Genomic DNA, 287521 nt, shown 5'->3' with positions numbered 1-287521 from the left:
TGCACGCCAGTAACTCAAAACCAGTTTACGACTGATGTCTTCATGAAGCCTTGCGTTCCTACAACAATGCAAGAGAAGACAATACAAAGTCTCTTTGTTACGCTTATTTTCCTCAATTTGGCAAATCTTAAAAGCGATAGAGGCTTTCTGGGAGAAAGCCAACGAGAATCTGTCTCCACTTAACTCAAGGCAAATGTTATTTTGAATAACCTTGACTGTATATTGTGTGAGCTGGCACAGGCAGGACACAGGAACAACCACAGAACCGTGGATGAAATGCAAAGAGTAAATTCATTTTCATTACCTCGTGGTCTCGGGGATCCCTGAAGCAGCACCTGGGGACAGGTGTGCAAGTGGGGATGCAGGCACCGTGGAGCTCGGTCCTTGCTAGAGGACCACCAAACCTGCTGGGTTTGCCTGGTTTTCCGGGATCAGTGCAGACCTTACCACTCATCTTTGTGACGGCAGGGCAGGAAACTCAAGCATGTTTGACAGGGTGCCTCTGAGTCTATCAATGGCTCATGTTACCTAAGCACAGGTGTCCTACACCAGACTAAACAATGATTAGTATGATATATATGTTTTACTACACTCAGCTGCAAGTCACTTGAGCGTGCTTACAATCCCCCTTGTCAATATTCTGTTATTTTCCCACATTCCACTCCCTCGCTCAAGGGACCACTTCTGCAGGGGCTTGGCAAACCTGGAGGTGTCCATTTGGGCTTGCAGGGTATAGCACAGAATAATTGAGAGGCACACAGTAAACATGTATAGACGTGCCTCTACAATAATGCTTTGAATCAGCTGTCCCACTCGTCCTGTCAGGGAACTAAACCACTCAGCCAGCCAGGCACCACCAGTAGGTTGTTTCATTAAGTCTTGGAGATGTTGAATGTCATCCTCTACACTGGCTGATTCATCAGTTATGTTGAAGCAACACATGCCTTCAGAATTGAAGCAGCATTTATAATGTTAAAGGAGGAGATAGTGCCCTACCAATCGATTTTGTAATGTTCATTGGTGTACAGCTGTTACCTACTCGGAAGAAATAGCAATGAGAAATGTTAATATCATATTCACTTAGCATGGTATAATTCTGTAATACAGACACTGGGGTTGGCACACCAATGAAACACGTTGCCAAAAGATCTGCAGCTGTGAATCTTCCCTTAATACAAAAGGCAGATGAGTGCGTTACAGTAGAGACCAACCAAATCCAAGTATTTACATGTTGATTTTGCAAAATGTATCCAGGGCCTGTGCTGGTAGTATTAGATCATGGAGCAGGATGAGCCAACCTGTGATAGGAGAGAAAAACAAGAGTGTCATCTCCTTCCAGCTCCTTCAGCTGATAATATGCTGGGTTTGGTAACCTGATGTGGGGTAAGTGCCCACACAGATTGGAGAGCTTTTTCAGGTTGAACTTCAACTTGATGTTGGGTTTGTGACACTAATAGAATCGTTTGGGTTGGAAGAGACCTTAAAGATCACCTCATTCCACTGCCGTGCCCTGGGCAGGGACACCTCCCACCAGACCAGGTTGCTCCAAACCCTGTCCAACCTGGCCTTGAACACCTCCAGGGATGGGGCAGCCACAGTTTCTCTGGGCAACCTGGGCCAGGGGCTCACCGCCCTCACAGCAAAGAATTTCTTCCTGATAGCTCATCTAAATCTCCCCTTTTTCAGTTTGAAATTGTTACCCTTTGTCCTATCGTTACACTCCCTAACAAAGAGTCCCTCCCCAGCTTTCCTGTAGGCCCCCTTTTAGGTACTGAAAGGCTGCTATAGGCCGTCCTCAGAGCCTTCTCTTCTCCAGGCTGAACAGACCCAACTCTCCCAGCCTGTCCTCACAGCAGAGGGGCTCCAGCCCTCGGATCAACTTTGTGGCCCTCTGCTGGACCCCTTCCAACAGGCCCATGTCCTTCTTGTGCCGAGGACTCCAGAGCTGCACGCAGTTCCACTAACACTGTTCCAATGCTATCCCTTCTAGCTAAGGCACAGGTATGTGTTAAAGGTACCCAAAATAAAAGAACTAAAGCGTCTGATATTAACAAAGGATGTACAGAACCGCATGGCACTCTCAGGGTTTATTATCTGAATCTTCATGTCTAGACTAATAGGTCACAGTCCCACCATGCAATCCATTGATGTAAACAATTCCATTTCCCCTATAGTCAGTATTTTGGGAGAGATACCAGCTGGAAGAATTTCAGTCCTTATCATGTTTTGTGCTGGAGGTGTTGTGATATGATCTTATATGTTTGATTTTGTTAAACAGACAGAATATTCATAAAAACTGCGTCAGTAAGATGTGAACTCCAATGCTGTAAAGTTTTAGTACTGGTTAGCTTTTTCAATTGTTCCTTCAACATCCCGTTCATGCCTTCAATCGAGCCATTAGCTTGGGGATGGTAGGCAATGTGGAATATCCAATCTGTCCCTAGCCCTTGAACCCAGTCTTGGACATTATGTCCAAGCATGTTCCTTGGTGAGGAGGTCTGTATTGATGAGTGAGTTCTAGTGCTTCAGTTGTGTTATGTTGATTAGCATATTCAGTGGGTTTGGCAGAAAACAGTCCTGACACAGTGGATACACATCGCCACCCCCTCAACGGAGGCAAGAGGCCCATGCAGTTGACCTGCCAGGTATTCAAGGCCCAGTCACCATGTTTTATCTTTCCCCATGGCCTATGCAATGCCCTTAAATGTAGCTGCATACGTATAGTACAATTAGGGTTGTGACTAATGGAGCAGGGTCGAGCTGGAGGCCTGTAACCAGTGGTGTCCCCCAGGGGTCAATCCTTGGACCAGTATTGTTTAACGTATTCATCAACGGCCTGGACGAGGGGACAGAGCGTATGCTCAGCAAGTTCGCGATGATACCAAAGCGGGTGGAGTGGCTGACACCCCAGAGGGCCGTACTGCCATCCAGTGTGACCTAGACAGGCTGGAGAGCTGGGCAGAGAAAAAACTAATGAGGTTCAACAAGGACAAGTGTAGGGTCCTGCACCTGGGGAGGAAGAGTGTCAGGCACCAGTAGAGGTGAGGGGTGGACCTGCTGGAAAGCAGCTCTGAAGAAAAGGATCTGGGGGTCTTGGTAGACAGTAAATTATCCATGAGCAAGCAATGTGCCCTTGTCGCCAAGGCGGCCAACGGAATTCTGGGCTGCATAGGGAAGAGTGTGGCCAGCAGGTCCAGGGAGGTCATTCTCCCCCTCTACTCTGCACTGGTGAGGCCACAACTGGAGTACTGTGTCCAGCTCTGGGCTCCCCAGTTCAAGAGAGACAGGGAACGGCTGGAGAGAGTCCAGCGCAGGGCAACAAAGACGACGGAGGCATTGGAGCATCTCCCTTATGAGGAAAGGCTGAGAGAGCTGGGACTCTTTAGCCTGGAGAAGAGAAGGCTGAGGGGAGACCTTATTAATGTTGCCAAGTATCTAAAGGGTGGGTTTAAGGAGGATGGAGACAGACTCTTTTCAGTGGTTCCCGGTAACAGGATGAGGGGTAACGGGCACAAGCTGGAACATAGGAAGTTCCAATCAAATATGAGAAAAAACTTCTTTACGGTGAGGGTGACAGAGCCCCGGAACAGGCTGCCCAGGGAGGGTGTGGAGTCCCCTTCTCTGGAGACTTTCAAGACCCGCCTGGATGCAGCCCTGGGTAACGTGCTCCGGGCAATCCTGCTTTAGCAGGGGAGTGGGACTAGAAGATCTCTAGACACCCCTTCCAACTCTGAAAAATTCCATGGTTCTGTGAATTATGGTCACGTGTTTTATAAAGATGTAATGGCAAAGGGGTTTGATTGTGAGCAGTGCTCCATGCACATGCAGCATAAGCTGATTGACGTCCACAAGTTATATGCGCATTTATAGGTTAAGCATGTACTTCAGCAGAGGTCATATTATCTACTTCCCTATCATTTTGTGACTCAAGCGAATCGTCTTTTTGATGAGCTGAGACGTGCCTTACTTTTAAAGGATACCTTTGTACATATCGCCAGATTTGTTGCCATACATCTGCCTCCTATATAGGGTATTTTTGTTTGTGCCAATCCTCTTGGGCCCAGCGCAGTAACCACATGGAGAAGTTTTGGTGTGCAACCCAACTGTCAGTGTGTAAGTAATGTGCCTTCCCCTCCAGCGCAGCAAGGGATGCTGCAATCAATTCAGCCCACTGACTAGATGCCTGTGTGCCTGTTTGCCATAATATAATTTCTGGAATCGGGGCACATGCAGCTGCTTTCCATTGTCTTTGTCCAGTTGCCGTGTACATTGCACTTCCATCAGCAAACCAGGCGTCTCTCTTGTGCTCTTCTATTAACGCATCATAAGGGGGAGCCCACTCCACAGGAGATACAGCGATATCTCCAAGCAGAAGAGTTTCCCGTAGTGTGGGCATTTGATTAAATGGTACAGTTCCTAGAAGAGTGGTGTGTGGAGTGGCTAAAAGTAGTTTTCCTGGTAGAAATTGTTGCTGTGAATAATGTTCCGATTTCCAAGGGGTGGCTGCTTGAGCTACCCCTGCGTGGGCCCAAGGGGGTCATTAGTAACTCAGCCGTGAATAGGTACGGGGGAGTGTACAATCATTCTGTCTTGGCCTGTGATTATTTCAGTTTCTTGTAGTGCCAGGACTACAGACAAAATTTTTTTTGCTATTGGGGTATAATGACTACTGGAGCTTTGTAATGCCTTGGACCAAAATCCCACAGGTGCTTTCTGATTTGTTTTTTTTTTTTGGCCCGCTCATCTGCCACAATCCCCACGAGACTATATCGTCTGGAATTGTTATTTCTAAATCAAAAGGGCATCCTCGCCTAGGAGTGGATAATTGCACATGCTCAATCAAAGCATTTCTGCAGGCATCAAAGGCTTCTTGTTGCTGCTTGGTCCCCTGCTCGACACCTTTCTTCCTAGATAATTTCTGCAGAGGGAGCATTAACCCTGCCAGATGTTGGGTAAAAGTTCTCCAATTCCCTAAAAGCCCCAAGGTGGTCTGTAGCTGTTTTGCTGTGGCTGGTACAGGAAATCTCTGGGCTGTTTGCTGTACCCAATTTGGTATTTCTCTAATCTGTCCATGCCAAGCTACTCCCCAAAATTGTACAGTAGTCCTAGGGCCCTGTATTTTCTTTGCATTAATTGCCCAGCCTCAGTCCTGCAAATGCACTTTCAGTGATTTGGCAGCTGCTTCGCTTTCTTGTTGTGACTCTGCCTTAACTAATAGATCACCAATAGAACGGTCAACAGTAAGTGCTAACTTTTGCCAGCAGCGAAACATTTCTGGTGCTGTGATCCCATCTATTTCTGATAGTGGGATACCAGGGTGCACAAGATCATTCCCCATTTGTTTCCTTGTCATCTGTGCTGAACTCTTTTTGGTTTTGCCGGCTTTCTTTTACTCACCAGGCAAACAGATGGTCCCAAAATTACAGCCCCAATTTCCCTCAAAGTATTTGCTAGGGCACCTACACTACCCGTAGCATTTGTCACTGCTGATCTAATCAAGGGTTTCAGTGAGGCAGATGCTTCTCTCAGAAATTGCATTTTGATACTTCTCGTTACTGCTACACTGTCCAGATTTGATCCCGTAATGCATGAGCCATCCCCGTCTGCCGCACCAAATTAATACCTTCCATTGTCCCCCAGTTTCCGAGGGACGACACTAATCGGACACGTTCTGCATGTGCTGTTGAAACTGCTGCACACAGCCATGGATATAGTGCAGGTGCAATAACGTCTTGCCTGTCAGAACCTCTGATATTTTGCAGCTGAGCATATCCTCGTTGTATCTGATCATCACTGGCTATGAGGCTTAACTAATCTTTTTTACCCATTAATAAATGGATAGATGCAGGTCCACTACCCTAAGCTCACAAAATCCATGCCAGTATGCCTTCCCCACTCTTTTGCTGTTAGATCTCTAAAAATTCCCTTAATTATTTCAAGCTGGAAGTACACGTGATCTGCACTACCCTGTCTGCTTGTTTCTGCTGCCCCATCATTTGTATGAGGGGTCGTGCTTCCACCACCTCCCTGCCTCTTAAATCCATCTGGAATTCAAACTCAATCTCGGAGGCTGGGGATTCACTCCAAATATTTCCATCCCGTTCCTTGCGATCCCAGGAAGGTTTTGTGGTTAAAGCATGAACTTGGGAAATCAAAAACCTTACTTATTTCCATATTTGTCCCTTTGTTTATTAGTGATACACACTAGCAACTGCCCTACGCTGTCATACTGAATGCTGCCCAGTAGATGTATTCGATAAATATTCAGCATTCTATGCAGAAGTTTCGAGATGTTTCAGCTTCGAGTTGTTAATATGTCACTAGAAGCCCAGGCTTTTTTTCTGCTGTCCATTTCAACGGAAAATGCGAGTATCTATGGTAGCAGGTAACTGTTCTCAGCCATTTTTACCAGATATTGTAGTTAGAAGGTAAAGAAAGACAAAACAGAGTTAATTTGGGTTAGAAAAAAAATACTTTTTAAAATAATATATGATACATTGAGTTGGGAGGAGCTTTTTTTTTTCTTTTGGTAATGAAATTTGTCTGAAGAACTTAAGTCCAAAGCTTTCAGGTTTGATTAGATGCAGCTTAGACACTTCTAAACAGGAGGCAGATGTCTTGAAATGTCCATGTGCCTGAACGATGTTTGAAAAAAATTAGTGTTTTACTTCAGTATGAGAAGAAACACTCTAACATTGTTCACAAATTCATGTATTTATTTTTTTAATTCCCTGGGTGTTGCTCTCGGAGCATTCTTAGCTGTGCTCTTGGCAGCGTGATGAGGGGCAAGCAAATCGGTGCGTCTCCAAGGGAGGAGCAGAGCAGCCCTACCTCAGTACTAATGTAATTTTTCTTGGTTCTCATTTTAAACATTTTTATAACTGGAGCAAAATGCCAGGTTTTAGGACGAAGTATTGAACGGCGTGAGCAGTGGTGGATGTACTGGCAAGGTGCACGGGTTTCCAGGGTGCTTCATAACTGAAGCTGTGTCTGTATTAGCCAAACAAACAGACAATGGGATAAAGGTACAGGAAGCATCCTCTGGAAAAGATGGTAAGTTTTACTTTAGTAGGGCTAGGGTTTCATTCTGAGCCTGACTTTGTACTTGTATTTAATTGCCTTTTGCTGTAGCATAGAGAGGACAGTAACCTAAAAAAACCCAAAAAACAAACAAACCAACCCAAAAAAAACAACCAAAAAAGAAACCAAACAAAAAAATCCTTGCATAATTCAAGACTTGTGTGTTCACTCTGTTCTTCCAAGCAGCAGAAGAGAAGTTCTCTTGCCCATAGAGAAGCAGTGTGTTCTCCAAGGTTTCAAAACTCCACAAACAGTGCAAGGATGAGATATCAGAACCAGCTGGTCTTCAGACACAGCCCTTCTCTGTGGCTCTGCCTGCTCTAGCCACGATACCCAGTAACTCTCAGCTACACACAGCTGCTTGGGCTCCATCTGGATAACAGGTCATCTTCTTACATATGTCTGTTTCCAGGGTCTTAATGCTGTAAGAGTTTTGGTACTGTATCTCAGATGGAGATACAGCCCCTCGTGCTCCTGTTGGGTGACTATGTTCGGACAGCTCTGAACTACATGCAACCAGGAATGTGGCCTGGCAAATTCCCTAATCTCTCCCTGTAAGAGCCAAGATTATGCCTGGTTTTACTCTGGCAGAAACTAACTCAAGATGTAGCCCCTCTTTTATTCAAGCCAAATACAAAATAGGTTCAGGGCTGAGCTCCATGCACCATGTCCAAAATATTTCTTCCTCGCTGGATAGTTATAGTCCTTAATCACACAGCTTGGCTTGACTAATTCACAGAAGGGGAATGGAGCCACCCACTGGGGAAGATCAGCGTTTGGACCAAGGCAATTAGCCATTTGAATTGAAGCAACAGTTGAGATAGACGACCTTGGCATCCTGACAAGGATAGTTCTTCGGCTTGAGCGCTGGAACAGCAATCCTGTGCTTGGGTCAAAACTTTGCATCAAGACTACAAAAAAGTTGAGCAGGTCTCACGGTATACGGGGGTGTGTGACAGTAGGGGGGAAATTAAGTTGAGAGAGAAGCGGTGTGTTTCACCCATCCTTGTATAGCTTTCTCCAGGGACCACTGAATATTCAGGAAACGTGTTCCTACTGGGGACTGGCAGGAGTGCAAGTGGCAACTTGAATGGACATGATGGAGTGCTTAGATCCAACAGTATAGTCCAGCATGGCAGCCTGGGGCTTCTTGGCAGAGTGTTGTATTTTCTTCTCAAACTGGGTGTTCTTCAGTCGTGAATGATTTGAAGTGTCCCTTGGGTTATGTTGACATTTCCCCGGGCATTTGGCTTAGCTCTGCCCATGAGCTCCATGGAGCTCACCAGGCCCTCCTGCAAAGACAAAAGCTGAAGGAAATACAAGTGCGTCAGAAATCAATCTTGCTTGGTAGCTGGTGCCTCTTTAAGTAATAAATCTGACTTATAAAAACCAAACGCAAAACTGCACATCTAAAAAGCAAGCACGCAGGCCATACCTAAAGAGTGGGCAACTGGGAAGCAGCAACCATACAAAGGCTCGAGCACCTAAACAGGAATGAATAAGCAGTGTCCCACCCAGGGTCTCCAGTTCAGTTCAGGTGGTGTACGCAACTTCATCAGATGTTTGTGAATGCTCTCTAGAATTGCATCAGATACAAAAGTTGTATTAGGTTTGATAAAGGATACACTTTTCTTTGCATGGCTTAGACTTTTAGAGGCTGCAGAAGCCTGGATTGTCCTGAACAGAAGAAGAGCAGCCTCTGTGCTGGTGACAGTGTTTGCTCTTCCCACACCCCTGCAGTGAGGTATAAGCTTAACTCCTCAGAGGTCTGCGGTTCCTCTGCAGTTCCTCCAATTAGCAAGTCTGTATGTCCACAGTTCCTCCAATTTAACCGAGTCTATATGTAGCTCTTCACCATGACTTACTTGCTGATCTCCAAAGTATGGATATATTTTCATCTTCTACCTGTAAGTGGATTGTCCTTACAGTGGAAAACATGTAATCCTTGCTTTTCAGGACAGGGCTTTCCCAAGTGCTGCTATTCAGGAGAATTTAAAAGTTCTTGATCCCACATTGCCTTCTGGGATTGAGGATATACTGGTTGGGCAAATATTCTTGCAGTCAACGAGACTAATATTAGGCTTTTACAGTTTAAGCAAAGAGAACCAGAAAACTAGGAGGTACTGTTGGAAGGAAGGTAACAGAAGGTATGTTCAAACCAGGCCTCTCTGCAGAAACCAGCACCTGCCTTTGTCCATAACAAGGCTCCTAATTCTGTGCTCTGAATCTCCCCCTGGAGAAGCTGCTCCCAGATGACTGCACAGGGAGCCTGGTCTTGGGATGATGGAAAAGTCTGAGGTGGAATACTGTTGTTGGGTCTATGCTAATTGACTGCTAGATAGGCTGAAGCACAGTGAATTGTTATCTTCTTTGTCTCCTTTTTTGATGATGTAAAAAAAAAAAACCCAGCAAACTCATGGGTTTTAGGACAGTACGGCTTAAAGCAGCTCAATGTGTGTCTGAGCAGGTGACCAGTCCTACTGATCATCTTCAATCCATACAAGTCTGTTAGTGCTAATATTGTCTGCCTTGCTTTGCTGGTCTTCTAAGAATGAAGCTGTTTCAAATAAAAGGTGCAAACGACATTTTTTGTAAGGGTGACTTCGAACTAGGGAGCCCCAAGAGCTCTAGCTGTAAGTGCAGACACAGCTATCTCCAGCTATGGGCCAGATGGGGACAAAAGGATACCAGAGGTTGACCTGCTACCTGGTTATTGCCACCAGCTGTATTCACCAGTTGTGGATTTAGATGTCCCTGCTTGGGATTTGTCTCCACCGCAGAAAAAAATGTTGGATTTCCCAGTCTGAATGGATATTGCGCATCCTGGGCTGGAACTGGTATGAAATTAGGGTCTGCTTTTGCTCCAGTTCATGCTGTACTTGCTCGTTCTTGGTTGATCCATACATTCAGTTCCAGTGTATCGTGGAAGAGCTTGGCTGGCCTACTGAGACAAGGCTGAACGCATGTATAGCAGAGGAGCCAATTCAGTGTTTAATTGTTGGATGCTGGTTCTGAAGAAGTCCTGCAGCACTGAGTGCAGAGATTGCCTTATCATGCAAATATGGCACAACCATCACATCATCTCTTGTGGTTTCAGAACACCTGTCAGAAAAGGCAACCTGCATGAGGATCCACCTTAGATCTCCAATGATATCAGGGCGATGGGTGTTAAAGTCAGTGGTGAAGCTTGGAACTGGCAAACTCCTTGCTGGGGCTGGGATGGTGGTGCGATTATGTGGCAATGTTCAAGAGAATTGTGGTATTTCAGGTGGAGAAGGTTGCTGCTGTTCTAGGGACTTGTCAAAGGACTCCTGAAATGTATGGGGGCTGTCAATGGCTCATCCGGGCTGAGGACTGCCATCCTCTGCTGACGCACACGAATGTGTGCAACGGAGTTTGATGCTGAAACATGCCTGACAGCCTACATTGCTATATGTTGTTGACTAGTCAAGAGTCCTTTCCAGCTTGTAATGTTTTGTGAATTTTACCCACTGCTTTAGTACTGTTTCCCACTTCTCTGGTCCAGGCAACCCTCCCCGGAGTTGAAAGCAAGGGGGGAATAGGTTAATGTGCCACTGGGTGAGTACAGAGTGGCAGCAGAATGGGCGTTTGGCTGTCACGAGGCCCTGTGTGCACATCTGCATTTTAAAACCAGCTATTTCATAAATTCAGCAGTCAAATTCATGGTCCTTGGAATGGAGGGTGGAAGACCAGGCTGAGGGGGAAAAGCACCTAAAAAAATCTCCAAGAAAGGAGACTGAGAGCTGAGGCCTCAGAGAACGCAAAGGGAAGAGGGTGCAAATGAATTTACCTTTTCTTAAAGATGCAATATTAAAGACAGAAACTAAAACTTGTTCAATGCTCAGGAAAGGCAAGTGCAGTAAGGAGTCAGTCTGTCTGATTTGCAGTCTTTTACCTCAGGCGAAGTGGATACGAGGACAACTTACACAGGGTATTACCAAAGAATGGCATGAATGTGCACAGAAGGAATTGGAAAGGCAAAAGTGGGCTAATAAGGCACTAAACCTACAACAAGAAAGTATCCCCAAGAACACTACTGTAAAAGCCAAGGAAAATGCTAATCTTCTACTTAAGAGAAAACTATTAAATTGAACAGTTTAATGACAATATTGCTTCAGTTCTCATGAAAACATCCAATTGTAATTAGGCAGCTTCCAATATAAAGATGGCTGACGTCTTGGACTAGAATCTCAAATGAACAGGCCAGAGGGAAGTTAACCCAACTCAAGATTGGGGAAATCAGGTGAGCTTGATGTATTTCACCTCAGTGTCAATTTGAGGAGATTTGAGAAGACTGGGTGTGACTAGCCAGTAACCAGCCCCCCCACCAAGGAGGGGGGGAGGTGATCATCAGGGGAGTCATATTTCTGCAAGTTTTCCCCAAAATGTCACTAAACAAGCTGCTGGCAAGTTAAAAAGCCCTTGTGGCTATGGATAAGCAGCACTGTCACATGTCTTGGCTTAGTAAGACTTCAGATACCGGACACTTTTGTGAGCATGGAGAAACATGTTCTGAATGAAGCTTCTAAGATAGCTGTAAAACTGCTGGAAAACCATGGAAGCTCTGTCAATAACTCCCTGTCAAAGAGGAAAGATGCATGGAGCATGCTTATTGTGGAGCAGGAATAATCGATTTCTTAAATACGGATCAGGGAACTAATGGCCATATAACAGTTCTGCAGGAAAAAATCCGTCAGCAGAGCCCACAGGTGCTGTGGGTTCAGGTCCAGCTTGTGAACCATGGCAGTGATGGCTCACAAGCTGTCTCTTACCCCACTGCATCATGCTGTGATGGAAAGGAAGAGATTACACCAGAAAGTGTGAGCAGATGGGTGGTCTGGAATGGGATGGCTGGTCAGAATGTGGAATAGAATCATAGAATCGTTTGGGTTGGAAGAGACCTTAACGACCATCTAGTTCCACCCCCCTGCCCTGGGCAGGGACACCTCCCACCAGACCAGGCTGCTCCAAGCCCCGTCCAACCTGGCCTTGAACCCCTCCAGGGATGGGGCAGCCACAGCTTCTCTGGGCAACCTGGGCCAGGGGCTCACCGCCCTCACAGCAAAGAATTTCTTCCTAATCTCTAATTTAGCAGACCTTCCCCTCCACAGGGTGCTGAGGCCTTTGCTGCAGTGGTGGGTTCAGTGCTGGACACTGAATGAAGAAAATCAGGGCACATGAAAGTGTGCAGCAGAGATCAGCTTGAGAGACTGGAGAGCTGGAAGCGTTTGAAGGAATGAATCCTGGAATGCTGGTTATTATTGGGCTACTGTAAAAGCAGAAAGGGAAAGAACAAGAAACATGCAAATACCACATCTAACTGGTATTTTCCAATATATCAATATGTCAAATATTCAGACTTTCAGAGAATAGACAAGTTGCTGCTGAGCTGATCCCAAAACAATTAAAAGCTTTGGCTCAGCAGTTAAGCTCTTTAAGCAAAAGCCATACATATTATATCCCCTGTTAGGTGAGGAAGGAAACTCAACTGTGAGTGACCCAGGGAGCCCTGCCAAGGCAATGAATGCTGCTGCTTCTGACCCAGCAGTTGTAAAAACTGAACTCAGGGCAGCTCCTACAGCAGCAAATGGTCAGTGTGCTATGTGAGCTTCAAAAGCAAGAGCAGAAATAGAAGAAGAAAGAGAAAAATAAACCGTCTAGAGGAGCTCAAGTCCGATGAAAGCACAGAAATACATTAGGGGTTGAAAGCTTCTGTTTGTGGTCTTTTAAATAAGAGCTGGACAGGTTCCAAATTATAACCAGGCAGCGTTTAAAACAACTTCAGTGAATGGCCTGGTCCCAGGAATGTGTCCGTGCGTCTAGCCTTCGGGCGTGTAGATGTAGGAACAGCATGGGATGCGTTAGAAGCTCTGGGGCAGGAATAGGCTGTGAAATAATTAATACAGCTTAAAAAAAAAAGGTAACTGTAAGGAAAAGGACTGGCCTTTGCTACTTTAGCTCCCTGACACCTTTTCTTGGGGAAGGACAGAAAAAGAGAGTGACTGGGTAAAAAGGAGTGACCAGATAACGTAACCCATGAGGGAGCATCAGATAAATGTTGCAGCGATGGACCTGCAACAGGAGCAAACATGAGCTCGCATACGGAAACGGCCTCGGGGGTTTGGGGAGGACGAGAGGCAAGTCTTCAGGATGCGCCCTGCTCGAGCCCTTGACAGAGATCAGGATGAAACAGAGGGATGGTGAGCTGGGGGCCTCCATCACACCAGGTCTGGAGCAGGGATGCTCATCACCTGCTTTACCACTGCCTGTGGACCAGAGAGCGCCCTGCAGGTACAGTGAATTTAGAAGGTGAGAGGCCAATAAAGAGCCCAGGATGCTGCTGGGCACTTGTATGCCCATCAACATAATGCTGGGCACCTGGCTACCAGCCTCCCTTAAGTCAGGGTACAAGAACAACTATTAAGCTTGAATTTTTTTACCAGATGCACAGCAAAATCCCAAGAAATTGGATCTATTGAAGTATATATTGGCTTCAGGAGAGGAACTAGAACACTTTGTACACAGCCTAATGCTAAGAGCCTACCAGCAGAGTAAGAACAAGACCTTCTGCCTCTAGCCTTTTCGGGAGAAAATGAATTAATACTGGATTTAGCAAACCAACAAACTGATATTCTGTCACAGAGAGAGTCAAAATACCCTTGGCCACAGTGGAAAGCTGGACCCCATCCCAGAGGCATATTAGACCAAGCAGTAGTTGTCCAATGTCACATGCCTGTAGGGATCCCATTTGGCATGTCCGTAAAGCAGATGGCAAGGCTCACCAGCTAACACGTTCTTGTTTGTTAATTAATAATTCCAATTTAAATTCTAATGTAGGACCAACAACATTTTTATCCATCATTTTTTAGGATTAAATGCTATTATGAACCAAACAACACCTGTCGTAGCAAACACCCAAAAAAGCCAGTGGCCCTAAATGTCATAGTGGCTGAGGCAAAGTGGTTCAGCGTAATAAACTTAGCAAATGCATCACTTGCCCTACTACTAAGCAGTGTTGGTACAAGTTTGTCTTTGCAATCAAAGGACGGCAGTAGTGCTTTACTCCGGTTCACCAAGGGTTTCACAGCATCCAGCAATGTTATCCTTCCATCATCTGGATGCAGGAAAAAATATCCTAAGCTGATAAAGCCCGTGTTTCATACGTAGATGCAGTGTTTCGTGGTCACTGGAATAGAAGTTAGAAAGTGTATTAAACAAATGTTAGCTATAGTTATGGAAACAGGATTCAAAGTAAGTTGGGAGAAGAACCTACTTGGTACAGAACAAAATAAAATGCCTGGGAGTAGATTTGGATGGGAAGGCTGTCTTTGCAGGGGCTCTTCTAGAAACATGCTCACAACTTCAGACCAGCAATGGCGCGCAAGACCTTCCTGAACCAGGTTGCTCTGTCCTGCACGAGCCTTTGAACCCCAAACTTGGAATTCTTTGCAGAAACATCCCCATTGTCACTTCAGCAATGACTGTGACGCTGCCTCCCAGCTGTGCCAACGTAGACAGTGCTAATGTGGTAAATATGGGTGTAAAGGTCTTGTGACAGCAAGAAGGCTGTCAATGAGGAGGTTAGTTATCAGGATGCTATTATCCAGCTCTCCAGCCATACTCATGGGGAAGAGCAGCATTCAGGGGAAGGACAGCAGCAGACAGCCCTGACCCTTGCAGCTTAAGTAAAAAGGAGGGGGGAGTATCTACCTGTAGGTTGTTGTGCCATACCTTAAGTTTATGATGTTTGTTTCCCCTTCCACTACTTCAGTTTCTCCTTTTTTTTAAAAAAAAAACACCAAACCCAAACAACAAAACAAAACACCAAAACTCCAAACCCCAACATGACCATAGTCCCATGCTAGCAAATAGTAAAGTCCTACCTGTTTCCAGTCACAGTCCACGCCATTGTCATTCGCTTCTGTCTCAGAAGGCCCCCCTGGGGTAACTGATCCTTGTTTCGTTTGTTGGCTGCAAAATTAAATAGCATTACATTGATGAAAAGGAATTGGGAATATGAAATTACAGCCTTTGCATTTAGAACTGTACAATCAGGTCTTCAAAAGAGCAAATAGTCCTGTCAATCTTTGACAGGAGTTGCCCGAGGAAGAACTAAGGTCATAATTTAAAAGAGGGTAGCTAAACTACCTTAGACCCTGTACAGATCTTCATTTAAACGGTTTAGATTCAGTTTGTCTGATGAATTTTCACAGGCTGAACTATAAAAGTACACAATTTTCTTGAGCAGCCACGGGTGGTTCCCTTCCTACCACCCACCAATGGTGCCCCAGTGACATCCCAATGCTGTACTGCATATCAAAGTCCGTCCTTGCCCTAGTTCCATGTTAAAGTGTGATGAGGAAGGTGGTTCTTTCTACTACAGTCCTTTAGGGAGAGCGGAAAACTGTTTACGAGATTTGAATCTGCCCTGGCTGGGTCCTGATTGAAGCAAATGGAAAGCAGGGCCAGCAGTGTTGAACTACAGTGCCAAGATGCTTCTATTAAAACTTAATGAGCAACAAGCGCACTGGTCCAGTTTTAGATGTTGCTTTGTCGGATTTGTAATAGGACCACAAATCAGGTGGGAGCTAATGCAAATTGGAAACAGAAATGTCATTTTCATTCACATCTCTCGCATATGAAGTGGCTAAGGCAGAGACGGGACCAGATGGCAGGCTTTGACAATTAGGTGTGGAGATGGGGAAACCAGCAGGGGATTAGGGGAGAAGAGAAACCTTTGCAGCTGGATTTCTTTTCGCCCCTCTTTGTTTCTGAGGTCCCAGAAATTCTGTCTTTCTTGTCCCCTTCCTAGTTTAAGAATTCATTAGATTCCCTAATCTCTTTACATTTTCCCTCATCTTTACATTCACTACAGAAATATGTGTCTGGTCTTTCCTGGTTCATTCTTTTTCGTTCTTTCTTTCTCCTTTTCACCCTCCATTTCTTTCTTTGCTTCTGCTTCCATTCCCTCTTACTAGTTTTTCTTCTCTATTTTTCTTTCCTGTACAGATTGGCTTTCAAAAATCTGTGCTGATACGTTATGGCAATATAGCTCTGCAGATATAATATATCAATGCAGTTTGTTGGAAACTCTTTGCCTTCCCCAGAGGTTCTCGCGATTGGGAGACGATGGTCTGAATGACTGGCGTCATTTGCACTAGATGACTTACCAAGATTAGTTATTTTTCAGATACGATCAATGTGACTGCTGAAACTTTTGCTGCCGACCTGTTCTGTACTACAGATAAAGATGTGTTTCAAGGTTCTATATCGCAGTAGATAAGAATGAACTGTATTCCAGGTTTATTGCTGCTCGGTTAATATTGATGGTTTGATCCCCTCCTGTGTTTTTTGCCCGTACGTTGCAAGAACAAAAATGCAATCATTCTTGGCTCAGCCTTATTCAAGCCCTGCCAATTTCATCACAGAAATCAATTAGGAGGGATATTACATCACCAAATATTTTATAAATATGGAGGTAACGTTGCTTCATCTTTGTAGATAATGAGTAAGGTATGTAATAGGCTGACTTAACTCCTTGCTTAAGCTATAAAACCCATGTGGGTTGGGTTTTTTTTCCCATTCTTTTGAAATGCAAGGTTTAAAGGTGTAGGCAAGCGCGTCTACTTTTAAGAAGGAGGGCACAGTTAACAACAAACGACTTCCACGTTATGTTTGGGGTAACCCCAAGCGGTGCACAGGTCTTGCCTGCCTTTATTTAGGTGCGTGTTATTTTTGGTACGTGTTTCTGTCCTCAGTTCTCTAACCTCTACATCAGGAACAGAAAACTCACTTTTTTTCTCTGCAATACCTAGAACAAATTTAAAGGAGCTGCTTTGACATGTCACCCATTTTGCTTTGAGTAACCTGACTGGGCCTGAGTGCACTCAACTACAGCACCTCGAAAATTCCAGACTATACATTAACAGTTCTGCAACGGTGAAATCAGTCTCCCAGGAGATACTACAGGCAACGCTGGTTCCTTATCCAAAGAAATGGACAAATACATTTAAGGGTCAGCAGGCACATGGTTTGTTAATACATAAAATACGCTGCCCTGGGCTGGTGACTCCCCCATCACCAAGCGGGAGAAACTTTATGCTGAGGCACTGAGGGCTTAGTTCATGGTGCAGAAGAGCTCGGTCCTCTCCTGAATTTCTGTCCTCCTCCTGGTAAATATGAATGTTCTTGTTAGTCTCGTGAATCTCTAGCCCTTTCCTGGATCCTGTTAAGCTCTTGACTACAACTTTATTTCATGACTGCGAATTTCACATTTATTTCAGCGAGGTAATAAAACATTCTTTATCTGCTTCAAACCTGTTGCCCTTCACTGGTGTCTCCCGCTCTTCCGTTAAAGAGATACCCCGATTTTCATAATAATGGGCATGCTCAGATGTAAGTCTGTTATATTTCCACCTGTTCTTAATTTCTTACTGGAATTCACTCGCTAATTAGCATAGCTGCACCTTTACAATGTATGTAACAAACACGTGAAAGACATTTCAATGCTAAGAACTTCTGGAAACTTTGCTATTTTCATCTTTCTCATGATTTTTTGGGTTAAATATTTACATTTCTTTGAACACAAAGAAAGTATTTTTATTCAGAAATTTTTTTTTTGCAGATGACTCTATTTCCGTGAAATCTTAATAAATAAAGCTTTGTTTAGGATTGCATTGAAAGAAATAGTGTGGTTGAAATTACAGAGAATAGAATTCAATTAAAGGAGGAATGAAAATTGAAGTTGTTCAGCTTTGGCTCAACTTGAAAATCAAGTTTCCTATTTGGGACCATTCTGTCAATAAGTCAGAATTCTTTCATTGTTATAGAAACCTCATGCAGACTTTCTCATATCCTTATAAAGTCCGTGCGTTAGAAGAAAAGATCTCACTGTCTGAAGAACCATTTCCTTTTGAAATCTTTCATTACAAAGAAATGAAATGTTTCTTCAAATCCAAAAGAATGATTTAAGCATACTTTTGATCATAAGAGAAAAATTGTCCCGAATTATTCAGTAGTTTCCTGTGAATTTTACAGAGAAGACGCATGAACTTTATAGCTCCTAGCAGCATATCAAACTGTGGGATGGGCAGTTGCTTTTTGTTGTAATATTTGTGGTCAACGATATATTTGCATATGTAAATATTGGGAGGAAATTTATATTGCACTGTTGATTCACACTTGTTTCATTCCTCCTTGATAGACAATTAGAAACTTTTTGAATTTCCTGAGTGTAAAAAAACTCAAGGAGGCGAACTTGTTTTCAGCCTGGAGTGTCAGGCAGTGATTTCTTAGCTCTTTGCTTTGGATAGCCACGGACGAGCATTTGAAAAACAGCAAAGGGCAATTAGTGGGACAAAATTTCACAAGAAATAATACGATAACCCCAAGAATGGAGTTTTGCATGAGTGCTTGCAGATGTGATACATTACATCAAATAACTTCAAGACAGAAGGGCTTACCAGCTCCTTATGTTCTCCAACACGCTGTCATTCCTGTTTCTGACTTCCTCTCACTATATTTAGAGTTTCCTTAAGCGTGGTATTTTCTATCTCCAAGATCTCTCTTCTGAAGCCTTCCTTTTGAAGGTTACGTTTTATGGCAAAGAAAACCAAAGCCCTTTGTCCAGGAAAGATGCGTCTTCTGATTCCATCTCCTACCCTGTAAGTAGGGGATGTCACCCCTGTTCCTGTCCTTTAAAACAAAGCTAGGGTTATCACTGCAACCTGGGAGCTACTTGATCCTCTTCAGTGTTGCAGATTAGAATTATATACATGGTGTTTATGGTAAATTATGTAAAAGCTAATGGAGGAGCAGGAATGTTCAAAGTACAATCCATGAAGCAAAAAGAAAAAACCGAAGCAACATAAGACAAAGTGAAGAATATGAAAAATGGCTGAGGAAGGCATCACCTAGACGCATCTAGAAAAACTCCATGTTGAGTAAAGAAATAATCCTTCTCCTAAACCTTTTGGGATTGCTGAGTCTGCACAGTGCAGACCAGCAGCGCCATTGCCAAGCACCTTCTCCTAGTCTTATCAAGAGATGCACATACTGGCCTGAAAAGGAAGGGACACCCAAAGCCTTTTGGTGCCACCCCACCCATTTTATGCATGTTTTGTCTGTTGATCTTGAAGATAAGCCCCTCAAATTTCCATGGGGGTGAATGGTAGGGGCTAAGGATGCACAACTCCGGGCAGCGCTGCACGGCAGTGTTCCCATGGTAGGTTTGACATGTGATGCGCTGTACTCAGAGCTGCACAGACTCATGCCCTGACACGGGGACGCATTTAGCAGAACTATTAAGTACAAGCTCGGACTCTGGTACGCTCAGGGAGAATGGGATTGCAATTGTTAACACAATGTTTGGGCTTTCTTCCTGGACAAAGTAGTTGTCTAAAATGCAGCAGCTACCTATTAAAACATGTTTATGGGTCAACCAAGCAGCAAATTGGAGGAGAGATTTGGAAAAGCACAAAGATTTTTGTTTCCCTGATCACCTCGTTGCTCCCTCTAAGCATGCTGCTCCCACAGCCCTTGTTCCGGTTTTGAAGCTCTGGCCCATTTGGCTGCCCCGATCCATTACACTGGGCATCTCAGACGAATGACTCAAGGTTTTGATTTCCAGCAAGCTGCCAGGCCGTTCCTCAAGGCTGCTGTGAACCTAATCCTCACTCATTTGGACAATCTCCCAGAGAGAGAGTCAATAGCACGGTTTATTTCAGGAATCCCAACTCAGTGCCTCAATCATAGGCCTTTGCAAAACTCAGCTGTTCTTTAATGAATAAATAACTCTGGTAAGGTTAGTGTACTGCCGAGTCGATGCACCAGCCATGTGGCTTGGCAGCTGCAGGTGTATGAGTGTGGCTCTCGGGGCAGAAGTCGTAGCTTGTTGCTGCTGGGGTTTGTTGTGCTGCTTTCAGTGCAATCTCGTCATCTCAGCCTGCAAATGCTGGTCCGGTTCTGTTGACTTAACTAAATCTGTGACTCCAGGTGCAGAACGTGGGAAATACCGTCACTTTGAGACAGCATTTGAGAAGGAGAGAGCCTTTGAGAAGCACTATGAGACCATGAGTACATCTGATGGTCTCAGAGGCAGCGTGATCCAGCAGAATTGCTTCCATGATCTTACGGTCGGTTTACGCACAGTTTGAGCCGTTGGTTTCGTGTATGTTAATAGCCCCTTAGCTTAGCTCCTAAATTTAAAATAATCTCATGATCAAAGGTGAAGGCAGACAGAGATTAGAAGGGAATTCCACTCCACCACATTATATCTTCTTAGTAGAGTCTACTGTGCAGAATCGCGGGAACTGAAAGGTCCAGCAGATACTGTCACATGAGACAAAACACAGGGTTTCAGAGATTGGTGCACCCCATTGTGCCTCAGCCTGCTGGAACGGGGTTCCTGTGTTTTACCTGGGGAAAACAGTCAATTTCCATCACACAATCGTGCCGGAGCCATTGCCACGGTAAAGCTGAACTAGCTCCTAAAACTGATGCGATGTGCCTTATGCAGAGAAGTTACCGGGCAAGGCATCCCTTTGGTGGAGAAACAGATACGCCAGAGGCACGAGGCAATTTGTGATTACAAGGAACTCATGTTTTGGTGTCTTAAGCAAAAGCATTCCCAGCTACTGTGGAGTGACAAACAGGCAAGAAGGAAGAAAGATGCACGAAGTGAGAGGATCTGTGGCAATGGGCAGAGCACGGCTCTGAAGAGGCACTGTGGTATGGTCACGCAGTTTCCTCAAGACAAACTATATGGGCAAAAAGAACACTTTCCTTGGGTCAAAGACACAAGCCTTGCCTGCATATCTAGTAGTAAATGACATATATTTCACTGTAGCTGTACGTATGTGCACCTGTATGTGAATACATGAATGTAAAGAATGCTGAAATAATGAAACAAGCTCTACGCCAAGACCTGGTTTGAGAGATGTGGAAGGAAAATAAAATGAGAAGTAGCCAACAGAGCTTGGAAAATATTTTCTAGCCCCCATAGCAACAAAGTGTCACCCAGCTCCCTGTCATCACAAGAAAGGTTCCCATTTTCCCTAGTACCAAACCAACTGCAAGATTTTCTACCCTGCTGGGAGGTAAAGAAGAAATCTCCTAAAGCTAGGGCAAAGTATGTGATTCTCAAAGACAGATAACAGTTACTAAACATTCTTCTAATGAACCATAATGGTCCTCTTCATGGAGATACAGACTTTATTGGACTATACTGGAATAATAAAAATGAACAAGTTCTAAAAGTCATGCTTAATTTTGCTACCTTAATTGCTCATGACAGCAGAGATCCTATGATAAATAAGATGTTTTTTCTTGCAGGGGACGCATTCTGCCTCGGAGAGGTCTCCACACCAGCCTGAGAAATATCGCTAAAGAGCGAAGCCCACAAAGCAAAAAGGTGAGTGCTGCTTCTCAGTCTGTTTTGCCTCTCTCCTTTTGAGCTTAAACTCTGCACAGGCCCCCGAGAGCAGGGCGGTTTCATCTGTTTTCCTTTGTAAAGCGCAAATACTGCAGCTTTGCTGAGCTGATGGCTGGTGGGTCTGCTGCCGGGCAAGAGACCAGCATGGTGGCCTCCGTGGAGGAGATGGCTCATGATGACTAACTCAGCTGTGAACTGTTGTGGCTAATCTATGAGGCCGTGACTGCTCCTAGCTCACTTATAAAGTGGGTAAATCACAACATCCCTTTAAATCACAAAAAAGCTGCTTTTTGGTTCCCCTCCTCTTTCCTGTCCTGCAGACCAGGGGCTCCTGGGGAGGGAGAGATTGAGAGATCAGGCTCTCTTGAGCTTTGGTTTTGATTTGCTTTGAGGTTAAGGTTAAAGATGACACCCCATGACAGTCTCTTTGTTTAGTGGGTGTTGAAAGGTATTGTTCTGCATTCGGGTGCATTTCTGGGAAAAGTATTGCTATTGTTTGGTTTGCTGTCTTAACTGCCCCATGGAAAAAAATCAAAACAGCGGAAATTGGTGTCAAGGATTGTACTGGATTTGGGTGGCAAGGTTTTGGTAGCGGGGGGACTATGGGGGTGGCTTCTGCGAGAAGCTGCTAGAAGCTTCCCCCATGTCTGACAGAGATAACACCAGCCCGCTCCAAGATGGACCCGCCACTGGCCAAGGCCGAACCCATCAGTGATGGTGGTAGCACCTCTGTGACAACATATTTAAGAAGGGGAAGAGACTGTTGCACAACAGCAACAGCAAATCTCTAGGAGTGAGAAAATGTGTGAAACAGCCCTGCAGACACCGATCAGTGGAGAAGGAGGGGGAGGAGGTGCTCCAGGCACCGAAGCAGAGATTTCCCTGCAGCCCAAGGAGGTCTACGGTAGAGCAGACATCCACCTGCAGCCCATGGAGAACCTCATGCCAGAGCAGATGGATGTTCCCTGAAGGAAGCTGTGATCCTGTGAAAAGCCCGTGCTGGAGCAGGCTCCTGGCAGGACCTGTGGACCCATGGAGAGAGGAGCCCACACAGGAGCAGGCTCCTGGCAGGACTTGTGACCCCGTGGGGGACCCACGCTGGAGCAGTCTTTTCCTGAAGGACTGCACCCTGTGGAAGGGCCCCACGCTGGAGCAGTTAATGAACTGCAGCCCGTGGGAAGGACTCATGTTGGAGAAGTTGGTGGAGGACTGTATCCCATGGGAGGGACCCCACGCTGGAACAGGGGAAGAGTGTGAGGAGGAAGGAGCAGCACAGACGACGTGTGATGAACGGACCACAGCCCCCATTCCCTGTCCCCCTGCGCCACACGGGAGGAGGAGGTAGAGAAATCGGGAATGAAGTTGAGCCTGGGAAGGAGTGAGGGGTGGGGGGGAAGGTGTTTTAAGATTTAGTTTTTATTTCTTATTACCCTACTCTGATTTCATTGGTAATAAATTAAAAGAATTTCCCAAGTCAAGTCTGTTTTGCCCATGACTGTAATTGCTGAGTGGTCTCCCTGTCCTTACCTCGACCCACGAGCCTTTCGTTGTATTTTTTCTCCCCCTGTCCAGCTGAGGAGGGGAGTGATAGAGTGGCTTTGGTGGGCACCTGGCGTCCAGCCAGGGTCAACCCACCACAAGGAAGGAAATATAAAATAAGAAGGAAGATTGAATGGCTATATGTGGCAACACGTACGGTTTCCCACAAAGAGATTTGTACTGAAGCCCGAATGTTATTCCTGCACAACTTCCATAGAGGATCCAGCTCTGCAGGGGTCTGTCTTTCTGTAACCACTTGGAAAAAAGTGTCATTTCAGTACTTAACATCCTGGGCTTTTCACAAGAATCTGGTGAAGCACAATAGAAAGACATAGCAGAGCTGCCGAAAATGCTTAGCTGCTGCCACAGCATCATAAGAATATAACATGAGTTTCACCTCAAAACAAACTTGAAGAAGGTAATTCTAAATCTTTGGCAAGTTTAAAGTAGCAGCTTCTTGCCATTTTTTCTCTATTTGTGAAGGTGCAGCTTGGTTTTGAGTTGAATTCTTAAAACAGAGAAGTGCTGTTGGATAGTTAGTACAAGATAAACTGGCACCAGAAAATGCAGGAGAAAGGGTGATGCTCTGTCTGTGAGGGCTGAGCGGAGATGAAGCCACCAGCCTGGATAAACCGAGCTGGTTCCTACCTGTGAGGGGTCAGGCTCGGGTGCGTCTCTGCCTGCAAACCCATGGTGAGCAACAGGTTGCTTAGGCTTTAAATACCTTAAAGAGTGGCAGACCCCTTGTCAGGCAGAATTGTAAAGCAAAAGGGGACAGTGACACCTGCAGAATTTGAGCCAGCTGCCAGTTGCTTTCCTGAAAGACCGGTATCGGGGGAGAGTCTGCAAATCTGCCAGCTCAAAGGGGATCAGTTTCTAAGTAAACAGATATATAGACAAAACTGTCAAGGAGAATGGCATTACCCAAACTATATTTCTTCCAAGAATAACTTCCTGAAATGACAAGGTGCCTATTTAGATTTAAAATATTACAAATTGTTGTATTTAAAAGAGACCTGGATCAAATGCTGCAGGGAATAAAAGCGCTTGCCGTATCTGATAACTGAGTGACGTGCTAGTAAGCGAGAGAAAGTCTTAAAAAAAATAAAACAACCTCAAAAAAAGAGATGTAAAGAGTTTGGAAAGACTCTTTAACAACAGTAAGCATCTTTTTTTTTTTTTTTTTCCCCCCACCCCCTCTCAGGCCTTGTTTTCCCTGCAGCATGAATCGAAGCAGTTAACGCTGCAAGCGGGCTACCCCAAACTGTATCACTGAGTCACAGCGACTAGTGCGTGCACGCTCTTTACCCATGATGGATGCTGCCTTTCGTCATCCCCCATTGAAGACCGTTCAGCTAAAGTGCATCGCTTCGCACTTGCCATTGGCTAAACACTTGACACAGAGTTACTGCAACTGGGTGGATGTGGTCTAGTGACCAGTAGCTTAGCAGATGCGGCCACTTGCTGCCATACCCTAAATTACTCGTGTCTAGTTTCCCAGTTTAAGCGTGTATCTTTGTTATTCATAAAAGCGCCCTCTGAAATGCCTCTATGTTGCAATATGGAAATGATAAAGCGAATAAAAAGATAAAATCTTGAGGCAGAGGTAGGTAATGCTCCATTCGTGGCCCAGGACTGCATGGATGGTTATTGATCTTCGTGGTTGACTGGTGTGATGGCTGTTACAGGCCATCAAAATAACTCGTTATTGCGGGTATCCTGTTTGAATTGACCCATTCGTAAGAAAACGTACAACGGGGAGTGTTGCACTGTTACAACCTATTACTGGTAGAAATACTGCTTTGGAAATGGGCCAAGTCTCTGCTTTTCAGGCAGCGTTAGTAGTTTCAGACTATGGAAAGCGTACTGGCTGAGCTTAACGTATCTCCAGTTTTCCTTAAACAGTTATGCCTTTCATTTTTCTGCAAGGACTCTGAGTTGCACATAAACCTCATGACAATTACAAAATATATGTACTAAAGAGACACAGCAAGAAGTTGTTTTGTGAGGCCAAAGTTGATAACAAAAGGAAGTGAAAAATGTTCCTTTGAAAAAAAATTGGGTATTGATTTCATTACCAGATGATGAATCCCACTTGCTGGGAATTCTCAGATCCCCTGTAAAACTTCCTTGAGCTGCAATTTTTCATGCTGAGGTTTAAAAATTAATATTGGTGGCAAGCGTGTCGGAAGGAGCTACGTTTTTAAGAAAACGTGCTATCGGTTTAAATTGTAGAAAGTGTTTGTTTCCTGCCTGCAAGTTAAAGTTCTCCAGGGACGTATGTGATCAGGATGTTATTTCTACTTTCATTTCAAGTTCAGGTTTCTTGCAGCAAGATGGCTTCAATTATTTCTGTAAAAGAGGATTTTTATTTCGTGATGTTAGAAGACTTTGTTGTAGATTCTCCAGGAAGAATCTTTCTGATGTTGCCTGTTCAGACAGAATATAACTCTTGATCTGGATTTTCTTAACTTCACCATGTATTACAAAATCACAGCAATCATCAGAACATTTTTCCTTTTGATGCCAGTTCCGGTAGAGCAGGTGGACGGCAGGAGGGTACTTGGACTGAGCAGAGACTGAACTAGCCATGCTCCGAGGCCTGAGAGCTGCCAAGGGCTGGGGGAGCAGAATGCCTGTCTTGCCTTCTGAGAAGCTTGTGTTAATCTGAGCTCTGACCAACGCCCTGCGATGGACCCATCGCTTCAGGTTCAAAGCTGCTGCCACGCTCCGGGATTTATGCCTGTGGATCGGACCTGAATGAAACACATGGCTGAAAGCACAGAATGCGTCCCCAAAGAGAAAACAGTCAGAATGACTCTACAGCTTTGTTCCGACACCTCTCAGGGCAGGAATCATCTTCACAGAATCATAAAATGGTGAGAGTTGGAAGGGACCTTAAAGCTCATGTCATTCCACCCCCCTGCCCTGGGCAGGGACACCTCCCACCAGACCAGGTTGCTCCAAGCCCCGTCCAACCTGGCCTTGAACCCCTCCAGGGATGGGGCAGCCACAGCTTCTCTGGGCAACCTGGGCCAGGGGCTCACCCCCTCACAGCAAAGAATTTCTTCCTAATATCTCATCTAAATCTCCCCTCTTTCAGTTTGAAACCGTTCCCCCTCGCCCTCTGGCTCCCCTCCCTGATCCAGAGTCCCTCCCCATCTCTTCTGGAGCCCCTTTAGGGACTGGAAGGGGCTCTAAGGTCTCCCCAGAGCCTTCTCTTCCCCAGGCTGAACCCCCCCAGCTCTCCCAGCCTGTCCTCACAGCAGAGGGGCTCCAGCCCTCCCAGCATCTCTGGGGCCTCCTCTGGCCCCGCTCCAACAGGTCCATGTCCTTCTGCTGTTGGTGGCCCCAGAGCTGGAGGCAGCACTGCAGGGGGGTCTCCCCCGAGTGGAGCAGAGGGGCAGAATCCCCTCCCTCGCCCTGCTGGCCACGCTGCTGGGGGTGCAGCCCAGGGTGTGTGGGGGGCTTTCTGGGCTGTGAGTGCACGTTGCCGGCTCATGTTGAGCTTCTCATCAGCCAACTCCCCCAAGTCCTTCTGCTCAGGGCTGCTCTCAATCCTTTCTCTGCCCAGCCCATGTTTGTGCTTGAGATTGCCCCGACCCAGGTGCAGGACCTTGTTGAACTTCATGAGGTTCGCACAGGCGAACATATCTTCCTACATGTTTGCAGAGACCACATTGTGAAAAAGCCATAAGCATGAGGGAATCGATCTAACGAATTACCTTATGGGTTGCTGCACATAGATGCAGTCTTGGGCACTTCCAAGTGGCTTGGTGGGCACCTGGCCTCCAGCCAGGGTCAACCCACCACATGCTTGTTCATCTCTGCAGGCGGGGGAAAGTTCCAGATTGTGTTGCACAGAGGGATGTGCAAGGGAAAGGCAAGAGTCAGAGACAAAAGAAATATACTTCTCAGAAGCTACCAGTGATCTGATGAACTAAACATGACTTTTGTATGTATTTATCATTGCCATTGGTTACTAATCCTTACCATTTACTGTGGTTTGGTTTATTCACTGCTGCGGCTATAACAGAAGTCATGAATTTGGTCAGGAAACAGAGAACTGTCTTTTTCTTCTGGAATGAAGGAGTGATAACAATAGACACTGAACTGAATTTTCTCCCCTCCTGGCAACTGGGATGGCAGACTGTTTACTGCAAGAGGCAAGACATTTGAGTCAACTTGTTGGCGAAACCTTTCAGCTAGGGATTCCCAGCTCCTCCTGTACAGAACGGACACCAGGAGCTTCTGTCCCTCTCAGATACCTCTTTCTAAACGGTTCCCTGCTGAGTGCTTGCTCTGCTGTGCGCTCCCTTATCTTCTGCCCAGTGCCTGTGCCATGGAGTTACAGCACAAATCTGTGTTAACCTCATCCACTCAAACTGTGGCAGCAACCGCTACCAAGCTTAGAAAATGATCCCAGTTGTCTTCTGAAGCAGGGCAGGACTCACTCCATGTTGGAGGCTGAAAGGGAGTGTCTGCAAGCAGCAGGGAAGTGTTGAACATCAGGACCCCATGGCTCTACAGCCTGTGGTTTGGGAGCAATGTGTAATCAAGTGCAGAACAATAGCCACAAAAATGGTGTCCGTGGCACCAAAGCTGTGGAACGTATGTTCTGACAGGCAACGGAACTGAAGAGAAATAGTCCATGATGCTTTAGTGCATGGGGTTCCTGATTCTTGGTAAGCTTTTCAGGGGAAAGAGGTATGTGGAAAGGGATTTTATTCCTTCTCCAGTGCTGCTGCTCATGGGTCAGGGAGAAAATGGTTAAAACAGTAACATGGACACACCTGCTGGAATTCCTGAAAGCCAGGCTGTGTCCCCTAAGGGCTTTCTCTGGAGAAAGGCTTTCACCATAGACAGCCTCTCCGCCAAGCCAAAATCTGTCCCTTCACCAGGGGATGATTCAAACCAACCTCCTGGACCAATTCATTTCAGAGCATTTCAAATAAACACCCTCTTTCTGCAAGGCTTCAGTCCAGCCTTGGTCGTGACTGTTGCACCATAACTTGGGAACTCGGAAAAAATAAAACATGCCCTCAAGGGTGCTTATAGACCCTTCAGAGCACGCTGCCTTTCAGCAGGGAAAACCTCAGAGCCTCTTAGAGCAAATTTTAGTAGCTAAAAAGCTCGATCCTTTTGAGGATGTAGATGGGGATGGATAAGTCTTCCCGATGCTCGAATTCTTATGCTAACACACGACTGAAAGTTTAAAATCTATAGTGTGGAGTGGAAAATGCCACAAAATGAGAGTACCAGTGTGGCGTGCAGCAAAGCAGATGAGTGTGAGTCAAAGCTTCACAAATCTCCAGGCATGTTTCAGCTGCTTTCTCTGTGCCTTCATATGGCACAGAGAAGACCAGGGCGTTCTGAGGAAAAGTATGTTTTCCTCTCCTGAAACTTGGACTCCTGAGTTCTGTTTTCTTTCTCACTTGGCTCAAAACAAACAAAAGTATTCAATACCAAGGCGGATGCTTACTTGTTAAGAATTTCATGGGGCTTTTTACCATGAAAAAAAACACTTGTGGGAAACCTCGAACGACTCTTTGGGAGTCCAGGGTTTTCCAGACAGCTGCGCTGTGGAGATTGTGCTGCTACTGACAGACGCAGGGAAAGGGGTGCCTGGTTCCCCTTTCCACCTAATGGGTTTCTTTTCTGGGCCTGCATCCTTATGTTCAAACCCAGACAGGGCTGGGAACTAATTTGTATTTAGTTTTGTGTTTGTAGTTCAAAGACAAAAAACATTAGATGGGTGGTCAGAAACCCTGGGCTATCTAAAAGCTTAGTCTTTCCCTTCGTAGAGCACCCCATAGCCACCAGCAAGACTATCTCCTCCTCTGGTCCAGTTCCCACAAGGATGTTGCTAATTACTTTATTTCTTTCCTTTTTTTTTTTTTTTATTTGAGTGGTCTCATTTGTGCCTTTCTAAATGTTTTTTCTTTGTGTCGGATAATCTGTTTTCTGTTTGGCTTATTGCTGTAATACAGACTATTTTCTCAGCAACTGTATTAGGCACATGTCCATCATCTGCAGAGGCTGGAGAAGCACCAGCCAGAGCCACACTTACTTGGCACGTCCCTTGCTGGGAGGGGAGGTTAGCTTCTGCAGTTAAATAGGGCTAGTTCTGGACTTACACACATACTACATAGTATAGATGAGGGAAAGGGAGCACTGATGCTTGCTTGATGTGGATTTGGGTTTCCTTCAGACATGGAGCTGGGAAATAGTTTTGGTCTTTCCCTTCTGTAAAAGCACCGGTCCCTGAGCTGACTGCACAGAACCTTCTGCTGTGAGAGCGTGTAAAGATGACAGAGGGAAGGAGACAGGAGGTTACCTTTGCCATTCCCTCCTCCAGGGACCATACCTACAATTAGTGCTATCAGAATGACATGATTTCAGCTGTAGGAGTGGCCCAGCGCCCAACGGGTTGGAGATCCATTACATCCCAGGTCAAGCCCAATGCACATTTGCTTAAGTAGCCTGAATAGTCCATGAGGGAAAGCTCAACGACTTTCTGGCTGTGCTTGGTGCGGAAATTTTGTTCTGCCAGATGTGCGCAGAGCAAAGCACACACAGCCACGGTTGTCCTTATGGAGGTTGGTCCATGTCCACGTCCTTCTGCTGTTGGTGGCCCCAGAGCTGGAGGCAGCACTGCAGGGGGGGTCTCGCTAGAGTGGAGCAGAGGGGCAGAATCCCCCCCCTCACCCTGCTGCCTACCCTGCTGGGGATGCAGCCCAGGATGCCAGGACCTTTCTGGGCTGTGAGTGCATGTTGCCAGCTCATGTTAAGCTTCTCATCAACTAACTCCCCCAAGTCCTTCTCCTCAGGGCTGCTCTCAATCCATTCTCCACCCAACCTGTATTTGAACTTCAGACTGCTCCGACCCAGGTGCAGGACCTTGCACTTGGCCTTGTTGAACTTCACGAGGTTCGCGCAGGCCCACCTCTCAAGCCTGTCCAGGTCCCTCTGGATGGCATCCTTTCCCTCCAGCGTGTCGACTGCACCACACAGCTTGGTGTCGTTGCCAAACCTGCTGAGGGTGCACTCAATCCCAACATCCAGGTTGCCAACAAAGATGTTAAACAGTAACGGTCCCAGTATCGACCCCTAAGGAACGCCACTCATCACTGGTCACCAGTTGAACATCAAGCCATTGACCACAACTCTGAGTACAGCCATTCAGCCAATTCCTTATCCACCAAGTGGTCCATGCGTCAAATCCATGTCCCTCCAATTTACAGGCCAGGATGTTGCATGGCACAGTGTCAAATGCTTTGCACAAGTCCAGGTGGGTGACATCAGTTGCTCTTCCCTTATCCACCGATGCTGTAATGCCATTGTAGGAGGCCATCAAATTTGCCAGGCATGATTTGCCCTTCGTGAAGTGATGTTGGCTGTCACCAATCACCTCCTTGTTTTCCATGTGCCTTAGCAGAGATTCCAGGAGGATCTGCTCCATGATCTTGCTGGGCACAGAGGTGAGACTGACCAGCCTGTAGTTCCCTGGGTCGTTCTTTTTTCCCCTTTTAAAGCTGGGGGTTATGTTTTCCCTTTTCTTGTCAGTGGGAACTTCAGTGGACTGCCACGACTTCTCAAATATGATGGACAGTCGCTTAGGAACTTTGTCTGCCAGTTTCCTCAGGCCCCAGGGATGAATCTCATCAGGTCCCATGGACTTGTGCACCTTCAGGTTCCTTAGATGGTCTTGAACCTGGTCTTCTCCTACAGTAGGTGGTTCTTCATTCTCACGGTCTTCTGTGACTTGCCAGTGTGGCTAGAACACTTGCCGGTGAAGACTGAGGCAAAAAAGTCATTCAGTATCTCAGCCTTCTCCATATCCTGGGTGACCAGGTCTCCTGTTTCCTTCCGGAGAGGGCCCACATCTTCCCTAGTCTTCCTTTTATCTCTGACATACTTACAGAAGTTTTTCTCATTGCCCTTGATGTCCTTGGCCAGACTTAACTCTATCTGGGCTTTAGCTTTCCTAACCTGATCCCTGGCTGCTTGGACAATTCCTCCGTATTCCTCCCAGGCTACCTGTCCTTGCTTCCACCCTCTATAGGCTTCCTTTTTGTGTTTGAGTTTATCCAGAGCTCCTTGTTCATCCATGCAGGCCTCCTGGTGTTTTTGCCTGACTTCCTCTTTGTTGGGATGCATCGTTCCTTAGCTTGGAGGAGGTGATCCTTGAATATTAAGCAGCTTTCTTGGGCCCCTCTTCCCTCCAGGGATTTATCCCATGGTACTCTGCCAAGCAGATCTCTGAAGAGGCCAAAGTCTGCTCTCCTGAATTCCAGTGTACTGAGCTTGCTGTGCGCTTTCCTCGCTGCCCTGAGGATCTTGAACTCCACCATTTCATGGTCACCGCAGGCAAGGCTGCCCTTGAGCTTCACATTCCCCATCAATCCCTCCTTGTTGGCGAGAACAAGGTCTAGCATAGCACCTCTCCTCATTCGTTCCTTTACCACTTGGGGAAGGAATTTATCGTTAACACATTCCAGGAACTTCCTGGATTGCTTATGCCCTGCTGCTTTGTCCTTCCAACAGATATCAGGGTGGTTGATGTCCCCAGTGAGGACCAGGGCTTGTGAACGCCAGGCTGCTCCTATCTGTCTATAGAGGGCCTCATCCGCTCCATCTTCCTGGTCGGGTGGCCTGTAGTACACCCTCACTGTAACATCACCTGCCCCTGTGTTCCCTTTAATCCTGACCCATAAGCTCTCAGTCAGCTCCTCGTCCATCTCCAGGTGGAGCTCCATGCACTCCAGCTGGTCATTGACATAGATGGCAACACCCCCTCCTCCTCTCCCCTGCCTGTCCTTCCTGTATCCTTCCATTCCAACACTCCAGTCATAGGAACGATCCCACCATGTCTCCGGGATGCCAATAAGATCATAGCCTTACAGGTGCGCATGCCTCCAGCTCCTCCTGTTTATCCCCCATGCTACGTACGTTCGCATGGAGGCATTCAAGTTGGGCCCCTGATGAAGCTGATTTACTGGCTGGAGTCCCTGCAAAGCTTCCGTTGCAGGTGCAGTTACCACGGCAAGACTGCACATTGAACAGAGTATCTTTGGCCTGTGTGAGATGGTGAGTTGCTGGAAATGGGATTTTAAAACCCACTCGACATCTGCCTTTTTGAGAGATTTATTTTGACTGGGCTTAAGTCAATCACTTATAAATTTAGGTAATAGGAAGAGAAGCTGTTGCTTAAGTGAAATACATGCATTCACAAGATTTGTGCCTATGTGACAGTTAGAAATGGATCTAATTGCTTTCATTTTTATTTCGAGGACTTTGAATTCTACAGCCGAGATGCAGTTTGATTCTGTCAACGCTTAAAAAACTGTGTTGATTCATATTGTCAATTACCACTAATAGGTATGTGTCAACTGCCAGTGAAGGGGCTATGATGAGAAAATAACCTAAAACGTATGCTCTTGTGTATCCATTTTCTTCCTATATTTGCCTGATCAAAACTTGTGACAGAAGGCAGCATTTCCATCAAATCTGGAAAAGGTTGTTTATGGTCTTGTGTCATTTCTAGACATATATTTGACATTTTTAACCGCATGCAACTTGTTGAAATACAGACACGGAACAGAGTGTTTTCGGGCAGTTAAGTTAGGACTTACTCCTTGTTTAAATTGATGCAATTAAAATCTTGCTTACACATGGTGGCGTTCTTGATCAAACCCATTGACCGTTTTTCCTGAGCAAGCTGCTACTCAAGAATAGCAACGGTGCTTTAAATGCTTTTGATCTCAATTAAGCCTCAAGTGCAGGAAAGTCTTAAATAAAAAAAAGCGACACCTCTGCAAATGTGACTGTCTTGCAGGTGGCTTCTGCACCTCCGTAAGAGGAAAAAAGCCTGACGGGGACAGGTAGTATTGTTGCAATCTTGCTTATGTACAAAGGCAAAGTCCCCTGTTCCTATGTATACAGGAGGAATTGACCATGAACCACGTTCTTGGCTGTCAGGACCAAGCCTTGCTTCACTTGCCCTTTCTCAACCATATTTAGAGCTTGTCCAGGCCGTGCGTTCAGTTTCCTTTTTTTTTTTTTTTTTTAATGCTCGAAGGTGTTTCCCCTCTTTCTCCTCCTATTTTCCATCTGCATTGAAAACATTACCTACCAAAATGTCTGTCTGCATATTACTTCATTCCCGAATGGATTTGTCTCTGATTTTTGCCATGCAAAGCAATAGGAGGGACAGCAATGGCATGTGCTCTGGGTTTCCTGGGAGCTCCTAGAGAGGTTCTAGACTATGGCTACCAAAGCTACCAAATCAGGTAAGCAGGAATCTGACTATAAAAGCTACATTACAAGGGCTACGGTTCCCAACCTGAGAATTTTTCACACACTGAACAAGATGTTTATTTTAAAGGACACTCTGTGCAGTTATCCAGGCAGAAAGTTTAGAAAACTAAATTGTGACATAGGAGAGTTAGGCTCTCTACATCCATGGTTTTCAGTGGATTGTGAGTACCTGATTTGTTTAGCACCTGTTGAAAATGTCTGCAAACACCATGTTCAAACTAGCAAAGAGTTGGAGACAGACAGAAGAACTAAGCCCTGCCTTGCCCCCTTCCTCTAAAACAGTGAATGGTGTGTTTAAACTTCCCTTTGCAAGCAATGATCGAGCAGTTTCAAGCGTAAACCTCTGCATTAGCTGTTACTGCCAGATTTGAACTGAAAGCTGGCCAATCTACCAATGTTCTGGGACAAAAGGGCTCTGATCTCTACCATGAGCCACCATGCTCTCCCTTATCCCCTCTCCCAAAAGAGGCGCAGGAGAAACGGAGCAGTGCTCCTGCCTGGCATCACAACATCTTGCTACCTGCGGGCTGCAGAAGTCACCATAGAAGCAAACCATCCCAACCCAACAGAGGGTCCTGGGACCTTTCAGACCCATAAGTTCCAGCTTGAGCCAAAGCATTTTCAGTGCTGTCTTCTTTCAGGGTGCCGTAGTTGGGGCAGATCATCTACCTGTGTTATCAGAGAATGTCAGGGGTTGTAAGGGTTCTCTGGACATCATCTAGTCCAACCTCTCTTCTGAAGAGGGTTCACCCAGAGCAGGTTGGACAGGAATGCATCCAGGCATGTTTTGAATCTCTCCAGAGAAGGAGACTCCACACCTTCTCTGGGCAGCCTGTTCCAGTGCTCTGGCACCCTCACAGTAAGAAAGTTTTTCCCTCATGTTGAGATGGAATTTCCCATGTTCCAGTTTGTGCCCTTTGCCCCTTGTTCTGTTGCCGGGCTCCACTGAAAGGAGTCTGGCCCCATCCTCCTGACACCCGCCCTTTAGATATTAATCAGCATTGACGAGATCCCCCCGCAGTCTTCTCTTCTCCAGGCTGAACAGACCCAGGTGTCTCAGCCTTTCCTCAGCGGAGAGATGCTCCAGTCCTCTGAGCATCTTCGTAGCTTCCACCGGACACTCTCCAGTAGATCCCTGTCCTTCTTGAACTGGGGGCCCCAGACCCGGACACAGTACTCCAGATGCGGCCTCACCAGAGCAGAGTAGAGGCGGAGGATGACCTCCCTTGACCTGTTGGCCACGTTCTTTTTATTTTGGTATTTTTTTCTTAATTTTGGTAAAAAAACAAAGCCAAAAACCAAACAACACTCCCCGCGTTTCCCCCACAGCCTGTTTTATTAGATCTTCAATTTCTGTTGCCTTGCTGTTTTTCAAGGCTTTGTCACTCTGCCCAGGGGAATGACAGCAAACATTGGGGTGGTTTGTTTTTTTTTTCGCTTGCTGGCCCTTGCCAGAGCAGCCCGTCGGTGGCTCTCACCCGGGGGACCGGGGCTCCCCACGCCGCCCGCCCGCCCGCGCCGCGTCTGGTCGCCTTTGCGCCGGCGCCCTCTGCCGCCCTCGCCCCGCATGGCCCCAGCTCGGAACGGAGGAAACGGAGATGAGAACTCCCCGGGAGTTTGGGAGCGGTGAGGGGTTTCTCTGCGCGCTGGGGTGTGCAGGGGTCTCTGCGGCAGAACCCCCGAGGGCTGCGAGGGTCACAGATACAGGACGAGGGGCGGTGACAGAGGAACCTACACGCCAACGGCAAATCTTGAAACACAATCACACTGGTAAGTAACCGGCGTTTTGACCAAGTGCCGGATCCCTTTGGGAAGAGCTTCCCCACCGTATGAGTGCACTGATTAAATTGCAAATTCGGCTTTTCAAACACACGTGTTGTTAAAGCAAGGCCACGGGAAGGGTTTGAAATCCTCCCCTCCTCTTTTTGGCTGTTCCCCCTCTGCGCAGCCAGAACCGTGTCACCTGTGTCTCCATCAGTTGGGCTTTTGGCTGCGAAGCAAACCTTTCCCTGTCCTCACTCCCAGGCTGTGATTAAGTCCTGCAGGCTTCCTCTGCCCGATCCTCCACACAGGGGTATTTTTTGTCGGGGCTGCTTTGCTAGAAAGTTCTTTTTTTCCATGTGACTACTTTCTTCATAAAGTGGTCGTATGGAAAAACCTCCTTTCACCCATTCTCCAGGCTTCCCTAAGAGCACAGATTTTGTTTGCTCCAGGTATTCATCAAGGATCCTGCTTCTTGCTGTTTCACTCTGATGAGGGAATATCTGAAATCCAAGGCCCCTCCTGTGTTCCTCTCTTTTTGGGCAGAAATAGGGCTACAATTCTGTCTTACAGATACCTTAAGCAAAGGGCAGTGGTTAAACCCCTGTCAGCTGTTAGCAACGCTTGTTCCACAGCAATCTTTAGACCAGACATTTTAAAACTAAATTACTGAGAGCAGAATTCAGTGCTATGCATAGATTTAGTAAAAACTGACTTACACCAAACTTAAAGCAAAATCTACTTTAAAACTCAATGCTTACGCAAGCCTTAAATTGTGTTTAGACTTAAACCAACATCGTGGAAGAGTAAGCGTCAGTCTGTACAGAAAGAGATGCTTGGCCATCACCTAACAGTGGCCAGAATGAAATTCTTCCTTTTGCTCCCTGGGAAATCATACAAACACAGCTGAGATTGAAACAGTCATGTATGATTCTATAATTTCAGTGGATGTGTGTAATAGCTACTTAAAATAGCTGTCTGATACCTTCAGTTCTTGGCGTGGTGTGAAAGCATGGCTTTGGCAGCACAGGGAGCTCAGAGCAGGGCTCAGAATTCAGTAAGGCACATTCACAAGGTCTTTTTTTTTTCTGGTGGGCTGGGTAATACTCAGCGGGAAGACACACTCACAGCCTCCACCAGCCTCTCTCACAGGATTGCGATTTTCATTGAGCCACCTGCCCACCCCCCCCGGGATTCAGGGCTGCATTTGAAGTTTATTCATCCCAGACTGTGATTGCTCATCGCTTTCAGACTGTAACTTGGGTAACTGCATATAATACTTCCAGTGCACTCCATTTCTGAGCTTTAGCTATCCAAATTTTAGTTAGTAAAGTTAAAATTCTACTCGACATGCTGCATCATATGTCTCTTTCTTAATATGTCATGACTGTTGCTCGTCAACAAAATAAGAAAAAAAAGAAATGTTTTCATCTGCATGTTTCTGCAAACTCATGTTTTTTGTCTGTGTGTTTCTGCAAACTCATGTTTTTCACACAAAACCAAAACTCAGGTAGGACTTTTTTCCCCAAGATACTAGTTCCAGCTGTTCTTGGTCAACCGTTGTCACTGGTAAACAACTAATGAACAACTAATGTCACAGCGCTCTTAAGTTTCTGGAACGTATTTAATTCACAAGGAAAGCAAAGAAGAAAATAGGACAGGAAAGTCCTTCATCCTGAATAGTCTTTCAGCAGAGGAGGAAAAATCAATAGAAGGCGGTCTCCCCGGCATGCCTTTGATGTCGAAGTGTCTGCAGCCAAGAGCTTCAAAGACAGCATTTTTGGTTTCTATCTGAAGATCAGGTCGTAACTCCAGCACAGCACTTCCAGCGGCGCCCACTAGCTTTCCTTCGGTCATTTTCCGAATATTGTGTATTATGTGCATACAACTTTATGTATTACTCATTAGGCAGCCCAGCTGGAGGAAAGCTCGGGATTTTTGATCACCGAGTATCTTCAGGGTATTTGTCACCGATAATACTTGGTCCCCAAGTATTACTGCCAAAGAAAATGGTGAATGTTATTCTAGAGTGTATTAACATCTATGTTATGGATGAGACGCTGGGGGAAATGTGCTTCTCTGTTTGGTACTGCCGGGGCATCGCATGAAAATGCCATGCTCAGTACCGGGCACCGCACTTAAGAAATACGTCCATAAGTAAGTGAGGCGCAGAAGATCGCAATGAAAATGAGAACAAACGATTATGATCTCGCGGAAAAGGTCGAAGGGGCTGGGTTTGCACCTTTTGAAAAAGACGACTGTGGGAGCAAGACAAGAAAGGGCACAGCACCACTCCAAAGGCCCGTGGGATGTCCGTGAGCTTTTGTGTCCTCGGGGGGCACTACAGTAGGCATCGGAGTAAGTCACAGCAAGGAAGACGAAGACGCTTTTTTGCCAGGCGCTTGAAGAGGCTGCAGAGAGGATCTCTGTCCATGGTGGTTTTTAAGAACAGCTTAGACAAACGGAATTGGGGGTAATTTAAAAATACAGTTACCCTGTCTCAGGGCAGGTTGGTCTCGGTGAGCTCTGGGCAGGGGGTACAGGCACAGCCGTTAGCAATCCACGTGCTCTGGCTTCATGGCAGTGGAAAGTGTTTCGGTGCAAACAGTCTCAGGGAGGATGAAGTAAACGCTTGCAGCAAAAGAAGAATTTGGCGGGAGACCATCTTCAGCGCTACAGCAACATTAAATGTGTCTGCTCCGCTTACCAACAGCATTAAAGAGCGGCTGCCTGCAGTACCTGAAAATCCACCGTGTCCCCACGACATAACGGCAAGTGACAAAGACACAAATGCTGCAAATACCCAGGGAAACGTGGTGGTATCGAAGCAAAAGAGAAAAATAATCTTTTGAAGTTGCATTTCAGAGGTTTAACAGAAAAATATTGTAGTCGTACTGGGAAAAGCTAAAACTGATCCTGTCCTGGTGCCCACTATGTCTCCAAACGAATGGCTTTGCGTGCAGAATATGCTGGGTGTCCTCATTTTTGACTGAGACAAACAAGAAAGGTCGATGAAAGGAAGACCAAGGACAGACAAGATGGGCAGTCTTTTCTTGTAGGTGATTAAAAAGTTAAATGATATTGTGTGCATGATCTCCCGCTAGCGTAAAAAGCATAGTGCAAGTTTACACCACGTAATGGGAAGTTATGGGACTCCAAGAAGGCAAATGGTCCGGAAATATTAAAATGTAAAACATCCTGTAACAATGTTTGGGCTGATGGCTCTGTCTGCTTTAACACTAAATCTTGCATGAAATGGCTGACCTTTAAATTTCAGAGTTGGTCGGGAGGCAGAATTTTAACACGTACTTTGCGGTAAGTAATTCTGTTGTGTACTAGTGCCATATTCTTTTATTAGCTACTATCAGGGAAACGGAACGAGGAAGAAGGAGGAGAAGCTGAGAGAGGCTGGATTGTTAAACCTATAAACGAGAAGGCTCAGGGGGATCTTATTAATGTGTATACGGGGGTGTGTGTGTGTGTGTGTGCGTGTGTAAACAAGACAGAGCCAGATTCCTCTGGGTGATAGGACAAGGGGCACAGGTTGAAATGCAGGAAAACATAGAAAAAACATTTTTATTGTGAAGATGGTGGAACAGGTTGCCCAGAGAGGTTGTGGTGTCCCCACCCTTGGAGATAGTCAAAACCCAGCAGGACAAGGTCCCGAGCAACTAGTACTCTGCATGAGCAAGCAGGTTGGAGCAGACGCTCTCCAGAAGTCCTTTCCTACACCAAGGAGTCTATGATTCTGGGAGAGGGAGGAAGGTCTGCTTTTTTTAATGATGGACAAACGGTATTGCATGTCTCCCCTGCTTTGATCAGAGCAACCACCCAGTTCTCTCCCTCGCCTGCGCCTCAGCCCTGTCATTTTCTGATATAGAATCATAGAATGGTTAGAGGTGGAAAGGACCTCATGGACCACCCAGTTCCACCCCCCTGCCCTGGGCAGGGACACCTCCCACCACACCAGGTTGCTCCAAGCCCCATCCAACCTGGCCTTGAACCCCTCCAGGGATGGGGCAGCCACAGCTTCTCTGGGCAACCTGGGCCAGGGGCTCACCACCCTCACAGCACAGAATTTCTTCTTAATATATCATCTAAATCTCCCTCTTTCGGTTTAAAACCGTTCCCCCTCGTCCTGTCACTCCCTTCCCTGATGAGCCCCCTCAGGGACTGGAAGGCCGCTCCTTTTCCCTTCGTGCTTTTGTGTGCAATAAAACTGGAAAGGAATGCTACTCTTCCTGGGCCAAATAAACCCCTGGAAAAGGCGCCCTGGGAACACCAAGGACACCCTCAGGGCACACAGCCCTGACTTCGCGGCGGTCCTGCCTCCGTCGCCGTCCGACCTCCCTCCTCCTCGCACCAGCAAGAACGGCCGCGCCCCGACCCCTCCGCAGCCCCTTCCACAGGCGAACGAGCCCGGACGGAGGAGCCTGTAGGAGCCGCCTGGGGATGCCGAGGGGGAGACAAGCTCCGCCCGTTGGACGCCAAGACGGGTGACAGCCCCGATTACTCCAGCGGCGAGGAAAGCCCGCCTCACGGCCGCTCGCTCGCTCGCGGCGCAGGCGCAGCTCCGGAAACGACATCTCCCGCCAGGCGCCGCGGAGGCCGCGCAGGCGCGGGGGGAGCGCGGCGCTCGGGGGAGGGGAGCGCTGATGCAAGAGGCGAGCGCGGCGGCTGCGGGTAACGGCTGACCGCGTCCCTCCGCTCCGCTCCGCCCGCCTCCCGCACCGCTCCGCACCCGGCCGCAGCCATGTCGGGCGACGAGGTGAGACCCGCCGGCCGCCCCCCTCGGGGGAGGCGGGCCCGAGGCCTAGAGCCGCGGCGGCCGCCGCCATGTGGGCGAGCGGGCCTGAGGCCTGCGCCAGGCAGCGAGCGCGGCCTCCTTCCGCCCGCAGGCAGGGCCGGCGCCTCGCTGCTCGGGCGGTGCGGGGGCCCCGGCCGCTGCCCCGCTCGCCGCTGTCCCTGAGCCGGGGGGGGGCCGCGGGCGCCTCCCGGTGCGGTGGGCGGAGGCCGGGCCAGGTCGGGGGCTGGCGCCTTCCCCCGGAGCCTTCTCGGCCTCTGCGCGCCGCGGAGCCCCGCCTGGCCCGCGGCTGCGGGCTGGCTCCGCGTGTCGTGGGAAGGCCTAACGCCGGCCCGAAGCCCCCCGTGTGCTGCTGGCGCCCGCCGCTGGCCGGGGGAGGGCCCGGGGGGAAAGCAGATCTTCCTGCCGTGTTTCTTGCTCTTCTAACGATACGTAGCGTTTAGTCAGTTTGCTTAGCGCACTGGCTTTATGGAGCTTTAATATCTTGTCCTTTAACCCTGGGACCTAAATAGCTACATCTTAAAAAATGATCACTTCGTTTTTTCCGGCTCCGATGGTGTTTGCTTAGGCACACTTCAGGGAAGCAGATACATCTGTTTCCCAGAAATTTTTCGTGTTGTATGTACCATATGTCGGCACCTTTACTGCCCTCATTTCGGTTGCTCTCATGGGGAAAAGGAAAGGTGTAGGAGGCTGTGAGCACCCTGACGGACGACTGTGTGTCCTGTGGGAAACTGCACTGGCTGAGTCCACGAGATGGCTGCTTTTGGTCTTGTATATTTTTCCTGGCGTTGTTTAAAATACCTGTGTGGCTTGTTTCCTTCTGAGCAAAGTGATCACTCTAGCCTTGGAGACAGGCAAGTCATTATTTGTCCTACATAATAAAGGAGAACTAGTGTAATTACTAATTATTTTAATGGTAACTGAGACTGACTTACTCAGCTCCTTTAACATCTAGAATGAGTGTACTGCGTTTTTACACTTAATTATGTCCCTGCAACTGCAGTTCTAATGTCTAGATTGTACTCTGGTTCCAGAAATCAGGACCCAGGAATCCTTGCATCAGATGCTTTCTGTCTCAGGTGATCATAGCACCATAGAGCAGTTCATCTGGAGTTTTCTGTTTTGTATTCAGCTTAAGTGTCAGTAAAATTATTTTTCTTGCATAACGCAAGAGATTGTTCTGGCAGTGAGGTGATATTGGGAATATCTAGTATAGTAAAGTTACATCTCTGGATTGCTTTATGTGGCTGACTGACAGAGAATAAAAATGGTAGCAGATATCACAGTTGAACTGTCGCTGCTGGAGCTTCTGGCTAGCGTGTGCGTGAGAGCGCGTGAGCGCACACGCCTTCCAGAACTTGTATATCTTACTGTTAGGAGCAAAATAGTTTGTTACCGATGTTAAGTTGGTGAAACTTTTTAAAGCCAGTGATCCTATAAAGATGAGGAGGGTGAAGACACATGAAGACAAATTCGCACCTTAAACTGGTATAGATGTTACAAAGCTTTGTTTTGTAACTGTAGCTTAAAATTTTCAGAGCTGTGTACAGAATGAAACTCCCTGGTAGAAACGTTTGTTGTCCAGTGTGAAACTCTGTGTCCAGAGTGCTGCCCAGAAGTGACACAGCAGAAGCAACACAGGCCCTATTTGCAAGGGGAAGTAGTCCATTAACATATATTTGCTTTATTAAAAATCCTACTATATATATAATCCTACTAGATATCTAAAAGCTCCTCTGGCCCTGTAGTTTTATGAAGCTCCAGAAAATGATATTAGAGGATGCTGTGTTTTGAGCAGCCAGCGGGTTTAGGTGCAGGTTGGTCTTCATAATTTTGCACGCCATTGTAGACATCAGCTCAGTGTAGTGTAAGGATACCTGAACTAACTTTATCAGCGCAGAGTTGCTGTCTGCTTTGTAGACATGCCTGTGTTTATTCAGACTAACGAAACGGGATTTATTTGTGACCTCTGTTAGAATCCGCAGCATTCGCCACTGTCGCAGCAGTTTAGAGTAATACTGGCTTCTGTCTTGAGAGTTGGCGTTCAGACTACGAATCTCTGCTGCCTCTTTTTCCCCACCTCTATTCTTTCATTTTCTCTCTTTCTGTAAGTCAGGATTGTGACTGCGTAGGCATTTGAAATACGGAGTAGATAGATAGAGCTGGATGTGAGAAAGAACTGTGTGGTCTACAGAAGAGAAAACCTCATATGGGAATTTGGCTCTGAGAGCAGAAAAGGGATGGAAATTTATAACCATTTCTACACAGAAAAGCACAGGGTTTGGTGTATTTGGGCTGGGGCCTGCAGTTCCTTCTGTAGAGGGCCTGCAACTTGGTAAGAGTTTTTCAGCACTTAAGTGGTGCCATAAGGCTTCAACTAATCAAACATACTGAATAGAGAAAAGGAAGTAAGATTTCTAAAATATCTAGTTCAGAAATGCAAAACACAGAATAGCCTGGTTATCAGGCTCGTTAGTTTATATCCTGATTTGTTAAAGCATGTGTGACTGAAGACTCCTGCTTAGTTTTCATTGAAGCCCTTGATGAACAAAATATTTCAGGCATAGACCTCCTTCTCCAGTTGCGGAACTCCTACATTAGTTTCCTGAGAGCAGTTAGCATGTTATAACTAGGCCTTAGGTTTGCAGAAGCTTGGCTTGACCTGACAGGATGGAGGGGACCTTCAGAGCAGTACAAGGCCAGCTGCCTAGTTTTAATGCTGAAAAAAAAGAAAAAGGAAAGCTCCTGCGTCCTTGTTTGTTAACTTCAGTTTAGTGTGGTACTACTGAAGATGCATTCGGTCTCTTGTGTCTGTACAACATATGCTTTATGGTGGGTGAAGATGAAAGATGTCTCTCCCCCCGCCAAAAGCGAAGAGTGATTTGGTACAGGTGGGTTGGTTCCTTCTCAGAAATTAATACACCCGATTTAAGCATAATTTTCTATTTGCTTAATCATGGGAGAAGATAGAAAACTCTTCAGATTCTTGCAAAGCTCCTTTATTGAAATGAGTCATGATCTCGAAAATGGTGTTCGTGTGCTTGTTCCCAAAGCTGTGGACTCTTGCCGGTGCAGGCAGATTTCCTTCTGTTTCAGCAGACGGGAGGTTCCAAGAGGAAGCCAGCAGACAGTGTAACCGGTTGTGCACATTCTTTGATTACTGTGCGTTACAAGAGCATGATTCATACATGTGTCTGTCGAAGCATTAGAGGGAGGCCCTCTGACGCAACTTTTCTCAAAATTGTTCTAGCGCAGTGTGTGCAACTAAAGACACGCTTCAGCAGTTTGAAAGCCTCAAGCTTCAGTGTCCCGTATGTGTGGACGTTTTCGTGATGCTGTGCTTCGGACACCCATGTGTGCGGTTTACTGCCTTTCAGTAGAGCCTTTATGAAACATACAAGTTCCAGAAAATTGGAGGGGTATCGCAAGAATATCACATGTAGGAGAATAAGAAGTGTGAGGAAAAGATTGCTTTGTTGGGGGGAAACCACCAAACTTGCAGGGTATAACAAAACAAGAAGTTGGAGAACTGCTCCTTTGGTGAAGTGGTGGTATTTTCATGAGTGAGGGTATTCATGATGTGGAATTTTAACTATCTGTTAAATAGAACACTTCAATTATTCGGTAAGAAAGACTGGAGAGGCTCATTAAGTGTCTGAAGTTGTTTGATGTATTAAATATATAGTATGGTGTGAAAATATGGCTGGATGTAGGTAACAAGACTGACCTATTAGCTATGATGTCAAACTTGCATCTTAAGTGAAAAAAGTAAGAAACATTCCCACGTTGGAAAACTGAAGAGCTCGTGTGTTAAATACCTCAGGTCTGCAGATGATGAATAGGTTAAAAGTGAGTCTTGGGGTTAGTGCCTTCTTCCCAGTCAGACTAGGTGAACTAAGCTGCTTTGCTGGCTAAAGAACTCATTAACCGCTTTTAATCACTTGGTCTCTGAAGTTCAGTTTCCCACCTGTGAGGGAAAAGGACGAGACCTTTGCTACTTCCTAGTGTTGAGAGCCGATACAGGTCTTGCTGTATCACCAGCCCCTTCCAGGTTTCTCCCTAGTCCAGAGCATTCTTGTCAAGAGAGTTGTTGGTAAATCTTGCCTTTTAATAAATCTGGAAATTAAGGTGTCTCACAAGTGGAAGTACAAAGTGTAACTGACACAATCAGGCTCTGTGGGATAGGTGTGCATGAATTTTTTTTCTGATGCTGAGTGTGGTTCAGTGATTGCTTTGCATAGTCTTACTTCAAAATTTGAGTCCGTAATGATAATAAAACGGCGAAGTAGCCAGTAACTAGTCTGTCAAAGAATTGCAGCTTTAATACGTTTTCAGATGAACTACTACATAGATGGCAGGAAACTTGTACTGTCACAGCGATCGTAGCAGAAGCTCTACACTGTCAATTGGTCTTCTCTTGTAGTTGGTCACATCAGTTATTCCCTGGGACAAGATCTGTGTCGTTTTTAAAGAAGCCTGTGTAATCACTGTGTTGAGTCAGATGACTTGTATTACATTGTTACAGATCTAGAAAAATCCCTAGTTGAGATTGAAGCCAAGGAACAGTTTGGGTAACTGAAGGAAGAGGGAGAGAAGCTTAAAGGTGTTATAAATATTAAATGGTAGGAGGTTATTATGCTGCTAAGGAACTCTTGACTTTTACAGATGATTTTCGATCCCACTATGAGCAAGAAGAAGAAGAAAAAGAAGAAGCCCTTTATGTTGGATGAGGAAGGAGGGGATACACAAGTGGAAGAGACTCAGCAATCGGAAACAAAAGAAGTTGAACCAGAGCCAACAGAAGACAAAGATGTTGAAGCAGACGAAGAAGACAGCAGGAAGAAAGGTAAAGTGAATCCGCGTAGAGGATCTCAGAGGTAGTCCTGTATTTTGAGATTACAAGCCCCATTTCAAGAATTTGGCCTCACAGTGTATAATGCTGTGGCCTGGGTTTGTTTAGAGGCTTGTGAGTAATACTCTGCTGCCTGTTTGGAGAGTGTATTTCCCTCCTGCCTGAAATCACGTCCCCAGACATCCAGCAAACTACCAGTGGTTTATGTAAATGCCGCTTTCCTGACGCGGGGTCTATTGTGTGAGACAATGAAAAGAGAATCCCTGAAATAGTTAGCATAAAGTTCTACGTCCTCCATGTGCAGTTGCAATAATTACACAATTATGGCTGTGTTTCATTTGAACAACTAAGCACGTGTGATAACAGAAATACGGTTAAAAGGGTTTCTAGTTTTTGGACAACCGTGTGATAACTAGAGTGTTCTTCAGAATCTTTCAGGAAATAAGGTTGTGATTGGGTATATAACCTTGCTTTTTAAATTGAGGCCAATGTCATTTCAAGATGACCTGATTCAGGGAATGCTGTTAACTTAAAACCAGTTTGTTGATAAAATTGGCTCCTGCAGAAACTATATACAGAAACTATACCTTCCTACTATAGTTTTCCTGTTTTTCAAGCATATCTACTATAATGACAAAAGTTGCTAGTGTCTTTTGTACAGCAGAAAGAAAAATTAAGCGTTTAAAAAATAAGAAAATGCAAACGCGGAAACTGTAAAATAGTACAGAGCTATGTGGGGTTAGAGGGGAATAACCTCTTCAAAGCCTGAAGGGTATCTGTAGGGACTGCAGATCATTGCTTATGTCTTCCTGTAATGTTTTGAACATTTGGATGTAAAATAGAAACCTTACTGTCTAAACGGTTTCTACAGTTATACTTTTTTTGGCAATCCTTTGGTTTTTAGACGCAACAGATGACCTGGATGATTTAAACTTCTTCAATCAAAAGAAAAAGAAGAAAAAAACAAAAAAGATATTTGATATAGATGAAGCAGAAGAAGGTGTAAAGGTTTGTTTATGTAACTAGGCCATCTTGGCTATGGCTGAAAACTTTCTTGCTTTCATTTTCTGGGGATTGGCAGTGCAGGAATTGTTCCGAGTCTGTCATCGTGTCTTAGTGCAGTTAATAATGAAACACTCACTGTGAAAGACACTTTCACTTTGTCTTTCATGTATAGTAGGTTCTGCTGAACATGTTGCTCCTGCAGGGCTTTTTGCCCAGAAGTGAAAAAATCAAACTGATCTGCACAGTGAGCAAGTAGTTCTGTAATGTGTAGGAAGGGTTGACTAGCATCAAGGTTAATTGTCTTTTGGGATAAGAGAAGTAAGTGGATGTCAGAAGCCACGCATAGAATAGCCCTCTACAGGCCAGCCCTTCAAATAAAAGATGTATATCTGCTAAGAAAGCTGTTTTACTCCGGTGTTTTCTTTAGAAATGATTGGCTGCTGTTCTTTATTCCAGAAAGTGTGTGAGATATTTCTACTCTTCTCAAGTTTTATTCCAAGTTGTGTTTTTATATCGCGTGTTGGTGTAACTGGCAAGCCCAGACAGCACGAGGACAGAGAAACGTTATGTTACTTGTAAACCTCTTCTTCAGATTCTGCCTTTTGGGAAAGAAAATGTCCTTCTGATCTGCCCCAGACAGGCGAAATGCTTGCTCTGTGTTCTCTATATGTGCAGAATTGTGTTAACAAATCGGACTGCCTGCAGGTAGCACAGGTTGTGCTTTACCTTTACCTTAAAACTTTGCCTTACCTTGTTGTCGGGCATGTAGGGTGTTTTGTTCCCTTACGCCCCAAATCGCTGATGCTTTTAGGCAAGTATCGCGTGACCTTGTGCCTGAGCAGCCAGAACTTAGACCGGAAGATAAAAATCTGGCCCTGCTTCATGGTAGTAGTGCAGTGCTCTCTTCAACATACTTTAGTTCGGTTCTTATCTGTTATGTTTCAGGTTTGTGGTGGATATTACTAGTATTCATCTAGTATAGTGTGCTACTAGTATTATTTCTCTTGCTGTGTAATGGAGTTTTGTGTTAAGTACTGTAAACTATAGTTTTATTATTTCTCTGCAGGACTTAAAAATTGAAGGAGATGTGCCGGAGGCAGTAGAACCTGAAGATGACCTTGATATCATGCTGGGCAATAAAAAGAAGAAAAAGAAGAATGTGAAGTTCCCAGATGAAGATGAGATGATGGAGAAGGACGAAGGTAAAAGTATAACCTAGCTCAATGAGGTGTTGAAAGTGAAATGTAGTCCATGTTGTAGGTGAATAAGTTCTGTTCAAGTGCCTTTTTTGTTTCTAAACTCACTTTGTTACCTTTACGACTATATTATTTGTCAGAAAAAGATTCTGTAAAAGCACTGTATAAATTTGCTCTAAGTGCTGACGTCCCTTGTACACAGACAAACGGAGAAGAGTTGTCTCCACACATTATTGGAATCTTCTTTGATATACCTTTTTGGAATGGAGTAAGCATGAGGTTAAAGAATGTTTCTGTTCTTAATGAATCCCAAACAACTTTCTTTGCAGCTTTTGAGGATGAAGATAGCAAAAAAGATGATGGAATTTCTTTTAGCCTTCAGTCAGGGCCTGCGTGGGCAGGCTCAGAAAGGGACTACACATATGATGAGGTAATGTTCAAAAGACTTTTAAAAAATACTTTCCGTGTGGATGCGCATCAGTAGAGCGGGGCCTTATGCTCGTATGTCCTATTTCTAACTGAAAATTGAAGGACTTGAGTCAAAAGCTCATGAACAGAAAAATAACAAAGCACATCTTCTACCACAGTTAATTTTCATATAGAGTAATATTAGTGATATTTAGAACACTTCTGCAAACGGTACTGAGGTACTTGTAGGTTATGAAGTATACCCTCGGGGAAACAGCTTTTATATTTTGCATTTATCAGAACTTTTTTTTTTTAAAGTATGTTTTCAAAAGCATATGGAGAAATGTTAATGGGCAAAGATGGTCTAATATTCACTGTGAACGCTGTTTCAAGTTTTTTTAGAAGTGATGTGCTTCATTTGAGAAATGCAAGATATTCATGTTGATGAGAATCCCTTTTTTTGCAGTTGCTCAATAGAGTATTTAACATCATGCGAGAAAAGAACCCAGATATGGTAGCTGGAGAAAAACGAAAATTTGTCATGAAGCCTCCGCAGGTTGTAAGAGTAGGGACCAAGAAAACATCTTTTGTCAACTTTACAGATATCTGCAAATTGTAAGTTTCCTCTTTAGATGTCCCAGGAACGGCAGATAAATGCACTTTTCTGTGCTGTTGGGTCGAATGCATGTTTTCTGGCGAAAGGCTATGTCAAACCAGAAGTAACGTGAAAGCTATTTCAGTCGTACTGCTATTTCAGTCCTCTATGTTTCTCCGTGAGAAGATGATTTATGAAGAAAATTTATTGAGATAATTTCTTATTTTATTCTTAAATTATGAAAATGGTAGACTTGCTACGTGGGTCTCATGGACTGAAACTAAAACTGTTGCCTTCGTGAGTGCACTGGCTTCTATCAAGTCTGCAGTTGGGTCACCAGTGATATTTATTAGCAAGTCTTGGTCGGGGGGTAGGGAAAGTCCTTTCTAATTTGAGGTGACTACAGATACTATTTTCTTGGTAAATGGTATGAGGTTCGGTAATTTTTTTCCACTGTTTTTGCAGTGCTTTCTATGTATTTATTATTTCTTGTGAAGGCAGTTCTGTTCTTTGTGGGAACGCGTATCTGATTTGTTTCATAAGTGTGCCAGAAAATAATGCTTACGAAGTCATACAGAGAATCTGGGTAGTATACTAAAGTGAATTTTTAACGGTAGGTAAGTAACACTTTTTTCAGGGAATGGTGGGGGGATGGGAAAATAAGAATGGAGAATCTCAAATAGAAAACTTGGTTTGATAGTTAGTCTAATTGTGAGTTTGATTTGCAGGGGGATGCTGGGTTTTTTTGTGTGGGCTGTTCAGGTTTCTCCTGTCCTCAGTCGTTTGTCTGCCTGTGCTCTTTGGTGCAGACCATCTGGCACTGCTCCCTTTTAAACTTCGTAACTTAAGATTGTTTTAGCCTGCCAGTCCTGTATGAATATCAGATTTCTCTGAAGCGGGGAGGTTAAACATATTCTTACTTTATTTTTAGATTACATCGTCAGCCAAAACATCTTCTGGCATTTTTGTTGGCGGAATTGGGTACGAGGTAAGGCTACTGGGCTATGTACGTGCTTATGCACGTAGGAAGCAATGGCAACGTAGTTGACATTGTCTAATCAAAAATAAAATTATTGGGTTTAGGTCTTGTGCTTGAACATCAGGCTTTTCTTCCCTGCCCGTAGATGCTGTGCTGGGTGATTGAGAGATACCATCTTAGGGAAAAGAAAATTTAAAACATTCATCTTCCTGTATCGGAATGGCTAGAAGGAGGATCTTATTAGTGGTATTACACCTTACAAGGGAGTTGTCTTGGTCACTTCTGTGAGATAAGCAGGTGTTCATTCTCAATTCTGTAAAGTTCTGCTGATTGGGTAGCTTAACTATGAGGCTGCTCCCTGCTGGCGTTTGCTTTTGCTGCAGTGAGGGTTGTGCTTGGGCAAAACTTCCTGTAGGTTTTCAGGTGCCTTCAGAATTTTGCGGTTTTTTTTCCACAAAGTAATTCTGGCTTACTCTATCTTGAAGAATACGTTGTTATTTTGCTTCGTGTTCTTGGCTTGTTTTAATGCTTGACGTCTTCTGCAAATCAAATAATTAATTTTTCTTTTAAATTAGTGGCTCAATAGATGGTAACAACCAACTTGTAATCAAAGGAAGATTCCAGCAAAAACAGATAGAAAACGTCTTGAGAAGATATATCAGTAAGTATAACTCCCTTTTCCACGACAGACTTCTCTCACCCCTTTTGATGACCAGTGGCCGATGTACGGCCCCCATGTGTGTGCACGCTGTGGAGGTTATGTGCCCAGAAGCTACAACTCTGCTGCGGTTTTATAACGGAATAATGCAAGTACAGGAGGTTCTACCGTGGTTATAATAAACACATAGATCATACTCTGTCCTGGCACTAAAACATACCAAGGGAAACAGGAAGAGCATTTGAGAATTGCTTGGTTTCATCTGACTTTCATTTTTTGGCTTTGAGGACCATGGAAAATAGCAGTAATTGCTAATTTTAAACTCTGTTGTACATGTTAATTAAGAAATACAGCGTGCGTGCTGCTGGTCAAAGGGCTTGCAGATTATATGTAACAAAAAATACTGCTTTAATGTGAATGTGCAAGAGTTGCTGACATCTGGGAATGCTGTTTCAGCAGAGGAAGTTGTGGAACGCCAGTGGGAAGTCTTAACTGGTCGTTGCTATTTTTAAAATGCCAGGGTCAATGCATAACGTACCATATGAAACCTAGTCTTTATTAACCTGGGAACTGGGGGGAATTTTTAGGTTGCCTCAACCTCTGTGATTTTCCCGGTAAGCCACTTCTGAGTCGGTAGATACGTTTGAACAGCCTTTTGAGACAACTGTTAAATTGAAGGCTGAAGAAGTGGTGACTTGCCCACTGATAATGCATTCTCTTTTAACTGCGACTTAATTCCTTTTCTGCAGAGGAGTATGTCACCTGTCATACGTGTCGGTCACCAGACACAATCCTACAGAAGGACACCAGATTATATTTCTTGCAGTGCGAGACCTGCCACTCTCGCTGCTCGGTCGCCAGCATCAAAACTGGTTTCCAGGCTGTCACAGGCAAGAGAGCACAGCTCCGTGCCAAAGCTAACTAGTTTGCTAATCAACACTGGATTTTGCAAAGTGTTCTGGGGAGATATGACTGGACAGGTTTACAATCGGAATGGATTTACCATTGTGTTAAAACAAGATTGTAAAAACTACAAGAAATTTGGCTTTTGATTGATTGGTCTGTGAAATCCTTGCAAGGTGCAGATCCTCAAGCTGTTCACATACATTTGCTCATTGAATATATTTTACCAACTGTAAGGAACGTGATGGGAAAGGAGGTGCTTTTTAATCCGTTCAGACTTCTGTAAAACACAAGATAAATTAAAGATACTATAACAGTGAGTGTCTTTTGATTTGGATTTTTCCTTCAGTTTCCTCTTAAACAGTTCATGGGAATGGTTGGCCTGTTGTTCTGCAGATCATGTCACTGAACTATGTCCAAGACCCAGAATAAAGTTTAAGATAAAGGTTATTTTGCTTTTACATAACAAGTTTATTTTTAGTTAGGCTATCATTAAACAGAGAAACCGGTCACAGAGTCACAGGGATGATCCACCAACGTGAGAACCGCTCGTGCTTTTATAGCCACATTTATATGGGAATGCATTTTGCACAGAAAGTGACATCAGGACATGTTGATGCTGCTTAATTAGGCAGAATGTAGCTCTGAGATAGTTGAGACACCGTATTGATGCCGAATCTTAACATAGAATTGATCAACTGTACTGTAAGCTTTCATAGTGTCATAATACTAAATTTTGCAATTTGTACTAGAGAAGTGTTTATATTTCTTAAGTCCTGCGCTCTTCACCACTTTAAAAAGACTAACTAAATGCAGCAAAAAAAAAAAAAAAAATATATAGGTGACATCATTCTACGATGGCTGCGACACTGTCTTACATAAATCTTGAACTTACAGAAGATACTGCCAAGTAGTTTGAGTTCCACATTAACACATTATGCTTCTTGATCGTAACGTGCACTTCTCTCCGCCGGCAGTCGGTATCGGTCATCTCTAGGGGACACGCATAGGGCTGTCCTGACGAGTTTTTCTAGGGCTGTAGAAATTTTGTTACAGCTGCCAAGTACAAAGATGCAAACGGGGAGGGAAGTCCCTCTTGAGTACTGTTAAGGGGGGACAATTTTCATTTAATTGCCAAAATGGCACAAGGGTCAGGATAAGGTGTAGTAACTCAGGACCCCGGGCACCCATCCCTGCAGGTAAGCGGAGTAGCCTCCTCCCCAGGGAAACAGTGATCGTTCTGAGTGCAGTTCATCAAGTCGCAGAAACTGAAGGGTTTCTACTAAGTTTTAATCTTTGTATGTATGTTAATACAGAACACGGTCTCGCTGGGAAGTCACTTACTTGCTATTTGAAAACTTGACAGCACTGTAAGGCAAAAATCAAGGTTTTATGGTTGGTTTCTTAAAAGCATTTTGAATTTCAAGTGAGCTATAACAAATGTTGGATGTATCTGTAAGTGAATAAAGCCAGGATCAGTGCCTCTTGTAACATGATCGTTGTATTCTTGTTTTTTCTCTAGCAAATAGGCATTCTCCTGTTGGAAGTCAAACTTTTTGGAGAAGTGCTAGTTGCCGTTTTGTTTCAGTGACTTCTTGTTGGGACATACTGAAAGAGCAGAAGAAAATGCTGCTTTCTGTTTTTAAATGCTTACTTTTTCCCCGGTTAAATACCTTTAACATACTTTAAAAAAAATACAGTATGGCCTTGAGCTGGTGCTGTATGTTAGTGCATTAAATACAAAGTCTGACTTCGGTATGTTTGGATCAAAAAGATCAAGTTGTTAAAGAAATAATTGTTCAAACCAATCATCCATGAGCTCTCCTGGCTCACATAGAATGATTCGGGTTGGAAGGGACCTTAAAGATCATCCAGTCCCAGCCCCCCTGCCCTGGGCAGGGATATAGCTGTATTTTGAGCGTGTGCATGAAATCTTGAAGACATTGGTTTCGATGACTAATATTTGAGTGAGACGTTTTGAGCTGTAAACTCTGATTTACCTGTGGAATAACTTCACTGATGCATAAAGTGTCTTCTGTTTCTAGGAGCAGATATTAGTTGATTTTTTTTTTATTATTATTCTTTTTTTTTAAGAACAAGCACCTTCTTCCAGTGCACATTCAAAAAGGAGTATAGTCTACCACAAGTGTTGTAGGAGCATGAACCTCTTTCTGCTTGTAAGGCTGATGTAAGTTTGGAGCGCAGTCACATTCAGAGGCAAAAAAAGGAAGAGTTTTGTACCTAGATGAGTGCAAGCAGCCTAAGGATGGAGTTCTTAACGGAATAAGGTGGTAGCCTTGTTTGCCTTGGGTCTGCACGCAGGCATGTGTTTGGAGGCAGACGGAGCTCTGTTTCTGCCTGCCTTTTTCTCCGTGAGCTGAAAACTGGCTGTATGATGCTGATGGAGATGTGGGAACTGGATTTTTTTTTTTTTTTAGGTAGTGAAAAGGCGGCGGAGCAGAATGGGATCCCTGTTTGAAGGGGCTGGGGAGGAGCCTGGGGGCTAACAAAGAGCCCAGTGATGCAGCCGGGTGGCTCCTCTCCACAGCTCTGGCCATGCCCGGAGATCTCTTATGTCTTACCCAAGTAATTTAAGCTGTTGCAGGGCTGTTCCTTTCCTGCGGTGAAGATAAAACACATCTTTCAGCCCAGACCATGCAAAAGAAAATGTGAGCCTTGTCACTGGAGGTCCTAGGAGAACTGCGCAGGAGTTGTGTCGCTGTCAGTCAGCCTGAAACTTACTGATGGCCTTAGAAGAAGAATGATCTCTTTATAACTTACTGCGGCCAGGTAAATGCTTTTAGCTCCATTGTGTAGTTGGGGGGTTGGAACTCAAAGGGTTGCACGACCGTGCTCAGATCACCAAAGTAACTGCTGAAAGGCAAACGATCTAGTTCCCCATCGGCACAGATGCGGCGGGATCAGCTGCCGTAGTGCTGCTGTGGGTCTGTTCTGCTGAAATAACTTTACTGTTGTGAGGACAAGTGAAATTAAACTCTCTTCGTGGAAGCTTCTGGCCAGAGGAAGGATTTAATCAAAGCAGTTGTATTTTTACAACCAGAAATAGTGCAAAGGAGAGGCGTTTATAAGAAGTTTCCATTGATAGCGTGGGATTTGTGGTTAGGGCTGTGCGTGGGTCACCGTGTGCTGTGTCCTCCAGATGGACACCACAGCCTGAAATCCCTGGCTTGTGTCAGCTGTGGGCCACTTGACAGGGCCACTTGGTCACCTAAGACTGTAAGCCAGGAGAAGAAAATGCAGACTTTCAAAGCCGCTGCTGAAAACAGGAGACGTTTTGTCACGAATTGCATGGGATGTTCTGTTGTAGTCAGGCGAAAGCGCGTATGATGGTGTCTAGTGGAGGAGGTACAGAAATAGCAACAGCAGGAAAGCTCTGGAAGTCAAGAGAATGTGAAGCTGAGTGTGATGCTGACAGCTAAGACTCTTTAGAACTTAGCTGCTAATCTTTTAAATAACATTTCTCCAGCTTCTTCTGCCCCTCTGCTTGTTTTTTTCCCTAGAGGTTCATTCCAGACTACCTGAGTATCCAAGCAAGTGAGAGGCCAAGCTTTGGGAAGGAACTGAAGGCAGATGTTTAAGAGAAAACGGTAGCTGCACAAGAATTACCAGTTCAGCTTCAGCCTGTAGGGACCCCAAACTGCAAAGCCACGCCAGCTTCCAAAATAATTGCTTGCTCTTTCTATTTTTAAATTGGTTTTGCCGTAGCAAAGGTTGGTCCCATGTAGCAGAATATAATTTTCTGTAGCTTTCCGTTTGACAAGTGGTTACCCTCATGGTATGGGGGGTTTGCCCCCTGGCTGCTCCAGCGCAAGCTCTTCCCTGGGAAACCTGTTCTTGGCCCCTGCCAGAGGCAGGACGTCGATCTGGATGGACTGTGTATAACCCTGGCCGGTAGGTCTGGCTTCGCTTCCCCTGCTTCCGAGCTGTCCTCTTAACTGTTGTGTTTCTCCAGCCACCAAGCTCACTCTTCCCTAGAAACGTGAAGGACTCCAATGGTGGGGGAAATGGGCCATTCGCCATCCCTGCAAGGAAAATGGCCAGCAACAGCCAGGTTAGAGAGAGTGGTCGGGTGTCAGGACAAGCCTGTCCTGATGAAAGCCTCTCTTGGGCTCTTCCAGCAGTGCCAAAGTCTGCAGGAGTTTGGATTCCCACAACGTTCATGGGGATCGCCCGGGGTTAGGTTGGACCTTGATGGCTCTACCTTGCCGCCTGCTCTCTGCATTTTGGCAGTTAACCGAGGCCACGGCTTGCTCTAGTCCCAGGTGTCTCTCAGCCTTGGGAAAACTTTTTCCTAATGGCTCTAATTTGGGCTAATAGCTAAAAGGATTTTGGATAAACAGTAAAATCCTGTGGTAGAGAAGGGAGCGCAAGTCCACATGTCCTTTCCCCCAGTGCGCCTTCCAGTGCAGAGAGCGGATGGAGAAGAAAGGTTGCTCTGATCCTCACCAGCTGCTTAAATGATCTTGTGACGGGAGGAGGAAAAAGGCTTTTGAAGGAAGATGTTGTGGAATCCTAAAGAGAAACAGGTTTGAGGGCTCTTGCTGGTCTTTAACATGCACTACCTCACCTGTGAAAGCCTTTGGCTTGAAGGGGCCTCACCTGGTTCCAGTCCCTTGGCTAAGAAATCCAGTTTTTTCAGCTCTTTCTGTAGTCAATAATGAAGGCAGGACGTGCCTCCAGAGGTGATGCAGCCACTCTCTTAGTTTTTAGAAAGAGCCTAGGGAGACTGCTTTTACTGCAGATGCTTCGCCGTAGATGAATGTGGATGAGATACGTATTCACATAGGTATCGCACGTATAATGTACAGTATACACTCCTATATATGCTGTATATAAGAATATGGCTGAACCTGTGCTGTTAGTCTCTGGCACAAGAACATACATACATATTTCTTCATACAGAAGTAGCCATATTTCTTCCATACAACCGTATTTCTTCATACAGAAGTAGCAATTTAAGCTGGCCCTGGGAACACGTTGTTGCCTGATAGACATGAGGAACTGGCTTTTCCTTGCAGGAAGAAAAATACTTTCTTACTGCCCTTCCACTTAGAATCACAGAATGGTTCGGGTTGGAAGGGACCTTAAAGACCATCCAGTTCCACCCCCCTGCCCTGGGCAGGGACACCTCCCACCAGCGCAGGCTGCTCCAAGCCCCGTCCAACCTGGCCTTGAACACGAACGCCAGGCTCGTTCCTTGCTGTGTGAGCTTGCACTTCCTCCTTTTTCCTTTTTGCATGTTGCAGGCAACCGTGTATTTGTGAAATAAGAGAGTCATAACTTTACATCTATGTCGTTAATCATTTTTCTGCCAAATACCCAGCAGAAACCTGGGGATGCCTCCCTCTACATCCCATTGCGTCTTCCACAGTGGGGCTCCGGGCTCAGAGTTTTCTAACTTTTCTAACAGTTTTCTGCGTTTTCTAACACAGAAGCAGCTGCTTTAATTCTACATTCTGTATTAAAGCAAATTAGTTCTTAAAACCTTTGTTTCTTCCCCCAGCCTCGCTTGCTGCTTTGGGTAATTATCCCATAGGTTTCGTGTGTTTCTTCCTTCCATGTGGAAACATTTCACGTGGAGCGGGACCGTGGGACTTTGATGGCAAAACCATGCCTGTGCCCTAATTGTCACCAGTGTTAGGTCACATGGCTGGATCTTGGTGTTTCTAAGGTGGTCTTACAGTCCTCTTCTGATAATATTCATTTTCATTAAAAAAGTAAAAGGGAGTATTGTTGCCTTTGTTCCAGGGAGAAAAGCTAGATGTGATTCATTTTGAAAACAAGGCACAAAAGGCACGTAAAAGAATAAATTTTTGGTTCTTTTTAGTTTTGCGGACTGCACTGTCCTTCTGTGCTGCTCATTGTCCTCGGAGCCTGCTGTAGGCCTTGTTCTGTGCTTTTCTTCAGCACCAAAATAGCCTTTTTTTCCACCACGAACGTGAAAAAAAATAAAGAAGTTCTGGGAAACATGAGCTCATCTGAAATAAAGCTTAAAATGTTTTTCTTCCCTGAATTGTCTCCGCGCTTTCTGACACCCTCAAACAATGGGTTGCTTTCCTCCCAGTCCCAGCCAGCAGGGAGGGTTGCGTTTCTCTCTTTTTTTGTCTTCTGAGGGAGCTGTGCAAAGATCTCTTGGGCTCTTTTGAAGTGGTTATGTAGATTTGAGGCCATGGTTGCCACTGAGATTTCCCTGCTAGCGAGAGGCTGCCTGGAGCTGGCCATGTGGTCGCAGAATTTTTTTTTTGTACATGACAGTTTGTTTTTAATTCCAGACCTACTCCACTTTCCCAAATTCATTTAAGCTGCGTGCTGAAGCACATTGTTTCCCTCTACACTTTGTTCTGGGTGAGGGAGGTGGCCATTGGATCCCGCCCGCGACCAAGAACATACCGGGGCTTGGAGAATGAGGAGTGTGCTGGGGCTGGAGTCCCATCTGCACCTCCTGGAGATGCTGCAGGCAGAGAGGTGTCTTCTGAGCTGGCCAAAATCAGGAGGCAGGACATTTTGGCATGTGTGGATATGAAGGGGATCTTCTTAAGGAGGGGACCAAGCTGGAGCACTGGGTGAAGGTCAGGAGTGGATGTCCCAGCTGTGTTGTCCTCCTCTCCTCGGGTGGCTCAGGATCACCCAGCAGAAGGAAACTCCAAGCAAACATGGGGAGCATTTGCACCGTCGTGGCTCCGAGCCCCTTCTGCCGGGGCTGAGCTCCCCTCCGCAGCCCGAGCCCCGCCCCGGGCTGGCGTCTCGCGTCTCCTGCTTGCCACCGCGGCAGTCCCTGCCACCTCACCAGAGACGGAGCTACGGTTGTCCCCGTGCAGCCAAGAGCGGTTTTGCTGTGCAAGTTGAAGGGTTCTCGAAGATAGAAAGGAAATATGTAGGTAACAAAAAATAAGATTAAACTTAATGCATAGAAATAACAAAAGGCGAGGACTGGGCGAGTATGCAAATGCCATAAAGAAAAAAACCTAAGAAATGTAAGTGGAAAGGTGTCAATTTGCGCGTGCCGAGGCACCGGGTCTGGGCTAGTATTCCTGCTGTCTTGAAATACTGTTGTTTGAGAGCTCTGCTGTTACAGCGGTGATTGCCTGTATCGGATTCACCTTTTGGGTGAATTCACCTAATTGGGATTGTAATGCCCAGTGTTTTCTGAACTTTCTCTTCTAGAAAACGGAGTGTTTTCTAGAAGAGTATGACACTCACAGGGGGTCTGGCACATCCAGCCGTGCGGGTTGGAATGGTGCTTAAAAGGGGCGAAGAAGCCAGAGGAAAGGGAGAGGGGAGCGCTGTGGGGAGCGGAGCTGGTGGGGTGAGGCAGAGGTAGGAGCTAACACCGGGCACAGCGACAGCCCCTTGAGTGCTCTGCCGAGGCACCGCTATGGCCAGCCCTGGTCTTCTCAAGTACAAAAGGGATTAGGCTATATATACTCTTTTTTTTCACTGGTTCTGTCTGTATGTTTTATATCGCCACATAGGAATTAGGGCGTGAGCAGCGTTTTTCCCTCTCTAAGTTGGGTTGCTCTTTGTGTAACCTCTGTGCCACCGTGTTCTTACAGTTTCTTTACTGGCTTGAGTTCAGCAGACTCTGTGAGCTGGTCCCCGCTATGTGTTCGGCAGTCGTCCAAGACGTTCTCCATACGCATCCGGCGGTGATGGACAGCAAAGGTGTTAAGTTGGATATCGAAACGCAAAGCCCATCCTATTAAGATAGTTCCTGGCTGTGCTTTGGAAGGACACAGGACGTTCCCACACGTCTGAGCTGGAAAGGCAGGGAGCCTTGCTGCTCCTTTGCCAATGCAGTTATTTTTAATTTGGTAAGAAAAGAGCGGAGATCTGTCTTGGATTGGAAAACGATGGCACAGCAAAAATTATAATGTGGGAAACGGTATCAACTATGATATTGTAGAAAGACAGCATCATACTATTTTCAACATATATATTTATAATTAATGGAAAAAGCTGTCTTTTACCAGAAAAACAGATGAAGTGATGGCAATAAACCCAGGATTTTTTGTTCCTTGCAGTGAAGAGGTATGAGAGGCAGAAATAGTCTTAAAACCATGACAAACGAAACATACCTCCTGCAAGTCAGCGCTACGGATTTTGCCCCGGCTGGCCGGTTCTGTGTTGGTTCAGTACCTCGCTCCCAGATTCAGTGCAGGTTTTGTACGCTCTGCTGCTGGGGAAATGCTTTTCCTGCTGGGGGAATAATTCCCATCCATTAAGGCATGAGCTGAAAGGTAGGTTTTTTGGTTTTTTTTTTTGTTTTGTTTTTTTGTGTGCCTGTGTTTTAAACGAGTGCAGCGACGGATTGTGATGTGGGATGATGGGGAGCATATGTTGTGCCACGCAGGAAGAGCAGAGTCCTGCTCGTGTGTTGCCTGTTGCTACCCCACCACATACCCCCATTATCTCCCCAGTGCAGGGGCTGGCTGAGGTAACCAGCCCAGTGAGGATGGACGGGCGGGTGTTGATGTGCCCCCATGGAATATCGCTCTTTAAATGCATCGCTAAGGTTTTCCGCAGATGGGAAAAATTCCCAATGGACCATCGCCTTTGATTCATTGAGGACCAGATTTCTCCAAAGCTTTTTGTAAGCACAGCTTCAAAGTGTTGACATCCACAGCTGTGATACGTTTTTCAAAAGAACTCGACACCCGCTGCATCGAGTGGTTTTGAAAGCTGGACCTGGAGTGAATTAGAGAAGCCAAGTACATCTTTTGTCCTTATTTTTGCTATTAAGGTTCTGAAACATTTGAGTTTTAGTGGTGGCTTTGTGGTGTTGGCATTATTCATCTCAGCCATGTTTTGGGCCACTCTCCCACCAGCGTCTCGGTCCCCGCGGACGCAGCGCTGCCCTGATCCCGGTGCTCCTGCCGACAGCCTTGTGCTGAGCAGGGCTGAGTTCCACAACCTGGGGAACACTCCTGGTGTTGCAAGGGAGGAAGAGGAATTTTTATGATGGCCTGGTTGGGAAAACTGTGTCACGTGTGTGCCAGGTAACGGTGAGGCTGGAGCAAGGGTGCCTTGCTCAATCAACTGCTGCTTTTGGGGAGAGGAGAAGAAGAGCAGGGGAAACATCAGATGAAAGACCAGCCACTTGCACGGCCCAGAGATTCGGCCCTGTTGACCTGCCACCCCTGTACCTTCTGTTTCCCTCTGGGCAGGAAGAAATGCCGCCTGGATGAATTTCCTGCAGGAATTCTTCCAGGCAGCCCCCAGAGAGCTGCTTTCCCTCAGATTTGTCTTCCCTCGGGAGAGCGGCCAGGCCATGGCTCTTGGGTTGGAGCCAGCTGGATTCACCCAGCACCAGACAGAGTGTTGGTGGGACCAGCTGTGTCTGGTAAGGCTTAAAGCCGGGCTGTTCTGTAATAGAGTAACTGGCTACAAGTAAAACTGATAGGAATGATGTTTTTGCTTCAACGGAACCCCTGGGTACCCCTCGAGTTGCCGTGCTGCTGCTTCCTCGGATGTCCCGTGTGTCTGAGCCGTGAGAACTGGAAAATTTCACGGGGATACAGGTCTGCTGGGTTACACTTCAGGCAGCAAACGTAGGTGTCCCGGAGGGTTGGGTGCCTGTGACACCGTTTTTCTTAAGTCTTCTTTTTCTTTTTTTTTTTTTTTTTTCTTTTTTTGCTGTCCTTTTAGTTTAAATCCACCTTGCCGCATTGCTGTTAACACATCTTTGTTTCTCCTTTTATCTCTCCTGGGGTCTCTTGAAGTTTTGGCTTTTGAATGCAAATGCCCGTCCCAGGTGGCTGCATTGGCCACGGTGCTCCCAGCACGTAAAAGTGATCTCTGATTCCTTGTTCATACCCAGTCAGCCAGGGGCGTGTGAATTATTTAAAAGAGCTTTTAGGTACAAAGATAGTTCATTACGGTATGTTTAAGATGGTTCTACTTTTGTTCCTGTTCCTCCTGCTGGCTGCCTGCTCCCTGCCCAGCCTGAACTCCCTTCACGTAAAGCTCTTACCGCATTTACTGAAATATTATATTAGATGCTGCTACGCAAACAAACTCTTCATTTTGTGCGTGAGCAGCATGTGCCCACGCTCTCTCCCCCTGTGATACCGAATTAACAGCCAGCTCTGGTGGCCCTTAGACATCCCTGCTTTTGCCGCCGGGTTGCTCCGCCGTGGTCCGGGGCTGCTGGTGCAGCTGGGCAGAGCCGCGCGCGGGGACGGACCTGCCTGTGAGGACGGCTCTCCTGTCGTGCCGGGCTCCTGCATCGCGATGGGACAGGACACCGCATTTGGGTCCCTGGGCCGTGCGGCCAGACTGGTCTTTAAGCAGTTCAAATGGATATATTTAATTGTTGCCGCCTTGTCGCACCCAAAGCAGTTTTATCAAAGGAGACTGTCCTGGGTTGAGCAACACGGGAATGACTTCTCTTCTAATGCTTGGGAAAACTGCATTTTTAGAAGACTCCAGTGTCTGAATTTGTGAAAATATTTACTTTATAGCCAGCTGGGCTCTGTGGGATTCAAGGTCTCGGTGTTTTCAAGCCTTGCCAGGTGCAGGGATGGGGAGGAGCGAGACGCGGGCACTTGACCCAGGCTGCCAACAGGATTATTTCATACCACAAATGCCACGTTCAATATAAATTAGAAAGTTTGCTGCCTAGTTTCTCTCTCCCTTGATGTTGGCGGTCCAGAGAACTCCTTGCCCCCGTGCCGGAGCCCTGAGCCCTTCCCTTCCTCCCGAAGCCGCAGCGCTCGCAGTGTCCCACATCTGCTGTCCCCTGCGGGGAGTGCACGGCTTCTGCTGATGGAACGGGTTGAGCATAGTCCCTGTACATCTTATATTGGTATTGGGATCAATAATGGCTCTTTAGTATTATTGGTAGTTATTTAGTCTTAATTTTATGAAATCTGTTTATATTTTAACCCTTGGACTTCCCTGTTTTTCCCCTGATTTCCCTTCCCGGGTGGGGAGGGCTCATCAGGTGAGAGAATGTCTAAACCACAATAAACCGTTGTGGATTCTTCAAACCATAACAGAGACGTGCAGACGAAAATTCCCGAACCCTCCCAGGTCTTGGTCGTGGTTCCTAATGAAGGAAATTTTCACCTTGGCCTCAAGGATCTTCTTCTGCTGTGCCCAGCTGTGATGGTCTGTGCCCCGGAGCTGCTGAGAGCATTCCCACCGGCCGCTCGCAGCGAGCCCCCCAGCCCCCGGGGCCAGCTCTGCACCAGCGGGGCAGGAGGGGTGACGGAGTGGCGGGGGAGCCCACGGGGGAGGCTGCAGCTTTGATTCCTGCTTCACCCTCAGCCCCGTCTGCTCGCAGACGGGAGGAGAAGGTGTCGGCGTGGAGGCTCGCGTGCTGCAGGCAGCTGCGTGGGCAGGGCTGGGGGACCGGGCTCCTGCTCCTGCCTGCGTCCCTCACCCCTGCCCGTCCCTTTTCCCCCTCTCGCATCCCGGCTATCTCAGCCATGCTTTCTCCGGGCCTCCTCTGCAACTAGTTTGGGTGAATCACTGGGGCTGTGAGCCCAGGGAGGGGGTGAACGCTGGGATCCATAAGGAGCCACGTTTGAGGAACCTTCTCAAACCTGTCAGAGAAAATAATCCACCTGCTAGGAAGTAAACCTGGGCCACGAAAAGGTGCTGAACTGGAGGGTTCTCTGGCTAAACTGGTACAGCGTGTCCATACTGGCACGTGCCCATCCACGATGGGTAACGAGTGGTGCTGGTGGCGCGGGGCTTAGTGCGGGAATGGCTGTTCGGACCCCTCTGCTGGACATGTGCAGAGGATTTCGGATATGGTTGAGTCCTTTTGGCATCCCCATCCCAGGCTTGGGTATGTTTTCCTGGCAGAGGGTGGACAGACTCCACCAGGAGCCCTTGGGGTTCTTGACACATCTCCAAATGTTTCTACAACTTTCTTGAGAAGAGGAAAAATATGGAATTAAATCTCTTGCAGATAATGGGAAGACAATGCAGGAGGCACATGACAACTGTCACAGAGGCAGCAAGTGGCTTTTACAAATTCTCCGAAGAATGGGTCCTGTTACAGCTGCAATAACTCAATAACTGGAGTATTTCCAAAGCGCTGCATGGACTTTAACCATGATGTTCATTAAAGTAAATGGGATTTATTAAAGTCAGTGGGGGCTTTTCGTTGCGTCTCCTGACTCAAACTGAATGCAAGATTACAGGCGTTTTGGCCCGACAGATAGTCTTTCCGTGTCCAGAAGCACACAAAAGGAGGATGTGGGACTGGAGTAACCTATTGCTTTATTGCTCTAATGACTGCCGAGGCCAGACTATGCAAAAGCAGAGCACCAAAACTTCCCGCACATCTGCGGTTCCCATCCAGAGCAGCCCATGTAAGCCCAAAATGTGCCGGCAACCTCCCACATTTCCTGTTTCCTTCGCAGAGGTGCAGCCAAGGCAGTGGGGATTGAGGCCTTTGGTTTCGTTTCCAACAAAGACCACACTGACGTCGCCACCAAATGCAGGTGGGACAACAACAAGCAGAGAAGCAAATGGGAGAAACCAAGCAAGGTCCGGGGCACTCGGTAACGAGATCTTGCCTTTGTGCCTGGTGGGAAAAGGCTTTAACACAAGCATTTATTTTTTTTCCACTTCATAAGATAGAAGCTGTGTGTACGTTTGGTTGAGTTGCTCCGTTTATCTTGGTCATTTTTCATCAGAGTGTGCAGATGTTGGATTGGCTGTTGCTGGGGAGAACAGACTGGCCCAAGCCTTGTCTCCCCACATCCCAGAAAGGGAAGAACAATTTACACGGAGTGACTTTATGGGGATCTGCTGGATCATGGAAAAGGAGGTTGGGTGCATGAAGGGTGAGACCCCTTGATGTTGATTCAAGAGCTAATGAGATCCGATGGATTTTTTTTGTATCATGGATATTTAAAATGCTTGGGGAGGACCACACATCCTTCTGTTAACCAGGACAAGCCCAGTAACGGGGCTTCGGCTCTTCACGGCGGTCTGTTCCCCTGTGAGCGCGGCGCGTGGTTTGGGCTGGGGTCGAGGATGAGGGTGGACGGGCTGTGCTTGTGTTCTGAGCATGCAGCACGCCACACCGCATCTCGAGCGCGTGGTCACGCTTGGAAAGATGGGGCGGGAGGAGCTGGGGAACAGGAGCTGTGGGCAGGTGCACACTTAAACAGCACCGATGGCGTTGTCCGCACCGTGTGTGTGTGTGTGTGTGTGTGTCTCCTTAAACACCTCCAGTCTGTGTGCTTTCACCTGCCTCTTTCTCCAAAGCTCTGCCTCCTGCCCCTGCAGTGGGCATCTGCCTTTCCCCCTGCCCTCCCTCTCCGTCCCCGCCAAAGCAGTGCTCAGCGGGATGTGGTGACACCTCCTCTCCCTCTGCCCCTCTCCTGATGGACCCAGTGCAGTCAGCAGGAAGCTTTGCAGCTGCTCTACGGCCTCAAGGGGTGAAAGGGAAGGAGCGGTGACGGGTTCCCTTTCCCACCCTGCTGAAGAAAATCTGGATGGTCGCATACAGAACTCAATAAGCACAAAAACCTCAGAACTCATTTCACTGAGGCCCTGTCTACAGCCAGCAGCAAAGCTAATTACCACACAGGGGCCTGCCTAGGAGCTCCCAAAGTCCCTCGCTCTCCCCCCAAAATAATTAACAGAACCAAAACAGTTGTTTGCTGGGAGACCTCGACCCTGCTCTAATGGCCTGAAGCTGATGAGTTGCCCTGCGCTGCCATTACCCGTCCCCAGCCCGGGAAGCTCGCCACCCTCCTCCGAGGCACTGGGCCACAGTCGCTCCCAGAGCAAAACGGCCCTAAGGTTGGGCTGATGTTGATCTTCTTGATAGCCAAATGTTTTTATTTGCTTTTTTTCTTTGTTTGCCCCATCTTTCCTCCTTCTTCCCAGCTGCACGTCCAGCCATTAGTCTGACCACGCGGCTTTCCTCATCTTGAAATGAACTGATGATGGATGGCAGGATGGATGGACGGACGGACGGATGGATGTTCAAGGGACGGATGGATGTTCAAGTATCCTCAGACTCACCATGAACTTGAACGGGGGCAACAGGCAGCTTTGTCCTCCAGTGCTGGATGATGGCTCAGGCCAGGCCCAGCAGACAACTTTCAAGGACCGAGAACTTCAAAAAGCATTGAAAGCGTGGTAGCAGCTGGCTCCTTCCCATGTGGTCACTGCTGCCCTCCAAACACAGCTCAGGTGCCCAACGTGCCAGGGTTTGGGAAAATGGCCAGAAGACATGCTTTAAAGAGCATTTATTAGCACCGTTTTCTTGTGCAAACTGGAACAGCAGCCTCATTTTTCCAGTCCGTTATGAGCTGGACCAGTGCAAAGTCCAGAGATTAAAGGCCTGGATTTGCCCCCTGCATCAAATGAGTTTCGCGGCCTCCAGAGGAAAAGTCCCAGAGCCAGAGACCAGTCCCAGAGTCAACCCAGATGTTCTCGCTCAGCCCAGTGGGACACCCTTTGTGTAAGGGAAAGCAAATCCTGCCGGCAGGGCTGAAGCTTAGAAAGGGAAAGAAGACTTACTTGTCTGAAATAGAGGAAAAAGGCGCGCGCGCGCGTGTGTGTGTGTGTGTATGACAGAGAGAGAAAAAGCAAATTAGATTTCTTTATTTTATTATACAGGATTGTATGTACAAGGTCACCTTTCTCCCAAACATCAGCATCACAGTCAGTTCATAGCAAAAACTGCAGCTCGTCTCTCAAAGCCTAGAAAACAGCTCTACAACGGCTCAGTACAACGCAATGGATAAATTGTACAGGAACCGGAAAAAGGTAGGGGAAAGCACAGTTGTCCCTTTAATCCCTCACGAATTATTTGAAACTAAGAAACGCAAATAAAACGTTGTGCTTCAAGAGCCATGCTTGCTCCGGGCTGGCCCTCGGGGGAGGGAAGCGTGGCCCCCTGGGACCTGTTTTCCCCTTCGCCCTTCAAAGAGAGATGCTGTGGATGAGGTCTGGCTCTGAGCGCTGAAGCAGAGAGCAGGAGTCCCCTTTCAGAGCACTCCGTACGACCTGGGTGGGGGGTGCCACACATTTTCTGGGAGGTTTTGACCAAGGAGAAGCTGTAGACACCGGTCTGTGTTCAAAGCGCTGATATGTGTTTGTGTGTTTTGGAGGGGAACGGTGGAGACGGGCAGGACACATCTGCTCTGAATAAAGTGCTGCATGAGATTCTGTCCCTTCTGAACTCAGAAGAACAGGACAAGCCCAGGAAGGAGGAACGAACAAGAAGAGAAAGGCTGAGAGACCTCTCGGGTGCTGCGGTGTAAGGGGGTTCCCACGACAAGCTGCCTGCTGCAGCCTCCGCTGGCAGGACGCGGCGTGGGTCAAAAGCAGCTCGAATTTGGGTAGGCAGGGGAGGTGCTTGCACGCCCACATGCATCGTGCTTGGGGGGATTCACCGTTAACCAGTCTCGTTACGCTCAAGCAAACTGTCGTCAGGCTGGTGACAGAGCGCAGCCTTCGCAGTCAGGAGCAGGAGCTGCCGCTCCGCTCTCCTGGTGTGCCAGGTTGGTGGGAAGACCCAGCAAGGCTGGGGCAAAGAGGAGATGTGAGCACCCTGGGGAAGGGGCTGATGTCTCTGGCGCTGGGCTGGAGAAGCGGCTGGATGACATCCCTTCTAGGGAGCAGCTGGTCCAAGAAAAGGGTCTCATCCACACATGCTCGCACCCCCTCACTTGGCAGAGATGGGCTCAGCCTTTACGTCGTGGTTTCCCAGTGGAGAACGAGGAGACCGAACCATTGAAGATGACGGATGCTTTGTTTCTCCTGCTTGGGATCACTTCTTTCCTGCAGGCAGCTCCTTTCCCCTTCCCCTCTCCTCAAGCAGCTGCAAAGAGCACAGCAATGCTCCAACACCGACTCCTCTCCAACGGGACGAGACCGTGTACCCGCGGCAGCTCATGGGGCAAAAGAGACACGACAGGAGGTGACCACTCTGGGAGGACAGGTCACCCCACACCCGCTTCCTCAACGTGACCTTTAGCGTGAGAACACAAATTGTCCAAACTGAGACAGTACTTTTCCCCCAGTCAGCAAATGCTCTGGCTCTCACCCAGCACGGGAAAAAACGTCTTTATTGGGTTAGGCTTAATTCTCCCTCCTCTCCTACAGAAAGTTCTATAACATCTCTGACTTTTTGGGTGACACAACTGCTCTCCCGTTCTCCAGTCAGTGATGGGTACGGACCCTGCAGGGGTCGGTTCCTGCCTCTGCTGGCTGCAGAGCTCCGGATCCATTGCACGGGGTAGTGGGGATTCACTGGGATGATGAGTTTGTCTTTGTCTTTGCTTTACAGATGGATGGAAGATGTCGGGCCGTGTTTCTCCTTTTGAATGCCAGGTAGAGATGACAGCAGCACTTCGATTCAGCTTGTCTTGCTCAACGTGCCAGGACAGGGTTTAGCCTCGTGCTTTCCTCACACTCTTGCTCACTGCTGTTCTGAAGGGGCTGCACGGAGACAAGGGGGGGGCGGGAAAAAAAAAGTACATCATTTTCCTTGAACCTCAAAGGTTTGTGACTTAGGAAAGGGAGCGAGGGGCTGATCAGCGACCCAGCTGAGCAGCCAGGCTCAGTGCTAGGAAAACACAGAGGAAAAGAGCATCTTCAGAAGCGGCAGCTTCCAACCCCAGCATGCATGGAATGAAAGCCATTGCTCAGCCTCAGCCGCTAAAAAGCAGTGTGTGAGCTGTACCTGGTTACTGTAGTCTGGCATCCTCCACATCTGTGTAATGGCTGTTCTCCTGCAGGGAAAAGGGAACCAGAAACAGTAAATCAGCACATGTCCCTCCTGCCCTGCCTGGGACACCGTGACACCTCACAGGTGGTGACCAGCTGGCACCATGGTGTGGGAGAGCATCAGGTTGCTCGGCGTGGTGGAGGAGCTACAAAACACACCTGGTGTGGACACCGGGCACCGCGGCTGCAGTTTCTGCCAGGCAAAACCGGTAATTTCCTCTGTCTCCTTATTCTGGAAGGGCTCTGCCAAACAGACCTGGGACGTGTGATTCCCTCTTGGATTTTGAAGTCTGGGTCCTGCTGAACCTCAAAGGGACTGGGATGAAATGAAGCCCACCTTGCCTTGTGTAAAGTCAGGTGTCGGATCTGGGCTACCCCAGAGCCAGCACCTGCAGTGGGCACGTCCCAGGGAAGGTCTTGAGCCTGTGGCACGAGTTGCCGTGCTTAGACTGGATGCGTAAGTTCTGCATGGCCAGGTTAAGTCCACGCTCAGCACTTTCATGAAGTTTACTGCTTGTGCTTGCGCAGCTCGTGCTTTGTTGTAGCACTTTGAGAAGTCAATTTGGGACCTAGGAATGGCCTGCACCAGGGAACGGGCATTCCCGCGTCACTGGAACAGCCCGACGATGTTAAGGTGCAGTCAGTCCGCTATGGCAAATCATGCACGATGTAACGACCCTGCTGTTGGACACAGAAACTGGTCCCCATTTGCAGCAGAACTCATCATCCAGAATGGTAACACTCATAATATTCATCACTCCAGAGGCCACAATAATAGCGCTGAACCACTCCCCACACAACAGCGGTTTGGAAAGGCCGGCATGTGAAAGTCCCCCTCCTGGAGCCGTTCTGCAGTGCAGTATCATTAAAAGAATTCGATGCTCAGCAGTAGTGTTTTATTTCCTGCATAGGCTAAATTTTGTGGTGAATATTTTTGGAGATGGAAATGGCTCCAGGAGATGTCTGCGGGGGATGCTAGGTCACCTGAAAAGAAAGGCCAGGGAGCCCAGTCCCAACCCTGTTGGCAGCAGCTGGTTTACAGGGCACCAGGAGAGATGATAAATAGATTTTTATAATTAGGGAGACCAACGGGGTCTTTGCAGAGACCCTACAGGGGAAAAGCCTGAGGACTGCAACGCATGAAGAAGGGACAGATGGAGTCTACACTCAGAGGAGAGCAATGGAGACTCCCAAGAGAGGGAGGTCTGGAGGCTCGTGACTTCTGGCAACAGAACAAAGGCTCCTTCTCTGCAGCCACAGAACAGGTAGTGCCCTGGGAACAGGCTCTTCCGGAACGCCAGGTGAGGTGGCGTGTGCTCCGGGCAAAGGAATAGCCCAGATGCACAGGGATTTGCCTTGGAACAGGCGACGAGTCAGCTGAGAGCTTGTGGGTGAGGATCAGGGGACAGACCAACATGGGTGCCATCATGTCAGGCATCTGCTACAGACCGCCTGATAGAAAGGCTCCTCTGTGTGGCTGGAGGAAGCCTCCCGATCGAAGGCCCTCGTACTCCTGGGGGACTTCAGCCGCCCTGGCATCTGGTGGGAGAGCAGCAGGCCTGGGAGCAAGGAATGCAGGAGATCTCTGGAGGGTGTCAAGCAGAGATTTGTGCACACAACCAGGGCAGCCAACTTTGCTGAAAGGAAGTATCTTCCCAGCTCCCCTTGACTTCCAAAGGAAATTGTGCGTCTGACTCCCTCGGGGTCTAAAATGCTGCCCCTCACCCAGCTGGGGCTAACGCCACTGTGAAGCACCACTCTGCTTCGCCGTAGTACGAGCTCTGGTTCAGTGACCTCCCCTACGAACAGGGATGCCCAGGGCTGCTGGTCCCCAGGAGACATCCGACATTTGTCTACAGGGTATAGGTGGGACCTAGACCCAAATCCAATTGGATTTTCCCCACTTGTCAGTAAGGGGAAGAGGCTCGTGGCAGGGAAGCCGCTGTGCTGGGTATTGCCCAAGCGTTGGCAGGTCTGGTTCCTGCCTTGCATAAACTGTGTCTTTCCCACTTGTGATGGATTCCTGCCTCCGGTTTGAACTAACTGGACTTTGGTCCAGGCAGACTCTCAGCCAGCCTGAACAACGGTGTGAGGCTATCAGTGAGAACCCAGCACCCACACCAAAAAACCAGTCTGGCTGGAGACTGGGCTGGTAAGCGGCTGAAACGGCACGAACACAGCAGCAAATCTGACTACGAATCAACCACTTTGCGCTATAAATATCTGCAGCCATCGGGGCCCGTCGAGCTCTCCCTGCACAGCAGCTGGCTGCGCGGCGGTGACCTCCCCTTGAGCAGGGAGGCCTCTCAAGGTCACTCCTCGAGGCTGGGAGAGCCCTTACCTGACACCAGACATCGATGGGTCGGTAAGGGACATTTTTTGCATGCATGTAATATTTAAGGTAAGTATAACGAGCTTACACGACAATCTGTGCATCCCATAGTAGAGTATTGACCACCAATCCAGCTGTACTTACTAAATGTTTTACATACCAAAACTTACTGATTGCAACTCAATAAATTACTAAATTAGATCTATCTGAGTGACCCCTGACCCTTCTCCTGCCCCACCACTGCCCCTCAGTGCCAAGGGTAGATAATGCTTTTAGGGACCGGGGTGGGACCATGTGGTCCATGGACAGCAGGAGGTGAAGCCCACACTGATGTGTGTAAGCCAAAGAGACGTGGGATAAAGGAGTCACTCCCCAGGAAATGGAAAGACTTCAAAACTCTTCGGTGTTGTAAGCTCAGGAGCAAAATATAAAGGATGGCTTTCATGAATCACCTTGCAGCATTTAAGAGAACATCCCTGCATATGAACTGCACACATTGACCTGCCCCATGCTGAGCACATGTGAGCCCGTCTGACGTTGGCAGTAAAATATTTCTGATCTCAAGGCCACTTTAGGACCAGAGAGTTACAGAATATAGAGATGTAAGGGAGCTGAAATAGTCAGCTTGTTCATCCACTCTTAATGAAGACCAGCTCTTCTTAAATCATTGCCAGCAGATGTCTGCCCACTCTGTTTTCTTATCCCACGAATGGCACAAAAGTCCCCATTTTTTTGTTGACAGGCTGCGTGCTGTTTTATCATCATTAGCATCAGCAAGTTTCCCCCTAATTTCTACCATCTGTTTCCCTTGATGAAATTAAAACCTGGCCTTCCTTATCCTAATTGACATACAGAGGTCAGCTTTTGCCTTTCTTCTTTACAGCATCTGTTGTGATGTCTCCTCCCCCCTTAATCATCTCTTCTTAGATTTACCAGCAGTCATGGACTTCGGCTATGAGGCCCCAGACAGCTGGAAGACCCTGGCCAGATCCCTCATCCATCACGGCTAAGGTGGGGCAGAGCAGAAGACTACAAACGAGCTGGGAAGTGTTTTGAGTTAGAGGAGGTTTTTGGCCGTAGGCAGAGTGCTGCGCACGTGCAATGTGGTGGGGTCACCCCAGCGATGAGGGGGTGAGGAAGAAGAAAGGGATGCTGCGCTTCATCCTCACTTCTGCTGCCGCCAGTGCCGGGGTGGGGAAGGAGCAGAGCTGCTGCAGGGGACACGTGCTACAAAGATGTCCCTTCTTACTGCAGGGGGGCTGGACTAGATGACCTTTAAAGGTCACAACGACATTCTACGGTTCTATGATTCCACAGGCTCAGAGGCTGCCCCGATGTGCCCTAAGCCTCCGCAGGAGAGCCTTGCCGGCCAGCCCAGCTTCCCAGGAAAGGCAGCAAGCAGGGATGTCCTTCCACCCCAGCACCCGGTTGCCCTTTACCTGGGTCGGGAGCTGATCTTGTTCTCAGAGGAGTCTTAATTTGAGATAAACGACAGTGCTGCCAGCGGTAATGCAGTGCCGTGCATTACCCTTACCCTCAGAGTACCCGAGAACAGAGCTCCCACCCAGATGCTTTTTGGGCACGTGATTTGCTCACTGGGTTCACTGGGAGTGTCCTTATTCGGGGCAGGGCTAACACCGACGGGGCTGACGTATGCCTGACCTCAGGCCCACCGTACGGGAGGGCTGCCCTCGCCCACGTGTACAGCTCCATGCACAGCGGCCCTGGCTCGCTCCCACCTTGTAACGAGGTTTATGCCATTTGGTGTCCGTCTAGACGAAAGGGCACCGCAAACGCACATCGGTAGTAAAGTGTAGTTAATATAACATGGCCTGTCTTTGCCATATGTTTCAATCCATCTGAGAATCACTTGGGAGCAGAGCAACTTGTTTTAACCATTAATAATTAGTTGTGAAACCAAGGATAAATCTGGTCCAAATTTCAAGAGCCGACCGTGTTTCTTCAGTGTCTACGCATGCCTTTGCTGGGTCAATGCTTTTGCAAGCAGCAGAACAGTTTGAAAGAACAAGCTGGGAACAATCACGGGATTTAAATACAACAGTTTCTTTTGAGGAAGCAAAACCCATTTTTCTGGGGATTTACTATGTTCCAGTAAAACCATGGTCCATTACTGAACCCCTTGGCAGGAGGGACTGCATTGCCCAAACTCTCTTACCAGTTCATCTTCACACTCGTCCCGTGCGAGACCCTCTTCCTCACCCTCATCCCCGTTCAGCGGCTCCTCCGTGTTGACCTCTGCCTCTGACGCCGTGTCTTCCTGCGAGATTTCGCTTTTGCTGCCATCCGCCTTCTTCCGTACCTCTGTGAGGGCAAGAGCCAAGCCACCGGCATCAGGGGCTGGGGGAGGAGATGGCCGGAACCTGATGACACTAATCCAGTGGGGCCCCGAATTCAGTTGGGAGGTAAAGAATGGATCTATGTTGGGTTTGTTTTTGTTTTCTTTTTTTCTGCAATGGGAAGTTTTGCTGATTTGGAGGAAGCTGCCTGAAAGCAACCCTGGAGAGGGCACAGCAGGTCATCATTCTGCGTCCCCCCAGAATGGGTGTGGGAGGCAGAGAACAGAATAGAATAGAATTAGAATAGAATAGAATAGAATAGAATAGAATAGAATAGAATAGAATAGAATAGAATAGAATAGAATAGAATAGGAATAAGAACGGAATGGAACGGAACGGAACAGAATAGAATTAGAATGGAATAGGAGTAGAATAGAATAGAATAGAATAGAATAGAATAGAATAGAATAGAATAGAATAGAATAGAATAGAATAGAATAGAATAGAATAGGAATGGAATGGAATAGAACAGAGTAGGACAGGATAAGATAGGATAGGATAGGATAGGATAGGATAGGATAGGATAGGATAGGATAGGATAGGATAGGATAGGAATAGGAATAGAATTAGAATGGAATAGGAATGGAATAGGAATGGAATAGGAATGGAATAGAACAGAATCAAACCCAACAGAATAGAACAGAACAGAAAAGAAATAGAATGGAATAGGGAAAGGGAAAGGAAGGGAAGGGAATAGGAAAGGGAATAGGAAAGGACAGAATAATAGAACAAAAAGCACACTGAAAAAATACAAACTATATGACAAAAGAAAAAAAAAATCTCATCATTTTAAAACCCAATTCCATAATTTGGGGTATTTTGGCGTATAATTTTGGCCTGTGAACCTGGGAGTCGACACTTCACCGTCAGAGCCTGGAGGATGCTCCAAGCCATGACGGTTTCAGGGCCAGCTCTGCAGGGCCTTCCCTGCATTCTTTGCCGGTTCTGGGACCGGGACACCCAACTGACCTGTGGACACCTTCTGCTCCTCAGTGATCTGCTCCAGCCGGCCCAGGAGGGCATCAATGTTGGATTTGATCTGCGTCAGCTCAGTTTTGATTGTTTGCAGCTCGCTGCACTTCACTTGGAGGAAGGAAGGAAGGAAGGAAGGAAAAAAAAAGGCATTTAGTGCCCCATGGAGCACCCGTGGCACCTGCTTCACCCCTCTGCCTGGCCCAAGCCACCTCGCCCAGCAGGTTAAAAAATCAACTGGAAACCCCACGCTAGGAACATACTCCTCACATCCCGGGGTCAACATGCGGTGATGCTCACACCTCACTGCATGCTGTATTTGGGCTTGTCTACGCTGGCAGGAGCCGCGGTGAGTGGTGTGAGGGCATCCTGCACAGCAACGGGGGCTTGGTGGGCAGGCGAGGAGAGGATGGCTTTGCACGGAGCACCAACGCGCTCTCCTCCACCACCGGCCCTCGCTGCCCTGCTGCCTGTTACGGCAGTGGCAGCGTGGTGTGGGTGTTCATATGCACCCAAAAAAGCCCACGTGTCCGTCATCCAGGCACGTTGTGGAGACTGACGCCAGGCTTTGGCACGCTCAGGTCGTACTTGCGTCTTCCCCTGCTGCATTCGCAGCCTCCTGGCTTCTGAAAGGCATGGGCTGTTGTTTACAGATGTTTTGGGTTATTTAAGGTTTGCCCTGGGAGCACCTGGCCCCATGGGTGAATGCCTGGGGACAGGAGGTCCATGAGCACGCCAGTCTCCGCGCCATCCCGCTGCACCCCCACCCCCAGCACATACTCACGCTTCAACTTGGCCGAGCTGTTGGCGATGGCAGCCGATCTGGCGAAGAGCTTGACAGGGAGCGTCGCCTTCACCCGCCGGACGAGGGGGATGGTGACCCGCGGCCGCTTCACGGGAACCACCCTGGGCACCGGGGAGACCCGGCCCCGGTACTCGAAGAGCCTGGAGTTGGGGGAAAGAATGGGGGGGGCTGAAGCAGCCCTGCAGCACCCCCAGCCCTGCCCTGCTGGTGACGGGGTGCCACAACCCAAGCAGGGCTGTGGGTGAGCCGGGGCCATCCCACCGCACTGTGCGGGGCTGGATCACCCTACGCCCCACGTTGCTGCCCGTGGCAGCAGCCGCGCTGCAGGGAAGGTCCTGCCCCATAGAAAAGCCCTTTGGCTGATGCCCCCCCTGCTCACCTGTCGTAGAAGTCATCTCTGTAATAGTCATAGTCGAAGTCGTAGCCACTGCAGAGACAGAGTCAGGATGGCACAGGTTAATGAGTGCTGGCAATTTATTATTATTACTTCCTCACCACCTGCTGACCCTCCCAGGTCCTTTATTTATTCCCCCTCCACTGGGGAGCCCCTGAGTTTCCACCTGCAGGACGTGCACACTCGTCCTCCTGCTGCGAGGGTCCGCGGGGAGGCGGGCTGAGCCCGGGAGGAAGATCTGGGGGTGCTGAACGCACAGGTCAGGGCGATGTTGGCAGCAAATCGTTAACCTGGTTATCTCAAGGTGGAGAAAGAAGATGTGTGGGTCGATTAAAACCTACAAACGTCTGCAAGCACGCTGTGAGGACGCCTGCCGAAGCGACGGCTGAGGCTGGGGAGCCGGGAGCAGCCCTCCACCCTAGCTAACGGGTAATTAAAAGGACAGCTAATGGGTTGTGTCTGTAAAGCGTCAGTTGAACTGTTCTCACAGCATTGCTGACATCCCTCCCTCCTGCCTCCTGTGCAGCAGGACCATGTCAGGAGGGCATTACTCTGCCACCACCCCTGTACAATTATTTTTTTATAGCGTATATAATTACTGGGGAGAAGTCAGGAAAAAGGTTATATTTATTAATTTAATATCTTTGCTATCGAAGATGCTTAAACCTCTGTCCTCCCAGCGAGACATTGCCCATGTCCTGTTTTCTTAAGCTTGAACTGCATTTTAACCCAACGTCGGAGCGATGCATTTCTCACTCCCTGGAGACCCGGTAAAATGCTTCCTCTCTTGCTGCAACCGGTTTTTCACAAGGCAACACAAACCAGGTGGTTACAGCGGGCAATCGCAGCTCTTCAGAGACAAGACCCGCTCTGGTGCTGCCTCATGCCCCAGCCACCCCAGAACGTACCAGCCTTCCCCAGCCAAACGCAGCCCGCAGGCCCCTCGTGTGCCGCGGGCTGAACTGATGCTGGTCAAATAAGAAGTTACTCTGACGTTCCTTCCTCTCTGCTCTGAACAAAGAGAATGGTTATTGCAGCCCTCGAAAGCGAAGAGTCTGTCCTGCATCGTGAAACCGTCTAAAAAGTGGCTTATAAAAAAAGAGAAAATCCAATAGGAAGAAAGAGAGAGTGATGGGGAAGGGGAAGGAGCCTGAGCCAGGAGAAACCGGGGCGTGGGGAGAGGGAAGGATGAGTGCCCAAGTATGTAGCCGAGAGAAAATTTGGTGTCCGGCATCTTAGGCAATAAGTGACAATGCGAACATGTGGCTGGCCAGGATGGCTGATGGTTTCGACCAGAAATTCCAGGCTGGACCCAGAACGCCTGTCCTGCCCTATGCAGGCACCGGGCTCCCCACACAATGTTTAGCCTCAGTAACCCGCTGGTTTCTTAAATGTTTTTTTTTTCCATGCTCCTTTGTTGCTCCTTGGGTTTCCCAGAAGCCTGTGGCAACACGCAGAGACTCAGGCTATGCCTCAGGGCGACCCGAAGCACACTTTGGATGGTTGGAGACACCCAGGCTCCTCTGGGGCCAAAGACAGTTGGCGCAAGGGGTTAAGGACAACAAGAGCGTTGGCACCTACTGCCTCTTTTGGGGTTTGCTGCCACCATCACGCGCTGCCAGGGTGACTTCAAATGAGGAGGTATTTTATAAAGCCGGAGCTTATCTCTGAGCAGCCGCTGACCACGGCATCCACGGCTGGGCAGGATGCTGAGCGCGGGGCTTGCTGCTGGGCTGGTGAGAGGGGTGTGGGGGGAGATGTGACCATGGAGGTATTGGCACCATAAGCCTTCCGAATTCAATTGCATGATGAAAAGCAGCCATTTTGCTGACAGTCTCAGCACAGATGAATTTCAACATCTTTGCAGCCTTGGCGTCCTCCCCCTCTGACCTGACTCGTAGACAACGTTTCTGCTGGGCTCACAGAGGAGAAATGAAGGTCCCATCAGCGCTCTGTCCCAACCACTGCATGAGCTGTGTTTATTCCCTTGGGTGCTTTTATGAATTGCAAGGGAAAGGTAAATCCTACCACCTCAGCTCTTGCTGGAGTACAACCGGCCTGTTCCTATGGCTGAGATGGGCGGTATGGAACGAGGAAATGTATTTTCACGGAGATTTTCATGACTCCTAACTTGATTTTCATTCTGACCTGGGACGAAACCTAGAAAACCAGAAAATCTCCAAGAAAATAGCTCCCCTTGGCCCACCAATCTATTTTTATCACCAAAGATGTTTGACTCCAGTTCTGCTTGAATCCAATAAGCACAGAATACAATCAAAACAGGAAGTTATTTGAAAGGAAAATTGAACTAGGATGCTTCTACGCTGTCAGACTCCCCCTCTTCATTTATTATTTTTGGTTTGTTTGTTGTTTTTTTTTTTCGCCCCTTAAATGCAACTTAAATGAAATTGCTGCCGTTTTGTAGTATTTGTCAATCCTGACAGGCTGTGGTGAACTGTTCTGGCGAGCTCCAGCCATGCCCTGGAGCCAGTGTTCTCTCTAGTCACAGGCCTAGAAGACAAGAGTCTTCTAGTCACAGAGTCCCAGAGAAGACGGTGGCATCTCCCTGCCCCTCCCTGCGGCTCCAGGACCCCAAGTGGGATGAAGCAGTGTCTATTCATGGCAAAAACTCCCTCCATGGGCTGCTGCTCTTGCTGGGAAGCTCGCTGTGGCTTGGTGACCCCAAGGCAGCTTTAGACCATTTGCTCATAAACAACACAAAGCCTGGGGGCATTTGGCAGGATTTTGAACCGCCCGCGCTCCTTTCTTCTCGCTCTGTTCACGCTCCTGCTCTGAGCTGGCTTTTCTTCCAAGGCTTCGCTCCCTGGTAGAGCTGTGGACACCATGGGCTCCACACACGGCCGGCTCCCTGGAGAGGTGGGGATGGAGAGGGACTGCAGCTCCAAGGCCATGGCACGGGCATTGCCCTGCTGCTGTCAGCGCTGGCCCGGGCAAAGCCGTACATCTAGGAACAAGGAATGAAGCCCCAAAGGGGGTGGGCACCCTCCATCTCCATCACTGACCCTGCCCTGCAGCGTTTGGGCACCTCCCCCTCACTCCTGGGCTCGACTCCAGCAGCAACAGGACAAAGCCCAGCCTCGAGTACCCGTAGATCCAACCTGGGGCGGACTGGAGAAGCCTAAAACCTCAGGCGATGTCCTAAGTCTTTTTCAAGTCTAGTCAAAACAGAGGTTTGGTATATGAAGTCTCTAACAGACACTTTTATAATGTTATTATGCTATTTTTGCAGGGAAGGTGTGGGTGAAGCTGAACAACGTCGCCTCTTTCAGGTGGAAATCACTACTGGCCTGATCTGCAGGGCAGCGGGTCCAAAAGAGCCTTCGAATATTTGTGGGTGAGAAGCAAGGGGGTGGAGGGGTGCTCCTGCCTCAGGCGACTGGAGACACTTCCACTAATTTCAAAAGGAATTAGCGGCATAATTATCCTGGGGAGATGGTCCTGACTTCCCCAAAACAGTGGGATTCATTTCACTTGGCTTCAGACGCTGCGAATGCAAAGAGATAAATCCAAGCCAGGGGGAAAAGAAGCAGTTCCAGGTCATGGTACATCACATCCAAAGGCAGACATCTAAAATACTGTCAGGTGAAGAACTGGGTTTATATCCAGCAAACATAAAGGGAATCCAGATAAGCAGACCACATAAAAGCCTGACAGCACAGAGGGCTGAACCCACGTGAAATGACTCCAACCATAGACTCAGGGCGGCGCGGGATGGCAAATACTCTGATCTCCTCCTCTGGCAGTACCGCTTTCAATACCTGCTAACCATGAGACAGCCCTCAAGGAAGGCAGCGGGCCGAAACAAGGAATTTTCGGAAGGCTGTGACTGTATGATCCTGCTATAACATGCCAGTCAGGTCATGGCTTAACAGATGCTGCGAGGGAAGCAAGTGGCTGGATGCTTTTACCAGTATCCTTGGAAGTCAGGCGTTGAGCAGAAGGCAGGTCTTCCAACACGCGTGCAGAAAAAAACGCTAGTAAAAAGCGGGTGCCTGCGCGTGGGTGATTTATCTGCACATTGTGTGCCTGAAAATTTCAACTGCACGTAGGATAAACCTTCCTGAGGCTGATGGATCATTTCTCAGTGACCTGGTAGGGCTTCCTTTGTGTACAGGAATAATTTTTGCCATTTTTCAATCAGTTGGCGACATTGCACCCTTTAAAAATAAAGCAGGGAGAATCAGAGTGAGGGGCGGCAGAGGGCTGTAAGGCTGCGTCAAGTAACACGATGCTTCCACCTCCTGATGCTTTGTTTTTCCTTGGAAATTAAATAACATTTATTAGTGACTCACAGGTTCAAAATCCAAATATTCATAATGGAAGGGCAATTGTTTGTACGTGCTGCCTTTACATGACGTTTGTGGTGGCATTTCTGAGCGTATACCTGAAGAGCAGATGTACATTTGAGCGGCTGCGCTTTTAATCAGCAGCTGACAGCCCTGCACTGACAACCACAAGTGACACGTCGCGCTCAGCTCCCATCCTTCTGCTAATTGCACAACCTTAATTATTGCAGCAGTAGAAATAACACCCGCTGGAAAGCTACTTGGAAAATCCGGCATTGATCGAATAGCGAGCTTGGAAGACCTTGTGTATCTGGTGTGAGATTCCTTCCGCCTGCGAATAGCCAAGGTAGTGGGAAGCCGGGAGAGAAACGTGGGAAGGGAGCCTGGCATTTCCAAGATGCCGGGGCTGTGGAGGCTGAGACAGCGCGTGCGTCCTTGCTGCCATCCAGCGTTGGGTCTGCTGGGTTTGGGTGCCGTGGTGGTTTCTCAGCCCTGTCCGTGTGGATCTGGCGCCAGGGCTTGCTGGGGTGTCTCCGCTCCCAGCACCGCTGCCGAGGTGTGGCAGGAGCGGATCTGTTTGGAGACGGGCTGACCCCAGCTGTCTGCAGGGATCACGATGGGTGTAACAAGGGATGTGAATCCCAGCTGAGCTGGAAGGACATTGTCCACTTGCATCTGTAGACTGGGAAAATAAGTCAGTGGTGGTTTGCCTCTGTCACCATTTCAGAGACAGTTCCTTGGGCCACTGAGCTGCCAGACCCTCGGTTGCTCTTGGAGTTCTTGCTTAGGTTGTCCTCACCGTCCTTTTGGCTACAGAGCGACATCAGCTCCAGCATTACGGGCGACGGCAAAGACGCGTGCCTCTGAAGCTCAAGCGCAGCACTGGCAGACCCCCCTGCCCTCGGGCAGAGCCGCCTTCACTTCCCAGCCCACGGCAGCAAGCAGCCAACTCGCAGCACAGCAGGATCACTGGCACCAACCCAAACGTGGCACAAAACGTCCCAGGAAATCCTGTCCATTCGCTATGCAGGCAAAAAAAGTATTGCCAGAAGGCAAAAGCGAATGTGAATGAACGTGAAAAAGTATGTGAATGGGGGACATGGTCAAAATGCCGGATCTCCAGGCATGTCTGCATTCAGCAGCGGTGGCCGGGGTGCCAGGCAGGAGCACCTAGGAGACTTTTCCAGGTGCAAAGGGATGCTCTGGGAAATGCCGGAGGCAGAGGGAAGGAGGGCCTGAAGATCTGGAGAGATCAGGGAAGAGCAGTGATGACAGCCAGGTTTTATACTAACTGAAGGTTGCTCTTGTGGAAAGACCTGAGAAAATTATGACAGCATGAACCTGGGTGCATGTTTTACCTATTGGAGGTAGGTGGGAGGCTACATCCCAAAGGATTTCTATTAAACACCCAGATACTCCCCCTGGGCTGGTGGATCAAGTAAGACTGTCAAGATTGTTGCTTCCTCTATGTCCAAAATGAGATTCTCCTCCCTTCCCCCTTTTCCTTCTCCTTCCCCCTCTCCTTTCCCCTTCTCCTTTCCCCGTCTCCTTCCCTTCCCGTTCGACCCGGTCATACAGACTTGGAGCGAGGCAAAGTAAAACCCAAACTTTGAAAAAATAATCTTACATGTTTAACACAGCATTTCTATAAATTATAGTGCTGTGATTTTTGAAGTCTAACATTTAGAGAAATTTATGAACGTTAGGGAAGCAATAACCACGGCTCACTGCAAACCTGGATTCCCTGCTTTCCATGAGATATCCTAAGTTCTGCTAGTCCAGATGGCAAAGTTTAAATCTGTCATCGGTCTGGGATGACACATTGCTGAAGCTCAGTGCAGTGTAGTTCTCTGGACGATATTTTAGCATATCCATATTTGTGGGAGGAAGCAAACATCTCGTGTTCGCTCACTTTTCATCTACGTGGCAGCCTGAAAGTCTGAAACATTGGTCATTTCAAGAGAAATGGATTAGCGGTCAAGGCACGGAAGAAGAGTAAATGAAACACTCTTTATTGCAAGATGTATGGAATGAATTGATTTGCGTTATGGCTACCAGCACCAAGGAAGTAGTATATGTACAGCTAAATAGAAAGATTTGTGTCATCTCTGTTTCCACACATCAGCGAGGGTAATGCAGAGAGTCCACTTTCCCTCGACTGGTGTCCCCTGTGAATCCAGAGGGCCAAGTTCTGGTGAAGGCCCAGAGTTCTGGTGAAGGGCCAAGCTGGTCCGAGGTGGGTGGAAAAATTTGCCTGGTGAAGGCTGCAAAGGAAGAGCTCAGCTGGGAGACTCGGGAAAGGTCTCAACAGACGCCATGGGGGCGGTGGTGGGAGGGTTGCTGAAGCTCTGGTGGGTTTGCCTACGCCAGAAGAGCATTGCCACCACTGAGGTTTGCCATTTCATAGCACACTGCTGTTGGACTGCGTGGTTGAGTCTGAATTATAGTTTTTTTTCATTGCTCTTCATCCCTCTCACTTTTTTTTTTCTTTTTGTAGAAAAATCTACAGTCCTCTCATGATTTCCCTTTTTACTGCACCCACCGCTAACCCTGATACTGATTTTAGCCTTTGCTTCCCAACATCACACCATCTAAATCCTGACTCAGTGCCCCCGTCTCCAAATCGTGAGACTGGCATAAAAAAAATCCCATTTTGGGATCTTGTTACATGTTTTTGGGTTCTTGAAACCTGCAGGGTACTCTCCAAATACCTTTTCAAGTTTTCCCTTCTGCAACCTCAGGAGCAAGAACTTAATGAGTTTCCCCCATACTCCCGTGACTCCAGACTCTGGGGCTTAAATGAAAATCTTCACTTCTTGTGAAAACCTTGATAAAGTCTGTAGAGCTGGCAACAATGGCACTGAGGGCTCACCCTGACACTTGTAACACCCTACCTCTCCCACAGACCTATTCCATGTCCCATTTGTCCCTGCAGTTCCCTTGATCCCTTGGTCACTGCTCCACAGTACAGGTTCCCCTGGGGCTTCCCACCTCCTTGGTCCACCTCCATTTGTTGCCCCAAGGGCCTCCCACTTTCTTCCCTTCTTCTCTCTCTTTCCCTGACGTTCTTCTCTTGCCCTTTTCTCCAATGTCTTTCCCTAAATTATCCCCATTCCCTGTTCTCCCTCAAGACTCAACGTAAGCCATTGTGCCCTATTCCTACTCCCCAGCTGGCAGAGCTGGGCTGGAGGGCAGCGCTCCTCCTGCTTCATCTCTTTCAAGACCTCTGATGTGGTCAAAGCAGGTACTGCCCGCCTTTCTCCAACAATCTCCAGGTCCAACGCCGTTCACAGGTTGGACCATGTCCAGGCTGAGTCCCCCGGGGCCACGGGTGTTGGCCGACCTTGGGTCTGCTGCTGATGCCTCTTGCTGTCTCTCCTCCCTGCAGCCTAGCACCGAGGGGCATTGCAAAGGCCAAGAAGCCCATGGGAGGGGAAGATGTGAATGTGCAGCAGTGGCCCGGGGCTGCCTGGGGTAAGGGCCAGGGGGCTCAGGACAGCAGCCTGTGGGGTGGGAAAATCAGCTCCAGCCAGAAGGCAAACACCAGTATGGAGACCTCGTTGCAGTGAGGTGGCATGGTGGAGACGTACCTGTACAACGCGGAGGCTGCTCTCTTCAGGCCTTTAGGTCTGTTGGGTTTAGGTTCCCCGGCCATGTTGATATCTGCAATGAACGGACACACAGCTGTGACACGGCACGTCCACGCTCACCGGCAGCTGCGCCCAACCACGCAGCAAGGAAGGCCGTGCACAGCCCTGCCATCAGCAGAAACAACCTCCTCCACATCTCCCACCGCATTCCCACCTGCTTTCAGCGTGTCTGGGGCCCTGCTGGGCCTCCACAGGAAGGAAAATATATGCTCGCGCTTGTCAAGTCTCTTCCCTTTCCTTTACAAAGCTACTAACCATTTATTTTTGAAGTCAACGCCCCGCACACAGTCTAACCCACGCACACAAATTCAGGACAGGTTTCTCAGGAAAACTCGGTGCTGTTATGATACGGCACGGACAATATATAAAACCGCTGCGTGCTGCCTACTGCTAACAATTTATGCCTTTGCTTCTTCTGGAATAAAAATGAGTGCTAAGCAGGAGCCAGCCAGGCACCGCCGTGGACTGGGCTGTGTTAAAAGCCGCACGGGGTGCAGGCACACGCCTGCAGCCACCCCAGCGGAGCTCGGAGGAGCATCTTCTACCAGGGCAGGTGAGAATGAGCTCTTCTAATCCACTGAGGAAATGTCACTCCTCGGCCTTGGTGCCAGAGGTGCTTTTGACATGAGAATAAAGCGATACAGGCAATTTCATGGAGGTTGCCGAGAGCCTGGCAATCTAACGCTGAGTGTGGCCCCAGAACCGCAGAGAGGGGAACACAAGGCTTCACCTCCGCGTCCTTTCTTGGCCCAGGAGCGAACAAATTCCCTGCTGGCATCTCCAATCAGCCCTAAACTTTTTCTGTTTTTCAGATCTATTCTGTCTAAATAGGCGCCAGACCTCTGGGTATGCCACATCCGAGCCAAGCAAGAGAGGATTTCCTTACGTAGCCTGCACTGGGCTGGACACAGGCTGCCCCACAGCACTGGGACAGGTCTTTGTGCTAAGCTGGTGGCACGAGTTATGGCTACTGAGGTGCAGGTGGATTTGAAGGTCCGCATCTGGGGCTCAGGGTTCGTGGATCTCTGACTGCAAACCGGGGTATTTAAGTTCTCGCCTCTTCAGGACTTGCAGGATGTGCCATGAAACTCAGCAGGTTTAAGCTTAGCAATTGTTGCTTTTTTCACGCGGCATGAAGGGGCTTCATGGAGAAGCATAGACCGGCTGGCCCGCTCACCATCAAAATAAAGAACTTGCAAAGTGATCCGAAGTGAACAGCATGCTGATTTCGCTACTAACCAAGAAAACCATCTCGAGGAGCACAAGAAAGCTGCAGCACTGCTGAAGCAACCTGAGCAGGAGCGGTACAGGCTGCAGACGTGGGACACGGCTCTGGAGGAGCACGGACACGCTCCCACTGCCCAAAGGTCGTGCTGTGCAATTCCTCAGGCTACCTTTTAGGGTCTAGCAAGAGACATCATTCCTACTGAAGCTGGAGCTTAGCCTATTCACAAGCTTGCATAACAAATGTGGTATTAGGGTGTCGCTCAGCCGTTACATTGGATGTTCCTCCGGAGGCACATTCAGATCAGAGCGTGTGTTTTCTCTGCTGCTTTTCACGCCCCCCCATCCTTCCATCCTCAGCTGCTAAGGGGGATGCAGAAGAGTGCAGGGGCTGAAGCCTAGCAGGGATGCGCGTGGCCATAGGACAGGTCTGTGGACAACTACTGCCAGCACATTATGCAGTCTGTGGAGCAACGCAACGCTTGTGGCAACGCTGTTTGTGTAAAGGAAGAGAGGAATAAATGCTTCCTTGGTGCATCCCAGAACACATCCCTGCTCAGCTCCAGTTCCCTTGTCGTGAACCCTTTTTGCTGTCAGGGTGCATCTCACCAACTGCCAGTCACTTCTCTTGCAAAATGGAGAGCTAATGACAGCACCGTGCTGATTAACACCCTTCAAGGGAGACGCGACGAAAGCCCAATGGAGGATAATGACAACAATTAGCTCAATTTGCTGGTATGCACCGCTAGAAATAGCACTGCTGAGCCTTCGTCGGTGCATGCAGACAGACCAGGAAATTTATACTTGCAACCTGTAGTGGTGATGAGCAGTCAGATCCCTTGGGACTCCCTTGATAGTGAACAAGGAGAGACAAGAGCTCAACATGCACATCAGCCTGGACAGATTTTGCATCTCATTCCTGTTCTGGCTCCCTCCTCTGCATCGCTGAATCCATCCGCGCACCCCAAGGCAGTATCCATCCCTCCTGCTCATATCCCGGCACCTCTGCCCACACGGCAGGGTGCGGTTGGATCCAGCTTCCAGTGCAGAGCTCCCCCACTGCCTCCTGCGATGACTGGGGTGTCTGGAGCCTCTGGAGAAAGCAAAGAGGTGGCCAGAACCTGCCTGGCAGAGCAGTCCGTGTCCCAGCACGTGATGGGCTACAGCCGTCGTTTCAAACATCTCCATTTTGTGGTACATTCAGTATCTTGCCGATGCGTCAAAATGCAAGTCCGATTGTTTGCATATCTGGTGATGAAGACGAAGAAAAAAGACAAAATGGAAGAAACGCTATCAGACCGCTCAGCTTGAGAGCTCACCTTAGCTGGGAGATGAGAGCTAGAAAGATGCTGCTGCTTCGCCCGTTCATTCTGGTACATGCTGGAAAATGTTACCTGCAGACTATCATTGGCACTGGGGAGCAGAGGCAGAGCTCAACCCTCCTGCCACTACGGGCACGCGTGACTGTCCCACGGCAGTGCAGGCAGCTGTTCCCCTGGAGAGACACATACCACCGAGAGCTGGAGGGTTTCTGCAAGGACCAGCTTTTCTGTGATCTATTAGAAGGAGCTGCAAGAGCCCCGATGGATGCTGCGAGGGCATATGAGATCCTTCGACTACGCGCCCGCTCAGGTGAGTCAGGCCCAGCACTCACAGCACGCGCCAAACTTGCATTCAAAAAAATGCTTTCCCACCACTTTTCTTAAACGCTGGTGCAAATTCTCTTTGCCATCCGAACAGCCGAGGCAGGAAAGGCAGTTTCACTCGAACGGTGCCATGCAGGGCTGCTGCGGCCGAGCCATCACAGCAAGTGCTTGCGGTGCAGGGGTGGCTCTGGATTCGGACAGGGATGCTGTCCTGCTGAGGGACCACCTGCTGGCACCGGGGAGGGGTGGCCTCGCACTATCAACAAGCTGCTGCCCCTGCGCAGGTTGGGGGTACTTTGCCCCTACGCCGGGCGCTGCCTTGAGCCACCGTGTGGGCAGTGAGTCCCCGTGAGCTCCGGCCATGCCGAACGCAGCCGCTTGCCTGGCAGTCATGGTTTGCAGCTCTTCCAGAGGATTGCACGGCTGCACCCTGATGAAGTTACTGGCTGGAGCTGCCAGGGCAGAGAGTAGCCAACCTTCCTGCTGCCCGCCTGGGGAGGGAAGTTTTCTCATCACCTCGAAGGACACCCCCAAAACCTTGCCCATGAACAGGAGCACGGACAGCCTCTTCAGCAATGTGTCTGCCACATTCCTTGCCTGTCCCATCCCGTCCTTCCTCTCCACAGTCCTGCGTGGCCATCACCTCCTCTTTTTTTAGGGGTGGACTTTCTACCTTGTTTTGCGCGAAGACATTTTCTAACCACATTGTTCAAGCTCTTCTTCTCTGCAGGATTCTCCTGAAAGGGGAGCGTCCCTGGGTTCATCCTCGTCCATGAAAGCCTGCTGAGCTCTTCTGTGGTAAGCCTGTCCCATGAAAGGAAGGCAGATGAAAGGGATCTGAATCTGCACCTCGTCCAGTACACGTGCAGGGCTCACAGCTGTAACAGAGTCCTTTTGTCTTGTCGGCACGCCAGACCTCTGGGACCAGCACTGAGAGTAAGAGGTTCCTATCACGGTAAACCTTTCACCTCTCTCTTGAGCTAAGGGGGCAGGTGCTGCCCATCTCTCAGCTGCATCTCCTGTATCTCTCCGGAGCATAGCGACAAAGCTCCTTTGCTCCCCAAGGCCCTTTTCATCATATCTACGAACCCTGCATCCCTGGGCTGGAAGCATCCCTGGCACACCGCGCTCCGCCTGGGTCTGCGGCTCCGCTCTCTGGGCCGTCAGAGAAGTGAAAAGAAGTTTCTGGTATTTGAATATACCATGAATGGAAACAGCACACTGTCTTAAAGATCAGATCCAGCACGCAACTTTTTATTTCAGACTGCTGTGCCAGAAGCAGGGTGGGAATGGGCTGCAAAACGCTTTCCTGGGTGCCCAATGCCCGCTGCCCGCAGCAGGCTTGGAAATAAGCATTTTTCATTAAAAATACTATCGTCAGTTCCAATTCTCAGCTTGGAGCTGGTGACAAGAGCTTCTCAGCAGGTGACACTTCAGAGCAATCTGCAAAATCAGGATGCAGCTGGGAGCAGCTGGGGTGGTTTTGTTTGTTATTTCTTATCACACAGCAGAGCAGATGAGAGACTTCCATGTGTCTGGGGGGCAGTTATCTCATTTAGCATCAGCTGGCTAAAGATTGTCTGAGCTAGTCAGAGCTAGACCATCACCTCTCTTGACACGCAACGGGTAAGGCCTGGTCCAGAAAGGGACCCAGGCAATCTCTTTTCCCACCCTTGTTCTTCCCCACCAGATCAAGGACAAGGACACGGGATGATTCAGAACTGTGTTTTAGCTTCTACAGTTGCAGCCTGTAATATGAGTTTTTGGGCCGCAATGTCACAGCTGTGAGGTTACAAATATCCCTGAATGGCCATGACCAGCCTCACCCCTGACCCCTGCCCACATGGGACCCAGGAGCCTTCAGCCCCCACCTGAGCTGTGCTGTAGGAGTGCTGGTCTCCAGCTCTGTCACAGCCATGCCTGTGCCTGGCCATGGACCCTGCTGATCCCGACCCTCTGGCTGACTTCCCAGCCTGGCCCCGGACCTGCCTTGTCACTATGGACCTCCTCAGCCATCACTGGGTTGTCTTTGACCTGCTCACCATCAGTGGACCTGACCCTGATCTGCAGATCGATGTCCCAGCTTGACCTTGGCCATCCCTTGGACCGGCCGTCCCCTGACCATCCCCTAGGGAGCAACCGTCCAGGTCCAGGTACAACCCGTGTTGTACCCGCACGCCCAAATGGCTGAAGAAAAGACTCACCCAGCGTCTGGCCAGCAAGCACACGCCCGTTCTCGCCCAGGACAGCGGCTCGCGCGTGCCTCTCGTTGGAGTACTGTACGAAGGCATAGCCCTTGTGAACGGAACATCCCACCACTCGGCCGTACTTGGAGAAAATGGTCTCCACGTCGGACTTCTTGACCACAGCTGTGTTGAGGTTGCCAATGAAGACTCTGGAGTTGATGGACTTGGGGTCATTCTTGTTTGTGATGTTGCTCGTCTGCACCTTCAATGACATCTTGAACACCTGAATGAATAAAGTGGGAGTCAGGAAAGTAGGAAGGGAATTACCGGAGTCTTACAAAAAGGGGGGGAGGGGATAAATCTCCCAGCAAGCCTGGAGCGAGGGAACTGTCTCCTCAACTTCAATTGGTTGCAGCTGAGGGGATCCCATCTCCAGAGAGCACCTGTATGTTGGGGAAGGGAATGTCGCAGCCAGTGCAAAACTTTTGCTGGAAACCCATGCATCAGGCTGACGCTCTGGGTGTAAGCTGATTGCTTTTGGGGGAGAAAACAAGATTTAAATAAATTTTACATCTGACTAAAAGCTTTAATGCTATTATAGGAAAGCTTTTACCTCTCTATACTTAATTGCGATGCAAAGAACTGCTCTTTTTAAAGCAGTTTTGCATTCAGCACCTTTGTTCATGCCCACCTTTCTGGGCTTTCCCCCGCTGAGCACCTCCCCACACAGGCCAGATCTCACCAGGCACAGGGACAGTTTGGTCCCTGCGGGCCCGCGCTGGCAGCTGGAAAAGGACTTGAGCTTTCTGGATGGAAACGAAGAGATTTAATGGTGAAGCGACCCATGTGCTCCCATCTGCTATCTGCACTCTGCTGCCCGCCTGCGCATTTACACGCTGGGCTCGGAGCTGAATTTTGTGCAAACAGGAGGTGTCACTGTTAGCTTGGGAATCACTAAACCATCAGCCAGATCCGCTGGAAGCCACTCCAACCCGCTGCCCGTAGCTTCAAGGTGTGATCCTCCAAGTTTCTTGCCTGGGCTATTTCACGGGCAGCCCCCAAGAAGAGGCTTCACCTCTGAGGACCAAGGGACAGGGATGGAAATGGTGTGAAATTAAAGCTAGTCTGGCTGCCCCATCACACTTCTGCAGCAAAAATTACAGCTGCCCAAAGACATCAGTTTGATTTTCATCTCCCAGAAACAGAGGGGATGCTTTGGGATCGCTGTTGCGTGCTGCATACGTAGCGCGTGGCATTTACCCGGGAAAAGTCAGCTCAGAGCCGTGGAAGCTATTTTATGATGCTCTTCCCCAGCCCCTTCCAGCAGCGCCCGCAGGTACTCCCAGCACCCGGGGCAATGCCACCAGGATTTCCACAACTCCAGGCAGCCTCCAAGCCTGGCACGGGGGAGGCACTGTTACCGCAGTGCCACGGTGTCCCCTCCCTGGTAGTCCCCAGCATCTGCCTTGGCACTGGGCAGAGCTAAAGCCCTGCCTGGCTTTGGGGCTTTGGCTCTGTGGGCTCCAAGTCCAGGTTTGTAGGAGCAGCCTGGCCCAAGGGGGCATGGTGGCACCTGCCTGGCTGCACGGGTGCAGCTCCTGTGGGCCTGCTCACCCTGGGCCCCCAGCCCTGGCAGGCTCCGCTCGCCCGCACCCAGCCTGCCCGAGGCACCGACACCGGCAGTGTGCGATGCTCTGGCTTCGCTGAGCCCTAAAACACATAGTTAGTCTTTCCTACACCCCTCGCTGTTCAGGCAGAGGCCTGGGAAAACGCTGCAACGTTTCCTGACGTGCTTTTTGGGGTTTCATCCAAGACTTTCAAAGAACCTAAGTCCTCCTTCTTCCCTGTCTTCTCCTACACAGAGCTTCCACACAGGACACGAAATCTCTGGCTGCACCTCTCTCCCCCTAAACTTCTTAGGGGGGGTAACTTCGTTATACCTATCTCACCCCTTTGCCAGGTGAGCCCCATTTTGGCTTCTTGGGTGACAAATGTCCTTCTGACGGAGCCTGCTCAGCTGCTGGCCCCCCAGGACACCTCGGGGGGGCTGCTTCTGCCCATAGTCCCATTTTGCCTGAGGGTACTTCTACCCACGCAGACAAGCGTTAGGGCTCGCTGCTGCTACCTCTGTGTCTCCAGCACTTGAAACTCCAGTCCAGCATGGAGCTAAAGAGACAACAGAGGAGACCCACCCAGATGGTACCTGCAGCCCGACCCAGGGAGACACGGAGCATTTTAACACTGATTTCAATCAATGAGCTCTGAACAGACAAGCTGTGATGTCCAGACCTCTGCCTTTTTCATTTTCAGAGCACAAAGGACTGGACACTCGATTCCTTCCATCGTTTAAAGCCGGATCATACAGAGCGTTTGGAGATACCTGGCAAGGCTGATCCTCCACACGGAGCAGGGGGAGGATGCGATGGCACAATAAATCTCATCCGGCTCTAACCCCTGTGACTTTATTAACCTACCGTTGAGGTTGGAAATGATCTCCCTGCTAAATCCAATCAAAAAAAAGTTAGACGTTGTCTGAGTGTGGCTTGTCATATTTGCCCTTTCACCCTCACACATTAAAAGAGCCGGAGACTTTTGTTTTTTTTTTAAAAACAGTTCCTGGCAGCACGGTGTTCCTAAAAACACTGCAAAAAATAACCAAAGGACAGGACTTCTAAGGCACCGAAGTGAATTAAATCCTCACATCTTTGGCAAGTGGTACCTGGCCTCTTCAAGTTGCTCAAAGTTCCAACCCGTATATAACCTCGTTTAATGCTATCTATTTTAACGTACTTTTGCAGTGCAGTCTGGAAGAGGTTCACAAAGGAAACTGTCTGCATTCTTGGTGCAAAAATGGAGAAATGGAGGGAAAGCCAAGGCTGTTTCCAGTCATTCAGTCACTCTGGCTACCCAGCTTGAGCCTCAAGGACTCTCTTCTCAGAAATCACAAGTATCTGCAAAAAGCCTGGCCAGAGGCTGCTCCAGGATGGCCAGTTCCCGGACAATCACCATCCTAAGCCCTCCAGGATCACATGAGGCTGTGTGGGACCTTCAGAGTGCATGCACACAGGTAGGGTACCCGTATCCAGGTAGCCCTGGACTGTCTTGCTACCCAAGGACACGTCCGACCCCTTGTGAACCCATGGCTCTCCCAGCCCCGGGGTTTCAGCAATGTTGCACGACAGTGACTTCAACACGTGGCTTTACACTTGGTGACTCTTGGGAGTTTCCATTTCCTGATGCCCATATTTTCTATTTCAGAGTAAATCTGCCCTGGCACCTCTCTTGCCCGCACCAGCCCATGTCACACGGACATCTTTGGCCCCACGTAGCTACTTCCCCTCTAGATGATGCCCTCCCACTTTTCCATCCTTGCCTATCTGCCAGAGTTTATGCAAGTCTCCAACCCACTTTGCTACCCACCCTCAACCCTCCTTTCCCCCATCCCATGTCCCCGGAGGAACTCCTCTTGCAGCTGGCCTCCAGGCAGATTACGAGTCCTTATCACTGCCCTTGGAGCCCCACCATCCAGCTTGCACTGCTCTTGGAGGCCACCCATCTGGACTGCTGTGCCCCAACTTGGATGCCAGGGTGCTGTGGGAGATCACGTCAAAAGCCTTCCTGAAGTCAAGGCAGACAACACCCATGTCACCTTCTTGGCCACACACTTCGCCACAGAAAGTGAGTAGGTTGGTCACATTTGGCCATACCATTTCCAGGTCTGGCGCGGCTGCAGGCTCTCTCTTCCTCAAAATAAAATATAGCGCTCAAATAAAATATACCCCTTTCTCTGTTTTCCCACCCCACCTCTGAAGAGCTTTACTGCTGCTACCCCAAGCCCCAGCTTAGGGATGCATGAAGCCGCTGTTTGCCCAAATCCTTCCCAAATTCTAACGAGCCCAGAATTGTGTTATTTACAATCGCCTGAATCTCTGACCAGCTGTTTGCAGCTGCAAACACCAATTGCATCAGGGCACTGAGCTCCTTAAGCCCATGTAGGAGGGATGTGGGTTAAGCTGCCTCTGTGCACGGAAATAGAAAGGGCCGCCTGGAGGATTTGGGTAGGATGAGGAGTGTGTGGGGGCATAAAACATGTGGTTTCCCCCCCCAGATCTAATGGGCTGCCCTCTCTCAGTGGGTACAACACCAGCCAGCAAGGCTGCTGTCAAAGGATCCTGCACTCTGTGGGCTTGTTTTAAAAATAAAAGAGCTGGATGAAGATGGGCCGTTCCTCAGGTGGGCACAAAAACACCAGATGGATCTTCACTTGGAGAAGGACATCTAAGGCAACTCCGAAGGTATGACCTTGGCTGCCATGGAGGTGGGGGCGTGCAGGAGAACCTGTGCCTCTCCCAGGTCCCTGCTCCCCCAGCCCCACCTTGCACCCTCCTTGTCTGGCTCCTGTGACCTTCCCCCCACTCCTCTCCTCCCCACCTGCGACGCTGGGTCCCCCCGATCTGATAAAGCCTGTGGCTGTAGGACCTGGCGACAGGAGAACTGACTCCCAGCACCCATCGCGGTACCGGCAATGGGGCGGGTAGCTCAGCGTAACCCCTCCCTCGGCAGAGCCTTTCCCCCAGGGCTCCGCACATCGGGGCCATCTCGGGACACCGCAGGTCTGCGCAGGAGACGTGCCTGTGGCTGACGAGCCATGGGACGGGGCCACCAGATGGCAAACTCAAGGTCAGGCAAGGTGACGGCCACGCCGCTGGGAAAGACTTTTGGGAGGAAGCCAATGAGGACCCGAGATCTCTGGGGACGGGACGCTCTCCCAGTGCCATCTGCCCGCTGGCTTCGGCAGGGAGCATTGTCCAAGGCCAGGGAGCTGGGTCTCTGGGCTTCTAGTACGGCATTGCTCTGAGACTTCAGGCACCATCAGTGATGCCCTCCGTTTCGCAAGCAGCCTGCACGGCTCTCATTTAGCAGCTTATAAAACACTCAGCATTTGGTGTTCAAAAACCCTGTGCAAAGCGCTCTTCTGCTGTCCCCACGCAAGCCTGGCGTCCCCGGGAGAAAACAGCCTCCCTCGCCTTCTCTGTCCCATTCATTTAGGGTTTCTTCTTACACACAATATTCATTTCGCATCACTTATTGGCCCCCTTACTCCAACAACCGGAAAGGACATTTTAATCATCGCATATTAATATTTCATACTCCACCTAACTGCCTTCCAGCAGAGCACTTTGCGTTGTGCCCAGATTAAATCTAGCCGAGCGTCAGCCACGTCGGCTTAGCATCCCTTCCACGTGAAACGAAAGAGCTCGCCCGTGCAGGGCGACAAAGTACAACGTCTTCTCAAGCTGCCGGCTCTTTGATACGCCACGTAGAAAGCAGTGGCCGTGAGTCAGAGCAGAGTATCTTGGTGATATGTCTGATGAGAAAAATATACACGGCGGAGACACATATCACTGGTCATAGATGAATATTCTAATAACTCCACTGTCTTCAGCAGATGCATTTTCGCAGCTATTATTTCACCTTTCCTCCCCCAACCCACAACGGCAACAAAACAGACTTGAGGTGGAAAACAGAACAAGGCAAAGAGCAACTAATAATAATACTTAGATATAGATAAATGAATGCATAAAACGGTTCTTCATCTGTAGGACCTCAAAGAGCACCAAGGACAGATTGGCATGATTATCCCTGTTTTCTGCAAGGTAAACTGAGGCCCAGACAGGAGAGGTCTGGGATGGGGAGGTTTGTGCCACTGACCTCACCAATGCTTACAGAAACGTCGTAACGTCGCCTCTGGCTCCCAATCGCCCCCAAAGACAGATGCACTTAAGGATGAGCTTGTCAGAAGTTCCTTCCTTCCCTCCTGTGTGTCCCATGTCCCTCTGTAATGGCAGGTGCCTGTGCTCATGGGAACCCTGTGAGCTCTGCAGGGGACAGCAGTCGAGCCACACCGTGGTGCCCCCAGAAACACGTCCGTCTGCACCCGGACGCCTCAGGGCTCCCTAACCATCCTTTGACCATCGTCAAAACCTGCCTCGACACGTTCCTGTGCCACCTGCTGTGGGTGACCCTGCTCTGGCAGGGGGTTGGACGGGATGATCTCCAGAGGTCCCTTCCCACCCCTGCCAGCCTGTGATTCTGTGGTCCTGCAACCTGACCCCGCCATACAACCCAGGACCGCAGCACTCCCTGGATTTATCCTACCCCCCCGCCCCGGCTACGCACGGCACAAGGAAACCTGTTTACCACCACCAGGCTGAGAAGAAAATAGGACATGGCATTGCCACCTCCAGGCTGAGAAGAAAATACGACATGGCATTAACTGAGATTTCTACCCCAAGAACACAAGGACACCCCCCTGAGACATCTACTAGGGGTGGTGAGGACCACTCTGAGCTCCCAAAAGCTCCCACGCTCGAGGAAAGGCTGTGCCTGCCTAATTGTGCCCCTGCTCCGGACACCCACCACCAAAATCCCCTCCCCGCCAGCGCTTCTCCTCTCTTCCTAGGACAACATGGCTGGAAACAATGTCACGCTCCCTGCTGCCGCTAACATTCAGGAATCCCTTAAAAATATTGATATTCAATCCTTTAACAGCCCAAGGCCAGAGCTGGTTTACTTGATAAGCTATTTTTCCTCCCTGCTTTAAGTGCCTTGCTTCACAGATTAGCTGTTTAATTGAGAGCCAGGTGTCTGAAAACCCCAGGGGCCTCAGTCTTAGTGACGAACTGTCAAAGGCGGCGGCTGCAAAGAAAAACCACCGAGCCCCACCACTCTCTCCTGCAGAAAGCGCTCTTTATTTCAGCGTGACAGCAACACGCAGCCGGGCTGTTATTCTCCTCTTATCACGCTTGTTCACAAAACGGGAGATGCGGTTTTTCATCCCGTCTCCATCCGGTAACAAGTTTTCCCAACTTAGCTGGCTTTCCACTGGGAGCCAGATGACAAATGAAGACAAACGAGGAGCCAAATCCGCTCCCCGCCAAGTCTGGGGAAAATTTGGCATTTTGGGGTGCCAAAAAAAAGCAGCAGCAAACCTGCGTCCTGCCAGCACGCGTGATGGATGTTACAGACCGTGGTGCACCCACGACGCTTCAGCGTGGTCCTGGTGACGCCGTGGTGATGCTGGGTGGTCCAGGGCTGGTGCACCCCTGCTCAGATGCTGGAGGAAGCCCGACCGACGCAGCTCTTGGGTCAGGTCTGCTTTAACCATCTCGTATACTCTGGCCCAGGACACGACCCAATCCTGCACCGCCTTCTGGAGGCTTTTTGGAGGTTGCCCCCCCGCTTTCATCCCAAACCTTTGACGTCTGTACATCTTTCTCGCCGCTTCCTTGCAAGTGGTAAGAAAGATGATTTTTAAGGAGGAAGAGGACGTTTCACATGCCCCAGCACAGATGAACTGGCCCGGCTGTCACACAGCGCGCATCTCGCTTCGGGCAGCCATCAACCCCGACACTTGGCTCCGAGGGATTTCTGACTAGACCGGCTTTTCTTTTAGCCAAAAAAAGCAGTTTTAAAAAGAAACACGGCCAGCTACAAGACAGAGGGACTCCACTGATTGCAGTGCCACAGCCCTGCTGATAGCACTGAAACGCACACGCATTTAAAAGCCAAGTCCCTGCTGCCCCCGGTGCCAATCACTCCTCCCCGGGGAGCTGCGAGTAATTTGCTAGTGAAGTCACCAAACGCCAGAGCCAAGCTCTGAAGCATTAGTTTAATAACCAACACAAACCCTCCAATCTTTTTAATAACGTCTGAGTCCCCAACACGTCCTGCCTGGAAACCCGGAGGGGCTCAGCCCTCCTCCCAGAGAGCGCAAAGACCCAGCTCGCTCCTGTGCGGTTCAAGAAATAGAATAAACTGGAAGGAAACCTGTCCTTGGATTTTCTGGGGAAAACCAGCTTCGATTCTCCAAAACGTGACTGTTAGAGGATCAGAAAGTTATTAAAAAAAGGGGATAGACAACGAGGTCGCTATTATTAGACTAGTTCTGCAGGACCAGGGCTGTCTTTTGGGGGAATTTCCGCTATGTTGAGCGAGCTGGAGGGGCCAGAAAGCTGTAGATCAGCTCAGCTGGAGCCAGACTTGCTTTTGTTGTGAAGCTGTGGGTTCCCTTTGCAAACATTTTTTCCCCTGTAAAGTGCAACTGAGCACAGCCTGGTAAGGGAGGATGCTCTTGCTGTGGGCAGAGCGAGTCCTGGGGTCTCTCGAGTGCTCTTTTGGGCTGTTCCACCAGACGTGGGGCTCCTTGTACGGGGTATGTGAATTTTTCCAAACGCTTCCCAGGGCTACGCTTCGCAGACGAGTCAGCCCAGACCTGCCCAGGCTCAGGCTTTGTCGGTGGCAGTCGCTCACCTGGCTCCCGGTCACCGCAGAGGTGCCCATCTCTCAGGAGCCCCGGCGCCATCCCCAGCCCGGCACTCCCTGTTGTCACCCACCCCTGCCCACACTCCACACCCACGCCACCCCTTCAGGGCTGGGTGGCTGGGGCAGAGAAGGAGAAGGCACCCACGCTGCACGGCAGCCCACCCTGCATCCCCACAGCCCCCCCGACATCTTCGCTGGGGGAGCCTGTTCTGCCTGAGGACGCTGTTTCCTCCTCCCGAGCGTGCAGGCCCTGCAGGCTCAGCTGAAGGGCCCAGTTTCAGCCCCGTTTCCCCCCTGCACGTCACATTTCCCTTGACAGAGTGAAATGGCATCAACACCTGACATGTCAGGAGACAGGCCGCTAGAACAGCCCTGGACGGGGACCCGTGATGACACCCAGGGTGATGCGTCTGCATCCCCCGGGTGCCGGGACAGCACCCAGCAATTCCTGCCTTCGCAAGCAGCCGGAAACTCCCGGAGGGCTGGGGGTCACAGCCGTATTTATAACCCCATCTCATTGCCTTGCTCTCCACTGGTGCTCGGGTCTCAGTTTGTGGGGTGGGTGAAGGGGGGGGGAGACCTGCCGCCCACCCCTGGTCTCCGTCAGTCCTGCCGAGACGGAGTCTGCACCCGGCCTGCGCTCTCGCAGTGCTCAGAGGAGAAAGCAAAGCTGCCGAGCGGGTGGGAGAGAAAACATCAGCCGAGTCTGGCTCATTAAAGCACATTTGCTGCAGGACGTAAGCAAATAATCCAGACTGACACCATTAGCTCGTCGGAGATGCCGAGTTCTGCCTCTCGCAGGGCTCTGGCAGGAGGGGCTGACTCCATCCCCTTGATCCATCTCCCTTTATGCCACGGCTGACGCACTGGGAATTTTTTACATCGGCGCATCCTCCCCCAGTGCCGCCCTGGGCTCGGCGCGGCTGCAACTCACCGTCACCACGACTCGTTGCCTCATGTCACCTATTGCCAAAGCACGGGGACGTCCGAGTGCGGGGACATCCGCGGTCCCGCCTCTGTGCCGGACGGCGGCGTGCGAGGCAGAATCCGTTTCCTGAACCTCGCTGGTTTGGAGCGATAAGTCCACAAATTTGGGGTTCACTCCCGTTTGGTGCAGGGTGCTGCCGCCCAGGCGAGCGGATGCTGAGCACGCAGCGGCATGAACAGAATTAGCTCCCTCGTAATCTTCCTTCAACTGCCCGTTCTTGCTATGCAAATAGCCTCCTTTTTTTAATTTTTAATTAAAACAACAAGTCATTTCAAACTGGAGGAATCCGGCCAATCCTTTGAAAACCTGGCTCCGATTTAAATTTCAGTGCAACTGGTAAATCCTTCATAAAGAAGCAATAAATAATCAATTGCTGTGTTAATAAGGATTTAATCAGTCGTTAAAGGTACAACGGTTACAAAATCTATCAGGTCAGCATATAGTTTATAGCCGTAGCTCTGCCCTACATATTATTCGTGTCTATAGAAAGCTTAAAAATCTATTCATTAGAGTCTTAAATCCTTCCTTATCAGCATGATAAAGGGATGACCTATGGCTGGAAAATCCGAGATCCACCCCAGCAGCCCCTGCAGCAGCCCTGCTCCTTCCCCTGCCCGTCCCCACAAATATGGGGCTCGCTCCAAACGCTGCACAGCTCATCGCGCACAGGCGCGTGGCCGTGCTGGAGCTCACGGGGCTCCCCGCGGGGCAGGACACGGCTCCAGTAAGGGAGGTTTCAGGAGGTAAGTACATAGACGTGCTCCTCACCGTTGGGGTCACGATGCTCTGCCTTTACACCAAAGCTGCTGCTCTACGTCAGCTTTGGACCTGCTTGATAAAGCCAAAGTCTCTCCTTGGGCCGAGACAGACAAACGCCGTCCCACCAGCAGCGCGACGTGACAGCAAAGAGCATCCAAAGCGCCCCTGACCCCAGTCCTGCCCTTCGGTTCAGAGCTGAATTCCTTGGAAAACAAGGATGTCTATCGTGAAAACAAGGATTTTCAGGCAAGTATCAACCTTGGCGGGTTAAATTTGGGTTTCCGCTCCCATGCTAACAACACTGCATTTAAAACAGAAGAGCAAACAGGGCCAAAAAAAGAAATCCCACCATTAGTACTGTGCTAGAACCAAGAATTAGGGCATCTTCTGAAGCCCACATGGATCAGCTCCCCGGGTTTCCCCCTCCTCAGCAGCTCTTTGACTGTCCACCTGAACGTGGACTCCCCATTCGCATGGAACTTTTCTGGACTCTGATTTTCCATGGAAATATTTTTAAAATTAAGGCATTTTTCTCCTAAAAAAACCCACCAAAGCCAGGATCATCCTTTGATTGCAGAATATGCAACAAGTAGACTTTTCAGGAGTCTCTGCTTCTAATCATCTTGGAAATCTCCCGTGAACAGACTCACATTCTTTTTGACAGCAGCAAAATAAATTTTAAAGGTCAATTGAATCAGATAAGCCCAGGCTGGCAGCACTTGCAGATGCAGAATTCCATGGATAACATTTAGCTTATGTTTGAGAACAGAAACAAAATTCTTTGGAGGAAAGAATCTTTAAAAAGAAAAAAGAAAAAAAAAAAAGGAAAGAAAATGAAAAGGAAACAGCAATTAAATAGAATGTCATCCGTAATCCCACTGGTGCAGAACCTGATGATTACCTACTGGGCTATGGACAATGCTGCATGTATTAATCTAATTAAAGTCCTTTTTTACAGGCATCTGAAGCCAGCTCATTAGTGTGTTACTGAGATGCTCATTAATGGCTGGCCGTGACTAATTCCTTGAGAATTATTCTTTAATTCTTTATCATTCACAAGCCTAATAGGAAAACACAATGTTTCCATCCCCCACTCTCTCACTCGTAGGCAGTGGAGACAGGTTCTCATCAGCCACCTATTGACTTGATGTTCCTTAACGAACATTCCCCGGCCCCCCCCCCTCTCCCCAGCCCAAATGTTGTTTTAACAGCAAATGATTTATTTATGAGGAAAAGCAAGTGAACTTTCTGGGAACTTTCTTAGCTGTTAATGAACCGGCACCTTCGCTGCTGCTTTTTGCATCTCCCTGCACGCGGCAGAGAGGAAAAGGAGTGGTGGAAGAGTGGGGAACCCAGTCTGGCCCCAGAAGAGCCTCCTGCCCAGGTTCATGAGCCCTGTGCTCACCTCCTCATCCAAAACCCCTCTGGCCATGTCTAATGGGTGGCCTCAGGGGTACTCCCAAGCTCCAACATTGGGCCATGTCCCACCCTACACAGAGCACGATGCAGGTCCCTGTGGGAAGGATGTGTGGACCTCTTACCATAAGGCAACACTGAAGTAGGGGAAAAACGTGGGCTCCAGGAGGGACCTCGTTTCATGCTGCCAACCCACCACCAGATAATTCAATCCCCTGCCAGGGCCACCCAGCTCCCAAAGAGGAGCTGCTGCAGATGGAGCTTCAGTGATGCAGTTCTTGTTATGCAGCTCCACCAGTGTCTTCTAAGCAGAAATCCTGCATTTTGATGCCATGGCTTCTTTCACACGCAAATGCTGCTCTGTTTCCAGCCAAACTGGTCCTGCCCATCCCCTGGGCTGTGTTGTGCTCCTGGGGCCATCCCTGCCTCTCCCAAGCCATGAGGGCTATGGTTGGTCTTTCTGAATGACTGAGCAGAAGTCAGGGATCTCTACATCACCATGTGCTTCCTGCCGCTGGGGACTTTAGCAAAGCCCCGCATGCCAGGAGATTTGGCAAAACCGTAAGCTGAGGAGGATACCCTGAGTGGAGTCACCACCTGCAGAGCAAAGGGGCAGCTCCAGTCCCCTCCAGTCCACTTGGCCGGACTGCTCCTCCAAAACACTTGTCCATGTTTTCCTACAGAGAAAAACAGCTGATCTTCCCCCCACCCGCTATGGGACTTCATGTCACGGGTATCCCCGAAGCCAGGTGCTCCCTCCCCGGAGACCATGCTGCTGGGGAGGGGAGCAGGACACAAGGTGGGGAGCCTTAGGGAGCACAGAGGGAGAAAAAGCTGCTGGTCCTTGGCACACTAACTCTCAATTCTTTATAACAGCTGAGGTTTTTGACATGCTCCTTTCCTCTCTCAGGGTTAACTACCAGCTTTTCAGCCTTTCACAATTACTTCAGACACTTTAAATATGCAGAATGACATAAATGATTAAGATACAGATCTCTGTAAAGTTGCTGAGATGTGGGCTCCTACTTCACTTCTGGTGGGATTTGCTGAGGTTTGGTTGTCTAAACGCCACCTCCGAGGCTCCACAGAGACTGGGGAGGCACCCTCACCCCAAAGAAAGCATCTGAGATGGGAGGGATGAAGCCTGCAGTGATGGGAGAGGGAGACCTGAAATGCAGCTGAGCCACTCGAGGTGACTTCTACAGCAAGACCCACACTGGTAGCCATCCCCTTTCCTCCTGAAAAATAGTAAATCCTGCTCTCCATCTACTGGCCCTTGCCTCTGCAGTTCTATGTGGATGCAAAGCCTAGGAGAACACCTGGTTCTACAGAGGTACACCCGCTCCCGCGTGCTGTGCTGCCCTCAGCGTTGGCTCGCCCAAAGCCCAGAGGTGACTGATGGTCTGGCGATTTTCCCACCGACGTCAGTGGGCTTTGGGTCAAAGCCAGAGATGAAGGTACGTCAGCTACTGCTCTCATTCGCCATCAATAACGTCACGCTAGCCTTGCACGCTGTGATTATGCGTGACGGTTCAGGACCGTGTGGACTCTCGGGGCTCCCTCTTGACGCTGGTTTCATCCCTTCACACTCCGCCGGCCCTTCTCCACGACAGTATCACCCTTCCCTTCGCAGCGCTACGCTCCCACAGAGCGGGTAAAAGACACAGACCCCTTTTTTAATAATACAGAAAGATTAGTAACCCATCATTGTTTGTTGATTATGGTCATTCTTTTCTGTAAATGAAGTTTAAAAGTCATTAAAAGATTTGTCAGCTGTGACTTATGAGCCCTTCTTGCCGTAGAGGAGTGAAGCAATGACAAATACCCTCCACCGCCGTATCATCTGTTATGTGTTAGAAGTTGCCACGTTCCAATTACCAGGGACCCACCGAATCCGCAAACGAAAAGCAACTCAAATATCCTACACAGCTGCTGGGACCATTAGTCAGAGCTGGCGGGTTTCACTGCCACAGCATCAGGGAGTCAGCAATAAATAACGCTTTGCATGCGGGCAGGGCATCGCTGGCTACCGCTTTATCCATGTTAATTATGCCTTGGGCCCACCTTTGGGGAGGTGGAGCAACTCCTGGCTTCCCAAGCAGGAGACACGGCTGAAGGGCTGCAGGAGCTGAGGACTGGGACCACTGGGACATGACCAGCATCGGGTGGTGGGTCGGAGCCAGGAGAGCTCTACAGCTGAATCAAAAACGAAATAAAAAAAAATCATCTTGCTTGTTTTTCTTGCTTGCAGCACAGCGGCAAAGGAGATGGTTAACGCCAAGTGCTGTGCTGCCCTGGAAGCCGCTTCCAATGAAGCCTTTCACGCTGGGGCAGCCACAAAACCCTGAAGACAGAGAAGGGCTCAGTTATCAATGATCTCAATGAGGAGACGAGCTCAGATCTCAATGATCTGACATCTTCTAGTGGGAGGTGTCCCCGCCCATGGCAGAGGGGGTGGAACTAGATGATCTTTAAAGTCCCTTCCAACTCTCAACCATTCTACGATTCTATGATCTGCCCTGGTCCTGCCAGCCTGTGCAGGCAGCAGAGCCCGGCTCACCCCACTTCGCCTTGTCCCCCCACCCAAGGAAGCTCCTCCTGATGGCACAAGGAGGAGGAACATGAAGCACAGAGAGCATGTGCTTGCTGTGAGAGCAGCTAGTGTTGTACATGGTACAGGAGATCTGTCTGGGGTGCAGGACACAGGGCCACCTTTCTCAGGTACCCAGGGAAGCGTCTGAGTCGCCCACCATCCCTGGAGGTATTTAAAGGACATGTAGATGTGGTGCTGAGGGACATGGTTTAGTGGTAACTTGGCAGTGCAAAGTTAACGGTTGGACTTGATGATCTTAAATGTCTCTTCCAACCAAAACAATTCCATGATTCTATGATTCATCCCGGCCAGCAGGGCCTGGCATGGCCCGTTGTGTCTGCTCTGGGATAGGGGGGTTGGTTCCCATAGCTCATCCTGACGGAGGCATCCGGTTAAAGTCAAATTTTCCTGGCAGGGCAGTGGCCAGCACTGGCACCAAACACTCCCTGGCTCTGTGGGGACCCTGCAGCTCCTCACCCACACGGTCTGCTGACCTTGCCCTTCCCATGGGATGCTGAACAGCTTCCCTGCACCAGAGGGGCATTCCTTCTGCCCACGCAGGGCTCCCAGATACCCCAGGGAAGTCAGGACCAAGTTACTGTCCCCTGAAGCGTGGCAGGAAGGTAGAAGCTCTCCAGGTCTCTGTAGCATCCTTTCTCTAACCCTTGCCCCGAGGACCGACCCCTGCATGTGGGTTATACGCAGAGCTGATGCCCACCAGCAGCTCCCAGTGCTCGCCCACCGCGGGGGAAGGGCATGCACCAGATGTTACCAAACTGTCTGGGTGATGTCCGGGGAACGCTGTAAAGCTGCTTGTTAACAAAACAGCTTATAAAATCAATTAGATCCCATTAAATTCCAATTTGGCCCTCATCACACTTAACCTACCCTGTGAGAGGGGTAATGGCCCATGGAAGTTTATGGCCTGTTTGGCTTTCATTTGTCAGGCATGGTGGAGGGACCACTCACAATGGCAACCCTTGCTTTCCCGGGCAACAAAATCCACCACTGAAATCTTTGAGACGAGCTTCTCCCCAAGCTTTTCTCTACCGGAGCCCATTGGAGGAGTCCTGGAGGAGCCACAACAGAGCAGGGACGCGGCGCTGCCGTCGAGACCCACTCGTGGGGCTGTCACGACAGACCAGACCACTGTGTCAGGGGCTCTGTGTCCTGCCTCTGGCAGTGGCCAACACCCAACTGCTTCCCATAACGCCAGCAGAGAGAACTAATGTGCCTGCTCAGTGCGAAGAACTGCCTTCCGCTCCCCTGAAGTGCACGGCTGACATCCTCATGTATCAAGGCTGATTATCTTTCATTCACCCTCCCTGGTCACGCACAGCAGCAGGCAGGAATTTATCCCGTTAACCCTATTTTATCCTATTTAACCCTATCAAATCTGATCTTTTATCAGATTTGGCTGCCTGGGGCCGCGTCTACCATCACCAACCCACAGATCTTTGGAGACTCACCCGAGTCAGCATGGCTTTCAGCCGCTGCTTGCTTTCCTTGCTCTGTAGGGCATCTTTGACTATCCCCAAGGACTGCGAGCAGAAACAGTTCTGTCTGGACATGACTGCTCCACAATTACTCATTTTAACAGTAGCAGTCATTGGAAAAGCAAAAGAAGAAGAATGATTTCATTTTCATAACCTTGAGTTCCCCCTGCCCTGCTTCTACGCGTTTGCCTGCATTATTTTCATCCCCCGGGAGCACAGACACCACATCGCTCCTGCTGCAGAGCACACCACGCGTCTTCCACACATGCTGGAGACTTGGTCTCAGCACTGGGGTGCCCAGGGCTTGTTCCAGTCTGATGGGTGATGAACATCCCCCAGGGAACCTGCTATCATCGACCCTAACAGATAAACCCTGGGCAACCAACCCACACTGGGTTCCTCGGGTTGGTGCTCATCTGCAAATGCCAAATGAGCTGGGTGCTCCATAATAAATAACGAGGGAATTCATGCCGTCCGTGCGCCCACAGCCCAGAGCCGAGCACCGGCTCTTTGATGAACTGGAGCTGATGAAGTTAAATGGTGAATTCAGGGTGGTTTATGAAACCTTCATGGTTTGCTGCGGCAGGGTTTCAGCTGTTCCCTCCTCTTCCAGTTTGCAAGGGTGCTGGTTGCACACACCGATGCACAGGTAAACCCTCGAGATGATACACCAAATGGTCTTGGGAGAGCCCGATTCTGGAAAAGGCAATGAGGAGGTTTTATAATATTATGCGTGGATATTTTACAGAGGAGTCTGAAACATGCCCACACCTCTCCACAACATGCAGCTATTGCTTAGGAACTGCAGAATACCAACACTAGAGACAGAGAAATAAAAAAAAATTCCATTTTTAAGTGTTTTGCTAACCCCCGTCCACCCATAAGACTTTAATTTTGTTAGGTCAAAGCGATGGCTGTTTTGTTCTTTGCAGGTGGAGTATGTAATGGCAAAGGGGAAGCACCGGGCATTCACATTTAATGACTGTATTGGGAGCCCACTGGTAACCGGCATTTTCTCCTGGCACCAGGTGATATTGTGAAACTTGTTTTGATTTTGCAAAACACAACTCCCAGCCCGCCTCTGCAGTGGAGAACAGCAAACGTATCCTAAACGCTTTGGCAGGAAGAAAGAGAAAAGAATGTTTACTTTAAAAAATCCTCATATTTTTAAAACCAAGCTGGGGAATAGAGTGAGGGAAGGAAAGACCAGCTGCCAAGTCTACGGGGTTGGCAAGAACTCTCTTCATCAGCTGGTGCGAGGCAGGTATCTCCAGGAACTTGGAGAAACCTTCTCTGGGTTTCTGGAAGAGGCTAGGTAGGTTCAGGAGACTCCTCATCAAGGGTCACCTACTGAATGTGTTGGCCCTCAGGGGTCTATCGCCATGTGCCCTGAGGGAACTGGTCCCCCCCCAGAGAACCAGTGGCTGAGGATGTTCCACCCATGGGTACACTCTGCAGCTCCATGAGATCACTGCCCCACGGGAGCGATTGGGATGGACCAGAGATGTGATGGGAAAAAAAGACGGCTCACTTCTGATACCTGCAGCTTATGGGGCATCAAGTCAGCTTTTATCACATCATTTTTATTCCAAAGGAAGAATTCATAAACAGTTGTGTTTATCTTTCTGGCTTTGCAGAGGTGTTTTTCCACAGCGTTACCTGGCCAGCTGACCTCTCGCTTCTGAGCGAGGAAGAGTAAATATCACTGCAGTCACTTCCTCCTAAGTTATTTAATTTCTCAACTTGTCTATTATGGCTCACATGTGCTTTGTCGCTGCAACTGGCTGCCAATTCAGGAGGGCAGCTGAAATTGGGAGGGCTCTGCAGCTCTGCAGTAAGGGTGCTGATCATCCGTCACGTAAGGAGGTGAAAACCTCACCCTTGGAAGCACCCATGAGAACACCTTACGCAGGAAAGCTGGGAGAAATCCTCTTTCTTGCACTATGATCTTTAACCTCCCTGTGCCACAGTCCGCATAAGCATGAAGGGGTTGCTTTTTGGGTTTAATATAAAGTCATGAAGATTTGTTCGTGGCTGCAAATCACCTTCAGGAAGAGCAACCTGCAAACGCAAACGATGACAGCGATAGCTGCTATATATAATGTCTGTAAGAACATTAGTGCCAATCAACTCATATACGGAATATACATCTTGTCAAAGTAAAGCGAGATCATTTCACAAGAAGATCCCAAGCTGGGTTTATAGAGGTAATAACAGTATCAATAAACCGAGGCTTCTTCAAGATGTTTGACTTGGGCCACGTTTTGGATTAGGACCCAGCAAACCAGAGAAGTCTCCAACCATCAGCACGCAGCCACTCCCAGGGTCCCACCACAGCTGGTTTTCACACCCATCCTGTTTTCTGTCTCTATTAATGACCCGGAGAAAGGCACTAAACCATCGCTGCCGCTGTCTGCAGGTGAGAGAAAGTTGGGGGAGCAGAGAATAACAAAGAGTGGGTCACAGCAGAGCAGAGCACGTGGGCTAGACCCACGCGGTGAGGCACCCTCCTTTGGGAAGCAGAAACTCTGGGAAGTCCTTGAGCCTATTGTGGAAAACTAACTGGACCCAAAACGGCTTATGAAGTCCTGGGGTGATCGGACCAGGAGTAGGAATTAGTAATTCTGCTTTTGGCTCTGGCAGAACTATTCCTGGGCAAAATCCTAGAAAAACACAGACAGTTTGGAGACAGCTTGGTCATAAGAACTATTCAAGGATTGGAAAGCACACGTTGTTGGAAAATCTTTGTTGCTTGACAAAGAAGAATTTACCTGGTGACTTGGCCAGGGGCTGTAAGTGCCGTTATGGAGAGGGCAAATGGAAAAGAGAATTTATCAACCTGCTGGCCCAAGGCACGAGGGCATCCAGCAACGGGAAGATGAAGCCGGACAAAATCAGATTACAAACAAGGTACAAATGCTGAACGCTGTGGGTAATTAGTCTGAGCGACTACTTGTTTGATAGATTCTCTATTGTTTTTAAAGCAAGGTGGATTATTTTCCTAAAGATACCCGCTACCGTTTATGTGTTACTTCAATATGGAATTCAGGGCGTCCCAGGGCCTGATTTATATAGGTGGTCAGATTAAGGGATAATTCAACTTAAATTTATTCGGCACCTTACGATACTCGTGACTGCTCATGCACACGCTGTGTTTGTTTCCCTCCAGTTTTACTGCCAGGATTTCTCCTCCCTTCGCCGCCACCAGAACATGCCGCCAGAAGCAGGAGATGATCCCGTTGCCTGGCTAAAGCTAACGTTAGTTTTAATGCTTTATCTAGACCCCTAAAATCAATAAGAATGTACCTTTGGCTGTTAAATTATAAGTTCCTCCATTTAAAGGATGTTCAGGTCCTACTTTTAATTCTCTTTGAGATTAAATCCACATTTTCATTCATTTTTTGACAGCTGCTGTTACCAGATGAATCCTAATTTCAGCCCAGCACCACGTGATGCCGTTGGCATCACTAACACTGAGCAGGGAAGAGACACTCCAACGCGTACAGTGAGGGTGATGGATGGTCCATCTTGAATCTGCTGTCATGGAGATGGGTAAAACTCCCAGAAGGTGGGAGAGGAAAGGGACTCACAGAGGGTTTAGATAGAGATCCCTTTCTTCTTAGCTGGCTTTCAACTCATGAAATCATTATCTCGCATATTTGGCATTGCCCTTCCTTGATCTGCCGGGCAATGTGTCACCGCAGAGCTCCCTGGAGCACGGAGCAGGAGGGCATTACACGGGAATTTGGTGAGATTTCCACACCTTTACAAAGCTCCCCGCTGCCTGGACATCTCCTGACTGGAAAGATTAAAGGGATTAGAAGCTTACAAATGATGAGGCAGGGAAGTGAAGGGCTTTAGAAAATACCAAGGTCTTAATTTACAAGGGACGTTCGAAGAATGAATGGAGCGACGATTTTCTCCCGCAGGGAAGGGGGAAAATTTATTCTGAAGCAAAGTTACTTAACCAGTAAAATGGTTGGCTCATCCCATGTGAAAGTACTAATGTATATTTTATACGGTGCAGAGACAAAGGCATCTCTCATTTGCTCCTCTACAGATCAGGTGAAGCGAGTGAATGGGGTTAGTGGGATGGGAAGAGAATACGGCTTTATGAACCCAACAAATAAACACTGCTAGAGTAAAGCCGGGAAGCACATTTCCAGATGAGTAGTTCGTCTACTAAAAATGATATTTTGGGGTAGGCTGAACACTACTCCCAAAGCATGCAAAACATCCCACTGGAGCGCTCGCAGAAGGAATAAAGTGCAGATGTCTTATTTTCTAAGAGAGAGCTCGGCAGGGTGTTGCCAATGCTGGTCTAAAGTGCTCCTTTCACCCCCCATTCCTGCCCCTCGGGGGGTTGTGCTCTTTATTTCCCACACTAACTGGTTGCTTGGGCCAGTTTAGTACCCAGCCCTGGTTAAACCAAAATTTAACCGAGCCTGTAAAAAGCAAGGGGTGGAAAGAGCTCTTGAAGGCTTTCCAAAGTGGGGTTTACAAGTCAAGAATATGTTCTTCCCGTTCCATTCTCCCCAGGCACAGACCCGGCAGAGAAGGAAAGGGCAGGATGGGCGGTGCTGGAGAGGCTGGAGGATTCCCAGTCACACATTACTTCTGCTAGTAAGAAACCCCCACGGTCCAGACACTTCGGCGCAGAGTAAAGACTAAATGTGACCTCAAAAGGGAAGTAGCAAGAATTTCTCTATAATTAACCCTGTGACAATTCTGAACAGCCTGAGACGTACAGAATCGTTTTTTTAACTGATTCAGGATTGGTTTTAATGCAGGGTACAGCCAGATTTTCACCAGACAGCCTCTACGTCCTCAACCTTGATCCGATCTTCCCCCGCCCATGCGGCTAACACAGCATTAAGTCTCCTTCAGGTACAAAGGGTAGGTACGTTACGTGCAGTCCCCCGCAAACCCCGAGGAACACAGCCGGTGACGCTGATGGCCACAGACAGCATCAGCGCTAAAAGCGGCGTCAGAGCTCACCAGCCCTCAGCGCTGCAAAGGCCACGCTGGCAGCGAGGGCTCCTGGCGCCCAGCTCTGCGCCAACACAACCAACCCGCTGCAAACAGGGTACTTACATTTTGTCTTAAATTAGCAACAGGGCTGCAGAGAGACGTAAAGCGTGACACAAAAAGAAGCGTCTCCACGATTTTGGGGTCGCGGTTAATATTTTTATGTAGTTGAGCCTCCCCTGCGGCGTCATAAACCGTAATGAAAATGGGTCCATGGCAGAGGGTATGAACTGCAGTATTAAACCTGTTAACCTACTGCAAAAACCTATGCAAAGTTAAAAGAAATTAAGACAGATTAGGGCTGTTAATGGAATTAATGGTTTCAGATGTTTCAGCTAAATCACAAAATCCCAGCCGCAAAGCCCAGAAGGTGGGTAGCAAGGATGCTCCACCGGGGCTTCCAGTTCCCAACAGCCTGACCATGGCCATAAGGTCTCTGGAGTCCGATTGTCCCTTGGTTCACCTGCACTACGCCTTGCAGAAAGGGGCCGTATTTCTTAATTTGATCTGTGGTTCTCTCCTGCAGAAAAATCAATAATCACTGTAATCACACGCGAGCAGTGCTCCCGCTCTGGCCCTCCCTCATTACCCTCATTTTGGAGGGGGTGTAACTTTGCTGCTTTCCCTGACGTGCTCCCCATTTATTTCTAGGGTTGTCACCTATCGCTTTCCAAACGGCCCCCAGGCTGTCGCAGACGACTTGCTGGTGGCCCCTGGGGAGCGTGGTGGTGTGAAGGCAGTGGTCCTCCACCATGGGTGTTGGGGGGGTCCGGCTTCAGAGGGGCATCACAAGTGAGACGAACAGGGGCGTACCCATTTCAAGTGCTGGCTGGCTGAGTTGAGGTACCTCTCAGGCTGGCACCTTGAGGCCAGGGCAGGAGAAGACCCTTCTCAAGCCTCAACTATCACCCGTTGAGGAACGCTGATGCACCGCGAGTATTTACCTTAAATCTGAGAATGGGAAATTTTAACTATAGGCTACTCTCTCTCTCTCTCTCGTGCACCTCTCCACCTCTATGATGTGAGATACACATTAGCTTTATGGATGTGGATGCTCTTCTGTCCATTTGTTAACGTGTAGGACCTAAAAGCGGCACCTTTCAGCTTGATAGCATTGCCTGCTCTTAAGAAATTCCTGATTGGAGACCTGTACGTGTGTGTGTGCGCGCACACTTCTATGCATTACTTAGATATATATATATAAAAGTATTAATCCGTGATTTGTACCTCTACTCATATGTTTATGTATATGTATATGTACATGTACATGTATATGTATATGTATATGTCTTGATTTGGGATACCTTCTAGTAATTTAGTGTGAATCTTCAAATCTGTAACTAAGTTGCTGCTCAATTATTTTGTTCCCTCACTTTGTAAACCCCTAAACCGGTGAATGATTAAGTGCTGCTAAAATTCGACCCCTCAATCTGCCTTACATCGTTATTAAATTTTGAATAGCCGCTGAACCGTAACCGTGTCAAATATTTTCACCCATAAGAGCGGCACCAACCACTGATGGCTGAGCACAGAGTTCCCTTCTCCCTTGGGTACAACCCTGGGGGTGGCTCTAGTGCCCCCCAGATGCTCCACGTGCCCCTGCTTCGGGCACCGTCTCTGCCGGCTCTCCTAGCAATGGCAGGGTGACTTGACAGAGCGCTTTTAAAACTTTGCAGGCTTCGGGTGAGATTTACAGAGCACCGGGGGTAGGAAAGTATTTATTGTGGAGCAGAGGCGACAGCGAACCCAGGGAGCGCGGGACAAGGGAAGGAAGGCAGCATGATTCATCAGCGGGGAAGAGCAAGACAACTTATCTGTTTTCTGCAATTCCACTTACAGCCAAGAAAAATGAGCCATCGTAACAGAAATTATGTGTGACAGGGAAGGACAAACCGCTCTAATCAAAACAACAGTGGTTCAGATAACTCCTGGAAGAACCCTGCCACTGGCACCCGACTCCGTTTGGAGGGTGATATTGGGCCTGGAGGATGCTCCTGGCAGGACAACGAGGCACAGACACCGCACACCCTCACCTCCTCCGGGATGGATAAATAAGTACTCAAAAAGCAAGCAACAACGCACCTCCAGAATACTGATTCCCCAGTGCTAATATTTTCTGGCTCCCTGCTACAAACCCAAGGCGATTTGATTTAAGCCAAAGCATAATAAATAAATGAGAACTTCCCAATTGTAGGGTGAGGTGAGGCAGAAGAGAAGGGTGAGGAGGAAATACGGAATGAAAACAAAAGATAATAATGCAAGTCACTCAGAATGACGGGCTCCCAGAAATGCTTGAAACGGCTCACGAAGGCAAAGCTTTCACCTGGGTCTCCAATACACTGTTCATTTTGCTCAAGTGAATTGTGAACTTCGGGGTCAACAGCATCACCTTGAAGCTCCTTTTAAGCTCTTCCCGTGGATCAGATGCTTTATTGATGCAAACTGATGGACCGCGGGTGACTTTAATGGCGTGGTATCAGTTTGCACTGGCAGAGGATTTGGGCACGGCCGATGAGATGTATAATGTTAGGACTGGACTAAGAAGTAGATTTCCAGTGGCGTAAGCTGAACTCAGCATCTGTCAAGAAGCGTATCGTATGCTTTCCAAAAAGACGGAGTCCCAGTGATGGAGCTTTATCTAGGAGAATTCATTTCCAATTTGAAAAAAAAAAAATAATAAGAAATGGATCTTAGGGTTCACTGCAAAGGTGAGGCAAAGGTGAGGTCCTGCAGCTGCACATCTCAGAAACCTCTGCCCGTGGGCACTGGGTTAAACTTATTGGACTCACTGTGTTGTGAACACGTAGCCCGGGGCACACGCCGCCCCTCCCGGGTCGCTGCCGTTGTACCTGCCAAGCGCTCGCCCTTCGCTGCAGCAGGTCCTCAGGTCTGCAGCCAGGGGCCAGGAGCTACGACAGCACGTTTCTCGTATAAAAAGACGTTAAGTAGACAAGATATGCAGGGAGTAACCCTTTTGTCAGGCAACAGCAGGGAAACCTTGTGTCCTAAAGTTTTCGGGAACTGCTGTGGTCCTGTGCTGGTGATGAGGGAAAGAGCACACAGGAGGCTCATGCTGGGAAGAAGAAATAAACTGGTGAATAGTCAAAAATAAGAGTTCAAAGACAGTTCATTTATTTCGTTTCCAGTCAGGAGTACCCACGTGGTATTCTGGAGCACCACCTCTGCAGAGAAGGCAAAGACCAAGGTGAGAGCAGCCAGGGAGAAGGAAGAGGAAGGCTTTCACTGCTCTTCCTTGGGAGGTGCTGGAAGAAACAGGCTGGAAATGGGGCAGTGCCAAGGTGTGGTGGCGCTTGGGTGTCTCGAGGGTGTGGAGAACAGACAATGCAAACAGAAAGCTCGTTGTTCGGCATTAAAACAGGCTATGGCCACACTCCCCTCAAGGGGTAAAAGCCACCCCACCCAGCTGGGAGCCCTAACGCCAGCCTGGGACGAGGTACAGCAGAGGGGAAGATGCCGCTTCACAGGGTGGGGGAAGCTGAGCTAAAGCGTTGTGGCCACTGGTCTCGCAAAGGCATGCTTCATTTTACCACTCCCTGCACTGCACCACGGTTTGTTACCCGATTTTGTGCAGTCTTTCTTTGCCTCTTTAACACCACGTGCTTTATTTTATACACAGCCCTGGTGCTCATGGCTTTTGGCTCTTGACTCTTCCTGGGCCTCCAGAAGAGGGCCTGCATCACTGTTCATCCGGAGAAGGACCCCAGGGCTTTCAAACCCCAGCTCAGGGGTCAGTTATGCCAAAAAAAAAAACCCCAAAGTCATCTGAATGCCACTGGGGGACACTCCGGATCCAAAGCACGGTGAAACACAGGAGCTATCTCCACTGCCTTGGGTGAGCCTTCAGGCCCTCCAGAAGACCAGTGAGAAACCCAGTGCCCTGCAGCAAATTGGTACGGAAGAGGAGAGTTTGTGCCTCCCATCTCAGGGTCTCCAAACCCTGCTACCCCAGTCCAAGCAGAGCTTCTTCATTACCAAGCGCTGTGGACTCTGTGAGTCCAGAAGGTTGGCCTGTCTGCTGCTACTGCCGTGAGACACTGGACTGCTCACTTAATCCTCTCCCTCTCCCTCTTTTTCTTTTTAATAGTTGGGGTTTGCTGCTTTCTATTGTCTCAGTCCTTGCTGAAGGCTCACCCTTTGCCTGGAGTGTGAGGGGATAACCTGCGATAAGCTGGCATCGCTCTCAGCAGGCAGGAGAGATCTCCCTGATGCACATCTGGGCACCTTCTGGACAGAGAGCTCAAAGGGGACATAAGGGACGAGATCCACGCAGGCAAAGGATGAAGAGGGAAAAGGAACATGTGCAAAAATTCATTCCCAAGCTGATGCCAAAGGCCAGCTGGATCTAAAGGCAATGACAGCAATTAAAGTCTCTGGTCTGCACCATGGATCTCCTTTCTTGCCTTCACCAGTCACACCTGGAATTTACAAAATGCATCCTGAGGTCTCTGCCAAATGCACTATGAAAGTCAAAATTCCCCCGGGGCAATGCTGGTGGTGACAGCACCCTGCGGCGCGCTGGAGCACACACCGGTGTGTCCCCCGGTGAGCTCCTGCTCCTCGCGCACTGCCAGCTTGGCCAGTGGCCAACAAGGGAAAAACAAAGACCCTCACTTCAGGAGAAACAGGGCCACCGGGACGTTAAAGGCCTGAGCAAGCACCTCACTGTCAGTCCTTCGTGGGGGCTGCAGGTCCTCCCAAAGGGAATGAGAGGCCTTGCTTTCCCCATAGCTCCCCAGCAGGTTTGCCAGAACATCCCATTCCCGAGCCGGACGGCTCTGGCTCTCCTTATAGCTCTCCCTGTTCCCTGTGATGTATGACATCTGGGAACGCTCATATATCCAGTGGGCAGGCTCATTTATACAGCGTTTGAAAAATAGATGGTGTATGAAGTGCAATTTGGTGTTGTAGCAGAGTTCTGTCCCCCTTGGGGTGTCAGGGCATTTGATTAAAACCCTTTTATGGGAAATCGATATTTTACTCATTACAACTTTCATTCTCAGACCTAAAAACTACTGAGATGGACTTGTAAGATGCTGCACTACATGCATGCACACACGGGTCTATTCATTAGGGGAGTAATCCCTTAGCATTTATTTTTCTTTCATAAGCACACACAGAGGTAAATAAGCAGCGAGAGGGTGTCTTTCTAACGGGCTACCGACAGGCTGCGTCAGGGCTGCACCATTTACTGCTAGATTAAAGGCTCCCAGTTAGAAACACTGTCCCAGATCATCCCAAGATCCCGGCCAACGCGAGAAGAGGCAATCATCTTGGACAAAACTCTTCCAAGGCCAAAACAGCCTAAAGCTTTGAATTATACCCAAGGGCAGTGGCTGACACAGGAGATTAGAGAGACGCTCAGCTGAATGATATGAATAAAGCACTGACTTGAGACTCAGGAGACACAGAGTTGACGTCTGCCTCTGCCCGCCTGCCCCGGGAGTCCCTCTGCAGTCCCGTGCTTTGGTTTTCCCATCTGTAAAATGGGCAGAAGACCCTGCCCTCCCGTGGGGGAACACCTGCAGGCAGACTCACCTTAGGTGCTGGGGAAGGAGCGGGATTGTCGCTGGGGTTTTGGCACGGAGGCCGTTATCAGCCAGTCCCGGGCTCTCCCCAAGAGCGGTCAGAGGGGCGGCAGGCAGGGCTGGAGGCAGCATGGCACAAACTGCCTGTGCAGCACGTTGGGCTGCTCTTAATTACCACCCTGCAAACACCCAGCAGCTACAGAAGTGAAACAACCAGCAATAATAATAACAAAATAATATTTAATAATCCCTTCCCAAAGCAGCACTGATTTATTTCTCTAAGGGGTTGCTTTGCCTCCTACAACCTGATCCGTTAGCGCTGAAGCCATAGCAACAGCCCGGATTGTACCACACTACACACAAGGATGCGCAGCCGCTGCCATCCGCACCACCACCAGCAACTTGCCTTCATTTTACGACGACAGAAGACATTTAGGTACCACCCTCCGGCTTGCACCGCATCTCACAGCCGTACGACCGCGGGTGCTGCCCGGCACTGGCTCCCCGGTCCCAGCCCCACTGGGCGCAGGGTGACGTGTGTGCTGGGACGTGTTTGCCAGGACCATCGTTCTGATGCCCAATCCAGCAGGAAAAATCAAAAGCAAAGGATTTTCCAGTACAAACTGGGGCCAGAAGAGACCCTCTCTTACCAGAGAACTGGAGCAGGTGAATCTAACTATGATAAACCCAATTTTCTTCCCACTCCACGCTAAGGAGGAGGCAGATGGATGTGTCCAGCACTGGTTTGTGTTTGTGTTTTTTTTAATTAAAAGTACCACATTCCAGTTTATTGCTGGTTATTGTTTACGGTCCTTTTGCTTTTGGGAGCCAGAATAAGGGATGAGAGGGCAACACAGCACGTGATGGACAGGGAGAGGACAGGTCCGGTCTGAGAGGGCTGAGTGGTCCCCAGTCCAACCCAGACCCGGGCTCCTTATCCCGTGCCCCCCCTCCCTCATGCATCTCCCTATGGACTGACTCCGTCCTGCAAAGACACTTTATTCTCTTCTGTTTAAAGCAATTCAGCTACTCAACCCACCAGCAGGAACAGTAACATCTGACAAAAGGACGAACTTCTCGATAAGATAAAGGGAACAAAGTGACCGGAGATGGCAGAAAAAAAGAGACGGCATTATTTGGGGGTTATTTTTCTTTTTCTTTTTTTTTTTTCTTTCAAAATACAAAATTTCATTAACATTTAAAAAACACTGCCTATTTTCTGCTTGCTCCCTGGAGGTGAGGAAGCGGGAAGGAAAAGCTTGCGACCGCTTCACGACTATCCCATTGTTTATTCTTGGAAAAATGTCCGATGTTCCAAACACGTCCGAGGGCTTTGTGCACAAGCCGCACGGAGATAATTACGCTGCTTTGCAGTGGGATGGGTATGTATGAGAAATGCCTCCATTTAGAGGAAATGTAAGTGGGTTGGGGTTTCTACAGGATGAGGGGGATCAGACAAAGGGATTTTTGAAGGGGACCTACCTGGTTATTTGGGGACAATCTCGCTCGCAGTGAGAGCAGGCGGGCAGAGCCCAGGGGGGTTTCAGCTGCTGTAGACAGTCAACACCAGCCTGAACCTGATCTGCTGTCCACCTGCGCTGCGCTACCTTCCACGGCTCCTTCGCTGCAGCAGTCACACGCTCGCAAAGCCAAAAAATGAATTAATTCATCTGGGTAAAGACACCCAGGCAAGAAATCAAAAGAAAATCAAGTATCTCTGCTCCAAGGGAGAGCAAATGACTCCCCCAAAGACATTCCTCAGGTCAATCCTATCTCCGCGCGCACGTCCCAGGAAGGGATCTCTAACACGGGGATGGCACGGGAGCAGCTCTGCCCTTCATCAGCCGCCTTCCCCGCGTGTCAGCCCAAGGCTCGGTGGTGCGACCACCAGGTTTGAACCTCAACACAGAATCCACTGACCCCCTCCATGCCTGCATGGGGAGGTGGAGCCCAGGGCTTGTGGAAGCCCAGCTCAGCAGCCCCCCCCGATTCCTGTGGTTGGGAGCACCGCAGTGCAAGAAGCCAACAAGCCACCTCCTGTCACCCACAGTGCTCTACGGCGGGGCTGGGGAGGGACGGGACATGTCCTACATGGGCTCATTTTGGGTGACAGGCATTTTATGGCCCATAAGGCCAAAACCTGCTCTTTCAGCAACGCGCAGGAGCAGGTACGTCCATCTATCCAACATCCCCGCCGCTGGACAGAATAAATCCCCGGTATCTCCTGACTCAGCATACGAAAATACGGATCTGATCAGCCATTCACACTCCCCCTGCCCCAGTAATTTTAGGATTTGCCACTGAGGGATTTTGGTGATTTTGAGAAGCTTAAAAATGGGAGGGGAGCCCTGCTGCTTCCCAGCGCAGGCAGGATTTACAGGCAGGGGTAGGGGAAGGAAACTTTATGAGATTTATACAGTTTTTTCTTTCAAAAGTGTCATTTTCTATTTACTGACCTGGTTTCCAGCGCACGTACTCACAGGCACCCAGCTAGAGGATTAACAGCAAGCAGGCAGTGTGCTTTTTATTTTATTTTAAAGGTATTAAGAGGAAAACCAGACCTCGCTCCTGTGCGCCCCAGTGAAACACGTCTATCGGGGTCCCCCCGGCGCGGGAGGCCGGAGACATCACGGTGACCCGTGCACGCGCGCTGCGCAGCTGAAAGCGCTCGTCATGACAGGGCAGCTCTGTCACGAGATCGTGGGCGATCAAGAGCAGTCAACACGTAGGAAATCCAACATACGGCTCGAAGCAAAGACACAGCCCACTCTCTCCCCTCTTACAGGCGCCCTGTCCCCTCGCAGCCCCTGCCCACAGCTCCTCACCTCGGCCGCGCAGGGATGTGGGAGGCCGGGGACCTCCGGGGGGGATTTTTCGGCTGTTTCTCACCGGGCGTGCAACGTGCCTGCTCAGTGAGTCACGGCACACACACGGCAAGCAGGGTCGCTGCAGGGCGCGGGGAGACCTTCTGCTGTGCCTGGGAAGGTGCGAGTGATAACCCACACCTGCACTGGAGGGTGGCCAGATGCTGGGGGCCATGTCTCTCTGGGTAGGTTTCCCTGGACCACCTCTCCTCATCTCTACTGCATGTCGTAGAATCACGGAACGGTTAGTGTTGGAAGGGACCTTAAAGACCATCTTGTTCCACCCCCTGCCCTGGGCAGGGACACCTCCCACTAGACCAGGTTGCTCCAAGCCCCGTCCAACTTGGCCTTGAGCACCTCCAGGGATGGGGCAGCCACAGCTTCTCTGGGCAACCTGGGCCAGGGGCTCACCACCCTCACAGCAAAGAATTTCTTCCTAATATCCAATCTAAATCTCCCTTCTTTCTTATGGTGGTTCCCGAGACCTTGGCTTCAGAGGATGGACAGGGGGAAAACCTCATGTCAAGGATGAAGTCCATGACAGAAGGATTAGAATACGACAGTGTGCACATACTGAACCTGCTCCCAGCAAACCTGAAAGCTGCTCATTCTACTGCATCTTAGACATAAATTCCTACATGTTTCATAAAAATCAGTGTCTGGGAAGAGCATACCTCTAAGAAGGTCTTAGAGACCCTCTTGGGTAAGACTCTAACATGAGCACAAGACTTTTTAGACATCAGAGAAGTTACAAAGAGGAGTGGGAGGTTCTGAACAATCCAGTTGAGAAAACCTTTCAGCCTGAGCTCATTATACCTGAGAAAATCCATGTCTTGGCCAGACATTTCCTCCTGCGCAGACTCTCTAATGCCTGGCAGCGTGCAAGGTCTGAATCTCTTCCTACCATTAGAGCATTCATTGCTCATACTCATTTAGATCCACTGATATCTAGGAAGAGTTCAGCTCAGGCCAAAACCTTGGCACAATTCAGTCAAAATGTCCAAAAGCTGCTCTGCATGAGCTTCGGTAGCACCAGCTCCTCGCTCAACTCCAGGTTCTGCCCTGCACTCACGGAAGTCAATTAACTATTCCATTAACTTCAGTGGAACAAGATTAGTCCCTACTGAAACACCAGGATGACTTTATTCGGTGTTAACTCACTCTCTGGGAAACACCGCCAGGTGACAACGCTCAGTTAAAAAACTACTACAGAGGTATTACGAAAGGATTTACAAACCCTTCTCTTTCCAGGATGAGTGAAAAGAGCAGGTACCTATTTTAGCCACCTTCTCCACAATCCCTTGTAATCTCAGGGTCTGCACAGGAGCATGATTCGGGGTGAAGCATTACATCCTGTGATGCACAGATAGTTTGACTAGAGGCAATAACAGTTCTCGAACATCCACGGTATCTCAGAGCTTAGCAACCATCACGGCTGTATATAGACTGAGTCTGACACCACTTGTTCAAGAAGACAACCCACCACCTAGAAGGCACTTACAAACAAGGTCTTGTAAGTTGAGTTTGAGTAGGAAGAGTAATTTTTTTCCCCAAATTTTATCTCCTTGAGGACCTTCCTGAGTGAAACCATCTTCCCTCTCACTGAAGTGTCTTGAGTCAAAAGCCAGGGAAAACAAACTGGGAGCCAGCCTTGCTTAAGGAAAGGGCCTCCAACACCAGTAGCCCAACCAGCTGTTCCCATGTTATTCATTACTGAATTTTGCTTTTCACTGAGGGTGAAAAAGCATTGATCAAAACCTGCTGAATGACAGAAGAAAACCCATCCAGAAATGCAGGCACAGTCCTGATGCCCAAGCACAGCCAGAAGGAACGTGAGCTCGATGCCTCTCGCACACCATGGCTATTCCTCAGCTGGCTGTGGAACACAGCGGGACTCCAGCAGGGACCGGGAACAAGCACATGGATCTGCCGCTCCTCTGAGCTCATGAATTACCAGTATAAGGAGGAAAACCAGTACACAGGGGGGAAATCCAGTCCCTGGCTCCACGCTCCCACCCTGCCCTGGTGGGATGCTTCCAAGACCCAGCCCAGTTTTGGGCACAGGACTGACACATCCAATGAGTCCCCGACACCCACGCTGGCTCTCACGATGCCTAGGGACACTTAGCCGGGGCAGGACACTGGGGTTTCATGACTTGAGAGTAATGAAACTGCAGCAGTCCTTTAAGAGAAACGCCCTTTAAGTTGTCTACTTAAGAAAATGCTTTCTCGAATAGATGTGCTTCCCTACTTGAGGGCCACACTAGAGGCTTTGCTGGCTGAAGCCAAATCCTGCCGCGCTGTGAATATCCTGGAATTTACTGTATGTGCGCTCAAAGTTTGGTTTAAAACTGTCCCTCAAAGTTTGATTTAAAAAAAATCTCTCCTAAATCTTCCTTAAACTGGGGTTTACTGCTATACTGCTATTTTTCATTTGTATAAAAGAAGGTTTTAAAGCTACGAAATTCCACGAAAGACAGAATTCCAGAAATTCACAAAAACCTGCGATTAAAAGCAGATGCCAAAACAGTTGTTCCTAATTGTGGAAGCTTTTGAAACTCCTGAGAGGTGCTTAGCAGCCGCGACAAACAGAGCTAATAAACACCTTCCACTTCTCCAATCAGTGCCATGTACTTTGGAGTAGATACATTCCCAGCAATGTTAAACTACGTTTGTTAGAAAGATCATTAAATTTCTTTTGATTAAGTGTCAGGAATAAACTGTAGATGAATGATGGAGTTTTTTAATGAGTTCAAAGTCCATGAAATAATTTTCTTCCCTGGGTCAATTATAATTTCAAAGCAAAATTCCTACGGGACCAATTTATTGGGAGTGCGAAGAGGTTTTTTGTTCTGCAGCTCCCAGCTGCTCCGTACGCTGCCTGACCCTGCCGGTGTTTGCTTAGCTGTGATTTCGCTTGCTCAGATAAGACGGTGAATGCCCCAGCAAAAAGCTCTGGGGAGCAGCTTTCTCTTTCTGGCTTCTAATACTTTTTTTGGTGCTATTACTTACAAAAGGAAAAAGGATAAATGTCCTGCACAATGAACACTTCCCACCGATTTCTGGAATTACCCAGGGATTTTTGCAGGCACGTTATGTAGACAGAGAGGTTCAGTGTAGTGTAGGTAAAAAGAGCTCTTCTTCAGAGAATGAAGGTATGGGATTGGTGCTGGAACACCGGCAGAAAGAGGTCTTAATGACACAGGTCACGAAACGGGCCTCGCACAGTGCGATATGGTATCGCACTGCACGAAGCAAGCGCCGGACCCAAAGCATTGAGAACACGCCCGTGTTTTAGTCCCAGACGTATCTGTGTCAGCCAAATATTCACAGTAAGGATGGGCAGAGAAGGTGGCCACAGGCACAGGGTCCGTGTGTACATCCAGCTCATTGCCTTTCAACGGGATCCCGAAGCTGCTGTTGGACGTCTGTTGTGAGACAGACTTCAGCCCCCCAAAATCCCAGCAGAGTCATCAGCCAGCTTCAAAACCACTTAGAGAAACGTGACGTCTCCTGCTAGCACCAACGACCACAAGGACATCCAAATTGCTGGCCTGAGTCAAACCAAAGATCCATCCGACCTGCCCCTGCGGGAGGCTCGGAGAAGAGCACACGGGACAGTGTGTGTGAAGGGTGACACCAGGAACATCCATTAATTTAATGGAGTAACCAAAGAAACATGGCAGAGAAGGCAGAACAGGTGACCGGAGTCCTAAAGAGGCGGCAGCAGCAGTGACAGAGAAGAGGTGATAGCCACGCAGAATATAAATTAATTAAACCCTACCTCCTTATTCTTGCATGTGAGCTACACCGCCACGCGGTGAGCATACACAACCATGGCAGTGAGGTCCCTTACCAGCGCGACCTAGGCGTGCTCCGCTGCAGTTAACTGAAGTCTCATCGATTCGTCCTGCCAAATCTGGGCGCAGCATCTAACCAGCACAACCCTGGCACTGAACGCTCTCGGCCCATGGGAAGGTGCCGGGAAAGCAGAGTTATCGTAGACTGTTCCCTCTCGGGAAGGACTCCAGCCCTCCTCCCTCCTCTCCTCAAGAGCAAAAGAGTTTCGTGACATTTTATTTACTGCCAGATCTTCATTTTGTCCTCTCTTTACCCACACTGCTGCCCTCCATAAGCCCTGAACTTCCCATTCTGCTCTTCTTCCTCAACACAACTTAGACTATCCTCCACAGAGAGGCAGGGAAAGCCTGAGAACTGACGGCACTCAGCATTTTGAGGGACCTGGGCATCAGGCTAAACAGTCTCTAGACCATAGACCTGGTCTTTGATTTAACCACCTACAGGTCCAGGTGCCACTCTGGCATATGAAACATCAGATCCAAAATAACAGGGCGTCGTTCCTGCTAAATCCATTCCTTGCTCAGTAGGATGCACTAAAAAATAGGACATTCAGTCTTCAAAACGTTCCTAGCACATCAGCTTCTGCAACTTCTACAATAAAATACAGCACCAGACCCGACGATGAAATAAGACATGGGCTCAAGTGCTGCTTGGTCCAAACCTCTCCTTGGTGGCCTGAATTCCCAGATTTCTGATTCTCCACCTAAGGCAGCACTATCCTTTCCCCCTGCGAGCATGGCTCTGCCCTCTGGCTGACGGCTGAAACCTCCAAAGTGGAGAAGAAAAGTGGCCGAGACCTCCTCAGCCGCCGTTCCAGCCCGGAGCATTCAGTTAAATTGCCATCGATTTCCATGGCCATTAGCGCGGCAGGCTGGGCGCTGCCGTCGGGTCAGGCTGCGTCTTAATTCTGCTCTCAGAATATTCCGTGATTAAGCATCTTCCCAGCTTCAGATCCTACTACCTGGCCCTTTCAGTGGCAACAGTAAACAGGGTGGGATCCTAACTCTAAGTCTTTGCTATAAGCTGACCCTTGCAACCCACAGGATAATCCTGGTGGTCCTTTTGAATCCTGACGGAGGTCCTGCCTCATCCACCCGACTCAGTGGCACCTTCTAAAGTTCTCCTGTACCCCACGCATGCTCACTTTGTGTATAATTTCCCAGACTAACAGACTTTTTCCAAGGCTTTGCACCTAGAAAAGACACCATTCAACTGGCTGGTTACCCAAAGTGCAGGCATTTTGGAAAACGTTTCCGCAACGCTTTCACTAAAATCAAGACAGGCTTCGCTTACTGCACTTCCCGTATCTCCCCAAGAGTGAAAATCTCATCAGACCCCAAAAGGGAGTATATCGTCCAACTCCGTTTTACAAATACGGATCAACACACATTCACAGTTTTATTGCAGTGATGCCACTCACTTAACACAGGGCACTGACCATATGGCAATGGGGAAATTCAAGCCCTCCTGCCCTGGGCTGATGCAAACGCTGCCTGCCATGAGTGTGCGGTGCTGGGGACGGCAGATGGAGCCAAGCTGGCATCTCCGACATCATATTTTGCACTCTAACAGCAGGAGCTGAGAAAGGAGCTGGTTGAGCAAAGCAAAACATTTAAACGCGTCCTCGGAATACGACCGTGAACTTTTCAATGAATCCTCCTCCGTGAGCGAGCACATCTGCAGAAAGGCAACCACAAGTCGCAGGCCCCAGTGGCAAAGCATCTCCAGTGGAAGTGGTGACTTTGGTAACTAACTGGCGTGTGACTCATGCACGTATTCAGAGTTCTTTTGGTGGATTAAGGATTTCAAATCGGTGCTTACCGGGGAAGCAAGGACAACCAGCTGCCAGGCGCTGGGTGTGCAGCACCGAGGTCGAACACCATCCATGTGAAACACTGAGCTCCACAACACGAAGGAACAGTTGGCAAGGTGCTCAGTACCCTGGTGCTGATCCAGGAAACCGGTTAATTATTTGCTCAAATCCAAGCACAGGAGCAGCCTAATTACACGCAACAGGACACTCCTCCAGCTTAAGTGTTTTGCTGGACCAGCTCTCTGATATAAAGTATAAAGCCAGGGGCTCGGTGCAGAATACAGAGGGATTTTGATTAAATTCTTCTGACGGGGAAGGAGGGAGGGAGGGAGGAATGTAACTCTCCTCGGTTTACAATTTATATTCCAAAAAGCTGTGAGCGATGGTCTTAAGTAAGGAAGGGGGAGATTTGTATTGCCCACGGTGTCCCTCCCCCTCTGCCCACCACGCCGCGTTGACATGAAGTCTAAAGAGGAATCAACCTTGTCTCATCTTTTCAGTCGAAAAGAAAAAAACTGAAGGCTTGTGCTTCCTCAAAGGAGGGACAAGACGGTGTGAGCGAGGCTTTCCCACTGATTTCGGATGCCTCAAAGGACCAGCGCACGCCTGCGGAGAGCTGGGCCATGAGCTGCTGCCTCACAGGAGCAACGCCTGCAGCCACCCCGTGAGTCCAACTGAGCAGAACCACCTCCAGATCCCTGGCAAACCCCACCTGGAGCTACGCAAAGCACACGGGAAAGACATCGCACGTGTAAAGACGGGGTGTCTGCACAGTTTGGAGGCGCTGAGTTTGCCCAGCAGGCAGGATGGTGAAGGGGAATTATCTCTACCTACCAGAAACCCCCCAGCTCTCTCTCCAAACCCTCCACACATGAATCAACACCCCCGAAATCTTCAACAGACAGATCTGACTTCCCAGCTCCATGCTTGTGATGATCAAAAATGACTATTTCCCTCAGCCTGCAGAGCCCCAAAGATGTCAGCTATGGTAGTGACCTGATAATCACCAGCCATCAGCACAGCGAACACAGCGGGGACAACACCATGGGCTTTGCCGAGAGCCTCAACAAACCCTGTGTCAAAAAAACCCCTAAATCTCCCAAAGATCAAGCTACGGAGACTAGTACTTGAAAATATCCCAAACCAGTAGAGGACTGGGCATCCCGAAGGCCAGTGAAGGCGGTGGGGACGTTACGCACGGCGCTGATGGCTCCTGCAGTGGTGGGGCGACGGGGCAGGGACACGCCGTGTCACCGGCATGGGCTCTTGACTGCGCTGGAAATGACCAGCGTTTCAGCTTCCACAAGATGGCAACTTCCTCCTGCGCGTTTCCACCAGGACTTTCATAGGTTTCTTTAAGAGTGGCCGGTTTAGAGGAGGTTCACGCTGCCGCCTGCTTTGAACACGTTGTCGCCGTCAGCGCTCAGCACTAAATCGGAAACCAAGCTCTGCACATACAAACTACCCTGTTTCACCAAATTTCGCTGCTCTGAATTCATCTGTCTCCCAGTTCTTCATTCCTCCCAAGCCACTTTCTGCATCATTGCACCTCCGCTAGCCCATGCCCCCCGGAGCGCCGGACGGGTGGGAGCCCCCGTGATGCTGCAGCATCCCCAGGTCAGCAGAGCAGCCTCTCGGGGCCAGTCACAGGGTCACAGGAGAACGTGGGGATCTACATCCGGGTCCCCGCTCAGCCGCCAGCCCTAGGTGCCACCTTAGGCCGCTATTTAACCTTTCCTGGGCCCCAATTCCCACCTATAAATGGAGCTAATGCAGCCATGGCTCGCACGGCTGCCGCTAATTCGTGACCCGTCTGTGGCTGCCTGTCACTGCCACCCCTTCGCAGGGAGATCAGGTCCTGCCCTGAAAAGATTTTTACAAAGGTCAACAAGTGAACAGCAAACCCACATCGGGGGCTGCTCAATTCTTATTTTTTCTTTTACTTTGGACACAGTTCCGCGCAGACTTGTACGTTGTGACACATTCACATCACTGTCCCTTCTAACGTGTTTTAAAATCCGGAGCTGGGTAGAGATGAACAGAGAATGCCTGCTACCTTCAGAAAATAAAAACACTACTTTTGCATGGAGTAGTAACATTTGTCCCCTGCAAATCCATTTTTGAGTCTTTCTGCCTATACACACACGTGCACAGGGACGCTAGGGGAGGGGGCTGTGCAGTCTTGGCAATCCTCTGCCTTCGAACAGGTCAGAAATATTTATTGGGAGGAAAGACGGTAAAGAATGTGAGATGCTGGTTAGACCAAGAAGCTAAAAAAAACCCCACCTTTCACAAGAGACCAAGGCCATCAGCTGTGACTCAGAGGCGAGACTAAGCTTTAGGATTATCCCACTTAAAGCTTCAGAAGAAAATTCAATTAAATTACGGTCTACCTTGATTGCCACCTTTGTCAGGACAAAATGGGCATGCCAAAGCAGGTCTTCTGGGCCGACTAATTGAAGGAAGCTGGTTTGAGTTGGGAGGAGGAAAAGAGTGGGAAGGACAAAGGCCGCATGTCAAGGGGTCGGAGACAGGAGATGTACAACCTAGAGCAGATACTGGAGCAGCTGGAACTTACCGATCGCAGGAGATAATGTAAAGAAAGGAATTAGGAGACAGAGGAGGAGAGCCTAGAACAACAAAACCCAGAAAGTCACTCCTTTCAAAACGCGGGGTAAGACAGGCTTAGCGGTAAGCGTCCCCGGCAGGGTGGGTCATACAGCCTGACCTGGCAGCGCGCAGGGAGGTTACAGCTGGATTTGAACAGCACTGGGAAGCAGAAAGCTGGAGAGCCAGTGGCCACAGCTGCCCCTGAAACGGCACTTGCTTAAGGAGCTGGCCACCGATCCCAAAGCTGGGTGATGTCTCAGTGGCATGTGGCTGATGGAAATGGGGGTGGGCACGCACAAACCCAAACAAATGACCCACCCGCAAACATCTCACTGAGATTCATTGCCTTGGAGGTCTCCCATCACCCAGCCTTGCGCTCTCCTGGGAGCTCTGCACCACCCGCTTCGAACCCAGCATCTGTTTCTCTCCAGCCCAAGCCACGCAGCCAGGAAAGCTCATTTTGGGAGTATTCCTCTGCCTCCTCCTCCTCACAGCCTGGCAGTGCAGGCTCAGCGTAGAGCACGGACCTCTCACACCTCCTGTCCTTCTCTCCCCTCCATCTGTTCTCCTGGCTTGGCTGGTTTCTCTCAGTGGTTGACGTGAAAGCAATGTGGGATGGAGGAGCAGCACATGCCAGCGAGCCAGGCTGTTCGCTTTTGGCTGCCCAGTGCCCCTGTTACACACCCCGTAACTGCTTGGACAAAGGAGCACCAGTGTGTGATCCACAGGGTCAGGTCCATCATACCATAAGGTACCTGACTCCCACCTAGAGACCCACGTGTCCACGGGGAGACTGGCTCTAAATATCTCCATGTCGGGCAGATGAAAATACTGAAGCCAGAATTGCAGATACGAAAAGCACCTTGGCATCTGACAGTGGGCTCCTTGTTTGTTATGCAAATACATGAAATACTCTACAGCATTTAAAAAAAAAAAAACCAAACAAACAAAAACCAGACAAAACCCAACAGGCTGCTCCAGCATTTAAGACAAAATTCTTGCTGCTCATTAATTGCTGCCTGCTCGATGGACAGGCAGTCTTTATTAACCAACAACTGCAGCAGAAAACTCAAGTGACAAAGGAGCTCAAGAGCTAAAATAAATCTTAGAGACTCTCTCCAGCCAACGCAGTAGAAACACAAGGGTTTTCCAGCAATCTTGTGATGCCTGTTTAATAGCAGGGTGAGGGATGTTACGAAAAGAAATTGGCTGGGCATGCTTTAACTACACTGAACAGATCACCTTAGGTTAGCAAAGTTGTAGTCAATACCCAAGCCTTCAGATTTAGACTTTCAATCAAGTGCCTAATTAACAGAGCCTAGGAAAGCAGGGTTCTGCAATTTAATGAGACACTCAACACAGAGCGAAGCGCTTCAGATATCTAAGCTTTCAAAAATCATGAGAGAGTGATAAAAAAAAAAAAGTGAAGATTATGCAAATATAACCCCTCTTTGGGTCCACTGTAAGGTTTGCTGAAAAGAAATGAGGATGCGCCACCTCTGGAATGGCTCCGGGATGGTGACGGGAGAATTTATTAACGGGCTTGATCCTCAATGGCTGCAGAGTCCCACAGTTTCTTTGATTTCAAGAGGGTAGCCCAGATTTCCACCTGCTATAATGCCTGCACTGCCAGAGTGCTGCCTCCTGCAGTCCACTTTTCCTGGATATCTTCACCAGCAGAAAACGGTTCCTCTCAGGTGAACCAAGCTGGAGGAGCCAGGAAGCAACCAACAGCCATTGTGGCGGCTTTGAGAAAGTTTCAGAAAAGTTTGGGTCACTTAGGGTCTCTCCTTTTCTCCCCTGCATATTCTGATGGGAGGATCAGAAAGCAAAACGCCCAAGTAGAGCTGGAGGTGCCCTCGTTCCCTACTGATGGTGGCCTGGGGTGCATCACTCTGCACAGGGAGCCTGGTGGTTCCAGCCTGGTAGATGCTCAGTGAGGGTTTGGGTAAACGCCTCCCTACTGGCATTGCCCATCTGTCCACCCTTGTCCCCACAGCATGTCCCCAGAACAACCAAGGGAAAGAAGTAACGTCATGAAAGCACCAGGGAGCAAGGCCAGGAGAAATGAACTTCGGATCAATATAAATGCCTGTGTGCACCTGATCCTGAGCTGGTCTTTCCAAGAGGGGTTAAAGAGCCATGGTTGAGGAGTCAGAAATCATATCAGGTGTTGTTATCTGTACTGGCTTTGTTACATGAAAAGAAGTCTCATGTCAACTGGTGAGTAACTGATGCTGATTCAGCAAAAGATCTCAGCTCAAAATGATATTGCCAAAACTGAGCCAGCTGTTGACCCACATTCTTCTCCAGGCGCTTATTTACAAAGGCAATAATAAATGGGTTGAGGTTATTTTAAACCGAAACTAATTCTGCATCTTCAACGGGAGGAGCCCAGACTGGGATTTTACAGTTGGCTGTGGCGGAGCAGAGCCAGCGCTGAGCTGATAACCCAGACTCAGGCTGCTTGCTGTGAAGAATTGCTCTGTGCAGTCTCGCACGCCTCGTCCAAACAGGTCTACGGGTGAGATGGTGCGATAAATAACCACACTGATGGGTCAGCACAGGCCAGCGGGGCCAGATACTTATCCAGAGCGACAGCAACATGGACCTCAATGGCGTTTGCTGTGGTTCTACAAAAGGCCAAGAGAGATTCTCTTTGCTCGCTGTTGGACTGGAGAGCAGCAGGGCTTTGAATGACCACCTGGCAAAGCCACAGCCAGACCTTTTCCAATATCCTTCATCCCCACATGAGACGGGGCCAGCAAGAGGATGGGTTTTGCGCTTGCAGCCCACAGGGCAGGAGGGCGCCCGTCAGTGCAAAGACCATGGCGGGAGGCTGCAACCCGGAGGTGAGCAAGGCCTTCTTGCCTTCTAGCAAGGCTGGGTGGAAGACGTGGACCCTGATCAGACCCGTGCTGCATCCTCCTGCCAGCCCTTGGGATCCTGAACCCCAGGCGTTTGGGGGCTCCCTGCTCAACAAACATGGCGGGGGGTCTCGGAGGGTGAGATCCAGGCCATGGGACGGGTCTCATGGGAGTCTCCCCTGAGACTCGTCTCATGTGACAAGTCTCCATGCTCAGGGTTTGGGGCTCGGTAGGACTTTCGCACTTCTGATTTGAAAACGTAAACACCCAATTCAACATCTATATTTTACGGATTACAATAAAAAAAAAAAAACGAGAAAGTGCAGGATACAGCCACGAAGATGATTCGAGGGTTGAAGAAAATGCTTGACAAAGAGAAAATTAAAGACTTTGTTCTGTTTAGCTTATCAAAAACGAGATGGGAAGGTGATGTGATTACTCTGTGTAAGAACTTTCATCTGCAGACAATACCGGATACCAAAGGGCACTTTAATCAAAAGCGTAAAGACAGAACAGGAATAAGTGGCTGCAAGCTGAAGCCCGACCAATTCAAATGAGACAAAGGGCACAAATTTTAACAGGGAGATGATTAACCACCGGCACAAGTGACAAGGCGGGCAGGGGAGCCTTTGACTGTTGACATCTTAACTGCATTTCTGTTTGAAAGAGATACTTTAATCACATACAGGTTCCCAGGCTCAGTCCTGGCCACAGCTGGGTTAGATTGTGAGCGAACACCAGGAGGCAGAAGCCATGGTGGAGTGGTGTGATGGGCTGACCCTGACACCCTAGAGATGCCTCCAGCTGCCTTCTTAAGGAAGACCCTCCCCAAGGACGCCCTCCCATTGCTCAGAGGCAGCAGGTTAACGCTGTGCTCGGGGGAGACGCCAACCCGATGGAGGATGCCAGCTGGGGACCCCTGCGTCGGGACCCCCAGCCCAGACACAGTCCACCTTCCTCGGCCGCCCGGCCTCTGCCGCACGCCGCACAGGAGAGCAGAAGAAGCTGTAAGCACTCGGCTATCTGTGTAAAACCGCAGCACCAGGTGAAATGTTTTCTTTGCTTCCTTAAATCACAGCCCTGCTTTTTTCACACTGCTCTAAACATGAATGTCTACCCCTCGGCTCCATTATTTCCAGCATTTCACACCCAGAGGATATATTCTGGCAATTTCTCCTGGTTCTGGTTTTTAAGTACAGTGAACAATTACACTCAACTGCATTCATAAGCCAATGTTAATGAGGCTCATCGACACACTTTACTGACAGCAGCTGCTGCGCATCATATTATTGATCGATGTGCTACAGAGAGATTGCAAACCCTCTCACTAAAATCCAAGTTTCCTCCTTTGATGCGACCGCTACGGAGTGAGATGTGCACGAGCCCTTCCCCGCTGCTCCTCCTCTCCCTGTCACCAAACAAGCTGCCTGGTCTCCCCCAGCTGGAGGTTAGAGCAGGCACAGGCTTCCCACCAAGGTCAGTGCGTGGTCACCCCCAGGTCTCTGCACTCACCCTCCCACCCCTGGCTAAGCCACTGCAGGCAGAATCACAGACTGGCAGGGGTTGGAAGGGACCTCTGGAGATCATCTAGTCCAACACCCTGCCAAAGTAGGGCCACCCAAAGCAGGTTGGACAGGAACGTGTCCAGGTGGGTTTTGAATGTCTCCAGAGAAGGAGACTCCACACCCTCTCAGGGCAGCCTCCGGTATCCTCACAGTAAAGACGTTTTTCCTCACGTTGACATGGAATTTCCTGTGTCCCAGTTTGTGCCTGTTGCCCCTTGTCCTGTCGCCAGGCTCCACTGGAAAGAGTCTGGCCCTGTGCTCTTGCCACCTGCCCTGTAGATATTGCTGAGCATTGGTGAGATCCCCTCTCAGCCTGCTCTTCTCCAGGCTGAACAGCCCCAGGGCTCTCAGCCTTTCCTCAGCAGAGAGATGCTCCAGGCCCCTCATCATCTTCATAGCCCTCCACTGGACTCTCTGCTGTCCTTCTTGAACTGAGGGGCAACCACCACAGACACCACCCTCTGCCCCAGTGATGTACTGGGAAAACCACGGACTGACACAGGTGAGTGGCTCTGCATAGTCTGGAAGCCCCGTGGGCTACCTGCTTCTGGGGGTCATCTCCTCTACAGACCATTTCCAGGGGCAATGCAGACCCGCTGTGGTTATTTCTCCAGAGGCTGAAGAAGTAAGGAAGATGTATTTTCTCTGCCCCCTAAGGACACACATCACCCCTCGAGGGACTGTGCGTGGTTCCGTGGGAGGACTGGGGAGCCCGACCCGCAGCTCGCATGGGCATGGGCTGCTCTGCTCAGCCCAGGGCTCACTCATGCCGGCAGAAGACGTGTCCGTGTCTCCAGGACTGTATTAATAGAGTCACTGCTACTCACCACTCTAATAATATTTACCCACAGGCTGCCAAGTGCTTCTCGACAGAGCAAATATTTGTGCGTTACACCCCGACTGTCCCACTAACCGCCAACAGACTCATCGGGAGATGGATCAATAGGGAGCTCCACGGCTCAGGCTGCTCCTCAACAGCCGGAACCCTAGCAAAGACGCATGGGTCTTCGTCCACAGGGGTGACAAGGGGGGCCATGCCTGGGGACACTTCAGGGTACCCTCCTGGGGGAATCCTGAGGCTGCTCCTTGCTGCCACAGGGCTGGTCTTGACCGAAAGGATGCTGCTGGGATTCCCCCACGTCGAGCCCTGAGCTGAGAGGACACAACGAGCAGCTAATAACTCCCTTCTGGAAAAGCCCAGCTCAAAGTGGGAGGCTTAAAAAATCTTTCTGTAGGTACAATCCTTGAAACCTCCTGGGCAAGGCTCCTTTAGGCTGTTCGAGCCAGGAAATGGCAGGTTTTGGAGAGGTCTGCACTGCCACCAGCTGTTCCCACCCCTGCGAAATGCCGGAGGTCGCTGCTGGCAGTAACTGGATCCATTATCCCCTTCTCCGTGGCCGGGCGTGCTCCTGCCCACTCCTGCTGATCCCTGTGCCGGGGGTGGGAGCTGCCAGAGATGCCGGATTCAGGCATCACGGGCTGTCCTGCATCAGGCTCCTGCCTCTGCCGCAGGGGCATGAAAGCCCATGCTTGGATCCAAGGAGGACTCTGGCCCGGCTGCCCAAGACACATGTCCAGAGAAGGGCAAGGAACCTGGTGAGGGCTCTGGAGCACAAGTCTCATGGGGAGCGGCTGAGGGAGCTGAGGGTGTTCAGCCTGGAGAAGAGGAGGCTGAGGGGAGACCTTCTCGCTCTCCACAGCTCCCTGAAAGGAGGGGGTAGCCGGGTGGGGTCGGTCTCTTCTCCCAAGGAACAGGCGATAGGACAAGAGGAAACAGCCTCAAGTTGTGCCAGGGGAGGTTAACATTGAATATTAGGAAAAACGTCTTCACCACAAGGCTTATCAAGCATCGGAACAGGCTGCCCAGGGAAGTGGTTGAGTCACGGTCCCTGGAGGTATTTAAGAGACAGGCAGACGTGGTGCTGAGGGACATGGTTTAGGGGTGGACTTGGCAGTGTTGGGTTAATGGTTTGACTTGATGATCTTAAGGCTTTCTTCCAACCATAATGATTCTATGATTCTATGACACGAAGCAATTAGTGCTAATTAGGAGGTGGATAAATAGGAACCGGTGGAGGAGAAAGGCTGCAGGGGCACAAAGGATGGGAGGACGGAGCGAACCATCTTGTTAGGGAAACAAGGCAAATGTTTTCAGCATCCTAAGGAGGGCATTTAGCAAGCTGTGATCTGCGAAAGCGCTGTGCCTCTGTATGTGTTTTGTCCAAGGAAAGGCTGGGCATGGCGACGGCCTTCAAGGACCCAAGTTTATTCCCCGTGTGCCCATTTGTCACTCTTATCTACGGCAGCCCACACTGTTCTGGCAGGGCTTGAAAGCAAATTTTGCCCTTGAAGAATAAGCGTTTGCCGTGCAAAGAGATCCTTCCAAATGAGATGCACGAGTGTCCGCTGGAAGGAAAGCGGTCATCTCCGCGGAGCGAGACATACTGCCCTGGGTCAGGACAAACGGCCGCCACGCGGAGCGCGGCCTTGCAAAGGAGCCCTCTCAAACCTATTAGAAAATTACCCCCTGCTTGACAGTGCCAGGGAGCAGCCGGTCAGGAAGTGGGAAAGGGTTTTCCGTGAAATATGTGAAATGAAATCGCAAAGCTCGGAGAAAAATAAATCCGCTGTGTCCTTTTTCTTAGATTAAAACCCCAAGTTACAATTTACTGTTTCTCAGTAAATGTTACGGCTTTCATTCTTCCTATTAAAAACATGACAGCTTCGAAATAAAATACTTCCTATGACAATCTGCACTGAAAAAGTGATTTTTAACCTAAAAAACTTGAATTAAAACTCACCCTTTTTATTTTTGTTCTGTAGAACAAAACCCCCAATGTTACCGCTATAGAGTGCTATGAAATCTCTGAAAGGGGGACAGCCCACCAAATCCTATGATCATCGCATTATTATGTGTCGTACTCTGCGGCACTTCCCTGCAAAGAGAGTGAAAAACGCTGATTATCTGGAGCGTTGGTCAGCAAACTGCCAAGTGATAGACTGTTTGCTGCGCTGCTCCCGCGATAAATAAATAATGCTGCCGCTTTGCCCTTTAGAGCATTGATTAGATCTGGTTAAAACAAATAGGAAAAAAAAAAAAAAATCACAGGAGGAACTTGCAGTTGCTCGTCAACTAAATCTCAGCCTGGGGCAGGAGGTATTACTATTAATTATATTGTTTCCAAGGCAGTTGCAGTGGGATGGTAAGGATTTAACACTCTCCAGCTGCAGCTCGATAACAACAAATACCGAAGTCAATGGCAAAGCCCTCTTTGACATTAGGGGTGCAGGATGAGAGGTTAAACGGCCGCTGCACGCCCCTGCAATGGGCGCCGCGGTACACGGGCGATGCTCTGCCCCAGCATCCAGACAGATGCAGAGATCTGATCATGATGGAGGATCATGAAAACGGAGCCCGAAGAGGCGAACTGTTCTGGAAGCTCGCAAAGCCACCCAGTGAGCAAAAGGACTGCAGGAGAGCAGTGTCCCGGCGCACACCATACGAGCAACCCTTCCTTCCATCACCTGTTCCACCTCTTTGAAGAGCACCTGGTGGCCTCTCCCAACATCGGCTATGGCACAGGGCCGTATGGAGGGATGGAGCTTTGACCTTTCCTATCTTGCTCCAACACCACCATTCATTTTTCAGTTAGAAGCCCTCAAAACTGCAGCAGACTCAGAGGCCAGGGGACACCGCTCCACAGCCCCCAGGAGAGCTGCAGGGGTTTTGGCGGGGTGGACTCATCTTGCTCACCCTGTGAGACCTACAGCAACTGCCACCACCTGAAGACAAGGGCCTTCTACCTCAGCACCACCTTGATTTTCACCAGGACAGGAGGTGGCTTGGTGACCAGGCGGAGATGTCAGACACCCGACCCTAAGGAGAGAACGGCCGCACTGCAGTGGGACGCAGGCAGGACCCTGCTGTACCCACGTGGCACGTGGAGACGCTCTTAGTAAGGGGACACAAGAGGGCAACGTGCTGTAGAGGGGAATGCAGTCATGAGACCCAAATTTCTATTCATGTATGCCTTTTCCTCAGCTCTCCTTGCTTGCTTCCCCACATCTCCTCATTTCACTGCCATGCTCTTACACCTTACACCTATCTTACACCCATCCCCTCAGCATCTCCCTCCTCATCTCCCTCCTCCTCCTCACCGACAGAAAATGATGACACCGGACAGCCCCGATCTCCTTCTCCACAAAGACATCCTGTGCCAAGTATCAAGATTCATCAAATGAGTAAGAGTGGAGCCCCTTCTTAGTCTAAATGTTGATCTTTACTCTCCAGAGACTTCTGCCGCCCGGAGAATAACTTTCCCTTCTCATTAATGGTGTTAATGAATCTTTCTGCACTAGCAAGCTTTCAGCGGTGTTTTTCCAAGGGCTTTGTCAGAGTGACACCGGCGCTGGGTTACCCTCCTGGGGGAAGCTCCTTTGGAGAGCAGAGACCCCGCTCTGGGTTGAGGCACGTGCCTGTTTATTCCACAGTGTCGGGGCACTGCACCAAGGCAGTTCTGCTCTGGAGACCTCCTCTCCACCGGGAGCTTTCAGCGGGTGTCGCAGCTTCGTTCCATGTGCTGGCTTTAACTTTCCTCCAGGGGTGCAGGAAACAAGAGCTGCTTTACAGACTTCCCTTTTCTTAGGAAATTCACGTGAGATGGGAGGAATCACTGCTTTCAGCTACAGACCAGACAGGCACTCTGCATAAGCAGGTCAGCCTTTGACACCTATTTTTTAGGAGAGATGAATCCCAAATTACTCCTTCCAGCCAGAAACTCAGGGGGCTCACCTCACGTGTCACAAGGTGATGCAAAGAAAGGTCGTGCCACCTCAGCTGGGACATACTCCGCTTTTTCTTCATGAGGTTTGAAAATCCAAAAGCTCCATCCTCCTCTCTCTGTCCAGTCCATCACTGGCCTGCCCGAGGCAGCGCATCTCTCACTCGGCCAAGAGCAATCCCTCGGACCAAGCTACTTGTTAGTTTGAAGTTTTATAGAATATAGATCTGTTTCCTTCCCAGCTCCGAACTTTGCTGACTCAAAGGAAAGTGATCTTTTTAATGGTCCCCTAGATAGCTGTATTTTTCTTACCTAAGTGCACACAAATTGCATCCTACAACCAATTAAACAGACAGTTTCTCATTTTTTCACCACAAACATAATTTGTAATTCCAAAATGTCAATAAAGAGTCCTTCAATTTTATATTCCATAGCATTTGCAACTCAGCTCGGTAATTCCGGAGTCAATAATTAAAAAAAAAAAGGCAATTAGGGCATTAATTGAGAATCACCAAGTTACTTCATATAACATATCGCGCATTTATCCACTTGCGTGCTTTGCCCTACCTGCTCATCCCACCCTCAACGCTGTTCCATCACCGCAGCTGGAGTTTGCAGAGACACGTCTCTCCCTCCCCAGCCTTTCATCCCAGCCACGCTCCTGCCTTTAAACACCGAGGGAAGTGATGGATCGTGCACAGGGCGAGGGAATGATGAATCACGGAGGGATGAGCAGGATTTACCTTGAGCTAAGCTGTGTTTGCTGATTGGAACAAGGTGGGGAAAAACCAGTCTGTTCACTACGGGGAATTTTAGTGAGAAAAGAAGAAAAGAATTTTCCAAAAATGGTATTGTCCACAACCACCACAACAGTTTCGATTTTATAAATTATACATTTTGTTTCCTGCCTATTGTCCTGGGTTATTTTTAGAGCTGAAAAATAGAAGTCGCCCAAAGGAAAAGAGATTCTTGATACTAAAAAAATGATAGTGGAGTTACCAGCCCAAATGTCACTTCAGACATCCACGTATCCCTTCCACTGCCTCCCCTGCAAGAGGGTCTGCATACGGGACCCCCGAGCCAGGCAGGGGTCCCCAACCTCTGGGGAGGCTCAGGACCACAGACTGGCTACAGCCACACTTGCCCATGGTCTTGTCTCGCACCAGGAAAGGGAGAAGAGTATGGAAGAGCAGAATGGGAGAGGGTAGAGGAAAAAGAAGTGAGCGTCTTCATCGGATGGGGCTGGTAGTTACCGAGTGTCCCCAGTTCTGCAGACACAACCCAATGGGGACAGCTGTGAACGACCACCTCGCTGTGTCCCCTCCTCGCACCTCGGCAGCCGTCTTGCAACCTGACATTTTTGGAAATGGGATGTTATTTTTTTTTTTCTTCTTTTTTTTTTTTTTTCACACTAATATCCAAATTCATGGGAGGCATTATTGATGTGACAGTTTCTTAGCAAATTCAAACACGGAGACAGAAAAGCAGCGAGCATACACATGCCCAGACACAAAGGCAATGCACTCTGCCTTCCAAAGCTCTCCATTGGAAGGGTATTTCTGATATCGGCGCGCTAATACAGTACGGCTTTAGATGGATTGGCAGCGCACCACCTGCGGTATTAAGACTTCCATCAGCCGTCTCGTCACACAAAGAGCAGTGTCTCCATAAAAACCTAATACCTTGAAATTTTGCAAGTTTGATATTAATACCAAGGCTTAAGAAGAAAGTACAAGTCAGCCGAATATAGGTGGATGTTCTTCCAGTTCGGTGATGCTACTGCCTGAGAATGAGCTTCAGTGCACCCATAAGGCAGCTCTGGCACTGTGGCAGTGGACACAGATGCTACAAAAGATGAAGGCAACGAAGCCCAAAACATGCCCTAGGGAATGACGCACCACTGTAGACACTAGAGAACTATTTATGTAAGCGAAATTAGGTTAGGCAGAGCACAAGGACTGAGAAACAGAGAAAGGAAGGCACACATGAGAAGGTCTCGCTGACCAGATCAGAAGCTGGTCTGCGGTGCAGTAGGAGGCATCCTATCTTCATAGCACGGAGGTGATGCCTGGTCACCATCATGGACCTCATGCACTTCTTGGGGCTACATCTCTGCTCCGTCTTGCCTTCACGAGAGGTTTCACAGAATACACAGACTGGGCAGGGGTTGGAAGGGACCTCTGGAGTTCGTCTAGTCCAAGCCCCTGCCAGAGCAGGGTCACCCAGAGCAGGTTGGACAGAAACGAATCCAGGTGGGTTTTGAATGTCTCCAGAGAAGGAGACTCCACACCCTCTCTGGGCAGCCTGTGCCAGGGCTCCGGTACCCTCACAGTAAAGACATTTTTCCTCATGTTCAGATGGAATTTCCCATGTTCCAGTTTGTGCCCTTTGCCCCTTGTTCTGTCGCTGGGCACCCCTGAGAAGAGTCTGGCCCCATCCTCTTGCCACCTGCCCTGTAGATATTGATAAGCATGGATAAAAAACAATTTTCCAGCACAGACACCATGCCACTGGCCGCTACATCTTGCGTTTGAGGGGCTGTGCCTGGCCTGCTGCGCTCCAAAGCAGTGCTGTCTCAAGGAGATGCTTTACCAGACGGCACACAGAGCTGCCACCGGCCGGGTCCCTGCCTGCAATAGGTGTGACATCTCCCTCTGGGTGCCACCATTAGGGGAAGGACAGACAAAGGGCAAACAGGACAGCAGCGAGCGGCAGGCAGAGCCCCTCCCGTGGCTTTGTTTTCTCTTGCAATTGAATTAGATGCTGATAAGAGATGCTGAAGGATTTTCATGCCACATGCGGCTCTGCGATGGAACTTCTGATCTATGGATTACAGTTTACCAAGGAGACAGCTCTGTGGAAAAATGCTTATAAGGAAGAAATGCCACCACTGTAAAGAAAAGCTCAGGGAACCGCTTTCTGGGGTCATTTCTCTTAGAAAAACAGCCCTATAAAATCACAGAAAGACCTGGCAGATAGCTCCGAGCAGGACAACCCCGACGCACTCGCTCTGCGAGCTCCTGTCCTAACCCCGCTCCCAGCACCTGCACCAGCACCTGCTTTGAGGCAAACAGGGCTGAGCTTGCTTTCAATTACTTCTCCAAAGAAATAAAACCAGTGCTGCCTGGTTTTACTTCTGAGGTCCGTCACGACTAGGCAGACGGCCCCGATATTTGGACTTGTGCCACGCATTAATCCAAGACCTTCCGAGCAGCCAGGCATGCCTCTGACCTTCGGCTTTTGAACTAATGCTCATCTGAATAAAAACCCGCGTGTCAGATACCGAGACTGACAGAAGACCAGCCTCCCCCTCTGATTAAAACATTTACCATTGACGTATCCGTAGCCACAAGCATCTCGCCTGCATCTGGGACTGCAGTGCAAAGCGAGTGGCGCCCTGAAGAGTCAAGCAGGTCATGGCAGAGTAGCCAGGAACATTGTCTGAGCCTGATTTGGAAAACCCTATTGGAACAGCTGTGGGTTAAATGTTAAAATAGATTCTTTTTACACAAAATGAGCCACCTTCCATAACCTGTTGGTCGGGAAATCCTTTTAAAGACGATGGGAACCACCACATTAGTGTTTGCAGGCCCTTCATGCTGCCCCAGTGGTCCCAGTAAGGTGCACTGGCCAGGATGTGAGCTGTGAAACCACCTTCCCGTGTTGAGGGTGACCATGGCCCGTACCTGCAGGGTGAGGATGCCTGCAGCAAATTCCCTCACTGCAAAGTCCTAAGGCCAAAAACCAGAGAAGAACACAGATTTTACAGTGCTCCTCAAACTTTCCAGCAGCTCCAATTAGTGCTGCTAATAACACGCAACCCTTAACTTCCTCCGTCTCATCGCAGCCAGTATAGAGTAGGCATTGCCACGGCTTTCACCTTCAGCTCACAGCACTAAGTCCCTACAACAACATTCTTTTCCCCAAAATGTCCCCACAAATGGCCATCAGCAGACCTTCCGCAACTGGTAAAGGCAACTGCAGCTTCCTCCACCCCCAGCTCAGTGCATTGCTTTTGCCGGTCCACCGAGTCTTGAACCTCGTGGGCCAGGAATGCCATCGTTTATACTCTGCTTGTTGCCACCAGAAAGAAAAAGCTCACTGAAAGGCTTGCCTGTTCCTTATTAGAAACTTTCCGTGCCCTTATACGTTTTTTCCTCAAACTCCAAAACAATATCACGTGCTTTCACAATACTGTAGGTCTCACGTGCCACAAAGCAGCACCTGCGTGTGTTCCTGATTTCCGTATGGCTTTTACTTACAGCATCCCTTAATTGTCCTTTTTTGTTTAAAACGTACAAAGGAAAAGCTCCAGCGCAGCTCCCCACCCCCTGCAAACAGAGATACCGTTGTTTATTTATAGCTCCTTATTTGCAGAGAGCCTATGGAGACGAGAAGAGATGTCATTCACGGGGGAAGGCAGATGTATTGAATCAATCACCACGCGGAGGGGCCTCGGGTATTTCACAAAAGAACCACAATTCACAACAGAAGATAAATTATCCAAACAGTTACGCATCCTTGTCTGTCAGCTACCGTTTCGATACAAACTTCACACAAAATAAAGCAAAAGCCCCCTTTTCTAGGTCTAACAGAAAAGTACAGCTCTCTTCTGCAGTTTTTAAGCTTGTCCAAGTTGCAATGACAAATGGAGCTGTCTCTGTTTCGATTTCCCTGGCTATTTAGGCACATCTAAGTTTCAATCTCAAGCCTTGCCTAATGGATACGGCTGTATCACTAATTGACCACCCAAATCATAGAATCATGGAATCACAGAATGGTTTGGGTTGGAAGGGACCTTAAAGATCATCCAGTGCCACCCCCTGCCCTGGGCAGGGACACCTCCCACCACACCAGGCTGCTCCAAGCCCCGTCCAACCTGGCCTTGAACCCCTCCAGGGATGGGGCAGCCACAGCTTCTCTGGGCAACCTGGGCCAGGGGCTCACCATCCTCACAGCACAGAATTCCTACTTTTCGGGGCCCACAGGACACCTCTGCCGAAAGCAGCAGCCAGCTCCACCCGGGGCACGGGCTATCTCAATGATACAGTTCCTGTATTTTATTTCCTAGTCAAATATAACCAAGCCAATACCTTACTGCGGAATGACAAGTATTTATAATCAACCTACCACTTAAACTAATAATGTTCAATTAGTTTCTCAGGGACAGATCTTCACAGGGACCTCTGGGACCTTCCTTTGGCAGGTGCCGTTCTTGCCCAGTTGGGCGGACCTGTCTGGTCCTCCCAGCTCTGCCCTCTCCTCCACTGCCCAGATGAGATCTTCGAAGCTTTACATGGCCCATGCAATGCCCTTTGCAATTCCTCATTTCCCATATGGTGGCAATATTCCAGGGCCGATATACTGAAGGGCTTACCAATTTGATGGCCTGGGAGATGGGAGGTTATGTCCTTAGCTAGAGCGAGTTTCAAACTCACTCTGGTCCTTCACCAGACGTGACCAGCCCAGTTACACAATGCCCCATGAAAATGGACACCACGTGTACGAGCACAGATACAACCAGAGTATTTTTCAGCAGGGACAACTCAGGGAACTATGCAGATAATCACAACTTTGAGCGACAGCACGCCAATGTCCTATGGCTGCTCTACAGGACGGCAGGTAATAGCTCTAGATCTTGCCTTGCTGTGTGTTTTTTAAAACGTATCGTTCCCACCTCTGACCCTCTCCCACTCTTGGGCTCAGCTTGCAAATCACACGGTTACCAATGACAAAATAACCCTGCATCTGCAGTAATGTGTTTTCCAAACCCATTGTGGTAATGGTAGGTAAATGGACCATTTATTTATGGATCATAAAGAAGAGCATTCAATTCTTCATAACCACAGAGCAAAGCTGAAGGTTCCCTCTTTGTCTGAGCCTGTGGACACCCAGCTTCTGTGAGCTGGGCTGTGGTGGGCAGGGGGCAGCTAAAAGACAGAAGAAAAGTCATTTATTCCCCCTCCCCTTTCACAATATCCTCAGAATTTAAATGTAGACCAAAGCTTCAGAACAGAAAGAGAGTTGGGCTGTGAGCAGCCAAGGTCTCTCCAGGGCAGGCAGAGGTAGAGCTGCACTTTCTCATCTGCAGGATAACAGCAGGAATAAAGAGCTGCTGAGAGCACAAACCTCTCCCCTTGGTCAGAGTGACACCTGATGGAGTCCGACCCAGAGAGGCCATCCCTGCCCCTGGGAGAGGCTGCCTGCCTGCAGGCAACTCGGCCGAGAAGCTACATCAGGTTATGGCCATCGAACCTCTTAGATTTGGAGGATGTTCATTGGAAAAGGACCATTTCCTTATCACAGCAACTTGGACGGGAATTCAATTTTGAGACACTTGATGGTTGGGGTGCAAACTAAGCACAAGCAAGATGGGGACTCAACAAAGAGCAATCTCAGCCCTGTTGGGCCAGGGATTAGAAGGCAGCAAGGTCACTAATGGGGGGACAAATTCAGCCGAGCAATTTTGAGAGGGATGGAAGAGTAGGAGACGATGCTGGCAAGCACAGGGTGAAATCAAACTGGAGAAATCAATAAAGGGAAAGGACAGAGGGGGGCAACAGGACACGGGAAGAGATAAATTAAAGGCTTGCCCAGGGGTTATGATGGCTAGTGAGCAATAAATTAAATAAAAGAGGGCAACAGGGACGAGCAAGGTACTGTGAAAAATTAATTAAAAGGAAGGGAGGCATAACCAAGGCATAAAACATGGGTGTTGGTGGAAAGATTAGAGGACCCAGGCAATGAAGAGGCTTCGGAAAGTGTAATAGGAGCCAAGGCAGAGGCTGTAAAGGCTGTGACCACGTGTGAGGGTCAGATAAACAACGCAGATGCATTTTCAAGACTATGAGAAGCAGGAAACCATTGAAGAAGAAAGGAAGCATCTCACAGAAGGAGGCAGCATTGCTAGTGCGGAGGCGCTGGTATATTGAGTGCCACTCCTTGGCTTTTGCAGCCAAAATGTGGCGGGGTATTGACTCCCCCCATCCACATGGTCTCCTTCCACCAACCCCTCTGCCCCCAAGGAGCGGGCACAGGTGCTGCCTGCAGGATGAGGCATTGCAAAATGGGGTATTTTAGCTGGGTATCTTAAATGCACGTCTGCTGAGACACAAGGAAAGAGGTGAATGGGTCTGACAGGAGCTGGGTCCCTCCAGGACTCCCCCCTGGCTCATGGGACAGGCAGACTTTGGGCAATGGGCAGAGGACCCTGGCCTCAGGGGATTTATGTGGGAAGCACAGACTTACATCCAAGTCCCTGCTGGGTCCGTTTTGAGTCATCGAGGACTGGAATGACTGGACAGGGGAGCACCCTGCTCCCCTCAAGGGTCACCCTGGCGTGAGCCCCCTTCACCCTTCTACGCTGAAGCTGTTCCACTCTGAACAAAGTAATGACATGCACTGGGAGAACCAGAGATGGAGAAGGGGGTGGATGGAGAGAGCACAGCTCGGCAGCCTGGCCATTGTGCAGCCCACTTGAGCTCCGGGGAACCTGGACGTTCCTGAAGCCCCGTTTCTGCCCACCGTCCTGGGACAGGAGCGAAGCAGCTCTCCGCTGGCTCCTTGCTCAGCGGCCCGGCTGCACTGAGCCCTGCATTGAATCTCGGTGCGATGGGGGCTGCCGAGAGCTGCGTGGGGTCAGCCCGAAACCCTGCGGTCCATCACCCCCTTCCCAGCCCCAGGTGCATCACCAGGAAGGCAGCGATTACTCATGGGCTGGGGGTATGGTGGTTTTCAAAGGATTTACTGCTGTGTGCCAGGGAGGATAAGCAGCAGCTCATCAGCTCTGTGCAGAGCAAGGTGGAGTGTCCCAAAGCCACCATTTTTGCACTGACAGATTTTATAGAATGGTTTGGGTTGGAAGGGACCTTAAAGACCATCCAGTTCCACCTCCCTGCCCTGGGCAGGGACACCTCCCACCAGACCGGGTTGCTCAAAGCCCCATCCAGCCTGTTTTCTGTGTGTAATTCAGGTCCCGTTCTCAGCTCTGCAGCAGTCAGGACTTGGGCAGCCTGGATGGGACCAGCTCCTCAGCAGGGACAGGCAGCGCTGCCCCTGGCCTCAAAAGGATCCGTCTTTTCAGCCCAGGACGCTGGTGCACTTACAGGGCTGGCCAAGACCACAGGAGCCTCCTCCAGTTATCACCTCAGCACGAGCAATGAGCTTTATGAGCTCCTGCCCATCACCGCAAAGCTCCCTATATCAGTATTTCATTAGAGGGCTGTTAATTGCAGTGTAGTGCGGGTGGTGCTTTGCTTTTGGAGGATTTCTCATGAGGAGAAGGGATGCTATTTTTAGAAGAAGAGCCAAAGAGCGTCTGGGGGCATGTGTCGGGGAAATGATCAGGCAAATATTTTCAGGCCTTTCAAATCGCAGGGGGAAAAGAAAGAATTGGACAAGTCTGGATCTCACCTGCCTTTAAAGCAGCATTCTTTGAAATGAACAGGCTGCCTCGGTGCTTAGAGACGGCTAAGAAGATTATAAGCAGAAGATACCTATGCCAGAGGAGGGAAGAAGAAATAATAAAGGAACTGAAAGCTATGACAAGCAAATGAAAAAAAAAAAAAAAAAAGAAAGAATAAAGCAGAGGTTCTGGATATAGCAGGAAGGGTACAGGCAAGATCAACACCCTGACAATGGCAGCCGAAGTGGGACAAGAAACAGATTCAGAGCATCACCACGGGGCTGAGCCACCCAGCCCAGAAGACAGCGCAAGGACTTGGACGGGTCTCAGTGGCCACCCATCAGGCACTCTGGTGGAATGCTTGTGAGGGAAGTAGGACAAGAAGTAACGGCTAATTAACAACATCAGAGAAAGCTAAATGGGCTCCCTAACCTCTCTCTGCCCTAACACCCTTCTGTTTGGCTCCTCTTTGAACTGGACTGTAGACAGCTAAGCGATAGCTCGCTGTACCCTACACGTGTCAGGAAGCAGGTACGGTCTCGGGGAAGCTGTAATGTAAATAGAAGAGGAAAAAGGTGTATTCCCACTGCTTTTTAACATACCAGAGTGGAGACACACCGGGTATTAGGATCCAGTCCAACAAAATATCAGTTTGAGTTCAGCACGGTGCGGAGACGGGAGGATGACAGGGAGCCTGTGCTGGATACAGAGCCGAGCACGCTGCTCCCAAGACCCCCCCCGCTCTTACTTACGTGCATTTCTTAAAATTAACCAACTCAGCCCTGCAAACACAGCCCCTGGAGTCAGCTCCTACCTCCCGTAGCACTCCTGCTGGTTTTGCTACCGACATTCAGTGGGAATTTCGCTGCAGAGCAAAACCAAAAGCTGCCTTGTTCTTCTATATGAAGGCACAAGCAAGCGGCTGGGAGCTCTTGGGTTACTGCAAGGCGATGGCTCACCCTTCACCAGAGCATCACGTATGGCCCGTCAGGTGTTAACCACTTGCACCGTAGAGTGCAGGGCCGGTGCCGGCTGGGTGGCAGCTCCTGGTCAGTCCGCCCAGATCCCCTGTGAGTGGAAATGTGTTGGGCTGTTGGAAGACAGACTCTTCCCCCCGTGTGTGGACTCTGTTATTGATGGTTCTCCCAAACTTTTATTACACAAAGCTCCATGTCCCCAAAGCCGCGTGAGAGGCCGATCTGCTGAGCAGGACAGCACTCCCTTCGCAAGTTATTTCTCTGAATACAACCGCATTTGAAGTTTTTGCCCTTTAAAGCACTAATTCCTATAATCACTAACCCCCCTAACTACAAAGAGTCACTGTTCAAGGGTATGGCATTAATGATGCCCTCATGGGGTATCCCCAGGGTGTTCAGCCTCCTGAGCTGGAAGATAAGGATGGAGAGCAGAACAACCCACCCATAATCCAGGAGGAAGTAGTCAATGATCTGCTTCTGCACCTAGACGCACATAAGTCTATGGGGTCGGATGGGATTCACCCAAGAGCACTCAGGGAGCTGGCAGGAGAGCTCACCACGCCTCTCTCCATCCTTTATCAACAATCCTGGTCAACAGGAGAGGTGCCGGATGACTGGAGGTTGGCCAATGTGACGCCCATCTACAAGAAGGGTCGGAAGAAGGATCCCGGGAATTACAGGCCTGTCAGCCTGACCTCAGTACCAGGAAAGATCATGGAGAGGATCATCTTGAGTGAGCTCTCATGGCAAGTGCAGGGCAGCCAAGGGGTCAGGGCCAGCCAACATGGTTTAGGAAAGGGAGGTCCTGCTTAACCAACCTGATCTCTTTCTATGACCAGGTGACCCGCCTTCTGGATGCGGGGAAGGCTGTGGACGTTGTCTATCTGGACTCTGGTAAGGCCTTTGACACCGTCCCCCACAGCATTCTCCTGGAGAAGCTGGCGAATCATGGCATAGACAAGTGTGCTCTTTGCTGGGTAAAAAACTGGCTGGATGGCCGTGCCCAGAGAGTTGTGATTAATGGGGTGAAATCCTCTCGGCGGCCGGTCACCAGTGGTGTCCCTCAGGGCTCAGTTTCGGGGCCAGTTTTGTTTAATATCTTTATCAATGATCTGGATGAGGGGATTGAGTGCACCCTCAGTAAGATTGCAGATGACACCAAACCAGGTGGGAGTGTTGATCTGCTTGAGGGTAGGAAGGCTCTACAGAGGGACCGGGACAGGCCGGATCCATGGGCCAAGGCCAACTGTATGAGTTTAATAAGGCCAAGTGCCGGGTCCTGCATTTCGGTCACACCAACCCCAAGCAACGCTACAGGCTTGGGGCAGAGTGGCTGGAAAGCTGCCCAGCAGAACAGGACCTGGGGGTGCTGGTGGACGGCCAGCTTAACATGAGCCAGCAGTGTGCCCAGGTGGCCAAGAAGGCCAACAGCTTTCTGGCTTGTATCAGGAATAGTGTGGCCAGCAGGAGCAGGGAAGGGATGGTGCCTCTGTACTGGGCACTGGTGAGGCCTCACCTCGAGTGCTGTGTTCAGTTCTGGGCCCCTCTGTACAAGAGGGACATTGAGGTGCTGGAGCGTGTCCAGAGGAGAGCGACCAGGCTGGTGAGGGCTCTGGAGACCAGGGCATATGAGGAGAGGCTGAGGGAGCTGGGCATGTTTAGCTTGGAGAAGAGGAGGCTGAGGGGAGACCTCATTGCCCTCTACAACTCCCTGAAAGGAGGGTGGAGAGAGGTGGGGGTTGGCCTCTTCTCCCAGGTGAATAATGACAGGACCAGAGGAAATGGTCTGAAGCTGTGGCAGGGGAGGTTTAGGTTAGATATTAGGAAGAATGACTTTACTGAAAGAGTGGTCAGGCACTGGAACAGCCTGCCCAGGGAGGGGGTTGAGTCACCATCCCTAGAGGTGTTTAAGAAATGTCTGGATGTGGCACTTCAGGGCATGCTCTAGTGGCAGAGATTGTAGGGGTTTGGTTTTTTGTGTGTGTATGGTTGGACTTGATGATCTCAAAAGTCCTTTCCAACCATGAAGATTCTATGATTCTATGATTCAATTCATGCAACTTCATTGAGGCCTGAGACTGCCTTGCTGACTGCACGCAGCACCTTGGGGGTAGAAATCTGTTATTTAAGAGGATTCAAGCAAAATCTTCGGTAGTTCCTGGTTTTGGCTGCATTGAAAGGAATGCGAGTATAATGTGTACATCCACCCCACGGCCACGCACACTGAGGTGGGCAGTGCAGAGCCCAGTCCCACCACCAGCCTCTTCTCAGGATAAGCTCTTCCCAACACTGCTGCTCCAAACTATTGGGCTGGGGAACCCCAGAGAGAACCTGGCTTCGGTTCTGTGCTCAATGCGACCCAGGCACATGTTCCATCTGCAATCACAGCCTACGGGTGAGATGGACACAGCAAAGCAAATGAGATGAGGTGAATGTCGGGGAGGAGATAACCCATGGGAGGTCAACAGGGCGCAGGTGCCATGTCCTGGATACCAGAAAGTGTAGCAAAACCAAGGGTTTAGGGAAAGATGCAGCAGGACAATACAGGGTTTGAGTATAAGGCATGAAGGAAAGAATGGGAAAGCAGAAGACCAAGGCTGCCATGATGCCTGTTTGTCCCTCTCCTGTGAAGGCAGCAGGAACAGCCCATCACCGAGAGCATGTCCCTTCAGAACTCATCTAACAGAGGAAAGCTGGGGACCCAGATCAGTCCTCCAAGGCTGCCCAGCACACCCCAAGGTCACCCTTACTGACTTTCTGATCCTGTTTTTTTACTTGAACGTCCACTCTCAAGAAGGAAACAAAAAACCCCAGGATTTTAGAAGAAAAACCCTCCCTGCTCCGCACAGCTCATCATGAACACAGGGTGCGTGGCAGCCAGCATCCTCTGGATGTTACAGCACAATGGGAAAGGAATCCAAGGAATCCAGCCTGACCTCTCCAGGCACCACAGGTCCATATTTTAGCACTACGTCTTTGTAGCCTGTGAAAGGTCAGCGCCTCACAGAAGAAGCACGTACGGTAATGAAATGCTACGGAAGGGTGATGGTAAAATAAGCAACTTTTTGGCTCATTTACTGAAATCTCCAATTCAAGCCAAGCTGGAAGCAAATCTCAGGCCTGGATTTCTATTGATGAAGGAACGTGGCCATCTGTCTGTTTGTCTTTTCTGCATTTCTTGCTAACCCTGATTTCTCTCCTTAAAAAAAACCAGTCCATGCTCACATGTCATATTTGATGCATCTGACAAGGTCAGAGCCATCAGATCCCATCAAGCGTGCGCCGATACAGCCCTGCAAAGGGAAGCCGAGAAAAGATGTGCAAAGAGAGCAAAGAAAACACAAATTTTTGTGTTTTCATTTGAAGGCATCCCCTTGACTTCTGCTTTCTGACTCACGTTCCAGCCCCGGTACTCAGAGCTGCGGCCAGAAAGCCACATCTGGCTATGAGGAGACACAGGGAGCGAGCAGCACCGAGGTACTCATTCATCCCCAGCGTCTGAGCACCTCATGGAGCAATGTTTTCATGGCCATAACACCAGTTCAAGCTGGAGCAGAAAGAATATTCCCTTTTGGAGGCTGGGAATGGAGAAATTCAGGCCCAGCTCCTCAATGCTGACTGAATTCCTTTGATGGCTGAAGCCCAGCTGAGCGGCCAAGGAACCTGGGAAAATTATGGTGGAAAACCTGAACCCTGAGGCAGACACTTAAACCTGTTTTCATCTAGGATTAAATCCTGTCCCCTGGCCTTTCTCTCCACAATGCACAATACTCCTTGAGTGGGCAGCAACTAGTTCTTGACAGGAGAGGCAGAAAACACCTTAGAATCACAGAATCCTTTTGGCTGGAAGAGATCTTAAAGATCATCAAGTCCAACCATTAACTTAGCGCTGCCAAGTTGCCGCTAAACCATGTCCCTCAGCACCACATCTACACGTCTTTTAAATACCTCCAGGGATGGTGACTCACCTTGTAGATGATGGGGAAAACAAGCCAAGATGGTGAGGACCTGGTGGTTCAGAAACAGGTGAGTCCTTCTGGCCATCAGCTTGCTTCTCTAAGGAGGTGTTAAGGTGTCAATAAATACAAGCCACCGTACTCCAAGGCTGGGAGCACTCCCTTGAGTTCTTCACAAATTCATTCCAGCTGCATTTCTGTTCAACGGACGTATACATGGAGCTGAGAGATGCGTCTGGGATAGACTACTAACACCTGGGGCAGCTCTGACCTTCCCTCTGGAGCAATTCCAAAAACTTTAAGGTTTCATTTTGCAAACATGTTCACCTGACGTTTGAGCACAGGCATTATCCTTAACCACAGCAGAAGAAACGACTCTTGCGATCATCTGTCAGCTGGTGCTTACACACGGAGTTATTTGGGAAAAGATTTTATATTTTCAGTTCACGCACTACCTTAACCTGAATTAACCTTCAAGTCTTGAGAAGCCCTAAGAAACAGATAATTTCAAAAAGCAAATCCAGAAATGAAAAAAAACAACCAACCCAAAACAACACACCCCCCCCCAACAATCAGGCAATTTGAATTGAGGTGTTATTTTGATAAGATCAAGATTTGCAGAAAACTTAACTCTCAGATACTGTGAGAAAGAAAGGGAAGACTGGCGAGGAGGACACACTAATTGTTATTCAGTCTCGGGTGCTTGCAAGGAAAACACTTGCACTTAGATAACATCAGTCTGTGATGGGCTGGGGACACCTTACCGGTGTCCGGTAAGTATCTTAGAACCGGGAGTCCGTGTCCGCTCTTGCTAACCAGGACTCTCCCGCCGCCAAGGACTCCTGCTAACAAGAACTCTCTCTTGCGGCGCCTGCGTCCCTGCTTGCGTGCCTCTGACCGCGTGTTGCTTCGGAGATTCCCTGGTCCGTGAGGTATCGAGATTAAGTTTGTTCTTTGCCTTTCATCCGTGGTTTGTGGTTGCTCCTGCGTCCTGCCTGCGTCGGCTCACACAGATACCGCATTCATCATGAATTGCTTGCTCAGCCTTTAAATGAATCAAACATTTTGGTTGATCGCAGGAAACCACCTCAGCTCTAGAGTTTAATCATTGACTCAGGAAGTTGTTATTAATCCAGGGCTTGCTTTGAGCATAAGAGTTTTGACTGAATTTATAGATTTAAAACTAGACATATGCTTGAGAGTTTTTGGTTTATCAAGATTTGAAGTCTCAAACCAGGTGGAGTCCAATCCACTGGGTCACGTATGCTATGTGAGGACATTTTTCACTTTCTGTTCAGCCTTGCTGTCCTTAAATAATACCAAATGACCTGCTCTTCTCGCACACCAAGAAACGACTGAGCTACGTGACTTTCTGCCTGCAGACTGCACAACCAGCCGGAAGGTCCGGGGCAGGTAGAGCTGTCAGCAATGCCTGTCACGCGATCCATCCCTTGGCATCTGGAAACACCGCAGCTTTCTTGCTGTCTTGGCAGAGCGGTTGAGAGCTTCGTGCAGTTAATTTGCTTATTTAAAAGCACAGGTAACAGGAACGGAGCAGTGAGATCTTTGTAAAAGGGTTAATGAGCATCTTGTCTTCCACTAACTCATGCCCAGACGGGCCATGTGAGCCTGGCAGGGCCAGACATGAGGAAGGAGCTTCTCAGTGAAGGTCAGCACCCAGCATCCACCTCTAAAGGCTCCAGCACAACGAGAAGAATGCAAACAAACTGATCGTGGGTGCCCCGGGAGGGGTGCTGCAGATGTTTCCAACTGTTGGCTGTTGGAAATGTTGGGCTGTTACAGCGGCTGTTTGCAGCTCGTTGGGCAGGGCAGGACAGGAGATGCTGCACTTTACTCAAGGAGTGATGGTGGCTACTCGGAGGAGGAAGACTGCGCTCCCCACACCCACCCAAATGGATATTGGTATCCAGGTCACAGGCTGTGAGGAACGCCACAGCCTTTCACTGGCTGCGGGGGACAATGCTGACCATGGCTGCGTGCGGTGTGAGCAGGTCGATGACCTGCTCAGCCGGGTGACACAGCACCAAGATGAAGTGATGGAGCTCAGAGAAGAGGTGAGTAGATTGAGGAACACCAGAGAGAATGAGAGGGAAACCAACCATTTCCACAAACAGCTCTCTACAAAAACGGAACGGGAGGTAACTCTTAGTGGACCAGAGGATTCCGTATCCTTTCACCAGCAAGTCCCCCAGCCGTCCCGTAGTAACCCCCATGAACAGGGTCAATGGGAACAGGTCTCTGTCCGATGGAACAAAAGAAAGAAACGGAGCAAGCAGGTTCCTTTAAGAAGTGCACCACCCACAGTGCCCTTGCAGAACAGGTATGGGGCTCTGCAGGAGGAACTGGTTGCAAGCAAAGAAGAGGGCTCTCAAAGGCCAGAAGAGCCACCAAGGCCAACTCGCCGCAGGCCGGCCATCAAAACTGACCCTGAAAAGAATAATGGAAGGGTCATTGTTGTAGGTGACTCCCTGCTGAGGGGAGCGGAGGGCCTGATATGCAGACCGAACCCACTTCATAGAGAGGTCTGCTGTCTCCCTGGTGCCCGGGTAAAGGACATTGTAGGTAAACCCCCCCACCCTTGTGAGCCCTTCAGATTATTACCCACTTCTGGTCTTTCAGGTGGGAAGTGATGAGGTAGCAATGAGAGGCTCACAATCGTTTAAAAAAGATTTCAGGGCCTTAGGGCAACTGGTAAAGGGATCAGGAGCTCAGGTTGTGCTCTCCTCCATCCCTCTGACATCAGTGACGGACGAGGGAATATATAGGAGGAGTCAACAGGTCAGTTCTTGGCTCCAGGACTGGTGTCATAGACAGGGCTTTGGGTTTTACGAGCACGGCTTGGTATATGAGGCACCAGAAACCTGAAACCAGAACCTGAAAGTGTACAAGTCCATGGGACCTGATGGGATACACCCACGGGTACTGAGGGAACTGGCGGATGAGGTTGCCAAACCGCTCTCTACTATATTCCAAAAGTCATGGCAGTCTGGTGAAGTCCCCACTGACTGGGAAAGGGGAAACATAATCCCCATTTTCAAAAAGGAAAGAAGGAGGAACCAGGGAACTACAGGCCAGTCAGTCTCACCTCCGTGCCTGGTAAGATTATGGAGCAGATCCTAGTGGAGGCACTGCTGAGGCAGAAGAATAGCGAAGAGGTGATTGGGTACAATCAACACAGCTTCACCAAGGGCAAATCGTGCCTGGCAGAGCTGGTGGCCTTCTATGAGAAGGTCACAACATCAATAGACAAGGGGAGAGCAACTGACATCATTTACCTGGACCTGAGCAAAGCCTTTGACACTGTCCCGCATGACATCCTGGTCTCCAAGCTGATAAAATACGGGTTTGATGGATGGACAATTCAGTGGATAAAGAACTGGCTTGACGGACACACCCAAAGAGTGGCTGTCAATGGGTCCATGTCCAAGTGGAGGCCAGCGACAAGTGGAGTCCCTCAGGGATCAGTACTGGGACCGGTCTTGTTTAACTTCTCCGTCAGCAATATGGACATGGCATTGAGTGCACCCTCAGCAAATTTGTTGACGATACCAAGCTGTGTGGGGCGGCTGACACGGCTGGAGGGAAGGGATGCCATCCAGAGGGACCTTGACAGGCTGGAGAGGCAGGCCCATGCCAACCTCATGAAGTTCAACAAGACCAAGTGCAGGGTCCTCCATCTGGGTTGGAGCAATCCCAAGCACTGATATAGGCTGGGCAGTGACTGGCTTGAGAGCATCCCTGAAGAAAAGGACTTGGGGGTGCTGGTGGACGAGAGGCTCAACATGAGCCATCAGTGTGCACTTGCAGCCCAGAAAGCCAACTGTATCCTGGGCTGCATCAGGAGGAGCGTGGCCAGCAGGTCGAGGGAGGTGATTCTCCCCCTCTACTCCACTGTCGTGATACCCTACCTGGAGTGCTGCGTCCAGTTCTGGAGCCTCTACTACAAGAGAGATATGGACGTGCTGGAACACGTCCAGAGAACGGCCATGAGGACGATCAGAGGGCTGGAGCACCTCTCCTATGAGCACAGACTGAGGGAGTTGGGGTTGTTCAGCCTGGAGAAAAGAAGGCTCCGAGGGGACCTTATTGTAGCCTACCAGTATCTTAAGGGGGCCTACAGGAAAGCTGGGGAGGGACTTTTTAGGATGTCGGGTAATGGTAGGACTAGTGGGAATGGATTAAAACTAGAGATGGGACGATTCAGACTGGATGTTAGGAAGAAGTTCTTCACCATGAAGGTGGTGAGACACTGGAACAGGTTACCCAGAGAGGTGGTGGAAGCCCCATCCCTGGAAGTTTTTAAGGCCAGGCTGGATGGGGCTCTGAGCAACCGGATCTAGTGGGAGATGTCCCTGCCCATGGCAGGGCAGTTGGAACTAGATGATCTTTAAGATCCCTTCCAACCCTGACAATTCTATGATTCTATGAATGGCAAGTTGGCATATCAGGATTTGGCTCTCCCTAGAAAACTTGATCCTTTATCGGAACTGCTTGAGTTCCCACTCAAAGCCAGCTAAGCTCAGCTCTGCATAGGTAGAATGCATGTGAGGGCAAAGGGAGGGGATGGCTCTGTCATAGAGAACTTTGGAGGTGGCCGACACCAGGGTCTGAGCCTGCAGACCAAGATCTGAGCCTGCAAACGGCACTCCTAGAGCTTGCAACTGCTAAATGACTCGTGATCATCTTCAATCAAAACAACCCCTGACATGCTCTGCTTTCACATGCTCTGCTTTTACAACAAACTTCAGTGCCACGAACATGACTCTTCTAGCCCAAAACTTCTCTTCCTTGCAGAGAGTGGTCATGGACCAGGGCCTCTGCATGAGGAGAGCTCTCCTCTCACCTTGCATTTACCAGATGGGCTCCACAGCCCGCTCTTGCCAGGTAAGCCCAAACCTACTCAAGACAAAACCTGTTCCAGATGAACCAGCTGCCGGGGAACATCCTCCAGTCAACTGCTTACAAATATCACACATACCGTTAGTTGATTTCCTGCACAGACACCTGGGCAATCCTTCCAGAGAGTCTACTTAGGATTTTTAACTGGGTCTTTGCATTTATTTACTGGAGATAAGGATTGGGGAGCATTAGCTTTTGAGGGAATTTCTGTTTGTGTCCTCCACAGCCCGGACAACCCTCCTCCTCATCCACAGTTCGCAGACACATCAGCTCTGCCTCTCGAGACAAGGGTTGTGGCCTTATTTCATAGGGGACCTCACCACACTGAGCCTACAGGATTCCCAAGACTTCGGTAGAAAGGGTCAAGATAGGGTTATCCTCTTGGGTGGCCAGAAGGCTCCCATTTCCAGAGCACACCGGGAACGTGCACACTTGAATCTGCCTATCCTCATGGTCCCCTTTCATTTTCTGGGGACAGCTTGGGGTCGCTGGGTCTAGAAAGAGACAGCATGGGTGTGACAGACCCTGGGTGCACTTTCCAGGCAGCTTTTTAACCACTCTTCCTTCCCTCACTTCTTAGTTTGCCAAGAAGGGGCCTCTTTCTTTTTGTATTTTCATAGAATCATAGAATGGTTTGGGTTGGAAGGAACCTTAAAGAACATCCAGTTCCACCCCCTGCCCTGGGCAGGGACACCTCCCACCAGACCAGGCTGCTCCAAGCCCCATCCAACCTGGCCTTGAACCCCTCCAGGGATGGGGCAGCCACAGCTTCTCTGGGCAACCTGGGCCAGGGGCTCACCACCCTCAGAGTGGTCTATTTCAACTCAACAGTTTGCATCACAAACAACGGCCAAAGCAGGCTGCAGGTGACAGCACGCCCATCCAGCGCTCCAGCTGCAGAGAGACAGTGGTGACAGGTCTGAAGCCTCTCCTGCCTTTTACTGCTAAACAAAACCACGTACAGTGGGAATTGTCTGAGGGTAGCATCAGTTATTTGGGTTTCTTCTCCCTTCCTTTGAGGTTTTCATAAACACACGAGCCACTGGGGACAACTGCAGTTTACTGCACCCTTGCGAGAGAAGCCTGTCCGTGGTGAGAAACACCTGGGGCCGGTGACAGGGCTCAGGAAGCCCAACACAGCTCACCCTGCTCCGGACCACCTGACACTTCATCTTCACCCGTCCCTCCACTGCAATCCCTGCGCTGGGGAGGGATGTTGCTGATGAGATAATTGCATTCAATAATCTTCCCAGCACGTGCTTGCCAAAGTACGCAGAGAAATAAAGAACGTTTGCATGCACACATCAGAATCCCCGCTGCAGAAATCCTGCCATCTAATCGCCTACAGAGGAATGAAAATGATAAATAAAAAAAAAAAAAGAGAAAACAAGCCACAAAGGGCAAAGCGAGTCTGCGCCTGGCACGAAGGACCGAGGGTAACTCGGTCCCGCAATTAGGCTTTTTCAGACTTGATCACGAATGCTGTGGATGCACCGTTCACATCACGCCCCCCCGCTACCGGACACGCAGCCCTGAACTGGAGCATCTGCGTGGGCACCAATACCCGCCGCCGCCTCCTCACCCGCGTTGTCTTTTCTAAATTAAGAACCCTGTTACATCGCTTCCTTCCTTGGCCCACGGGGTGCTAAGAAGGTCACTACCAGATTGTAGCTTAAAGGGCTACTGAGTGCCATCCTAATCCTGGAAGGACAGGAACTGCCGGAGCTGACAAATGACCCGAGCAAGTGATTACGGTCTGGGTTTATTTGTGATTAGACACGGTGACGGCCCGCTCCGACAGTGTAGGTTTTTTTCTAGGCAGACAGAAAATTTCATCTGCCCAGTTGTCATTGAGCTACCTGAGGATGCTCCGTGTCCTCTCACTACGGGACACTTCCAACCCTGTATGGGTGGACTCAGTAACAGGTATTTTTCTGCCCTTCCCTGCATTGCTGGAATAATGGGCATTTTCATCAGCCTTCCCAGTTCTCCAGAGTTACTCTCAGTGATCTCTTCCAATTGCCTGAATGACAGATATTTTCACAGCTTTTTCTGCATTCCCCCAAGAAATAGGTAGTTTCACAGCTCCCTCTGGAATCAACCTTTATTCTGTGTGCTCCCAATAATTGGAGGGAGAAGTGAAAAATGAAAAAGCAAACAATCAACCGGCAGCGTTCCAGAGTTCAGAAGCCCTGTGACAGTGAAGAACTGGCGGATGGAAGGAGGTGCCGCAGTTCAGGACCTGCAGTCTGCGCGCGCAGGATAAAAGACCCTTTCCTTCGCTTACAGTAAATACCCCGTACAAAACGAAGGCTCCATAGTTTAAAGCACTGTTTAATATGTCAACAGCCAAATCAAAATTTAAAAAAAAAAACTTCTGGCAGTGTTCTTTTTTTAAAATGTCTTGAATATTAAAAAAGGAAGGTATTTCTTCAATGCTGCTGAATCCCATCATTCCATTGGCTGAGTTAAGTCCCGGTCTATGGAATTAGGGCAGAGTAGTTCTCTTATTCATGCAGAAAAGGGTTTTTAGCCAGCTCATTTGTTTAACATATCTGTATGTCAGTATTTTTTAGTCTTACTTTGTGTCAAGATATTCTCACTACTACTAAGGGAAGGTATTTTATGCTAGAAGCAGAAAATGGTTTTAGAGAAATCATAAGCAAACCCAGACTCCTTTTTTCCTTCAACTCCTGATTTTGGTTTGAGAAAGTTCAGGTGAATCTTTACCCCTCTGTTATTTGCAGTTTCCTGGATTAGATTTCCAGACGAGATAAGAAGTGTCAAACTCTTGGATCCTTATTTACTGTACGTGGTATTTCCTGGGGTCCACCAAGCAACAGCAGAGCTCCTACCCATATGATAAGAATTTTTACCTAATAACGTTTATGTTTTGTCCCTCCCATGTAAGTTCCCAAGGAAGAACCCAACCACGATACCAACTAAAACAAATGTGTTACACCAGGAGTGGAAACTCTGCCCAACTGGAAACTGGAGGACCTGCTTTTCTCCATCTGTCTGCGAACTGGAGATGAAAGTCCCCTGACAAAAACATTACACCGCTCCACCTTCGTGTCATGAATTGTGTGTAGTACAATTACGCCCTGAAATCTTCATTCACCCTCTGCTGAAGCAAACTCCAGGTTCTATTATTAGAGAGTCCTGTTCTTATTGAAACAAAACTCCCACAAAACTCCCACAAAACCGGGGAGATCTCCCAGCTCAGGCCTTCACTGACTTCTTTGCTTGGGAAGCACAGCACGTTTCTGAGAGCCGCAGTGATTCCTGGACCAGCATTTCCCAATACTTGGGGTCACGCTGTCACTGGGGCTGATCCCCAAACCCTCTTCCAGCCCACCACAAAACCTCTTCTTTTCAAAGAGGTGCTTCCAGCTCAGCCCACCCGGCCAAGCTGGGTCTGGGGGATGTCAAAGTGCACGTCCTGACAGTGCTGTGTCTGTTGGCACTTTGGAGATGGTTATCTTCCAAAATTGCGGCCTGAGGACACTGCTGCACCTTTTGGGGATGGGGGAACTGCTCTGTCCTGCTCAAAGCTCTAAGAAACACAGCCCTGATTGATGTTGGTCAAGGAAATATCAAGCACGTGCTTCCTCCCAGTTCATTTTCAAGAGGATGCTCTGCTTGTGCAGAGGCAGTAAAGGGGTTTTGACCGCATTCTGGGCGCCCTCCTTCCCCGAAGACCAGCTCTGCGAGGGGCCTGTCTGCCCCGGCACAGTGTCCCCCGTGGCCAGCGCTTCCCCCCAGGCCCTCCCTGCACCCTCCTGCTCTGGGGTGGGCACTGGGAAAGGCAAGGGCAGAGCCCACCCCGACATTACCCAGGAGTCGTGCTCGTATTCACTTTCACTCACCACGAACTGCAAACACAGCTTTTAGAAGAAATACAAGCAATGAATCGGAAACGAAAATGTGCTGAACCCCACCACGTCCAAACCGATCACAATCTGCCCATCAGGGTGTAATTAAAGCAATTAAAGCAGTTTCTACTGCCAGTAGCACACGAAGGAACTGCAGATTCTCAGCACATCCATCCACATTTGACTCTGTGAACGCCTCCACCAGGCCAGGACGCGGCCGCTTTCAGCAGGCTCCAAGAGAGAAAACCTTCAGCCTGAATCCACAATGAAGCCCGCTCATACGATTCAGCATCCGAAGCAATATGTCCTTGCTGTCCCGAGTCCCGCCTCACACAGCCGAACCGCGGGGATCTCTCGCGTCGCTCATCCCATCTAAAGGTACCTCCAGACACAGTTACTTACCGGGACTGTGGGCGCTTGGGCTCTGTCAGTCCTTCCCGTCACCGGTCTGGGAGCAGGCGCAGCACCCCTCTACGGTCTCAGCTTCACCCTGCAAGAATCAGGACACAGAGGGGTTTTTTTCCCAGTTGGGGTAAGCAGATAATCCAGTACTTTCTAACCCCCAGCAGAGCGGGGTACGCTGCGTTGGGACGAAAAGCCGCTGGCGGGTTGTCTGCAAGGATCAGCCCCAGGACTTTCCGAGCTAAGGCTCTGAGCGGCTTAGCCAGGAGCTGGGAGCGGAGCAGACGGAGCCGGTTGTGTTGGCGGGGCCGAGGAGTCAGGATAGCGGCTGGGGAGGTGGCTCAGATTGGCTCGCGTGCGAGAAACCCCCCCAAGAACAGCGACGCGATGTTAATATTGCCGAGAATGAGGTAACTGGTGGATAGAGGTGGGCAGGAATTTTTGGTCACAGTGGCCGGGATTTGTTCAGGGAAAACAGTTTCTTCAAACTGAAATATCCCACAGTAAAGCAGAAACTTTTTCATGTGTGTGTTTTTTTGGGCTTTTTTTCCTGTTTTGAAAATGCGTTTTGAAACTGAAGATCATAGAATCATTTAGGTTGGATCAGATCATCGAGTCCAACCACCAACCCAACACTGACAAAACCACCACTAAACCATGTCGCTAAGCACCACGTCAACCCGACTTCAAAACACCCTTTAAATACCTCCAGGGCTGGCGATTCCACCACTTCCCTGGGCGGCCTGTGAAGATTTTGCTTTGGGCCAGGCTGACTTGAATTGAAACATTTTGTCGATAGAATTGAAATGTTCTGCTATAAATCAGCTCCTCTGGGTCCCCCCCAGCTTCCAGGATACCTCCTGGAACGTTAAGTTAAGGTGCTTTCCATTCCCTGCCGTGGGCTGAGATGCCTGGCTGGACTGTACGCAGTGCCCTGATGTGTCACCTTGAGAGACCTGCCAAGTAGGAACGCAACCGGGATGTTCCAATTCAGAAGTTAGCACTGCAGGACTTTTTATTGCATTTTTATGCTGGGGAACACACAAGAGTCCTGGGCAGCAGCGTCGGCACAGTCCAGCTGGCGGGCAATGCTCCTCGCAGGGAAGGCTGCAGGGCATGGCTGCTCGCCCCGTAAGAACCGGCTTAATGCTTCAGAGGTGGGATCTAGGTCCCATCAAATCCTCACTCCTCTACAAGCAAACACACACTACTCCTCCCCGAATCCCAGCGCCGCGGGCAAAGAACTGGGGTTGAATGGACGGGATGGGGCAAGATCTCCATGCTCAGCGCTCTCCAGCCCTGGGACAAGGATTGCACCTGCGAACTCACGGCCTACACACAGTCCAGAGCTGATGGAACTGGATCCAGGTCTCCATGCTCCCATTCCAGTGCCTAAGCCATCAACGGGACTCAGTGATTTAAACCCATTCCTTCCAATCAGCCTGCTTGGGCTAGCAATGATCTACAACAAAGGCAATAAATCACTAGGAGATTCCTGCTCTGCTTTCTCCACCCTCCTCAAACTGGTGATGATTCCCACCTCCTGCCTCGAGAACAACGTTTCCTAAGTAAGCCATGGCTTTATTGAAAGACCAACACTTTTTCCACCCTGCTCTGTGAAACACTCAGATACGTGGGCTGCCTGATCCCACCGGAGGGCAGGAGGGGCAGTGAGGGCTCCTGCCACTCACCATAAACGTGAGGGTGAACCATAGACCCTCCGGAATTAAAGGCTCACGTCAGTCTCAATTACACCACAGCATTGCAAAAGGTCAAACTGGAATGAAGCTTTTTAATTAAAACAGAGAAAGCGCTAAAGAGACAGAGGAATGAACCACTGGGCTTCAACCAACAACGAGGTCCCACATATCTAACGAGCTGATCTGAGATGACACGCTGGATTTTGCAGCAGAAGCCTCTGCATGCTCCGGAAGTGCACCACAGGGATCATCCCTCCTGCACAGGGGTTCAAAGCTCTGCATGAAAAAGCCACCACAGTGCCAAAAGCTACAAGCAGGGGATGCTGCCACATGGCCACGTTTCCCATCATCCAAGAACCCAACAAAGCATTCAAGACACAAACTTCCCAGTGCCGTTTCCTCCGTTCCCCTCCATTTCAATGGACCCGTCATTCAAGTTCATTGGGCCTCTCCAGAGATCTGGTAGCACCTCTCAGAAGATCAACTGAACATACAGAGTGCTGGAACCCACGATGAGTGCAGCAACGCTCTGAGAGGGGGCCTTCATGCAGGAGAGATGGAGGAAAGAGGAGAGAGTAAGAGAAACCTGAGGCTAAACCAGGTCTGAGCAGAGCCCTGAGCACCAAAACTCTCAGAGACATGAGGGCTGTGGGAAAGCAAACGGCTCATGGCCTGCTCCAAACATACCTGCTGGAGCCCTGCAGGTCCCTGCTTTGACATTGCTTGGACAGAACGGGGCAGATCGCAGAATCACAGAATTGTCTGGGTTGGAAGGGACCTTTCAGATCATCGAGTCCAACCATCAACCTAACGCTGCCAAAACCACCACTAAACCATGTCCCTCAGCACCACGTCTGCCCGGCTTTTAAATACCTCCAGGGATGGTGACTCAACCACCTCCCTGGGCACATTTCACAGGGTAACTTCCGATATTAATTCCAACATTTTAATTAAGCTTTCTGGGGTTTTGGGGGGGGTGGACGGGTGGGCTTTTTTTTAGCTGACAACAATCCCCTGAACCTCTTTGCTTTTTCCAGGAACAGGTACAAGATAGGCAAACAAAAGAATTTATCCACAAGCGTTGGCTACACCGCAAGATGTTCTGAAATGCATCTTTTTTATTCGAGATTTTATTATTTGAGAAATACAGAAGCAAATCCCAGCGAGGAAGGAGGAAAAGAGATTTTACCTGCGATCTGGATGAAGTTCTGAATGCCTTCCCCATCCTCCTCCCAAACTCACCCCGATGCCTTGACTGAGGCAAAAGTGCTTATCTTATTCCCAACGCCTTCTCCTGCTAAGAACGACCCAAAAGTGCACGAGGGGAGGGGAAGTATGAGGGGCAGAGGGACATGGGGCATCAAAGAACATCAGAAGCTCCGAGTTCTGCTCTTGGCTCCGCTGTACACCTCTTTGAGACCAAGGGCCAAATTACCGCATCTCCTTTGAGTGCTTTAGGATGCTATGTTAGACCCGTATGAGGTCTAATAGTTGCCTGATAACCCAAAGTGGAAGCTGTACAGGAGGCGGCGAAGAAAAACCTCACCACTAGAAGCTAAGAAATGGAAGCACACCTCTGCTGCTGCATAATCCCTCCTTCCCCAAACGTACAGCTACAGGAAAGACCAAATTGTCCTGCTCTTATACCAAGTTCCTCTTCACTGCCTGAGTCCTAACGAATTCAGGCAGCAGGAGCAGCAGAGTCCAGCCCCCGCAAGGCTGGAGTCAATCAGTGCCCTGCACCATCCCGCGATTTTTCTAGAACCACTTCAACTCACGATGCAAAAGAGGAGGAGGAAGTACCCTGCCAAAATACAGCATCTTTCAAACAAAGTAACTGCACTAAAATGTGCTGGTTTATTTTCACTCTGGGCTCCCAAAGCATTTCCCTTCTCTCCCTGAATGATAACGGGCATAAAAATTAAATATAAATTCTCCAACAAAAAGCGAAACGCACTGAAGGGTAATAAATCACGGGGGCTGGATGGGGGATGGAAGTTGGGGGAAGGAATAAAGGATGAAATAGTGTAGATAGTGACTAAGATGTATCATAGACTCTTAAAAACCCAAGACTCGTCCTCAGGGCAGGGGACTCACCACAGTGGGCTGAATTTTGATGAAGCAGCACAGGGCACTTGCCCAGCGGAGCAGTGGGGTTGTCCCACGGTGCTCCCAGTCCCATGGGGCTCAGGGCACAGCGAACGTCACCCCAGCACCCCACCACCTCGCGTGGGGGTGAAGACCCCGACGAAAAAATCTTCCAATGTCCCCAAAGCCCCAGTTCTGTCCCAGTTGCTAACTGCTGAGATCAGAAGACCTGCAAACAGAAAGTCTCTTCTGGGGTTTTTTCCATATTTTTGTACAGAAGAGGAGACATGCCCTTCTTGCCCCCCCGCAGGGATGTACCCACGGGACTGGGGCTGCCCCTCATTGTCCCCACGGCCGCCTGCCACAGGCAAGCCGCTGTGTTGGCACTGGCTTTGGGATCCATCGGGGACTCCAGAAGGAGTAAAGAGGGACCAGCTCAGGGCTGCGGTGGGGATACGCACGTTTCCGAACAGCAGCTATCACAGACTGGATGCTCTCTCGTTTGATGACCTGAGATTCTTACATCGGCATTTCCAGTAACCTGAAACGCTCCCCGGGGCATCACACAGCAGCACAACATCCTGGAAACGCTATATATCAGCACCGATTTTCTTCTAATAAACAAGATCACCTTTAATTTTGCAGGCACCTCCTACTTCATTAAACTTAAAGATCTTGCTCTCCGGGGGTTTCCTCCTCAACTGGGGCAGGAAATGAAAAGACAGAAAATGCAATTTAATTGGGGATGAAGCTTCATCTTTACACTGCCTATCATAATTATGTGTCATTTAAAAACAAGCGTGGAGCAGGTGTGAAATGGCACCAGCTCCAGATGCACATAAAAAAGGTTGACACCAGCAGCACGTCTCAGCAAGAATCAGATGGTGCAACTCGAAAACTCCTTTTCTCTTTGGTTTCTTTCTTCCTTTGTTTCCTCAAACTTCTCAGAAAAATTTTCTTTTGAAATGGGAGAGAAGAAATGGCGTCTTTGCCAAGTGGTTTGAAAGGAATCACAGACTGCCAGGGGTTGGAAGGGCCCTCTGGAGATCACGTAGCCCAACCCCCTGCCAAGGCAGGGTCACCCAGAGCAGGCTGGACAGGAATGCATCCAGGCGGGTTTTGAACATCTCCAGAGAAGCGAGAGAAGGTAATTTCAGCATCATGTGCTGGAGCACGGCATCAGTCCCTGCAAAACGTGGGGCAGGGCTGGCGTGGGCGCAGCGGATGGGCGAGCGGAGGCGCGGCAGCGCGGCCACTGCCTTTGCGTGACACAGAGATGGTTGGGCTGCACCTGCTGCTCCTGCTTCTTCCTCTCTGGGTATCACTTTGCCTCCCCTGGCCATCCTGGATAACACAAACCCAGCTGGGTTTGATGCTTGCAGGTGAGACCACCCTGTACCAGGATGGAAGTGACCTCAAGACGCTGAAGTTTGCCCTGAGAACTGAGCTGGGTGGGAGCGGGTTTCTGTTTTCCCTCAGGTCGCCCAGCCCCTTTTTCCACGCTCCAGCACCATGAGGAACAAAGGGATGAAACACTTTTGTTAAGTTAATATCGAGGGTTTCAGTTGACATTCTGCAGGGAGCAGAACCAAGGAAGAGCAAGGAGAGCTCTGCGGATGGGTTATGCCACTCGTTATAAGGGAAAGGAGACCTTCTGAACTGCCGGAAAGTCTTCACGGGATTTAGGGCAGCTCAGTCAGCTCAAGCCTTCCCAAAACAGCTTGCACCACTGAAGCTTTTCTACCTGAAGAAGCCCAAAATAAGATTCACAATGCGTGTCCCTCCATGCTGAGATCTTCTCCAGCATGGGCTTTCCATGTGGGCTGGGAGCTCAGACCTGCGTGTGCTCCAGTCTCCCTTCTGCCCCATGGCAGTGTCGGCCCTCCCTGGCGAGAGGGCCACCCGAGGGCTAGGAGAGACTGTCAGGAAGCCTGGAGAAACCAAACCATTTGACTTCAAGACAAAGGTGGAGTCGGAGCATCCCCAGGCTCCTGCCCTATCTGCTTGGTTGGTGTGACACGTCTGTATCTTCCTCCTGAAAAGAGACATGCCTGAAACTTGAGTCAGAGCAGAGATTTCTACCCTTTGTGCCTTTCTAGATATTATCAGTAACGCTCTGGATTTAAAAATGCCTATTTTTCTAACAATGGGGCACCTCCATTTACCTGATGCACATGAATTAGTTGCCCGTTGTTGTCAGAGCCCTGCTCTTACAATCTGATGCAAATTCACGGCCCTTCATTTTAAGCAACACGCCTGTTTGGCTTCAGCCTTCCAGTGATCCTTTAATGTCCTATTTTCTCACCAATGAATCAATATCCAGATCCTCTAATTGGAACTTATCAGCTCATCCAAGCCTGGGCTGGGTTTGTTCAGCACCTGAGCGGACCAGAGGCTTTCGCTGACGCAACCGGTGGAGCCGAACTTTGCACAGAGGCTCTCGGACGGAGCTGCTGCCAGCTGGGAGGCGGCTCCGCTCCCCTTCCCTCTCTCACCATGTCCCACTCTGGCCCTAGGCGAGGAGCCCACAGCATCTTCTGTAATGGAGAAGTGAAACCCAAACCCGTGTCCCAGGATGGGGTCAGGGACAGGTCAGTTTTCCCCTTCCACTTCAAGGGGCAAAGCCACAGCTCCCCGTCATTTCTAATTTTAAATCACAACATCTCCATCAGCTTCTGCCTTTAAATTCTCTCCCGCTGTCAAAAGGTCACCAGGCCAGTTGGAAAGCTATTTTTCACAACCTTGCTAATCTGGAGGCACCTTGCTGCCTTCTCCCGCCAGGAAAACGCTGACAACAAAACTAACCGGTGGCCAGCAGGACTGCGGGGTGGGCGAGGCGCTGCAGACGGGACTGGCCTTTAAGGTACCAGCCAGAAATTCAAGAGATTCAGGAGAGGTTCCCGGCTCTTTCCCAGCCTCCCTTCGTGACCTTGGGCTCCAGCTCTGTGCCTCAACCTCACCTCTACGAACTGAGGCTAACAACACTCCCCACAGCTGGTCATGCGGACACATTAAATTTATGTTTAGAAAATAATGTATTAGGATGCGCACAAGGGCCCTTTTAGAATAAAACCAGGTGTTTTTTCCCTTACATCACCACTGGCTTTAGAGGAATGAAGCCAAGAGTGACTGAAACGCATCATGTCTGGGGCTGGGCTTTTTACTAGATTTGTGCATTTTTCTGAATAACCTCCCGAAGTTTGGGTTGAGTGAATCACAGCGACTGTTTGTGCTGAGGTCAGAGAGCTCTGAACCGTCCCGGAGGGGCACCGACGTGGCTGGCGGGTGGTGGCACAGCCCGGTTCAGCCAGGGAGGGCAGATCACACCTCGACGAGCTCAGCGTCTGCAGCCAGCAATACAAAAAGCGCAGCAAGGTGTCAATCCCGTGCTCAGCTCCGGGATCGTCTCCCATCACCTGCTGCTAGATTTCTGAGGAATAGCAGCTTCCCAGCACCCTCCCCGAAAAAAATGAGACTTTCCCAGTGTAAGGGCTGGGCCCACAGGGTTTCCGCCGGGAGCAAGGTGGGGTGTCACCGGGGGTGGCTCAAGCATCATCTCCCTGCCCCAGGGTTTTACCAGGCTCCAAACCAAATTGCTCGATGAAAGGTCTTCAAGATGTCATGCCCTATCTACACACCGTGACTGATAATGGCATCAGGCACGTGCATTTCCCAAGCCCTGGGGGGTTTTGCAGGCAGTCACCCCCAGGCAGAGGGACACAAACCGCTCCGACAAAGGTCCACCCCAGGCCTGGAGCTGCAGGGCCAGGAGATGCTCCACAGCACCACAGCAGGAGGTTGATCAGGAGGGGGTTAACTCCTCACTCAGCTTTTGCTGTCATCTGGACTGATGAAATCCACCCCTGGTGAATGGACATCCACGGACCATCGTTTGTTTTAAAATTAGATTAGGGACTGCAGGCTGATCCCAGTCTGCGGCATGAAGACAGGCATCCCCTTGGAGCTCCCATCGCTTCGCTCGTCATCACTTGTCCAGCACTGACACTGCTGGCGGCTGGAGGGAGCAGAGACCCACGGCAGCCTCCGGACACCCCCACAGCACCCCAGCTCAACTGCCCTCCGAACAACCCCCAGGAAGCTGGGACAACCCCAACTTGGAGAGAGAATGAAAAACACCTCAACATAGTAGTGGGGTGATTCTGCCCCTCTACTCCTCTCTGATGAGACGCTGCCTGGAGTACTGCGTGCAGCTCTGGAGTCCTCACCACAAGGAGGACATGGACCTGTTGGAAGGGGTCCAGAGGGGGCCACGAAGATGATCTGAGGGCTGGAGCCCCTCTGCTGTGAGGACAGGCTGAGAGAGTTGGGGTTGTTCAGCCTGGAGAAGAGAAGGCTCCGCGGAGACCTTATAAATCCTTCCAGGGGGCCTAAAGGGGGCCTACAGGAAAGATGGGGAGGGACTCTGGATCAGGGAGTGTCATGATAGGACAAGGGGTAATGGTTTCAAACTGAAAGAGGGTAGATTTGGATTAGATATCAGGAAGAAATTCTTTGCTGTGAGGGTGGTGAGCCCCTGGCCCAGGTTGCCCAGAGAAGCTGTGGCTGCCCCATCCCTGGAGGGGTTCAAGGCCAGGTTGGACGAGGCTTGGAGCAACCTGGTCTGGTGGGAGGTGTCCCTGCCCAGGGCAGGGGGTTGGAACTGGATGGTCTTTAAGGTTCCTTCCAACCCAAACCATTCTATGGTTCTGTGATCCCCAGCCAGCAATGGTTCCTCCCATCTATGAAACACAGAGAGGGGCTCAACTCAACTCAAACACAAAAAGGGCAAGAGGTGTCTGTTGAAGCCCAGCACACCGGGACCCTCCGGAGACAGAAGGGAAAGGGAAGGCCCTAAGCCACCTGTCAAAACTTCAGTAGTGGAGATAACTGGTTTATACACATTTATCCCCACACTCAATTATCAGCTCAGTTTAGTCTTTGATTTCACACGACTCCGGTCCAGCAGACCTACCGTTGTTCTGCCTGATTCTGCCTCTCTCACTCATTTATGTATATATTATCCAGTCCCTAAATCATTTTTAATAGCTCCTTTACTCGCCTACCCTCCCGTCTAATTCCAGCACCATCAGCACAAGGCAGGCTGCACATACGAAGAAGCTGACATTTCTCTTTTGAGTAATTTGCAGTAGATTTCTTGCCTGTTTGATGTAGTCATTTTGTTCTCTGCGCTGATGTGACATTAATTATTGTTAAATATTCTTATCTGTTACATACAGTTCTGTTTAGATAAAGGTCAGTGCATGAACCCCTGACAGTGCTCGTTGCTGCCATGCTCTGAAGCCAATTTGTCATCCTCTCCCTTCAATACCCTCATCTTAGTTTCAGTCTATCTTTTCCATTAATTCAGGCACAGTAGGGAGTCATTAAAAAATGCAAAACATCTCAGCTGTTCAGATTGGCACTCGGATAGGAAATCATTAGCTCGGGTAGCCCCGGCTGCACAGGGAGGTCAGGTAACGTTGCCTGTGCAAATACCGCACCAGCCTGCTGGTAAGGAAACGTGGGGCTGCCCCCCAAAACACATACAGATTTCTGCTTTAACTGGAAATTACCTAAGCCTTGTGCAGTGCCTTCTCCCAGCCTGGTCTGCAGTGGGATAACAGCATAAGCCCACACCACCCTCTCTTGGCAGAGAACAAGAAGGGCAAGCTCAAGCCATCGTCACCGAATTTGTCCGAATGGAAGCATGTGGCAGTGCTGATCCACCTCCCTGGGGACCCAGCCAGCAGCTGGAGCCACACGAGCCTGCTCACACTGAGAAAAACCTACGCCTGCATCTGCTCAGCCTTGCTTTTTATCTCGCTGACCGAATAAATCCCCCCCTGCCACCCTTGCGTGTTGCTTCCCATGATAGCACCCATGATGCGGGGACGGAGAGGGCACCTTGCCTGGGACTTGCTCCCAGCATCCCAGACCCCACCTGCCTTGGGACACCTCCATGGGCATCCCCATAGCATATCTCGAGTCCCGGTGCTGGAGGCTGGGCTAGGCGTCGGAAAACAGCCTGTGACCTTGAGTGGCCCTCCCTGGGGACAAGGTGGTCATACAATCGTCTGGGGACACACGTCAGCGTGGCGCAAACAACAAACCTCAGGACATTTCATCTGCAGCAACGCAGGGCAGGAGCCGTCACAATTCCCGGGTCATTTTACACCAGCAGCCACCGGGCTGGCATCCCCCGGTGCCTTGTAAAACCTATTTTACTGCTTGGTTGTAGGCCACGCGCTTTTATACCTCCATCCGGCAAAGTGCTTCAGCATGTACGTAACTCCGAGCACACAAATAGCCTTAATTACACCAAGGGAGCAGTTCAGACACCGAAATTTAAGTCCTTGCCTATGCACGTGTCTGAGTGAGGACTAGACGATCTTTAAGGTCCCTTCCAGCCCGAACCATTCTATGATTCTATTACTTTGGTGCAGAAAGAGGGAGCAAAGAGGACAGCAAGGAGCGGAGCCCGCAGCCCCACCAAGCCCATGACGAGGACCAGGGTGGAGACGCTGGGACGGGGCTGCGGGACCCAAAAGCAGGAGCAGGTAAATGCAAGGGCTCAGCTGGCTGCAAAGGTGGGTTCTGCCCCACAAGTAGAGAAGGATGCAAAGGTGGCTTCGGCCTGACTGAAACTCCCGCACAATAAAACACATGCTCGATTCAGCACGTGCCAAACGGAAGAACATTTACTCATTTGTTCAAAGTGACGTTTAATTTTGCACTGTGCTAAATCATTTTGTACCCTTAAATAAAAGAGAATAAACTCCCCAACCCATCCCCCTCTCAGTAAAATACAAAGAAATATTGCATTTTCCTGAATTTAATCAAACATGGGGTGTTTTTTTCTCCACTTCTTTGTATATGAATGAGATAAAAGATAGAAGGGAAAATCATATTTGGCTCCCTCCACTCCAGGCTCAAGGAGAAGTGTGGCTCACACCATGCTGAACCTGCCCCGGCACGAGGGTATGGGACTTCTTGTTCGTCGTGGACAAGCGCACACACCGTGGTTCCTGCTCCATGCAGACCTACAGATCCCCAAAGATGTCCTCCCGCCAGGTCCACTGATGGAGACACACACAGGGCAGAAGCCCAGCTGCAGCCTAGACCTGAGCCTTGCGTCCCTGCCTTGTAAGCATGGACCGGTCTGCACCCAAAGGCTCCTCTGCCCTTATGTCGCTGCGTCTCCCAGAGATGCCGTCCTCATCCTCTCTCGAAGACTCTTACTCAGCACAACCATCAATAAACTCCCAGGCAAAGGGACATTCACATCTCAGGGCCTCAGCTCAGCTACACCGGTACAAGCGGGAAGAAACCGCGCTGCCGCCCTCCCCTTTTCTAAATCGGGACATGGAGAAGGGCGAGAGCTGGCTTCACACGTTTAGAAAGGTATGAGAAAACTCAGGTCCTCTCCGGGTTTGGGGACAGAGTGTCCTGCAGCTAAAAATACAGAGACAAGCCAAAAAGTCAAGGCTAGTAAGAGGCATCGGTAAGGTGACCGAAGACAAAAACAGAGCCTGTTTATTTATGTAGCCAGCGACTATCCAGCAAGAGCGACTGAAACCTCCGCACACATGCTGCCTGCGTGACGGACAGGCTCCTGCCAGCTGGAGGAGTCCAATTTCTCATGCAGATGGTGGGGTTCCCTCTCCCCTTCCCTCGTTGCAGGCTCACGCCTTTCTTTGCATTATTTTTAGCTGCTGCCTGAAGCAGGGTAACGTGCAGGAACAAGGGGAAATGGCAAGGGATGGAAATCACCGCTCTGGAAAAGGCTCTCCCCTTTGCCACCACAACTGGGAGCTCAGGATCCAGGCCTCATCAGGGACTATGCCCAAACCTGTCCGGAGCGATCAGTCCAAGATGAAAATCCCTCCCAGAGGCTCCATCAGCAGCTTGGGTTGGGTGGGAGATGTCCTACGCCTGGTGCGGGATTGGGCTGCTCTCTGATGCCCAAAGGGCTCCCACCGCACCTTCCTCAGGGGTCCTGCCCTGCTCCAGACCTGGGCATCTGCTACAGGTGGGTTTGGTTCTTCACCAGCCCAAAGGGCTCCCGGGAAAAGGTCCATTGCCAAAAGCAGTGGGATGCAACTTCAAGGTGGCACGGCTCAGAGGCATCAGTCCTAAGGGACAGGGATGGTCCTCGAGCCCGCTCTGAAGTAGCCTCATCCCAGGCAGTTCAACCAGCCTGTGGATGGCCACGGTTGATAAGACACAAGCGTCAGCCACACAGGACTGAAGTGTCCCCCAGGAACTAGACAAGGGGAGCAGCCAGCCCATTTGGATATTAGCCTCTGCCCGGGCAGGTGACTTCCCTGCCACCAAAACGTTGTCTTCACCAGAGGTCCTTCACTACAAAAAGGGAGGAAAATGCAAATATGCCAGAAGGAATCTTTGAGACAGCACCTCTCACCGACCGATTTCTCTGCAGCAGCTGCTGCACGTGCGACAGGGTGCACCAGTGCATCCCAGTGCATATCAGGGCTGACCTTACTTGAAGTTTAACTGGGATGGAAGCTGTGGTCTGTAAAGCCTTCTCTTATCTGTTCTTCCCAAAGATTTCCAAGCTTCAGAAAAATGCTGCAAAAGGCCACGATAAGATTAAGGTTTTCTCCACCTGATTACGTTCCCATCTTGCTCTTAGAGGAGTTTGGGTAATCACAAGGAAAGACCAAGAACAGAAGTACGGATGAGACCCGGGGGAGATCTGCTTGTCAGAGTGCTTTTCTCCAGCAACACCTGCAAAGTTTCATTTACTGAGGTTAAACAGTGCCGAGCCAGAGCCCAGCGGGTGTCGGGAAGCAGCGGCCGGGGGGCTGCAGGGAAGACAGGGCATCCCGCTCGCTGTCAGCACCATTTCGAACCGCAAATTTTGAGCTAAGTGGAGTGAAGAAGCTTTCAGAAGTCTGGCCATGAGCAGCAAAAGGTCCTGCTGAATTAGTCTACGGAGCAATGCATCAACAGCCAGGGGATGGACAGGGTGTGATCTATTACCCACGACAGACACGATTCACCAATGGGCAGGCAAAGGACAGGTGACCTTCTGCTGGTGACTGAACCATCAGACCCATTTCTGTAACGGGACACATGTCCTTCCCCCAAGCTCTGAGGCCAGCAGGAGAGAAACCAGCGAAGCATCTCTATGGCCTGAGAAGACATCAGGTCGACCCCTTCTCTTGGGCCACCTCGGCTGGGAACCCAGGGCACAGCCAACACTTTGTACCTCCGCAGTGAAGTGTCCGCTGTAGAATGCCGTGGGTGTTACAGCAGGCAGGGAGGCAGGTCCTGCTGGGGCGATGCTCAGCTGGGATACAAGGTGTGCAAGAGTCCAAGAGAGCTCTTGCCCAAGAGGTCACAGCTCGTGTCGGTGCCAGCTCCCAGGGCCGGGCTCCCTCCCTGCCTGGAGCAAGAGGCACAGCACGACGCATCCCAGCACTTGTGAGCTCAGGCATCAGCCCTTCTAGCAGGGAGAGCGCCTCTTCTGCCCCCAAAGTCACGGCCGGATCCTCCATTTCTAGGAAACCCATCTGTGTATCTCCTCCCACCCAAATCCCGATGGGCTCCTTAATCCAGAAGACTGCCAGGCCTCCCTTCTCCTCCTGTCCCCCCCCGAGCTGCACCACCGCCATTGGCACCCATCCACATCCCACCTGCTCCAGCTGGGAAGCCAAACACCCCCCCACAGCTCCAACTCCGGGAAGGGTTGGCAGGATACAACGATCCATATCAGAATTTAATCCGGGTTCCAGAGCCAACGCTTGCCAAAGTGCCACGAGTGCTTCTGCAACAAATATTTGACGTCTCATCCAAAAGATGCTGCTAATTGCGATGCCTTGGAGGGCTCCCTGGGGAACTGCAGAAACACAGGGCTGAGAGGCACCGAGCTCAGACCACCAGAGCAAGTGGTCCAGGAAATCACTACAGGTAAGTCAGAAACGAACCCCGGCAACTACACGTACCCAAGTGTTTAAACAAAGAAACAAGACGGGAGGTTTGCTTTCTTGTTTGCAAGTTAAAATGATGGCAGCCCTCAGAGTTCAGCTCCTCTCAGGCAGCGTAAAGGAGCAAATTGCTGACACCGAGACGCAGCCATTAAAAACACCAGGGGAGCACCAGGAGCCGCCTCTAAACCGGCTATATGCCAGGCTAAGCTTTCCATACAGGGCTCTTCAATTCGCCTTACTTCATTAACCTCAATGAATTTACAGCCGAGACCGGCACTGAAAAAAATCAATTATCTATCTATTTAACCTCCCTGCCCTGATATTATTCCCTCTGTCCCATATTTGGCTCCCCTCTGATGTCTGAATTCTTGCAGACCTGCCAGAAATCTGGGCGCAGTCCCCATGCTGCAGGAGAAACTTCCTCCCGCCTTCACCAAGGCAAGGAAAGGATAAAGGCACACTCGGCTTTTGCAAGAGTAATTTCAGCAATAAATTACTGCAAAAATATAAATAGCAAACGCCAGACCTACAAGTGCGGCTGTTTCCTCTGCAGCTTGCACTCCATTGCATGGATTAAAGTCTGTGTCTTGCTGTAAGGAACCACCTCCTCCCGACAGGAATGCTGCCAGAGCTCTTGTGAGAGCAGGCACGGCCTTAGAGCCCAGAGGAAGAATCAACAGACCCCCGTCGTCAGTCGGCGGGGGCCTGACGAGCTGCCCGGCACCCGGATGGCAGGGCTGGCGGTATCTCTCTGCCCGCCGCAGTGGTTACGTGCTTTTATCTCGCTGACGACAGCAGACACACCTCGTAGAAAAAGTAAATCTGAGAAGTTTTACAAGACTGGCTTTCAGCAGATGACGGGGGCCATCCGTGCCAGGCGCTGGTGCGGCGTACTGGAAGCCGCCGAAGGAAAAATCCCCAATGGGGAATAGATAATTTTTTTTGTGCTACTTTGGTCTCTGAGAGCTGACCAGATCATCAAGTAGAGCTGAGAAGAAAATGAAGCCAAGGCGCCTCTACCGCCGCTGAGCTTCAGACACAAACCCCACTAAATCCCAGTTCAGCGGCCGCCTGGCCATGGCGCACAGACCATAGTCCCTCGAAGCTCTGGCCAGCTGGGAGGGTCCTCCCTCACCCCCATCTTACACAGACACCTCTTGAGAACCTACTTATGAAAGGAACGAGCCACACGAGGCTCAGCTCGGCCACGTGGACCTCTCAGGGATGCCCGCACGAGCCGGTGCCTGCACAGCTCCAGCCGGAGAGGCGGATATTAATTCTGTACTAAATTGAGTGGTTTGTTGTACACAAGCAATTTCATTTTTTTAATGAAATGGGTGTATCATTATGATTAGGCATAGTCGTTACATTCAGCCTTTAATTAGATTTGTGTAATTAGAAATTCGCTGAGTTACTTCACACAGCGGAAAAAATATTGCTTGGATGGGGTTATACAAGATGGGGACAGATTCCTCTGTAGCTCCCAGAGCTGACTGCTAATCTGAAACAAATGACATCTTCGATTTTAAGACCTTCACGAGGTGTGCATAATGCTGAACCTCTGGCTGATTTTGCACGGCGAAGAGGCAGAAATCGGCCAAGAGCCAGAAATTGGCCAAGAGCAAGTGGAAAATCATGACTGGTTCCCACTGGTATTTTCTTCTCCTGCTAACACGTTCACCTGCCCAACTGGGGTAACCAGGACGTCGATGCTGGTGCTGCACCAGCCCCAACCACCCGGCCGGGCTCACCGCGATGGTCAGGGTCCACTGGACACAGGAACGGGACATTCCTATACCAAACGCAGAGAAAGTCATTTGGAGAAAGCCTGATGGGTCAGAAGGCTTTTGCCAAACGCCAGACAGGCAGACGGGGGTGCAGACCCACGCCGCTCGGATCCAGCTCCGTTGCTGCACCAGCTGGGAAGCATCAATGGGAGGTAGCAAGCAAACTGGTCGCCTGGTTTTGGCGTATTTAACCTAGCAAACGAAAGCTGAGGGGCGATACAGCTGCTTTCCGCAGGGGCAAGCATCAGGCCAGACAGAAAAACCATTTGAGCTAAAGGAGAGACTGCGGCAGAAAAAGGGGCTGGGAACAGACTCGAGCGATAAAGCCCCCCGCTAGCAGCACGGAGGGGCTGCGCTGGCTCCCTACCTCTCCTCCCTGGCAAAGCTGCTTGTGCAAAAAAAAGCAAACCCAGTTGTTTATGGTTGGGGTTATTCATGAGCAGTTATGAGACAGAAAAACCAGACTGGCCGCATCGGGTGCTCCCTCGCAGTCCTTCAAGCCAGCGTGCACCAGTGCAAGGGGCTGAGCCAGCCATGCTTTAGCCTTCACAGATAATTTCTAGATCCTCCTGAGTGTCATGATGAACATCCAGCTGGAAGAAAAAACTTTTTTTTTTTTTTTTTTTTTTTTTTTTTTGAGTTTAAGTGTCAGCACACTTTTCCCGACCACGGGATGCAACAGGCATGGGGCTGCCGTATAAGAAGAAATGCTTTCACTGGCTTCTGTAGGTTTGATCTAAGAGAAGCAAGGTCCAGGTGTCCTGGAATGGATCAAGCTTAAAACAAGCAGCCACCGGCATTGCTGCTGATACACAAGTAAATTAACCCTGCCAGCCAGAGGTTTCAAACAGAGGGAAAAAATATGGTGGTGGTGGTAAGAAAGGTAATAGGGGTTATTTTACTGTCTTACAGTGGTAATCAGCAAGGAAAAAATTCTCTCCAAGGTCATTTGTACCCAAGTACTTTCATCTTTCCATCAAATCCTACCACCCAGATGGAAGAAAGAGGACATTTTTTACCAAAAATGTGGTATTTGCTTAGGGTCCAGTTACAGAGTGAGCAGCTATATTTAAGTACATAAATATACCTTGGAGCCTATGTGTATGTGTGCGCACGAGAGTTCCCTCATGGCATCCTGTCAGAAGCACCTTCCTCCGCTTCACCTCGGCACTGCCGTTTCAGAAACCACCTCTTCCTCAGAGCAGCGTCCTCCTCTCTTCCTCTCGTGGATGCCCAGGTACCACAGGCTGTGTAGGAGACGAGTTTACTATTTCCAAGATGCTTCCCCCGACCCCAAAGAAACTGTTAACATAAAACCATTATAACATAAAAAGTTTATCTGATCATCCTTCTTTGGACATATCTGAATATAGAGCTTTTTCCTACATACACTCTTTCTTGAAGAAATATTTTTAAATTGGAAAAAGACTCCACCTAGCCTCGTGCCAACAGCAATGTTGCATAATTCAAACATATTTTGCCTCCACATTTTCTCATACCCGGACGTGGATGGAGTGCCCCAGCAGGAAAAAAGCCGGGTGAAGCCACAAGTCACCCTCTGAATGACCACCAAGAGCCTCAGTCTCCTGCCACTAAAGAAATGGGGTTTCACTGTAGACGTCCACCGTGCTTGGCCAAAACCACGGAGGGAAGTCCAAGGTGATACCGCCTGCTGCTTTGCTCATCCCCTGTCAGTCTGTTTGATGAGCAAACACGGGGAGTCTTTGGCAGACAGAGCCTTCACGCCCTCACCCACCTGCTAAAAATGCCCCATTGATTCTCAAATGGGCTTAACTGGGTCACCACTGGTGCACTGCGTGAGCTAAGGCAGCAAAGGATGGAGCCACAGGGAAAGCATCAGCTGGAGGACACCGGAAAGCATAAATTCAACATTTTTTCTCCTTATTTTCATGTGACAGTACTGCAGCAAGCAACACCAACCTCATCCATCTCAATATACATTTGGAAAGGACCTGACCCCGTTTTTACTGATGACTCAAACAGTTCATCGAGACTCCTTAAGTCTCACAGCTCCCTGACCCCTGAAACAAGTGACATCTCCAAGCCGGGTGCTCACCCCCCTCCTACCAGAACATCCACAGGTCTTCTGCCCACCTGAGCGTCAACTGCTCCCTCCCAGGCAGGTGAGGGTCCACCCCAATTCTGAGGACACGCATTGTCTGAAACGAGGGGCAGCAACGGGGACATACCAGTGGTACACCACTGGTGGCAGCCCTGCCCAGGCAAACCTGGCACCTCCGTCAGGCACTTGGGTACCACCTCTCCAGTTCATACTGGGAGTTGAGTGCTGCATGACAAACCCATGCTTCAGAGCGAGCACGTGGTCCTCCTAAACACTTCCACATGCTCGGTAACACAGATGCTTTTAGCACTCCAGCCAGGTGGGGACACTGAAACCCAAAGTCATTTTAATTCACCCCAAAGCAGAAAAGCATCTTGTAGCACAGCCAGGAGCAGGATCTGGACTCACTCCACAGCATCGCAGCTTAGAAAAGCTCCCCAAGCTCTTTCTTCTGCGATAGCTGTTGGCACATCACTGCACTAGGCACCTGTAACGGGCTGAGTGCTGAGGAAGACACCAAAAAGCAAGACGCATTCAGGAAAGCGAGGGGAAAACGCTCTCCTGTGAGACTTGAGCCCGAGGTTTTCCCATTAGATTGTTTTTACAGCTGGGGAAATGAAGCAGAGACAAGAAAGAAATGGCCCCCAGCCATGGAGTTCGCTACTGGGAAGAGAAAAGCCAGCTTTACTATCGGATTTCCACGCGCCTGCCTTGCTACTCTCAGCAATATTTGCACCTTAAGTAACTTCTCCCACTTAAGCAGGGACACTGCAGCACAGCCAACGCCGAGAGGCTTTGCCTAGCGAGGGGGTGGCCAGGCGGAGGGGGTGGCCCACACCTTCTCTTGGTTGGGCCGCAGATGGCCAAGTGGCCCAGAGCTTCTGAGAAGATAACACCTACACTCCGGCTCAGCTCTTGCTGTGCTGACTTACAGCAGGGTTTGAAAAAAAAGCTGGAATAGATAGAAAAAGGCAGCTTGAACCCGCAGAGATGAAAAAGGTCCTGAAATCATAGCCTTCCCCTTGGAGTTTTTCCATTAAATTGTCTCTCAAGCAGCAGAGCTGGTGGGTGGGAAAAGGGGACCCAATTATACAAACAACTCACTCACGATACATAGATAAGAGCATCTGATTAAGGAGCACTTTAAAGAAAGTCCTTAACAAACATCTGAAGGACACCTAATATATGTTTGCAGTCATGTCTGGAGCTAATTTAAACAAAGTGTTTATTTGCACAACCAGGTGAGAGTCAAGTTATGAATCAAAAAAAATCTCGTTTTCTTCCCCTTCTACAGCTTTCCCTTAGGTACGCAGTCCCTGCTACTCAGATTTCTCCCAGTCCTGTTTGTGGGAACAAAACTTTTCCTCCCCACCTGCAGGCTTTCAGGCTAGAAGTGCTCATTTGCTCATTGCAATCACAGCCCCGAGTGACTCTTAGAAACCCTCTGACTTCTCAGGCCAATCACAAATAAGCAGCACCGCTTGAGTTTCAAACATTTTTTGAAGCTAAACAACTCTGAGAGCACTTCATCAAAACCACTTGATGAACAAGCTTGGGAGAAACATCGTGGCTGGCGCAGCAGAGCAAGCTGCATCCACCAGGAGCTACGGCTTCCGAGCACCCAGGGTAGCTGCTCCCAGTATATCGTGTCTTCCTCCTGAAAGGGATGGTGGGACCACAGAAAACTAGAGTTCATTCAGCTTTAGGGCAGCACCAAAGACCTTGGGCAGCCATCAATGAGATGAGCTGGTCCAAGTCTGTCTTCTTCCCAGTAATACCACCTACATCTTGTTCAGGACGGTTCACAAAGCAAACCTCCCACCAGGCAATGAGGAACTCTGGTTTCTGCACCCCTGTCGGGTGCCCAGCCAGCTCCTCCCGGGTACCAGCTGCTGGGAGAGGACCCCATCTCCTCAAGGTGGGCAGGACGGGACCACCGACCTCCGGAGCTACGAGGATGAGGGGCAGCAGCTTGAGCTGAAGATGCGAGTGGGAGTGTGCATCCGCTGATGGGAACAGCACCCCCGTCATCGCGCTGACCCCCAGGTGACAGGGCACCCAACACAGAAATAACGTGTAGTAACAGCTTACTCTACTCCTGTATTTCATTTACTTATGACAGAAGTTCGTTTTCATTTGGCTTGAAAGCAGAAATATTTCCGTTGTAATCCAGAACGACTCATCAAAACAGTCTCTACAAAACGTGAGGTGACTGGTTTTGAGAGGAAGAAAACGGAAGTTAATTTGTAGAAAAAAAAAAAAAAATCACTGTCCCAGCAGAAATCTGATCTGTACACCTGAGCCAGGTATTGAACGTACACATCCGTCACACCTAGGAGGGAATACTGAATATTCAAATATTCAAACTTTCAAAACTCTACACCTCTCCGGTGTTCAATTTGTCTTCTGCTTTTCCTCCAGTATAAGCTACAGTTCTGACCAGGACTGACATAACGGGTCGCTTTCACGAATTGCTTGGATTCACCATGATATTCTAATAATAGAAATAAACATGAAAAAAAGAAAAGAACACCTTCATAACAAGCTGAAATTTGAAACAAAGGAGTTGAATTTTTCAAAACCGACTTTAGAGTGGAACATTTTTTCTGTTCAACATTTTTCCTGCCACGTCTATAGTTTTGCCAACTTTTTTTCATCAAATTTGCAGTGCTGTTTTATGAAAGGGATCTCCTCATTCAGGATCTCTTCTTGACTGATAGCGCGAAACGATCTTACAACGATGCGTTAAGTATTGATTTACCTAAAGGCGATAAGTGGGTGGCGATGAGAAAAGGACAGCTTTTTATACGCTCTGGGAGAAATTAATGCTCCCGGCAGCACATCCCATGGGGCATATGATGACAGTGCCAGAGGGCCACCAGAATAGGTCTCTCCCTGTCTGTACCCCTGTCAAAAATCCTTCCCTGGTAAGATAATCTTTTATCGGCTCTTTCAGTGTACTTAGTAATTTCTTGTTTTCTTTGGGTTTTGATTTATTTTTCTTTTTGTTGCTAACTGTGCTGGAAACATACTGCGACTGGTGATTCCCGTGGCTGTTGGGGGAACGCTCGTTACTCTAACATGACGCAAAACAGCTTCATTTCCCTCAAATTTGTCTGCGTCTTCTTCCAACGATAGGATCTAGCTCGCATGAAAGTCTCAGTCCTGCACTTAGACAAGGGCAGCCCGTACCAGCCTCCTTCCATCCCGCGGCACCAACAGGGCGTGCTGGCAACAGCTCCAGAATGATGGGCCTGCTGGACGTCACCCAAAGAAGACGAGCAAATTAAGCACTGCTTTCCGAAGTTACACGCAGAAGCAGAGCGTGGTGGGTGAAGAGCCTCACAGCTCTTGGACACGTATTGCCAACCAATGAGGATGTTTAGGGGGGGTTCCTACACCCTAAGCGGGGAAAAGGGAGGAGAGAAGAGCTCAGCAGCAGGTGTTGGGAGAGCTCCTTGGAAAAGGCCATTGCGACAGAGATGGAGAAGCCCGAGGAGGACGAACACCTGGATCAAGCACAAGACAGCAAGTGTGATGCGAAACACTAGTCTGTCCAAGCTAGGAAGATCAAACTACAACGCTTTTCCCAGATCAACCCCATATCCAGACATGTCTCCTTCAGCTTCTGCAACACCCCAGGGTTGAAAGGTCCCTTCCTACCTAAAGCGCTCCATCGTTCAAAGTCAGAAGAACTGCATTGGGATGGCAGGACCTTCCTCTTGGCCATGAGATGCCTGGATGCGCAGTCCGTAGGCAGCGGAACAACAGGCAAACAAGAAGGGAATTTTTAACTGGTTGTAGATAAACGTGAATGGCTTTTCTGAAGGGCTATAAGATGTCCCCTGCCACCAGTATATTCTGCTGAGGAATGCAAAGGGGGAATGATAGACCTCAGAAGGAGACATCAGCCCCTCTTTCAGCATACTACGTGTGCTGTCTCTAACGCAAGCCCTGCTGTAGGAGTTACTGCACCCTCCTCACCCTGCTGCGCTGCCCGTGAAGCAAGCCAAGACTTTCACAAAATCCCAAACACGAGTTGCTTACAAAGCCCTTTCGCTATGTGGCAGATAGTGCAGATGACTGACATTCGGGGACCTGGCGCGAGTCCTCCATCACACGGCGGTGGCAAAAGCAACTTCGTTAGTGACTCCAAACCCAGCTCTGCACTGTGGGGGTGCGTGGGGGGGGTCCTTCAGCTGAATTGCTCTCCCCTGCGAGGGGACCCGACAGTTCAGTTGGGGTCAGTAAAGCTGTGGGGCAGCTAAAGCTGTCCCCTGCTCGCTCGGCAGCGCGCTCCGGGCTCAGGTTACCAACATACACAGCTTCTCCTGGCCAAGACAGATGGAGGCAGCTGTGGGCTCAGAGGGGACATCCTGAAACGCCCACCTAAACGTTTTGGAGAGGGTCCTGCTTCAGCAGCACCCCAGCGTGAGCTTCTCCCATACAAGGTATCCACCACCACTTTGAAAGATCTAACTCAGGTCCTGAGCTCTTTCCTTTGCCAAAGCAGCTCCTGACACCAACCCAGCTAACAGAACAGCCCCACCACTTTCCCCAGGCCCCTACTTTGGGCACCCCCACTTTGCGGACACCTCCTCAGCACGTGGCAAGAGCAAGCTATCACCGTTCACCACGGTACTTCACACAGGGCTATGCAACCCCAGGCAGGGACAAGAGCTTGGATGCTGGAAATACCATCTCAGAGTGGGAAGGGAGAGGCACCCCCACTGTCATCTCTGCAATGACAGTCTTGCTGTGTCCTTGCAAGACAGTGGAGGTGTTAAGGATTAATGGGAACATAGGGAGGTGCTAAGGATTAATGGGAATGTGTCACCACCTGCTGGGTTCTGCTTCTGCACCCAGCAGCCATGGAAGACCTGCTCCATGGGGGTTCTGATACAATTCCCTCCTGCTCCTGAGGAGCATCCTCTCCTGAGGATCCTTCCCATCCCCTCCTGAGGGGATTGACCATCCTTCACTGTTTTGTCTTCAGGAAATGAAAGGGATGCATGTGTCTGCATGGTCAAGTGGAATTCACAGCAAGATGGGATGGTGTAACATTGTGGTAATTAGCTTACAGGAGAAGGTGCAGGCTGCACCCACGGCTAGCTATGGCAATGGTTCCTGCCAGCCAACATCCACTCCGGGATTACCCCGGTAACAGAGCTGTGTCCATGAGGACTACAGTCACATCCATTTTCCTGGGCAGTCCTGTCCCCAGAGAGACAACGTGCCGATATCTGCTTCCGAGGATGGTGCTCCTCTTCAAACAGGAGCAGTAAGTGCCTTCAGCTCCCCGAGACTCCACTGGGATTTGTGGCATCCTCCAAACAGGGCTCAGCACAGACTGACCCACTCTACAAGTCCCCAGCCCACCGCCTTGTGCCAATATGCCAGGGGAGAAGATGGAAGGGCCCAGCACCTCACAAGCCCCCGTCGCTCCACAACAGCCACGCTGGTGGCAGCTCACAGCGAGAGCTTCCAGGTGACGGATCAGCCAGTGCACTCCCAGGTGGCACAGCCCACCCCGGCGAGCAGAAACAAGGGACGTCAGAGTAAAACTACTGCTCTGCAGAGCACGGCGGGGTGCAGAGTCAGGCCAAGGGTCCCTGCTCAAAACAGTTATTTTTGCCTTAAGAACCTCAAGGTCTCCCTGGCTAGGACTCGGTGGGTGCCCCTTCTGCAGGTGTAGCTCGCCCCCCCCATAAATCCTGCAGCAAAGCACATGCGCTCTGATGTGGAAACCCAGCATTTAGAGGATGAGGAAGACAAATGCATCTGGCTGAGCTTCCCCACCCCAAACTGCTGGTGGCCGTTTCCTGCACCAAACTATCCCATTATGCTTGGAAGTGGTCTTAAAAGACTCCTCTACTGCAAACGAAGCAGAGAAAGTAACCACTGGGACAAAAGAGCAGTGTCAGGGGCAATGATTTACACCAAAAGGCAAATTCTTGCCTTCCCAGCCTGGAGTAACACTGATTTCGTTTGCTCTGGAGCTGTGGGAACCAGAAGCCCCAGCCTTTTGGGCACGGGGAAGTCACCACCACGAGAACCCAGCTCGTCGAGCGTCACTGTCTCCCCCCTCACCCCCGCCACTTCCCCATCACAAAACCTCAGCGGGGCTGCAGCCGCCCGGTGAGACGCACAAAGGGTTTCCACTTGCCCAGACGGATGCCAGGGCAGAGGCAGGGGACGCGGAGGGACGTGCTGTCTGTCCCAAGGGCTCGTTAGAAGAGCTCAGTGCCCTGCAAACTCTACAAGCTTGTGTCCGGCTCGGAGCGTGGCTGTACCTAGAAAAACACAGCTCATCCCACCCGAGGAAGCCTACAAAAGGCTTAATGCCTCTCTGCCACCCTCCCCGCAGCCAGGGAGGCAGCAGATGTGCTCCAGGGCAGGCAGGCACCGAGGGAACAGGCAGCGTGAGGTTCCCAAGCAGCTCCTGGCAAAGCAACACCCCCAAACCCCCCATCACCCAGACCCGACCCCCAGCACACACCGGCCCTGGCAATTTTACCAGAGTCCTCAGCCACCTGGTTTAAATAAGCACTCCTCTGATTTCAAAGAGCATCATCCCTGGTTTGATTTAGCCCAATTTGTCCTAAATTGATTTCCCATTTCCTTTGGCCTAAGGGAAGAGGGAAACAGATTGGACGCGTATTTCCGATGCATGCAGCTAAGCAGATCCAGGCCGTTTAGAAAACGTAAAGGCCTTGCTGAGGCAGGAACGTCAATGTGGAATTCCCACTTCCGCGCATGGGGGAGGACACTTCTCAGTCTTTTCTCCAATGCCCCCGTGCTTCCAGGAGGACCACGGGCCTGTTTCAACCACGAGCTAATAATCGCTATTCAGCAAAGGGCAGGTTCTTGCTATGTCTGCCTTTCTGCCTGTTTTCCCAGAATCCAATTTAAAACAATCTTTATTGGTACTAAAGCTAGATCATAGGAAATATACTGCATAATACATTAGAGGAGACAGCATGCCACCTACCTTTATATGATAAGATGTCTATATATAGGGCTCAGCACCTTCCTTTATTGCTGGCATTACACATGGCTTATGCACTCCCTCCCGCTGTTAGGCTTGGCTTTTCAAAAACACCTAGGGAAGGCAGGTGATCAAATGCCCTTGGAATTCACCGAGATGCAAGTGAGAGATGCAGGCCAGTAACATACTTGGGGCTCCTCTGAAAGTCCTGCCAGGGTATATTAAATACAATCTTACCTTCATATTATGCCTCTCATTTCAAGGGAGCCAAAAACTCTTCAAACGGGACATATGCTGCCCTATCTTCACCTGCGGAGGCATATCTGGACCGAGAAAGCGGCTGTTACTGAACATCCCCCACAACAGCTAGCGCTGACCTTCCCTAGAGTGACAGAAGAGGTGCCACCACGACAGCATCCCCGTCACCCACCTGGTGTTCCACTGTCTCTGCTGCCCTGCCTCTTAAAACAAACAACCAAAACACATCATCTTGCAACAAGAAAGAGTTTCCATGAGACATTATGCTCAGCCAAGTTTCTCGACCCATCTGTTCACTGGGCACAAAGTCCCTTCTACACACAGAGACACGAAGTCTCTTCTTGAACCCCACTGCGGTTCAAGGCTGGCTTCCTTCCTGGGGTATACGGGCAGGAGGAATAACAGTTACGGATATAAAGCTAATTTTCCACTCTAATAAAACCCAAACAAAATAAAATCCAGAACCTACAGTGTTTCTAGTGCATGTAAGTTTTGTTTAGTTTAAAGATGAAGCACCGGGACAATGGAAACGGTTAAAATCACTAGTGCTGCTTCCTTCTTTTCTGGTTTAAATGGCATGTAACCAGCCACATCCAAGTCATACGGTATAAAACATGGTAGTTCTTTGGCATCAGTATCCATCCTCTCATGTGGACCTGCAAGATTTTTCTCTCTCTCTCAAACCACGGAACAATTTTTCCTCTTTATAAACTACGGTGCCGGTTCAAAATTGGACAAAAATCAAAACGCATTCGACATTCCTCATCTGCGCTGGGCTGCTACGTAGGTTAGAAAGTGTCAGACAGCAAAGGTGATGAATTGGTTGGCACTGGTGTGTGTGGACAAGCACCCAAAGGCCAGGAATGAAGTCCAGGGCACCCAGAAGCAGGAAAGACCAGAGAGAAAGGCTTGATGTGTTTTCTCTGGCTCTTGCACCATGGCTCCTCAGCAACCCAGAGAGGTCCACGGCCACCCAGAGAGGTCCACAGAGACCCTACCTTTCACCTTACCTCTTGGCAATAGGGAGGAGGTTGCTAAATTTGCCCTGGACTCTAAAGATCACTCAATATTAAGCTGTCTTTTCACCCAAACTCTGGCTGTAATGCCTCCTTAAAAACCGCAGCAGAGCAGAGCGCTTCCCAGGGATTTTTTGTGCCAGCCTATTTCAAACCGTCCTGTGATCTTCTGCCTGTCTCATCAGTGATGCAGAAATGCTGCGGAGATGCCAGACATATCTGTATCATTGTCACTCCAGTCTATTAGCTCAGCAGTCTCCAATGGGGGTTTTTCCACCATGCCAGAAATCAAGTTGTGCAGATGAGCAATTCCCTTACACCGGGAGCCTGGAACTCCTCGGTGACACCAGGAGAAGGCTCCTATGGGGCTCACTGAGCATTGCTGGGTAACAGGGCAATGTCTTGCTGGACCACGGATGAATTCATACCCACGTTTTATGCCAGATATCCCGGTGACTGGCAAAGTCACCGCCCTGGCTACAAAAACATAAGTTCCCCATAGTAAAGCAAGAAGAGAGCACTCAAGAAATAGGGGGCAGAAAAACCAGGCAGGGAGAGGTGATGGAGAGGAACGTGCAGGGAGGGCAGCAGGACGCAAGCGCTCCCTTGCTGCGGCCACCTCGGCTCCTCACCCTGCAGCATCCCAAGGGGCTGCTCCTTTTATAAGCAACCCTCTAAAACAATTGCTTTACAGGGTCACCGTGAATTGTGATGAGAGGTTTTGTCCAAGTGATCCAAGGGACAGATCTGGATGGAGAAGGCAAGTGATTGAAACCTTCCTTTCCCCTTATCAGAGCTCAGGCAGCAGCTGAGATCCCAGCTCCCTCCTTGTTTAGGAGCTGGGATTCAGGTCTGAGCAAGCACTGAGTTGGGAGAGGAGGAGGTGCTCATGGCAAGCAGAGATTCAACCATCCCTGGGAGGTCCCGGAGCCGCTGCCCTTAATCCACCCCAAACTCCATGAGCTCAGCTGCATCGCACCCAGCCAGAGACAGGATTCAGCTCCTAAACCTACAATCTTTCAATTCTCCTTGTGTTTAGGCAGCTTTAAAAAGCTGCTCAGCACTTCAGATCACTCAAGTGTAACCATATGGTGCATTACCAAGGGGTCAAAGCACGGCAAGCGTGTCAGTAACGCTGGGAAGATCACACCTATCCCCCCAAGATGCTGGGTGCGAGGCATTTGCCTGGGGATCTCCTAAAGCACGCTGCCCTCGAATTCTACCAAACGGTGAGGGCATCAAACTCAAACCTCATCTCCAGCAGTACAATATCTTGCTTTGATCCAACACAGACACGCACCCCCAAATGCGCACAGAGCGGGAATCAAACACAGCTTGTGAACACAACAGCAAAGGGCACATTTCAGCCTGGAGAAGAGAAGGCTCCGGGGAGACCTTAGAGCCCCTTCCAGTCCCTAAAGGGGCTCCAGGAGAGATGGGGAGGGACTCTGGATCGGGGGGGGGAGCCATGGGATGAGGGGGAATGATTTTAAACTGGAAGAGGAGAGATTTAGATTGGATATTAGGAAGAAATTCTTTGCTGTGAGGGCGGTGAGCCCCTGGCCCAGGTTGCCCAGAGAAGCTGTGGCTGCCCCATCCCTGGAGGGGCTCAAGGCCAGGTTGGACGGGGCTTGGAGCAACCTGGTCTGGTGGGAGGTGTCCCTGCCCAGGGCAGGGGGGTGGAATGAGGTGGTCTTTGAGGTCCCTTCCAACTCTTATCATTCTATGATATTCCTACCAGCACGGCAGAGTGCACACCAACAGCCATGGGAGGGAAGGCTTTGGAGGCCTGGGGCTCACAGGGCTCAGGGGTGGCACTGGCAGGACAGTCACTGTGCACATGGCTCGGCTGAGATCCAGCCACGGTGTTCAAGGCACGCTCTGGTGCCTCAAAGCAAGGGATGGCACCCGGGCACTGGAATTTGCAGGAACAGTCTGGGGAATCCCACATACGAGCATCGGTCCTCACAAACGGCAATCCCTCTGCAGAGTCAGAACCGTGCCTCTGCACAACGACTGTTTCTTTTTGCAGCAACTTTTAGGTTAAAAAACCTGAAATAGCTCAAGATGGTATTCGGGGCTTATTCCATTCCCAAGTCGGGGAGGGTTCAGTCCGAGTTAACACGGGATGAGCGCGCCAAGATCCAAGCCTCTGAGCAAACAGCCTCCCCAAATTTTATATGAGAGATAGCCACCAACATTTTGCCTTCCACGGAACAGCACGTTTGATGTAGTTACTTTACAGCCCCAGGCAACTATGTGTATAAGGCCATCACTCATTTTGGTCCCAAAGTCCTTGCTGAACGTTTGGCCACCCTTCCACAATGAAATGCTGGGCTGGAGAACAGCGGAGCATGGCAAGCCCTCCCGCAGGTCTCTCAGAGCACAGCTAATTAATTGGGGTATCGGATTAGTGAGGTGAGATCCAATTAGCTCAATTTGACCCAGATGCTTTAAGCAACATTTTTCTAATATATTGGAGCTTGTCGTCATACAAGTTCATCTTGGCATCAGGTAAAAAATGACCTGTCTCAGGGCAGGTGTGCCTCCATGACCCTTTGGGATGCATTTCCATCCTTTATGTGGGTGCCAACGTGCCCAGCTGCAAACAGCTGAGGAGGAGAGACCAGCCCAGGACTTGGGAGATTCTCCGGCCAGAAACAGCCTCTGGGTCTCCACTGCTTGTTGAAGGAAAAAAAAAAAAAAAAAATGTATGGACACTCAACACCTCTTTCTATCCCACTTACTCCAAGTGTAACTCGTCCAGGGCACAGCTCAAGTTTAATAATGCCCTTTGCACAGCAAGACCCTGACCCAAGTAAGGGCAGCCACAGAGCTACCATTTCTCAGGTGCCACAGCATGGTAAAACCATCCAAGTACCAATTTGACCAAAATTCCTTTCCACCTGCAGAACGAAGTGGTCCTCCTCTGTCCATTTTCACTAGAAGAGTGGAAGGAAGGGGAAACAGGGAAAGCTACCGCAAAAAGTGTACAAAAACACCACTTAAGCTGAAATTCTTTCTCATTATCAAGGGGCAACTGCTCGGAAGAGGTGAGGGTGCCTACAGCCAGAGCGTTGGACCTCACCCCACTCGTTCAGATCCCAACAGCTCTAACACGAGTCACCAGGAATCAAGCTGTCCTGCCAAGGTACAGATGTTGGCTGTATCTTCTCTTTAAAAGGAGGAAGCATATCCCAGAGGGAAGAAAAAGATTAGCAGATGAGGAGGAAACGGCAGGAACAGTAAAGCCGTTTCCTTCAGAAGAGCAAAGCGAGGGATGATGCTGGTTCTGTCCAACAAGAAGTCACAACCACAGCTGAAAGACACAGACCAGAGGAAGACCAAGCCACAACACCCAGGCGTGCAGCAACCACCACAACGGGTTTGGTTTTTTTTTTGGTTTTTTTTTTTGGTTTTTTTTTTTTTTTTTTTTTACAAAAATTAACTAATCCTCAACAAAACTGTTTCCATCTTCCTGAGAAAAAAAAAGTGCAATTATTTTTTTTTTTTTTTTCCCAAATGACAAATGTGACAGCGAGAAAGGTTTGATTTTTTTTTTTTTTTGAACCGGTATTTCCAAACATCAAAATAACCCCCATTTTAATGCGTTGTTTTATTGACAGTCCCAGCAACGCATTCCAGAATGGTACTGCAAAATCCAACGCTGAAGTAGAAAACATCAAATTCTACGAATCCGCTTTTATTCTGTGTCTACCGCTTTCAGTATATCAGGTGTTCTTGTCAAAATGTCAGATACTGAAGCTTTAGAATGCTACAGACGAATTGCCATTTCCAGAAAGCCTCTGCAGACACAGCGGGCTGCTGCTCAGCAGACCTTTCCCAGCACCGCGCTGCTCTGCGGCTACAGCCCCTGGGGGGAAAGGGGAGGGAGATTCTTTCAAAGGGATCCAGCAGAGATGAGAAAAGAAACATCCATCTCTACCTTAGAGGATGTTCAGCCTCCAAATTCCACACTGCAGCTCCAGGCAGTTTGGTTTCTCAATGACCGGGATAACGCCACACTTCCCCAGCCCCAAGCCCTGCTGCTGGATCATAACAAGGTGTCCTGCGATGGGGCGCCGTGGGGTGTCACTTCACCTCTCCATGTTCATCACCACCTGGGAAGAGCTACACCCCCTAATCACAGGGCTTGGGTGCTTGAGGTCCCCTCTTAGGGCTTCCCTCATCACCCCAAGACTGGAAGCATCTTGTGCCCTCCTGGGGACCACAGCGGGACAACCTCCTGCGGAGCGAGGCACCCCCCCAGCTCCATACATCAACAGCACCCACCATATGGGACCTAACCGGGATGTCGCCTCTCCCTGCTCCCACAGCGCTTATGGGAGAACGCTGGAAGGGTGAGTTTGAGCTGGAAGGTACAACTCTTGCAGGGCTGAGGTGACTTTCCCCCCCCTCAATGAACAGAGAGGCAAGAGCGAGCAACATAAATGCACTCACTGAATAAGTGAAGAAGCGTTACACAACACAACCATGAACCTTCCTGCCTACCTTTGACTGAAATCATGAATTTTTATTTATTTTTTTTTTTTATACATCATTCGCTGACATTCCCTTATCACTGCCAAGCCTAACAAAAGCAATTAAAGCTAAGAGACTCTTAATTTCTTTCCCTTCTTCTGAACAGGCTCCATCATTTTTTTTTTTTTTCCCCTCCAAAAAAGCCCTGAAATGGAACAGCGACTGAAGTCACAACTTTAACAAATACAATTTGATAGGCAACCCAAAACCCCAACCCAAATAGCTCTTCCACCAGGATTCCCAAACGCACAGCCTCAAGAGCTCAGGGAAACGCAGGGTGTTTGCGCACAAAGCTACAAAATAAAAATTAAATGTTGTGTTGGGCCAAGAAAAAAAAAAAAGGCAAATTAACAAGGGGATAATTCTTTCTGCCTGAACTGGTTTCAGCTGGCAGCATTCCTTCCCACAAGCCACTAACGCAGTCTGACTGGGGGGGAGGCATGGAGCACAGCAGCTGCTTAGCAAACTTTATCATTATTTTTCACAAGGTCCCAATTTTCCCTGCTGCATTGGATCCACTGCGCCTCGGTGTATTTTACTGTCCTCTGCTTTATTTTCTTTCCCCCCCTTCTTCCCCACCACTCTCTCTGCTCATTTTATAGCAATACCCAGGTCTGGCTACCAAAAAAATGCCTTCCCAAGCCCCTTGTGACTCTGCCCTAAGCAGAGCAGGCAGCGTGTTGTTGCGTCCCAGCACAGCTGCTCCACGGCCCACGGGGACAGCAAACCAAAACCAGCCCCTCTCCTCTGCCACATTCCCCCCGCCACACCAGAGCAGTTGGCTTCACACGCGTGGGAAGAAGCATCCTACGTGTGTCTTTCTTTTATGGCAAGAGCAGATGATCTAAAGATGGTAGAGGCAAAAGGCGAGCAAAAGATTAAGCCAGAAGTGCCCAGTTCTGGGCTCCCCAGTTCAAGACAGACAAGGAACTAGTGGAGAGAGGCCAGCAGAGGCTACGAAGATGATGAGGGGCCTGGAGCATCTCTCCGCTGAGGAAAGGCTGAGAGCCCTGGGGCTGTTCAGCCTGGAGAAGAGAAGACTGCGGGGGGATCTCATCAATGCTGATCAATATCTACAGGGCGGGTGGCAGGAGGATGGGGCCAAACTCTTCTCAGTGGAGCCCGGCAACAGGACAAGGGGCAACGGGCACAAACTGGAACATGGGAAATTCTGTCTGAACATGAGGAAAAGCTGCTTTACTGTGAGGGTGCCACAGCCCTGGCACAGGCTGCCCAGAGAGGTGGTGGAGTCTCCTTCTGTGGAGACATTCCAAACCTGTCTCGACACGTTCCTGTCTGACCTGCTCTGGGTGACCCTGCTCTGGCAAGAGGTTGGACTAGATGATCTCCAGAGGTCACTTCCAACCCCTACCATTCTGTGATAAGACACATGCACTGTTTCTCTGCCCGGGCTATACGTGCACCAAAGCATACCCCAGGCAGACACTACGGCAGGAGCATGCTGCAGGTGGCACGGCCATCAGTGCACACACACATGGAAGCGGCACTCCAGCACGGTCTGTGTAACACAGTTTGATCACCTGCATGGCTTCTCTCATTCCATCATGCACATCTCTGGTCTGGCGTTGAGCTGCTTGGGACAACGTGAGAGACCTGGAGCAGACTCGGTCACGGACAGGACTCCTCTTCCTGCAGCCAAAAATACTAGGCATCTCCACCTTGGCAGTCTCATAAGGAGTCAGGTGGAAGCAGGAGACCAACAGGCTCTCTGCAGACCCACCTAAGAGCACAACTAAAATGGCCTTGGCCACGGAGCCTCCAGCGAGGAGACAGGGCATGCGGTGGAGACGTCCCAACTCACAGGACAGGCAGTACAGTATGTCTGTCCCATCCCAGCTACCAACTGAAGGCAGCCAGCAGAAGACATCTCCTGCTAAACCCAGTGAAGAAACACCTTGATGAGCGAGGGGAAGCCAGGCTGTATCAGTCAGTGGTTCCTAGTTCTGGAGCAGCTGAAGATGCACCTTGCAGGTGGGTAAAGCTACACCTGCATCATTGGGGCCAACCAGCCTATAGACAAGGTTACATCGGCTTCTGCTGATCAAGATGAGCCCAAAGATCAGTATTTCCCAGGTTAGGAAAAACCAAGTCTGGCTTGCATGGTAGGACACCCTCATGAATTATCTTCCAAGGTTTCACCATGGGCTGTAGAACAGATGGCCAAAGATTTTTCGGACATGCTCCCTAGCAAGGATGAAGGGACCCAAACCCAGCATACATCTCCTATACACCCCTCCCACCCAGCCCCTATCACAACACAGCCTGGCACAAAGCTGATACCAATCATTTCGTCATTAGGCACTAAGAGGTCCAATGCTCCAACCACACGGCCAAAGGAAGACTATCCTTCGGAGTGAACCCCCGCTGGCCGGGCGCCAGCCTTCGTGCGTGCCTGCAGCCAGTGCTAAGGATTTATACACTTCATCTTCTGTCATCTTCTACCCTGGAGGAAGCAAGCCTCTAAATTGAATTATCACAAAGAAATCAATTCCAGATCAAACCTCTGTGAAATTATAATTGCTTTAATGATCTGCAGGCTGGAATAGACAGGGCCCAGGGAAAGCGTCATATACTTTTCCTCTTCAATTCATAAAGCTCCTATAGGAATCAGCCTTTGTTCGCAGGAAGCATTAGTGTTTTCTAATTATGTATTAATTTAATCTACTATTAATTTTCAATTATTGTTATTACACAGGCACTTCCTTTTTCCCCCAATGCGACTGCTGTGTAAGATGCTGAATTCCAAACAGCCCTGTGGTGCGCTGACAGGCAGCAGCTTAGCCTTTAAAAAGGGGAAAAAAAAAACCCCAACCTTTAACAACCAATTTTGATGAAGACATTCCAGGCAAACAAAAATTTATTAAAAAAAAAAAAAAAGACACAGAAACCTTTCTGACTCATCTGAAGATGCTATCAGCAGCCTGCTTAGCCTAAAGGCTTAAATCACTTAGGTATAGCACGTCTGTGGAGACTTTCATTAGAATTGACATTTTGACAACTGCAAAAAAGCCAAAAAAACAACCCTACAACAACCTGACTCACAACATCACGGGCAGCTTAAAAATAATTATCAGCCACAGGACAAAGACACTCAGGGAAATGAAGTTTCACTAAACTCTCTCCTCCCTGAAGATGCGGGTGAATATTGTATTTAAAAAAAAAAAAAAATCAAGTATTCCTCCTTGATTAATTGTATTTACAAAAACAGCTGAGGATTTTCAGCATTACACATTAGGAAGAGCAGATGCAACACGGCCGTGACCAGGGCTGGCCTGGATGGACAACAGGAGCTTCTGCGAATGCGGAGGGATTTAATTCTTGAATTTCACATTCCAGAGATCCTGCTCATCAGAAAGCTGCTGGCACTAAGGGTAAGACCCTCTTTATTATGGAAACAATCCAAGATGCCAAAGGGAAGAGGAAGAACCTGGAAAACAAAACACGTTTCAAGCCCCCACCGGTTTGGTTCTATGTTGGGGGAAGAGAGGGGACCGAGAACGCCTGCTTGGGGACCTTGGGCCAGTCCGCACCAGCTTGGCAGGCTACCCTCCAATTTTCCATATACAGCAAGAATCACATCCAAGAACTAGTAAACTAGTGAGAGACTTTCCAACGGCTTCAATAGCTTTGGATCAGAGAGACTCACACAATTCCAGTGCATTCAAAACAAGGAATTAAGTGATACCGCAAAATAAAGGCTTGGAAGTGCTGTTGCCTTTGCTGGTACAACATCACGCAGGATGAGTGCATCTTAGCGGAGACCAAGCACCATTAGAGCAATAAACAAAGCTCTAGAAGTGGCACAGGCAGGCAAATCCTGCTAGGGCCGTGCTGCATGAATCCCATGGAAGATCCCACCTTCAGGGCTTGGATGTCCACCTTGGCAGATCATCTCTTTGAACTCACTTACACTGTTACTGAGCGGGGATCAGCCATTCAGTGAGGTGACAAAGCCGATTTCCCCACAAACTTGGGGCACGCAGGTCACACCCCAGAAGCTTGTAGCTATCCTACCCCTGAAACACGAGGTCTAACTTGTGTACCACAAAGAGCAAGGAAACCTTCGGACAAGACTCCAGAAGAGAAAGAACAGGAGATATCTTTTTTGTGTCAAAAGCAAAGTACCAAGGCTACCTCATGAGGCCAGAAGGTTTCTTTAGAGTGGTGTGGTCCAGGTCTACTGTCATCTTGCCCCACTAAGGCCCTATTTACCATAGAGTTCCATTCTTCTATTACATTACAGTATATCAAAGCAGCTGCAGTGAAACCAGAATTATTCCCAATTCATACCAGAATATCAGTAAGCTAAGTTTAGGTCATCAGCTGTAGAAGTGTTTTGGCATGAAAAAGCTCCACAGTAAATAAAGTCTTCTTGATAAAAAGAAATACCTCTTTGTGTATAAGGTACCTGGTTCCCCAAGTCAACGTTGCCTTTGCAGGTAGCCTGAAGTCAGCTGGATTTTGGCCTGCCTGGACACCCAGCCTGCAGCAGGAGGTCACAGCCCTTTGGGGATGAGCACTGGGCCTCCCAGTCTGTCCAACATCCAACACATATTTAGGGCAAACAAAATAGCAGTGCAGATTATCACGGCCTGCCCACAATGCGGGCAGCAACTGATGGAGACAGCTAAGATTCCCCCTGGAATGCTAACAGGGCTTGCCCAGCCAGCTATCTGCTTCAGCACGTAAGTGAGAGAGACAAATGACATATTTGGCCTGGAGACCTCTCTTCCAGAGAAGAGATTGCCACCTTGCACATCAAGGATTTGGCACACTTTGAAGACAAATTGGACTGTCAGAGAGATAAAAGTAACAACCCCAAATGTCTTCACCAAATAGAAGTAGCTCCCTCTGCCTTTTCTGTGCTAGCACCCCTCAGCCAGGATCCCAATCCTGCAGATCTATGGTGTGGGTCAGGGGGACAGTCCAGGTACCACCACATGCAGAGAGACACATCCGTACAAAAAAAATCCTCAAAGTCACCTGACTACTTCAGCTAAGGTGTGGACCAAGATGAACATCAGACTGTGTTCGTTGACACATTTTTCTGCAAGGGGACACAGTGACACCCATGAAATCATCACGTAGAGGCACCTCGGTCGTTTGCCACTTCATCTGCCTTGCTGGGAACAAGGTCAATTTATACCTTTATAGACCCTTCCAGTCCCTAAAGGGGCTCCAGGAATGCTGGGGACGGACTCTGGATCAGGGAGGGGAGCCATGGGACAAGCTGGAACAGTTTTAAACTGGAAGAGGAGAGATTTAGATGAGATATCAGGAAGAAATTCTGTGCTGTGAGGGTGGTGAGCCCCTGGCCCAGGTTGCCCAGAGAAGCTGTGGCTGCCCCATCCCTGGAGGGGTTCAAGGCCAGGTTGGACGGGGCTTGGAGCAGCCTGGTCTGGTGGGAGGTGTCCCTGCCCAGGGCAGGGGGGTTGGACTAGATGGTCTTTAAGGTCCCTTCCAATCCAAACCATTCAGTGATTGCACATGAAGTGTGAAAAGACACTTCATACCAAAGCACAGACACATGTTGGTCCTACAGAGAGCGAGGCTGAGGAGGCCTCCTCTCCTGACACCCCAGCAAAGCTCCCCAAACTACGGTTATGAAACTTTTTAATATCTATCATAATCATTTTCCCATGCCGCCTTTCCAAGATGATCGCTGTTCCCTGCTTTAGAGCTGGTCTAACAGCAAATGAGTACACAGAAATTAAAACGCGTTCAGAACAGAGGAGCCCTAAGGAACCTCAAGGATTTAACTGACTTTAGGGGCCTAAACCAGAATGCTACTTTTTTTTTTTTTTAGTAAAAAACAAACAAACAAAAAAATCCAAACCCCCTTGCCTTGTCCATATGCGAAGGTGCAGCACGGCATTTTCAAGAGACCGTCAGGCACCTCCGCAGCGGGAACCTGCAAGCGCAGCACAAGTCTCTCCAAACACAAGGTACAGGGTCACCAGCTCCCACCACCTCCTGAGATTTGGCGGTATTTATTTTGACCCTTAGGGCTCCTGAGGTCAAACGGTGTGAAATTCTGAGGGTCTTTTGGGGTTTTGTTTGTTTGGTTTTTTGGTGGTTTTTTTTTTTCCCCCTCCCAAGTCTGCTGCTGGCCATCTTGCCAAAATGGCTGCGAGAATAAACCTTACAGAATAAATCTTGACAAAAATAGCCCTGGAGAAGCTCACGCAGCAAAAGGTAGAGGAGAAAGCAAAAGGTAGAAGGGAAAAAAATGCAACGCTCAAAAAACAATACAGAATTTGAAGTCATGAGACCACTCGTTATTTGGGGGTGGGATTAATCTTGGAACAGCAAAGGGGCAGCAAAAACACCAAGAATCTGAGACGTGTCTATGGAGCACAAAAGGTTAATGAAAGATATTTTACTCAGGGAACACGACAAGTAGGAAGGATGTTTTCTGACTCAACTTTTTAGCTGCTTGTACCAGATTATTACCTTGAAGTGTATGAAATTTCACCCCAGGGAAACACGCAGTTGTGAGAGGACAGCACAGGCGTGCAGGGCTCCACTGAAGTTTCACACATGACTTCTGAGCCCTCCCCAGTTAACATCATTCAGCCATCGTGAAACCATTGCATTTCTCCCCCTTTGCGAGGCATTAAAAGTTACTTCTCCCATCTCCTCAGTCCCTTTCCAAGGAGGACAAGGTGACATACACACAGCGACCAGCACTTGAAAGCTTCAGCCTAGGCTGGGGGAGCTCCTCACCGCCATCGTGACACAGAGAGAAATAAAGTTTCGCCAAATTGTTTTGTCTGGCATACATACATATTTTTTTTCCTTCCTTTAAACCAAGTAACTCATGCCAATCCACAGCTAAATCCCACAGTCTAGGAGGCACTGCTGACATCTGTAAGGAAATAATTCCCATTCCAAGGGACAAATAAGATCTCATCGACAATATCCACTGTCATTTTCTTATCTAAAGGCGTCTCGGACTCTGCTAAAAGCACAGGAGAAACCTGGTTTGGAACATGATTTCAAGAATGTCCAGAAGCACAAGATGCCCATGGAGGAACAGGCTGGTTTTTGCAGGGTCATGTTTTATACATGACACAGCACTGCAGCTTCTGGAGCACACTGCTTTGAAGAGTTATTGCTAATGAACGTGTTATTTTCATAAAACTGAAGCAAGCAGAGGACACAGGCTTCCCAGCTGGGGTGGCATTCCTGTATGATTTAAGACCAAAATAATCCACGTGTGCACGGAGGTAAATCAAAGCATGCCCTTGGTGACACCTTGGTGCACCAGCAGAAGGGCTGGCAGCAGGACCCCCCAGCCCAGCACCGCATTTCAACTTCCCCTGTCTTTTCATACCACAAGCTAATGGGGACAACCTCAGTGAAGGGCTGGAGCCGCAAAAGCGCCTCCTGAACTCTGACCATGATGGTTTTATTCTGGATCAGCAACAGGGATGCGTTCAACTCCAAGGGAGAAGGGTCTCCAGGCAGGCAGGGTGCAGAGCCCAGTCCCAAGGACAGCCTTGAGGGCCCAGGCAGTGTCACCCCGATTCCTCCACAGCCTTGTACTGCCTCGGCTGCTTTGGACAAGGAGCAGCTAGACAGAAAATAACAGCAAAATGTTAATAAGTTCCTCTCAGAGAAGGGCTGGAAGCATTTAGCATGACTGAGGGGATCAGAGTTACCCCGAAGAGCAAGTGTAGACCTTTTGACAGTCCTAGGACCTCTACGGCCCTGGCTGTTCTATCCGAGATGTCGTGCTTGGTTGTAAGGGAAGTTATTCCAACAGCTCAAGCACAGCACTGTGATTTCCTTCTAATTATATGGAGTGAGAGAATGAATGGGCTGCTTGAGGAGCATCCTGGTCCTGGAGACCCACACACCAGTAATTACAAGTCCTCTTGACGCAGAGCTACCTGCCTCCAAGTGGCACGCAAACACCACTTTCCTGGCACCGCAGGACTGGTTGCCTTGACCAACCTCCGGGGTTCCTCCCTGGCAACCCCAGTTACTGGGTTCCTCCGAGCAAGGTGGTACCCACCAGCCCAGGGGCAACTACAGCACCTTTGTACTACCACAGGCCCGATAACAGCAGGGAGCCAGGCTTCAGCCGCTCGTGTGGATCAGTGCCCAAGAGCCACAGCCACAGTAAAGACGGATGTCTTCAAAGCGTCTGCACACCAAAGGCTGAGTTTTCCAACACCTGGGCTTTCGTACATCCGGCAACTGAGGCCTTCGAGCCAAAGGTCTTTGCTAGGAGAAAACCAGCCCCAACATTTGAAAAGCAAGTCGGTTATTAACAAACCGGGTAAAGCAACGGCCCCTTGTCCACGGCTAGATGTCCTAACGAATGCACAAGCCTATCAAAATCCTTTTCTCCTCTGAACTTTAAGGCTATTAGCAGCACCTGAACTCAGCCTTATCCCACACTCTCCCATCTAACTCTGAATTTACATAAAAGTAATAAAGGCTCTGTCAAGCTGCTAGAAGGCTCAGCCAGGCTCGCTCCCCTAGAAGCGCAAACTTCATCCAAACCTTTCACAAAAAGCCTTATTGCCATGAAAATGCTCAAGACTACTTGTTTTGACCAAAACAGTTCTTTCACTTACACAAACGCAAGGCAGGGAACAGCGTTCTCCCTCCCTTCCTTTTTTATTCTCGGAAAATAAGGGGTTTACACCCTGGTTTTAAAAATCAAGTCAGGGGAAAAAACAGCAAAAACATTTCAGCTCCTCTGTTTGCTTCTGAGCCGGAATAGCTGAGAGACGCCCGACAGCCCCGGGGACGCCGCTTCTGTGCTCCTGCATAAAGCAGCAACGACAGCAGGGCAGATTTGTACACCGCGCTGATTGCTGCCGTTACTTCAAAGCGCCGCTGTCACCGCGGCGTCTCAGCTCACCTCCTGCCCAAAATCAAGCCCAACAGATTTCCCAGTGGCTCTCCTGACTCACCAGCACATTTTCCTTTTAAAGGTCAAAAAAAAAAATTAAAATGTTGTGACAATAGGGATTTCATTAGTTTCCTCTTAGTTTCAGTTGGTCAGCAGGGACTTCAAGATTGGTTGCAGTCAGGAGCTTCCTTAACAACGCACCATCCATCTTATTTAGGAAGAAGGGAAAGAGCAGTCATGGGAAACGTCTCGTCCCTTCATTTCCTGCTGAGCACGGCAAGCGAGCAATTAGCAAGGAGGTCTCTCCAGCAGAGACATCTGTCCTGAGATGTCCTCACACACTCAGTTCACATATTTCACACTGCAGATGAGGATTCCAGCTGGAATTCTTGCAGAACAGGAGAGGCAGAAGTTTCACTCTAATTTCCCCTCAAGTGCTCCAACACTCCTCTTTTCCAAGCAACTCCATGAAGTCCAGGGTCCACTTCCCCACACTGGGAGCACATTACAACCACGCCCCCCTTGTTTCCGAGACAAATGCTCCTACATCCAGAGGTCAATCACAGTCAAGTCAGCTTCAGGTTGGCCATCTCCTACAATTTACTGTTCAGGTCACCCAGATCCGCTCATGGCTGAGAGGTCCTGAAGTGCTGGCTACTCATCCAGCCGCTTCAGAGAACAGAACTCCACGACCAATTTTAAGTCCCTCAGGAGGCTGGTAGTGCTTGTAGGCGACCATTCCTGCGCTGAAGGAAGAGCTGTAGATAACGTTCATTTGGTTGCAGATGCTAGTCACCTGCCGAAGGAGGTGGTGACTGGCACAGCCCTTCTTTCATTGCAAATGTTTCTTGATCACCTTGTGGAGGTAACAGGTCAGCTTTAATACTGGAAATATCTTCCATGCTGCCTTGGATTGCATAAGGACATTCATACATTCACCTTCATCTACTCCGATCCTCCTCTGCCACTGTTTCAATCGTGGTTGTTTGCAAGGTCATCTCAGCTGAGGAAAAGTAATTTGGGTAGCAGAGCCAGCCAGTTCCCTCTTCAGCTTTAAAATAAACCCTAGATCCTCTCTTTACCTGTTTTTCATGGATGCTTAGTGTCCCATAAGGTCACATTTTCAAGGTTTTCTTCCGCAAAACTAGGAGCTTCTCACTGTGAGAAACAAAGTTCTTACATCACCACATAACTTCAGGACTGAAGACAAGAGAAATTCCCCAACATGTAGAAACCAGCCAGATTGGAGTAGGTCACCTACTCCACAGACGGGAGTCAAACTAAGGGGATGAGAGGATGAAGCTCAGAACCGTATCTTTGTTCCCCACTAATTTTACCCGAGGAGAGCCTCTTCCACAAGGCCAAACACATCTGGATCTGAGGCCATGGCCACCAACACAAGAGGGAGACTCTCAACCACTTTCAAGCGTGTTAGATCAGGTTCCTACCTAACGTGCTTCTGGGAAGACAGGTTGTCTGTTTTCAACTCACTTTATCTTCTACCGCAGCCCAGGTGAGAACAGGTCAAGAAACATCAGCACAGGAGTTGCTGGGGGGAGGAGGAAGGAGGAGGGAGAGCGATTTGCATTTTAATAAATACAGCAGCAGAAACACAGGCTCCAGAGATTAGGAAACAGGCTTTTTATTCGGAGCAAGGCAAGAGGCATCTGCTGGAAGCCTGGCATGGAACATTTAGCATTTTGAACTCTAGGGCTAATCTGATATGACACTCCTTCAACCCTGGATACGCAGCTTAGATAAATCTTTCATCAATAAAGCTCATCATTGTCACAAAGCCGGAGCACATGGTAAAGCCAACATCCTTCACCTGCACATGCGTCCCCTTTGGGGTCTTCCCGTAAGGACGTTCCTTATGGAGCCGGCATGTGAATTTTGCGAGTCTCCCTCCCTGGTTGCAGAAAGGAAACGCTGTCGAGTTTCGTCTCCATAACGAAGCGAACACACATCTGACCTACATAGAGTGCACAGATGTGAGTAGCCTCACATAGCACTCCAGAGACTATTATTTTGGTTTTTAACGCAAAAAAAAAAAATAAATTAAACCACCACCTGCTTTGCCTGGAAACATGCAGGAACCAAAGCCAGTTGTAGACGGGAACGCTGCACCGGGCTTCGGACGGGAGCTCAGGATCACCACGTCCACCTCTTCTTCCAAACACACTTTTCAACAGATGATTTTATAGATTAAGACGCAGCTTTTGTTACCAAGACCGAAAGCACCGGTGACTCTGGGCAGGAGTTTGAAGAATCAATGTTTGTCCTGCCCTTGCGGTTCTGCTCCGTGGTTAACGGCAGGAGCGCAGGACAGAGCCCGGGAGCTGCCGAGCCAGGCCAGAACTGCAGCACGCCCGGCACCGCTGCCAACAACCTCTTTATTTTAAATAAGCTGCCTGCTACTGCAGCATCCAGGGGACCTATCAAAAGCCCAATGGTAACGCACGTCTGTTGCCGTACGAAATCCCGGAGTTTAATCTTGAGACAAAAGGAGTAGGAAAATAAGTAGATGCAAAGTGAAACGCAATGAAGACGCTCCTCCCCGCCCTGCCCAGCTCCCGGCAGGGAAGGTGCCCAGACCAGGGTGACCCCCTCGCAAGCCAACGCTGAGCCTTGCGAAAACGGCCGCTATGCTCCTGCGCCGAGCTAAATACCACATGCCACGCGTCTCTCAGAGGCTGGTCCCCTCCACGAGACCATCGGCTGTGCCAAGGTGAAGCCCCTGGGAATGGGAATCCCAGCAGCGGGCTCGGAAGGCCAGGCTGCGGCACGCGAGGCACTGCCGACCACAAAGCCCGATTTTGCGGGCAGGGCTGAGGGAGGAGAGAGGGTAGAAGAGCGTTACTAACATCGAGGAGGGCGAACGGGGAGCAAGGAGGAGCTGGCTTCGTTCCCAGCTCTGCTACCACCCAAGGTCAGGCCAAGTCGCACGCCCTCCTACCTTTTATATATTTAGAGCGTAAACTCCAGAGCCGCGGCTGCTTCTCACTAGCTGTACGCACAGAGCTTCAGATACATCGCACCGTAATCAAAGGTTGGCTGTCAAGTCCTCCAGATTTTTGATATTTGTTAAAAAAAAAATAATAAATAAGTCAGATCTCTCTTTTCCACGGAGGGGAAAAGAACCAGGATGGTGGTGACTAGAGGGTGGGAAGCCTTATCAATACCTCCTGCTCTCCTTTATTCTTGCTAGAAAGCTTCAAACTAAATTCAAGGAATAAACAAGAATAAAGCAAATTAATCAGTTCACATCTATTAGTTAGTATTTAGCCTACTTGCCAGGTATTCCCCTTGCTCATGACTGCGAGACTCTGGAGGCAAAATAAAAAGATGACAGACTTCAGAGTAAGAAAAAAAAAAAAATATCCTAACTTACTGCCTGCTTTTAGCCAGAAATTTAAAAACCAGCCACTGGAAGCAGAAGCCCACACTTTGCAATTGAGCATAAGCATCTCGTCAGCATCGGCCTGTTCCCTACCGACACGGAGAGCGGCCCAGCGCGGGCAGGAACTTCCAAAAGCCTTTTCTTCTCTCAAACAGCAACTCAGTGGCTCTAAAGGCTGTTTTCCACCAGCGCACAAAGCTTTCTCACTCACATCACTGCAGGTTACAGAAACGCTTGGTAACACTCCCCTTCCGTCACAACCAAGGAAAGAAAGAAAAAAAGTGTCTGTATTTATAAGATATTGCTGGGCTGCGTTGTCCAACTGCATTTTGCCCCAAGACATGGCAACTTTTCCAGCCTGTTGAAGCATGGAGTTTATCCCCTTTTTTGGGACTCGTAGAGAAAAGGCTTTGTGTAAACACACGCTATTTACTCCCCATACACAAAACACACACTATTTACTCCCCACACACACTACAGCTTGGCAACCCAGCTGTGAAGACTTGGGGCAAGCTATAAATCACTCGCGTGTCTTAACGGGTAAAATTACTTGCTGAGCCAGAGTCCCATGCACCAATACCTCACAACGAGCTACAAAATATAGATGTTTATGTTACATACACGGCTAAAAATCTATCAATCCTGAGGTCACGAGCACTGTGTTCTCTTGCGAATCAGAATTTTAACAGGAATACATCACCGGCTCGAAAGGCGCAAAATTGGATGGTGATACGACACTATAAACTGAACTGCAGAGGGCAATGCTAATAAGAGCAACGAACGCGGAGGGCAGCCTGTACCACAAATACACCCGCAGCCACCTCCTCTGCTGCTGCCCAGGTTGCTGTACCACCCATGGGCTTAGCATCCTCCAGTTGCCCTGCACCCCAAAAGCTCCCCTCACCTGTATTTCGGAACACGCTACAGGAACAGGGGTGATCATCCGCCTAAAGAACAAGCCAGCTATGTGCTCCCTTCCAGGTTAACTCAGGGAAGAGGTGGGTATGAGCCGTCACCATTTAAGTCCTAAGACAATAAAAAAAAAAAAAAAAAAAACCACATCTGCATACATAAAGTAGCCATCAGAAGCACGCTACATAATTTTAAGTCTTGCTTCCTGTTCAACTGTAGCTTCTGGGCTTTTCCACACTGAATTACAGCCACCTCCATCGTCTCCTGCTTCTTTTATAAAGCCAATGTTTTGCTGTTGTGGGGGTATTTTAACCCAGCCCTGGCGGGTCTCAAGTGCTCAAATGGGAAAGGAAGGAAGAAATTCAAAGTTGTTTGTCTCCTATTTTGATATTGAGCTACCCTGGCGGCAGCTACCAGTGCCGGGCATCATTAGAGCGCTGCTGCATCCCACCGGCTGCGCAGCATCACCCAGCGGAGCCCTCCCATCCCTCTGCAGCGAGCGGCACAAAGAGGAAAGATCCCGCTGTCGCAATAAGGGCAGAGCAAGTAATTTTTAAACAGGATCCCACTCACCAGGCAGAGCACCGGTAGCTTTTGCCTTGAAATTAAGTAGTACTTTAGCCTTCTCCTCTCCTGGAGCCCCTGCTGCTTTCCAGACTGGGCTGGAAGGGTAATCCAGCAGAAGTGGGAGCAGAGACATCAGCTGATTTATACTTTGGCTGAAAGAGCTTTACTCTTTGGGACCATACGCACGGCCCGTTCATTTGGGGAAAAGAGGTAATTTAAGATTCCTTTTGTAATGACTGCTGGCAGAACAAAGATGAAGGACGGCAAGAGATGATCAATGTTTAAGCCCATCTTCCAAGTGATTTGGGGAGCTGCTGAAAATAAACAAGCAATCAGGGCCCAGGAGCCCAGGTAAAAGCTGACGAAGAAATTGCTTTTTTTCCTAGGCAAACAGAAGACGGCTAATAGCTCAGTTCAGAGAGGCTGAACTCCCTCCCCTCCTAATATGAGCAGGGCAAGAGACCAAGTTTAATTTCTTCCCCGCAACAACTTTAATTAAAATCATCTAAGCCCTTCCTGCCTCTCTCCTGCCACGAGGTGTGGTTCTGCTCACAGGAGGTATCAGCAAACCCCGGCTTATTAACGTGCCCTCCCTGAAAATGCTGTTTAGACAGCAGTCAAATGGCTGGGGAGCCCATCTGCAGGAAAGCACTCCACTCCTAATTAAGAGGAAAAAACACAAAGCCCACCTTTGATGTGTATCAGTGGCAGCAGTCATTCCCCCAGCGCTGGTGAAGCTGCTCAACAGCGTCAGCTTCCCAGGGCATCCTTCCAGTGGAATTTAGCATCAGATGCTTTTCTTCGCCGTCACCCGTGCTCTGTGGGTGCCCAAGATGCTGCTGGAGGTAAAGGAAGGACACTGGCTGCATGGGATGAGCTGTACCAAGGATTTTTCGGTGGTTTTATAAGCACAGAAATCTCAGAGCCAGTTCCCCCGTGACATTCTTGTGACACGATCCACGCCTGTGTCTGCACAGACGCGGTGATGTGGGGAGGCCTGTCCCTGGGCTGGGGAGAACTTATGGGACCCCTCCAGTCACCACTGACGCGGGCAGCATTTGTGCAAGGCAAAGTTCTACTGGCCTGCTGAAACGCGTGAGAACGAACGGGAGTTGCACGCAAGATTAAACTGTGGAGCAAAACGTAAAAGTTCTAAATAAAAAAAAATTTAAGCCTAAGTTACTAGAGGAGCTCAAGAGGATTTCTGCAGTGCTTATAACTCTTACGAACTCCCAAAAGAGTTTCAGGAGTTGGTGAGAGCTGTGAGCACTGCACATTGCAGCAGAACCAACAGTCACAAGCAAATACCTGTTTCACAAGTGGATACAGCTCCAGGGATGGAAACCAGGAGCTGCTGAACCACCGAACCACCACCACGAAGCTGCCCTTCCAGCAGGGACGCGCTCAGTCAGGCCATGCAGCACCACCCGCTCTGCAGCGTTACGTCCCAGTGCAACCCCAGGGTTTCTCAAATTTATCTAGGAAAAAAACCCAATTATATAGGAGGCTAAAGGGAGCCTTGCTCCTAGATGAAACTCTATGCCCAGTACCAACCCCCTGCCATCTTCTACGTAGGGGCCATATATCAGACCAGGAGAGTCACCTTTTTTCCTGGCTAGTCTAGGATGCCACTGAGAAGAGAGAGCAAAGGCCAGGTGAAAGTGGTAACATGAACACTGACAGCAACGCCTGCCAGCTGACTGCCATACGATACCATAGAATCCACAGAAGCAGTTGCCACCATGCCACCCTGTATGGTCGCGGTCCAAATCTCCTCCTTGGAGCACAAAATTATCCGCGCTTCTCCAAGCCAGTGGGCTTCACCACAAGCTAAAGTCAAACAGACATCCCACCTCCAAGCAGAGGTATTTTCTCCCCACGCAGGAGGCCTGACAGAACCGGTGCTCTCCCCACGTCCTCCTAAAGGAGGCACTTTTCTCACAAATGCTCCCAAGATCGCTTTCAAAAAAAAAAGTTTGCTAAAGGCAAAAGGAAGGCAGGAGCTTTGGGCTAATAAAGACATCAAGAACCCAGGTGGGGACCACCTGCAACCAGCTCTTCCATCCACCTTGTGTCCTTTGCCAGCCTAGTCCTGGACTCACGAATTCATACGTTACAAAGAATAATAATGTTGATCTATTCCCAGCTTCCAGAACAAGCGTCCATCGCCATCGTTTCCACAATATTTTCTCTGACAGATTCCATCACCCTTATTCCCACGTTTAATACTCTCGCTATCAGACAGACGCCTCCGTGGAAGGATGTTCTCCCTCCAAGGAAGGTGGGACACAGCAGGAGATGGAGCGGCACTGCCTCTGTTATTGCTCTTGCTCATCCATTTAGCCCGTCCATTCTTATTCTGCTCCTAGTAGCAATCAGAAGATGAGCTCGCATTCATTCCCACCGCGGCTGCGTTTGTTGAAATAGAAGCTGGTTGCAAAGGCAGCAGATAAAGCTCGGCCACTTTTCAGCGCCTATTGTGCGGTACCATCGCATGCCCCATTCAGACGATGTTGCAGACTTCACCTGGGAATCGCTGAATTCATGCAGACGTAGCCCAAAGGTGCCCACGCTATTTACCTCACTCTTGTTTTCTTAGAAAAACAAACCGGCATTGTGCTTTCTATTTTAAAATAAGACTTTGTAGAGCGAAAAAAAAAAAAAAAAGGGGGAGAGTCGTGCAACATCACTGGCAAAGCCTACAAATGGCTGTTAAGTAAAGGAAATGCCTTGCTGCAGGTACAGGGATGCTATCGAAACCAAGTCCAGCATCCTGCCCTTCCACGCCAGCATCAGGGCGGATGCAAAAGCTCAGAAGCCCCTAAATCAATGTTGGGGGGGGACCTTCCCCGCAAAGGCAAGGGCAAGTCTCGCCTGGGGAGCTTCTCCCTGGCACGTATCGCTCTACCTCAGTATTCGGTTTCAACATATTCTTAACGCCTGCTTTAAAAAAAAAAAAAAGTTGTTATTGTTATGTGGCAGTGACAGATGCAGGATGCGTCCCTGCGAAAACAGACGCGGCAGCTCATCAGGTCCCCCCTGGAGAGGGGGTTCGTCCACACCAGGTCTCTCCATGTTGGCAGATACAAGAGACCTCCCTACGCAGAACAAACGGGATTGTTTGTGTTGAACAGTGTTATACAAGAGCCAAAAAGATGACTCACGCCACCCGGATAGCCCTTCCCTGGCTACCCAGAGCCAAGCCAGGCACAGCCACAGAAAGCAGCTGTCTCAGGGGGGTTGGGGGGGGTTAACTCCAGGGACACCTCCCGCCCTGGCGACACGCTCCGGACGCTGTTTGTAACGCCAGTGCTGCTTCAAGATGGTCAGATTTTAAGACAAAAACAGTTCTCGTTTTATTTAAGAAAAGGAAATCATTACAACGCTCCTGGTATTTCGCCTTTATTAAACAAGAAGGACCTCACTGGGAGCTTACAAAACTATAGATTTTAGGCAATACACTTTTCCCCATCCACGTTTCGGCATCATCGGTTATATCCTGCGCTATCCCCCACCGCAGGCTCCACAGAAGGAGCTTCTCTTGTTTGCCCACAGCCTGGCAACAACACGATACTATTTCTGATTGTTTTAAGCTGCAAGAAACATGAGAAGCCAGAAAAAAAAAGCTTTGGATTCCCTATTTGCACGCATACTCCTCATCCCCATGCAAGCTGAGGATTTCCTAAGACGCGCAAAAGAACACAGTCTTTGCTGACTGCTACAAGCCTTGGCTTTAGTAGTTCCAGCATCTTAAATGCAAAACTAGACGCTTGCAAGCAGATGTTAATTCTGCAGAACACCAGTTTTGAGTCGATCTCTGCCCCGGTGTCACCTCAATTTTGCCTTCTGTAAAGCACACACAATTAATTTTAATATCGGAGCTAGCAGACAGCTGACCTTCTAATTAAATATACACTTTCAGGTGAGAACCAGCATGTAATATTACTCACTTGAATTAAACAGGTACACTGGCACCGGTGGCAGAAATAAAAATAGCCACAGTTCACACCACGGCGAGGAAGGCGGCAGCATTCCGGTGCACAACAGCAAAATCAACTTAATCACAAATGACAACTTCGGAAAGCCTTTCCTTTGGTTTCATCCTTGGCATTTTTCTAGGCCAGCTTGAAAACAAAAGCTTTGTCTTCTTAAAATGCAATTGCCTGAGGCACCTCTAAAAAAAGTGACATAACTCAGGTCTGAAAAAATGCCTCCTGGGTTTGAGAGTCTCCTAAGAGCATCTTTGCTATTCAGCTTGATTCAGATTACCCAGGTCAGCACAAACTCTGCAGATTTAAGCTCAGCTACCAACGCAGGTATAAAAAGCACACATTTAGGATTATAAATGTTATTTTAAAAAAAAAAAGAACTTGTTATTGATCCGAATATCCCTTTTTGCCAGTATAAACACTCTCTGATGACGGTTTATTCTGAATTTCACTCTGTCTAGCTTATTTCAGGATTTTTTTCTAGCATGTTTTTCTTGCTGGGTGTTTTCAAGCTTTCCATCACAAAACTCAAGCTGTGAAAAGAACGAGCAACTCGTTTTAGAATCAAAACTTGAGCCCAAAATTTGATTCCTTGTTTCTTCTCCCCTACACAAACCCTCTTTCATTTCTGTAACTCCGCAGGCAAAGCCCTTCTGCTTCTTCAGGCACAGGGACACAACCCTGCACCAGGCGAGACCGTAACGTAATGGGGGGGGGACAGGGCAGGGAAAGCTGCAATTCTCTTCAAGACAGGCACTGCTATTTCTAATGCCTATAATTAACACCTTGGATAATTCTACAGTACCGTTAGCGTATCAAAGATTTTTATATCCGTGGGCCATTTGTTTTGAGTGGATGCAAGTTTACTTCTAGGTCTGAAAACTCTTTATGCAGCCATCCCTGAAAAACTCAAATCTAAAGAAGTTCTGTTGCCTTTATTGAATAATTTGGGATAAGGAGAGCTGAAAGCTCTCTTGGTGCTGGGAAGGTGTTAGAGTCTTATTTTTCCGAATGATCAAGTCCCATCGCTTATTCCACATAAACTGCTCTCTGTCAAGAGCTTTAATCCTCTCTTTACAATCCCTAAATAAAACATCCTTCCAAAACTCGCTGCCTATTATCTGCCTTTTCGGAAGAAAGCGGTTCCTAAGAGCCCCACCTCCTTCTGCTTTGCCGTTCCCCTGAAACCCACCTACGACATTAGCTTGACAGAAGTAAAATACAGGCAGTCCTTCACGGGCACAGCACGGGGAGCTAAATGAGCATCTGTCTCAACATCGTCACCTCCTGAAGACAGGTACCACATGCAGCCAAGCCGAACGCCCTGCACCGAAGACAAGAGTCATCAAAGAACTTCCAGGAATGTGAGCAATAAACCTTGTGACGAGCTGTCACCGAGAGCTGGCAGCCCATGGAGGATGCTACAGAGCCACTTTGCTGTGCCTTAACCTGAGGTTTCGCTCGTGGCACAGGGTCCTTATCTCCCTGCTCACCCATGAAGACCAGAAAAAGGCAGTCCTAGTCCTTCCCTTTACAGCAAGTCAGCACAGGTTCCTCAGCCAGGAGACGAATTATTATTATGCTGGCTGTGCTTGGAAAACAGGCTCCTTCCCTACCCTTTACCTTAATAAAAAATAACGCAAAGAGCCCAAATCAGAACAAACTGCAGAATAAAGGACAGGAGAAAACACAAGCGAGAGCAACCACCTCCCCCTTCTGAGCTGGGAAAGGGAACCCAAGAGTGGAAGCGCCTGTAGAAGAGAGCAGGGTTCTTCCTTCCAGCAGGGATAACCCAGGGGTCCTGCCGTAGCCTACACCTTCCACCTGCAACTGCTCACCGCGACGCCAGCCAGCATCGCTCAGCGCCAGCGCGAAGGGGCTCAGCCTGGGCACCCAGGTGCCCAGCAAACACAGGTCTGAACAGCAAACACCAGCCTGAACGCTCACACCGGCCCTGCCAGCTCTGGAGAAACCACCCACCGCGGCAGACGCGGGCTGCCCAAACCCTGCCACCAGCTATTGATTACCTTACCGCATTTATTTGCGGGGGAAAGACAGTAATTACTTCCTCAATATGAAATAAGAGGGTCTTTTTTATTTTTCTGGCCTGGAAAGCAACTAATTGTGATGCTCCCGAGTTCAGTCTCCCCTAAAGCCTGATCAGAAGGGTGACCTGAAACCAGAGCAGCTGCGGGAAGGGGGGAAGCCCCGGGAACCTGCAGCCCAGGCCAAGCCTGGTTCCCGGCTCAGGCTTCCAGCCCGCACCTTCCCCATGCCAGAACACAAATTGGAGAATTACACTTGGAAGCACAGTCCGGAAAACAAAGGTGCACATCCACGCATGCAGGCAATTCATATCTTAGCCTTCTGGGCTCTCAAATCATAAAAGAAATTAGCTGCGGAGCCACCCTTATAAACGCAAAGCCACAGCCCGAACTCGCCAGCTGACGCGGGAAGCCAAAACCAGCCTGACAGCAGCAAAAATCGGGAGTTTCCTACATCGCCTCAAATACTTCTAGAAAACATATCGGCGCCGGCTAACGTTCCCAAATGCTAGAAAAAGTGCCTTTTGAGAGACCGTAGCGCCCAAGCGCTGACACGCCGAGGAGCGCATTCCGCAGCCCCTCTGCTACCGGGGTACAAGCCCCGCTGGCCCGGCGCGGCCTCAGGAGCCCATCGCTCCCGTCGTTCAGCCCGATTTATGGGTACGAAGCGCCTCAAGCGGCCCCCAGCCCGCCCGGGAGCCCCCCTCCCGGCGGGGCCGCGGGTTCCTGCCCTGCGGGGGACACAAAGTAACGCGCGGCCGTTCCGCCGCCACCCCCGCGCCCGGCACCGCCGTTACGAGCCTCCCAAGCACCGCGGGGGGGGACCCTGCGGCGTGGGGGGGGGGGGACGGGGGGGACTCAGACCAGGAGCCGGGGCGGCAGCGGGGACGGGTCCGGACCCAGCAGCCGCTGCTCAACGCCCAAGTTTCCCGTCCCGCGGGTGCCGGCGCCTCCGCGCTTCCCGTTAAACGGGGGAAAAAGCGTAAATCGTGGAAGAAAAAAAAAAAAAGAAAAAGGAAAAAGAAAACAAAAAAATGAAGACAGTGAATAGCGGCGAAAAGAGAAAGAAAAGAGTGAAGGAAAAAATAAATAATAAAGAAGGCAATAACTCGTTTGCAGCCAGCCCCCCGTTGCCAGCGGAGCGCCCAGGAAAGCTCCGTCTTTGGGAAGACGGGGGGGAGGGGGGGAACGGTACGGGCGGCAGCGGCCGAGAGGACTCACCGATCAGAGCAGAGCGGCGCGGAGGAGGATGAGGAGGGAGAGGGACGAGGCGCGGAGCTGCCGCCCCCAGCCCGCCTCGCCCCGCGGGAGCCGCCGGCAGAGTGCCGCGCACCGCCCCGCCGCCCCGGCTCCTTCCCGCCGACCGTACCACGGCGCCGGCGAGGGAAGGGGGGGGTGACACGGGGGATGGAGGAGGCGGGGGGGGGGGGGTTGTCGCCCACGCCGACGGTCGCTGCCCGCCCGCCGGTGCCGCCGCGGAGGCGGCCGAGCCGATCCCCCCGGCGGGGCCACACCGCGCCGCCGGGTCTCGGCCGAGGGCAGCGCCGGGTCCCCGCACCCCCCATCGCTCCGCAGCCGGCGCGGTGGAAGAGTCCAGCCAGGGGGGGCCGGGGGGGGGAAGAGCGCGGGGATGCTCCGGGGGCGGCGGGTCCCGGCCCCGCAGCGCGACCCCGGGAGCGACCGGACAGCCCGTCCCGGGGAATTCCCGGAGATCTGTCGGTTTGAACCATCCTCGGCGGAACCGCGGCCGGGCGGCGGGTGCCCCGGGGGGCGCGGGGCCGGGCGGGCAGGGCCGGGCTTGGGGGTGCCGAAACGCCAGCCCCGCCGCCCTTCCGCGGGCGTTCACTGGGACAGATGAACTCCCAGCTTGGCTTCTCTGTCCCGTGCGTCGTTGCTCCTCGCTATCACGATATAGTGGCGTGGTTTGGGTTGGACTGGCTACTAAAGCCAACGACAGATGCTCTCTTCTATCTCAAACCAGGACAGGAAGGAATCAGATGTTTTCTTACCAAAGGTGTCCGGCGTTTCATCACTCGATCCATCCATGGGGTGTCCATGGCAAGCAGAGGCATGGCAAGCCTTGGCAGCAGAGGGACAGGCACACGCAGACATGACCACCCCCTGCCCTGCAGCGCTGCCTCCAGCTCTGGGGCCACCAACAGCAGAAGGACACGGACCTGTTGGAGCGGGGCCAGAGGAGGCCACGGAGATGCTGGGAGGGCTGGAGCCCCTCTGCTGTGAGGACAGGCTGGGAGAGCTGGGGGGGTTCAGCCTGGGGAAGAGAAGGCTCCGGGGAGACCTTAGAGCCCCTTCCAGTCCCTAAAGGGGCTCCAGGAGAGATGGGGAGGGACTCTGGATCAGGGAGGGGAGCCATAGGACAAGGGGGAATGGTTTTAAACTGAAAGAGGGGAGATTTAGATGAGCTATCAGGAAGAAATTCTTTGCTGTGAGGGCGGTGAGCCCCTGGCCCAGGTTGCCCAGAGAAGCTGTGGCTGCCCCATCCCTGGAGGGGTTCAAGACCAGGTTGGACGGGGCTTGGAGCAGCCTGGTCTGGTGGGAGGTGTCCCTGCCCAGGGCAGGGGGGTGGAATGAGGTGGTCTTTGAGGTCCCTTCCAAACTAAACCATTCTGTGACTATGATTCTATAAAATAACGCAGGCAGCACTGTACACAGCATCAGTTGACAATGTGCACACAGGTTGCACACACACACGCACGATGTGGTCCCAGCTCGTGGGAAGCTCATTCAGGTCACTGGGACATTTACCGCAAATAATTCTATGCGATAGCTCTCTGCAGCCTGTACTGAAGAGCAGGAGCCCACTGCCAGGAGCTACCCGACAGAGCCGTGCTCACTGCAGCCCTTCAGTGTGTTCCTGTTCACAGGTTTCTGGGATAGCGTCAGAGCACAGGTGATTAACTGGCAATCAAGGCAGAGAGAGTTCCCCCGAGAAGTATTCTCCATTGATCCCAACATAACTACGGTGGTGGCGAAGTGCTCCGTTATACAAAACTACCCAGCATAACGCGCGCTCCTGCTGAGGCTGGTGGGAGTGATGAGGTGCTCAGAAGATACCTCTGAAGGTTGGGTTGTTCAGTAGTAGGAGACCCCTTAACAAGGTGAACCCTCTTGCCAACACCAAGACCTGACTGACTGTGGGCTGGAGGCAAGATCTCTGGGTACTTACCAACCCAAACGTGAAGAATTAACTGTTTTTTTCAGCTTAGTTTTTCTTGGGCGACTCACATATCTCTTCCAAGCTTCACTTTTTCACCAGCAGAGTGGGCTTCCCAAAGAAAGGTTGAAAGGCAAAACCTCGTCAGCTTCCCAGTTTAATATATTGGCTTTTCCACTGAAATCCGGATACCTCAGTCTGTCATGGGACATTGCGCTCCCTCTCTCTTTGGAAAACAATCTCCTCCTTGGGTTTTGCCTCCCGTGATCAATCACACCCCCCCCCCCCCGAGAGTGAGGGGAGACAGTGCATCATAGCGGTACTGTGTTCAGGGTGTCAAAGTGCATATCCTGGGCAAAGGAGTCTTCCAGAAGGAGGATCAAGAGGCAGCAAATTATAATTTCTATGGAGCTCTGCAACAGCATTTCAGAATGATTTAGAGATATTTTTCCAGTGTTGGGGCACTCGGCTTTTTGACCAAAATTCTCCGCCCACAAAGGCCCCAGTCCCCAGTAACATCTGTAAACTTCTGCAAAAGCAGGTGCTTCTCATATTAGTCCAGAATTAAGTTTTCATCAAAACCTGATTTTCTTTAAAGTTCCTATTTATTATTGCTTAACGATCACTTTGAAGTCTGTGGGTGGGAAGCAATACAAAAGCATCTTTCATTATTCATTAAGGACAAATGGTGCAGGGGTTTTGGAAGGGAATAGAAAGTACACGTACTTTTCTGCACTTAAAACAGTTATTTCTTATTAATAACCCCGCAGAAAGGTGCCCCACGGAGAGCTGCAGTTTGGGTGCTTTTGAAGTAAAGTCTCTTGATCACAAAAAGAATTATTCTTCCCCTGTGACATTCCTGAGCAGACATCCTGGGAAATGTTTTGTTTTGTCATTTTTATTTTTTTTTAAAAGATTTAGATGCTTGTTTTTGGGGGGGTGTCCTTCATGGGACAGAAAAGTAATGTAATCGTGGAGATCAAGACCTGTCATGAGAATAAAAAGCTGCAGCTACAGAGCAAACACGCAGCAGGTTTGGGAAGAAGATTGAGGAACCATAAAAACCCAGGAGAGCTCAGGATGGAAGGGGCCCTAGAGACCTCATCCAACCTTCTGGGGGTTTTCTGGGCTTACTCCAGTTTTGCACCACATTTCTTGTCCCAGAGGTGGCCCAACTGCATGTGCTGTTCCAACTGTGGTGGGCATGTGCCAAGGAGAGGGAGTAGGCATCGCCCTCCATCCACTGACCACACAGCTTGGTCTGCTGTCACCATCCTTGCTACTAGGGTGCACTGCTTCTCAAGGTTCACTAGCTCCCTGGTGGCACCCGGGGGCCTTTGCAGCAGAGCTGCTCTCCAGCTGGTCAGTCCTCAACCTGCGTGGGGCAAGGGGACAGTCCCTCCTGCGTTCAGGGCTTTGCACTTGTCCTCACTGGATTTCATAAGGTCCCTGTTGGCTGGTTCCACCAGACCATGTAGTCCTTGCTCAGGGGCAGCCCTGCCCTCAAGCATATTGACTGCACCTTTGGTGTCATCTGCAAACTTCAGGGTGCGTTTTGTCCCCTCCTCAGGTCATTGCTGGGGCTGTAGGACAGTGCCCAGGAATGACCACTGAGAGGTTTTTCCCTTGGTATTGCCCCTTGTAACTGGCCTCCAGGTAGACCATGACCAACCCCTAACCTCCTCAGAGCCCAACTATCCAGCCAGTCTTTCACTGCTTTACAAAGCCACCCATACGGACTGTGATGTCCTAACTTGGATGCCAGGGTGCTGTGGAAGACCATGCCAAAATCCTGGCCAGCACCAAGGTAAATGGGGTGGGGTGGAACCACAGACAAGAGTCCACCTCATCCCTGGAAAGAGTGGACGGGGGAACTCCGATCTGCAGAGCTGAGGATGTGCTACTCCAAGTCCCTTGGTCTGTCTGCCCTGAACAGAAGTCATATGCTGGTCCCAAGGCTGAAGGAGCAACACAGAGCAATGTTGCCATGGTCCCACTGGTGAGGAAGGGCCCCAGGGCACAGCACAGCTCCTCTGGCTGTGCCTCGTGATAGGGTCTGTCCCTCCAGTCCTTAAAGGGTGTCCTTGAAAGAGCAGACTGTGAAATTTAGTCAGGCCGTAGAAGAAGTCAACGTGGGGCCGTGCACAGCTGCCTGCAGGGTGCCCCGATTACCACCACCGTTGCCAGCAAAAGAGGTGCTGGGAGCCCACGAGCAGCGTCTGTGTGGTGAGGGGCTGGTCCCGGGGTCTCACCTCCTCATCCCGTCCTCTCCCTGCCACCTCCTGCCCCTGCCACCCTGCTTGGATGGAGCAGCCCAGACTAGAAGTGATGTCCTTGGGGACTCAGGGCCACGTGGGGACTACGGGTGCCCACCCGGCTGGAAAGGAGGGTGCGTGGGGACCTGCCATGCTCAGGGAGAGGGGGCGAAAGCAGAGCACACTGCTTGGGGACCTCTCCGGGGCCACGGAGCAACTCCTGGGGCTCCTCCGAGGGCTCACTGCCTGCTGAAATACCCTGGAGAAAGCAAGTCCTCCGGTGAGACCCTTCCCTGGCTCCAAATTTGATAGCAGGACCCTGTAAAGGAGGCGACAGGTGCTTTTTATCCACCTGTTTGTCCCGGACACTGCCGTGTTCGTGGCTATGAATCCTTCAGACATTTCACCCTCTCACCCCTCTCTCCCCATCGCCCTCATTTCAATCTTCTACGTTCGATTTTTTGCGATGGGAGATGGAGAAATGCCGGTGGTTTTCTTTCTTTCCCTTTTTTTCTGTGTTTTTAATGAATTTTTCATTTTGTTCCACCGGTACAGGAAGAATAACAATGAAGCAACAGTGTCAACACAGAATTTTCTCCAAAGTCACACCGTGGCCAATCTGCAGCAACAATAATAGATTTTATGAATCCCACTAAAGAGGATTGTTAGCGGAGGGGGCGGGGGGTGCATCTCAAAGGCTCCGAAGTTATTTGTGCTTTCCACGCCACGAGGCCCTGTTGTAAGCAGCTATTTAAAGAACAAGCGGAAAAAAAAAAATATCATTCTGCAAAAGCAGATTTCTAATAGCAGAGGAACAAAAAAAATATATAGGCGCTTTATGATGTTTAAAGAAAATAAGTTGCCGAAGAAGGCAGGTCTGTGCCGCTTGCAGTGGGAGGTGCGCTGGATGCTGCCCGGGGCTGGGGACCACAGCTGGGCTGAAGAGCGGTGGATGGGATTTGGATTTTGGCTGCACTTGGGGTCCTGCTGGTCCGGCTCCACAGCCGCTGCCCCCGTGATGGGTAGGCTTACAAGTACCAGCCAGGTTGTCTTTTTATATTTGTCTTTTTTTTTTTAATTTTTTTTTTTCCAGGAGGTGTTAACACCAATTTATGAGCTCAGTGGGCTGGCGGAGACGGGTGAGCAGCCCTGACCTTGGAACTCCCCTCTGGCAGATTTCTTTTTCCGCCCCATCTCAAAGTCAGTCTGAAAGCAATAGAAGGATGTTGGAGCCGGGGGAGCCGGGGCTCATCCGACTTCGTCGTAAAAGAGAAAAACTCAGTGAACACAACCTGAAAAATCAGATGCCTCCAACGTGGTCCTGCAGCTGTTGATCTGGGAAGGGCTGCCCATTCTGTGTCAGTCTCCTGCATGCTGCTGCTGCCCTGAGCGCAGGAACGCCCCCGCAATGGGAAATTAATACTGGCATTATTTTTTTGTTGTTTTTCCTGCATATATACTGTTTATATCCAAGTGCCTTTTCTTCCGGGAACTGCACACTACGTGTGGCTGAAGATGGCCTGAAAACAAAACCTTTGCTTATTTTCTTATGTTTTCTTAGTGCTGTCCAAGCGAGGAAATCAAAGATGTGCTCTTAAGCACTGAGCGCACCCAGGGCAGGCAGCTGTGAATGGGAGAGAGCACAAACGGGATTCGCTCTAAAAAGAAAGAAAAATAATTAACAGGGCGGGGAGGGGGAAGCAAATAAAGAATATTACTTCCAAGGGTCATTCCAACTGAACCTCTTTGCCTGAATTTTGGAGGCTAAACAATCAAGCTGACAGTGTTTTCTTCCTGAAAATGACACGTTGTCTGTCAAGGTGCTTTTTGGCCCAGAAACGCTGCCCAGCTCCGACCGTGATCCTGTTTATGAGCTATCAAGTGAAGGTGACTGCCTGAAATGGTTGTCCTGAGGGAAGGGAGCAGAAATGCTGGTGGCACACAGCAACACCTGCCCAGGTAGCGCTCCTCCTCCCTTGGATGATGCCTGGGCACAAGCACTGATAAATCTGCCACCGTATGGGTACCAGCAGCGTTTCCCAGCTCGACATTTCCTCTGTTTGGTTCGAGTGCCTGACAAATGATGGAAGCACAAGAACAATAAAGACTAAATCTTATCTTAATAGTCTTTCATTATTAACTGTCTCCAGATTTATTCATCACTTAAGGAGGTACAGAGTGAGCCAGACACGACTGGTGTGAACCCAGGCGAAGTTTCTGACTTTGCCGGTGCTGTCTGATCTCCATCGGTGAGATCTGACCCTGCAGTTTGTTTCTCTTTCAAGGTGTACGCTGACTACGGAGAAACGCTGGCCACATGCTGCTCTCGCCGACCACTGGCTCTTGGCCTTCGGGTCCTTCTCCTGCCCTTGGATCCAGTGGGGACGGCAGCCCCGTGGTGAAGCAGAGGCAGGGACCAGCCTCTTCCCTCTGCGGTGCCTCAGGATGCTCCTGGGGAAAAGGGAGAAGGGGGGAAAACCAGTGCTGCCCAGGCGGTAGCTGGAAAAGAAGAGCATCGAGGGGCTGGATAACCCAGTTCCTCGTCGGTGTGCTTTCCTCTGCCATTTCCACGCTCTAGGAAAGGAATGTGAATGTGCTTGAACGACACTTTATTCTCCAGCACTTTATGTACCGCCCTCCTGCCAGACACTTGCCCAGCGGCCCTTGGCCAAATCACCTGGCATCTCAAAGGGTTTCTTTCCCGAAAAAGCTAACAGGGTCCTTCTCACTGGTCGTTCCCGTGGACGTGCACTGGTAAATGGGTCCAGCATTGTGAGAGCTGGCTGGGGAGACGGGGAAAGGACCAAACTTTTACCTGAATAGAAATGAGAAATCCTGAATAGAAACAGAAATGAGAAAAGGGCAGTGGATGAGGGAGAGAAGGAATCTGAGAGCAGAGGCAGGGTGCTAAAGCCTGCGGCCAGCAATCCTGCTGTGCTGCCGGAGCCTGTGCTGATGGCTCGCAAACCGGTACAGCAGCAAAAAGAGAAAAATTCATAGTGGCTTGGGGAAATGTAGATCAGCCCCGCGGCAAAACTCACCCCCGCCAGCCAGCGTCTCCCAAACCACGCGGCATTTCTGCCCGCTGTAAGCGCGGGATCATTTTTCTAGACAGATCTTCATTTGTGTTTCCTTTATAGAATCACAGAATTGCCTAGGTTGGAAGGGAACTTTCAGATCATCGAGTCCAACCATCAACCTAACTCTGACAAAAACCATCGCTAGACCATATCTCTAAGCGCTACGTCTACCCGTCTTTTAAATACTTCGGCGCTTTTCCCTAAAAAGCCAAAAAAGGACAGCTTCTGCTGAAGGTCCCTCCCTGGAGTTCCCCTTCTTAGTTGGACCACGTCCACTTCTCAGAGGCCTGCTGTCATTAGGTGCCCAGCTGAAATCCCATCGAAACGCTTTAATTAAAACGGACATTAAGAGCTCACTTGTTCAAGCCAAAGAACATTAGGCGGAATTTAAATGAAGAGGTTTTTAAATCTGTGACATTTGTTCTAATGAGAAAACACTTTCTAATCCTGAGCGTCTCCTAATTCGAAACAGATTGGAAAGACTGCAAGTGAAAATAACAATTTTTTGATTCTTTTTGTCCTCCAAAGAACACATCCTGTAATTAGTAGCCCTAACTGGCAAATAACACGCATCTTTTCCCCACAGCTTCCACAGCAGCCTGGAAGCGGGCAGTGAGAAGTAGCGTGTGGCTGTACCCACACATCTATGCTTTTTGTGGTAGGACAGGTAACGGAACTCAAGGAAATTGCCACCCCATCAATCCCGGCATCCGAGGAGGAAAGCGTTACGGAGGATGCGGAGCACTCCTGGCCCACCTAATGGAAGGCGTATTGCTGCCACGGCGTGCTGGACGCTGAGGAAGAGCAGGGGAACAATCTGTTTGCAACGGAGGAAAAAAAACACCCTTCCAGTAATTTGTCAGAGTAGGACGATTTCCATCTGAAACCACGGAGATAATGAAATGTAAAATAACAGCGGAAAGAAAATTTTGAAGCCTCAAATGAGAGAGACTTGGGGACCAAGCAAACCATTTCAGGGGTGTTTTAGACAGATGCTAGAGAGATAAAATGCAATCCCTCTCTTCATGGTTTTTCTTTTTAACCGTCGCCATTTCCCTGTTCCCTTATGCTATCTCAATAGGGTTTTTTGCAATCATCTCCTGTATTTGCTAATTTTCTGGGGACAGAAAATGTCCCCAGTAGACAGACATGTCTGCTTCATGTGCACTTCAGTCCTTCGCTCCACACTGAATGGCTTTTGATGGAACCAGACTACCAAGAATAAACAAAAGGAGTAAGCTGGCTTTTGTTAATTTAACAGATTTTAAGGGAGGAAGAGAAGGCAAGCAAGCAGGTTACTTGTGAAATCTGTAGGCTCCTTAATTTTCTATGCATTTCACAAATGAAAGCCTCGCACGGTGGAAAGTGATGTGATCCGCCTCTCCTTCGGTTGTCATTTATCTGGGAATATTAACCTCAGCACAAAACAGTACTTGAGGAAAACTTGTTGGGTACTACTACTACTTGTTGGGAATCCCAGTCATCCATGGTCATTACGGACTTTAGCCTTTTCCCTAGGAAATAAAAGACTTGACTGTACCAGCAGAAATCCTTACAGTATCAGCAGGCCATGAGCTCTCCGAGTCCCTTCCGTGCTGGGACAGTGAGCTCCTGCTATCCGAGCTTACCCTGTTCTCTCCTCTACAAACACAGCAGTGACCAGCCTTTGCTGGGCCGTCATCAGCATCCTGCTCTGCTCCTCTGGGCCCTTGTTTTGGTGTTTTAGTGTCCTGTGACCAGAGGCAAGGCAGCACTGTTTCACAAGCTGAACACCTTCTCTGAGCTGTAGCCTGGGGATTTCTGAACGAGGGCACAGTGTTCTGGTGTACTCAGCAAAGCAGACCGACATCAGCCTGAATCCAACTTCCCACCTCCTTCAGATTTTGCAGAAGTTGGCTCCGGAACTAAAATTCACTGGCAGCCTTATTTCTCTAATGGGGCAAAAAAAATCTGGATACGACCCCCCAGATTCTGAAGTCTGGATCAGGACATCTGTGGCACGTATCTATCTTTAGTTCAATGCACAACATTATCTTCATCAACAAAGAAAGCGATTGCACAGGACAGTATCTTATTTAAGTATCCAGATCTGGCTCGTTGCTATTATTGAACGGATGCAAGCGCCAGTGGTTCCGGATGGGCTGCGCTTGCATTGCTTCTTGCTGTCTTGCTGTAAATACACAAGCATAAATGACAGCAATATTCCCAGAAACACCTACTTTTAAGGGTGTATCAGTAACTTTGTGAAAGTGCCTTTGAGTTCACCCTACTGAGTATTCACTTTGGAAACATGAAACGCTTTACCTATGAGTCCAATTAAAACAACTTAGGCTTTAAAGCTTGGGTACTCATAGCCACTTTCTTAAAAGAATAATCCTGCGTTGGCATAAATGGATATAAATCAATGAGGATCAAGGGACTGACACCCGTTTATGCTCGCTGACAGCCCAACTTAGATCTTGCTCAGTAAATCATCTCAAATACTGTGGAAAAACTCAGAACTGTTCTGAAACATCTGCAAATAAAGAGACAGAAAACGCATCCCTTATTTCAGTGGGAATTAATTCACTGGAAATATGGGTCTCCTCGGCTTCTGGATGCAGAATCTGTAAACATAAAGCATCTACAATCGTTTGCCAGTTTTGAAAATGGGTCTCTCAATTCTGACTGTCCCCTCTGAGATCTGAACTTCTTCTTCAGGCAGCTCTGCTGCTGTTCTAATCTTTCGTCCCCCTTTGACTCTTTATCACCATGGATGACCCACCATGAATAAAAGATAAGGATGTAGCAGATTCAAACACAGCCTTTGCTCCTGGGGTCAACACACTGACTCCTGATCTGTTGGGCAGGAAGGTTCAGCTGCCTGAAGGGTTCAGCTCAGGTCTCCGTCGTCCAGGTGCACCTCCAGTCACCTCCTGGTCCAGGTTGAGAAGATAACGCTTCATCTGTGACACCTAATGGGGCCAAGGCAATGCTGTGAAGGGTGTCGATTTTAGGCCTGCTTTCAAACAGATAACAGGGTACGCCACCAGCAAATCCACAGGAGGGTAGATTGGGTGAAGGCTCAAATGGTGGCCAAAGGAAAAAATTAAGGATCTAAACTTTGAATTTCAGCCCACCATTTCTTGGCCCTGTCTGCTCCAGCCCTGCACCTGAATGCAAGGAAGGGGCTGGTTTGTGCCAGTGCGGTGCTGGGCTGGGGGACACAGGCCTGACCTTCCCTCCTGAAGGTCATCCGGCACTCGTCTGCAACCATCTGGCATGAGGCAAGGCTGGTCTTGAGTATGGGCCCAAGCCTGTGCTGGTGCCCCAGAGAGAAGGGGCCCTTGGTTTGCTCCTACCCTCAACTCGGTGGAGAACCTGCCCTCACAGAGTGACCTGACTTACTGAGTTTGAAAGCCAGAGGCTTGGACATTTTGAAAGCAGAAGGGACCATAGATTATGTCATTTGACGTTTGGTACATGAAACGGGATTTTGCTCAGTTGTTGCCGTATTGAGAACTTGTATAGGGTTGAACTGGGTTAAACTTCAAGGTGGGCAGCAGAGGGGAGGTGCTGGTCTCCTCTCTCTAGTGACCAGCGATAGGACACGAGCAAATGGAGCAAAGCTGCATCAGGGCACGTTCAGATTGGACATGAGGAAGAGGTTCTTCACTGAGAGAGTGGTTGGTCCCTGGAAGAGGCTCTCCAGGGAAGTGGTCACAGCACTAACCCTGTCAGAGCTCAAGGAGCATCTGGACGACGCTGTTAGTCATATGGTTTGGTTCTAGGTAGTCCTGCGGGAAGCAGGAAGTTGGATCCCTATGGGGACCTTCCAACTTAAGATATTCTGTGGTTCTATGATTCTATGAAACGTACCTCCCTGCAAAGCACCCGACTAAGGAATTTGCCTTGAGAAGGTATTGAGAGAAGGTCTTTAGGCCACCATTTTGGTCAAGCCTCCTGATGGTTAATCTCACTTTAAAAACACGTCTTGTTTCCTCCAGCAATTGTTCAGCTTACCTCCGCTGCGCTGAAGGCCACTTCTTCTGCTGTCTTCCTCTGAGAGCACTTACCCAGCACAATCAGCTGCCTCATGACCCTTGACACAACCCAAACCGACAAGCCGCTACAGCTCCCACCTCACGGCACCTCTCCCATCTTTAGGTCATTCCAGTGGCTCTTCTCCGCACACGCTCTCACCTCTAAGAGCCTTTTAAAACCCCAGGCTTGGTGCTGTACGTAGCGCTGGTTTTCTGAGAGCTGCAGAGGAACATAAACCAGCCTGACTGTTCCCCCCGACTCCCTGTTGAAAAACCCAGTGATCACATTGTGAGTAGATAAGAAGTGATTTTGAAAAAACTGATTTCTTATCAGTTTGAGGTCCAATTCACCACTCATGCTGTAGCCTGATACTTTTCTCTGGAAGCAACCTTACAGAAACTGCCGGGACAGCTCACGGGCTGTGGTGGCACTCAAAACATGCAAGGATGGCAGAACTAGGTCTGCTGAAAGGAAGACAGAAATGAAATTCACCTTCCAGCATTCACTGCAAGTGAAGCTGATCTGCATTTCTTATACCGAGCAAAGGCTGCAGCTCAGATGCTAATTTTATCTTGCTGGCTTTGTAGCGTCCTTGATCTTCAAGAGAATTCAAAATAACATGTAGCAAATGTATAACTAAGTCGTTTTAAAGAAGTAACTGCAAAGTGCATAACACTGCTCAAGGGGAAACAGCTTCTCTGCTAAACACAGAGCGGGAAATCAGATCGCCCTGGCAGACGGAACAAATGGACTCCTTATGCCCTATCCTCACACCTGGGAGACCAGGGCAACTCAGTCTCCGTCTGCCCTACAAACCCATCCCTGATGGTAGCATACATCAAGGCCAAGTCCATCGTCACCTCCTAATGGCTTGTGACGACAAGAGCAGACATGGGCCATCGTCTGTCATGGAGATCAAGGCAGCTTTGTGCTAAACGTTGGACACAGCTATTGCTAGAGACCCTCCCCACCCTGAGCATAAATACCCAGCGCCAAGCGCTGGGGTAGGGACGGGCTGCTCCTCTCTCTGAAGACAGGCAGGACCCACCGGGATGGTCCCAGCAAACACAGGAGAAGATGAGTGGGGAAGCAGGCGGTCCCACCGCTGCCGTGTTCTTGCCTGGCTGGGGGCATTTGCACTAGGAGGGGAAAGACAAGCCCAAGAGAGACGGGTCTGGAGTGCTTTAAGCCCTGCCAACAGCTTGTCAATGCAGCTCCCGCGATCAAAGCTCGGGCTTCTCCCTCCCCGCAGAGCTCCAGCTGAGGCAGGAGTTCAGCATGAGCTTCAGGGTTTGACGCTTGGTCCCAGGAGCGGGATCAAACCTGTGCTAAACTGACGGTATAGATACATCTGCTGCAACGGTTTTGAAGGCTGTTTGGAAGCAGCGTGGGCAGGTACAGCTGAACCCGTCCAGAAAGCAGGCGGAGGCCAGCTGAGGACAGGGGACTTCCTTGTCCCCCAGTGCACGGAGAAACGAGGGATCAGACGACAGCCCTCTCACAAAGACGCTGTCTCCCAGGGCACCGCCTGCCATCATCGTTACTGAATTATTCCCCATCAAGTGCTTGCTTTGAGGCTGCTATCCGGGTATGGGGGCCTGGTTATCCTCATCCTTATTAGGTTACAGGTGAGTTCTTACAGCATGAAGAAAGGCTGAAGGATTTGGGTCTCTTCAGTCTGGAAAAAAGATGACTGAGGGGGGACCTTATCAACACTGATAAATACTGAAAGGAGGGGTGTCAGGAGGATGGGGCCAGGCTCTTTTCAGTGGTGCCCAGGGACAGGACAAGAGGTAACGGGCACAAACTTGAGCATAGGAAGTTCCACCTAAACATGAGGAGGAACTTCTTGACTTTGAGGGTGGCAGAGCCCTGGCACAGGCTGCCCCGATAGGTGGGGGAGTCTCTGTCTCCGGAGACATTCCAAACCCGCCTGGAGGCGTTCCTGTGCCACCTGCTCTGGGTGACCCTGCTCTGGCAGGGGGTTGGACTAGATGATCTCCAGAGGTCTCTGCCAACCCCTGCCAGTCTGGGATTCTGTGAGTTGATGAGGAGCCCAATTTTCCAACTGGCAGTTTTCAATTATTTTCTTAGTCTGTACCAGGCAGAGCTCGCTGGCAGGGAGGAAAAAGAAGATTTCCCAATACAAGGGGGAAACGTTCTTGTCTTTCATTGGTACCAAACTCAAGAGAAGTCTCTCTTTGCCTGGTGACAGGCACAGGGGTGTTAGGAGCAGTGCTGCAGAGTGGCAGAGAGCTCCTGGACAGACGGCAGGCTGGCTCCCGTGGCAAGGATGGCGTGGTGCCACCAGGACAATTTTTGCACTTTTTTTCCAACTCCTACTAAGCAAAGGAGGAGAAAAATGAATAGCAGCTCTGTCTGGGAAGGAGAAAGATAGATGCCTGGCATTAGCTCTGGCAAAGCGCACCTTGGAGGTGATTAAAACAGCTCTACCACACCGAATAACAGCCTTTGCAATTCCTCCTCGCTCTGGTAAGAGGGACCTGGGTCGGAGAAATGCCGCCTTAGCATTTGTGCAGCCGTGTGGGCCATGGTGCTGCTCAGCAGGGTCCAGGCCAAGCGAGCTGGGGTCTGGCCCAGCCTCGCAGAAACACCCACCATGACAGGATGGTGGGCAGGCTTCAGAGATCTCTTCTGGACAGAGGTCAGAGGAGAGAGACAGCCATTCTTTCTTACTACCTTCCAAATTCACCTGCACACTTTTTTTCGAGGCTATTTGACCATCTTAGCCAGCATAAAGGTCTTATTAAACGTATCTGTCTCCTCAAAGAGGGGTCATGGGCACGTCCAAAGAGCTGGGTCCTCACGAAGATGGAGACAAGGAAGGATTTGATCTGACGGCACCACAACCTAATCCCCCACGCCTGCAGGGCTGAGACGCCGCTGGATATGCCTGCTCCACAAGTGGAAGAGGGATATTTGCCGGGGAGTTTAGACTCTGCTCCCTGCCTGTATTTTTTCTCTGGTTGGAGATGAGTAAAATGAAAAGAAGGAACTGGAGAAGCTACTGAATGGAAAACGAGAAGCAAGCTGAGGGTTTGGGTTTTTTTGCTTGGATTTAAAAATGCTTGGAAAAAAGTACTGAGAAGCAGATACTCTCCTGAGCTTCTCGTGCCGTCCCCACCGCTCTGCACCCACTGAGCAGGGACACCGCTGGCAAGTGCTGGAGGTGAACCATGAGAGATGCTGAAGTTCCCTCTTTCTTGAGCATGCTCGTACTCAAACCACTTTCTCTCATCTCTCAGTGCTTTCATTAAGTATTTCCCCTATTTTCAGAGCAGGTGTTTGTTCCCATTCTTAATGAATCACTCTGCCGACTTGTAAACAAGACCTTTATTAGCTCCACAAGCATGCGTTTCTTTCTATTTATACCTTTCCCATATCAATATTTGAAAGCACACTACCCTGTGCTGAATTCCTTCTCCATGCCCTTTTCCATCCCTGCTGCTTCTTTCCCACCTCTTCTTTCTCTTCCCTGTCTGTTCCCAGCTTACACTCGCCCAGGCTTATCTGTGCTGATAAAAATCAACCCTAGATTTTACATTTCCTTTGTTGACCTGGATTAAATAATTGGGAACTTCCTTTCTGAACAGCGTTCATTCAAAGGAGATCTTCCCATCCCTCTATTGGTGTAGTCTTTTATGTACATTAGAAATTGGTGGGAACTGAACAGCTAAATCCTCCAGGCAAACCTCTGAAAGTCCAATGTCCATCTTGCTCTGGAGAAAGCTACACACCTACTTATTCACTGAGTGCTTCTGCACCTTGTATTTTAAATTCTGATCTTATTAGTATTGGGAATTAGTGTCCTGGGGCTTAAACACGTGAAAACAGGGTGCTGCTTCCACTCTCCCACCAGCTGTATCCGGGGACAAGACTTCAGTTTCCTTTACCACAAGTGCTAGGAATAGCTTTGTAATGTAAATAGGCACTTACGGTATTTTTAACAAGCACCTGCTTTATCACGCTGCCTAATGAGAGCCTGGACAGAAATGCAGTGAAAGCAAAGGCAGGTAAGACTACTATTTAAGCTAATTAACGGCAAATTAAATTAAACTGACACACACATATATTTGGGGCCTCTGCATCTAAGGCGAGAGAGCGCTGCAGAGATTTCATTATTCACATTTCCCATCATCTTTTCCCCAGCACCCACCTACCCAATTACCTGGGGAAGGAAGAGGGAGAAAGATACTAAAGCCAATAAGATAATTCTCATTTACATAATAATTTTTCAGCATTGTGTTTAATAGTCTGTGAGTAACTGTAGACGAATATATAGTCCATTCTTTAAAAAGCTCCAATGCACTAATTGAAATTAAATTACACGGAGCTCAGTCTCTGTCTTCTGTTCATTGGGAGATAGTATGCGAGCCACGGTTTTATGTGTTATTATTAATATTGATAGATGAACCACTGTACTCACCACAGAACCACTTCCCAGATGTGTTTCCCTTTCCTTTAGCTGCAGGTGAGCCTGAAATGATGGTTTTTTCCCCATTAAAATGCCTCATTTGCTGCACCCAGGATTGCGATCCTTTAGCATTCAAGACAGCCGTCACTGCAGGAAGCAGTGCCTATCTGCGGCGTTAACACCGCGTAATGCAACTGCATTCTTTTTTTTTTTTGCACATTACCTTGCATATGTTACAGCTCAATCAAACCTGTCAGGGTGACATTCCCATCACAAACAAAATTTAAGAGAATTTAATGCTAAGTTGGCAGGGCCTGGGAAGCGGAGGCTGATGTTGGATTCCTCGGAAGAGGTAAAACACCGGGACCTCCTTCCCCTGCTTCCCAGCCCATCACATGAGCTGCTGGGGTGGGAGCACGGGTCCTGCCGGTGCTTGCAGGAGATTCAGGCTACGTTGCGGCTTGCTCCTTGCCTTCTCTCCCAGGCTGCTAACAAGGGAGCCAATTAGTGCCGGTTGTGATGTGAACCCTTTTTTTTTTCCACCAGGAGCTTCCGTTGAAACCTTTAATTCATTTCACACAGGCAGAGGCACACACGATGTTCAAGCATGGAAAAAAATCCACAAATTTGGAGGGCTTAGACTATTCCCATGGATTTTTTTCTTTGCTTCAGACTTGAAGATTTCATTAGAAAAAAGAAGAAAAAAAAAGGTTTCTCGCCCTTCTGATGGCAAAACTAATTTTCTTCATCTAGACTAACGCCAAGCCTCCCTGAGCTACTTGAGCTGAAATGGCTCCGGAACCTTGGAATAACAAGTTTCCAAGACTGGACATCAGTCCTCGCTGCCCACCACAGCAGAGACAGCCTGCCAGCACTCCGAGCGTCCCATGACTTTTCCCGGGACAAAGCAGAATAACCAAGGAACTCTGTGCTGTTGTCTTTCAGGTCTTTATGATCTGGAGTGAAGAAGATGGGGATGAAGAGTCCCTCCATCACTGTCTCTGCCCCACGTGGCCTAATTGCACCTTCAGCTCTCAGCAGGTTCTGCCGAGGAGTGCAGAGGAGTGGTCCTCACTGCCATCACGGTCCAACGTGGGAAGGACAATGATCCGCTTTCCTGCATCAATACTGCCTCCTGCTTGGACCTCTGCAGGATTAAAGATAAGTAAACTGTCTCTTCTCCCACAGGGCTCCTCCGGGACCTGGTTTCCCTCCTCCTGCAGACATCCTAGGACACGCAGGATGGACTTTTGCTCTTAGAGGACACAAAAGGAGGTCTGCTGGGACTGTGCAGAACTGTCCCAGAGGATGGTTTATACCAGGCAGCTGCCTCACCCGTGCCCAGGGAGTCCTCCAGTGGTCCAGCAGCGCTGAGCACCTCGGCGGAGGGTGCGGTGTCCCCAGCGCAAGGCTACAGGGACTGGCACCTTACAAATGCGGGAAGTGCCATGCCCAGCTCCCGTCAGCAGGGACAGGGAGCATCGCCACTGAGTTTGAAGAAGGCTGGACGTAGTTTAGGTTACAAAGTCCTGCCCTAAAGACCTGAGATCTTCTAGAAGGATGCAATTTCCTTTCAAAGAAACCAATCAAACGCTAACGGGAGGGTATCATTTCCCACCAAGGTAAATGGGAATGCAGGCACCCCCCTGTGCTTTAGATGAGTCATCAGGCAAACGTTCCTGAAAACCTCCTGTCAAATAGACTTTACATTAAAGGCAGCATCAGAAAGCACAAAGTGTTTTTCTCAGGACATGTATTAAGTCCTGCAGCTAATTAAACCATGCATTTACAAAAGAAAAGCTTGACAATACACACAGTTCAACTGAGTTCAAGATATGAAAGAAAATATCAGAACAGGAAACCTACACATCTCCTTTGGTCCGTAACATATCTTCTTAGCAGCAAATCCCAGAAAGAAACTACTACTTCTTTTTTTTTTTTTTTTCCTCTCAAGTAAAATCCTCTGTGTCAAAACTTGGTTTTTTTTATTCATCCCACTGAACTTGTGGGTGTGAAAACTCTGTGTAAGGACTCCAGGTTCTGCACCTCTCACTTTATTAGGAATGCACTTGGGAAAGACCATCACCCCAGTGCAGGTCTCGGTGGAGATGCAAATACCTGAGTGCAGAGGAAGCAATGCAGAACTTCTTCCTCAAACACACGGCAGGTGTATTTGGGTACCTGGATGGCACAAGCCTAAGGAGGATCCCACCGGTGGACAGTGGAGACGTGGCACTGATGGCTGGCTCACTGAGGTCCAGCTCTTGGCTTGGGTGTTCACCCCAGCATCTCACGGCTTTTGTGGCAATAGCACAGGATTCTGTGCAGGGCTGAGTCCCCTGTCCTTGGGGGGAACTCCAGCCCAGGTGAGATAGGATGGAGAAACCATCCAGTCACTGGATATGATGGCTTTCCAAAGAGCAGATGGATTTTGTGGAAGTGGCTCCGTTAACTACCCCAGTGCCCCAGAAAAAGCAGACCCACAGCAACATAAAGGGAGGGGGTTGGAAGCTACAGTGTGAAATGAAACTAAGGGCCTCTGCTTGTTCCAGCAGGTGCTACGGCCATAAGTCTTCTTGAATAGCATGGCCATGAGAGCTGTGCCACCACAGGCAATGCTCGCTGTAAATACTGACGATCTCCACCTTCAGTAAAGCCTTCCCCTGTACAGGAGTCTCCAGCAGTCGGTGGAAAGGCATGAGCTCTCGTGATCTGAGACAGACAAAGCTAAGGATAACAACATCCCAGGAGCATGTCGACACTCGGCTTGGAGGAGAAAGAAGAAAGAGGTTGCCACAGGTTGAAGATTTAGGAAAGGGCAGCAGTCACAAGTGTAATCCTGGAGCTTGGACTCCATGGGATGAACAGCACTGGCCCTTGCTTTCTGTACCAAGAAGGATTGCGCCCTGCCTAATTATTTCCTGGAGTGGAATTGGGAGTCAAATGGTATTAATTGCTAGTGCACTAGTTTTATGGGGCTTCTGTAGGCTTAATAATTCAGTTTACAGCTGTGTAGTTGTATTGCTCATTCCTTTTGTCAACAAACGAGGCCATTTACAGAGTTCTGGCTTGACTGTGTGGGGTTTAAAAGCCGACCAGCCATGAGGACAACGGGAAGGATTACACAGACTCCTACACCAGTGACAGTGTGGCTCCTTCTCCGGCACCGGTAAATGAGTTCCCTGGCACAGTTTCATCGCCCAGCACTCACATCTGAGCCATGGAGAACACAGCTCCGGGCTCAGTCCTGATGGGATCCAGAGGGACACGCAGTGCGTCAGGCAGCCTGTGAAAGGGTCCCAGGCTGGAAGCCACCCCTGTGCCACACACACCAGCGCTGTCTGGGAGCACGGGCTGGCTAAGGGCGGGTTTCACTGCAGAAAACACACCAGATGGCCAGTGGGAAAGAGAAGATCCCATTTATCGCTGTGCATGCAGCTATGTCCACGCTTACAAGTCCCAGCTCTCAGGGCAGCCTTCCCATATGGCGACACAGCTCCTGCATCGCTGCCCGCACACCGCAGGCACGAAGCACCGATGGAGCTGCTCTGGACCGGGCTGGGCCTCTCTGGGCAGACACGGACAGTGGGTCTCCATGGAGAGTGCAGTAAAGGGGAAGAAAAAGGAAAGCCTTACTCTAATAAATACCTCAAATTCATCGCTGACACCATTGTGTGTTTTCAAGGTACTGAATCTTTCTTTTTTCGTTTCCCAGAAACACACATATAACATTGCTTGAATAAACACTGGCTTCCAGTTCTCAACCGCAGAGTAAATATGGAAAAGATGAATAGGAGAAGATACCAATCAGCTACTGAATGGATTTAAGAATGAATTAATCCAGTCTTGTCGTTTCTGTATTCAGCAATGCCCAGTCTACACAAAAGCTCTGGAGAAGCCCAGAGATGCTGGTAACCGTGTATGGCTGGGTGCTACCTACGCTGGGTGTGCAGCGTGACTGACGGGCGCAAGGGATGCTCCGATGCTCTGAGCCATGAGGTCCTAGATCCTGAGGTCAGGAGGCAGGGCTGTCAGGGCTCTGGCAGTGCAGGCCTGTACCTCAGGATGATGCTATCAACATACAAAGCTCATTTCCCATTTTCTGACTGGTTTAGGCAGGGCAGCATGTACTGCAGATGGTTGGGACAGGGCAGCAGGGAGCCAGGACCATCCAAATGGTCTGGAGGCTGCTAAGACCTGTTACGTTTCCTCTACATAAAGACCTCAACAAATGGGCAGGTGGGGGACAGAGTGGATTTCAAGTTATTCCATGTGGCTTAATTATTTCATAATAACATCTTTAATGCATCTTAGAAGCTTGGAAGGACTCCTTTCATGCCTAATTGCAAGGCTTTCTGAGAAAGCAATCACTGCTCAGAGGCATTTTCCAAGGATTTTTCTGTCTTTTGCCGTTGCAACATCAGTCAAGCAAACCACTATTCAGCAGTCTCTGTAGTCTGGCTCCCTTTTTAACCTCTCCTGTAAAACCTTTGGATATTATTATCCTTTCCCTATTTGTTCATGTCTTATGAGTACAGATGCTTATTCAGAGCTTGCATTAGCGCGCTCACCAAACAAAGAGAAGACATGAAAGGAGCAAAGAGAGCAGTTAAGTTGAAAGTCTCTTGGATGGGCTTGGAAGTTATTTGTTACCAAATGAGAAGCAAATCTTTCATCTGCTTTCACCTGGCGCCGCTTCACTGGGGCAGGGAACGGAGGAGGAGGGCAGTCACCCAGCCGCAGGTGAGGAATCTCTGCCAGCGGCTCCAGCGAAGGCTCCCTCAGGGAGCGCGGTTGAACACTTTTATCCCCGGGCTGCAGCACTACAAAGACTCACGCTGAGCAGCGGCATTTTCACCATGTCAGTCACTCCTCCTGGCTTACGGGAACAGTAAAGTCGAGTCTAATACCCCCGCTGTGCGCGGGTGCACACACACAACGCTACCAGCAGCTGCCTGCCTGCCCGGCATGGCTGGCACGCTCTGTGGCTACAGCACCGCCAGCAGCCCTAGCCACCATGGCCACTTACCCCAGAACAGCCGAGACATGGGAAGAAGAGTTTCATGAGGGGTCTGGAGCACAAGTCTCATGAGGAGTGTCTGAGGGAGCTGGGGGTGTTCAGCCTGGAGAAGAGGAGGCTGAGGGGAGACCTTCTTGCTCTCCACAGCTCCCTGAAAGGAGGGGGTAGCCAGGGGGGGTCAGTCCCTTCTCCCAAGGAACTTCCCCAAGGAACAGGTGGTAGGACCACCTGGAAACGGCCTCAAGTTGCGCCAGGGGAGGTTTAGATTGGATATTAGGCAATTTTTTTACACTTAAATGGGTCTCAAGCATTGGAACAGGCTGCCCAGGGAGGTTGTTGAGGCACCATCCCTGGAGGTATTTAAAAGACGGGTAGACATAGTGCTTAGAGATATGGTTTAGATTAGTGATGGTTTTTGTCAGAGTTAGGTTGATGGTTGGACTGGATGATCTGAAAGGTCCCTTCCAACCTAGACAATTCTATGATTCTATCCTTCTATGACGGGCAGAGCTGGGTGAGGAGATGCAGCGAGAGGAGTCTGGCGCAGGCTGTGGGAGCCATCCCCCCCAGCGAGCAAGGACAGGGTGTTCTCCATCCCTCATGTCACAGTGGCTTCGCAGACCTCCTGGGAGTAAACACACAGCAACTGTGACCTTTCGAAGCGATCTTCCACTGAGTAATAGTTCTCTCTAATCACACAACCTTTAATTGTTTCATAATAAACACATTCCCTCAGTAGTCAGTGGGAGCTGGACACAATGGCTCCGCTGCTCATGCTTTGCCCCAGCTGTTCCTGCGGTATTGATCCTGGAGACACCCTTTGTGTGGGGCCCAGGCCCACTTTAAATAGAATAACTAAAGGGGACAGGGCTACTATATGACTGGTGTCGCAAGGGACATTAATTCCCCTCCCGACCAGCTGCATTTCGAATGGGAAGCCAGCTGGTGGCTCCTTCAAAGTATTTCATGATCACTCCTCAGAGTATTTCACAGCCTTTGACTCCTCAAAGTATTTCAAGAGCTGCTGCTTTAGCAGAGTCAGAAATACCCAAAGAGCTTCTCTTAATACCTGAGCTGTATGTTGTCACCTCTCATCTCTGCAGGGTAACCTGGAGGCTATGTTGAGTTATGGTACCACCAGGTATGTCCCTTCTTACTATAAGCAAACCGCACGCCGCGTCACACATGGACCGTAAGTCCATATTGGGTTCACAGGCGGAAGGAGGTGAGCAGAGTGTCAGTGCATGGCAGCAAGTACCATAGCATGGAGCATGACACTGCTTCCCCTCCAGTCCCTCCGTGGGGGCCTGGAGCAGTGAGAGACACTTGGCGGTTGTGCCCAGGCCTGTGTTCTCCTGGTTTGGAGAAGTGGTGATGGTGGGGTTTTCCTTCTGATGAGGTGGGGAGGAAGCATCAGCAATCACAGCCACCCTTTTGTGACCCCTGTTGTACATTTAAAATCCAACTTTACAGTAAAGAGTCGGGCATCGCCTTTTTAGCTACATTTTTTTTCTGTCAGTTCTGGACAGATAAGCAGCAAAGCAAAAGACAGGAACCATAAGACTGGCAAGCCCACACTGGAAATGGTCTTTGCACAAAACCCGGGGAAGTCTGATCTCTTATCAGACAGCATCAGCCTACCGAGCTGCTGCAGGACACGGACATAGTCAGCCCATTTAGGTTTCCTTTTGATCTGCTAAACAGACACCAGATCTGCCGCACAAGGTATCTGTGTACACATCTGTCACACAAAACCCACAGCTGGCACCTGCGATATCCCTGCTGAAAGCACACACAGAAGATATGCTGCTAGCAGTTAGCACTCAGGCTCTTAAAAATACAAGCTCAGAAAACCAAGACCTCTGAGAAGTGTCCTTATGAGAACAAACACAGGTCCACCAAGTGTTACCGCTTCAGGTGTGAAGAGAATCTGTTAATGCTCTTTTCATTCTCCGTCACCACCTTACTAGTTTTCCTGACCATCAGATCGCAAATCAGTTCCACGAGGAACATCCCTGGAAACAGCCATTGCCATCAGACTGCTGCTTCTCCACGCTTCTCATTAACGGGGCTTTCCGAGCGCTGCCGGCCTGCCTGGCTGCTGCTGTAAAACCCAAAGAGAAAGGGTTTCTCTGCTCGAGGTTTTCCGTTTCTTGTTTGCCCGTTCATTTTAGTTTGGGAAGGAGACAGACTCTTTTCATTTCTGCTGTGAGTAGAAAGCAAACTGAGGTTTCCCCAGGCCTGCACCTCACAAGGAATGGTGTCAGCGCCAGCCTCACCACTCCATCAGCATTGTGGCAGCCGAGAGCACTCAAACACACCACGACTGCTAACTCCGTACCACACCACACCAACCCATGTTGCCACCCTTTGAGCTTTTAGCCGAGGCCAGATCTCGAGACCCCTCAGTTGTTCGGGAGAAGCTTCCCACATTTGCAAAGAAAACTCATCTGGTTTTTGGCTTTGTCAGAGTCACCCTGACGCTCCCACATTGTAGATCTTGTCCAGAAGTTGAAATAAGGCTAGGCAGCAGAATTAGACATAAGGGAAAGAACAGGGTGCTGTTATGTGATAAATCAAAGCATTCGGTCATGAGGCCAGAAACATTTGCATCAGAGGGAGCTCAGAATAGAAATGGAGCATCAAACATTTTGGCCACCGGAGTACCACAAAGATCTAACGACTCTAGTGTTTTCACGGCTGATTTTAATAGCCGGGTCACAGTATCTGTGCTGTAAATCCGTAGTCAAAGCATGTAACACGGACTCTTTTCCTACAAGTCCGTCAAGGGCTTCACCTGGCCCAGCTCCAGGAGAGAAGGTCCCGCCAGATCTGGCGTAGCTGGTTTTGGAGAATACGTAGTTGAGCAAGATCTGCGCGAAGCTCTCCACTTAGATTAGTGTCATACTTCACCTTGATGATAACTAAAAATAAAGTGCTGCAATAATCAACTAGATTGACTAAGACAGATGCTGCTTTTAACATGTGTACTGTAATTAACTTACACAAGGCTAGAAAGCTCCATCTCAGCCTCTTCCCACAGTGGAGGAAGTTTGGCTTTCTAATAATAGGAGCTGGTAACACATGTTGAATTATAAAGAAATCAAAGTTGGTTTTGGCAGGAACAATCCAGATTTGTCGTGCTTCCATTTAATCTCCAAGTCTGACAGGCGTTCATCTCCCCATGGACCGGCTGCTTTTTGCGGAGTTCCTTCTGAATTTCTTTCCTCTGGCATAAGGTAGGGCACAAATTCTTTGCGGTGGGAGGGGAGGATTGCTTTCTCTGCCCGTCCTCTTGACAATGCACGTGCTGACTTGCTCTCACGTGCCATATGGTTTGCACACACTAGTTAGCGACCACACACACACACACACACACACGCATCGCGGCTAATCTGGACGCACGCTATGTGTGCACACCCCCACAAAACCTGGTGCAGCTATAAGCTATAGGCTTCGGTCGGAGCGGCCTCACCCGGAACTGTCACATATGGGATTACACGGCACTGTCTGAGCAGTGGATAAAAGATGCTTCACTGCCCTCCTCCATTTTCCAGCCTGCAATGTCCTTTCATTGCCTTTTGCTGCTGGTGGCACGGATATCCATTGTTATTCTGGGACACAGCCTCGACAGTAAATCTTAGTTAGCGCTTTCTGGTTTATTACCTTTCCTCACAAATTCTCCCCTAGTCCCAATTTTCAGATCCTGATTCCAACCTACCGTCCTGGCACCCCAGCTCTCTTGGGATCACCACTGGAGTCACCAGCTCCCTCCCGCACACCTGCCATTCTCCTTTCCTCTGCAGCTCTCTTTTCTTACTCGCTCGGCCTCTGCTTGGCCAAATCACGTCTTTCGGTAGCCATCTAGCAGGCATGCAGCTCAGGCAGCCCGTTCCTTGCTGGCTTTCATCTCATCAGCTCAGCTGACGTCCACAGCAATGACGTGTGAGCAAGGGCTTTTTTGTATTCTAAAAACCCAGAATCCATACACAACTGTTAATTTTTGGTTGCTAGACCATGTCCTGTGCCTTTTTTCTAGTGTTTGTTGCCAGGTTAAGCAGCCCATAATGCCCTCGCGTCTCTAGCTTGCCTTGTCAAGATGCCCTCCTTCACACAGCCCCGTGCACACAGAGCATCCCGGAGGGAGCGCAGAAGCTGTCCCTCTTCATCTCACCACTTCAGATCAGCTCAACTAACAATGACGGACCCTCATTCTGCTTTGACACTTGCTGCCTGCATTTCCCTGTGCTCTTAGGTCTGCAGAACCATTTCTCCTAGTCTGACTCCTACTTCCACACATGAAAAACTCGCTCCCGCAGTAATATTTGGGCACTGTTTGCGTTTGTGTGTGTGTGTGTGTGTGTGTGTGCAGACACCTGCTCCAAATCCTCACTCTTGAAGGGACAGTTTTGGGCCCCTCGCTACAAGAGGGACATTGAGGTGTTGGAGCGTGGCCAGAGAAGGGCTACAAAGCTGGTGAGGGGCCTGGAGGACAAACCTTATGAGGAACGACTGAGGGAGCTGGGGTTGTTTAGCCTGGAGAAGAGGAGGCTGAGGGGAGACCTTATCACCCTCTACAACTACCTGAAAGGAGGAGGTAGAGAGATGGGGGCTGACCTCTTCTCCCTGGTGACAAGTGATAGGACGAGAGGAAACGGGTTCAAGTTACGGCGGGGGAGGTTTAGATTGCATATTAGGAGACATTTTTTCACTGAAAGGGTTATTAAACATTGGAATAGGCTGCCCAGGGAGGTGGTGGATTCACCATCCCTGGAGGTGTTTAAAAAAAGGGTAGATGGGGCACTGAGGGACATGGTTTAGAAGTGGCTTTTGTCAGGGTAGGTTAAGGGTTGGACTTGATGATCTTAAAGGTCCCTTCCAACCTCAGCAATTCTATGATTCTATGATCTCGGAGGCAGAGAAGCATGGCTGCGGCTGCAACGGGCCAGGGGCACGCTCACGCAGACAGCCCTCGGCTCCAAAGGCTGCACCTCCCAAAGCCCGCGCTCAACACGTCCAAAGGCTTCAAAACACTCAGGGCACTGCACACACAAACGAGCGCCCTCCCAAGCTCCTGCACCCCCGCGGTTCCCTAGCTTCGGGGGGGGTGAAACTTCGCAGACCTGCTGGGGACAGCCAGCACCTGAAAACCTCACCTCAGAGTCCTCAGACGTTAACGGGAAGTGAGCGACGGGGACTTCATTCAGGTGCCCTTAGAGAGTTATTTTTAAATAATTTTTTCCCCAGTTTTTATCTCCTTAGGATGCCAGACAAAAAGCTTTCGGCCGCGTCCACGCTGACCTGGCTTCCACAAGCACCGTCTGCCTCCTGTGGCCCTCGGGGAGGTAGAGCAAGCTCAGGATCCGGCAGGCAGGCAGTGCCCGGGTGGACAGGCACAAGTGAGATCTCCTGACTGCCTGCTCCAGTGTAGACTCAACAAATTCACCCTTGAATTTGCTTTGCTGTAAGACCCAGCCTCTCTCTTGCGGCTCGCTTGTTATTTATTCATTAAGTTTGGCTATTACGCAAAGCAGCGGTCACTTGCAGCGCAAGTACGGTGCTGAGAGGAGTCACAGAGGATTAGATGTAGTAAATCAGTGTGGTTTCCTCCTGATGTATTAAACAAGGAAAAAGCACAAAGCAGGAAAGCATTCTTGTAATGGGAGAGACGGACACGCGCAGAGAAGATGGAGAGGCAGAGTGTAACCACGTTAACTAAACAAGCCCTGCAGAGTTTACTGTCCCTTATGACTTTCATCCCTATCTGTTGAGCTTCCTAATGAGGACACGTGACTTCATTTTGCCCTCACGTCACTTCAGCCGATGCAAATCAGGTTTGCTCCTGTCTGCTCCGTCTGTTAACATCGGCAACAGGCAGGTCGTGTCCCTGATGCCCTCATTAGAGGCAGCGCCAGTAGCCCTGGGCCATCTGGGTGCCTGCTCCGCTGCGCTCAGACACATCTAAGGAAGCTTAGACACAGGTCCTGAGCACACCCGAACTGGGGCAACGTGAGCATCACGAGCAGGTTCTTCAGCTCCCCCTGCACCTCAGTCGCTCCCCCGCCTGCTGGGCTACCAGCTCTGCTGTGCCTCAGGGGAGCTCTGCACAGTGGCCATGCCACAGCTGCCTTTCTCCATGAGAGAAGGGGACGGCGGGGAGCCCCTCAAAGCCAGCAGACCCTCTGTTTCAGGATCCAGTCTGCTGCCACGCTTCCCCGGGGCTTTATTTACAGCTCTACTCTTCACCACACAGGAGAGCTCTGGACTGCGCTATGATGCACTGCAGCTTTCACGGAGGCAAGAAGCGACCGCCTCACGCGGGATGTGGTGGTCGAACAATTGAACAAAAAGAAGAGAGAAAGAAGCAAACAGCGTCCCCAGAGCACTGTCGCTACCAGAGTGGGGCTGTTTTAGTTCCCCTTTGAAACCCAATGCTGCGTTTCAAAGCATGATGCTTTGATTCAAGCTAATTTAAACAAAGTCCTGGGACTTTGTTTGTGGAAGATGATGAAATCTTGGCAAGGGTCGAGTTTCATGGTATAGAAGTTACATATTGCGGGAAGTGCCATGTGTCCCTGCCCAGGGCAGGGGGGTTGGAACTAGATGGTCTTTAAGGTCCCTTCCAACCCAAACCATTCTGCAATTCTACGATTTCTGGCATCCCTTGGGGCATCCCTCCCAGCAGCACTTGCCCCAGGCAGCAAGGTACCAGGATTTGCTGTATTGCAGTTACAGGCATAGTTTTCCAAGGCTCATATTTCAGTTGAATCAAAAGTTTTCATCCAAACATGCAAAGGCTTCTCAGGTAGACATAAGTAATGTAAACGTAACTCTTCCAGTTCTCTTCCAACCCAGAAGAGAGGAATGACATTTCAGTTTCCTCAGATTTGTACCTTTGGACCAAAGGTTAACCAAAACCAAGCTCCAGCTCTTCCAAAGGGAAGTTAGATCCATAAATACAAAAGGTCAAATGGAAGCATGTAGCAGAGGCTCTGGCTGCTCTGACTTGTGAAGGTTTTGCACATGGTGCCAGGTAGGAAACACAGCTCTGAACATCTCAGTGATTTCCAGAAGAGAACACATGCTCGCAAATACAATACACACAGAGTGATCATCTGCGCAAATGGCAAATTTAGCATTTATCCAGATACTCCATCCCTTTATTATAAGCTACTGCTCTTCTCTCTTGCTTCTCACTGCTAATTAGCACAGGTAGCCCGCGAGCTGACCAGGGAAACACGGTCGGTGGAGCATTTTGTGATCAGCGAGAGATCCCCCTTCCCCTTCTGCAATGGAACAGGGAAAACCCACCCTGCCTGGACCGGGCTGTTTCTGGGATGAGCAGAGTCAGGAAGAGCCCTGGCTGCCAGGCTGGGAATGGACCTCCATGCCACAGCACAGTCCACGTGGGAGGGTGGCCATGTCAGACTGGGAGAGGAGGCCCCAGAATTAGTAATGAGGGAAGGGAGTAAGCAGTGGGTGATGTTTTGGGGGACTAAACCATCAGAGATGATAAATACTCTGCCGGGGACTGAGAGGCAGGACGAGGACAGGCCGGACTACAGGGAGTCCCATGTCCCCAGAAACCGAGAGCTCACAATGGAGGATGATCTGATGGAGGGTCAGGCGCAGCCCCCCCCCACAGGTGGATTGTGACATGGTACTTGTCAGCACCAAGAAATGCCAAACCTCTCGGCAGCTGGAAATGCCAAGCCCTCTTGCTGCCACGGGACCTCCAACCAGAGGGGACAAGAGCAGAGGAGAGCCATAGCAGGGTTCCCTGCCACCTCCTCCCCAGTTACAACCACAAACCCTCAATTCTTGTTTCCAGTAGAATTACCATTGGCAGCAAGATCACAGCATGCAGCAGCTGTAAACGTAACAAAATTGGGCTGGCTGTTTTTTCTGTGACTCGAAATGTTCTCAAAATGCAGTCAAAGCCACTTTCAGCTAGTTTCACTTAAAAAAAGTCTAGCAAACCTGCGAGTTTCACACAAAACGCAAGCCATAAACCATCAAAGGTTCTGTTAGAGGGTTGGTGAACTTTAGCAATGCCTTTGATGAAAATGGTCTGAGTTTCAAGGGTGTAATGAAACCCCAAATCATTCAAGTTTCACATGGTTGCAAATATTTCTCACAGTTCTGATCAAAGGTGTATTCAGCAGGGAAGAAGCTTTGATTTTGCAGTACAGGGGACGTGCTGAAATTTTCAAAGCCGGGCCCTGGGATTTAAATGAGCAGTTCTTCTTGGAAGCGATACAGCTAAACTTAGCAACGCTTAGGGGGAAGTAACGTGAGAATGGCATGTGTGGATTCCTCCTGCTACCCCTAACCCCCGTCTCTGGGGGAAGTTTTAATCCCCTATGCCGACGTTCAGGAGGCTGCATCCACCTGCGGCGTGTTGGGGTTCAACTGCTGCCCTCCCTCCATGTCCATTTCCAATGCTCTCCCCGACTTCTCTCCGCCGGCTGCTGACACTGCTGCTCTGCAGCACAGCACTTCAGAGGAAAAGCGCAGGCGTGTTTCGAGGAGGCGGTGGCGTTAATGCGGGGCTGGTTGCTGACCCACATTCCGGCAGACAGGCGCAGAAGGCAGGCACCACGCCTGGGGACCTCTTCCTGGCCACCTCTGATGGGTCCCTCCGCCACCCTGGGTCTCCCTGGCCAGCACCACCTTGGGTGGAACGGGAAAGCAGCTGCATCTTTCACTGCACGCGGTGAGGACACCCAAATCCCCCCAGAGCCAGAGGCATATGTAAATGTCTGGTTTTAATACCATCGCCTTGCTGTGAAGTCTTCATTTGTGACAAAGATTTCCATAGCAACAGACTGATCTCGCTAGCAGGACTGTGGTCCCCTTGGAAGAGCAGGTGGAAGGAGGGAATAGAGAAAGCACAGCGCCGCACAAAATGCTAAAGAGAAGTAGAGATGAGTATTTATGTAAGCAGAGTACCAGTCTCCTGCATGCCAACACTCCCAAAGAAAGGGAATTCACCAGGCAACCTGTGCAGAGGATGCTGCGAATGTGTTAGACTGGGCCTAAAGAGACACAGACTCTGCACAAATCGCATCGAATGGTTAGAGTTGGAAGGGACCTTAAAGACCATCTAGTTCCACCCCCCTGCCCTGGGCAGGGACACCTCCCACCAGCCCAGGTTGCTCCAAGCCCCATCCAACCTGGCCTTGAACCCCTCCAGGGATGGGGCAGCCACAGCTCCTCTGGGCAACCTGGGCCAGGGGCTCACCACCCTCACAGCAAAGAATTTCTTCCTGATATCCAGTCTGAATCTCCCTTCTTTCAGTTTAAAACCATCCCCCTTCATCCTATGGCTCCCCTCCCTGATCCAAAGTCCCTCCCCATCTCTCCTGGAGCCCCTTTAGGGACTGGAAGGGGCTCTAAGGTCTCCCCGGAGCCTTCTCTTCTCCAGGCTGAACCCCCCCAGCTCTCCCAGCCTGTCCTCACAGCAGAGGGGCTCCAGCCCTCCCAGCATCTCCGGGGCCTCCTCTGGCCCCGCTCCAACAGGTCCATGTTCTTGTGCTGAGGACTCCAGAGCTGGACACAATACTCCAGGTGGGATCTCCCCCAAGTGGAGTAGAGGGGCAGAATCCCGCCCCCCTTGCCCTGCTGGCCACGCTGCTGGGGATGCAGCCCCCCCTTGATTTGCCCGTGCACAGCTCAGGGATCCCGGCGCTGCTCTCCTTTGCTGTGCCACCGTACCTATCCAAAGGGACATGCTACAGGGAGCTCGGAGGCAGAGGAGCACCTCGGGGTGCTGCAGCCCTTCAGCTAGAGGTGTGCAGAGCAGAGGACACACCTCACACCCTGCATCAGCAGGAGGAAGCTCTTGTCACAGCCCTGCCAGATCTTTGCTCTCTCCCCAGATCACCTCACTAGCCTGTTTCTGTCCTCCAAAGGTGGCTGCTGGTAACACTGACCTACCAGACTGTTCCATAATTAGCCACAGGCTAATCAATGTTTAGATACTGCCTTTAAATCTTCAGTTACTTGGCGCTGCAGGAATGCAAAGCTTTGTCATGCTGATAGGCACAACTCTGTTACACCAAAGATACATTGCAGATGCTGTTTTTCCTGAGAACAACCCATTTTACAGGCAGCCTGGCATGATACTACGATTCATTCCCACATCCAGTTTCCAATCAGGACAAATAATATGCACACGCATTACAGAGCCATCAACTGCTGCCTAAGAGGCAGTAACAATATTTGGTCAGAAAGGGCTGGGGCAGCCAAGGACTTTTTTGGGCAATAGCAAATTTTTCTTTCTAATGTGTTTTGCTTCTTGATAATTTTATTATTTTCACTGAGATATTACAGTAAGTGGCCTGGTAGCACCTTGTGATTCTGACAAATAAATCACATCATGGCAATTTAACCGCAAAGGTAGCACCTTTGGCTGGCATATTTCACTTTAATGTGTCTAGAGGCATTTATGCAGAAAGCCCTGCAAAGGCAAAGCAGATTTTTTTTTTTCTTCCAGTCTGCGTAACTCCCTATTTAGTTGTTTTTATTGTCCAAATAAGAGGCTATTGTTATAACAGGTTCAAAGACTAGAAGCTTCAACGGGGAAGGAGAACAAGATCCAGCACCATAGAAAACTTTTGTATCTTCAGCTTTGGTATTAACTGACTTAACACTTCACCCAGCAACACCAAAACTCATTGCTTCTGAAATTCGAGCCTGATAAGGGTTTTACTGCTTTCTGAGATACCGGCAAATATCTTGAGGCGTTTTTTCTTACGCAGATTTCTCTGAAAGTCTGAATGCTTCTATTGCTGAAGGCACCACCATTGTGAGAGTCGTAACCATTTCCCTTACTAAAGCCAGTAAAGAATGACCCAAAAAGAAACATCCAGTTCTTCAGGTTAAGGACAACTGTATGGGTTCACATATTTGTTAATAATTCCTACATACAGTTTTGTCCTTACCACCACTGGCTTCCACTTACCAGAAGCATCACCCTGCTGCTCATGTCTCCTACCCCATCGCTCCCAAAGCAGAAAGTTGAATTAAAGGGAGGAAAAAAAAAAAAAAAAAAAGAGGCCAACAAAACCAACAACCCAAACAAAAAACCTTAAGCACAGGAAAAAGCTTTAGTATCACCCCCTCGCAAAGTTTAAACATAGAGGAGTACTTATAGCCAGCTCCAAGCACACCAGATTCCCCATCTCAAAGCGCTATCCTGGGCAAACCCCCACCTCTCTCCTCACACCAGCAAATCCACAAGGATTTTAGGAGCCAACCTCTTATTCCTCCTGAGGGTAAACAATCAGCTTCCTGCCTGATTTGCTGAATTGGGTGTTTTCTCCCCCTTCATGCAAACGAGCCGTTAATTATTTACAAGCCTGTCTGTAGTGCTCTAGTTTACATGCTGGAATTTACATGATTTATTAAACAAAATAGCATTTAAAAAGAAATCCTGTCATAGATATGTCAGCCTTAAAGGGGACTGAACCTTTTTTTTCTTAAGAAGTAAGTAAATTAAGGAATTGCTGAAGATGCCTGCTTTTGTTTGCAGCCATTTACCCACTTAAATAAACCATCTCCCTCCTCCCTTTCATTCACAGGTTTTGTGATGAAGTCTCCTTAGTTGACTAACCTTTTGTGAGCGTGTCGGTGCTGCAGCAGGAACTGCTTCATGAAGAAGATTATGCATTAATCATGAATTCCTAAAGGACCGTCTTAAAAATCTGGGAAGGTCAGCTGGTAACTCTGTGTTGATTAGTGGCCCAGAAAGCGCAACAGTGAGAAATTAAAAGGGTGTTTAACCCTTGCTTAGGTGATTTTTATTTTTTTTAAAACCCAAGCTTTTTTATTTTTTTTTCCTGCTGTGAAAAATGAGATTTGGCCTGACAAAACATTTGATAGTGACTGTGGTGGATTGTTCTGATAAAAAGCCTTACAAATGTAGCAAAAGAGATTTCATTTTCCTACTTCAATTTTTTTCTGGAAACAATATCCCGTTTAGAAGGGAACCGCTGCTGCATGTTCCTGAGCATCATTCGTTACAGAAACAGACCGTGATGCTGTCGAGCCCGACTGATTTCTTACTGGGAAGTACTGCGTGCTTCTCGGAGCGGGACCCTCTCTAAATTCAGAGTCTACAGCCTCCAAACGCAATTAGCTGAGCAGCGTCTCCCTTAAGTGGAAACAAAGCCTAATGCATTTAAGGCCGAGTCAAAATGGTTGAAACTGAACTTCAAATAATAAACATATCAATCATTTTTCCTTTGTCGGATTACACCTGTATCAATCATGATCTTCACAACAACCACAAAAGCACGCTTCCTAGACTTCCCACTGCTTTAAGTATCGATGTCCTTGCGCTTGGCACGGGCGACCTGCAATCTCTAACTCATCTCTTGTCAGGTAAAATGCCTTCTAATTTCCTTTTTCGACAAGCAGGTATGATCCATAACTGCTGAAACCCTAGTTTCATTTGTTATTGCAGGAAATTATCTAACTTAATAGAAGTTGCCCTGTAAAATCAGTAAATAACAGGAATTTGGCTGCAGGTAAAAGCTAGATATATTCAAATAGAAATAAAGTTCACATTTGGGCAGTGGCAGTACTTAAGTCGCTGAGTCGGGTTAGTGAGAGATGGATATGGAGTCTTTTGAACTGAGGTCCAGTGTCCTTTTCAAACCCAGTTTTGCTGCCAGTCGCTGGCTTTGATGTAGAAATCCTGGTGTGAACTGTGCTTGCCCGGGTTATCAGCAAGATTGGGCTAGATAAGCGTAAGGGGTCGTTCTGGTCTTAAAATCCCTGGCGAGGTAAAGCAGTGAATCCGAGGATGAATTTTTCAACGCTGACACTAATGTCTCTCTTCTTTTGCAGAGTTGAGCTATGGAAACACTTGCCGGCAGCAGAATCCACACAGCAGCTTGCACCAGAGCAAGTGTCTGTGGGAAACACTCCGAGCAAGATTATTACAAAATATTGTCTTGCATCGTGTTAGGGACGTAATCGATGGAGTGGATTATTTTCTTTCTTTCCCGCTGTTGACAAAAGAGCTTCGCTCCCAGCCCACCTGGTGCCTGGCTCCCCTCTGATTTTGGGCAGGCTGGAATGACTCTAACTAATGAAGTGACTCTGGGCTTTTGGGAGTGTGAACGGAGTGAGACTCCAGCCTCAGGGGATGCACAAAATGAGCCTTGTTTTCCTCTAGTCTCACGATATGGGAGAAAGACGCGTGCATAATCACAGATAAGGACATCCAGCTAATGTGAGATTTGGGCACTCCCTAGATTGATGAGATAAAGCTGTGACTAAACCTACTCTTAGCTGTTGAACCCAGTTAGGGATGGGCCCAGGAGCCCCAACAGCGTTAGAGGATGAAGGGACAACAGAGATGATGTGGGAAAGACAAACCTTACGGAGCAAAGACACAGGTCCCCTCTGGATTGCAGCATGTGTCAAACCGGAGTGCTGCCACCTGCTTCTGTTCCTTGGTTAATGAACATTCTCCAAGGGAAAGAAAAGGATGAGCAAATCATTACTTGATGAGGCAGAAAAAATATCTCAAGACTCAGTCATTTTCTTCCCCTGCCTGTGAGGCTGGACTTACACTTTTTGATTAATAGGATAACAGCGGCAGTATGAGCTTCCCCTCTGACTGCCTCTTAGCTAAATGCGCCATCTCCTCAACAAAACAGGAGTCTGGAACCTTGGGCTCAGTTAGTTCTTTAGCCTGGACATCAGGCAGATCACGATAGCTTATTTGTAATGGGTGGAAAACTGAGAGCACCACTATATGGTGGAGACTTCAGCGCGTGGCTCCGGAACAGCCAGCAAATGACCTGGGCCTGCGGTCAGCAAACAACCCGCAAGAGTCACTGGGAGCTTTTCCACCCACCCCAGTGGGCAGTGGATTAGATTTTTAGGGTCTTAACTCAGAGGCATCCTGCGATATTCTTCAGTATGACGTGTGCGCCCCGAGCGACGCTCAGGAGGTGCCCTGCAGGCTCGGACCCGCGCTGACCCAGGCCGGGGCTGAGCAGGGGTGGGAAGGCTGAGAGGTTCTTATCTCAGCCCTAGTTCTCTGAGCCCGGTCACTGCTAATGGTTTGCTCATTTTCTGAACACGTGGTTTGCGTTATTAAGATGGTAGCATCCCTCGTTTGTAGCCGTTTAACCTCTTCCTTGATTGGTAGTCAAAGGGCCTGTCTCAGACAGGTTTCACATGGGCTTTCCTCGTCAGAGCCTGCCTGGAGCATCCTGGAAGGAAAATTCTCTGAGAGGTGAGGATGAGGATGAAAGTGCCACCTCACACAAGGAGCCTTGAGAGACCAGCAGAGTCCCCAGGACACACCGTGCCAGGTAGGTGGCTTTATGAACAGCTTGTCTGGAGCATGTATCCTTCCAGTACGTTGTTCTGTGATGCGCACATAAAACAAGGCTGTCCTCCCACTTTGTACATCTGACTGCAGCAGCTCTTACTTCAGAGAGAGCATTGAGCTGGCAGAGGGAGAGATAAAATGTAGAAGTTGCTTTGGACTCCACCTTCTAACGCTGCCTTTGGAGCTGAATCCTTCTTGCCAGTGCAATCTTGGCTTGATTTTACACAGGGTTTCTTGATTCTCCCTCTCATCTGCTTCAAACATGGGATTAGGCAAAGCATTCAAAATCAGGAACAACCACCAAAAAACCCCTCAGCTGTTGAATAAACAAACACAGGCCTTCACAGGGTGAAATCAATTCCTGTTAGTATTCTGTGCAATGCAATAGAAGCAATTCTACTTAGCTCTGCCTTAAATGTCACTGTATGTCACACTTTGCAGAAACTGATAGTTCCATTTTCAGCATATTGATCTCCAATGAAATCAATGATTTTGAGCAAGTTCACCTGTCTGATCCACAGAGCAGACTTGAGACACCCGCTCTGCAGCAGGCGTGTACGGAGAGGTCTGAAAATGTAATCGGAGTTGTAGAAGATCGTGTTATGCTGCACGTGCACGTAACATCGCTGAGCTCCAGGATGTTTCACCTTGTTCATTAAGGAGCTCGTTTTTGTAGGAACACCCAGAGGCCCCATCTAGCAGGAGCTTGGACATGAACAAGGGAATCTGTTCAGTGACAAATGTGCGTGCAGGATGTGGCCAGAAATCTCCTAGTGGCATTTTGAATGATGGATGGAGGCCAACGAAGGGAAAGAGCTATTGAAGTGCAAGGGAAAACATGTCAAAGAACACAAAATAATTCAGGACTCCTTTCCAAGAAGAAGACCTCGCAATAAAGAGCAAATGACGCTTGGTGCATTGGTAAGGAATGGTGAGGAAATCATGTATACTCTCTATGTCTCTGCAAAGTCCATGCAGAGGGAACCAAAACCCTTTCTTTCACTTCTGGCATCACCACAACCAAGTAAATGTATATATGCCCTTATTTACATAGTCTGAATGTACACACCAGTTTTGGCACCAGGGTACAAAATGACAAGAATAGTACCTTCCTTACCCTGTCAGTACCCAAAATACGAAACCCTAAAGGAAAAAAAGGGATTTGCCAGGCTTTTAGAGAAGATCTGAACATCTTCCCACAAATCGAGCTAGGCAAATAACTCTCAGAAAGGTTAAAGTCACGAATAAGCTCTGAAAGTTTTCACCCCATGGCTGAAGGACGCTTTGTGTCCTGTATAAACAGGGCCAACTGTGCACCTTGGTTTCAGTGGGAAAAGGGGATGTGACGGCAATAGCAGCAATGGGCGATTTTTGCAGTTTGGAAGAGCTGTCATGTGCCTTGCTGTGCTTTGGGCACGGATCCAAATGTTGTAGGTCTGAAAAGGACCGACCTGTCCACCACAGCGGTGTAACCTCCGCTCACTTTTGTTTTCTCAAAGCCTGTGTCATTTCCATGGCCGTCTGTTGGCCCTGTCCATCCCAACCTATGGCTCTGGGTACACTTTGGCTTTCCTCCAGGCTGCGACTGCTGAGATCACCCCCCTTACGCCCCTAGAAAAGGGTTTGTGTTCAGCCAGATCAAGTCCCTGGTCCTTCTCGTGGCGTGGCCTCGTGGACAGTAGGTCTGGTGCTGAGAGGGGATGGCTGATAGGGGTGGTCTTTGGGCTGCAGGGTCACCTTCTGCCACGGTCTGAGAGAAGAGTAACAGCGCTAGGTTTGTCCTTGGGAGCCGAGGATGTGTCAGGGATGCCCAGCAGCTGTGTCCAGTGCATGGCCACCAGGGGCAGGGACGGTCCCCTGTGCCTGCTGGGCACAGGGGCCAGCACCCAAAGGTCTTCCTCAGAAGGTTGCTGGGCAGAGGGGGGCCCATCACCCTCGTGTCACTATGCCACCACCCGGCAATGCAGCAGTCATAGAATCATAGAATCATAGGGTTGGAAGGGACCTCTGGAGATCATCTAGTCCAACCCCGCTGCCAATGCCCCTGCCAGTGCAGTCACAATGCCCCAGGGCAGGATAAAGACGGCATCCTTCCCTGTCCCACTGCCAGCCTGCTCAGCTTTGCCATCAGGAAGAGCTGGCCTGGGGACAGCCCGAAGATATCCAAGAGGAATTCTTTGAGGACACAGTGGAATTACTTGAAGAGGGCTGAGGGAAGAAGAGTGGAGGGTGGACGAGGCTGCTGGAGGCTCTCTGCTACAAGGCCAGCTCCTGGTGGGGCCAAGTTTAAAGCTCATCTGATGCATTGAAGTCCTGCCTCAGCCTTCGGGGAACAGATGCCAGGTCCTCAGGAGATGAGAAGAACCACCACCCCCTGGAGTTGTCCAAGACTATCAGGCATTTTCGTCAGGATAACAGTGGCAAGACAAGGGAACGCCTTTTTGAGAAGCACTGCAGAGCTTGCTGTCCTCATCCCCTGCAGAGACAGCAACCGTAAGAAATAGGACGCACAGATGATGCAAGGGGTCCCAGTGCTTTGGAGCACCCACTGGTGTCCTACAAGGCATGGGAAGGATTCATGACCCAAGGTCGATCAGGCCAGGGGTATTTGCCTCTGAGATAGCTCCAGGTTGAGGGAGATAGGGGTTGGGCATCTTCTGGGAGGCATGACCAGCCCGTGGGACAAGGAGGCAGGTCTTGCTCACATGCTCAGGGAGGAGCCAATCCCCAGCTCTGGGGTCAGGAAGGAATTTTCTCACAGGGTGGATTGGAACGGGTCCCCTGGGGTTTTTTGCCTTCCTCTGCAGCATTGAGCATGACCACGACCACTTGTCAGGCCTCCTCTGGTCCATTTTGGCTAGGTTACTGCCTGCTGCTCATGCCCCATGAAGATGGGCTCTCATGCCCTGCAGTTAGGGGAAAGGCGGCTTTTTTTTCCCCCAGAGTGGACAGGCAAGTATCCCTGGGGTTGTTTTGCCTTCCTCTGCAGCACTGAGCATGACTACTTGCCAGGGTTCCTTTGGGCCATTTTGGCTAGGTGCCTGACGCTCATGCCCCATGAAGGTGGCCCCCGTGCCCCGCATCCCAGGGAAGGAAGCTTTCTTTGTCCCCAGGGCAAAGAACTCTGCTGGTCCTCATGCTGAGTGTTACGTCAGTGCTGAACACAGAAAGAGCACCTCATGCTGAAGTGCCAATTCCTTTTTTCTGCAAAACCAAGATCTCCTGTGCAGGAAGTGCATTGAGCAGACAAGCCTGTAAGATCTAGGGACAATATGGTCAGGAGCACTACGGGGGACCGCTGGGACAAGGAGTCACCTTTCTTCCTTACTGAGGACTACATTTAGACCTGCTAGATGCTGCAGTCTTCCCCCAGAAGAAAACTGCCTGAAGGCGTATGCCTCAAAGCTTGCGCAGAACGTGCTAACATAACGCAATGGCAGGTTGGAGTACTGGGATAAATTAATCACTCGCGTGGCTCTGACCCCACGTTCGCTGCTAGTTAACTAAGAACCAGGCTGAACGTGGGCACTGGGCACAGCAGGCAGCAGCAATCCCAGAGCCCTGGGTTGGAAGAGTTGTGTTCCTGTTCGGTTTTTTGAAATGAATGTAGCAAAAAATACCGAAGGCTCCTAATGGCTGAGGCTGCATTTTATTAGAACACAAAAAATAACAAACTAGAACAAAACTAGCAAGATTAACTCCAGGACAAAAAAACCAAATCTTTGCAGATTAGACCTGACTTTCAGGGTTGAAACAAGTTTCTTCTGGGTCTTTGTCTGTCACCTCTGCTTCTGGGCAGAGAGTTGTTCCCTGATGGAGGAATTGGTGTTCAAAGTTCCCCAAGCATCCCCCGGCCATGCTGATGGCTCTTAGAATGATAGAATTGCCTAGGTTGGAAGGTACCTTTCAGATCATCTAGTCAACCTTCAAATTAACTCTGTCAAAAAGCATCACTAATCTAAATCACATCTCTAAGCGCTACATCTACCTGTCTTTTAAATACCTCCAGGGACGGTGACTCAACCACTTCCCTGGGCAGCCTGTAAAGAGCTATGTATTCTTCATCTTCTTCACCTGCCCTCTTGTTCTCAGCACTGCCTCCAAGCCAACATTACATCAGAGAATAAGCAATCTCCAGGTGCGAGGACAATGCAATCAAACGGTCTCTCCCTTCTGCCTGGCCACACCACCACTTTGGCAGGATCACAGAACTCCAGACTGGCAGGGGTTGGAAGGGACCTCTGGAGATCATCTAATCCAACCCCCTGCCAAAGCAGGTTCACCTAGACGTGAACACCTAGGATGTCTTTGTCCTGGACTACGAGCAAACAGTTTTATCACCTGTCTCCTGCAGATATGCACAGACCCTCTTCTTACTGGGACCTTCCCAGATTATGTAGAGGCAACAGCTGGAGAACATTCCCATACAGGACATTGTTAATTATTGGGGTCATCTGAGATTAATGACAATATTTACCCAGAAACAGGCTGGGCAATTACTGAGGACCATGTTGGGCACAGGGGACTTTTCACAGTGAGCCCATTGGTGGACAAATAGAAACACAGAGAGCAAAAACTTTCCCCACCTTGCTCCTTTGAGCAGAAAAACAGATGGTGCTTGAAAAGGGGCTTATGGAGGAGATAAGTGAAATATCTGATGAGAAAGCTGCTTTGCTCCTCCACTGGACAAACTGGAAAACAGAGTGCAGGAGTTGCATGAAGTGCTCCAGCTGCATTCAAGATGGCTGAGTTCTAGATACTGTGCCTTTTACGTCCTTCATTCATATGCCCCTGATGCTCTGATGGGCTATATTTATCAAGCCCCTTTGACAGTCTCCTCTGAACTTTGAACATCAATTCTTTCTCCTTTCATCTGCTTCGAGTTGCCTCCATTTTTTAAGAGCAGTCTGCCAGAGGAATGTGTTCGGCAGAAATTTGTCACTCCCTTCCACCCGCACACACGCCCCTCGGAAGATGAGCTGTACAGGGTGCTGTCGCCAAGGCTTTAATCTGTGGGAGGCTTCTCAGTACAAACCGTCTCCCGGGGGGTGAACCTCGCTCTGCTGTGCACTAACCTTGTCTCTGTTGGGCCCCTTACGGCACATGTGGGACAAGAGTGGAGAAGCTGGTTTTGGTGGGCTTAGGGAGACTTGCAGGGCAATGAGCTTTCTATGGGGCTCTGGTGTGGCACAGGAGGTTTGCTGGGAAGGAGGCAGCCCAGGGCAAGGAACGTCTCTTTTCCTAGTTGCAGAAAAGATCCGTGCTCAGAGAGTCAGCACCGGTCCAGAACTGTGCTAAGGACAACAATGCAAGGAACGAACGGTGGGCTTCCAACACCCGGGTGAAGCTACAGAGAACCAGCTGCAGCCCATAAGGCCCCAAAATGCCACGCTGTTGGTGTGGCCTGGATTGATGCTTTTGGGAAGATAGAGCCTGGAGAAGAGAAGACTGAGAGGGGATCTCATCAATGTTGATCAATAGCTAAAGGGCGGGTGTCAGGAGGATGGGGCCAGACTCTTTTCAGTGGTGCCCGGTGACAGGACAAGGGGCAACGGGCACAAACTGGAACATGGGAAATTCCATCTCAATGTGAGGAAAAGCTTCTTTACTGTGAGGGTGGCAGAGCCCTGGCACAGGCTGCCCAGAGAGGCTGTGGATTTTCCTTCTCTGGGGAGATTCAAAACCCACCTGGATTCGTTCCTGTGCCACCTGCTCTGGGTGACCCTGCTCTGGCAGGGGGTTGGACGGGATGATCTCCAGAGGGCCCTTCCAACCCTGGCCGTTCTGTGACATTCAAAGTCTTTTCGGATCCATGGTGACTTTGCATTGTACCAGCTCTGGCAGCGCTGCTTCCTTGGCAGGGTTCCACTCCACAGGCATACCCTTATCCCTGCATCCCACCCTCTGAGCCCTCCGTACGCTAGCATCGTTTGCACGGCAGTAAGGAATGGGCTGAGAAGCACGGGGATTTTTTGATCAAATATGTATGGAAAGTATCTCTGATACATCTATTATGTTCTTACATACCTGCCTTCAGCAGAGCGCCATCTCAGCAAACCCAGTTTCTCTCCATATTTTGAGAAACTTTAGTGCAATCAGAGTATTTCCTACTAAATAAAGAAGTACAACTTGCTCAGTGGGGATTAGCCCTAAGAACTTTACTCTTTCCAGTCTGCTTCCTGGGCCCATGATGGGTACAGCTCCGTCCCACTCGGAGGCTGCTTTGTCCTCTTTCTCCCCGCGCTCTTGGATCCTGTGGGGAGTCTCCTCCAAAGGCAGGTTTGAGCCTCAGCACTTGCTGGGGCAGCCGACAAGCCCGAGCAGCCCCGGGCAGCCCACAAGCTGAGCCCAAGCCTGAAAGCCCAGAGGGTGTTCTCAGTGACAAACAAGAATATTCTGGAATAGGAGCGGGAAGTAATTTTCTCCTTTTCTGACCTATTGTTAGTGCAGTTGTAGGGGAAATGGCAAACTCCACTGCTCTGGTCTTTGCTTCTAACAAGCTCTCCAGCACCCCTGCAAGGAATTTTATTTTAGCATGATGGGTTTTAGAATTTAATTTTCAGTGGTTCAGAATTTGTGACCCTCCAGTGCACCTGAGCTCATGGAGTACAAAAGCATTTGCCGCTTCTCCTCACCACACAGAAAGATACTTGGCTGAATTTCGCTTTTAAGTTTTAGAGATGGATAAAGAAAAGAAAGGACTCATGAATATTCTTTTGAGCCAGCTCTGCATATTCCTGGACCTGGGCTTCAGAGCTTTTCCACTGATTTTCCAACCATTTGTAGAAGATGGGTTTTTCATTCCCAACAAAGGTTGGCCAAAGCGAAAGTGTCCTGAATATGTGGAGACCAACTTCATCCCTGGGGTGGCAGGCTCACGGTGCTGGATCCCATTGCACCCCATCTGTTTTTCTCACCAAACCGGTTGGGAGTCAGTTGTTTCCGTCTTCGTGTTGACGGAGAGTCTGCAAACAGAAGTGACCAGAGAGGTTCTGCAGAGCAGGGTGGGCTCTCAGCACCGGCACAAAATGGGCTGGAGGCAAGGGAGCAGCCTGGCACAGACCCTGCTGCCGCCACGCTCCGTACGGCCGGATTTATTTACAGATCCTTTATGTTCTTTCCGTCTCCTGCGGAGTCTTGCCTGCTTCACGGACCCCAGCTGCTTTGGAACGAAACGTGGCGCTGGTGCTGAGAAAGCTCTCTGGCAGCATGGCTCCAGGAAGGAGAAGGAGGAGAAAGAGGAGGAGGCCACGTGAGACCGTGTCCAACCCCGGCATGGGATCTGCCGCGTCATCTCCGATCCGTGTCTGCGATGAGGAGGGCACAGCAAGGCAGGCCAGCGCTTTTCCTCTGTGATGCCGAGCTCAGACAGAGCAGGAGAGGAGCCCGGTTTCCCAGGGCTGTTCCAAAACACAAGTGGAGAGAAGCAGCTGCTTCCTGAAATGGCAGGATCCCCCCCCCACGCCGTCGCCAATGCCATGAAACTGTTCTTATAACAGCTGTTTGCAGCTTTTAAAGTTTTCCTGGCCAGGTTTGAATCTTGCTTTTAATCCTGTAAGACAGTTGTCTAGCCCTGAAGCAGCTACCAGGCATCGTTTTTAGAGCAGGACATGTTATCCCTGTTCTCGCCCTCCCGGCGCAGGCAAGGTGAGAAGCAGAGCCGAGAACAAAGGTCACCGAGCATGTCATTAAAACTCTTCCATTTGCCTGACAAATAATCAGGATGAACCTGAAAACGGTGACAGAACTGCAACAGCATTGGCATCGAGGAGATGTGGTGGGATGCGCCACAGGATGGGCCGTTAGCGTTTGGCTGAAGCGATGCCAATCCGGGCCTGAAAAACACGCAGCCCAATTCCTGCAGCTATACCGCTGAAGTGGTGGGGGGCTCGGGGGGAGGCACTGATGAGCAGGTCCCTAAGAGGCTAATGAGCAGTCTGGCTGCTCTCCATCGAAAGCCTAGTGGAAATGGGTACAAGACCCCTGGGATGGTGCAGGAGGGGAATGTGCGGACTGGGAAATGTCCAAATAGAGCATTAACATACAGCGTGAAGTGAGTGGAAGCTTGTGCCGAGCACGTGGATAAAGCAACTTAAATGTGACAGGCGCATGAGAACCGACACGTTCTCAAAAGGGGCTATATCTGCATTATACAAAGCACAAGAAATAGATTAAATGTATGTTTAGGAGAGCCGTTTTAGAATTAGAGTTTCTGGGTGGCTGGAAACACCTTTTGTTCCAGCTAGTGGAGGAAACTGCCAAAAAAAATCAGCCTCTTGGGGTTTGATTATTGAGGAAGAGTAGAGAAAAAGAGAGAACAGGGAAGAGCAGGTGGGTGAAACAGCAGGTTTGGGAGGTGGTTTGGGAGGAGCTGCTGAGGATGGGAGAGGAGGAGATGGGCAGGACCAGAAGAGGACTTTAGGGAGAGGCTGGGGATGGCAAGAATTATCTGATGCCGGTGGAGCTGGAGCCATTAATCAGGCATTTATATCTGCTTTCTTGTAAACAACTGACCGCCTTGTAAACAACATCACTAGCTCCACCCCTCTGTACTGGAGGCCATGAGAGTTTTAGCAGCTTTCTACTGCTCCTCATCATAGGGTAACTGAAGCACTTTCTGTGGATCTCAACATCCAAATCCTGCTAATTAAATGTGTGAGAAATCAGTACTGCTGGACTGTTGGATATTTTTTCTTCTCGGCTTTTGATTTTTTTTAAGAATCCCTGAGCTCAGGGCATTAGTCAGTTGGCAAAGCCGAGATCTCAAAAGCTAGACAGCGTCTACACATCCTAAATTCACCTCTCCAATTCTGCATGATGCAATTAATTTTAATGAACTGTTCACATGCATGCAAGAGCTGACCTGCACCTGCTTTCCCTGCCTCCTCGCGCTCCTGGCAGTGCAGCCCCTGCAGGTGTTTGGTTATCGGCTCTTTTCTTTGGGGCTGGGCAACAGCAGGTGACAGGGATTAACTGGGATTCAAGATATTCTTCCTTGACAGGCAGCTATTTCAGCACGTGCTAAAATGTTTTTGGGAAACGTGGCCCAGGATAGGTCAGAGTTGGAGCCCCAAAGAGTTTAAGGAACCTAACGTTCTCCAGGGTGAGTGAAAGAGTTGATACAACTTCCAGTTATTCAAGAGATGATTGAAAAGCATCTGTCACAACAGCACATGTCATGTTAGCCTGCCCAGCACGTGGGTTACGGCCCTGCCCAAAAATGCTGGTGATCTTTCTTAATCAGCCTCTAATTTCTTCCTCCTAATTTCTTGCAACATAATGATCTTGCTGCACCGGATCTTTTATTCCCGAGTGATGTCGCAGAAGCCGTCGATGGTGTGTTGGCAACCTGAGAGGAGCCTCTTGCCTTGAAGTGTCCGGGTGAGGATCTCGGAGGGATGCAGAATAAGGCAAGATATTTTGCAGCATATCATCAGCCGCTACTAAAAGTGCTAACATGACTCCCTCGCCAGTCATAGGTTGCAAGCAGCAATCAGATCCTGCCTGTTACACCTTTGATGAGGCAAGTCGCAGTGTCTTGGAAGTAAAACTGTCTGACTGACATATTTTCCCTCAGCTGCCAGGGTAATAAGTTATTTCTGTGCAAAAACTGAGATGTAATTATTCCTAATGGTGTCATGTTGACTTGCTTCTTGTACTGCTAGGCAGAAAGGTAGTTTCTGTAAATACAGGAAACTAAAACCAATTAATAATAAAAAGGACGGCTTCTGCAAGTGTACGCCTGAAAGAAGAAAGCAGAGAGATGTTTGTGAACACTTATTCCAATCAAACCAACAAATTTTCCAGCAAGTTATTTCTGATCCTTTCTGTCCATTCCTCATCAGCATTCATAGAAGTAGATATTGTTTGTGAGAACTTCTGCGAGTGAAGGAGCATATGAATATTAATGGAAATTACAAGAAATGACATGCGACTGCGTGTGCAAAATCTGTATGAGAAGCACTTGGGTGCCCACCCTCTGATCTTGGTAGATTTTGCACAGTTTTGCAACACCTACGTGGGTGCAAGCGTAGTATTAGGTGACGGATCAAATAGCTAATATTCAAACTAAATGAGCCCTAGGGAAATTCTTGGCTTAGACCTTTATTGCCTGCAACATTTAGTTCGGAAATAAATATACCTATATTCTACTAGGCTGTTAGGGTAGGGAGTGAAGAAAACACCTACTGACTTCAACGAGGTCGGGTGCTCACCTTAGGCTCTTCAAGCACAACTTCTGAACCGAGTTTGCAAACAAAATCGAGCTGCATTTATTAGTTAATCCTGCGACTGAACAACTGCGCGGAATTTTATACTTGGACCTGGAACTGCTGCTTCTGCTGCCTTCAAGTAAAAAATGAACCACCAACGAACAGGGCAAAGCAGTGTCTCTCTGAATGGAGAGATACATGTATTAATATAAATATAAAAATCAACTGTTTAGAATTTGGGATTGTTTTCTGTTTCGCGTGAATACCTATCCAAGGTGGTCTGGCACCGAGAGGTTAGGAGTTCTGTTTCACCCCCTCTCCGTCTCCCACGCCGTCAGTAGGGTGACCACAGGGATGCTAACGGAGGTGCTGTTAGCGCATGTGCTATTAACCCTTTTTCCCTAAGTTTCAGCATTGCACGTGGTTGCTCTTGAGCTTCTAGCTAAATCTGAATTAGAGATTAATTTTTAGTGAGACCTCTGCTTAACCAGCTTAGGCTGCTCTCAGGTTTTGGAGTGTGTGTTCCCATTGGGGGTACATTAGTGCATTTTTCAAGATAATTTCCTAAGGGATTTTGTTTGGGGTTTTTTTTGTTTGTTTGTTTGTTTGTTTTGTTTGGGTTTTTTTAATGATGTTTGCCCTTGACCTTTTTTTTCATATTGAATGGCAGTGTTTGAAACTATTTTGTTTCATTTTGTTTTGAAAGAGTGCTAATAGCGTATTCGCATTACTGTTTCTTCTCCTTTATTAAATGGTCCACACTCCTTGTATTCTCTGGACCTACAGGCTCCAAATTTGCTGTCTGTGGATGTGATGCAACCTCTGGTTAAATAAGGTTGCTTGTAAAGTGCTTCTCAAAATAATAATAAAAAACCCTCCAACCAACCTACGAAAAGGGCAAAAGTGAATTTAATGGGGTGTAAGTTCATGGGGACAGTTGGAAACGTTTGCTTGGCTCTGAAAGCTGCGGTTCACAGGCCCTTTTCTCTCCAGTGCCTTGGGAAACAGAAGCAGGAACAGGGACAATCAAATTAAAGGTGGTTAGAGTGCTGCCACCTTTTGGTACAAAATTAGGGAAAGCTGTTGCCAACACGGACTTGGAGAGAAAAGCCTTTTCAACACCTAAACAGGAGAGACCAGGGGTCACCTGGGTGTAACCTGCTTGACAGGAGTGTCATCCCCTGTAGCTGCTTTCCTTTCTTCCTCCTCTGCGTGGTCCTTCCTTCCGTCAGCTCTTTATTTGCCGGTTGTTTTCGCTAACAGTTTTTGTACCGTTGTTTGTCATGTTTCTATCTATGATGAATGCAACATGAAACCGCTTGCAGCATCCCGCAGCCTTGAGAAAGGACACGCTGATGCTTCTTTTAGGAGGAGCCGTGGCTTAAATCAAAGACGTGTAGCAGCTGAGCAGGTTGTAGAAAATTGCTTGACGTGGAAAAACGACTTGCGTCGAAGCGTTGCCTGTCTCCTGGCACTCTGGAGCGAGGATGTGGATCGAGCTGGTTTATCAGCCTCGCTAAGAGTCAGGGGTGATACACAAAGAGGCTTGAAACGCTGCTTCTTCCTCCACGCACCATTGAGGGACAGAGAGAGATAAAGGGAACAGCGTGTCGCGTTTACGTGCGGTTTCACTTACTGTCACAACGTGTTTAAATGCTTCTGGTGAAAGTTTTATGCAAATTAACCCATAGGAGAAGGCAGACAGTATATACACAGGTTACAGGAAATTATTTTTTTTTTTTTTTTAGTGTGGCTTTTTGCACGATTGAAAGGACATGGGACCAAACCAGAAACCCCACTTCCTTTCAGAAGTAAGTTTCTTGGAGGGGATAAGAGACGCCATCCAGAGAGACTCCCATGTCACTTTCCAGAGTGTGGGGTGGCAGGTTGGCATGCAGATATCCGTAGGGATGTCTAATCCCTCATTGCCGGATCCCGTAGGAATGGAGGCTGTACCTTAATCGGGCTGATGTCCCCACAAAGCACCTCTGCAGCGCTGGCCACTGGCTGATGGTGGGGCTAATCCTGCCCTGAGGAACGCGCGGCCAGCGCTGAGGGTGCGCTGGGCTACTGGCTCTCCCTGCGGGGGGAGGTGCTGTGAGCAGCAGGCTCCAGATAACCAGCAGCTGCCTAAGGTTTTAATAACCATTTTCAGGGTTGGTAATGACAGTAATATTTTATTAAGTGAGAAAGCTACCCATTTCTTTACTCTGTAGGCTTCGGCTTATAACTGATAGTTAAATACTACTATAATTTTACTTTACAATACATTCAAGACCTGTTTTTACAACTCTGAGTTGTACTTTCTCCCAGGAGCAGCTTCTTTGACTTTAAAGACAACGGTCACGTGAACAAAAATGCAGAATAATCTCTTACGTCTGTGTTGTACGCGCAGCACGTAAGTTATTGGCTGGATGCTGTGAATTGTTATTTCTGTACATGTTATGAAGTCAGTGTTATTGCTTCTACTAAGAGTACTGATAGTGAAAAACTGAGAGAAAGCTACAAGGGAATCTTAGTTGATATGCAAAATACAAGATGTCAAGATCTGACATTCTTCATCGCTTATAAGAAGACATCTAATAACTCATAAGTGAATGTAAATGTCATATCACTCCTAAAACATTATGCATTCTCTATCAACCAGAATAATGAATGATTACAAATGTTCCAGCACACAAAATGCCAACAAAACAAAAGTGAAGCATGAAATTAAATTAAAGAAATAAAGCGGAAAACAATGATAATGCTACTATACCTTGCTTTATTAATACTTATCATCCGGAAGGATCTCAAAGCTCTGTGGGCAGGATGGCTGCTTGCTGTCTCCAGACAAACCTGACCACACGTATGTAAATACTCGTACATCATTTATATATTGCTGTTGGCACAGAACAGGGTTTTTTTTTTCTAATTCTTTGTGGACTTGCAACGAGGCAGACATAGTATTTTGCAAAAAAACCTAAAATGCTTTTTGAAGGTTTCTTTGCAGTTGCAAGCACTGGAAAATTAGTGTTGGCAGCAATAGCATTTGTAATCGCATGACTCCAGGAGCTGAATCCTGTAATTCCTCCCTTCGAGCGGCCAAATGGGGGATATTCTGCTTTCCGAACATCCTACAGCTTTTCTGCAAGGGTAGATGAAAAAAGGAACATCGTAACAACTTAGTTTTTCTCATTTCTGTCTTTGCATTTTCTGTGGCCAATCTTTAAACATTTTTGTCTCTGCTATGCCTGAAACAATCCAGGGAAATTCTGTGCCTGAAATGTCCATGCTGTCATTTTCCCCCTCCCGTTTTATGCCGATTTCTAGTTTCCTTTGGGAATTTGGGTGGAAGACACAGTTGCTGTTGTTATTTGTCATAGTTGGTATTTTTTTACCCAAATAATAAGTTGTCGGGGTTTTTTCCCCCCCCCCCGGTAACTGTGAAAAATATTCACCTGCAAAATGTCTTAATATGCATCAGAAATCTATTAAAAAAATGCAGTTTTAAAAACTGTTATTCAGAAGCTTACATCACAGAAAATATTGGGTCTATTCCCTTTCCCACATTTTTGGTGAGCTCTTCTCCTTTTAAAAAGTCACAAAGCCAAGTGGTAGTTAGGAAAAAGTATATGCTTTTTAAATCACATAAAGGCAAATTCAGAGACTACACAGAGGCGTCGTAAGCCCATCTCCTACCGATGTGTTGTGGGATTCTGGTACCTAACTGCAGGTTGCCTGTAAAAATTTTCTCCCTTGCCGTATATTTTAAAATGAATATTTCTTTCAGGGCGGGAGTAACTGGGCTAAGCTGGCTTCTGGGACAGAGAAGGTGATCATTATACACGTTTCAGAAAAAAACCCATAATTTAATGCTTTACTTTGACCATATGCTTCTGAAGCCTTGCTCCTAAGGGTCCTTTATTTAGAATAAGCACTCCTGGGCAGATATCCTCATAAAAAATGAACCAAGCCATTATCTCATGTCAGCACTTACTGCAGTGGCTGTTGCTGTGTTTTCACATGTGCTTGTACAGTGCAGTTACCGTATGAAGAATGAGTCAGAGATTGGAAAGGGCAAAAATTGTCCCCAGGTAGGTTTTAGAGCAGACCCCAGGCTGGGCGGCAGTTCGGCTGCACATGGAATGTCCGCTGCTGGGGTGAACTGTGCAAGCGTGGCTTGGCCTGCGGCTCCTCCCCGATGCTGTCGTGAAATAGCAGGGAAACTCCATAAACCTGGTTCTGGGGCTAGCTTCTCCAATAACGTTTGCTTCCAGCCCTGTAGGTTGCCTTTTACATGAGCAATGTACCCCTTCCTTTAGCTGTTCTTGTTGCCAAGGTTCTTCCTCTCCGACGCTCTTCTCCCATTTCTGTGTCTGTCACTACCAGAAGACATTTCCTTCTGTCTTATTCTTACCTTGGCATGTCCTCCTGGGTCACCTCTTCCTTCTTGGCTCTTTCCTTCCTCCAGATCCATGAAACCTGCTGTCCCAAATCCCTTCTCCTTCCAGAGAGGAGGCTGCATTCTTCATTGCACTTTCATAACGCCAGTTGGCTACAACCTCTTGACCCTCAGACACGGAGTGTTCACCAGGGGCTGGTTGTGCCAAGCTGTTTGGCTTCTTGTCGCAGGGCAGGAAGAGGAGAGGCGCAGCTGGTAGTGGAAGAGGGGACGTATGGCAGAATTCCTGGTGCCAAGCCAGAATCCAGAGGAGAAGCAGTGAAAGGAAAGGGCTGGAGATAAGAGCAGGCAGCAAAAGTCTACGGCTTTGGCTTGCAAGTGTCCTGTGATCATGAGAATCTGTATTCTGGGATCCTGACCTGAGCTTTCTTAAAGAAACAATGAGTAAATTGTGATACGATGTTGTACGGATATAAAAAAAAAGGGTGGGAAATGTATTTGCAAGCATCAGCTGTTGTGTTCTGTGTCCCTGTAAAGCCCATGCCCGTATCATCCAGGCTGTCTGCAGCAGCACTGGGAGCGAGCGTTATTCGTAAGTCTGTGGAAATCTGTGCCCAGAACAGGCGTCTCTTTAGTGATGGTCTCCTGGCAAAGGGGGAATTTCTAGATGCTCATGTCCTTTCTCAGGAAAACGATCTGGAGATACCTTTTCATCTACCATGAACTCGATCTATAGTCTTTCAGAGTCACTCCCAAAATTTATATTCCTGTATTCTGTTAAGTCATGTAGGATTTTAACATAATTTGTGTAGAACATTATTAATTTGTTATCTGTTAGTGTCTTACCTCGTTCTCCACCATGAGATGAGAAGACCAGTGATTAAAGCCAGTGCATCTGAACGACTTGCATCCTGCCTCTGCTTCGTTCATTTTCCTACTTTTTAAGTCTCTTTTCAGATGTTTAGTCCATGGATTGATCACAGGCAATAGGCACAATTTGTGTCACAGCTTCACTCATGCGGTGGCCTGGTGACTCACATGGCTTCGTGCTGTTCTCTTGCTTAGAGAACGCATTATCAACACAAATATTTGCAGGGTGAGATTTTTCCACCTCTGCCCCTAAAGTGGCCAGAACTCCTCTAATGCTGATGTGCACAATGTTTGTGCACACAGTACTGAATTCATGGCAAGGGGCATTTTATTTTGACTCGAGAGTTGGTGTATCTCAAGGGCTGTGCTGATACAAGTTCACAGCACGGATTATTACTTTAATAAACGAACATAATTTTTCCAGAAGAAACCCTGCAACAGCATCTTGACCTTGTTCCTTCTTGCCTCACACAGTGAGCATTTCCAGAATTCCCTGCTTATATCTGCCGATAGCATGTTATAACTAATGAACAAACCTTTTGTGGAAACTCCTAAGCAGACAAGAGTGTTTATAACCAGAAATTACAATATACACTAAATCATTCAAAATGAAACAGTTAGCACACCAAATAAAGTCAATGTATTTTATTGTTGTCTCATTATATATGCTCAATCGCTTCCAGCAAAGTACTGTATATGCAGATATAAATATTAGATACCTATTTAAAAAGCCTTACGGGAAAATAGACAAACCTGGAAATGAAATATATGCTGTAAATTCCATGGTAGTTCAGCAGAGGTTGCCAGAGCAGTCGCTGTACACTGATATTTATTGAAGATGATGCCTTTCTGTTATAGACAGTGAACTTGGTGAAGTGACCTCAATTTCTCATTGTGATGCTGGTCGAGCCTTTTTGAAAGAAAATGGTATTGATTATGCAAAATGTTCATAAAGCATTTTTTTATGAGGGAGAACCGAGTGCACTAAAACAACAGGCTGCTGGGGTTCAGTTGAAAGCTGAAGCATGAGGAAGGGTGAGGGAATGATTTAGAGCCATCCCAGCTCCAAATCTGTCCATCATCAGTGTGTCTCTTGGGAGCTGTAGTTCAGATCCCCTGTGTCCTTCTCCAGGTCAATGTTCTCAACTAATGGGTGTCCACCAGTGGTTGACCTAGAGCAGGGACTCTCCTGGTATGTTGGGATGTCAGCATGGCAAATGGCCTGCGTTGCGGCTGTCCTCTGTAGTGGAGCACTGCAGCAAAGTGCACGGCTGGTACCTCCCTCCCACGAGGTACCAGGGTGGTGTTCAAGAAGGGAAAAATTTATTCTCCAGAAGGAGCTTCCCTTTTTCCCTTTGTTTTTTCCTCCCCGTGCACCAGTACAGGTTAGGTGTTGACCTGCTGGAAAGCAGCTCTGCAGAGAGGGACCTGGGAGTCCTGGTGGACAACAAGTTGACCAAGAGCTAGGAATGTGCCCTTGTGGCCAAGATGGCCAATGGTCTCCTGGAGTGCATTAAAAAGAGTGTGGCCAGCAGGTCGAGGGAGGTCATCCTTCCCCTCCCCTCTGCCCTGGTGAGGCCACAGCTGGAGTACTGTGTCCAGTTCTGGGCTCCCTGGTTCAAGAAGGACAGGGAACTGCTGGAGAGAGACCAGTGGAGGGTTATGAAGACGCTCAGGGGACTGAAGCATCTCTCTGATGAGGAAAGGCTGAGGGTCTGTTTAGCCTAGAGAAGAGAAAACTGAGAGGGGATCTCATCAATGCTGATCAATATCTAAAGGGTGGGTGGTAAGAGGATGGGGCCAGACTCTTCTCAGGGGTGCCCAGTGACAGGACAAGGGGCAATGGGCACAAACTGGAACACAGAAAATTCCACCTCAACATGAATTTGAAGGTGACTGGAACAGACTGCCAGGAGAGTATGTGGAGCTTCCTTCTCTGGAGAGATTCAAAACGTACCTGGATATGTTCCTGCCCAACCTGCTGTGGGTGACCCTGCTTTGTCAGGGGGTTGGACTAGATGATCTCTGAAGGTCCCTTCCAACCCCAGCTGTTCTGTGATTCTGTGAAAATGGGCCGTCCATGAAAGTGTTTGTGGGTCCCCACGGTGCAGGCACCCAGGAACTAGCAGAAGTGCCAGTGCAAGTGCTCTTAGTCTGTAGGAAAAGGGGAGAGGTCCGTACTTTGGCTTTGCTATCCCCATTGAAGGGACTTCCATCAGGAGCTGGGAAGCACAGAAATACTTGCTGATGGTATGTGCAAACGCAAGGGAATGGAGAGACCTGTCTCCTGGAATGACATACCTGCAATGTGCTGGTTTGGTGACAGTGGCAAGCCTGCCCCTGACTAGTTTATAGCCATTTATGCTTGTCTGTATGCTGCTTAACTTCAATCAGGATGTAATTTTCATGAGGAACTGGAGCAGATTTCCTCCAACGTTCCTCAAGGTATAATACTAAGCTCAGGAGATCTTGTTAATAACTTCTAGTTACCAGTAGGGAAACTGAGGCATGCAAAAGTGGCATGAATTGCTCGGGGGTATTCAGTGACATAGACATAACACCCGCATGCTGGGTGTCCCCGTAATCAGCGCTCCATTTCTCCTGTACATGGTGTTTAGCAAATAGCTGGTGTATGCTTGCAGTGTTACAGCACCCTAACGGACAGTCCTTAAGGACTAAGTAATAAAACAATTTAGTACCAAGTGTAGATCTGTATCCTGATTTTTGGAGGGGAATGTGATGGCCAGACTGTCAGTCCTGCAAGTTGAAGTCTACCTGATACTTCCCCCTTCCTCCCCCATGTCCTTTAATGAAGAGAACACTTATAAACGTTAATTTCAGTGCTGTTAAACTGCTGGCTCTTCTTCTGAAGCCGATGGAAAGGAGACCACTGCATTTTTATTTTTTATTTCTTTTTTCAAGGCCCAGAAGGAGGAAAACAAGTGCAGAGAAGCAAACACATTAGGCCTGAGCAGCGGTTGTCGTTTGTCTTGGTGAGCCCTGCGATATCTGGTGGTTCACAGGTGCTGGAGATAATGTGACTATATAAAACCTTTGGTTTATTAGAGGGGGCCATACCACAGGGCAGTAGAGATACTGAGCTTGTCAAGCCTGGTTTTTACGTGAGTCTCCACACCGCTCTGCCCTGACTCCGTGCCCATTACAGTCTCATCCTCCTGACACCTCCTTTGCTGTCCTTCATCCTGTAGCTATAAGCAAACCAAGAGGCTGCACCCTGCTTCTGAGCAAGGTTCAGGTGGTCGACTGCTGAAAGAAAAAGGGTAACATAGTGCTCAGCCTTTTCTCTGGTGGGTGCTGGTTTAGGTCTCTTTCCTCAGTCCTGCTTGTGATTTTCAGGAGACAGAAGAGATAATTACATACTTACAAAACATTGACTCCTTTCCCAAACTTAGTTAAAATTTAGCCAACTGTCTCAAATAATCCTTGGAAAATTGGGTTGGGAGGACCAACATAGGCAGCGTAGCTACACAGATCCACTTCCCTTAGGAAACTAGGCTAAAAATATCTCAGAAGAGGCTCTAACAGTTCATCAGTGCAAGGCCTGCACTGATAGACAGTGATTAACTACCCTTTCTTAAAAACCTCGGAAGGGGATTTCACTGTGCACTTTGGCAAAAGCTGAGTTGACAAAGTCTTTCTTGGAGGAGTGTCACAGATTTAGGGACCTACTATTGCTACTGGTGTGTTTTCTTTCTATTCCCATCTCCCAACCTACAGTTCCTCCGATTCGCATGCTGCCAAGGCAGCTCTTTAAACATTAGATGTCAAGTTGGACACATAAAACTTTTTTTTCTTTGAGTAGGCAGGTTTTAAATAAAATCTGTGCTGAGCGCTCCCCTTCACTTGGCTACTAGATGAAGCATTCAGAACAAAATAGGAAAGTAGTTTTAAAAATCAAAGAATTCTACGTCCATTTTTAAGGATGAAGTGGAAAGTATTTCATTGGTTACCCCAGGGATAAAAGAAAAACTACCATGAGGTCATTCCCAACCATGAAGGATGAAGAAATATGTGAAATCCTCGTTGTAAATCTCAAGATGGTGCTAAAACCACCTTTGAACTAAGTGGGAATTGTCCCAGGCTTTGCCTGAAAAGCAGCGGGACGCAGGTTCGGCTTTTTCCTTCTTCTTGATCCAGGAGAATTGTGACTCTCAGTGGAAAACTGTGTGAGTTGAGAAGTGCAGCATAGTCAGAGCTGTGCTAAAGGTTAATACAGAAGTGTTAAGCTTTCTGTGCTTGGACTCAAGCCTGGAAATCGCCTCCTGGCTATATGGATCATTACCAAGGGGAAGAGCATTATGGAGATCTTCATGATTCTCTGACATAAAGAGATAAGCAAGTTCTGATAAGTTTTGCTTTGCTCTCCAGTGAAAACATTTCCTTGCAAAGTTGCTCTCAGATGGCAAAACGGCAGGCAAAACAAGATTAAAATTAAAAGACAAAATTTAATTTCAAAAAATTTAAAAAAAATAATAAAAGAAACACATGGTTAGCTTTGTGAGTAATTCGAGTAAGCAGAATACCATACCACATGATCATACTGGATATAGTCCTTTTCAATAGCACTTATTAAGAATCTCATGCCATATTTCTGTGAGTACAGCATACCTCACAAGGCAGCACTCGTGTAAAGTTGTCCTTGAGTGCACACCTAGGCTGTGCCCAAGGACACGCAAACCTCCTGTGTTTCTGTCAGCTCTGGGGTTGCTGAAAGAACTCAAGGCTTTCCAAAATAAAAAGGTTTTATCTTTGGAAGAGCAGGTCTGAGGCAGCACATCTGAGAATACAAGTCTGGGATAACGAAAGGTGGTCGAAGGTTCATGCAGTACATTTCAAAGGGATGGTCTCCATCACTTTTTTCCCCACAGGAGCCGCCTCTGCTGTTTTCTGTGTGCTGGCCTTGGCAGGACCCACACCTTGGACAGGCATTGGAGAGGAGCCTGGTGTGGGGGATACTTGCCCTGCTCCCCCCTCACCTGTTTGCAGTTCTGAGAATGCGACTATAGTTGGGAAGATGTATGTTTAATTGCTTTTGTGAAGCCCTTTGATACGAGCAAATTAACTTTGATCTCCAGCTGCTAAATGAAAGGCTTTTGCCTGGATCAGGTGGAAAAAGTTCCCTTAAATAACGAGGATGAAGAAAAACACAAGGGTGATGGGGCCTGGTAACACTTCCAACACCAAAGGGGTGGAAACACAATAAATCCTCAACACAAGGTAAGGAGAGCTTTCTGAACGTTGAGGCTGGGGGGAGACCGGCGCATTGTGTGAGACCAAACCTCAGTGAATAAATCTGAAATTATAATTGCAAACACTATTGGTGTTGATCATTGAGTATAAGCTGCGTTTCTGATTTTACTATGAGACAATGCGAAGTAATGGCAAAACTTCTTTATTACAGACAGGTAACGTGTCTAATCACTGACCACCATACAGACAGTGCCAAGACAGGACACGTCATGCCACCGTCTGTGTGGTGGTCAATGGTTGTATCCTCAACTGTCTGAGGATGGATGGATGGGCCGCTTGTTTACCTGTGTGATCAGCTCCTCCCCCTTCATTGCTTTAGCCCTTTTTCCTCTTTCTTGTATCAGTGCCCACAAATTGTTCCAGTAGAGTGCGTGTGTTGGTGTCACTGGTGTTGCAATTAATGCTCCTGGTGGCGAGAAGGTGTGTGGAACTGAGGCAAGTGTGTTGGCTCATGTCAAATTGGCAGCTCAATTTAAGGAGTACTTAGAGGATGGGTGTGGATTTGCATAGGAGATCTCTAAATAGATGGATGGTACAGATCAGGACATGACATAGCATGTGGAAAAAACATGTTCTTTTTCTGAGCTACTTGAGGTTGTACAATTTGGATAGGCAATCTTGCAAGAGCTGGAGACTTTTAAGGACTTCCACAAGTATTTCAAGAAGCGGTCACTTAAGAGCTATTTAATTTTTCAACATGCCTGGATGTAAGCAAAGCCCTGTTCTCGCTAGAGCGCTACCACTGTCTTTCCAAGCAGAATTAAATCAGACGAGATTCTCGTATGAAACGGAAACGTATACCAGAGTGATCAAGGAGGAATTTTTACAGAGAGAAGATGAAATTTGGCTTGAATGAAGTTTTATCCAGCCCTGGTTTTATTTGACCGCGCGTCCTGGTTCCGGCGGGGCCGGGGTGCCCTGAGGGCCGCTCCCGCCGCGAGCTGCCGGGGGAGGGGGCGGGAAGTCGCCGCGTGGAGCGGGCTGAGGCGGCCCGGGCCCGGGTCCGGGCGGGGAGCGGCGGTTCCGTAATCGGGTTTGTATATTCCTCTGTCCGCGTTATTGTTGTTGTTTTCTTGTTCCCTTGGCTGTTCTGTTAAACCGCCTTTGTCTCAACCCCAGAGTTTTGCCTTTTTTTTTTTTTTTTTTCTTCCGATTCTTCCCGTATTGGGAAGGCCCAAGCAAGCAGCACGTGGCTCTTTGTTGCCAGCTGAGGCCAAACCACGACACCAAGACAAAGATCTTCTTTCTACCCACCTTAGCATCAAATAATCATTTTATTTTTTTTTTCCCAGGAAAATACTTCAAATTGGCAAAGCAGCGTGTTCCGTGGTGGTAGATGTGTAGACTGTACATCAGCTATGCAGGTAAAAAATGTTTTAAGGCTAAGAATCTGTTGCCAAAGCTGAGAAATGCCTGCTTAGTGATCTCGCTTAGCATACTACTGTATAGCAATTTCTGTGAAATGGCAGCAAAGGCACGTTTGTGAAAGACTTGGCTCCCATTCCGATCTGCAAACGAGCATGAGATCAGCGGAGCAAGAGATGTTATTCCTCCCAGCTTGGTGTGCTCACCCCTGCCAGCACGTGTGTGGTTCAGGTCATATCTGTTTAATTAAGGTACTTATGTGATACGAGGGGAAAGGGAAGTTGTCTGCAGGACAGGAAGAATTGATCGAGAGCAAGAAAATGAAGTTACCAAGTAAGATGGGCTAAATTGAAGGCTTTTATTGAAGCCTCTGTACGTTAGGATTTGGTGATATTAAGGAATTTGTATCTTTAACCGCCTCGTGGCTTTGTATTTGCACAAGACAAGTTATATGTGACTTCGATGCTGGCTTTCTAGCTATATGAGGTTTAACATAACAGCTAGCAAGGGAGGGCACTTGGGCTCACATTATAGGTGAAGTGATTCCAACTGGGGCACGTGGATCTTATTTGGAAAACTTGAATTCAGAGTTACAGACCTCCGTCGCCCTGGGAAGAGCCCTCGGTTATCACATAGGTGTCTTCTCTGGGTTGATCGCTGTAGTGATCCGCTCAGTGGGGACAAAGGACACTATCACAGACACGTGCCTCTGAAACACCAGACAAATAACTGTGTGCCATTCTTCTGGAGAAGCATCTCAGCATTTAAGCTTTGCTTGTAGTAAACCTTGAACCAATTAAGCTAACATCATGCTTTTAATTGCCTTGGTTAAACTGGTGCAGACCTCAGTGTGCATGCTCATAAATCAATTTAAATGCAAGCTGTACCACTGTAGTGAAATTTGCATTAAAGCAACACAATTCTTGTTCTCCCCTCGTGCCCCCCCCCCCCCCCCCAAAAGGAAACCGACAAAAACCCCCCACTTCACCAGAAGTTTTTTAAACAAAAATAAGAATGAAGAGGAAACAGTTCTCCCTGACCCTTTGCAGGTTCCCTGAGACGTGGCGCGTTGCTCCAGCACTGGCCGTTGTGTTGCGCCGCAGTGGCGGAGTGTGGGATGGGGAGCGAGCAGAGCTGTCTGCAGTGGCTGGTGTCCCCCTGCCCCCACCACTGGCTTCTGTGCAGAGAAACAGGAGATGCTGCAACAGGGCTCACGTTGGTCAGTGCCCCAAAGCATGACCAGTCCCATCTTGTTTTAACACACCACAAGCTACAATAAGGTGTTAATTGCTTCTCAGGTGTGACTGTTTCAGCTTTGCCTTGGGCAGAGCCAGCTGTGGATTACCTTTCTTCCCCAAATCCTGGTGTTTTCACCCCAAGTGTCTTGTAAATCCAGCTTTGATTCGGTGATTTTATCCTCATAAGATTGTCTGTCTGGAGGGAAAAGGGGAAAGCAAGCCTTTCTTCTCTCTGCCACGCTCCATTAACTCAAACCTCCCTGCACAGAGTTTCCCTCGCAGTCCCCTCAGCCCATCACTGCAGACCGCATGACTTCTTACGGCTCCTCGGGGAGAGAAGCAAATGCTTCAAGATTAAGAACAAAGTTTTGGTCAGTCCTGGAAAAAAGAAAAAGAAGGAGCCCAGTGACAGGACGAGAGGTAACAGGCACAAGCTCGAGCATAGGAAGCTCCATCTCAACATGAGAAGGAACTTTCCTTTGAGGGTGGCAGAGCCCTGGCACAGGCCGCCCAGAGAGGTGGGGGAGTCTCCGTCTCTGGAGACATTCCAAACCCGCCTGGGTGTGTTCCTGTGCCACCTGCTCTGGGTGACCCTGCTCTGGCAGGGGGTTGGACGGGATGATCTCCAGAGGTCCCTTCCAACCCCTGCCAGTCTGGGATTCTGTGGCCCTTGTTTGCTCCTGCTCCCGCCTGCAGACACTCCATGTGTACAGCCAGTGCAATGGGTATGCTGGGTGAAACAGCCTACCCCAAGCCCCTTGGTTCTCACTCCAACTTCTGTTTTCCTTTGGTTTTCAGGATTTTGTTCTCAGAGTTGATCAGCCAAAGCAGTCTGGGAGGAATAAATACAGCCACAACAGATTATTAAACCTCTAAACCCTAATTTTCAGTGCCGTACTGCTGTTGCTGCTTACTCCTCTGCCTGTGCCCAAGGGCCTGGCAGACCCTGGTGCGCAGTACTGATGGAGGTTAGCGGGTCTGGGAAGAAGGCATGAGCAGGAGGAGCGCGTGAAAGGCATCACTGTGCACATCTCTTGCTCATATAGGAAAGAAATGAGAGGAAAGGAAATTTTCTCATGAAAAACTACAGAAATTTCTTAGGGCAAACATCTAAGTAACTGCTCAGCAGTGAGGAATCCTAGTGTCATACAGCACTGCAATTTATTATTTTACAGGTATATTATTTGTCAAGAGCTTTTCTTTTTGTCTCTCTGTTAATCCTAGTTACATAAACTATCACTGTGGAAAAGGACATCAAGTACACAACAATCTTGCATTCACCGAGGTCTCTAGGGCCGGAATTCCTACAGCTGTGAAGCAGCGACAGTGTCTCCTTAGTTCTTGTGATACTCAGCTATGGTTAATGATCATTTAATAATGCACATAAGCCTCTCCTGCCTGGCTACGATGTTATGAAAAATTGCATCCATCCATGCTAGAAAGGACATCCTGGGTTTGTGTAGCTAACGTATGAAGCACAAATAAATGAGTCACCATGAGGGAGCTGAGCTGTTGTAGGAGTCTGTGAGAGCCAAGAGTGCACGTGGATGGCTGTAGTAGCACAGTCTACGCACCATTACTCGTAACTTGCTTGTGTGAATGATCCTAGAGGAAGCTTCCTCAAAACACCCATGCTGGAAAGGACAGACAGGATAACCAAAGTAAATTTAGTTCTACACGTCAGATCTTTGATTAAGAGACACTGCCTTGAGGAGCGATTTGGGGTTTGGAACATAGCGAGTATCATGGAGGTGGTAGATGAGGTGTTACAGGATTTGCCAAATCTTCTCAGTTGGATTTTGAGTGGGAGCTGGGGAGTAAGGATGCACTGGAGGAGGGTGCCAGCCTCATCAGCCGCGTTAGCCAGCACAAGCAGGAATAGATAAAAAAGAAACCTCAGATAGAAAAGGCAGAGGATTAAGGATTAATTAATTACTGCCTTCTGACTGAGTTTTAAACTTCTCTGAGATGTCATGTCATTCTCCACCCATTGTTTCCCTTCTGAATCTCGTGCCAGCTGTTTTCACAGAGCGCGGTTATTTTCAGGTGGTGGCTGGAGTGTACCCGCGCTTGGTGAAGGGGCAGAACTCCGTTCATGTAAGGACAGCAAATGTTTGCCAGAGCTAGGTTGGAGCTTGACTTGTGCTGGTCAAGAAGGAGAGCAAGAAGAGGTGTCTTAAAGAAAACTAAGTCTTTGCATTGCAGGAGGCCCTTCTTGTATACACAAACCTGCGCAAGAAGCCTGCAGATGAAAGTGGACACTTGTGCAGAGTTGTAACTTAGGCACTTTATCACAAAGCCATCAAGCAAGTGCCTTTTATATTGAGATCATATTTGTATATTTTTTTTCCTTCCTTCTCCCCCCTTTTTCTTAATTGGGCGTCAGCCACATGGCAAGGTTATTCTGTTAGACAAGCTGGGAAATGACAATGACAGGATTATAATTAAGTGCCAGGACACGCAGCCAACACAATTACCATGCTGTTATTACGCTGGATGATGTGCTAAAGCAGCTCATAAAAATGCTGTAAAGAGTATAAATCATGGGACATGTATACAGTTGGGGAAGACAATGTTTCCCCCTTTGCTGATGCCCCACCAGTGCTAGATACCTCCAGTGAAAGAGATGTTTTCTTGCACTGACAGCTTTCCTACTTTCACGTGGCTCTAGTAGGAGGAAATGCGCTTTTTTTTTTTTTTTTTTTCTTTTTTAGCTCCCTGCACAGTGCTAACAAATCTGAGTAATTTTTAAGCCGGTATTTTTCCCCTCTGTTTTCAGAAATTGTTTGCCTTTGTATCTGCACCATTGTCATGTCTGGCCAAATCTTACCAGTTGTCAGGATTCTCTTGGCTTTGTGCAGGCACCTGTCGCTGCTGGCAGTACTGTCCTATTCTACTGATTTTCTTGGTTGTCCTCTTGATAAAATAGTTAAACCAAAGCAAGTCTGAATCTTCTCGCTGAAGGCAGAAGAGCCAGGGAACTTCTGTGGAAGACACCTATTACACAAAACACTGATTAACAGCATTTGCCTCCAAGCCTTATTTTCAGTCTTTTATTCTTCAGATGAATGGTAAATTTTAGGTTTGTGCTTGTCAACATCCTACCTTAAGTCAAAAAAATTTGACGTTCAGTCCAAAAAGGAGGCGGATCTGTTAGTCAGCGCTTTGATCTTGCAGACCTTGGGTCTGGAGCTGAACTTTTAAAAAAAGCAAACTCCCTGAAGCAGGGCTGGCCAGGAGGAGCTCTCATGCTTTCTGCAGCCAAAGGCAGCTCTGCTGAAATTGTAATGCTTTGCCGCATTCCTGGTTTGATGAAATTTTTGTTTCGGATCATCTTCTCCTTAGAAAGTCGCCATTCCGCTATCTTCAGAAAAAGGACAAAAACCTTTTTCATCTTTTAATTGGCATGGATTTCTGCTGTACTGCACAAAGCTGAAATTTCAAATAGTCGAATTTTATCAGTTAGAAAAACCCCGTACTTTGAAATGAAGCGTAAAAGAAGTTAAATTTTCTCCCTTGTCTGTTTTGATTTTTGATCTAAACATTCTGGTAATTTGAACGATTTGAGGATATTTAGGGCTTTGAATTCTAGGCTAACGTGCTAAATTTGCAGCCCTTGAAGTGCTCACGGTATCTCAGATCTGCTCCCAGCACCTTCAATACCTTAATTCCTCTTTCAAGGCTAATTGAGGACAGATTTGGCGTGAATGGATATTATCCAAACCACAGACTGGTTATCCCTAACTCTGCAAAACGCCCTGGGCTCTTGAGCCACATTGCAGGGTCAGGCCTTCTGGTTGGACTGTTCATCTCATTAAACTGAAATAAAAGCAGAGAATAGGGGATTCTGCCAAGCCTGCATTGGTACAAATTTTGAAATATGGATCCAATGAACTTGATTTACTGTCCCAGTAGTTGGTAATTAGCGTGGCTATTTGTAAACGTTGTGCTGCCTAATCTCCGCTCCTGGGAGTTTCATCAGTCTAATCTCGCCCAGACATGAGCAGTTCCTCTTGCTGGGAATTTACCCGACGCCTGTTTCGGGAGCGCGGGCTGAGCGGAGGCAGAGCGGCTTGTGGGACCTCAGCAAAACCTCCGAGCCCTGGGGATGGAGCCGTGGGTCTCTGCAAGCTGCCTGCGCCACAAGGGATTGCCAAAGGGTATTGGGAGGGCCCGTTGTGATAAAGGGTTTGCCAAAGGCCATGGGTAAGGCCGTGTTGTCTCCGGCTGGGTTTTTCTTTCTGTAAATTCTTACTGCATTCAGCTGTATATAATGGAGGGAACTGCAGAGATGACAGGGCTTTATTATTACTTATTATTATTTTAAACTTACTCTTTTGTAAAAGGCAGGACAAGAGGCTTCTGCCTGACATTTCAGTCAATTCCTTTATTTCATATTTTAAAACGTAATGAGGAGACTGATGTACTGACTGGCAGCTACAGGCGAGCATCTTACTCATCAAAAGATTTAAAAATAAGGGAAGCTGCTCATTCAGCACTGATCTCCTGCTGCGACACGGGAGTCTGTAAGGAACAAAATACATGGGAAGGGTTTGCAGGTCTCTTCCGTAGTTGCAGGGATTCAGGCGCAAAGGCGTCGCTCATGGAAAATCTGTCTTCATCGGTACCATGGCTGGCTGACATGTGCGAGCACGTTGGGATGGGGTAGTCCCCGCATATATAGGGAACAGTGCTCTGATGAGCTATAAGGGCTGTGGAGCAACTGTGGGTTCAGGGCTGGCTGGCTGTGCTGCCGCCGGATGGACGGACTCAAAATCTTGTGCCAAAAGCGGAAAAGACGGTCCCCATGTTGTGGTCACGGGGACACTGCTGCTGTGACCTGAGTGCCCACAGCAAAACCCATGTAGCCACGGGGGTTTATTAAGTTTCTATACCACCCTCCATAAGTGGAAGGGGATGGATAATGTGGAGAAGCCAGGGGTTTTCAGAGCACGAGCTTCTCCCATCATGGCCACCAAGGTGTCCCCTGTTCCCCCAGCTCCACACCCGCTGGCTCTGTGTCTCCTGAGCTCAGCTGCCCTGTGGCCGCCTCCTCTCCCTGGCGCTGCTCCTCTTGCAGGCCCCCGTTTCTGTTGATCCTGTTTTTTCCGCTCCGGGTGTATTTTTGCCATTGACTGAGTGGACGTTTGTTGCATTAGCTTTATCTGTAACGTGCTGGAAGTGGAGGGGTTCCCGTGGACTTGCGTGAGCAGTGTTCCCTCTCCATTGCTTTCCCAGCTCCTGAAACACGCAGATGAGCATCCAGTCTTCCCTTCTCTGCTGGAGCAACAGTTGAGCTCCATTTCTGGAGTGACTTCGGTGAAAGGGAAAGCTGTTAATTGCTGGCAAACGTTGCCCAGCAATGAAGTTTACAACAGCCGTGCTGCAGGAGTACTGGAGACCAAAATACACCTGGGTCTACATGACCTATTCCAAAGATTATGGGTGAAATACGACCTTTGTAGGAGTGTCATTGTCTCTGTTTGTCTCTTTACAGAACATGTTCTTCTCCTTTAACGTCCCTTCCCTTGGAAATGTGATGAAGTATGAATTCCATCTTTTTCTCTTAATTTTCTCTTCCCTCCAAGTGACTTTCTAGTCGTCTTGGTTGCATTTTGGTTTGAGATTTGAACTTGCAAATTCTACATTACTGTGTTTTGTTTCTTTTTTTTTCCTAGCATTGTAATGATTTCTGCTCACTGAGGATAGGCAGATGCTAGACGGGATCCTTTCCCTTGGCTGGCTGCTCGTGCATCCCCAATTAGCCCATGTGGCAATGTAGTCTGCTGTGCTCGGATGATGCCTCTTGGTCTGTGAGCATCAAGGTGCTCAGCTCATTCTCCTGCCTGCTGTCTGTGCCACACAGCAAGGAAAAAATGAGCAGTGATGAAAGCAAGAAAGATCAAGCAAGAGTTTTATTTAAACAGGCTGTTTGAAAGCTTGCCTTAAATATTTTCTGTTGGGGTGAGGGTGGGAAATGCCTGGAGAGGAGTAGCAGGGACTTGGCATACAAGGCAGCTGACCTTATTTTCAACATGTCACTAACCCTGAAACTTTAAGCATGAAAGACAAGGGATCTTCTAAAGACTTGTGGTGTCTGAGGAGCAGACTCTGCCTCGGAAAGGTTCAGGAAGGTTTTCTCCTTCATATGTCCTGCCATCGGCTGAGTCTGAAAACATTTGTGTTCCCCTAATTGTCACTAATATAGAAATAACGATGAGACAGGAGGCATCTATGGGATTCAGTGCTTGTGTTTGCCGACCAAAAGGAACTCAGGGTGTCAGACTTCAGAGCCGAGTCATTTCAAAGAGGAAGAAATAGCAGAGTAAGATGGAGAGCTGATCCTCGCTGTGGCTTGAGTTTTCTATGTGTGCCACTGCTCTGATTTCATTGTTTAATCAGAGTCAGAAAACCATAGTTGAGGTCTGGGCCTTTTTCTTCTCTCTTTCTTACCCCAACGAAGATTCAGAAAGACAGCACCAAATGTACCTCATTAACTACACTTAATAATCTGCAAAACTGAATTCAGGGGAGTGAAAGATCAGCAGAAGCAACTCCCTTGAAACACAAGGGGCTGACCTTGGATGCCCCCTGGTACTACTGCTGCTCAGGGGCAGTGGGGGATGCCCAAGTTCTGGCCCTGGTACAGCTGCATAGGAGGAGGCGGGGGCCCCAGGATGCAGGGGGGGCTTGCTGAGACAGGGGTAGCTCTTTGACTGTCCTCCATGAGAATTTCCAAGGGGATGAGAAGGACTTGGAGAAGAAAAGATGTGTTTGAGGGAGGAAATAATAATGGATGGATGGGAAGCTTGGCTTTCTGGTACTGGAACCCAGGAAGATGGTGGATGGTGGTATATGGGGGTGTTCACCGAAAAGGGACCACCGCAGTTTTATCCTCAAAAGGGAGAGACAGCTGGAGTGCCATTAAGGTATAAATAAAAGAACAGCCAGAATAATTACTGGTGGCATTCAAATGGGAAACTGAGGCGAATCTGTTATGCATCATCAAAAGGTCTACTCTGCGGTTGTTTAAATAGTACGAATATCAGACACGTGTGTGCTGGCCATAGAGGTGCTCAAGCTTGCACAGACCGACTCTGTTCAGAGCTGACGGTAGTACAGCTGCAGCATGGAGAACTTGTCCCTGTGCCGTACCCTGCAGGCATTCAAGGGTCCTGTTGTTGGTCTCCTCCATGGACTGGCACAGCAGATGCTGAGGTTTGGACTTTCTCGAGCAAGGAGGAGTTGTGACCAGCTGGTGTGACTTGCAGGGTGTGCAGGGCCGCAGATGGTGAATGTGACACACGGCTTAGCAATGGAGCCGGGAGGGCTCCAGACAGCGGGCACAGCCCTCCGTGCCCGTTGTTTTGTACACTGTGTCCAAATCGATCAAACAGGAATGATTTACGTACAGAGCTAGGTTGGATCCTCCTCCAAGATCCAGTGCAGAATATTTACAAGTCTGCCATTTCCCTCCAGTTGAAGAGTCATACTGGGAAACAAGAGGTCTGTGCTAAATCATCAGTGGATTTTGGGTCAGATGCTGCAACCGATGTACTCTCGTTGTCCTGACGTGCAGACAGTCCCTGCTGCTTTCCTAATCTTTCCTCAATAGGTGCGATAACAGAGTAGATGCAACATGTTGTCAGTGGCCATGCAAAACTCACGCCAATGCAGCCAGGGGGCAGCGGGTCAAAATGGCATGGCCACAGTGAGCTCTGAGATATCGGTGAGACCTGGAAGGCTGATTTCCTTTGCCTCACTCATGTTTCTCTGCTCCCCTAAGAGCTTTTTCGTTTGAAATTCAGCAAACAGCCCAATTTGCCCAGTTGACTAGGAAACGGATATTCCCAGAGCCTGCTCTCAAATAAATGACCGACTAAAAATAGCTCTGGTTAAGAGCAGGTGAACCATACTGTGGCAAAACCTGTCTAGCTGTTTTAGTAACTGCAGCTTGCTGATCTTGGAGGCCAAGGTATTTGGGTGTGTTACCTCTGTTGGAGAGCAGCGAGATGCAGGTGTGGTGTTGACTTCCAAACTTAGGGCCTGCTGCTCTTTAGCTTTTATTTGGATATACGCTTAACCCTTGTTGCAACTGTGCTACCCTCTCTCCCAACTCAGCAAGGAGTCTCTGATCCGACGGGGGCTCCGAATTGTCCGTGCTGTATCCAGCAGCGCAGGAGATGTATCTGACTTGGGGGAAGGGGACAGCATTTTGAGGTGTTCTCATTGCTTTAGCGTTCATAATTTTTGGCTTTGGCAACCAACAGGATAAAGCTGGGCTCTGATAGAAAATGGGGAGTCTTGACTTGAAAACTTCGGCAACTGGATTTGTTTGGCCTTTTCATATCAAGTTCTGGAACCGAAATGGCTTCTGTTGCGTCACCAGCGAAAAATGTTTCTCTAGGCTGCAGTTCTCATGCTTTTAGGAATGGAAACTTCTGTGGCTGTCTCTGTTCAAATGCAGACAAATCTTTTGTGATTCTTTTTTTTGTGGCTCTGCTCAGCACTTTCTCCTTCGCCTCTTGATAGCAGATGTGCAGAGGAAAGGTCAAGAAATGCTGCGCTTGAATCTGTCCTTGGCTACCGTCTCCCCCTCTCTTTTGCGCTCTATGGGTGATGTGCTCATGCACGTGATGGGACGGATGTCACTTCATGACTAGCTCTTGCATCGATCTCTGGAGAAGTTATGCCTGATCCGAGTGTGATGTATGCAACAGAAGAATAATACTGTGATTTCTTTGCATTTTAGGGAATTTGTAGCATGTCCAGGGCTCGTCTTTTTGCAGCAAGTTGTGTTTGACGTCTGCTGTAGGTGCCGAGATAATTCTGACCACCCCCTTGGATGCATTCCCACTTTGCATTGGCTCTTTTATGCACTATCGGCTACTCAGGATGTCTCCTGGCATCTCTGTTTCCCTCATTTGCAGTCATGGGAAGCTGCTCTGAGGGTGTCTGTGGAGATGCCTGGATGTCAATAAGCTGCCATGGTGATGGAGTACAGAACTAGCTTGGGTGTGCGCAGCAAATAAACAGTGCTGGTGGAGGCTCTGCAGAGCAGATCAGTCACTGCTCTCCTCTGCCATGCCTGACATCTGTCCTGGGTTTTCAAGCCAGCCCTCTTCTAAATGACTTGCAGGCCACTGCAGAATGATAACTGCTATAAAAGGGAAAAAAAAAAAGGCAGGCAAGCAGAGTAGAAATACCTCTGTATGTCCCATTTTAGACTTCTCTTTTCTTAAAAACAAACTAGATGGCAATACTGAAATCAAGTGTTTATTAATGGAAGTGGACAGAGCACGATGTAACAGAGCAAATCCGAAGGGCTGACTTTCTCACAGTGTGCTCGTCGTGAATAATTTGCTTAATGGTTATATCTGAAGGATCTGTTCTAGGATAAGGATGCAACTTTAAAAGGTGACTCACAAATTAATGTAACCAATGAAGGAACATAAGACTTGTCAGGCTGGATCAGACCCTTCTTGCTTAGACTTCTATTGCAATTTAAAACCAAAAGTAGCTGCTTCAGAGCAAAGTATGAGAACTTAATGGAAACAGGTGTGGAAGAACTCGCCCACGCGTTATATCTTCTCTATCTTTAATGATTAACGATTAGTTTCAGGTCTGATGAACAAAGTTGAAAAACCCTTCCACAATACCTTTGAGTATTCTCTATTAATGTAAATGTCAAGAGTGCTTTCAACTCTTAAAACTTCACCTGTCTTGGTGAGTGTTGATTGTGCTCGAACTCACTTGGGACAAGATACAGAGACAGAGCCTTTGGGTTCCTTTTGCATCCTTTAGCATTCCCACCTGGTCTGTTTTCTTTTGTGTATATTAATCAGCAGAACTTTTCAATTTTCCTAATATACTGGCACCCACCCAGTCCTTGTTTTGAGTAAAAATATTTACAATGAAATTATTTGTCTCGTTTTGAGCAATGATCCCGTTCTTTTTAGTTTATGCTTATGAGCATTTTCTCAGTCTTTTTAGTATTCTATGAATTCTTACTATCTCTACCGTCCCTGTTTTGAGCCAGGATCACCACTACAGTTGTAGTATTAAATTAGACATCTGTGTGTCCAAAGACATAGTAGCTTCCTCAAGAGAGTCAACTGATTTTTGCTGTCTTGTCTGTTCTTCTCTGACTCCTGAAGATCTCAGCCTCCTCCCTCTTGAGAATACTCTTGGGCATTCTCATTATTTAATTTTCTCCTATATAGTCTGTCTTTATTCTGCATACTGAAGAGTCTCTGGTATCCCCTTCTTCAGAAGCTGCATTAGGAAATCTGCAGTGCTGTTCTCGTGAAGCTGAGCTACACGAGGGCACTCAGAGGGAACACGAAAACTAGTGCTTGATCGAGGGACTCCCCACCCCTCCATGTGAAGCTGCCAGGTGTATCTGCACAACACGTGTCCTCGGCCTGGAACTGTCTCAGAAGAAAGAGGAGGAGAGGAACAAAGTGATTCCTGACAAAGCCTGGAGAAAAGCTGGAGCTCGGTGCTGCATGGATGGGGGAAGCGTTTGTTTAATTCCGTATGTCACACTCAAAGCCCTCTCAGCGTGTAGATAGTCATGCTGGAGAGCTTGCCTTCCAGGACCGTGCGTGGCACATGGAAGCCGATGGCTGAAGGAGCATGACAAGGGCATAGTGGGGCTTGCATGCCCCGAGAGTGTCTGATATGCTGTCCCGCTCCAGGAGGGAAGGTGGTGTCTAAGTCCCCAGAGCCACCTTTGCTCCTCCTCTTGCCATGAGGTTCTGGTCTGGTTCCTTACTGCTGCGCTTCTGATTTACACACATTATTGAATCAGTCCCTGTTTTCTCTTTTCCCTGAGAAGGCTCTTTGCTCTTCTTGTCCCTGGGAATACGCTTTCTTTCCTAGATTTCACGTAGATTGATTTCTTTCACCACCACAGTCCCATTTCTGCATAGAAATCTAGATTATGTTGATTATCCAGCTGAGAAATAGCAGGAGAGGAGTGGAAAAGGACCACCAGCAGGTTCAGTTTGAAGCTCAGATCCAACCTGCAGAACTGGAAGATATAAATCATTTAAGTTGTGCTTCATCGGCTTATTTTAAACTTTGCTACTTTGAAAGTGGCCTGTTTGAAGGTCGACAGAAGGTGTTCCACCCTTTTGCAGAAGGAGTCGGTGAGTCATGATGTTTCCTGTTGGTCTCTGTGCTCTGGAAAGCACCAGGAATCAACTGCAGAGGTGGGTTTCAGAGGGGACAAGGATGGCTGAGCTTGGAAGGGATGTGTTACACCCACCCCAGGACCGAGCTTTCCTGGCTGTGCATGCACAGTTGTGCAGAACAACTTTCTCCTCTGCCTTCTGATGTACCTTTCTCTGACTTATAGCGGGGCCTACACTCACTGTGGTTTGGCTTTCCTCTGCCCGACTAAAACATGCGCAAGTCTGTCTGTCGTACAAGGAGAAAATGGGAGAGCCAGAAGGATTAGGCACCGATATTCTGCCATATTCAGTCATGCTGAGTAGTGTGAGGTGGTACGGGAAGTTGGCTGGGGATGCTTTTGGAGGAACACGACATTCTAGTTGCAGAGTTCCTGTTTGAGACGTAAGCAAGGCTGTAGAGAAATGTGAGGTAGACTTGGGAATTCCACATTTTTACAGTGCCTCATTTTGAAATAAAAAACTGTTTATATTTTGAGGTTTTTTTTATTTTGGTGAGGGGTCTGGAGCACAAGTCTGATGAGGAGCGGCTGAGGGAGCTGGGGGTGTTCAGCCTGGAGAAAAGGAGGCTGAGGGGAGACCTTCTCGCTCTCTACAGCTCCCTGAAAGGGGGGTATAGTGAGGGGGGGTCGGTCTCTTCTCCCAAGGAACAAACGATAGGACAAGAGGAAGCGGCCACAAGTTGCGCCAGGGGAGGTTTAGATTGGATATTAGGAAAAACAGCTTCACTGAAAGGGTTCTCAAGCATTGGAACAGTCTGCCCAGGGAAGTGGTGGAGTCACCATCCCTGGAGGTATTTAAAAACCATGTAGGTGTATCACTTGGGGACATGGTTTAGTGGTGGACTTGGCAGTGTTAGGCTGATGGTCGGACTTGATGATCTTAAGGGTTTTTTCCAACCTCAACTATTCTGATTCTAAAAAAAACTACCCAGCCATATGAAAGGAATGACCTATTGTTGGAGGTCTTTAGAGTGCTAGGACAACCAAAGCATATTAACATCATGGAATAAAAACGTGTGTGCATGGCGGCTGGTTTTGACAGATCCCTTTGTAGGTAGTCTGGGTGGCTAGAAACACTTCTTTGTCCAGCTGTGCTCTTAGGGATGCAGATGGTCAGCTTTCCAAGGGAGTATTAGGAAAGGGTAAGGTAAGTGTTAAAATCTTACGAAAATCCCCCTTAACTGCTCTTTGAACTGTAGTTCTGTGGAGATGCTGGCGTTTTAACTCTGTGGCCCAAAACCTGAGTATTTTAGATGGAGACAAACAGAAACTATTCTTACATTACTGACAGCACGCATTTCAAATTGGAGCAGATACAGTACTTTTTTTCAGATGCTGTCTGTCAAATGCAAGAACATTGTTTGAACCACTTTAGAAAAATCACAATGTTTAATCCAGAAAAACTTGAAACATAACATCAACACATCCACCCCTCTTTTCCTTAGACTAGCTGCTGATGCAGTGGAAGTCCATGTGGGTTTGATTACTCTAAAACAAGATGTTTGGTGAGGAAATTATTTCTTCTTAAATATTAACCTTTCTTCTTTTTCTTTGCTTGCATCTATTGGTGACAAGTTCACGCTGACTCATTACTCCCATTTTCTTCAGTGAGATACTTTATCAGGCTGATTCACTCCCCATGAAAGAAATCTAATAACCTTTGAAGAGGTCACATGCTGTTGTGTGTGCTGACACCAAACAGCCACATAATCATGGTGCTACACCCTGGTTCAATCTTGATTCTGCTCAGCAGCTTCACCTCTTACCACCTCATCTAGCTCTTGCCTGGTTTCGCCAGAAATGGGTTTGGCCCGATCTGGTAGCTCCTGAGGCTTCTTCAGTTTCATTTTTTCTTATGCAAAAGATGAAAGTCTAAGGCTCCCTCAATGTACGTGTGAGAGTCTAAACCAACTGCATGAAGTCCTCAGTCCTCCGTTTTAATAGCTGAGGTCTGTTTACACCTTGTAAATGAGATTTAATACCATTTAAAAAAAATATCTCTTCAGTGTTGAATAGTCATACTTCATTAAATTATCAAGTCTCTTCTTGTTTCCGAAGTTCAAAGCCTTGGACATCCTGCATTTGAGACTCCCACAGAGCTGCTCTTGTTTGGGAGAGGGCATTCTCCTCCCGAGTTCGACTCTTAGTATGTCACTGATTTTATTTTTTTATTTTTTTATTTTTTTTTAAATTTGTTCCTGTGTTGGGAAACAGCAGAGATAAGTGTGTACTCTCCATTTCCTAGCTCTCTCAGGACTCTGATTAACCTGCTGCTTACTCCCTTTCTCAGGTAAATTCATGTTTTTGTTCTCTCTCTGTAGAGAAAATAAAAAACACTTCCCATTACTGCTCTGTGAATCTCTGCCAAGCCCGAGCTAGCTGTTTTGCTGGGCTTGGTGGACACCAGGCAGGTCCTGATGACGTTAAGATGCTGGTTTGCGTAGGAGCATTGTACTGCCTGGTAATATTTGCCATTCATTACACACCTTAAATTCCTGTTGGCCACAGAGGCAAAAATATGAAATGTTAAAATAAAACTTGTAATATAGCGTTGGACTCTGTAGTAATAAGACAAGCAACTGATTTTAAAGCTGTGTCTTAAATATGACTCTCCACTGGGCAGCCACATTAAAATTAAAATGCTGACATCCCTAGAGCTTGGCGTGGCAGGGCTCTGAGCAGTGGTTGGAATCTATGATGTGGCCCAGATCTTTATAAAATCAGGATTAAAGACTTACAATGATGAAGACAGGGCCGGGATTCTGAAGCATTTGCTTGTTTCAAATCTCAACGTAAACTCTCGAAATAGGTGCCCTTTCTCGGTGCTCCTGTTCATCTCTTGCATCCTCCAGACAAGGCAAAGTGGTGTGGGGGACATACCACCACATTCAGCAGATGTCTGGGCTTTCTGCTTTCTTAAAATCTGTTAAATTTACACCCATTATTATAACATGCAAATTCCTTGGCTAAGAGGAGAAGGAAATGCAGATTTCTTTTCTTTTTCATAATCATCTTTGCTAGTCATAGGGCAGTTGGAATACTGTGTTCTCTTTCAAATGAAAACAAAGGCATAAAAATAGATCTTCGGAGCCTAGAAGAGCGGCAAGAAGATCTTTAAATAAAACCCCTCAGAATACTCTATTTTCAAATTTGCTGCTTCAAATAGATTCACCACCTCGCCTTCTCTCCAGAAGATGCTTTTATCAGATCCCAAACTAAAGGATATTTCGTTAGAAAACCCTTAGTGATGCTTTTCTAACAACTGGCTGTAATACCTTAGCCAAAATCAAATGTCTGTATGTGCACGTGTATATAGAGATTTCTTTGCAGTTTTCATTGGATGCAGTTGTCTTCATTCCTGTCCCCTGCTGCTAAATTGCTGCAGAGACGGCTGCACTTTGTTGATATATGAAGTGATTCCAAATAATCCACTGTCCGTGGCAGTAACTCATTTTCTTTAAGGAAAGTCCCTTAGCTGGAATGTGAAGCTTAACAAACAAAACGGTGCCAAACTCACTTATGGATGAAAGAGGAGGAAAATCTCGGGGCTTAATTGGTGTGATGAAATTAATATATTTTCTGGGCAGTGTCCATCACCTTATCCTCTCACACTGTGGGTGTGGGTCACCAGAGCAGGAAGAGTGGCTGCTGACCACTTAAGACGAGGTATCCTCGGGGTTGTCAAGCAGAAGAGCAAACGTCCTCGGGATGCAGACTTCAGGAAGGCAAAACCATCATAGAGTTCACCCAGAAAGCTGGGTACCTGAGCTGCATAAAGCTGCATCCTTGGTTCACCATTAAGTGCCCTGGTGACCCAAATGTACGTCTTGATTCCTGAAAATTAGTCTCTTTCCCTTTTCTCTGTGGCTAATGAATTACCATGGACATGTTAGTGCCTGTCCAGCGACGATGATGACTCTTCTCTGTAATATTCTTCTGCACAAGGAAAATCCTGGATCTGAGCAATGGAATAGGTCAGAGAAATACAAGCATTGCCAGGTTGGCAGCTAGAATTTCACACTCGAGCAGATTGTTGTTGCCATTCCAGCACCTCCAGCAGCGGGCTGGCTTGAGCACGAATGCTGGAGCTCGGCAAATCTAGCTTTTGGTTTCTGGCTTTTCTACAAACCCGCTGTGTGAATTTTGGCAACTCGCTTAATTTCTCTGGGCGTGATCCAAAACCTGGGGAAGTCAAGGAGAGTCTTTCCTGGAGCTTAAATATGCTTTAAATAGGCTCTTTAGGTCTCTGTTTCTAGTCTCTAAAATGGTAAATGCACTCTTTCTCATATATTGGTTGTAAACTCTGCATGACAGGGTTTGTTTCTTACTGTTAGCACAACAGAGCCCTGCTTGTGGTTGGTATTCTGTAATTTGGAAGTAAACATAACCTGTGACCGCCCCGCAGATACAGGAACTCAGCTGGGTGGCAAGCATCATCCATCCAAATTTTATGCTGCTCGTGTATGGGGAAAAAGTAAAAGCTGATTCCCACTGCGTGGAAAAACAAGTCATCCAAAATTAAAAACAACAGGAGAAAGGGGTCAGGCACTTCTGTTCTTTATGGCTACAGTTTGGCTTCTGCTCATGAAGCTACCGACCCACAGGAATGATCACGTTTGTGCAAACATCTCCCTTTACCTGTTTTCTGTATATTTTGTGGAAACGGAAGTGCTAACAGGGCCCTTTTCGCGTTCCCCAGGCCTGGATCTGCCCCACTCGTCGGCAGATCTGGGTTCCCGTTGATTTCAGCAGCGTCTGGCCCGGCTGCTCGTTGGGACCCCGGAGGTGTAACTTCCCTGCCAGGAGGCCAGGTGGCCGCAACAGCCCAGTCCTCTGCCCTGCCAGGCAGTGTTAGTAATTACCGAGCAGATCACGCGTCCTGAATAGAAGGGCTTGGATGGCTCATATTTACCCACTGAAAAAAAAAACCCAAACACGCAAAGAGGTTCGTAGTTAGGCTGGTCGTAGGGGGTTGCAATGGTAGGGGAAGAATGAAGATATTAGGATGACTTAAACCAAAAGAAGGGTTCCTGCAGGCATCCCCTGGTCTGTAAAGGGCTTTTGCTTACGGCATGACGGAGCTTAGCACAGCATTTGGCATGTCAGAGCCAGATTCCTTTTCTGCTCCATGGTGCTCGCCATCCGGTAAAGACAAAGCTGGGACTGCATTTGCATCGCTGCCTAGGAACTGGGCAGAAACTCATGTCTCTCCCTGCTTTCCTTCCTCCCTTCCCTCCCTTCCCTCCCTTCCCTCCCTCCCCTCCCTCCCATCTTCTGCAGGTATCCGCAATTAAAAATGTCTTCTCGCATCTCCTTTTGAGCTGGGGGGGGGTGGTGTGTGTGTAGCTGAACCCAGAGGTCTGCCCTGCATTCCTGCGGAGCTCAGTAAATGTCACGGCAGGGGAGAGTCGAGTGGTACTCATTCCCCGCAAGCCTCAGGGCTGGGGACACCAGTTGCAAGCCAACTATGTTAGAATTCAAGTCCCCTTCTCACACAAACTGCCCTTATGGCCTAACGTAAAGGCGACTGTGACCATTCTGCTCCTAAGAGGAGGACGTAGCTGAGAAGCTGTTGTCTCGGGCTGGCTGGAGTGTCATTTGTTTGGTCACGTATGGATTTGGGTCCAGATGCTGGAAACGGTGGTGCTATCTGGGATAGAGCGGGAGGATAGGAGTAGCTCTGGGATGTATCTGCAGTAGTTTGGATAGTTTGGATGATAGATTTTGGGTTCTTTAGTGGCCAAGGAGAGGATTATGTGGGACTGGAGGAGGGGGGAGCTGAGAGCTCTGGAGTCTTGAATCTCTGAGATAGAGGATTAGGGAGGAACTGGGATGCAGAGACATGGGGCGTTAAAGGCTGTGGGCAGGAATGGTTAGGAAGGGCATCATGGGGACAATTCTGTATCGGGGAGTCCTGTATTGAATCAGGACTCGGCACGAAGGTAAGGACTGCCTTCCCCATGCTGTGTGCCTCTATTTTTGCTTCTGGAAATTCAGTCATTCTGGGCATTCTGGCGCAGGGCTCCAGGTGTGGTGCCTGAGTAGGAATGTGCTTTGCAGTGGTGAGACAGACACAGAAAGGCTATGAAGCCGTGTGGTTTCATGCCTTTACCTACAAAAGTCTGCAGGTCACTGTGTGGCCTAGCCAAGAACAAGCAGGTTTCTCCAAACTCCTGCTGCACTGCTGCAGCAATTTATGGCTCCCAGGAACTGTGTTCATTTAAGAAGTGTCCCTGAAAGCATTTCTCAAGAAAGGTCTTTCTGGCGTATTTTAATGGAGGAGGAGTGAACGTATGTATTTTAAGTTGTGCGCTAGAAATCTGCTCCATGCTTGGCGGGGAACTGTTGTCCACCGCTGTGATATAAAAGAGAGGAAATGCACTTTTAATTGTGAAAGACAAATCTATGTCCAAGAACACCCACTGCACCCAGCGCCGTTTTGGGCTCTCCAGAGAAGCTTACAGTTCAGCTGGCTTTTGCTTTTGCAGGTCTGTTCCTGAGGTCAAACCTAAGGTTGTGCAACTCTCACTGGCTTCTGAAAAATGTAGATTTAAGATTCTTTTTGCTCATTGGCAATTTTTATTCCTTCAGTGCTACCATAAGTTCCGTTAACCTGGAGTTTAGCTAAGGTTATACTGTCGGATGAGCATAATAAAATGCACTACCTTGACTATGGAAAGTATTTCTTTCATGGTGCTTTAAGAGGTCTATAAAGCTGTGATTAAATGTTAAGTTTAGCTCGTCTGCAACCTTTTGCTGAGAGCAGAAGCAAAACCTTGTTGAGACCTTTTCTTTAATACGCCACTGTCACAGCAAGATGCAGAACCATCAGACCTAGCAACTCCGCTTATTTTAAGCCAGCAACAGCTGAGGTGCCAGTAGTCCCATTGCAAATGCTTGTAACGTGATGCTCACGTAAGTGACGGCCCAATTCATTCTGCGGTTCTGGGGAACGTGTCGGTCTGCGCACAGGGAGCAGCTGGCAGCGGAGGGAGGGCTGAGAAATGCCTCGCAAGCAAGTGAGCTGGGCTGAGCTGGGTGCTTTGAAAGGCACAAGCTGTGCAGAGTCTGTTAAAGTGAAACAGCTGCATAAAAAAAAAAAAAAAAAAAAGGAAAAAAGAACAGAAAGCGAGAAAATCTTTTGTCCAACCCAGTGGATACTCATGGCTATTTTGTGCAGAAGCTGCATTGTTTTTGTGGAACAGCAGCAAGAGGAGTCTTGCTTTTTTTAGCGTGTTGTTTTGTTACTGAAGTCTTTCAGCTTCCTTGGGGTTTACGGGGAGGAAATCGCTCCCCTTGGACTGAGCCCGTCCCTGACGTGTTGCACAGCCAAGCCAGTGCGATGCTGGTCTCTGCTCTGTGCGCCACTGCTGGACCACTTCTGAGGGGACACAGTCACGTAAAGAAGGCGGCTCGTGTCCCAGTCAGGGCAACAGCCTTCTTTAGGGAACTTGAGCACGGCAATTGAGTGGTCATGAAAAATCCCTGCCGTTTTACTGTGTGAAATGCCACATGTAGCAAGGAGCTGAAGGCCACGATTAGAGAGTGCTGGAGATTAACACCAGCGGCTCAGGCTCGTGCAGCCAGAAAACTTAAGGAAGACTTTCTTCTGGAAGTGAACAGAGCGGTTGTCTTTTGAAACTGAAAAAGCAGAGCTTGTTGCTGTGGTGTTATTTTAATACAGGTTGTGTAACTTCACCTTGTTCTGAACTCCAAAATCTTTCTGGCTGGGAACAGGAATGCTGCCATAGCACGAGCCTAGAAGCAAGAAGCCTTGGAAACTTCCCAGGAAGGCTGATGAATCAAAGATGTGCAGCTTAATATAGGGACAATGTTTAAATGGGTATCAAAACAGCATGCTCTTAGATGCAGAGTCCGTACAAATTCACGGTATTACTTTTGTGGCTTCCTGTCCCTCAAAAGAGACAGATGTGTAGGGATCTCTTAATCTGGCAAAGAGAGGGGTCATCAAGTGATTCCTGCAGGAATGATTTACCTGTGTGCAGCCAAGTCACGAGACTAAGTTCCCATGGTGCTGTAGATTTGAGACAGTCCTCGCCCGGTGCGTGAGGAATCATATGCGATGGGAAGGAGGATCTGTAGGTACAGGAAGGGACAGTGACTTCTGCATGGTCACAATCAGAGGAGTGGCAGAGCAAGGCAGAAAAATAGAGGGGACTTCACATCGTGGGTCTGTGCCAAAGGCAATGAGCCAGTGGGCTGCTTCCAATTGCAAGGATGGGGAGGGGAAGGGCAAAAAAGGGAGGTCTCCTCCTCCTGCCTCATCTGTACTTGGCCGAACAGTTCTGTCCACCTTAGTCCCAGTCCTGACACCCCATCACTGTGCTTAGAGCAAAGTCTTCCAGTCTCTCAGGCATTTCCAGTGGAGACCTGCTTCACAGAACATGTCCAGCCATGTGCTCGAAGTCTTTCTCCTTTCAGCAGAGCCAACAGACCATTTGCAAGTAAATTCTAGTCCCAGAAGTGATTCCCTCCAGCCTCTGTGACAGCTCTAAGTGTTTTAAACTGAGCAGTAAGTGTTATCCACACAAAAATCTTGAAATCCCGGTTATTGTGCAGGATGTGAGAGGGACCTGCCAGCCACTGGTCATGGTCATGCTCTGCCAAAACTGCTTGAACTCAGGACCTTGTTACCAAACACATGCTCTCTGGGGCAGGTCACTCTTTTCATTACATTTTCTGCTTTCATGCGGCTTAAGATGGAAGGCTTGAAAGAAACACCTCTCTCTTTCAAGTGAGCCTCCTCCTGGAATACTTAGCTCAGCCTGTAAATAGACAGAAAACTCACTCGACTGAAAAGGACTTTGTGTTGCCCCGAAAAGGTTTCATCTAATGCAAATGTACTTCATTCTAAGTACACCAGAAGAAATATCAAGGCAAAATCTTTTATGAGAGCATCACAGAGATTAAGAGGTGTAAATGTCAGCCCATCCACAACACCCAGTCACTCAGTTGAGCTGCTGGTCCAGTAGGCAGGGAAGAACGGATAGGTTTTTCTTTTCTTTCTTCCGCAAGGACCTGTTCCTGTGGAAAGCAAACTGCTCCTCTCATGAGAGGACTGGCAAGGTGGAGTGGGCAACAAGGTGAGCTTGCTGCTCTCCTTAATGGGGCAGGAACAGCCCAAAAAGCTAGCTGGTTTGGTGTGTCCAAGTCATGTCTAACTAAGCATCCCCCAGCGGAAGGGAGCCATGCCTACAATTTAGACATGTCCACAGTAAGCCAAAATGAAAGAATTGGGTCTGACCTTGCCAAAAGCTATGGGATAAGTCCTTAAGTACATGTTCTGTTAGTCTGCCCTGAGCTGTTCTTGCAGGATGTGGTGGTTTTCACCGTGGTTCCTCCCACAGTCATGAATCCTTGCCTTGTGTGCTGAAATGTCATCTACCCAAAGAATGCAGAACGGTGGGACCTCTGTCTCTGCTCCCTGCTGAAACATCTGCAGGGTAGGGTCTCCTCCTAAGATACACTCTAATGGTAAAGCAGAAACCAGCCAGAGGTCAGAGCAGTTTCACGATCTTGGAGAGCAACTCCTAATACCATAATTCCTCTTTCTGGAACTTCTTGTCTAGCTTCTACTTTTGCTTTTGGTAAGCCCCTCTGAGCCGTCCACTCTCAAGCAAGTGAAGGGAGGCTGAACATTGCTTGGAGCAATGATACTGGTTGTTGTAAATGCTTGGTGGTGAGAAGAGATGGAGCTGACATCTTGTGTCTGGATGCTCTGAGCTTTGAAAGAACTTGCTTCCAGGTGCAAAAACTAGGATCCCTAAGCATATTTCCTAATTCTCATGGTTTGATGCAGGTTAAACTGTGGCTTATGAGATCATATTTTGATCTCATAATATGATTATGCATTAATGCACTTCAGAAGAGACAGTTCTTCAGCATGAGTGAATTATCTGATTGCCCCACTGTTATATTTTGAGGACTATCACTGTCCAGCACATTTTTCTTCAGTAATGCCACCTCCATGGATAGAAAGTCTCAATTGCAAGTCACATGTGTAAACATTTGGCTAGTCATTTATCTAGTTTACAATTTGTAAAGATGACATGCAATTTAAATAGTGCATGTAACATAAAAATCCTAGTACTGATTTACTAGCCTTATTATTCCCCTGTCAGCAAAATTAATGTTCTATTTGCACAAAGCATCAGTTCAGTCTTCCTATCTGCAGAAACAGAGAGGTTGGGATACGGGCTG

General features: G+C 49.0%; 2 protein-coding genes across 3 annotated transcripts; one reads left to right on the top strand and one right to left on the bottom strand.

Annotated features, from left to right (window-relative positions):
- Positions 1 to 39744: 39744 nt before the first annotated feature.
- On the top strand, positions 39745 to 52051 carry EIF2S2 (eukaryotic translation initiation factor 2 subunit beta). Its single transcript, XM_063350072.1, has 9 exons — positions 39745 to 39920; positions 44625 to 44805; positions 45716 to 45819; positions 46883 to 47018; positions 47342 to 47442; positions 47887 to 48035; positions 48947 to 49003; positions 49570 to 49655; positions 50402 to 52051. Exons 1-9 carry the CDS (start codon positions 39906 to 39908, stop codon positions 50575 to 50577), a joined length of 1005 nt encoding a protein of 334 aa, XP_063206142.1. The 5' UTR covers positions 39745 to 39905; the 3' UTR covers positions 50578 to 52051.
- Positions 52052 to 65142: 13091 nt separating this feature from the next.
- On the bottom strand, positions 65143 to 207786 carry RALY (RALY heterogeneous nuclear ribonucleoprotein). Of its 2 annotated transcripts, none has more exons than XM_063349970.1 (10): positions 207642 to 207786; positions 156203 to 156290; positions 87175 to 87439; positions 82041 to 82113; positions 74129 to 74176; positions 73729 to 73889; positions 72942 to 73055; positions 71792 to 71973; positions 67240 to 67288; positions 65143 to 66995 (listed from the first exon to the last, which is right to left on the bottom strand). In XM_063349970.1, exons 3-9 carry the CDS (start codon positions 87428 to 87430, stop codon positions 67244 to 67246), a joined length of 879 nt encoding a protein of 292 aa, XP_063206040.1. In that variant the 5' UTR covers positions 87431 to 87439; positions 156203 to 156290; positions 207642 to 207786; the 3' UTR covers positions 65143 to 66995; positions 67240 to 67243. The 2 variants fall into 2 exon arrangements, with proteins under 2 accessions (XP_063206040.1, XP_063206041.1); XM_063349971.1 differs by having other exon boundaries at positions 71792 to 71937.
- Between the last annotated feature and the right edge of the window lie 79735 nt (positions 207787 to 287521).

This window comes from Chroicocephalus ridibundus, chromosome 12 (genome assembly GCF_963924245.1).
Source record: "Chroicocephalus ridibundus chromosome 12, bChrRid1.1, whole genome shotgun sequence".
Classification (NCBI taxonomy): domain Eukaryota; kingdom Metazoa; phylum Chordata; class Aves; order Charadriiformes; family Laridae; genus Chroicocephalus; species Chroicocephalus ridibundus.
Note: the sequence above shows the minus strand (reverse complement) of the source record. Positions and strands in the feature narration are given on the sequence as shown.

Coding starts and splice junctions, on each gene's coding strand:
- EIF2S2 (XM_063350072.1), top strand. Junction 45,820..46,882: donor AAGCAGAAGAAGGTGTAAAG/GTTTGTTTATGT, acceptor ATTTCTCTGCAG/GACTTAAAAATTGAAGGAGA. Junction 47,019..47,341: donor GATGATGGAGAAGGACGAAG/GTAAAAGTATAA, acceptor CTTTCTTTGCAG/CTTTTGAGGATGAAGATAGC.
- RALY (XM_063349970.1), bottom strand. CDS start 87,430: ATGTCATTGAAGGTGCAGACGAGCAACATCACAAACAAGAATGACCCC. Junction 74,177..82,040: donor GCAGCCTCCGCGTTGTACAG/GTACGTCTCCAC, acceptor CTGTCTCTGCAG/TGGCTACGACTTCGACTATG. Junction 73,890..74,128: donor AGAGATGACTTCTACGACAG/GTGAGCAGGGGG, acceptor CCCCAACTCCAG/GCTCTTCGAGTACCGGGGCC.